Raw genomic sequence first — 288,358 nt, 5'->3', positions numbered from 1 at the left:
GAGTGTGCCCCAAAATCCAAAACCACACAGATTTAATTATGTGCTGATATTTGGGAGGGAAGGGGTCATGAAACCAGGTAGTATGTTTTAAACATGCAAACTTGAATGAAAGTCAAATGGTGAATCTTCAGAGGAAATTCTTTCTCAACTCCAATCTGAGGCAATGTTCAGTTTTTAAGATGGGCTACTTTTCCCTTTCTTTCGTCTTTTGCAGTTTCTGATTGGTACCAGAACTTATTTATAACTTTATCTCAAAACAAATAAATAGATCACACACACTGTGGGGGTTCCTGTATTGTTTAAATAGGTCCTCCTAATGCAATCCCTAACCTCAATGGAGTGTGGCTTTTATATAATATTTCTGAAACCTTGAGACTTAATGCTTGATATCACTTGAACTCAGCAAATGTCATTAAAGCCAAAAGTCAACTTCAGTGCTTTAGTTACTTTTCAAGAATTCCTGTCTTTAACTTATTTTTTGTGAAAGTAATATAAGATTTTTCCAAAATTTGTACTAAATTAAGTTTTTTTAAAATACTATATCTTTCTCTTGTTGTAAGCATGCAAACTTAAAAATAAGTAGTATAAATAATTCTATTGTAGTTTTTTAAATAACATGGAATATATGAATCTTACAAGTAGATAATTTAGTAACAGTGAAGAAAATCTTTAAAATTTAAGAGAAAATCTGTACAGCCTGTAAACATATAAGGTATTTTTATCCTAAAAATTAAATACTGGCTTTATGTTAGAAAACATTATAATAATGTTTACAATTAATGAGTAAAAAATTGTCATAAAAATCTTCATATATGCAACAAAATCACCTGAATAGACATAAGAAAGTTAAGACATATATATGGAACACTCATAACAAGCTATAAAAACCCTTAGCAAGGGGCTGGAAAAATAGCACAGCAGGTAGGGCATTTGCCTTGCACACGGCCAACCCGGGTTCAATTCCCAGCATCCCATATGGTCCCCTGAGTACCGCCAGGGGTGATTCCTGAGTGCAGAACCAGGAGTACCCCCTGTGCATCGCCAGGTGTGACCCAAAAAGGAAAAAAAAATCCCTTAGCAAGCTAGAGAAAACATATCTTTCTTAATTTTGCATAAGTTAGCCATAAGCACCATGAATGAATGCCGTATTCAGTGCTGAGAAGTTTGTCTTATTTTTTTTTAAATAAATTCCTTTAACACTTGCAAAAACTGATTTCAAAGTTATGAAATTTCCAAGATAATCCCATCATTGGCCACCTTCCAGATCACACGGCTGCTTCTCCCAGAGTGGAGCATAACATGAGACCCCCATAGCCATGCCACCGGACTGCACACCAGCCTGTTTCACTCAGGGAACCCCAGAGCTCAAGGGACCCAGCCCTGGCAGCCAATCTCCACAACCCAACAGCCACCATGCTCAAAGCTACTCCCCACACACTCAAGCCAAGTCTCACGTGAGTGAACATATTCCTGGACTGCATGGCCACACCAGATACTCCCTACCCTTTCTCCATTATTATAACAACATAACTGATGGGTTCAGACAGTAAGCAACAAATCATAGAGGGAAATATATATATATATGTGCATATATACATATTTTCAGATATATATACCAAAGCTCACATCATCCAAACTTTAACAGCATGTTAGTGATATCCTATAGAACGTCTTAATGGCTCCTGCCAAAATAGAGCAATCTTCACACTGTTTCCTATATAAAGACTTTTTTGTAAGCATGTTCAGCAGTTCTTCATAACAGACAATAAAAAATACGTTCTTTCAGTTGTGTTTTGGAACTCGGATTGGGGCTTGGGATGGAAACATCCCAAATTTGATGGTGAAGGCGGATTACTCCATGGCTTTGAGGACAATCGCACACGCTAGGGGAAAAGGCAGCTCAGATAGAGAAGGGAGCACCAAATAAAGGATGTTGGGAGGTTCCTCTCAGGATGGGAAATGCGTGATGAGAGTAGACTATAGTCCAACAAGATTGCCACTCAATATCTCTTTCGCAAATCACAGCACTCAAAAGGATAGAGATAACAAAAGGGAATGCCCTGCCACAGTGGTAGGGTCGGATGGGGGATGGGGGAAAGGGGGTGGGAGGTATACTGGGATTGGTGGTGGTGGAGAATGGGCACTGGTGGTGGGATGGGTACTCGATCATTGTATAACTGAAACCCAAGCACAAAAGTTTGTAAGTCTACAACTGTACCTCATGGTGTTTCACTAATAAAAATTTAAGGAAAAATAAATAAATAAATAAAATTGTAAGTAAAGTAAAGTAAATAAAATTGTAATATCTTAAAAAAATTTGATGGTGAGAAGGCGTAATGGTGGTGGGATTGGTGCTTGAATAGTAAATGTAATCAAATATTTTGAACTAAATTATAAAATAAAAAAAATTTTAAAAAACAAAGCTATGAAATTTCTTTAAGCTGTTGCCTTTCCATGAAGTTCTGTATCCTTTGTTCCATAGTGAATGATACCTGGCTGGATAGAGTATTTTAGGTAAAGTGATCATTTCATTGAAGTTTTGTTTTTTTGGAGGGAAGGGACTGTTTGTTTTTTACTCATTCACCTTTCTCTTATAGCAGGGTGGAGCACTGCTGTGGGAGTTTTACCCATCCCTGGCCAACAATCTGGCATCCAGCTTATTTTCTGTGAGTCTGTTATGAAGTGATTCTTGAAAGAAAGAAAAAGAAGGAAGAAAAGGAACAAAAGGTTTCAAATATTGGGACTTACATTCAGACAGATTAAGCTATGGAAAGGAGTCAAAGGGCATGTATTTTGTTTCAGAGTCCCAGGTTTGATGCCTGACACTACCCAGTTCTCAAGCACTGCTGATGTAGCCAAATATATATATATATTTGGAGGAATCAAACCCGGGTCGGCCACATGCAAGACAAATGTCCTACTCACTGTGCTGTCACTCCAGCCCATATATATGTATATACGTGTATATAATATATAAAATTAAAATAGTTTTAATAGTTTTTCTCATACAAAGATAATCTTTGTTTTGTTTTAATGTGAATGTGCATTCATAGGCCTGTTTATCAAGATCAGCTGTTTTACAAACTGAGTTTTTACATTAGTAAAGATTTCACTGAGTTCTTACCTTAGTAAGTGTTTTACTAAAGTAAAGGTTCCTACTTTAAAAAAAAAAATTTAAGTAAAGTACTTTTAAAAGATTTTACTAAAGGTTTTTACTTTAGTGAAGAATTTACTACTATTTGCTGCCCTCTCCAGGCCAACATAAAACTCACAGATAATGCAGATTTCTCCAAAAAACAAAAACCTTAATATTGCCATTGAGATTTCTAATTGCTTTTGAAACAAGAAATCTTAAAGTATGTCTATTTCTGTTGCAAAAGTGTCCCATTGGTTGGGACCATTACTTATTATAATGTTAAGACATGTAGTTTCCGGGAGATACTTCTAAGAGTGTCAGTGTATGTGAAGTACCTCCCTTCAATCCCCAGAAGGTATGATCCCCCCACTCCCTAAGCACTGAGTAGGGAGTCAGAGCACCACTATGTATGGTCCATCCCCAAGGAGAAAAAAAAATGGAGATTCCTCTTTTGAGAATTACTAATAAAAATATAAAAAATTAAGCTTGAGCTTAATTGTGTCGTGTGTTTGTTTAGACTTTTAAATTAACAACTTACTTGAACATATAAATCAATATGTGAAACATTACCAAGTACATTTATTTAGGAAACCTTGTGGAATAAAGGTTAAATATTGTTCTTCATGCTCAGATGTCTCGTTGCAGATATAACAAAAGAAATTAAAAGAACATTTGCTTTATTCTGATCCTCCCACAATTGAGTTGCAATATATATGAGCAAACAATAGAAAATTCAGCATATATTGAAGAGATTCTGAATGTGAAAGTTTTCTGAATTTCATTTACTTTGGGGACTCTAAGAATTCCACTGCTATCAGTTTTAGAAGGGTATAATAACAATTCTTAGATATAATTGCATCATTTATAGAAATGGGACCAATACAGACCCACTGAGCATCCAATGACCTGTGATGGGATGGAGTTCTTCACAAAGAACCCCAACAAATTGAGAAGTAATGGCCCAGAAAAATCGCTCAAAAGCTGGGCACTTGCTTTCATGCAAAAAGGTCATGTTTCCATCTCTGTCTCTGCATGGTCCCCAGTCCCCAGCACTGAGGTTGAAGTAGCCCTCAGCACTATCACTTGGTGTGTCCCCCCAAAAAAATAAATAAGGAATGGGAGAAAGTATCAGCTGCTCTACATGAGGTCCACCAAGGTTACCTGAAAACATTACTACAATCTAATCTTGGTTGTGATCACATCTTGATGATGATGAGAAAAGAATGCATGAATACTATATAGAGTTAAGTTACATTTCAAAGACTACAATACATCATAGAAACAAATTGAACAAAGAACTAGGTGTATTTTAATAAACCAGTAGAAAGGAGGGCAAAATTGGAAAATGTTAATATTCAGAAAACCAGAAGGGTCATTAGATATAGGCAAGTTTTATTCATTAGTCAGATTTCAGACATAGGATAGAGGATATTTTTTTAGATATAATTAAAATTAATTTACATTTTTTTCCAATGGAGACGTTACTGGGCCAGCTCAAGCAAATCGATGTTCAACAGGAGGGCCTTTACTTTACTTTACTTTACTTTACTTTACATTTTTTCCACAGTTTTCTTCATGGGGGGGAGGGGGAACAACCCAGTGAAAAACTCAAAAGTTTACAAAGAAATCTCACCAGCACTAGAACTTGACATTTATCTTTTTTTATTACAGTGTCACCTTATGCTGTCCCTGCTTGGTGTTCAGAACTTCTCCTCTTCAATTTTTGTTTTTTAACTTTTGGGCCATACCAGCAATGCTAAGGGCTGACTCGTGACTCTATGCTCAGGAATCACTCCTGGCAGGCTAGGGAGACCATATGGGAAGCCTGGGCCAAACCCAGACGAGCCATGTGCAAGGCAAGCACCCTACCCACTGTCCTATCACTCTGGCCCTTCACCTCTTCTATTTCTAGCTCCTCTCTTACTTTTTTTTTTAGTCACATCCTCCAACTGAAAGGAAAGTGTCCTGAAGAAGTTTAGCATCTTTTTAGTTTAGCATTTATCTCCAATACCTAAAATTTTTGTTAGTTTTGTCAAAATAGAACTTTGTATATGCTAAGTTGTATTTATACAAGGTGGCTTTTACTATGATCCAATACTGAAATCTTAAGAAATTCACCATTTATCAACACAAGTACAGGAAGATTTTATCCTTTTCCCATAAATGCAGTGTGTTACACTATACTCTCTTTCCTTTTGCATGTTCCTTTCATTTTTCAACCTTTCTAGCTTAGGGTGAGTAGGAGAAATAGAAAAGGTGTCAGAGATGTATTCATTAAGTAAATTAAAAAGAAGAAAATTTCAAATTACTTCAAGTAAAAACCTTGTTTCAAGTAAACGTTGTGATTTGCTGCCCCTTACTGGCAAGATAACAAAATTGCTAAATCACATTTTATAAATGTAGTTCTTGGCCCTGAGATCTAATTTAATAAGAAATAGATCCTTTTCCACAGCAAGAAAAAAAATTATCACTGAATCATCTCCAATCCTGAACATCCTACTGAAAGAGTAATTTAATTAAAAGGAATTTTCAGATCTTTGGTTTGACAAACGGAAGTGGAGAAAATGCTAAAATCAAACCCCATATGGGCTGGAGCGATAGCACAGCGGGTAGGGCGTTTGCCTTGCACGCGGCCAACCGGGGTTCGATTCCCAACATCCCATATGGTCCCCTGAGCACCGCCAGGAGTAATTCCTGAGTGGAGAGCCAGGAGTAACCCCTGTGCATGGCTGGGTGTAATCCAAAAAGAAAAAAAGAAATTTAAAAAAATTAAAAAATAAAACCAAACCCCATATTTGCAAAATGTTCTCCCATGCTTGGAAATGACTATCACTGGAAACAAATAAAGGTATATTGATTTCCTTGAAGTCACTATCTCTTGTCATGTATGTTTGAGAATACTACTCAGTTCCCTCATCTGAAAGATTTGCCTGTTCATCTCTCAGTAAAAATGGGTCCTCATGAAAAAGCACCAGCAAATTCAAGTTGCAGTTAAAACCAGACCGCAGTATTTTCTCAATCATCATATACTTTTTGTGCAGAATGTGCACACAAAGTATGCAAAATGTGAATACAAAGTGTGTTGAAATTATTTATACACATTTCCCAGGTCATCACACAGGTTGTTGGAAATGAGAGTGTCTGAACTTCTAGGAAGATGCGTTAAGGGATGCTATGGAATGAACCACAGGATGCTGAGGGCTTTAAGAAATGTTGGACCTTTAGGGAGTATGGTGCTGCCAGCAGGTCAATTGGTACCTGTGAGGCAAGTGCATCAACAGCCTGATGGCGCCTTCAGACTTCCAGATACCCCAAAATTGCTGCTGTGCCTTTGGCCAGACCCCAAAAACATGGGACAAAGTTTACCAAGAAAGTAAACGGCCAAAAGTTAGATATGTGGGAGACACACCCACAAACCACCTCCGGCTCAGCTATATAATTGGAGGCATGACCTCCTGGTTCCTGGTTGAACTGCTTAACGGCCATGATGCCAGAGACTCAGAAACAAATCTCAAAACCCAGCGGCTTTTGGCAGAAATGCGTCCAGTCCCTGCAGTAGGTTACCGATGCTGAGCCAACCCAGGTGGAAATAGGTTTTGTGGCTTGGCCTGTTCCCCCTGGCAGCCCGGTGGCCGCCATACTCCAGAGGCCACTGGACAGTCAGGATTGGGCTCGCAGTGAAGAGACACGCGGGGCCTCACGGGATGGGGGTGGAGCGGTCCTGTCCTTCCCACCCCAACGAGACCCCAAGTCATCGCCCACGAACGGCCTCTCTGGCTCCTGATCAAGCTGCTTAACGGCCATGATCCCAGAAACTCAGAAACAAATCTCAAAACCCAGTGGCTTTTGGCAGAAATGCGCCCGGACCCCACAGTAGGTTACTGTCACCGGGCCACCCCAGGGGGGAAAGGGTGTTGTCCCTCTGCCTGCTTCCCCCTGGCAGCTCGGTGGCCATCATCCTCCAGAGGCCATTGAACAGTCAGGTTTGGGCCCGCAGTGACGAGACATTTTTGGCCTCATGGGATGGGGAAGGAGCCGGGCCTATCCTCCCCACCCCAATGAGACCCCAAGTCATCACCCACGAATGGCCTCTCTAACTCCTGATCAAGCTGCTTAACAGCCATGATCCCAGAGACTCAGGAGCAAATCTCGGAACCCAGCAGGTTTTGGCAGAAATCCCTCCAGATTTAAGTTAAAATTTCAGAATTTCAAAATAGCACAGTCACTACTGCAGTCACGTGACATCATATGTTATTCATAACCAGCAATAGAACACAAATTGTCTGCTGTTGCCTTTTCAGCAGATCTGAGTGTTGGGGCAAAATCTCAAATAATAATGGTGGGTATGGTGTCAAAATACTGAATGTGATCAAAGTAGAGAGAAAGTAATGTGGAAATCATCTGCCCCACAGGGTGAGGGTGTACTGGGGTTGCTGGGGGTGGAAAATGGGCACTGGTGAAAGTATGGGTGCTTCATTGTATGACCAAGACTTAGACCTGAAAGCTTTATAACTGCTCTCACAGTGATTCAATACATAAAACTATAAAAAATGAAAAAAAAAGTAAGGTGGAGTTCATGCACAATTCAATCAGCTAATCAGTGGCTGAATAAATAGCAGTACTCCTACATAAAAAAAAAAATAAGTTGAACCTTTGAATGCAAAGTTTACAGTTCTGCCCTGATCTCAATGAGTGATGATTCTGGGACTCAAGTTATACTCAAACTAATGATTTTCTACCTATAGTGCTCAGTTGCATAACCTTGGAGGATTAATTTGAGTAAGAAATCACCATGACAATACCAAGCAGGTTATCCAGAACTGTGAGTAAATAACCTTAAGTTGTGATTTCCACTGCTCTATTTTCTATAAACAGCATAAGTCCTAAGATTGACTAATGATAAATTACTTTAGACAAGGCACAGAAAAGACTTAATTCTTGATAAACCTATAGAGAAGATAAAAAAAAATAGATAAGAAAACCACGCTGAAAATCTAGTCTGAAAGGTAAGGTTGAGAGACTAGAGAGATTGTACAAAGGTTAAGGCACTTGCCTTGCATGTGGCTGATTCCAGATTGGTCTGTGGTACTGCCTACAATCCCTACGCAGAGCCACACAAGATCCCTGAACACAGAGCCAAGAGTAAGGCCCTGAGCATCACAGGATGTGGCCCAAAGACATACATACATAAATAAGTACCAAAGTTGAAAATGGTAAGTGAGAATAAGGTCAGAAATTAGGCTAGGCAAAAGCAAGAGAATGTAACTGTGCCAAACCTCAAGAAACAAAATCTACGAACAGTTTGAGTTTGTAGTCCTTTCTACATGTTACCTGGTATGTAACATGATCAGCTTAATGACAGCTCTTTAGTACTAGTCTGAATCGGTCAAGAAAAAAATATTCTCTGAGGTTAAACAATCAGGATTAGAAAACATAGACCAAGGAAGCAACTAACAGTCAGCTGGTAATTCCAAGCAGAGAAACAACAGATCCTGTAATGGTTTAGAGAGACCCAGGGCCCTATGCTATCCCAAATAGTAAAGCTCAAGGTTCAGCTCTTCTCTTTACAGGAAACTACTAAAAAAGAGTAATGTTCTCTCCTGTTCAGTCAGCATATTAAAACTGTATTCTTGACACTCCACTAAAAAATAGTAAGTCAGGTAATAGTACAGCCAGTTGAGCTCTTGCTTTGCATGAGACCAACCTGAGCTCCATCCTTGGCATCCCACGTGGTTCCCAAGAAGACCCCCCAGTGTAATTCTTGAGAGCAGAGCAAGGAGTAACCCCTAAGCATCTCCAGATGTGGCCCCAAAATAAAAACGCAACCAAAAAATAAATAAAACTTGTAAAATAGTAAAGGGATATTGACTCATTCACCGACCCTGCCCCACCAAAACCTGACTAAATCTCCCAGGAAATGCACAACAAGCAGCCAAACTTCGTAGAATTGCAGGACCCCACCACAACTGAGACCCCGAAGTTCCTGTGGGAGGCAGCGGCCCGAATACCCGCCAAACCAAGGCTCCCAAACAAGGGTCCAGCAGCAGCACCCATCCCCACCACGACAGCTACGCCAAGGGCTCAGCTCTACCACCTCACCAATATCCTCTGCAGAGATACCAATCTCTGAATAATTCTAGGTACCTTTGCCCTGACTGAGAACAGTGGTGTGTTTTTGTTGTTTTTCTGAGCTGGGGCTGGTAGTTTCTTCCCCACCCCCTACTTCCAGAAGCCCAAGGAATCCAACTCCCCATGCTGGTCTACATCCCGGTGGACTCTGCTCCACACCATAGGTCTGGAAATGTCTGGATCCCACAGCCTCATACCCGACCTCAGGACACCCCCTGAAGCAACAAAATACTTAATAAATTGTTAGACAAGAACTTATCAACCCTAAAAACTAAAAAAAAGAACTTACCAACCCTGCAATCAGATACAACAACGTTCACATAAATTTATTTTCTAGATCTATTGATATTAATATTGCAACTTTATTACCTAATCAGGTTTAATCCTAGCATTGTATCAACAGCTGCCACTTTTTTCTTTCTTTTTTTTACGTTTTTATTCAGTGAATAAAAAAAATTTAAACAATATAACAGTCATCAATGACTTCTTAACTGGAAAAATCCTATAGCTTACTCATGATTTCTTTGATTTAGGTAGTTATATCTGGCACTGATCAGAAGCTATTTCTTGCTCTATGTTCAGCGATCACTCAGACAACCCTGGATCAACTCGTCAAGTAAGCTCCTTAACTTCGAACTCCCTCACTAGTCCCAAAACTTCCTTGTTTCAATATTCATTTTGCTACTTTATTTCTCCAAACTTCTACTTAAAAGTCCTCTCTTAAGGGAGGTCTCCCTTTAACTCCTAAAAAAAATCAGTTCTTTACTCACACACTAGCACTTTGCATGATGTCACTCTCTTCATACTTTGCTTAGAGAAGAATTTAGCTATATGAAAGTGGAGAAAACAGCTTCAACAATTACCAAATTCATGAGCAACTTGTTTTATCTATATCCACTTTCACTTTCTCTTCTCATACTATTTAGCAGTAAATTCAAGATAATAGACATTTCATATGTATCTTTATGAGATAACTTTTTTCGGGGTTTTTTTTTTTTTTGGTTTATTGTGTTGGTTTGGGGCTATACAAGTTTTGCTTAGGGAACCAAGCAATGCTGGGAATTGAACCACAGCTTCGTGCATGCAAAGTATGCACTATAGACCATTAAATTATCTCTCTGCCCTATAAGATACTTTTTTTTTAAAAAAAAAAAAAAGCAATCACATATCATTATCATGAAAGAATGGCTGGCAATAATTCTTTTTGGGGAATGGAGAAGGGACTTTTTCGGTCACACCCAGCTCTGCTCAGGGGTTACTCTGCACTCAGCAGTTACTCCTGATGGTGCTTGGAAGACCAACAGGGATGCTGGGGGTCAAACCCAGGTCAACCTTGTGCAAAGCAAATGCCCTACCTGCTGTACTATCACTCTGGCAACAATTCATTGATATATTAAGTATCTGTTTCTGAAGTCTGGGAAATACTCATGGAGCACATGGTTTGCATGCAAGAATCCTGGTTTGATCCCTGGCATTGGTTGCTACCCCTGAACACTGAGTCAGAATAATTCCTAAACACTGATCTGGGTATGACCACAAAACAAGAAATAAATAAACGCATACTCAGTTCAAGTTACCACCTTTCTTGTGAATGTCATTTTCTTCCAATTTAAAAAGGTATTTAAATATAAATGTCTTCATTAAATTTCTTAGTTCTCCTTTAGTCTCTCACAGCATTCTTCAAATATTTTTGTTCTTTTGCTTTTTTTTTTACCCCCTCCCACAGAAATTGCTCAGGACTTACTCCTCCTTCTGAGCTCAGGGATTATTCCTGGTAAACTCCCAGAGCATACAGGGTGCCAGGGATCAAACCTTGTTTGGCCATGTGGAAGGCAAGTGTTTTATTCACTGTACTATCACTCCAGTTCTACTTCATCCATTTTACACCTGAAGACTGGCACCTGTCTTGGGTACTGGTCCAAAAGCCGGCAGGCATAAACAAGGAGTAGAACCAGTGGCTTTTAGCTTTTCTACACCTGTGGACCAGCACTGATCCATAAGTGTCTTCTCTTTCCCTTTCCCTTGAACCTTGAAATCTGTTTATTGGGGGAGTCAGGGCCTGAGGGTGAGGATCACTCATTATTTGTCTTGTAACATTTCCCACAGTTTCATTATGTTCCTCAGCCTTCTGTACATCTTATGCACTGGCTATTAGCGTCTATCATATTTTCTGGTGAAACTGCTTCGTAGTTTGTAAGTTGTTCTTCTAACAGAAAGCATATGCTTTTGTGATGTAGGTAGACATTAGTAGAAATTTCCTAGATTTATTTATGCATTAGGAATTGCAATATGATGAATTCCAATTCCATTGTTCCATCTTAATTTATTTGTTGGAATATTTCCATAAGTAAAAATTTCCCTTCATTATATGTCTGACTGCCCAGTAGTAGAGCTCATACTAGGAATACAGGACAAATTCTTGATTTATTTCTCTTTTGTATTTTTTTAAATGATGCACTCACTAATATTCCACAATATCCTAACTGCTAACCTTATTTTTCTTCTTAGTATAGTTTTTTTTCAGACTCCACTCACCCATTACTCCAAATTCATTAACTAAAACAAAAATACATGTTTTTGTTTCTAACCAAAATAAAATATAGGGACCAGATTCGTTCTTGCCTATAATAAGTTTAAATATAAAAATTATATTAAAACAATAGTTTACAAAAATATAAACATTTGGCAGCAAAGAAAAATTATAACTGAATACTACTAGTAGCCACAGAAAAAAAACACCCAGTTTCATATAACTCAAAAGAATTAAAATCGCACAAAGTATGTTCTTTGATTATAACAGAATCAAATTATAAATCTCTATCAAGTTTGAGGGAATATCTGAATGGACTAAGCACACACAAGGCATATTTTGCACTCACGAAGCCTAGGTTTGATTCCTGGAAACTCTTGGTTCTCCAAACACAACTAGAAATGGCTTCCAAGCTTAAAACTGGGAATCACCCCAAACCCTGAAAAACAAAATTTTAGGAAGAGAAAAGTTAAGAAACCATAATCAAAAAAATTCTGGGAAAATTCTCAAATATTTGTTAACTCATGATATACGATAAATAATGTGCATTAGGAAAAAATCTAAAGAGAAATTAGAAAGTGTTGTGTACTGAATAATAAAGGGAGCACAACATATAAAACTGTATAAAATACCACTAAAGAATTGTTTAGGAGAAAATGTATATCAGCTGTCAATATCAAATGGGAAAGAAAGATCTCAAATACATGAGCTTAGCCTCCACCTTAAAAAACCAGGAAACAAAGACCAAATTAAACTCAAAGCAAATATAGGAAAGGGAATGCTAAACGTTAGAGTTGAGCCAGAAACATAAGAAAGAGAAAAACAATAAAGAAGAACAAACCCACAGTAGATTAAGAAGATTTTTTTAAAATCATAAACCTCATATGAAAGCAAGACTGCTGGGTAAAAAAGAGGAGATGGAAAAGCAAGCCCAGAACAGAAGCTACAGCTTTTAAAGATACTAATAAAATATTAGGAACACTTTATGTTTATATATCTGTATCTCAGATGAAGTAAAACTACCAAGCTTATTCAAGGCAAAATTTATAACCTGACAACCTCATATGCATTTATAATTTTAAATTTATAGTTAAAGTCTTCCCATAAAGAAATATACAGGGGCCAGAGAGATAATACAGGAAATAAAGAGCTTGTCTTGCATGAGACTGACCCCAGGTCAATATGCAGCATGATATATGGTCCTCCACTCACTGCCAGGGGTGACTCCTCAGCACAGAGCCAGGAATAACCCCTGCACTGCTGAATGAGGCCTCGAATACTCAAAAACAAAAACACCTAAATAAAGAAAATATTTTTTTTTTTAGAAAAGCCCTATCTACTTTGTTCCACTGGTGAATGTTAACACTGAAGGGAACAATATTCCTCACAAATTCTTCCCCAAAAATTGAAATGGAAGGGGATTCTATCACCATCACAGAAAGGATTCCTCTGTGCAAATAGTACAAAGCAGCTAAACACACAACACCTAAGAGTAGAAAGATGAAATTAAGAGCTATTGATCAGGACTGGAGAGATAGGACAAGGGATAAGGCACTTGTCCTACACCACATAAGGTTCCCTAAGCACCGCCAAGAGTATCCCTGCACAGAGCTAGAAATAAGCCCTTGCACCATCAGGTGCAGTTAAAAATAAAAGCAGAAAAGGAAAAGAGCCGATTAGTCACATGTGGTCACAAGGAGAAGATGATGTGGCATGCAGAACCGCATAATGGATGCTCTGGGGAATAAAGAAAGCATGGAGTGTGAGAGACAGAATTGTTTTAAAAATAGGGTGAGGTGACTGGCAGTGCTTATGGATGGATGTGACTGGCTTCTTTTAAACAGTTTTGTTAGTTGGCAAAGAGATGAAATGAATTAGATTGAAAACAAGTGTACAGCTGCTGTGGCTACTAGGGAAACTAGCTTGCATGCAGAGACTTTCCTGCCGAGTCACACGCTGATTAAGAGCACAGAAACTCAAGGCAAGGCTTCTGGAACCCCAAGAGGTTCAAAGGTGTCAAGTCAGCACATGGAACTTTCAGGCCTTTCAATATAAGTGAAGGCTTGCCAACCAGTTCTGTGGGGCCAATATTACTATATTGTGAAACTAGACACAAATATTAGTAGAAACTAAACGCAAATAGGACTTCATATCCCTGAAGAGCATAGATTTAAAATTTTGAGCAAAATTTAGAAAAACAAGGGGACATTCCAAAAACTGTGGCCAATGAACTATGTTAAATGCTCCCATATAATTATATATACATATATATGTCTTTAAAAGTCATCTATATCTATATCTGTAAAAGTCAGAGATGGAATATATCACTTATGAATATTTATTTCTAAGATTTAAGCAAAGAAAACTAATCATAGAAACAAAAAATGCATATGCTTTTCCAGACATGGTAACAATACAGGCAAGAGGCAAAGATCACCAGAGGACATCAGAAAACCTTTGGGATGCTGGATACATCTGTGAAATCATCCAAGAGATTGTCTCATGTGTGCTTGCAATATACCAACTTAACAAGTTGTTACCAAGTTGGTCACAACATACTAATTTACCAAGCCTTTAAAAGTAAGCTGGGCAGGGGCTGGAGTGACAGTACATCAGTAGGGCATTTGCCTTGCACACAGCTGACCAGGGTTCAACTCCCAGCATCCATTATGGTCCCCCGAGAACTGCCAGGAGTAATTCCTAAGTGCAGAGCCAGGAGTAACCCCTTTGCATTGCCAGGTGTAAACCAAAATGCACCGTAGTGCTGTAGCACTGTCCTCCCATTGTTCATCGATTTGCTCCAGCGAGCATCAGTAATGTCTCCATTGTGAGACTTGTTGTTACTGTTTCTGGTATATAGAATACGCCCGGGGAACTTGCCAGGCTCTGCCATATTCAAAAAGCAAAAAAAAAAAAAAAAAAAAAAGCTGGCAGCCAGAGAGATAGTGACAGAACTAGTACAGTGGGTAGGGCATTTGCCTTGCATGTGGCTGATCAGAGTTTGATCCCAGCACTCCATAGGTTTTCCTGAGCACTGCGGAAGTGATCCCTGAGTAGAGAGCTGCCATTAAGCCCTGAGAATCACTACCCCAATGATTTTTTAACTCAAAAGCCAAAAATAATAATAAATAAGCTGGGCAGTTCAGCTTCTGACTTCAGCTAGCCTTGGCTAGTCTAATAAAACTTCCGCTAAGAAGCCTTAATTATATTTCATTTTTTTAATTGAATCACCAAGAGATACACAGTTACAAAGTTCTTTCTGCTCAGATTTCAGGCATACAATGTTCCAACACCCATTCCTTCAGCAGTGCACGTTTCCCACCACCAATGTCCCCAGTTTCCCTCTCACCACACACACACATACACACACACACGCACACACACTCACACACACACACACACACACACACACACACACACAGAGCCTGCCTCTATGGCAGGCACTTTTCTACTTCTCTTCTTTCTCTCTCTGTAACACCTCTTCTCTCTCTCTCTCTCTCTCTCTCTCTCTCTCTCTCTCTCTCTTTCTCTCTCGTCTCTTTCCTTTTGAGCATCATGGTTCACATTACATGCACTGAAAGATTATTATGTTTGTCCCTTTACCTGCTTTCAGCTTTCAGTTCTTCTTCAGAGTGGTTATTTCCAACCGTCATTGTCATAGTGGTCTTTTCTCTATCCTAATGGCACCTATCTCCCCCCTCACCACTTGAGGGAAACTTCTAACCATGGACCAGTCCTTCTGGCACTTGTTTCGACTGTCCTTGAGTATTAGTCTCATACTATGCTTTTGTTGTTGTTTATAAATATTTGGAATTTCAATTTTTTAAACACATCACAGCCATGAACATTGTTACAGTTAGAGGCTCTCTTGTTTCTCCACCATGATACTGGGCACATTCACAAATGGTTCCCATTGTTTAGTCTTAGTTAAACAGCCATTTTTTAAAAGAAGAGAGGGAAAAACTCTCAACACCCTGCCATTTAATTTGTTTTAATGTTTCTTCACAAATGGTGAAAAATACTCAAGTACAGACAAGGAACAACCATAATGTTGTGGCCAACATTATAAGTATGGAATTATAAATTTAAAACATTTTCTGGTTTAAAAAATAAATCTGGTGGTAGTCAATGCAGCTCTTCCAGGTCTCTGAATCTTGGTCTCTGTGCTCCTAGTGGCGCTCGCCTTTATCCATTTTTCCAGGGCCTCCACGGCCTTCTCTTCTTCCTCCCATCTGTTCTGTCAAAGGCTCAGGGAGTCCCCCAAGGCCACCTCATCTGCCTCCACCAAAGCTACCTTGGTCCATGCCCCAGCCACCACAGAAGCCACCCCTGTCTGCTCCATGACCACCTCTGAATTTTCTTCCAGGACCACCATGGTCCAGGAGGTCACCTCTTCCTCCACACATACCAACAGGGCCACCTCTGCCCTGGTCACCACCCAAGGTGGCAGAAATGGTATCAGGAGAAAACAGGCATTGGGCTTTACACTTGTTGCATTCTCTTCTCTAGGCAAAGCTCTTGTTCCCACATCCCATATTGGGGCACTGCCCGTCTCTAGCTGAGTCTCTATCCTCCTGATGGATTCCCTCGGGAACCCCAAGGTCCTCTTGGAGGAAAGTGTCATTTGTTTCCTTCTCGATCTCCCATGTGATCCATGGGTTCCCCCAGACCTCCTGGGCCCCCAGACGTCTACAAAGCAGTGGTGGCATTCCTCTGCCCTCCATTCCTCTGCATTTCACCTCGCCACAAGCTGTTTATTGGAGTCTTCTTCAATGCAAGTTTGCTTCCTTGAAAATCTTTCCCATCTAACCACTTCATGACAGCGTTGGCAGTTTGTGGGCCTTCAAAGGACACTGTGGCTTCACCGTTGGGTGTTCCTCTTTTCATATTTTTTTTCTGGGTCACACCCTACAATGCGCAGCGGTTACCTCCTGGCTTTGTACTCAGGAATTACTCCTGGTGGTGCTGGTGACCATATGCGATGCTGGTACTCCTGGTGACCATATAGGATGCTGGGAATCGAACCCGGCTCGTTCACATGCAAGGCAAACACCCTACCCACTGTGCTATCACTCCAGCACCGTTCTTCTTTTCTTGTCCAAGTAGTTCTGAATCATGGGTTGTCTAGTTCTTTTGTTCATTTTAACAACTCCATACTGCTTAAAGAAGTCTGCCAGACATCTAGTCGCTTTATCATCCTTGCATATAAATGGCACTGTTGTCAGAATCTTCATTTGGATCTATAGGTGGATCAAGATCTGGCCCTTCATCCATGGGTCCACCAGGCTTAGTGAAGCCACCTCACTCTCCAGCACTGCCCATTCCAGAGCATCCTCCTCACTGCCCACCTCTGTTCATGTCTCCACAATCAAATCCCCCTCTTTCCCTGCCCCATTTATCAGGGCTACTCATGTTCCAGTTCTCTCCTAGTCTGGACAACCCTCCAGACTCCTACCCATAAATACCTGTGCTACAGGGTGATCCTGTCGGAATGAACTCTGCTGCTCTTATCTATGCTCTGTTGGCTATATTCACTTGGAGCCTAGCTATAGGATCCAGTTTGGGGGCAAGGGTGGGTGGGGCAGGGAGCAGTGACTAGTGGGTGGCTGTTGCCCATAACTGCTTTGTTGGCTATAGCTATTTTGCTATCCATAGCTGCTCAACTGCCCATAGGTGTTGTGCTGAGAATAAATGCTGTAATCATAGCTAGTCACCTGTGTAGAAGAATAGCTGGTAGGTAGATAGAACAACGGTGCCGTCACTGGCTGCCTGGGGTAGATCCCAGGTACCTGGAAATAACTGTAGCTACTTTGTCCATATCCTAGGCTGAGTTGGTTGTAAACCCCTGTGTTAGATTGAGGTTGACTAGTCTCAGAGGGCTTGTTACCATCCTGTGGTCTTTTAGGTGCAATGGTTGCCAGCTGGTGCCCATATGCTGGATAAACAGACTGAGTACCATATGCAGACTGAGCTAGGAGGAAGTGACCGTAGCAGTGGTGGTATCATAAGCACGAGTGCCTTACATACAGACAGGCTGACTGTATGTCTGGTCAGCAGTTGGATTAGTATAAGCAGTGGGAGACTGTCCATAGAAGTTGCATAGACTGTCTGCCCATAGGTTGCAGTGGTCTGCATCTGGGTACAGCTGACACCAGTAGGCTGTCCATAAGGTCCATAACTTTGTTTCCTATATGGCTGGTTGGTGCGATAGCACAGCGGTAGGGCATTTGCCTTGTGCACAGCCAGCCAGCCCGGCAGAGCCAGGTGTGATTCCTCCGCCCCTTTTGGAGAGCACAGCAAAACCTGACAAGCTACCCCTGATGTATTGAATATGCCAAACACAGTAACAACAAGTCTCAAAATGGAGACATTACTGGGCCCGCTCGAGCAAATTGATGAACAATGGGAGGACAGTGCCACAGTGCTATGACTGGCTGGTCTGTGCATATCCTTTAGTGAGGTGGTTGTTGTAAGCACTGTAGCCTGCTGAGCTGCAGCTTGGTTGTAGTTACTGTGATTCATGGACACCATTCTCTCTCCTTCCTTCTAGTTCTCAATGTCCATCTCCTACTATTTTTTTTTAATATCCCACAAAGGAGTGCAATAATTCTATGTCTGTCCCACTCCTTCTGACTCATTTCACTCAGCATGATACTCTCCATGTTCATCCATTTATAGGCGAATTTCATGACTTCATTTTTCCCGATGGCTGTGTAGTAGATCTACCATTGTGTAGATGTACCACAGTTTCTTTAACTAGTATCTGTTCTCAGATACTCAGGTTGTTTCCAGTTTCTGGCTATTATGAATAGTGTGTTTCAGTTAATTTTTCATTAATCAGACTAGCCTGGATTTTTTCATAGAGTTTCTGGGAAGGCTGCAAAAAAATAAGAAAGAATCAGTATAAGAGAGCAAATAGAATTATATAAGACTTCTTAAAAACTGGAGTAAAACTGGTATCTTGTCCTTTCTGCTGTATTATATTGGCCAAAATAATTTAAAGTCTAGTCCTGTGCCAGAAAGAGAACTCAACAGGCTAAGCACATGCTTTGCACGAAAGTGGCCCAAATTTGATCCCCAGCACCACATGGTCCTGTAAGCACCACAAAAACTACTCTTAAGCACAGAGCCAGGAACAGTCCCTGAGCACTGCCATTTGTGACCCGAAAACATTTCTAGCACTGATTCTAGGGATGGGGAAAATATTCTGTATCTTGATGGAAGGAGTTGAGGTCATGTTAGAAGAGGCAGAGAAACAGAGAAGAGACTATTAATGCTGTTTTTGCTAATCAATATAACTTAGGATCATTATTAGCTCATGGATCTAATATTATTTGATTGATTTTAATCAACTCCTGTTAATATTCTAATTGATATTTAGATTGTCCATAATAGGACTATGGGATCATTTCCCAAAGATATCTTCCTTGTGTGATTATCTTCTGTACATGATTATCAGTGACAAAAACTCAAAATAAATTTGAAAATTGGAATTCCATTATTTACTGTGCCATTATTTACAGGAGTTTACTATGACCAGATTCAATGGTTTCACAGATCTTTCAAAGATCTTTCACTTCACAGTTACCACAGGGAGACTGACAGCTTCCCAAACTCTTCTAAAAGTCTTGCTTTTAAATGTTCCAACTTCAAGATGAAGATCTTAGCCACATGATCTAAAAGCTGGCTACTTTCCTAGCCTTTACCATAATAATTGTGACAGCTCTTCTCTTGTTTGAATTCTCGGATAAAGAATCTCTCCAAGTTGGCTTTTAGGTTCTTTAGACATAACATTGTTGATTTTGGTAATTGACTTTCTGGTATTAAATGATATTCTAAGATCATCTTGTACAATACCTGTCCAAGATCTGGAATCAGCCCTTTCTTCAGGGAACTTCTCCAATTTGAAAATTTTTTTAGTTCCTTAAAATAATCTCTTTCTGTTTGTATATGTGATCTCTTAATAACAACTTCTAAGGAACATTAAACAAGCATCACGGCCTTCACTAATAAGTTTGTGACTTTTCTGTCAAGAGTAGAATCTTCCCTTCAAGAAAAAACTTGTAACTGTTTGTTTGTTTGTTTGTTTGTTTTTAATGTAGGAGTACTGCTATTTATTCAGTCATTGATTAAGCTGATTGAATTGGGAACAAACTCCACATTACATTATTTTTTTATTGAATCACTGTGAGATACGGTTACAAAGCTTTCATGTTCGAGATTCAGCTGTGCAATGGTCTAACGCCCACCCCTCCACCAGTGCACACTTTCCACCACCAGTGTCCCCAGTATATCCTGCTTCCCCCCCCCAAAAATATCCCAGTCCTCACCCTGCCTCCATGGCAGACAATTTCCCCAATACTCTCTCTCTGCTTTGGAGCAATATGTTTTGCTTGAATCTTCCACCACCATTGAAGCCTGTCTGCCAGGAGCAGATGCTAGATCATTTATTGTCCATTGCTCCTTTTGAATATCATGGGTGCCGCAGTCATGTGCTTCTGGAATCCTAGATTGGGTTCCAGAGACATTAATGTAGGGCACTAATCCATTTGGGGATTCATCTGTGAGCCTCTGGACCAGGGCTGTTGGTTTGCTAAAATGGCACCTAGAGGCACATTGTGGGTGACAGCCAAGCAGATGAGCAGGTGGTGAGCCAAGGCAGGATAGCCTGGCGCCTCTGCTACCATGTGGCATGGAGATTTAGTCCTGGAACCCGCATACCAGGACCTTGCTTGTGAAAGTTCTTGGTCACCGGGATTCCATCTGGAGTAGGCAGGGAGAGGGCACCTGCTCCACCTGGGGTGCCCCAGTGAAATTGGCTCCATATGGGGTATGGGGCCTGGAGAAAAGTCCAGCTCTGTGGTGTCTTCCAGAACTCACTGCTATGTCTCTGGCTTTTGATCTCTTTCAAGATTTATTTATGGGTCTCTGAAGCAAGGCCAGTGATAGAGTTTACGGGTGGCTCTGGAGTTGGTTTGTGGGGGTGACTACTAGTGCTTTCATGTGTATTGGAAAGTGAGGGGAGGTAGCCCACCCCAACTCCATGAAGGCCTGGAGCTTTCAGTCACAAAACCCGCATACCCGAATTTTCAGCAGATAATATCTTGGTGAGGTCCGTCCTGAGACTGTGGAGTCAAGCTGGGGGTATGGGGACAATTTTGGGTTATGGAAGCAAGTGGCTGCTGGAGGCTCTGCTTAGGCAGGCACAAGCCAACCTGCCTCCGTCTGATTTCCCCCAGTGTGTTCAGCCATGCGTGGGTGGGTAGGAGATTAACTGTGGCTTTTGATCTCTTTGGATCTCTGAGATAAGGCTGATAAATGAGCTTGTATAGCTGAGCTGGAGGTGGTTTGTGGGCGTGGCTCCCACATACCTAACTTTTGGCTGTTTAATTTTTTGGTAAACTTGGTCCCAAGTTGTTAGGGCCTGGTCAAAGGCACAGCGGCAATTTTGGAGTGTCAGGAAGCCTGAAGGCACCATCAGGCTGCTGATGCACTCACCCAACAGGTACAGGTTGACCTGCTGGCAGCACCATACCCCCGCTTGTGACCATTGTTATGGCTTGCCTGGAAACTTCTATAAATCTTATATCTTAGTAAAATATTTTTTGGTATTCTAAAAAAAATCATGATAAGAATAATTTCTATCACTATCTGACATTAAATCATGTTTACTTGCTTATTTCTTTCTTCAATATATAACTATATTTCCACTGAGAACAAATATTTTGCCTTGCCATTTATCTTTGGTGCCTAGAAAATTGCTTCGTACATAAAGACATCCAAAAATGTGTCAAAAGAGGGGCTGAAGCGATGACACGGCAGGTAGGGCGTTTGCTTTGCACATAGCCAACCCGGGTTCGATTCCCAGCATCCCATATAATCCCCTGAGTACCGCCAGGAGTAATTCCTGAGTGCAGAGCCAGGAGTAACCCCTGTGCATTGCCAGGTGTGACCCAAAAAGAAAAAATAAAGTTTCTAAAAAAAAAAAATGTTTCAAAAGAGACCAAGTGCTTTTGATGAATTTGGGCAGCTAGTCTAATCCTCTCAGGATCCATTCTCCAGGCTCCTGCCAGCTACCCTTCCCTCTGTTTCAAACCACCTTTAGAGGGTCCCACAGAACCCCTACTCCTTTCACTCTGGCTGGTTTGCCCTGCCCATATGTGCTGGGCACCATCCTAAGTGAATGCCTCCTGTCAAGTATAATGTCAGTAAATGAGAACTGTTCTTTCCATGACTAGAAATCTATAATATGAAGGAGACAGTGCATCAGTAATGCCACTGGAGGATTTATACAGAAAATGCATGCTAAGATATAATCTAGGAACCACAACACCCAAAAAGAGAGAGAGAGAGCAAAAGGGAATGCCTTGCCGCAGAGGCGAGGTAGGATGAAGAGCACAGGGTGGGGGTGGTGGGAGGGATGCTGGGAACATTGGTGATGGAAAATCCTCCACTGATGGAGGATGTATGTATGACTGAAATGCAAGCACGAAAGTTTATAAGCCTGTAACTCATAGTGTACCTCATGGTGATTCACTAATAAAAATTAAAAAAAGATAATAGTCTAGGAACTCCATCACCCTCTGGGATTAAAGGAGATACTAGAATGTTGATTTAATTCTTAAGTTTGAGATGGCCAATGGTCAGCTAGTTAAAGATCATTTCCTAAACAGCAGTTGCTCACTATCTGCCGTTCAAAATAATCAAAAGGAGATTTCTCTACCAGGGAGGCAAAGTCTACACATTTTCTTCTGCTGAAACAGAAGCCCTGGCACCTAGCCTGAATGGAGTTGTTTGAAAAACTTCAATTTAGAAAATCCCTGTGTTTGTTGCCAATTCTGATGCAAGAGATTCCGAAATATTGGAGAGCATTAATTAATCCTATCATGACTACAATACAAGATGTGTGTAACAAGTTTAACCAGGGTCAAGAGGTCATAAATTTTACTGGTAATGCCCTGACACTTTACAGAACTGATGACGTTAGGTCAGCCTTGTGAGAAATTAATAGCATTAAAATTCACAGTGAGTCCTTAACAAGAAATAAAAAAATTCTTATCTGTCTCTATTCTATGGCGCTGGGGAGTGCCACAAGACTTTTTTTTATTTTTTTAATTTTTATAATTTTATTTAAAAAACATGATTTACAAAGTTATTGATACTTGAGTTTTAGCCATAGAATTTTCTTTTTTTTTCTTTTTGGGTCATACCCAGCGATGCACAGGGGTTACTCCTGGCTCTGCACTCAGGAATTACTTCTGGCAGTGCTCAGGGAACCATATGGGATGCTGGGAATCAAACCCGGATCAGCTGCATGCAAGGCAAACACCCTACCCACTGTATTACTGCTCCAGCCCTACGCCATAGAATTTTCTGGCACCAATCCCACCACTGGTGTCAACCTTCCCTCCACTAGTGTTTCCAAATTCCCTCCTGTCCCTCCAGCCTGCCAACTTGACAGGCATATTTTATTCATTATATACATATATATATTATGAATTACAAAATTACAAAGATATTTGTGATTGAGTTTCAGGCATACAATGGTCCAACACCAATGTCTTCACCAGTGTCCCATTTTCCTCTCATCTGTCAGCCTGCCTCTGTGGCAGGCACATTTCCCTTCTGAGATTGCCCTCTGTGTTCATTTCCCTAACTTATTTCCCACCCCCTTACTCCACCCCATTGGCAAGCTTCCTGCTCTTTGGGCATTTGTTATTACCCTAAGAATTTTTCTCTAGGAAGCTTCTATATATCCCACATATGAGTTTCTCTCCCTCTGACTGATTTCACCCAACATGATACTCTCCATATCCCAGGAATTTTCAATGCTAAAATGCTATTTATGAAGGCTACTACATGCTCAATAAACCAAAGAAATTATTATGTAAAATTGAAAAGTGGTGTAAATTCTGACGGAGAAACTGTTTTCTTCCTCATTTTAACTGTGATCCTAGCTATGTAATAGGTAGAAAATGTGGGGCTAGGATATCAGAGTTATCTATATCGTTAGTCACCCAGTCAACAGTACCAATGATGCAAACTCCTGTCAGCATAATTGGTATTGCTTAATTCCACAAAAGCCAGTCCCCATGATTTCCTCTAAACACAATGTGGCAGCACAAGGGAGCTGCGTTACGACAGTTAGGAAAACGGAAACAAAGGAACCTAAGAAAAGAAACAGCATTGAAAGGAAATCTTAGAACAAACTGTTCAGAAATTTATTAGTATTGGTGTCCATCTCATAGCACAACAGGCAAGGCGTTTGCCTTGCACATGGCCAACCAGGCTGACCCGAGTTCAATTCCTCTGCCCCTCTTGCAGAGCCTGGCAAGCTACTGAGAGTATCTTGCCCACACGGCAAAGCCTGGCAAGCTACCCGTGATGTATTCAATACGCCAAACACAGTAACAGCAAGTCTCACAAATGAAGACATTACTGGGTCTGCTCGAGCAAATCGATGAACAACAGGAGGACAGTGCAGGACAGTGCAGAAGTGTCCATCTCGCACAAAAATAGACTTGGGAAAGAAAGCCAAATCTTTTTCTTTTGTTGGGGAGAATTTGTTTTTTGTTTGCTTATTTTTGTTGTGGAACCACACCCAGTAATCCAGGTCTTACTCCTGGTTCTGTACTCAGGGATTACTTCTGGCTGGATCAAGGGATCACATGGGGTACTGAAGTTGGAAACCCCATCTGCCTAAAGCAAGGCAAGCACATTATTTGCTTTCCACACTCTCCAGCTCTCAAATCTTCATTTCTTACATATATAATACTGCAACTCACTTTGAGACAACTTGTCTCAAAAGAAATGAAGAGCAAGAAAATAACATCTATGGAGAAAATTAACATCCCTTACAGATTCTTATCTAATTAAGGAAAATGTAAGGTTTGGCCAAGGATCAGATTTAAAAAACAAAAACAAATAAGCACCTATACTAGGTACAGTATTTGGATTAATTTATCAATACAGCCTTTGTCTGGATCAGCAGCCCTAAGTCTTCCCCTGTAGTCCTCTAAGTATGATGACATGCCCACAATCGCATGGCGCAGTTTCCCTCTGTAGGCCTAAAATCCAAATCAAACTTGACTTTGAGAGTCATTTTGGAGGAAGCCTGTATGCAGTCTCTTAAACTCATGTTAAGGAGAAAATGAGGAAGAAAAGTGTGTTATCTCAGGTGTGGCTTCAATGAAACCACACTGTATTGCATTACAGAGCCTCTGCTCTAATAATGACAAGCTAGAGAGATAACTCAACAGGCCAGGCACAGGTTTTGTATCCCTAGAACTGCATATGGTCCCCTGAGGAATACCAGGGACACACCCCTTCCCCAGCACAGAGTCAGGAGTAGCCCTTGAGCCCTGCCAGGTATGATCCCAGAGTAAAAAACAAAATTAAAAGAATAAATGAGGACTTCTTTTCAACCCATAAGCCTTCTCGCAATGTTAGATCAGTAACAACATTATACCACTTGCACTGAACCAGTTGAGCTCTGCCTGAACTAGTGGACAACAATCAACATTGAATTTAATGAAAATGGGATAATTGACAGTAGCCCTGTACACGTACCCAGTGTACTGAGCACATTCTTTGTGAAGACTGTGGGACCCCACAGGTGGCTTTCGTGTAGCGGGGAGGAGAAAGATGGTCACTTTCTCCCAATCCACCTCTGCCACCCCCAGACCCAGCAAGAAAGACTAGGGCTAATAAAGTCTGCAATGATCCCTTGCTAAGCAAGGGCCAAAGTCCCGCCAGGTCCAGCAGGTAGCTGTCAAGTCACACATGATGTCCGCTTGGTCTTCTCAACATGGGAGGTGATCCCTGCCACCTGATTTCTCCGGAAGCCATGGGCTCAGCTTAGAGTAAGGAATTGCTCTTTGCAGCAAAGGAAAGTCAGTCCTAGGACTTACTAGGATTACCAGATTCTTGTCTTGCCTCACAGAAAAGAATTTCAGGAGTGGACAAGCTGTGAAGTAAAACATTTTATTTGGAGGTTTGGAGAAGAGGAGGAGGGAGAGAAAATGAGAAAGAGGGTATCTCACTCAAGAGAGAACAAGGGCTTCTCCCAAGGTGGAGAGAGCCCCTACACTCACCCTAGCATTAGATATGAAAGCATGAACGTACACATCTCAAGAGGGCAGATGCGAGTGCCATGTATGCTCAGGTGCCACATGTGCTCAGCACGTGGGCAGAACCAGCATATGTGCGCCCTTTCTATGCTCAAGATGGCTTTGATAGGGTTTTTCCAAGCTGTCCCCACGTGGGGCTTTCTAGTTAGATAAGAGTCTGTTGCTGGAGTCTGCTGAGTGGGTTGAGTTGGGAGTAGACAATGATCCTCTTCGAAAACGCCTCTTTTTTTTGCTTTTTGGGTCACACCCAGCAATGCTCAGGGATTACTCCTGGCTCTGCACTCAGGAATTACTCCTGGTAATGCTTGGGGAACCAAATGGGATGCTGAGGATTGTAGCCATGTTGGCCATGTGCAAGGCAAATTACCTGCTGTAATGTCGCTCCTTCCCCAAAAACTTCTTTTCTTTACCTTTGTACCTGCTGGATCTTCTTTGGGAGGGAAGGTCCAGCCTCTCTGGTCTGAGCTAGCTGAAGACTAATCAGATTAAAGAAAGGAATTGAGGATTGTCCAGTAATTTCCTTCAGGCCCTTTCTGTAGGGAGTCTCTTCAGGATCTGCTGCTGGAGAAGGTCTTATCAGGTCTTGCTTTCAGTATCCACAAATGGGTCAGATTTATGACTGGACTGGTGGCTTTATTACTTCCCAGAAATTTCGTTATTGTGATCAGAGGGCCCTTCCCTAATCTACCTGCCTACATCACTTTGCACTTTTTTTTTCCATAAATATGGTTCCTAATCCGTAATCCTATTAAGGATTCACTACCAGGATCTCACCATTCTACAAAGAAGTAATCATCCATGTCGAGAGAGGGGTTCGGCAGGATGATACCATTTCACCAAAACTCTTCAATGCCACCCTCGAGAACATCATGCGACGACTAGAATGGGAAGGAATGGGAGTGAAGATAGATGGTTGGCAACTACACCACCTCTGCTTTGCTGATGACATCGTTCTGATAACACCAAACATCAGCCAAGCGGCACAAATGCTAACCGACTTCGACTGTGAGTGTGGAAAGGTCGGATTACAGCTGAATCTTACAAAGACAATGTTCATGAGAAACAGTCTTGTTCCTGATGTTCCATTCACTCTCAATGGAACCACCATCACCAAATGCAACAGTTATACCTAGGTCGAGAAATCAACATGATGAATGACCTGGCACCTGAGTTACACAAGAGGAAGAGAGTGGCTTGGAATGCCTTCACGAGCATTGAAGAAATAACTAAGAGGACAAAAGAACCTCCAGCTTCGAGCACATCTCTTCGATTCCACTGTTCTTCCTGCATTAACATATGCCTCAGAGACCTGGGCCCTACGAAAATAGGATGAGAACACTATTCGGGTCTCTCAAAGAGGAATAGAAAGAGCTATGCTCGGAGTATCACGCTTTACTCAAATGAGAGATAGAATCCGGAGTTCCGATCTCCGTCAATGCTCAAGAATCAGGGACGCTGTCTCATTTGCCAAGGCATCAAAAATCAGATGGGCTGGACACATAATGAGGTTTAGAGATGACCGCTAGACTAGAGCCATTACTGACTGAATTCCACAGAACGTCAAAAGATCGCGTGGACGCCCACCTACAAGATGGTCAGACTTCTTCGTCAAGACCCTGAATGATCGGTTTGAGGCTCTGCATATTCCTAGAACGAGCAGATGCCACTGGGCTACGCTAGCACGCAACAGGGATGAATGAAGACGCTACTGGCACCCGCTCGAGTAAATCGATGAGTAACAAGGCATCAAGTGATCAAGTGATGATCCCTAAGTGCCTCTAAGTGACCCTGAGCTGGGAGAAGCCCCTGTGCACCACCAGGTGTGGCAACCCTCCAGACCAACCCTCCCCCCAAAAAAATCTGTTAAGAAATCGCTAATGAATCTTTCACACAGATTTCAAATTCTACATATAAAAGTTTGAAATCATTACTATTATGTATACCCAACGCCCTCTTCTGTTTCCTTCTCTTGGTTAATAGATCTGATACATTCTTAAGAGATCATAATAAATCCAGACATCCAAGAATTTTCTTCATCTCTCTCTTTCCCTGTGCACACAAATTAGTGTTTACCTCATTGATAAGTCTATTATCCATCTCCTGCTCTCTATTTCATCTAGTCTTTCCCAAGTACAATGTCTCATTTTTCACTTGGTCTCTCTACTTTTAGATCCATGCAAGCACAATTCATCCTCCATAAAAAATAATCGCTGTCATCTTTCAAAACGCAAATATGGTCCAGTTTTTCTCTTGCTTATCCATAAGTGGTTCTTCAGTATAGATCAAATTTATGATGCTCAGGATACATAAGTATGAGCCCTGCTTTCCTTTCCAACATTTTTTTCATAAGCCAAACTCTTACACAATGTTTTAGTGAAATTGAAGTCCCTTACCAATATTACTTAGTATTTTAAACCCAGTCAAGTGATACTTCTATAAAAATGTTTGTCTCATAGCCAAAATTTAGAAACAACCCAAGTATCCAAGAACAGATGACTAAATAAAAAAACCATTATATATATATATAATGGAATATCAAACTATAAGAAAAGTGAAATAATACAATTTACTGCCACATGGATGGATCTGGAAAGTATTACACCGAGTGAAATTAGGCAAAAGGAGAGGGATAGATACAGATCATCTCTTTCATATGAGGGATATAAAGAAATATTACATCGTAGAAGAATTAAAAAATGCCCAAAAGCACCAGAAACTGAGAACTGGTCTTCAGTAGAAAGTTTAACACAGCAAGCGTAGGGAGTGGGGGAAGTGGAATAGGAGGGGTTGAAATGCTGAGACAACAGTGGAGGGAAATAGACAGTGGTGGAGGGTGTGGTGCTGGAATGTTTTATGCATGAAACCCTACCATTAACAGTATTATATGCTACAGTGCCTAAAATTAAATTAAGAAAAAAAATGTCTCCTACTTCACATAAATACAAAACTTATTCTTCTTCTATTACCATGAATACAATAACTATTTTTCCTCAGTGGTTCTCATTTGTGAGGGGTGTGGAGCACACCCATCTATGCTCAGAGCGTACCCTGACTCTATCTTGGGAATCACTTCTGGCCATGTTTGGGGGACTGTATGTGGTGACTGGGATCAAACCCAGGTAGGGTTTGCATGCTAGGCAAGCACCCTACCTTCAGTACTATCTCTCTGGCCTCTTATTTTTTCTTTTGTTAGCTCCCCAAAAACTCTTAACTCTTATTTTTCCTTTCTCCTTAGTTTCTAAAAGCAGAAATATAGAAAAATATTATCAAAACTTAGTAAGTGATTGTACAAAGATGAATCAATTTTAAGATATCTAAAACTTTTATTTTACTAAAATATTGTATTGAAATGATATTTGAAAAAGAATCACAAACTGAAGCTGAAGCTATTAAAGTTTCCACACAGTTTTGAGTAAAAAGCCAATTACCACTTTTAACATCTTCCATTATCTTAACAATGAGCCTTTCAAAAGAGTCTGAGGTCATGTACCAACAAACTTCTTTGCCTTTCCTAGAGTGCTTCCCACCGTGGTTTATCACACCTTTGCATTTCACAAAACCTTAAAAGCGTGGGGGAGGAGCGTGAGGCAGCTGAGGCCAATTGCATTTGACTGGAAACAGGACTCTGAATAGTTAAAGTGGAAAAACAATTAAGAGATTTTATCTTCATATTTGAGTAAGCTTATCAAAAACAGGATATTTTACTCTGACTACTAATATCCTTATAAAACGATCTAAAGATCTAGATTCATCAACATGTTTATAACTCTTAGATTAAAAAAGACAATTTCCTTAACACCTAAAATTGTTATCTAAAGTTGAAATTGACACCAAGAATTTTCTTAAACACAGGTCATGGTGGAGAAGAGGAGAAGGAAGAGAAAATGAGATGGAAAATTCAGACTGCAGTTCTAATTGGGAAAGAGTATTTAAGTCAACCAAGGGATTTTCAGATTAATCCAAATTAATAAACAAATCATTGTAATTAATTAATTCAAATGAACAATTACACATTAATAAATCAATCGATTTCTTAAATTGTTGAAAATGTATTCATTTGCTTATTTCTATTTTCAGCTTCTAATAGATAGCTTTGTCAGGTGTGCATTATTTAATTTCTAAATAACATGGTGGATTAAAGTGTAAAGTAAAAATATGTGAAACCTTGTATTCAAGAAACTTCTGGGCGGAGCCATAGTGGAGTGGGTAGTGTGCTTGCCTTCTACACAGCTGACCCAGTTTCAATCCCTGGAATCCCATATGGTTTCACAAGCACCTTCAGGAGTGATTCCTGAGTGCAGAGCCAGAAGTAACCCCTGTGTGTCACCGGGTATGGGCCCCCAAAACAGCAACAAAAACAAAAAAAATTTCAAATGAATCTAGGAAAATGATTTAGACTGCATACACCAGCATACACCCACATGCTAGAAAATAAAATTAAATGATGTTTCTGCCAGGGAAATGTCATGGAATACATATAGTACAAATCCACCACACTGGGACCAAAGAAAGTGTGTCTTTGAGCAAAAGTTTGCTGCACTACAGCTGAAACATGACAACTAGTAGCTCTGTGGTTTTGTGGAAACAAAAAGTAAGCGTTGAACTCCTAAAAGCATCCCCATAATAGTCTATTTTATATAAGTATACTGATTCCAAATTTTTAATGCAAACCACAGAGTGAAAACTTCAGTACCCAGATTAATAGATGGCAAAAGTAGAAATGTAAATAATTATAATCACACTGCCATAAACCACTTACTTTTCATAAAATGCCTCCAATTTTCTTATTGGCAGGATACATACTTGTAATTGAACAAAAACTTTAAAGAATTATAATTTTCTACCATAAACCTCAGTAATTTGAACTGATTAAGATGGTAAAGTAGTTAAAACATTCTTGGCATTTTAACAAATCCACTGCTAAACTAAAAGTGTCTAACTAAAGTTGTCTTTATGTTCTATTAAATCAATATGCTGGGCCAGAGCGATAGCACAAAGGGAAGGGTGCTTGCTTAGCATGTAGCCCACCCATGTTTGATCCGGGGCATCCCATATGGTCCCCTGAGCACCACCAGGTGTAATTCCTAAGTACAGAGCCAGAAGTAACCACTGAGCATTGCTGAGTGTGACCCCAAAAGTGAAATAAATAAATAAAAATTTTAAAATGATAACAAATAAATAAATGTGCTTTAAAATAAAATTAACTTATTAGGACTGGAGAAATAGCACATAGGGTTAAAGCACTTGCCTTACACGTGATCAATCCTACCTTTGGTTTGATCCTTGCAACTATGGCCCTGCAAGCATGGCCAGGAGTGGTCCGTGAACACAGATCAGGAGTAATCAATGAGCATCATCAGATGTAACACAACACTTTCTCAAAATTAAGTTATTGAAATTTTGCTTATAAAAAGTATTTCCATGTGCACTGGTAGAGGGATGGGTGTTGGAATACTGTATAACTGAAATCCAATTAAAAACAACTTTGGAAGGAAATTCAATTAAAAAAAAAGTTAAAAAAAATATTTCCACTTGAATAATGCCCAGGGTAGCCTCAGATGGAACGACCTGCCCTAGCATCACCTCATCTTGGTGGTTATGGCAGCCCTGGGCTGAGCACACAGCATCCATGAGCACTACAATCATGGAGTAAAAATGGCCCAAGGGCTCCCTGGCCACTGCTTGGGAAGCACTCACCAGAAAATGGTTTTCAAAATAAATCAAGTTTTTTTTAAAACAATTCTAATCTTTATTTATATGAAATGTTCTATATATATATATATATATATTTTTTTTTTTTTTTGTAGCCACATCTATATAGGAGCTACTCACTGCCCCATTCTCAGGTGATGCTCTGGAACTATGTAGTGCCCAGGATCAAACCCAAACCTGCTGCATACAAAGCATGTTCTAAGTCTATTGAGTTTGGCTCTCTCGACCTTCTTTATATTCTTCTGAAGTAGGTGGGTTTGGGCCACACCTGACAATGCGCAGAAGCTATTTCTGGTTCTGTACTCACTATTGAAGGTGCTGAGGAGATCATATGCAGTTCTAGGGTCCAAATTCGAGTCAGTCACATGCAAGTCTGAATTCCTGTACTATCTCTCCAGCACACTCCCTCATATTTTTATTTTCTTTTATTGTCTTTTTGGTCATAGCCAACAATGCTCAGAGGTTACTCCTAACTCTATACTCAAGAATTACTCCTGGTGATACTCAGGGGCCCAAAAATGAAGCTGGGGAATCAAACCCAGGTTGGTGGCGTGCAAGCAAATACCTTACCCACTGTACTATCGCTCTGGCCCCTCCCTTATATTTTCAAACACACATTCTTCTATCTTCTTTTCGAGGTTGCTTATACAAGTTCCAAAGATATTCTGAATTCCTTGGTGTCTTATTTCTAATAACTTTCAGTGTTTTATAAAATAACAACAAGCGAAAAATGGCAATGTTAACTCTAAAGTAATCAGAAACTACCCACACATTCTTGAAGACCCCAAAAATAGGGGGCCAGAGTGATAGTCTAGTGGGTAGGGTGTTTGCCTTGCACAGGGTTGACCTGGTTAGATCCAAAGCACCCATATGGTCCTTCAAGCACTGCCAGGAGAAATTCCTGAGTGCAGAGCAAGAGTAACCCCTGAACATCACTGAGTGTGACACAAAAAGCAATAAATAAATAAATAAATATTAAATAAAAGACCCCAAAAGTAAATGATCTCATCAGTACTACTAAACTAAGCTGTAATTCACTGGGCAAAATGATTTCCTTTGTTAAGCTATGAATATCTTAAAAAAGATAATGGAGTACTACTTTTTTAATGTTCCTTAAGTTTTTCTTATCCTTAGTACACGCACTGTTCTTAGGTATAGGGTGATACTGCCCAAAATCAATTAGTTCTTTGCCTTATTTTTTTTGTTGTTGTTTTGTTATTGTTGTTGTTGTTGTTCCATTTGTAAAGTATCCTTTAATCTGTATTCAAAACTATCTTTGATTAAGATTTGAGATCATTTCAGGCTAATGTCCATCCCCGCCCCGACCAGGGCTCCAGCAGCCGAAGACCTCCAGAACCAGCCACCACCATGCTGAGACCACTCTCCACACGCATGAAGGTACCGGCAGAAGAACACAGACATGCGGGTCCTGGGGCTGAGATCTCCAAGCCTGCTCGGATCGGGGCTGAGCATCCTCCACCCAGATCCTCCATATTCCAGTAGGCAGGGGTCACACCCACCAACTGGCCTCCTGGCGCCGTGTAATCTGCTCAACGGCCAAGACCCAGAGTATATAAAACCCAGCTCCCTAAAGCGCACGGCCACATTCACGGCCGCGCGACATCTTATTATCTCATTCCTACTTTGGACAAACTGGCAGGCTACCGAATGTAACCTGCCCACACGACTGAGTCTGGCAAACTCCCCCTGGCTTACCCAATATGCCAAATACCAGTAACAACGATGGGTCTCATTCTCCTAACCCTGAAAGAGCCTTGAATATGGCACTTTTAAAAAAATCTCAGGGCTAGGATGAAGGAGACATTACTGGGGCCTGCTCGAGGCAATCGACGAACAACAGGATGGTCGTGATCATGATCGTTCTCTAAAATAATACTTTTTAAATTTTATTTTATTGAATCACCGTGAGATAGTTACAAGCTTTCATGTTTGGATTACAGTCACACAATGATCAAACACCCATCCGTTCACCAGTGCACATTCCCCACCACCAATATCCCCGGTATATCCCCCCCTTTCCCATCCTCCCCCTGCCTCCATGGCAAACATGATTCCCCATAATCTCGCTCTACTTTTGGGCATTATGGTTTGCAATGCAGATCCTGAGAGGTTATCATGAGAGGTTATCATGTTTGGTCCTTAATCTACTTTCTGTACACATCTCCCATCCCTACTGATTCCTTCAGCCATCTTTTTCTTGGTGATCCCTTCTCTATTCCAGCTGCCTTCTCCCCTTTGCTCATGAGGCAGGCTTCCAGCTATGGAGCAATCTATCTATCCCGTGTCTCTACTATGCTTAGGTGTCAGCCTCATGTTATGTTGTTTTATACTCCACAAATGAGTGCAGTCCTTCTATGTCTGTCCCTCTCTTTCTGACTCATTTCACTTAAAATGAAACTCTCCATGTCTATCCATTTATAAACAAGTTCATGACTTCATCTCTTCTGACAGCTGAATAGTATTCCATTGTGTAGATGTACCAAAGTTTCTTTAACCAGTCATCTGTTCTAGGGCACTTGGTTTGTTTCCAGATTTTGGATACTGTGAACAGTGCTGCAATGAACATATAGATACAGATGTCATTTCTACTGTGCTTTTTTGCATCCTTGGGATATATTCCCAGAAGTGGTATTGCGGGGTCATATGGAAGCTCAATTTCTAGTTTTTGAAGGACTGTCCATATTGTTTTCTAGAAAGGCTGAACTAGTGGGCATTCCTACCAACAGTGAAAGAGTGTCCCTTTTTCCTCCATACCCACGCCAGCACTGGTTGCTTTTGTTCTTTTGAATGTGTGCCAGTCTCTGTGGTGTGAGATGATATCTCATTGTTGTTTTGATTTACATCTCCCTGTTAGCTAGTGAAGCTTATGCACTTCTAACAAACAGTGATGGGGCCTAGAGTGTTAGCACAGCAGGTAGGGCGTTTGCCTTATATGCGGCCGACCCGGGTTCGATTACTGCGTCCCTCTTGGAGAGCCCAGCAAGCTACCGAGAGTATCCGACCCACATGGCAGAGCCTGGTAAGATCCCCGTGGCATATATGATATGCCAAAAACAGTAACAACAAGTGTCACAATGGAGACATTACTGGTGCCTGCTCGAGCAAATCCATGAGTTACGGGAGGACAGTGCTGCATGATTCCCTGAGCATGAGTGGGAGTGAGAGCCACACACTGAGCTGGGAATAGCCCCTGAGAACTAAGTGTGTCTCAAAAAAAATCCTATGTGTTTCAATAAAAATACTACTAAAGTACCTGTGGTTAAAGAGTGGGAAAGGGAATAAAGAGCTAAAGGACAATAACTATGCAACACTTAGAACTAAAGGATAATACGCTGTTTAAAAGACCATGAAACATTACTAAAGCCACGCTTAATGGAAATACTATAACATTACAAGCATTTATCTGAAAACTAGAACAATTTAAAACAAAGGAGCTTGGAATTCAACCCAAGAAAACATAGAATGAACAATGAAGCAAACCTGATGTGAAACCAAAATATAAGAAAACAATAAAGGTAAAGGCAGAATTAATATAATAAAGGTTGGGAAAAGTAAAAATAAAGTGAAGGGGACAGATAAACAAAATGGAAGGTTAGTCCTTTAGAAAGACAAATAAGATAAACAAGTAGAAATAACCTATGACTTAAAACAAACCTGACTCCTAGGACTTTGCACAGAAACAGTCATACACAGGCCCACATGTGCACAGATGCAATATAATTTATCTCAGCATCATTTGCAGAGATGGGTAATTGAAACTGCCTTAGTGTTCATTGCTGAGATATGGATAGGTGAAATGTGATGATGCATGTTACATGAAATAGTGAATTTTAGATGACATGAAAGCCATATGAACAGATAATGAAAATATACTAAGTAAAAAAATACTAAGTAAAATAATATTTGTATAAATTAGAAATAATTTATAATTTGTATAAATTAGAAATATGAAGGAACACTACATATTTTATGGATACAAAAATGTCTTAGTATATAAAACATATTGGCAAGTATCCTGGAGAAAGGAAGATATTAGTTATATAAAAGGCTAAAGAGGAAATATAATTCAGTTAAGTTAGACATAGTCAAACAAGAGGACTGTACTAATGATAATTTACCATGAACCCAAATAAATGAGACTGCCACTATTTATACCTAGGATTTAAAATAGTTATATAACTACCAAGTACTAATTACATGACATGGAAATTGTATTTAATAGAATGTAGATACTTCCTATGAAAATATCATTTCAGCCGATATTAGTACCAGGAATTTTACTCCATGGCTTGGAGGCCAGCTACACATGCTAGGGGAAAAGGGAGCTCAGATAGAGAAGGGAACACCAAATAAAGGGTGTTGGGAGGATCTTCCCAAGGTGGGAGAAGCATGCTGAAAGTAGACTATAGACCAAACATGATTGTCACCCATTGCCTCTTTTGCAAACCACAACACCCAATAAGAGAGAGAGAACAAAAGGGAATACCCTGCCACAGAGGCAGGGAAGGATGGGGGGATGGGGAGTGGGAGGGATACTGGGACCCGTGGTGCTGGGAAATGGGCACTGGTGGAGGGATGGGTATTTGATCATTGTATAATTGAAACCCAAGCACAAAAATGTGTAAGTCTACAACTGTACCTCATGATGTCTCACTAATAAAATTTAAAAAAAGAAACTATTATTTCAATGAAAGTATGAAAGATCTTGATTTTTCATTTATAAAGAAGGTTTCCCTTGGATTTTATTAAGCTTTTGCACTGTGAGCAGAGTTTGACCAAAATAGCACAGCGGTAGGGCGTTTGCCTTGCACGCAGCCAACATGGCCGACCCGAGTTCGATTCCTCCGCCCCTCTCGGAGAGCCCGGCAAGCTACCGAGAGTATCTTGCCCGCACGGCAGAACCTGGCAAGCTCCCCGTGATGTATTCGATATGCCAAACACAGTAATAACAAAGTTTCCAATGGAGACGTTACTGGACCCACTTGAGCAAATCGATGAACAACGGGAGGGCCTTTACCTTATTCAAATATTTATTAAACTTAAAATTCTGTAGTATATTTTGCTACCATATGCATTAATTAAAATAATAAATAACTAATATTTATAAACAAAAATATAGAAAGTTTCTCTTATTTAAATATATATTAAGTAATATGTATTTTTTCTATGTATTAGATATTCTAAGAAGATAGATCTATATTTTTGAATTCTTTACATTTACACACACAACCTACTAGAAAGCATTTTCCTAGTAAACATAAAAATACAAACCTCAATAATGTACTCATTAAAACAAAATATTCCCTAAATAACCTCAAAACATATTTTATCATAACAAAGAAATTAATTTTAATCTCTGAACAGAAAAGTTAAAGATGATGGAAAAATACATAGTTATCAAAATATGTAAAAGTAATAATAATGGGCAAGGGAGAGGAATCAAAGGTCTGAAGCACAGGCTTGCATGCAGGAGCTCCAGGTTTAATCCCCAGCACTACATGGTCCCCAAAGGTCTACCAGGAGTGACTCCTGACCACCAAGATGGGAGTAGCCTTGATACTGCCACATGCTACCCCAAAACCAAAACCAAAATAGTAGTAGAATTTAACTGCATTGCTAGATCCTAAAATTCCATTTTTTTTCTTTTTGGCTTTTGGGCCATACCTGTCAGTGCTCAGAGCTTACTCCTGACTCTGTGCTCAGAGACACTACTAGGGGGGTTCAGGGGCCCATCTGTGCTGCTGGGGATTGGGTCAGCAGAGTGCAAGACAATACTCAAGGGTTGATCCTGAAGCCCCAGCCTCTCACATAAACAACACACACTTAGCCCTTAAACTATATCTCCAGCCCTTGATCATATTTAAAATAGATGTATCTAACACGTTTCTAGCTCAGATACAGATATTAACTGACAAAATTCCATTTACAATAAAAAGTCTTAATAGATTCACTTATCTCTGTTTTTGGATACTCTGTCTAAGAACATAATGCTCAAACTGTGTCCTTTCCATTGTTTGTTTGTTTTTTTCTTTTTGGGTCACACCCTGCGATGCTCTGCACTCAGGAATTACTCCTGGCAGTGCTCAGGGGACCATATGGGATGCTGGGAATCAAACCTGGGTGGGCCTCATGCAAGGCAGATGCCCTACCCTCTGCCAGTTTTTATGGGATTTTTTTGTTTCTTTTGTTTGGGGGCCATACCCGGCAGTGCTCAAGAGTTACTCCTGGCTCTTCACTCAGGACTTACTCCTGCGGTGGTTGGGGTACCATATGGGATGCCAGGATAGAACCTGAACTGGATGCAAGCAAAGCAAATGTCCTACCCTTCCTGTATTATCTCTCTGGCCCCTGTCTCTCAGTTTTTAAAATTGTTCCTTGGAATGGTCCTCTTTTTGTCTGAAACAAGCCATCTAGCTGACTATGTGTCAGGAGGAGGTATATGTCCATAAGAGTATAAATTGGCTAACTTTTGAACCATGTAGATCATATTTAGACATACGTCTGTATTCCTGTTAATTAGTGAGCCACTGAGAATTTATTCTGATTAGTTTCACTTTCAATTTCTCACGGTTTAATGGTCCAGTGTGGCAATGTGTATTATACTGTTTAAATGAGAAAGAGAGAAAGAAAAAATCCTCTACCAAGTCTTTAACAAAATGCCATTTGTAGGTTAAGGTTTTATTTAATAATACCTTTGTCATTCTCAACTTCTAACTGTGATTTTGAAAACATGACTTTTCTCCAGACTTACATGGTGCTTAAAGAAAAATCTTTCCTGCTGAGCTTCACATCAATCACCTCTGTACTTGAATAACTTCCCTCAATTTTGTATTTTGTTCTTATAGGTGCCTTAATGTGTAACTGAGTCCTCAAAAATACTCAGGTATGAGTCAATGACTTTTGATTTTCTTATTGGATTAAACAAACAAATTCCTCCTTGGTTTCTGAGAGTTTCAAGCCAGAACCTGTGACTTATTTATCTTTGTGACTTTAGTACCTTGATCAGAGACTGAAATAAGGTAGGAACTCAGTAAGAGTCAAACAGTAAGAGGGGCCAAAGAAATGGTACAGCAGTTAGAATCTTTGCCTTGCCCCCAGCTGATGGTGTATGGTCCCCTATGTCCTGCCAGGGGTGATCCCTAAGTAATGAGCCAGGAATAAAACCTGATCTCTGCCAGGTGTGGGCTCTTTGACCCCCTCAAAAGAACAGACACTCTATATAGTCTATCACATGTAGAAAGTTGAAACTAAGATATGGGTACATTTGTGCAAAAACGTTTTTTACACCCATATTAATGAATACTTCGAACAGAAATTTTATATTGCTTATTGTCCTCACTCTTTCCTTCTTAGACTGCTAAATTCAGACTCTGGCTCAAAGCGAATTGTCTCACCACTATCATGCTTTCAGTGTGCTCAGGCCTTTTCTCATTATCATTAATAATAGAATGCAAAGCCACAGAGTATTTTGAGAAGCATATAGACTAAACTTGACATTTCATAGAAGTAAAAGAAGAGACTCAGAAGAGTTTGTATGAACTCTTCCAAATCATGCGAATAATTTATAGGCAAGCGAGGATATTAAGGGCTCATTGGTCCTCTTCACTTCTAGGGACCACATATGCATTTTGCATGTTTTCCCCCTAAAAAAAGGTGGGCACTGGAGAGATGGCTCAAAGGGTCAGAGTGCATGTTAGCATGTGATAGTCTCAATTTCTATCCCACATACCACAGTGTGAGCTGACTCCTGTTAGGATCCTCAAGCACTGCCTCAAGCACTGTTCCAGCCCACTACTAGCCTTGACCACCCACTCCCACCCCCACCCCCCAAAAAGAAAAAAGCATTTTAAAAAATATTTTTAAATGTTTCTAAAAACATTTTAAATTTTTTTTTATTAAGGAACTAAAATGAAGAAACCATTTTAGTTTTAGATTAGATTCAGAATGCCAAGTTCAGAAAACCAACCATAGAAACTATTGAATTTCCTGCTTGCTTTTTTTTTATGTCTCTCTCTTTCTCTCTCTCTCTTGCTCTCAAGGGTTTATGCTCTTCTTCTTCCTCTCCTTTCACTTCCTCAACCCTCTTTCTCCTTTAACAGCATCTGTTCCTTATCTTTCCTTTGATTATGTAATAGTCCTTTCTGTCTCTGAATTAGTTATGGCTATTTTAGACAAAAGGAATCATTGATTCTTATTTACAAAATTATTCCTTGTAGAAAAAAAATGCATTTTCCTTTCAAAGTTGCATACTAAAAATTTTTCTTATTTCAGATACCCAATCAAAAACTTAAAGAACCTATGAAAGGCAAATCAGATTCTATCTTAGCCTATAGGTAGATATAATGCATTTGTTCATTTTATTTTACAGAGAGATAAAGGAAATTTGATCATTGTAAGAAATTGCATTCCCAGACTACCAATCCTTTTAATCACACGTCACACAAGAAACTAAAAAATGCTTTTCTTGAGCTTAATCTCATTGAAGAAATAATACTTATTTTATGTGATCACTATCAGTAAGCTCCTGTTGTTGTAAGTCAAAAAGTATAGACAAAAATCTCTCAATAAACACTATGGTCCACTACTTGTCAGGACTTTCATTTCATTTCATTTCATCATCCTGTTATTCGTCGATTGCCTCGAGCAGGCCCCAGTAACGTCTCTTTCATCCTAGCTGTGAGATTATATTCAAGGCTCTTTAGGAGAATGAGACCCATAATTGTTACTGGTATTTGGCATATTGGGAACGCCACGGGGAGTTTGCCAGACTCTGCCCTGTGCGCAGGCTACATTCGATAGCCTGCAAGTTTGTTCAAAGTAGGAATGAGACAATAAGATGTCATAAAATAAGTTTTGATAAGATGTGGCGCGGCCGCAAATGCGGCCGCGCGGTTCCGGGATCTGGATTTTATAGTCTCTGAGTCTTGGCCACTGATGGGATTACACGGCGCCAGGGGGCCAGGTGGTGGGTGTGACCCCCGCCTACTGGAATTTGGAGGATCTGGGTGGAAGATGCTCGACTCCAATCCGAGTAGGCTTGGAGGTCTCGGCCCTGGAACCCGCGTGGCTTTGTCCCTCTGCCAGTACCTTCATGTGTGCGGAGAGTGGTCTCAGCATGGTGGTGGCTGGTCCTGGAGGTCTTCGGCTGCCGGAGCCCTGGTCGGGGTGGGGAGGAAAGCTCAACCCGCTCCCCTCCAAGGGGCCCCGGGAAGGAACACCCAGGCGCGGGGGCAGAAGACTACACTGTTCTCGTCCGGGATCTGGATTTTATAGTCTCTGAGTCTGGCTGCTGATGGGATTACACTGCGCCAGGGGGCCAGGTGGTGGGTGTGACTCCCGCCTACTGGAATTTGGAGGATCTGGGTGGAAGATGCTCGACTCCAATCCGAGTAGGCTTGGAGGTCTCGGCTCCGGAACCCGCGTGGCTTTGTCCCTCTGCCAGTACCTTCATGTGTGCGGAGAGTGGTCTCAGCATGGTGGTGGCTGGTCCTGGAAGTCTTCGGCTGCCGGAGTCCTGGTCGGGGCGGGGAGGAAAGCTCAACCCGCTCCCCTCCAAGGGGCCCCGGGAAGGAACACCCAGGCGCAGGGGCGGAAGACTGCACTGTTCTCGTCAGGACTTTAAAGCATTTTAAAGCACCGTACACATGCTGTTGTGTTTTAAAGAAGTTGGGAAGGAGGAAAGATAACAAAATGTTAACCGTGATTACAGAATATTTAGTGCCAGGAATACTGTAAAACAATTGATGCCTTTCAAACAGATCCTAAGCATTTCTAAATTAATAAAACCAGAAACCCTCAGGCACATCTCACACTTAGAAAAGAAGCACATATAAGAATTTCTTTTTTATTCCAGGTAAGTCCTCACACTTCCACATTAGGTGGTATACATTTGCATATATAAGGAAACGAAAACCGAAAACCATGAGATTATATTAGCTAGATAACTGTAAGCAAATAAGAATGGATTTATAGGGGCCAGAGAGATAGGAAAGCCGTTAGGGTGCTTGCCTTGCAAACAGCCAACTCAGGTTCGATCCCTAGCACCACATATGGTCCCTAAACCCCACCAGAAGTTATCCTAAATTCAGAACTAAGAGAAAGCCCTGAGAACAGCTGGGTGTGATTCAAAAACAAGCAACAATGAAAATAATGTATTTATATATTATTAAAATTTTGATTAATATAAGATGTAATATAATAATTAATATAATGTAATATAATAATTAATATAATGTAATATAAATGGAATATAACATAAAATGTGATATAATTAATGTAATGTAATATAATGTATAGTATAATGTATAATATAATATAAAAATATAATACAAAATATATATAATTTAAAATTGTTTCCATGTTTAAATCCTATAGCACTCTTTCCTAAGGACTATGTAGCAATTCACCCTATGGTTGACTATTAAAAATGTTTTGATTATTGAACATTTAACTTGATTCTAACTTGTAGCTAGTACAATAGGTATCCTAGAAGCACATTCATTACATAGAATTATGACTATTTTCATGAAAGATTGAAGATACACAATCTCTGATTCAGTTTGTTTTGATTTGGTTTGCTTTTCTTTTGGATCATATATGGAGGTAATCAGGGACTGCTCCTGACTCTGTGTTTGGGACATCATGTTCCCTGTGATGCTCAGGATGAAATCCAGGCCTCTTACATGTTAAGCTATCTCTCTGGTGCCAGGTTTGCATCTGGTAAGGTTTTTAATGGCATATTCCCAAACTGTGTCCAGAATCTCTCCATTTTTGCTTTGCTTGATTTGGGGAGAACATCACACAGTTCTTGGTGCTGCTCTTAGCTCGTCAGCCAGGGGCTGTTCTTGTACTGTTCTGGGACCATGTGGGGCCAGGAATTAAACCTGGGGCCAGGAATTAAACCTGGGCTTCCTGCATGCAAAGCATACCCTGCATCCCAAATCTACCATCTCTCTAGCCCCAAAATCTACCAATTTGAATTCTCTTAACATTGTCTAAGATATCTATTTTTCCCATGTTAATGTTTAAAAATAATAGTTATCTTTACTAGTCAAAATTAAGTTTTCTTCAGGGTGGGGGAGACCTTAGCGGCAGAGCACCTGCCCTGTAGACATGAGACCATGAGTTTGATGCTAGGCACTGCCTCACATGCCAAGTGCAGTTCCAGTGATATGGTCATTTGGGATCCCTGGCACGCAAAGTGTGAAATCTCTGGCACACCGTAACCAAGTGTGCTAGTGGCATGCCAAACCAGAACACAAGGGAGTGGAATGAAGGCATGTATATCTCTGTGAATCTGTTTTGTATAACTTCACATACTGTCTTCCAGTATTTGAGCCATTTATCATATTTGCTGTTTGCTTGAAATATTTTTCATTCACTTCCTTTTTATTCTTCAAAGGATTTATTTTAAAAGAAAACTACCAAACTATAATTGGAAAGCCCATGAATGGAAGTTACCTATAAAAAAAAGTGTAAGAAAAGCAAAACAGTGATATAAATCATAAAGTGATATGGGTGGCTGTAATAACCTTTAAGCTGATTGTTAGTTTATTGTTAAATTGGAAGATTAAAACAAGAATAGAAAGAGACACATTATTTTATCAATATCAGTAAAGTACATTTTTCATTTTAACTGAATATTTGACCATGTAGTATTGTCAGAATTGACCATATTTTACTAAGATTAGATTAAGATATATTTTCAAATTTTTGACAGTTTTTTTTCTGTATCAAAAGGTTAAAAATATGCAAGTGTTAATCATACATCTTTTAAATCTAATATTCTTTTTCTTGGGGCGGGAGTGTACACCTATCAGTGCTCAGGATTTAGTCCTGGCTCTGTGCTCAGGGATGGCCACGGTGGTGCATGGGAACCATATGAGATGGTGGGGATTGAACCCAGCTGGGTGCATATAAGACACGTGCCTTTCCCACTCTACTGTCTCTTCCAGCCTCTAATATTTATTTATTTATTTATTTATATTAGTGAGACATCATGAGGTACAGTTGTAGACTTACAAACTTTTGTGCTTGGGTTTCAGTTATACAATAATAGAGTACCCATCCCTCCATCAGTGCCCATTCTCCACCACCAATGAACCCAGTAGCCCTCGCATTCCTCCTAGCCCCCCCACTCCGCCCCAACTCTATGGCAGGGCATTCCCTTTTGCCCTCTCTTTCCTTTAGGGTGTTGTGGTTTGCAATAGAGGTATTGAGTGGCCATCTTGTTCGGTCTATAGTCTACTTTCAGCACGCATCTCGCATCCCGAGCCAGTCCTCCAAACACCCTTTACTCTAATATTGTTTTAATAGAAAAATTTTTGTAGTCTTCTTTGGTCATGCCTGCTGGTGCTCAGAGGTCACTCCTGGCCATGCCTGTTGGTGCTCAGAGATCACTCCTGATCCAGATCAAACCCAGACCCCATGCATGTAAAGTATGCACTTAACCCTTTGAGCTATGTCTCAGGTCCTCAAAGAAGGCTTTTATATATAATGGTGAACATACAATATGACTAATTCCTGCTATCTTATTTTTTTTTCTGCATTACTTTCTTTGTTTTTCATTCCTTCCTTGATTTGCTTGATGACTGAATGTTTTTTTCTAAATTTCTTTTCCTTTAATAGGATTGGAAATTAAAGAACTGTTCTTATTCTTTTTATTCTTATTCTTTTCTTATTCTTCTATTCTTATTGTTTTTTTTTGTTCTTATATAAATGTCTATTGTTAATAATACCTATAACTAATAGCCATAGGTTTATCTGTTAGATTTATTTATTAGATACAGACTTATTCTTATCTGAAATTATAATCTTAGCAATAGCTAGTTAACCATTTAGCACACTTTTACGTTTTATTTACTTTGGTGTATGCCTCATTCCTTCATCCAAAACTCAAATATTTTTTACCACAATAAATTTATGATTTTTCATGGTGTTCAATTGAAATCTACGTGTGTACAGTTAAACTACATATTTCAACAACATGTAGATTTAATCAAGTAGTTTTAATTTACTGATTTAATCAAGTTAAATCTACATATGTACAGCTAAATCTACATACATACAGTTAAATCTACATATTTCAACAACATGTAGCTTGAACTGTAGTGTCAGAGAAATAACACCTGGGTCAGCATGCTACTGACCACAGTTCAGTCCCTGGCACCACAAATGAGCACAAAGGAACAAGGTGTGGCCCTGCCATCAAACAAAAACAAACAGCAAAAAGACATAATAGTTAATAGTATTTGTTTGCTGCCCATTCTTAGGTTTTCTGTTTTCTTGTATTTGTTTAATTTTTTTTTCTATTGTAGTCTCATAACATTGATTCAGAGAGATTCTGTGGGTGATAACATTTAGAGTTTTTGTTGATCAGAACATTTGTTTATTTTATTTTGATCTTACTTTTTTTTTCTGTTGGGTTTTGGGCCACACCTGGAAGTGCCTGGGGCTAGTTCCAGCTGTGTGCTGGAAAGGTAATACAAATAAAGTCGGTGGAGTTTGCAATGCATCCTTCCAGAGTGATGGGATTCTTCCTTTGGGACAATTGCCTCTAAATCCTAAACATTCTGAGTAATAATTTAAGGCAAATTTTTTTTTTCTTAATGGTTGGGAAACGGTTGTAAACCTCAATATTTGTGGTTTGTGGTGATATAGAAAAATTTCTTCAATTACATATTTAGTTTTATGCCCCCTTAATTTTCTCTTTTTCTGTCTTTCTAGAATTTTTCTTAACTTTTCCCTGGTAGTGATAATTTTGGCTTTTGCATAAGAATTGGAAAGAATTACAAAATTTCTTTATCCTTTTTGTGGTGGTGATGGTGGTGAGGAGGGTGATGGAGTGGGGGTTGGGGCCGGCAAACCCAGGACCTTACACATGCAAGGATGCAGCAAATGCCCTAGCTCTCAGCTATGTCCTGGCCCAGTAGTTCTATAATTTTATCTTCTAAATAAATCATATGCATTTATTAAATTTTATTTGTTATAATTTGTGGAACTCCTTTCTTTTTATTGACTAAAATACTTTTTGTTGCTAATCATTCTGGTTTTGTGGATATACATTCTCTTATAATCCATTCATTTTTTAAAATGTTAGCTTTAAAATAATTCCTTGGATCATCTAATTGTTCCTCATAGTCATTCCTTCTTCCTTGGTTTTGTCAAATATCAAATAAACCTCTTGACTGATGGACTAAACTGATGACTTAAGGTGATATTATAAGTGGAATTGTGACCTCAAAAAAAAAGGTTAAAGATCTAACTGAGGGACTGACAGGTAGCTCGTGAGCTTGAGCATGTCCATTGCGTGCTGGGAGGCCTTGGTTCAATCTGCAGCAAGGCATAGTGCTCCCAGCATCTCTGAGAATAACCTCCAAACACCAAACACCAGTCCCTGAATTTCTGACCACCGTTGGTGGTCCAAAAAACAAACAAACAAACAAACAAACTGAATTAAAAAAAAATTTGAATACCTTTGAATGTGACTTTATTTGGAATAGGTGGGATCTTTCCAAACACAACTAAAATGACATCACTAGGGTGTGTACTAACCAATTATGACTGTAATCCTTATAAGGGAAATTTGGAGAAAAGCATACAAGAAAGTCATGTGGCAACAGAGGCAACAGATTAAAGGACTATAGGGACAACTTAAAGATTCTGTATGCACCACTAAAAGGCATTGATAAGCAAATAAAGACTCTCCCTATAGGTTATTAGTATCAAAGGGAACATAGCCTATGCAACGGGATTATTGCAAATATCCGGTCTCCAGAACTGTGAGGGACATATTTCAGTTGTGAGCCAAAAAAGTTTGTGGCACTCTTTAACATATTCCTATATTAACAGATATGATTGGATTTCTTGGATTTTTTCCACCAGGTGGATGTTTACCCCCACAACCTTGAGTAGCCTTCGAGTGGAAGGGCTTGTAGCTGAGGCATTCACTGACAGTGTGAATGACAAACAAAAAGACTTCTGGTATGCCTCCTCATCTGTCAGAAGAAGAAAGATTTTATTTGGATGATGAGTTTATTAGTCACATTTCTCTGGAGGAAAAGAAAAATTATTGTCTATGAAGAAATTTAGTACAAGAAATTGACACAATCAATTGACACAATCACGGAGGCTGAGTATTTCCAAGAAGTTTTGCCAGCAAGCACAGAAGCACCAATAGTGTAATTCTAGACCCAAAGTTTTTGAGGGGAGGAACGGGAAGGCACTAACTGACAGGCTCAAGGGCTACTCCTGGCTCTGTGCTCAAAGGGTCACTCTGGAGAGGTGCTCAGAAGACCATGCAGTGCAAAGGACAGAGCTTGAGTCCTGCTTGCAAAGCATGAGTTCAACCCATTGAACTCCCTTGATGCTCCAGACCAAATATTGACAGATGGTAAAGGTAAGGTAAAGGCCTTCCCATTGTTCGTCGATTTGCTCAAGCGGGCCCAGTAACGTCTCCATTGGAGACTTTGTTGTTACTGTGTTTGGCATATCGAATACATCACGGGGAGCTTGCCAGGCTCTGCCGTGCGGGCGAGATACTCTCGGTAGCTTGCCGGGCTCTCTGAGAGGGGCGGAGGAATCGAACTCGGGTCGGCCATGTTGGCTGCGTGCAAGGCAAACGCCCTACCGCTGTGCTATCGCTCGGATTGACAGATGAGACACAGAAAAAAAAATCTTCTCTCCCACAAACGAGTTAGCCTTTTAACTCTATTCAAGACTTCACTTGGGGGCTGGAGTAGTACACAGCGGTTAGGGCATTTTCCTTGCACGCAGCAAACCATGGTTCGATTCCCAGCATCCCATATGGTCCCCCAGCACCAACAGGAGTAATTCCTGAGTGCATGAGCCAGGATTAACCCTGAGCATCGCTGGGTGTGACCCAAAAAAGCAAAAAACAAATAAAAAAAAAAAAGACTTCACTTGATTGAAAGGGAGGACAATTTGTTTTACTCACTACTGATTCTAACCAGCAACAGCCATGCTTAAGACCACTCTCCACACGCTTGGACGAGCCTCACGCATGAAGGAATTGTCAGAGGAACCCAGGTGTGAGGAACCTGGGGCTGAGATCTCCAAGCCTGCTCAGACTGGGATTGGGCCTCCTCCACCCAGATTCCCCATCTTCCAGTAGCTAGGCATTAGCAACCCACCAATTGCTCCCAGCACTGTGTAATCCCATAAATGGCCAAGACCAAGAGACTATAAAACCCTGCTCCCGGAAAGCACAGACACATTTGCGGCCACATGACATCTTATTATCTAGTTCTTACTCTGGAGAACCTGGCAGGCTACTGAGAGTATCCTGCCCTCATGGCAGAGTCTGGCAAACTCCCCGTGGCGTATTCAATATGCCAAAAACCAGTAACAATGATGGGTCTCATTTCCCTGACCCTGAAGGAGCCTCGAATGTGGCACCTGCTAAAATGCTATAATCTCAGGGGTAGGACAAATGGAGACATTACTTGTGCCTGCTCGAGAAAATCGATGAACAACGGAATGACAGTGATACAGTGATACAGTGATTCAAATACTAATCTCTAAAAACACTCTCACAAACACCTTTAGAATACAGTTGAACTAAATGTCTGTATACCTTTTCATTCACTCAAATTGGTACATAAAATTAACGATCACATTTGCATCTCCTAAAGCCTTACTTAATCTTTACATAAAGGGAACAATAAGATAATAATCCCATCTAAAAAAGGGCTGGAGTGATAGCACAGTGGGTGGGGCGGTTGCCTTGCAAGCAGCCGACCCAGGTTCTATTCCCACCATCCCATACAGTCCCCCGAGTACTGCCAGGAGTAATTCCTGAGTGCATGAGCCAGGAGTAACCCCTGTGCATCGCCGGGTGTGACCCAAAAACCAAAACAAAACAAAACAAAATAATCCCATCTAAAAAGTGCAAGCATTTTATTTACAATCAAGTTGTTTGTCTTGACCCCTTCTAAGAGAGACTCTGGGCACTGGTTTTGGCCCCTCACCTCAACAACAACCAAAAAATCCAACAAGTAAATTCCTCAGGGAACTTGTCTCAAGTCAAAACACTGCCAAGCCTACAAACTGGTCAGAGCAAGCCAGTCAGGTTTTAGATTACAAACTTCCTCCCCTGCAAAGGAAGATAGAATTCCTAGCCCTGCTGCTTGCACAACCTCTCTGCTTTACCACTTTCCCTGTGCAGCTGTAATCAACAAACATGCCATCTAGGACCGTGTATCATTGTACTCTGCTACGTGTGCCAAGGGGCATGGGAGAGCCATTTAGACCTGCATTTAGACTGAAGGTCAAGTACAGTTCCCAGGTGTATGTGCTGCATCTCTTGGTAGTGAGCAAGTCGTTACCCTGGATTGGATGGATGCTTTCAGTGTTCTCTGGTGAGAACCCCCCAGCATCTTGAAATCAGTCATGACACTTTGCTGTGTGCTGTCTCTCTTGTGCTTAGGCATAAATTCCATATCCAACCCCACCCTCCACCCGCAAACTCCTTCCCTCAAAGAACTTTGAAGAAAAGAATCTTAGCCTCTCATAAATCTCCTTTCCTTGAGAATCAAGAAAAGGCATGTTTGGAAGAGGATCTACTTACTTGGAAGAGGAGCTAAAATTCTTGAGGGTGATGTTCACTTTTCTCCTTGTACTTAAATGCTATGGTATAAAATGAATGACACTTAAATACTGTGATATAAAGAATACATTCGGGGGGGCAGAGAGATAATACAGCATGTGTGGTGGTTGCCTTCTACATGTCTACATCCTGAGTTCAATTCCTGGCACCCCATATGTCCCCCCAAACACTGCCAGTAGTGATCCGTGAGCGCAGTGTGCCACCCCTACCCCCCAAAAACACACAAAAAGCATATACATGTAAGTTTCTTGATATGGAATGAAGATCAAGACATAGAAGCGAATTCATAGCAAATGAGGAAATAGTGACAGTCATAGCTCCTCTTTCTATAATTTGGTCATGTGTAAGTGCTATTTATCAGTACCTTTGCCACTCTCCCACTTTGTATTTCTTTTATTTATATTTTTATTTATTTTTTATTTTTTGTAATGGATCCCCATGAGGTTCAGCTATAGACTTACAAACTTTCGTACTTTGCATTTCTTTTGCCCTCAACAATTACCTCAGTTCGTTGTAGTTCATTTTTTTTTCTTTCTTTCTTTTCCTATATTTTTCATTTCTTCCCTTTTTATTTCTTGGCTTTTGGTTTTGGAGTCACATTCAGTGATGCTCAGGGGACACCTCTGGCTCTGAATTCAAGGCTTACTCCTGGCAATGCATTGCAAAACTATGTGGTGCCAGGAATCAAACCCAAGGCCTCTTGCATCCAAAGCATGTGCTCAACCCACATGCCTCTTTATCTCTGGCCTTAGTTATTTTCTTTAACTGTCAGAGTGACGCTTTAATCCTTAGGAGATTGGACTCAATTGAATGGTAGCTTTTCGTTGATTTAAATTACAGGGCACAATGGTACTAGGAGATACCCTAAAAGATATTTTACATACTCTTCCTTACCTCCACAATAGAGCAGTAGTCCAGTTCCCTTTGGTTGTCTCCCAGCCAGCACACTAATATCTCTCATGAGAAGTCCAAACAAATCAGTTGACAGTGCCGACTTCCAGTTTAAAAAACCATGGTGTGCCTCATGGTGAAAGTATTCCTCCCCTTGGAAACAAGATCACTAGGTCAGGAGAGCATAAAGGTGTGGCCACAAGAAGCAAAGATGTGGGGGCAAGAGAGATAGTAAAGGTAAAGGTAAAGGCCTTCCCGTTGATCATCGATTTGCTTGAGCGGGCCCAGTAACATCTCCATTGGAGACTTTGTTGTTACTGTGTCTGGCATATCGAATACGTCACGGGGAGCTTGCCAGGCTCTGCCGTCTGGGCGAGATATTCTCGGCAGCTTGCCGGGCTCTCCGAGAGGGGCGGAGGAATCGAACTCGGGTCTGCCATGTTGGCTGCGTGCAAGGCAAACGCCCTACCGCTGTGCTATCACTCCAGCCCAAGAGAGATAGTACAGCTATTAATGTGCTTGCCTTGTGTGTGGCCAACCCAAGACGAGTCCTCAGCACTGCCAGGAGTTAGCCCTGAGCAGAGAGGCAGAAATAGCCCCTGAACACTGCCAGACAGAGCACACCTCCCCGCACATGCACCCGTTCCCCATCCCCCCCCCCCCCCCCCCCCCCCCCCGCCAAATCAAAGCAAAGAAGCAAACCTCTTGATAATGGAGCACTAGGAAAAGATATTAATTGATGATTCCTTCCCATTACTACCTCTACATTCCTCCACTGTTGGGTACAGCACCATGTAGCATATTGGGTGCTGATTCATGTTCTATATATCTTCTGGAAAATTCTACCCTTTATCTGCAAGGCATTGCTACCTATCTGACCTCAAAAACATGTAGATTACTCAGAGACAAGATCTTGTGCTCTTCATACGTTTTACTCCATATTTGCTGGATCTGTTGCTAATTCAGAAAGTGGCTTTCTCCAGAATGTGGTTCTATTCAAAGTATTTGGACTTTGGTTTTTCTTGCTTTCTCACTTCTTATGCTAATTTATCTTCATGGTAAATTTAATTAATCAACCTATACAATCAATTTTTACATTATTCAGAAATCCTTTAAGATGTCTTATCTGTTCATGGAGTTGTTTATTTATGAAAGCACTACAAATTCCTTCTTTGATTTTAAGAGATTTGGGGGCATGAGGGTAAGCTATGTTCAGAGGAAACTGTGTGGTACCAGGAATCAAACCCAAGGCCTTCTGCATCCAAAGCATGTGCTCAACCCACATACCTATCATATCATATTTACCTATCATATCTCCTTATGGTGAGGCTTTGATTTTTAAATGTAAAATATTGAGATCAGAAGCAAGGTATTTCTGCTTAAAAATGGTGAATTTTCATTAATTTATCTCCTTTCTCTTGTAAAATATCACTAAGAGAGAGATGCAGTAATTAAAAACATGTATTCTTGGGGCTGGAGCAATAGTACAGCAGATAGGACGTTTGCCTTGCTCGTGGCCGACCCGGGTTCAATTCCCAGCCATCCCATATGGTCCCCTGAGCACCGCCATGAGTAAGTCCTGAGTGCAAAACTAGGAGTAACCTCTGTGCATTGCTGAGTATGACACAAAAAGGAAAAAACAAAAACAAAAAAACCCCACGTATTCTTGGTCCAAGAAGAGAGGTCAAAGGAGAACATGTGTGACATGCAGAAAGCCGGAGTTTGACCTGTACACACACAGTATTCTTGTGTGTGTATGTGTATGAATATATACATACATACATACATACAAATATACATACATACACGAAACACAGGACAAATGAAATGGACAGAGACATAATGCATCAGAAATATTAGCTTTCAGAACAGAATGCAATTAGGTGGCTAGTAAATGTCTGAGAAGAGATAAGTATGTTTGAGTTGAGTTGATTCACCTAATGGAACACTTCTGAGCTTCGCATTTATAGACTGCAAGGAGACCTCAGTATATTGGAAACGCACTTTCCTAGATCACACTGTTAAAAGCAGGTAACTCTTTCCCCACTCACATACCTACACCCTCACTAAGCAAGTGACTGAACACGTAGTCTCTGCATAACGGTGAAACAGGATTCTAGAATAATCAGTTCAATGGAAGGTTGTAAGGAAACCAGGAAACAATACCATGGAATGAAAAGGACGTTTTAGGTTTCTCATGCTGCCTTCTCAAGTACACAAACCACAAATTCAGCAGCTTAAACAGAAATATTGTATTTTAAGTTTAACAGACTGAAAATCCAAGATCAAGGTGTAAGCAGGAAAGCTTCCTTAAGGAGAATCTGCTCCTTGCCTCTCTCCTGGATTCTGAGGGCTTGCTGATCTTTATTTTTTTTTTTCAGGGGGTGGGAGGGTCACAACTAGCAAATGCTCAGGGGTCACTCCTGACTCTGCACTCAGGAATTACTCTTGGCGGTGCTCAGGGTAATCAAATCCTGGTTGGCTGTATGCAAGGCAAACGCTGTGCTACCGCTCCAGCCCCAGGGCTTGCTGGTCTTTAACATTCTTTGGTTTCTGCTGTACTCTGATCATCTCTGCCTCTATATTTACATGCAACTTTCTCTCTCTCTCTCTCTCTCTCTCTCTCTCTCTCTCTCTCTCTCTCTCTGTGTGTGTGTGTGTGTGTGTGTTTCTGTATATCTTTCTGTGTCTTTCTGTGTATCTGTGTTCAAATTGTACCTTATCACAAGGAAACATTCATATTAGACTGGAGCCAATCCTGTTCTATCAAAACCTTACCTTAATAAACCACATTTGTAATAATGTTATTTTCAAATAAGGTTACATTCTGCTACTGGGGTTAGGATTTCAACATATGTATTTGGGATAGACCAATTTCAACCCACAGAACCTCCATGATTTATTTGTTCAAAACTCCAGTTATTGGGCATATCATACAAGTCCTTGCCATTTCTCTTCCTATGAGTTTGAAAAAAAGAAGTATTTACATAATTGACATTCAAAACCTGTCTTTTTGAGTATTTCAAAGGTGTTTTTCCCCCCAGCCCAATGTCTTATTTTTTATTGTATTAATAAACAAAGGGCAAAAATATGTCGTTAATTTTATTTATTTATTTATTTATTTATTTGGGCTGGAGTGATAGCACAGCGGTAGGGCGTTTGCCTTGTGCGCAGGCAGCCTGGCCGAGCGGGGTTTGATTTCTCCGTCCCTCTCGGAGAGCCTGTCAAACTACTGAGAGTATTCAATATGCCAAACACAGTAACAAGAAGTCTCACAATGGAGACGTTGCTGGGCCCGCTCGAGCAAATAGATGAACAATGGGAGGACAGGACAAAATTTATATACTTGTTTATTTATTTGTTTTTGGTTTTGGGGGTCATACCCAGCGATGCACAGGGATTACTCCTGGCTCTGCACTCAGGAATTACTCCTGGCGGTGCTTGGCAGACCATATGGGATGCTGGGGATTGAACTCCTTTTGGCCACGTGCAAGGCAAATACTCTACCCACAGTATTATCACTCCAGCCCCTCAAACTCTTTACTCCTTATCACTGTAATCCTGTTATTCATCGATTTTCTCAAGCAGGCAACAGTAACGTCTCCTTCATCCTAGCCCTGAGATTTTAGAAAGTGCTACATTAGAGGCTCCTTCAGGGTCAGGAAAATGAGACCCATCATTGTTATTTGTTTTTGCCATATTGAATACACCACGGGGAGTTTGCCAGACTTTGCCATGAGGGCAGGATACTCTCAGTAGCCTGCCAGGTTCTCCAGAGTAAGAACTAGATAATAAGATGTCTGCATTTGTGGCTGCATGCTTCCGGGAGCAGGGTCTTAGTCTCTGGATCTTGGCCGTTGATGGGAATACACGGCGCTGGGGCAGTTGGTGGGTGTAATGCCTAGCTTTTGGAAGATGGGGGATCTGGGTGGAGGAGGCCCAGTCCCGATCTGAGCAGGCTTGGAGATCTCAGCCCTTTTACTCCTTGAAAGAAATAAAATATTTCTGTGGTATTTAAGTAATATTATTTTACATAATACAGAAAAATCACTAAGTAAAGTAAAGTAAAGGCCCTCCCGTTGTTCATCGATTTGCTCAAGCGGGCCCAGTAACGTCTCCATTGGAGACTGTTGTTACTGTGTCTGGCATATCGAATACGTCACGGGGAGCTTGCCAGGCTCTGCCGTGCGGGCGAGATACCCTCGGTAGCTTGCCGGGCTCTCAGAAAGGGGCGGAGGAATCGAACTCGGGTCGGCCATGTTGGCTGCGTGCAAGGCAAACGCCCTACCACTGTGTTATCGAAAAATCACTAATGGATCTGTATTTTTGGTTTTGTGATAATTACAACAAACCACAGAGACCTCAAAGTTTGTATTTGCTACTCCATTGTCAATCCTTGCATATAAGGATTTGAAGCAGCTATTTAGTTTAATTATTATTATTATTATTACTATTATTATTATTGGAGGATGGGCAGATGGCTATTGTTTGGTAGTGGGGCTCAGACTCAGGGCCTTAAACTTGCAAGTTCTGCTCTTTACCACTGAGTCATGTCACTAGCCATAAACTGGTGAATGTTTTTTAGATTTATTAAGGCTTTTTTAAAAATTTTTTACCAGTGGACTACATCTGCCACCAACTTTTTCTTTTGTTTTCTTTTCTTTTTTATTTGCTTTTTGGGTCACACCCAGCTACACTAAGGAGTTACTCCTGGCTCTGTACTTAGGAATTACTCCTGGTAGTGCTCTGGGATCTACATGGGATGCCAGAAATTGAACCTGGGTTGGCAGGTGCAAGGCAAATGTCCTACCAACTGTACTATCTCTCTGGCCCTTCAGGAACTAATTTTATTTTATTTTATTTTTTGCTTCTTAGGTCACACCCGGCGATGCACAGGGGTTACTCCTGGCTCATGTACTCAGAAATTACTCCTGGCGGTGCTATGGGGACCATATGGGATGCTGATAATCGAAACTGGGTCAGCTGCATGCAAGGAAATGCCCTACTTGCTGTTATATTGCTCCAGCCCCAAGGACTAATTTTAAAAGTCCAAAACTACACACACACACACACACACACACACCCCTTCTAATATTTTTTTCTCAGACACTTTTTTCCTCAGTCTTCCCTGTTCTTGTTCAACCTGAATTCATTTTTCCTTTTGGTCTCAAACAGTAGTCAGTTAATTTTTTTAATTGTTGTTTGTTTATTTTGTTTTATTTTTTGCTTTCCCACTTTCTTGGAAGTATGTCTGCCATATATATGATTTAAAACGAATAAAGACCATCTTATAAACAAAGGAACAAGATTAAGAAAAACTCTAGACTTCTCAATATGAAAAATAGTAGAGGAATGTCTTTATATGATCTAAGAAAATTGCTTTCTATGAAGTAGTCAAGTATTAAATTAATTGTGAGTTAATGATGTTCTTTTCTTTTTAAAAAATTTCCTTTTACCTTCCCTTCATTGTGTGATCATCTAGGATCACATATATGCCTGTCTGTGATGCTCCAAAATTTCCTTTTTCCTTCTCCTCATTGTTGTGATCACCTAGGATCACACACATGCCTGTCTGTGATGCTCCAATATTTAGTTGTAATGATCACCAGGAAACATCAGGATTTGATGATCACACAAGTCAGCAGAAATGCTCATAGGTATTTACATTACTTTTTGGTTGTGTCATTTCTCACACATGTGCTTGCCAGGGGTTACACTTCCCAGCCGTGATGCTCATCCGTTCCTCCCCCACACCCTCAGTTGTGGCGCTTATTTGGCCATTGCACCCTTCAGTTGCAAGGCTAACACATGCCTGCCTACAGTGAGACAGAAAATCACTTGCTGTGGCAGGGATCACGAACAGCAGAGGTACCAGGCTTAAAGTGCAGCATTGCCAAGGCCATGTTCAGCTCACCAGACAGCCTCAGGGATTAAAACTGTGACCATACCCTTGCAAAGCATACTTTCTAAGTCATCGAGCTATTCATCTGGACTCCAGCGAAGTTTTTTTTATATCATGCAAAGTATCAAGAAATAGACCTTCCTCACATTTTCATTTAGAAAGCTTTTGAAGGATGTGTTTAGTGAACAATGCATTAAATAAGGCATAGACAGTGAAATATAAGAATGGTTTTAGCCAGAAAAGCAATAAAGAGACATCCCAGGATGATCACAATATGGAATCTAGAGAAAAATAAGTGTAGATTTGAATAAGAGAAAATGAGGCTGGAAAAGGAGGTCTCCAGAAAAATAAATTTACCTGACTGCTTACTTACATAAGTATTTGAAAGGTATCTCTTGCTGCATTTGAAAAAAAGGGAACACAACAATTGAAAAAAGAATAAAAGTTGAGATCATTTAGTTTAAGAAAAAATCAAAAGTTGTATCAAAAATAGTCATAATACACTTAGTTATAGTACATTGTTTTGGTTCAGTGGTGAGCAATCATTTACATGGCTGTAAAAATGGAAGTGTTTTCTATTGATTTCAACTACATAAAAATATTATGGTGAGGGAAAATATGGGATGATCATAGTAGAAAAGAAATAAAATACACATACCTTTATTTATTTTAGGGAGACCTCCCAAATAATGCTCAGGAGACCCAGGGGTTCCTACCAGTGGTTACTGGAAATTGGGCCAGTGATTCAATGCAAAGGCCCACGGATGTGATGCTACTCAGGCTCTGGGGCCCAGTCCAGACAGTGCTTGTAGGTCTCTAGGTTTTACTTGATGACGTTTGGGGGAACATGTGATGCGGGAGATCAAATTGGGATCGACGACATGCAGATCCGTAACTCCTGTATGATCTCTTCAGCCCCCAATTACTTATGTTTAAACCTCATATCTAAAAATTTGTGACTAGAAATTGTATTTATAAATATGACAGTAATCATCAAGGACTGGAGATCTCATATAGGGGAGGAAGGTGCTTTCCTTGTGTGCAGCTGACCCTGGTTTGATCCCTGGCATTCAATATGGTCCCTGAGCACGACTGGGAGTGACCCCTGAATGTAGAGCCAGGAGTAAGCCCTGAAGCATTGCTGAAAACCCAAAGACAAAATGCACCACTTTGATATCACAGTGAGTTGATGTTATGAGTTAGCCAAAGTATGTGGTCAGAATCTGTGTGGGGAAGAGAGGATGGAAATGAGTAAGGAAGAAAAAATTAACAAATAATGGCCACTTTATGACAATAATAGTTGGAAACGATCACTCTGGAGTGCTGATAGTAGGTAAAGGGATATACATTACCTTTCAGTATCAGTATTGCAAACCAGAATGAACAAAAGGAGAGAGGGAGAGAGGAGAGAGAGAGAGAGAGAGAGAGAAGGGGGGGGGGTCGTGCCTGCCATACAGGCAGGCAGGGGTGAGGGAGTGTGAGAGGAAAACTGGGAACATTGGTGGAGAAAAATGTACACTGGTGAAGGGACAGTATTGGAATATTTTATGACTGAAACTCAACCATGAACAACTTTGTAACTTGTGTATCTCATAGTGATTCAATTACAAATATATATTGAAAAAAAATAATGGCCATTGGAAAGGTTGCTTCTTGATTGCTCTGATACTACTGTAATGAGAATTGAAGAAATTATTACTGTGGAAGGAAGTGAGGACATGCTCAGTGATTCCTCAGCAGTGTTAAAAAAAACTGTTCTGGAATGTGAGTGGTAGTATTTACCACATGCAGATCCTTAACACCTGTATGATCTCTTCAGTAGGGTATCTGCTTCTCATGCGTCCAACCTGAGTTTGGTCCCTGGCACTCTATCTGGTTTCCCTGAGCACTGCCATGAGTAATCCCTGCATGAAGAGCCAGGAATAAGCCCTGACCACTGTGAGGTGTGACCCAAAACGAAAAAAATAATACAAGTTCCAAAATCCCAACCTTTATCATGAAGAGTAATCAACATAGCTACATGAGTTCCAGTTCTAACACCAGTTACCTGAAATAGGAAATTAAGACATTATAGAGAAGTGCTAAATTGTAATTACCATATTACATATTACCATAATAGTGGCAATATGACATCTCATGCATACAAAATGAGTTTTTATCTGGGGGCGGGGAGGAGTGGTGCTCAGGGACTACTACTGCCTATGTGTGAGGCGTCACTCTTGGCAGTTCTCAGGAGATTATAAAGTGGCAGGGTTCAAAGTCTGGTTTCTTGAATTCACTGTCACTGTCCTCCTGTTGTTCATCGATTTGCTCGAGCAGACCCAGTAATGTCTCCATTTCGAGACTTGTTGTTACTGTGTTTGGCATATTGAATATGTCACAGGTAGCTTGCCAGGCTTTGCCGTGCAGGCAAGATACTCTCTGTAGCTTGCTGGGCTCTCTGAGAGGGGTGGAGGAATCGAACCCGGCTCTTGAATTCAAAGAATTTCTTTCATTCCCCTGAAATATTAATACACTTCACCGGGTTTTAGATGTGATTTAAAAATTTTTTAAGGGCTGGAGAGACAGTACAGTAGGTGAGGTGCTTGCCATACATGTGGTCCACCCAGGTTCAATCTCCAGCATCCCATATGCTCCCCGGAACCTGTCAGGTGTGATTCCCAAATGCAGAGTGCAGAGCCAGGAGTAACCCCTGAGCACTGCCTGGTGTATCCCCCAAACAAAACACACACAAAAAAGAGACTGAGTTCAATCATTGGTGTCACTTACCTGTGCTGAGCAGTTCCAGTGCCTCTACTGTCTGGGAGAGCTGGTACTAAAAATACTCCCTCCCACACCCCACTCCACATTAATGTGCAATATAACCAGGGCATGCAAACACATAAGCTGATACATGAGCACAACCAAACAAGCAAGGCCAAGTGTCACTCCTATGAGAGCAGCAAAGAGAAGGCAAAGAAAAAACATGTTCTCTCTTTACAGTAGTGAAAAGCTAATTCAAATGTGACATATGTAATTAATTTGGGGAAAAAGATCTTTGTTGTATCAAACTGTGAATTATTTAAGGAAGTACGTTTACAATGAATTTGAGGTGTAATAATCTGACAAAGGATTTATCAAGCTGGAATGGAAGCTAAAATTCAGCATAATTCTGTAGATCGCCTGGAATTTTAGACTATACATTGACTCACAAAACAAAACTGCTTCCAAAATGTTCCAAAACAAGTTTTTGAAATTTATTTCTAAAAGTCACGAAGACAAAACTTTAAAAGTGACATTTATACCGAGGATACATGCATGAGCAAAAATATAAGATAAAAAAAAAAGCATGGGTATATAAAAATGAACATAGTAAAGTTTTAATGAATACAGTATTCTGGATACAAGTAGGATACCACCAGAAAGGAATTGCAGTTTTACTTCAAAAATCTATGATAGCATGGACTGAAATAAACTAAAGTTTAAGATAGCCACTTCACATTCACATTTTAATCAGTGCGGACCAGAAGTTAAAGCAATTTCAGGTTAAGATTTCCACGGAAATTATATTACAAATCTGTTTAATGAACACGTTTTGAAGCTTACGAAAATGGTAGCCAGGGCAAGTCAAACCAGAGAGCCAAAATCATGAATTTTGGTGCCAAAAGAATTTTGGCTTTCATTTTGAGCCACTTTAAATTTTATTTTTAATATGTTTTTCAATCACATATCTTAACATGGAACTTTCTGCTAGGAGATCTCACCAACTATTACAACAGTTTTAAAGCAATGAAAACATCAGAGCAATACCCAACTGTCAACAATTTTGTGATGCAGAACTTTTTTCTTTAGTTTTCTGGTCCCAGAAAATTCAAAAGAGCCAAAACCATCAAGTAGCACCTCCCCCCTTAAAGTCTTACTCAAAGATGATAAATGAATAAAATAACTATATAGGCTCTCATACACAATCATTCTAAGCTTTCACCCTGTAGTAAATGATTACAATGTCTTTCAGGCTTGCTATATGGCCCTGAATCAAAAGAAACCAACAAGGAATTTAACATTTCAACAAGCTAGGAACTATTTACTAGTGTGAAATTCTGGAAGACATACTACCATATTTCGAGAAAAAGGCTATTAACAGGTAAGCATGTGTTGAAGAGGCGGTCTATAAATGAAACATTACAAATCTTATGTTTATGCATACAACTTATAAAATAGAAAAATGCTATTTTTTCCAATAGTATAGCATCACACTAACACTAGTTAAGATTGAAAGCTTCTGTACACATGTCCACTACATTTCCACAGCAGCATATGTCTCTTAGACATTCTCAGATCTATCGAACATATGCCAACTATGAATTCACGGATTGGTACCAGTTTGCACAGGCTAAAACAATCATTCTGCCTTCTCACTGAGATAAAGTTAACAAGTTTAGAGAATGAGATTTCATAATCAGTAACGAAATATCAAATGACTTATACGAGGATGGAAAATGTTTCTAAGGACATGATATAACCCTATCAAATGGTTGGATTATGCCCCTCTATATAGTGTATGTGGGGATTAGGAGCCTGGAAAAATACATTAAGATATACAGGACCGAAATGATCAAATCAGTATAGAAACTAAAATATTAATTACTGGTGTTTTATTAGTACAGTATCAGCTACTGCATAGGACTATTCAAACAATATTCACCACTGTGCTGGTGGTGCAAATTAATACCCAAACAATAGAGTAATCTAAAATCACATGGGATTTTGAAAAATTAGAATGATTACGTTTCTGTAATTTGAAAAGTCTAATAAAACTCAATTATTTTCCTAGCTTTTTAGATCTTAGACAATTCATATTTAACATGGTTGCCTGCAGACTCCTTAGTAGAGAAGTAAAAGCAAAGTACAGTTTTGTTATGTTTTGCTGCTGGTCTCCACATGTGCCTTATCAATGAGCAACAATATCATAGGCTTTACTGCGCTACTTTAATATAACTGAACATGAGAAAAATCGGTAGTTCAAATTTTGACAAGTGGTATGTGTATATTTTTTTTGGTGGCAGGCTTATTTTAAAATGAAAACAAAACACCCACATAAAACCTAAAACCAGATGTGTACTCTGACAACTTGAACTAGGAACTTGTTTGTAAAGGAAACTTAGGCATAGAAAGGTGTTTCTGAAAAATAGAAAATCTAACCTTTTTCTTACTTTGGTTTCTTTAAAAAATGAAGATTTGTAGTAAAATGACCTTAAAGAAACTCTAAGTCACATAGGGCATCATTTGTTAGTACCTTGTAATAGAAATATATTTTGTAAATATTTTTTAACTTGAATATTTTCAGAGGTTACTTTTAAAGCTCTAGTCCAATTTTCAGCTTTCGATTCCTTAAAAAAAAAAATCAGTCTCCAACAGAGAAGACACAACTGAGCTAAGTTACTTTGATAACTTTATAGAATAGTGAGGTTCAGGGAGATCATTTCCAGAACATGGTTGACCTTTAAGATTCCTCACCCAGTTATGCAGGACATTGCCAGATTTCCACTACAAAAATCTTGCCAATATTTCTAAATAGTATTTACCATCCACCTTTAAAAACCTTGCACAAGGCAAAGCACATATAAGTGAAAGAAAATAAACTTGTTTCTATTTACTTAAACTTATAAAACTATATGGTAGAGAAATTTTAATATCTTGATGTTAACCAAAAGTTACTACTAATCCTGTCAAAAACTGAAAATTCAATAATGAAATGTCTGCTTAAATAAAAATGCCAATATCACTATCTTTATATACCAAGATACTGAAAAAAATGTTTGCAAATTTAAGATGATGCTTGAAATCTAAGTTAAAGTTAAAAGAATGTGCATTTATAGTGAGACTAAAATTGTCACTGCAAAATTCCCTATGCCATTTGGCACTGATACTGGAAGATTCTAGTCTTTTGGTCACTTAAAGCTGCTATTAAATACAATAAGCCTTTAAAAGGGAGGAAAAGAGTGAAGAACTGAAGAACAGTTCAGTTAACTATCATATACAAGTAGAGCATACTCTGAAATAAACTCATTTTCTTGTAGGAATCTGAAGATACAAGAAGACTCTCCCACCATCCTTTCCTTTCTGAAGATGCTCTAATCAGATATAATTCCTTTTTAGTTATTGTGAATATTTCCTGGCAGCAATTTCTATTTCCTAGATTAGTTTTCAATTAAAGGAATAATCATACATGGCAACAAGGTAAAAAGCAGGGCAGTACTTCCATGCACAAATATTTCAGAAGGAAAACCATCAATTTTAAAGATAACCATCAGGTTTCAGGTATCAAACACACTCTAATCCCTAAATTTTGTTTTACACCATTGGTGACAAAATTAAGTTTTGCAGTGAGGTTTTGTTTTTGCCTGCAACTATATACACATTGCAAAACTATTCTGCATCACATGATTTTAAATGAAATAAATATAAAAATGAACCACACAATCAACACATAACTTTAATACTCCACATTATTTATCTTGATCACAATGGTGGTAACTTCCTTGTCAACAATCTTGTGAATTGAGGAGTTGATTTTCATTCTCATATCCATCAGGCAGATATGCTCTCCTCAGCTGGTCTGACTTGGGTATGGATCCTCCATTCTTCACATGGCGAGATAGGAAAGCGCGGACTGCTGGATGATCAGCCTTCTCAAGTGGGATGTTGGCTTCCAGGCACATTTTCACAAAGTCCTGGATAACACCGACCTTCTCTGTTTGCGCAGTACTGTTGCACTGAAGAGATGCTGTTAAGGGCCTCTGCTTCTTCCTTACATTCTGCTCCTCAAACTCTGCCTTCCTCTTGGTATGAGTCTTTGACTTGAGATGGTCACTAATGGCAGACTTGCGAACATGATTCAGAACCACATTGCAAGAAGTGCAGAAGAGTTTTCCTCCATCTTCATGCAGCTCACCTCCAAACTCAGTGACTCGATCCAAGGGAGTCACATACAAAGCAGTCTTAGAACGGTTTCGAGCAGGTGGTGCGGTCACTACAAATCTTTCCATTTTGATTTTTAACAAGGTTCTTAAAGACAAAGAAACAAAGATAATTGTTACAACAATCCATTTGGAAAGTAATTTACAATAAATAGCAGGTATAAACATTTTTATACTAAAATCTTCAGGAAACTAAATTCAAATTAACAGGGGTTGGAGCAATATACAGTGGATAGGACGTTTGCCTTGCACATTTCTGGTCCAGGTTTGATCCACAGCATCCCCTATCTTCCTCCTAAGCTCCTCTAGGAGTAATTATTGAGTACAAAGCAGCCCTAAGCATCGCTAGGCAGAGCCCCAAACTAAAAACCAAAATAAAGAAACAACCAAAACAAAATAAGAAAACAATCCCAAATTGTACAGTGTGTCCATTAAGTCAATTCACCCAAAATACTGCAAGGGAAGGCAAGTTGCCAATAACTAGACCCATTCCTGAATCCTGAACTTCAACTATTCCATGTCACTACTTAAGAAAATCTGATCTTCAGTTCAATATTTGGAATGTTATTATATTAATCTGATCCAATTTACATTTTTTGGGGGGGAGGAGGGGTTTAGTCTACACCTGCTTGTGCTCAGGGTTTACTCCTGGTGGTTTACTTCTGGTGGTGCCTAAGTGGAACATATGTGACATGGATTGAACTGAGTTGCCCACATGTAAGGCGAGCACCTTAAACCATATACTATCACTCTGGTCCCCATACACTTAATTTTGAAAGACTTTTGTACCCTTCACAGTTTGGAATAAATGCTTTTAGGTACACAATTGTAGGGAATTGTGAAAAAAGGTGGACATAAAACAGCATAATGTTATGTGAACGTGAGTAGAATTTCCAAATTGTTCTTAGAAGCAAAAAGAAATATCAAATTAAATGTAATTAACAGGAGTCACAAAGACATTAACGTTTTCTTTCTTTCTTTCTTTTTTTCTTTTTAACTTTTGGGTCACACCCGGTGATGCACAGGGGTTTCCGTGGCTCATGCACTCAGGAATCACTCTTGGCGGTGCTCGGGGGACCATATGGGATGCTGGGAATTGAACCCGTGTCGGCCGCATGCAAGGCAAACGCCCTACCTGCTGTGCTATCACTTTGGCCCCAAAGACATTAAAGTTTAAAGTGGAAATACAGAATGCAAATCTAGCTCTTATCTTAAATTTTTTTTGCAACTAGGTGTTTAGAGGTTAGTCCTGACTCTGTGATCAGAAGTGAACCTTGATGGATACTCAGGGGACCATATGTGCTGCTGGGGATTCCAAGTGGGTTCAGCTACAGGCAATGCAGATGCCTGAACACTGTTACCTCTTCAGCAAGCCATTTTGAAAATGAATATACACATTTTTCCTAAGTTTTCCAAAAGGTCATAATCAAAATTAAAATATTTACCCTTTTCTCCATTAAAGACTAATAATTACAATATTTTATAAATTAAAATAGCTAGTTTGTGACAGATACTTGCAAATTTGCTGGTAAGTCAATTTCACTATTTCTCTAATTATTTAACTATTGATTTTCCAATTACTGAATTATTAATAAGTATTCAATTATTTCTTGACTAATTCTAGTTCTTATGACCACTGCCAAAATTATCTGACACAAAAACCTGACCTAAGTAATAATCTTTTTTTTTTTTTTGCTTTGTTTTTGGGCCATACCTGGTGATGCTCAGGGGTTTTTCCTGGCTCTGCATTCAGGAATTTCTCTTGGCAGTGCTCAGGGGAACAACTGGATACTGGGGATAGAACCTGGGTAGGCAGGTGGGCAAGCACTGAACTAAGTACTCTACCACCATGTTCTTTTAAGAAATACTTGTTTCCCCAGGGATAATGCATTCAGACTAAGCTTGCATTGCAAGCAGCAGACCTGTGTCTGATCCCATATGGTCCCCCAGCACCACCAGGAGTAATCCAAGCATCTCCGGGTGTGACCCAAGAAGAAACAAAAAAAAGAACCCCTCCCCCCACCCCACAAAAAAAAAAGAAAAAGAAAAAATTAAAACGAATTTGGCCAATAGGTAGGGCACTTGCTGTAGGTTAAATTCCCTCTACTATAAGGTTCCCAAGCAGAGGATTGACACAGGGCCACAATACCTGAGAGCACTGAGATGGGTAGTAGACCACCAATCCACTCTGATGGCAAAAAGAAGAATCGATTGAATTCCAAATGCAATTTTGCTCTGCATAAACAGATTGCAGAAAATCCCTGAATGTGCCTTATAAATGCTATCAGAAACGAAGGATTTTTTTTTTTTTGGGTAATAACATACTAGAGAATGGACTGAAAACGTAAAATTTTCCCTCAAGAAATCGTCACTTAAACTGTCAAAGTGTAAAGCACCTAAAGAATTCAGAAAAGGGCTTAATATTTATTTCACATGCATTCTTGAAAACATAATAAAGCTTAGGCGTTAATAGGCTGAATTCTATGTTTTTTAAACAAACATTTGTTTAATGCATGGTTTTCATGTGCTAAGTATCTGATAGACTCTTGCCAAGATATCTAATTCTTCCCTTGTGAGTAGTTCATGAAATACTATCCCAGGTTTATAGTCAACGGTAGTTTTATCGTCCTCTCGCAAGTCAGCCCCACTTAAAACATTAAATATTTTGGCCTAGCCATGCCTAAATCTTGCCCGGTGAACAGTCTCGCCTCTAAATATTCTGATTCCCCACTATCAGACACTAAATAAACGTGCATGTAACAAAACGTGCGTCTACGCCGGAAAAATGCTCAGTCACTTGGGCTGGTGGTAAACGACCTGTGCCTTCCAGAGTCCTGGAACTTTCCCAATTCTGCCCATGTCCCTGCAGAATCAAGCGTGCACCCCGCGGAGGATGCTCGCACTTACAGAACCCAACAACAGCCGTGCGTTTTGAGAGAAGACAAGAGACCTTTTCAAACAAACAAGGACGTCAAGGAACCAAGCGACAGCAATTGGCCGACCACGGAGAGACGACAGAAGGGGGAAAAAAAAAATCAAAAGTTAGGTCAAGTTTTCTAGTCAACGTTTACCGGCTGCGTTTCCAGCTTTTTCCGTCTGGCTCCTTCAGCGCAGGGTCTCCGGGGCCGAGAGGGAGGCGCGCGGACTCGCGGGCACTTTTTTTCTCCCCCCCCTCACGCAGCTTCAAATCCCGAGGCGCCTCGCACTCAGATTTTCAACAAGTGGTGGTGGGGAAACAGTTCCTGGGCTTGCAACCCGTTTTCCCTGCGGTGCCGGGAAGTCATGCCTTCACTGCAAAAAACACGAAAAAGAGCAAGGGGGGGGAAAAAAATAATTAGACCTGGGGGAGGGGGAGGGCCAGCAGGATGGATGGAGAAAGGGAGGGGAACGTCGGGCCCGAGCCGCCGCGCAGGTGTCTGGAAAACTACGCTTTTCGGGGGGCGGGCAGTTCCTCCACGCCTCAGCCCCGGGACCCACCCCAGCACTCGTCAGGCCGGCTCCGGCGCGGCGGGGCGTCCCGCTCGGCTCTCCCCGCGCGCCCCCGGGGCCCAGGGTTCGGGAGGGGGAGGGTAAGGCGGGGCGCGGGACGTCCCCGGCGTCTGGCTTCCCTCCTCCCGCGCCGAGCCCGGCACGCCGGCGGCGCCCAGCGCCAGGGCCGCGTCCCCGCTGCCCGCCGCGGGCCCGAGAACTCGACAGCCGAGTTGGCGGCAGTCTCTGGGGAGGAGGCGGCCGGCGCCTGGCGGAGGCGGCCGCTGTCAGGCTTCCCGTCTCCTCCCTCTTCCTCCCGCCGCCGACAACGGCGTCCCGGCCCCGCCCCCGGCTCGCGCTTCAGGACGGAAGGCCCCGGGCCCCAAGCCCACACCAACGGCCGGGCCCACCCTCGGCCTCCCTCGCTCTGTGGTACCGTAGGATCGGGGCGGCCGCTAGGGGAAGTGGACGAGACCCGGCCGGAAAGGAAGGGAGGAGGAAAAAAGGAGGAGCAAAGGATTGAGAGAGGAGGAGGACCCGCCGCCGCCGCCGCCGCCGCCGCCGTCGCCGCCGCCGCCGCCGCCGCCGCCGCCGTCGCCCGATCGAGCCCCGCGGCGGCCTCCGTGTCCCCCGCCGCGCCCCGTCCTCCTGCGCCGCCTCTGGCGAAGCTCGTAGGCGGTCCCCAGCAACCGCCGAGCAGCCTTGACCAACGGATCGCGGAGCTAGCAAACGGATGGCTGCTTCGGCCAATGGCTAAGGAAGGGCGGGCGTCTCTCTGAGTGGCGGCTGGCGTGCGCCAATGGTAGCTGGGGGCGTGGGTGGGAGGAGCCGGAAGTGGAGCCAGGCGAGCGGCCCCTGTCCGGCTGGGGCGGAGGGAAGGGGGAGGGAACTAAGCCGAGGAGGAGGAGGTTAGCCGAGGCAGCTACAGCGGCGGCGGCGCAGGGGCTGGTACGCGCTGGGCGGCGAGAGCCTCATGGCGGAGGAAGAGAGCGACCAAGAGGCCGAACGCCTCGGAGAAGAACTCGTGGCCATTGTGGAGTCGCCGCCTGGTCCTGCGGGGCTCAGAAGTGCAGACGGCGGCGCCGGTGGTGCCGGCGGCGGCAGCTACGTTGACGGCGGCGTCGGGATCAGCAGTCGGGATTACTGCCGACGCTTCTGTCAGGTGAGGCGCCCCGTCGGTCGCCGGGACTTGTCACCGGGGGTCGGGCCTCCCCCGGCGCCTGCCGGCCCCCTCTCGCTCGCTCTCCCGGAATCCTGCTCTCTGCCCGCCGCCGCACAAGGAGAGCGAGGGTGAAGCTTCCCTCCCCCCACAGCCTCCCTCCGGCTTGGGGGTGGGGGGCGGGGAGCCGAACGCGGGTGACCCGCGGGTGGAGGGTGGCCGGAGAAAGTGAGAGTTTGTCGGCGCCGGAGGGAGGGTGAGCTGGCAGGAAAGCGAGCTCGGGACCGACGGGGCACCCCGGCCCCTCTTACCCCGGACGAACCCCTTTCTGCCCCAGGGTCCCGCCTTTCGGAGGCTTCCTGCGCTCTTCGCACCTCGTCTAGGGCCGCCGACGAGCGTCTTCTCGCCGCCGCCCCGTGGCCCCCCTCCCCACCCCCCCCCCTTCCCCGCGCACCCTCCGGTGTGTCGGAGGTGGGAGGCAGGCGGTCGCTCGGCCGCCCCCTGTGCTGTCATCCGCACCCCTCCCCCGCGCAGGGGGTCTTCTGTCATCCCCGGTGCACCCGTTCCGCGGCGCGCGGAGGCGCCGACCCGCCGGGTTTGGGGCTTCAGTTGCTCCTTGTAGAAGGTGGGGCGCGGGCGGTGTGACTTGTCATCAGTCCTTCTCTTGACCACCTTCCTCCCCACCCCCCACCCCCCTTTCGCACCCCTCCCCGTGCCCCCGACGTCGCCGGCGCTCTCCTAATAACACCGTTGGAGGAATGGGGGGAGTGGGGGGAGAAGTTTGCCTCATCTCCCCCCCGCGCGCCCCCCCCCCCCCCTTGCTCTGTTCCTTCGTTCTCCTCGCGGCGCCCACGTTCCCGGGGACTTTTAATTTAGCTCGTGAAATGTCTGAGCTGTGTCACTCATCCTCTCCTCGGTCAGCTGCCACGGAGAGTTGAAGTAGCTTCAAAGTGTCTGACCACAGTCCAATATTAGCGCATCAAACAAAGTACTTATGGGGTGGGGGGGGTGCAGGCGGGCGTCAAATGTGTGTCATCTCTTTCACGGCTACTTAAATATATAGAATCTATCTCCTGCCACTGCCAATACTAACTGCTCCTTTGCTTTTTTTTTTTCGAATTTAAAATCTATCTGGGGGGGGGGGGGGTTGTCCACACCCGTTGGTTCAAAGGGCTTACTTATACCTGGCCCTGTGCCCAGGGATCACTCCTGGCAGGGCTCAGGGGACCATATGGGCTGTTGGGGATTGAACCCCTAGTCTACCGGATGCAAGGCAACTAACTGCCTTACCCGCTGTTTTCTCTCTCTGCTCCCTCCCTCCCTCCGTTGCTTTAAAAAACTGGTTATTATCTTGAATGTTAAGGGTTTAAAATCTGGCTCCACTGATAGTAGTGCTACCTTGGGCATATTACTTAACCTCGCTGTGCCTTCAGTTTCCTCTCTGTCAAATAGGGTGGAATTGACATTTTAATTCGTTAGTTTAATTTATCTTTTGATTTCATCATTCCCTCTGATAAGACCCCCATTTCCCACCAAGAAACTATTTTGGTATGAAGAGTATGCTATTCTTTTTTGACAGTTCTACTTAGGAACTTTTTTACTTTATTTTTTTAACTAAATTTTTTTTTTTTTTTTGCTTTTTGGGTCACACCTGGTGATGCACAGGGGTTGCTCCTGGCTCTGCACTCAGGAATTACTCCTGGTGGTAACTCAGGGGACCATATGGGATGCTGGGAATCCAACCCGGGTTGGCCGCGTGCAAGGCAAATGCTCTACCTGCTGTGCTATCTATCACTTTAGCCCTTAGGAACTTTTTTAAACCGTATTTTTCCTTATTGATAATAGATTTAAGAGGTTCATTGACTTTACTATAACTGTCATATGTTAAATCTAGAAAACACGTTATTGGTAGATTTCTTTTAATCTCGAATTTTAAATTTAAAATAGGATTACGATGTAAAATATGCTCAATCTTTTTTTCTTTGTTGTGCTTTTTAAAATCATTAATGAGCAGCTGATTTTAATTCCATTTGACTTTGTAAGTTTACTTGATTTGATGATACTTACCTAATTGCTATAGAATTTGAAATTTGAGGACCAGAATATTTTGGAGGATTTTTAACCACTCTTATTTTGCTGAATGATTCTTAAAAACGTTTTATAAAAGTACCTTCTTAATGTCCAAGGAAATAAACACTAAAATCAGTGAACTTTTAAATTTCTGATTAATGAGTTGCTATTTTGACATAGTTTCAGATTAAAACTTTTACTGAAATTATATCATGTTTTAAATGCTCTAGATTACCAGTAGATCTGCTTAGAGTTCCTGTACTGATTTCACCATGCAGGTGAACTTTGTAAAGTCTTTTTCTAAAATTAAAATGTGGAATAAAAATGATCTGTACTAAGTTTTATCCACTAATTAAAGTTTTAGTATGGTGGTGCATTTATTTGCTAGTAAGACAGTGAATCATATAACTCCCCAAGTTTCTTGTTAAAAACATTTGGCTTTCAAATACTCTGAGTAATATTAAATTATATTCATTAGCAAGTGATTTAATCTTGAATAATCAACATGAATGATGTGCATTTGGGTGAATGATAGTTAACTGTTACACATCCCACTTTGTGTTGAGAAGAAAAACTTCAATTTATTTTGTTCCGTTCAGAGAAAATTTGAATCAACATTTCTTGGCATTTCATGTGTGGGTGAAGGGAGAGAGGAAGGAATACTTTAAGAGGAGTTTTTGTGTCTTTACTAAAAGTGAGACGTCAGACAATAGATAATATAAGTAATAAATTTTCCATGTATTCAGTGCTTTGTATTCAGTGCTTTGATGGAATACTCTATTTAAGAAACAATACCAGTAATTGTAAAATCTCAAAAGACTCTGAAATGTCAACTGATTTTTGAGAAGATAGGTTTGGGAAATGAAAAGCGTCGATTTCCAAATAGTTACAGGGAGCTATAGTGAATGGACTAATTGCCCCTATCACATCCTTGTTGGTATATTTTCAACAAATGCTTAAACCTGTTGGTCCTTAACTGATAGTTACCTCTGCTGATGAAAGAAAGGAGAAAGTACTTTTTCATGAGGACCTCTTAAGCTATTCAGATGGGTCTTACTATGTAAGTTATATAGTTGAAACTGAGGCCTGAACAGGTAATTTGTTTATGGTTCCAGTAGGCATACACGGTGGGATTTGAACCTAACCTTCAATGTCCATTGAAAAAGGTAGCTTGAAATTATAGATAAGTCCTTAGATAATTCTAGTGTTTTTTTTTTTGGGGGGGGTGCAAATTTTTGCAAAGGGGGAAAAAGTTACTGAAAGTGCTCAGGGAATCATAATTAAAAATTTAAAAGTATTCTTTCATTATGCTACAATACTAAAAATGCTTCAAGAAAAAAATGGTTCATTGTTAGGTATTGTGAACCTTTCCCTAATTACTAGAGAGGTTATAATTCACCTTATCATGTTGAATACATTGCAACATTTTAATCATGAATTATAAACTAAGCAGATTAAGCTATTTTTCTTCCTAGTTTAGTGCCAGAATGAATACAGATAGTGATGGAAAACCTTTTTTGGGAACACTCTGATATGTTGATTACTGTAGCCTGTAAAATTGTTTCTTACTGGGATGGGAGAGAAAGCACAAGGGTTAAGGTGCTTGTCTTTCACCCCCTGGGCTTGATCCTTGGCACCACCGATGGTCCCCTGAGCACCACCAGGAGTGATCCCAGAACAGAGCCAGAAGTAAACCCCGAGCACCACCAGGTGTGACACCAAAACTACAACCAAAAAACTGCTCCTTAAATAAGTGTTCTTGGAAGGTTCCAAAAGTATGAAACAGTGAACATGAAGTGTTCAGTATTATATCTATCAGATTGAAAAGTTAAAATATTAAACATTAATGTTTTTCTAGTGATATCTTCTGAAAGTTTCAAGAGGGACATTAGAAGTAATCTGTTTAGTGGGTCACTTAAATATTACACAAATAAATTTAAGAAAAACATCACCATTAAAAGTTTTTGTTATTTAGGAAAGTACAATCCTCCTGATGACTCAGAAAATTATTTGCAAAAGCAGTTACATTTTGGAAATTTGGTTTCCTGTGGGGGATAGTTTACAGTATTTGGAGATATTATTGATTTTTCCTAATTGGGGTCTTACTACTGGCCTCTAGTGGAAAGAGGCCAGGGATGTAGCTAAATGTCTTACTATACATAAAAGGCAATCCCAACAACTGTTCTATGGTCCAACATAAGTAGGTAATGATGTTGACGGTTTCCTAACTATACTCTTAATTTTGGCACTGCTAATGGGTATTATATGACAGTAATGCTGACTTAAACGGGAAAAAAAGTCCCAAAGTAGCCATCATGTACCAGGTACTGTAATTGGTGCCTCAAATACTGTCTAACAGAAAAAAGGGTTTATTTTTGGGGTCTTGTTGTTAGGACTATCTAAGACTATCTAAGATGTGCACATCTTAGCTTTCCCCATCTAAAAATGTAGAACTATTTTTTTGGATTTTTTTTCTGGTAAATATATATCTGTGATTATATTAGGGAGAAAATAAGAATAATGAATATTTTATAGTCAACCTAACTTTACCTCTGCAGCTTGTATTTAAAAAAAAAAAACTTTCATACTTCTCTTTTCTTCCCTCCAGGGTCCCTGAGGCAAGCATTTGCAAGTAACATTGAGTTCTTTGATATTTACCTCTTTGTTTATAAATATCTTTTGCAGGTTTTAATGAGATTAGTCAAGTTAATGAAAGATGTATGAATTATATCATATTGTTCAGTATGAGTATATTCCCTATTTTTACATTATTTTGTTTTTGTTTTTGGGCTACACCCAGCTGTATTCAGGGCTTACTCCTGACTCTGTTCTCAGGGATCACTCCTCGTGGGATGGGGTTCCAATTATTGAACCCTGGTCATCATGTGCAAGGCAAGTACCCTATCCGCTCTTCTATCTCTAGCCCCATTTATCCACTCCACCCCACCCCCGATTTTTCTTTTTCTCACCTAAACACTGTGGTTTACGAAGTTGTTTTTGATGATTGCTACAGGCATTCAATCCCACAACTAGTGTGGTTACCTCCCTCTACCATTGACTCCATTTTTCCCAACCACCCCTCAAACCTACTTCCATAGCAGCCCACAATAGCACTGTAGCACTGCCCTCCTGTTGTTCATTTATTTGCTGAGCAGGCACCAGTAACGTCTCACGACAAATTGTGAGACTTGTTGTTACTGTTTTTGGCATATCAAATATGTCATGGGTAGCTTGCCAGGCTTTTGCTGTGCGGGCAGATACTCTTGGTATCTTGCTGGGCTCTCCAAGTGGGCAGAGGAATGGAACCCGGGTTGGCTGCATGCAAGGCAAATGCCCTACCTGCTATGCCTTCGCTCCAGACCAGCCCACAATAATTTATATTACTAGTTACCACTAAATCACTAATGGAATGATCCAAAAATATTTTTTAGAAGAAAATTTGTGAAAATTGTTGTATCTCACCATAGGGACCTTAAATCCTTAGCTGAGGATGTACTAAGCTGTTGTTGGAAGTCAAACTTTCTGTGTTAATGTTTTTTTGTTAGTCAGGATTGGTTGACTTCTGCATTACATTCCTTCCAATCTGGTGTACTGTTATTGGAATGTCAGTGTTGTCGAGTTTGGATATGTCCAGAATATCTAGAATTTACAATTGGGCAGTCTGGCCAGTGGCATGGAGGGAGCTTTGGGACTTGGGCAAAGCTGCTAATCTTCCAGAAGTATGGGGAAATAGGGTTCTGTGTCTTCCTCTGCAACTCTTCATTCTTTGTTTTTCCAAGTGTCTTGCAGTTCATCTTATTTAGAGAATGAGGAATTGCCATTGATTGAGTAGGGGAAGGTATATGGTCGAGATTTGCTTTTTCTTTTTTGGTATTTGGCAAACACTCAGCTGTGCTCAGATTATTCCTGTCACTGAGCTCAGGAATCACTCCTGGCTGGGCTGGCTGGGCTCTGGAATCAGGGATCCGATGGTGCCAGGGATTGAATCTGGCTTGGTTGCTTTCAGGTAGATAATGTACCACTGTATGCTCTCTTTGGCTCCTGGTAAAGATTTTCAACTGATCTTTTTCTTTTTCACTCTACTTTTACTTCCACTTTTGCAGATTTATGATGTTTCAAATTCCTGAGATTTTGGGGGGTTTTTCAGCACAAATTAACTGTTCCTGAGCTCTCTTCCTTTCTAAAATATAATTCAGACAGTGTTATCTCCTTTTATTATTTTCTTCCTTTTGAATGTAAGTATTTTAAGGAAATGGGACTGGAGAGATAGTACAGTGTGTAGGGTGCTTTTCTTACATGTAGCTGAGCTGGGTTCTATCCCTGGCATCCCATATGTACCATCCACCCAATCCCCTACCCCTTCCAGCCAGCCAGGAGTGTAAAGTCAAGAGTAATCCCTGAGAACTGCTGGGTATGGCCTCCCTGCCACAGGAAAAAAAAAAGAGGTTTTTAAGGCAAAAATATTTTTTGGCTGTTATTTTAGTGGGTTTTCAAGTGGGATCATAAGTAAAGGTCTCCTCAGTACCACATTTAACTAGAAAGCTCAAATTAGTATTTTCATAGCACAGCGGTAGGGCATTTGCCTTATAAGCTGCCAACATGGCCGACCCGAGTTCGATTCCTCCGCCCCTCTCGCAGTTACCGAGAATATCTGGCCTGCAGGGCAGAGCCTGGCAAGCTCCCCGTGATGTATTCGATATGCCAAACACAGTAACAACAAGTTTCACGATGGAGATGTTACTGGGCCCACTCGAGCAAATCGATGAACAACGGGGAGGACCGTGATGACCGTGATGATGATGAAGAGTAATAGATACGGAAGATAATGGAAAGGAGCACTGTAGCACTATCCACTGTCCTCCTGTTGTTCATCGATTTGCTCGAGTGGGCCCAGTAACATCTCCTCTTTTTTTTTTTTTTGAGACTTCTTGTTACTGTGTTTGGCATATTGAATACGTCACGGGTAGCTTGCCAAGCTTTGCCGTGCGGGTGAGATACTCTTTGTAGCTTGCTGGGTCCTCTGAGAGGGGCGGAGGAATCGAACCCAGCTTGGCTGGGCTGGCTGCACGCAAAGCAAACGCCCTACAGCTGTGCTATTGCTCCAGCCCAATGGAAAGTATTGAAACTAATTAATATTGATTTATTTGCTTAAAATTATTATTATTTTTTTAACTTGAATCAGGAGTCATCTTCCGGATTGACTCGAGTAGAGACTTTTTTGTGTTTCTTTTGGCAAAATAGTATTATTACTTGAAAACTGAAAATTAAGCTTTTAAACAATTGTTTTCAAAAGTTGAGACATTTCTAGCAGTCATAAAAGATAAATTGGGCCAGAGAAATAATACACTGGTTAGGGCACTTGCTTTGCACGTGGCTGATTGTAGTTCAACCTCTAGCACTCCATATGGTCCCCTTAGGACCTCCAGGAGTGAGGAGTGATCATTGAGTGCAGAACCATGAGCAAGTTCTGAGCACTGCTGAGTGTGTCTCCAAAACAAAAAAATGAACCAACTGAACAAAGATATATATGTATGTATATAAATTCCATAGAAAGACATTAACTTATTTGGAAAACGAATCCTAGATATTTAAAAACCACAAACATAATCAAAATACATGTTACATAAATACATAAACATAAAACATAAAAATACATATTTTTTAAAGAAGACATATTTTGAGGTTTGGAGCAAAAACTGGTGGTGTTTAAGGGTTAATCCCTGCTCTTTGCTCAGGAGAGATCCCTGGCTGTGCTCAGGGGACCGAATGTGGTGCTAGGGATTTAAACCAGGGTGCGTGTCAAAAGTTTTTGACACTATTCCCATAGTGTCCCTCTGGCCCTGAGCCCTAGATTTTGCTGCTTGTATTTGGGGAGCTTAATTTCAAGGTTTTGTTCTTAAGTTGACTTTCAGAATTGACTTGTACTACTTGTTCATAATTGCAGTGCTTGTAACAATAAATAATTAAAATAACCTTGAATTTGGGGGAGTTTTACTCACAATGGGGTCTGTATTTCCTTTGTATAATTATGCTTCTTAAAAAGATGTTCTTATAGAAACTGTTTGCAGTATGTTTATTTTCCCCTTTATTAAATACCATGATATACAAAGTTGTAAATGATGCATTTGATACACATTCAGTATTCCAACTCCAGGGGCCGGAGCTATAGTACAACAGATAGGGCATTTGCCTTACAGGTGGCTGACCTGGGTTCTATTCCCAGCATACCATATTGTACCTGGAGCATTGCCAGGTGTGGCCATAAAACGGGGGGGGAGGGGGGACACCCAAAACAAAACTACACACATAAATATTCTAACATCAATCCCACAACCAGAGTGACCTTCCCTCCCTCACTGTGCCAGTTTTCCCCAAGCGTGCCCTCTTAGCAGGCACAAATAATTTGTTTTATATTGCTTATTACAACTAAATTGCTAATGGAATTATCAAAAAAATATTTCTGGTAAAGAAAATTTGTGAAACTTGTTCTATCTCACCAGGGGGTCATTAGTCTGTTTGAGGGTTTACTAAACTGTTCTTGCCAGTTGGCTTCTATGTTACTGTTTTTGTTTATTGGGCTTCGTTGACTTCTATGTTACTTTCCCATCTAATCTGTTGTGGTCCACTAGGATGTTAGTATTGTAGAATTTGGAGGTGTCTGCACCTCCAGAAACTCCGGGATATTTAACTGGCCAGTGCATTTCCTTGGTGCGGGGTTGGGGGAGAGGTAGGTGTAGCTTTGGGGGCTTCTGGAAGTATGGGAGGGGTGAAATGGGGGAGGCTTCCCCTCCCCCCCACCACCACTCTGAGAAGACCCTAGAGTTCTCAGCCTGAAGACTGGTGTACCTGGAATTTTTGGTAGTCTGGCATCTCTGCAGAGTTTACAGGTGAGGCAGTTAGTGGTGAGGCAATAGAGTTGGGCCGTTGGCATGATGGCAGCAGTGGGGAATGAGTGCTTCTGCCAGAGCTTTGTCAGGGTGGGGACTTGGCTCACCCTCCTCCCAAGGGCATCCCAGAATTTTCTAGCTGGAAGACTTTTTACAGCTAGTTGATCTCTTCCAAGATTTAATCATGAGTATAAAAGCTGGTCTTATGGATGAGCTTAAATAGCCATGGTTGTGGAATCATTCATAGTGTATAAACCATTGCAAAGATAACAGTACATTAGCCCTATGTCAATTGCAGTTTAATTGCAGATAATAGGAGAAAGTTTTTTAATTTTTTTTTTATTTTAATGTAGGAGTATTGCTATTTATTCAGCCGTTGATTAGGCTGATTGAATTGGGCAAGAACTCCACAGGAGAAATTTTTTAAATGACGTATTGCTATTGCTTTTAGTTTATAGTTATTAAGGAATATTTTTAGCTTCTCAAGTAGTGTTTAGGAATTGCTGGAGCCTTTCTCTGTGATTTATTTTGCTACCCGGTTGGAGATGTAGCTCTTCTCTTGCCTTTCCATGCTGGTAATTACCTGGGTCACCCTGGAATTGTTGGGGTTGAGGGACACTCAAGGCTGTACCCAGTAGTGCTCAGGGGATCATATAGTACTGGGGATCAAACCAAGGTTGGCCACATGCTTACATTAAGACATGCATCCTAATATTTGTACTATCCCTCTGATCTCGCCTTTAATGACATTTTTGTTTGCATTTCTGTCAAACAGAAAGCACCAGTTGTACTGTTACTGCTAATAGTGATTCTAATTCTCTTGTCAAAAATGTGTTAAACTCTTAATAGTTACAAACAGAAGTGAAAAGAAGTTTGAAGAAACCATGGAATAAGTGTCTAGTGAGACATTAGCCATTTCAAAAAGTATGCAAAATGCAGTAGTGAGTGAGGATATTTGACCACTTAAAATCTGAAGTAATTTATTTAAGTACTAATTTTAGGTTTCTTATAAATCAGTTACAGTAGTACTTAAATTTTAGACTTTTTTAATTTCTAAATTTAATACAAGGCAACCTTTTACTTTCATATATATCACATTGATTTCTTCGCTTTCTATTTCTCTGACAGTTTAATTCATTGTTTAAGCAATACACTCCATTCAGTATGTATCTGCTCTCTAGAATGAGACCAAGTCAGCATTACCTGATTACAGCCACAGTGGAACACTGACGGCAAAGAAAATATGGGAGGTCAAGCTGTATGATGTGTTGTGAAAGATTCTATATTGATAGTCTGTGCCAAGCACTAGATAATCTCAATTTAGCGAAGCAGTAGTGAATAGTAAAATAGCAGAAAGACTGTCCGTATAAACAGTAGAAAAAGAGTCTAAGGTTGAAACTTGCTGACTTATATAATACACTGGGAATGTATAACTAAGGAAATAGGCATTGTCCCAGTTTCTGGGACAATAGTGTACAGTAAAAAGGGGGCTAAATAAGAGGTGAGTTGAATTTTGGTCATGAGATTCTTGGCTTAGTTTGAACATGTTGAATTTATTGTGCTGTTTCCTCATTAAAGATATATAAAGATAGCTAGCTGTATTTACATGACTGGATCTGGAATTGAATTTGGTCATTATAACTCTGTAGTTGGTAGTTGAACCCTTGTGTGTGAATAAACTCACATTGGATGACAAGAGTCATAAAAGAAGATAACTAAAGGTGAATCTTTAAGAATACCATAGTTAAATGGCCTGCTCAGAAAGGTTTAGTCTGGGGGCCGGGGTGATAGTACAGTGGAGAGGGCATTTGCCTTGCATGTGCCTACCTGGTTTTGATCCCTGGCATCCCATAAAGAACCCCTGAGCACCACCAGGAGTAATTCCTGAGTGCCAGGAGTAACCTCTGGGTGTGACCCAAAAAGAAAAAAAAAGGTTTAGTTTACAAATGGAGTTTGAGAAAAATTAGTGATTGAAGAAAACTAAAAATGTGATGACATAAAAGAAAAGGGAAGATAGTATTTCAGGATGGAGTTGAATAATAATTGTCATAGAAAGCTGTTGATACCCTACCACTGAATTAACATGGATGGAGGTCATTGGTGACTTTAAGCAGGTTAGTGATAGAACTTTTTTTTTTTTTAATGGAGGAGTATAGCTGTTTATTCAGCCACTGACTAAACTGAATGAAGCAGGTATGGACTCCACATTACTTTTTTTTTAATTGAATATCTGTGAGATAGACCATTACAAAGCTGTTCATGATTGGGTTTCAGTCATAAAGTGGTCCAACACCCATCCCTCCATCAGTGTGCAATTCCCACCACCAATGTTCCCCATTTCCCTCCCACCATCCCCCAATACCTCACCTCCACCCCCAGCCTCCCTCTATTTTTATGTATTATGGTTTGCATTATGGATAGTAAGAGGTTATCATGTTTGTTCAGGGCGTTCAGTATTTTTATCGGGATGGTAAGATTGGAATAGCTTTTTAACTGGGTGGCAGCTTTGGGGTGTGAACGTGACTGCCAAGGCTTCCAGAAGTACAGGGAGGTGGGGGGGGGGGGGATGTAGCCTATCCTGACCCAGAGAAAGTCTGGAGATTTCAGTTAAAAAAATTGCATACCTGAATTTTCAGCACATTATATCTCACTGAGGTCTGTCCTCCTGAGACAGTGGAGTCAGGCTAGGGGGCATGGAGTTGCTTTTGGATTGTGGGAGCAAGTGGCTGCTGGGGGCTCTGCTTGAGTGGGCACCAGGCTAACCTGCTCCCCTCCAATCCCTCCCCCCACCCGCTTAGCCCTGCATGTCCGAGATTAACTGTGGCTTTTGATCTATTTCGATATTTATTTATGGGCTGAAAAATGAGCTTTCTATAGCTGAGCTGGAGATGGTTTGTGGGTATGACTCCCCCATACCTAACTTTTGGCAATTTAATTTCTCAGGAAATTTGGTCCCAAGTTGTTGGGGTGCGGCCAGAGGTATAGTGGCAGTTTTGGGGTGTCAGGAAGCCTGAAGGCACCATTAAGCTGCTGATGCACACCCCACAGGTTCAGGTTGACCTGCTGGCAGCTCTGTGCTCCCAAGTGATAGAACTTTAATGTGATGATGGAAATAGGAGTTAGATTGGAGTACTTTTTAGAGTATGAGTTAAGAAATAGAGAAAATGGTTAAGAATGTAAACATGAGAGCAGTAAAGGAGAAGGAAAGATATTGGTGGTAACTTGAGTGGATTGAAGCTGTTGATTTTTTTTTAAATGAATTTGGTGAATACCTGGTTTGTTTCTGATCTGATGAGACTAACTTATATGAAAGTTTACAAAAGAAAGAAGTAGTAATTATTAAGATCCCTGAAGAAGAAGATTCAAAGCACAAATGAAGAGGTTGTTGTATATAGGAACTTTGGGCAGGAAGAAATTTCATTAATTAGAGCTACTTATGGGTACTTGGAGATTTAAGGAGGTCTAAAACAATAGCTTCTTAGAGAAGTAGGTTAAGTACACCTATAGAACCAAACCTTATGAGTTTGCTGTCACTGTAGAGTGAAACATAGTCAGTACCTTTTTAAAAGCTGTTCTTTATCTGTATGCGAAGGCATGAAAAATATATTTATATTTAAGGTTTAGTTATAAACTGTATTTAGTAATTAACTGGAAAGAAGGGTACAAACTCCTATTCTGGTCTTATTTATGTTAAGGCATGGTTTAGGGAAATGAAAAAAGAGAAGATACAAAGTCAAGAGAAATGATTAAGTAGATATTAATAGTATTGATTTATGTACCATAAATATGTGTGCTTGTAATGGTCATGGTCATGGTCCTCCTGTTGTTCATCGATTTGCTCAAGTGGGCCCAGTAACGTCTCCATCATGAGACTTGTTGTTACTATGTTTGGCATATCGAATACGTCATGGGTAGCTTGCCAGGCTCTGCCGTGCGGGTGAGATACTCTCGGTAGCTTGCGGGGCTCTCCGAGAGGGGTGGAGGAATCGAATTCTGGTTGGCCATGTTGGCTGCTTGTAAGGCAAACGCCCTACTGCTGTGCTATCACTCCAGCCCTGTGCATGTAATATATGCATATATATAACTTAATATGTATATGATATATAACTTATATATTTTCATGTATTTATCTAAATAAAATGTATAGCTTATTAATACGTATTAATATATCAAATTAGAGTTTGCTAAAATTAACCAATTTTGGTTATCTTGAAGGTGAATTTTAATATTCACTAAAGCTTGTTACCAGAGACTTATTACATGCTTGGCACATCATCAATATCTGCGAGATTCACTTTTTTGTTAGCTTTTGGAGGGCCACACCAGCGGTTCTCAGAGCTACTACTGACTTTGTGCTAGGTGACTGTATATGATATCAGGGATCAAATCTGAGTCAGATGCATGTAGGACAAGTACTTTTGAATTTTGGACTGTATCTCTGGTCTCATATTTATTTATTTTGGTGGAGTGCCCTATACAGCTTATATTTTGAGTGTTTGACTGGTGTCTGGAATTTTGAGGTCTTATTCATTTTATCTCTTTTAAATCAGTATACTATAGGATATATATCATTATTTTCATTTTATAGGTCAGGAAACTAAGACCTAGAGATATTAAATGGCTTGTCTGAGTCACTATAGCTAGTGTGTAATATTTTTGGAAGCTGACCAGTATGAAAGTGGAGGGTTTATATTTAGCCATTGCAATAAACATGTACTTTGTATCTAAGACTTATGAAATTGGTTTTCTATTGTATCTGTTCATATATATTCAGTATATATTTTGGTACTATTAAAGCAGTTATTATCTGAGTAGAGTAGTGATTTAAGGATTGAAGATGGCATAAATTACCAGTATTATTACTGTAAGATAGAAAAAGAAATTCATCTTATGCTACAAAAAGTTTCCTATTATGGACTGCAGAGAGAATACAAAGGTTCTGGCAGTTGCCTTGCACAAGGCTGAACCTAGTTTGATTCCTGGCACCATATATGGTTCCCTAAGAGCCGGAGCTATGAGGAATCCCTGAGCACTTTGAGAATGCTATTGTAGTGAATCACATTTTTTTCATTCAGTTTGGTTGGGAGAAAAATGAAATTGAGAATCATTTCTAATAGGAAACTTGGAGGTGTTCTGGGTTTCCTCCTGTCTTTATGCTGAGGTTTCAGTAATGACAGTACTCAGGAGACCATGTGTGGTACCAGGGATAGAACTAGGGTTAGCTGCATACAAAACATATCTATCATCTATCTATGTTTCTATAGATAGATAAATGGATAGGGCGTTCGCCTTACAAGCGGCCAACATGGCCGACCCGAGTTCGATTCCTCCGCCCCTCTCGGAGAGCCCGGCAAGCTACCGAGAGTATTCGATATGCCAAACACAGTAACAACAAAGTCTCCAATGGAGACGTTACTGGGCCCGCTCGAGCAAATCGATGATCAATGGGAGGGCAAAAAAAAAAAAATTGTTAAGGTATATTTACCTTATATATTGTTCTGCCTCTCTAACCTAACTGTGGCCATTCTTAAAATGTACAAGTAACAGTGATTGCAAATCAGTAGGGTTATTTTGTGTTACTATCTTGTATTTTTGAAGGTAGGGGTGCATGGAATATGTTGTAATTCATTTTATTTTATTTTGCTTTTTGGGTCACACCCAGTGGTGCACAGGGGTTACTCCTGGTTCATACACTCAGAAATTACTCTTGGCCATGCTTGGGGGACCATATGGGATGCTGGGAATTGAACCCAGGTCGGGCCGCGTGCAAGGCAAATACCCTACCTGCTATGCCATCACTCCAGCACCTGTATTTTTTTTTTTTTTTTTTTTTTGGTTTTTGGGTCACACCTGGCGATGCACAGGGGTTGCTCCTGGCTCATGCACTCAGGAATTACTCCTGGCCATGCTCAGGGGACCATATGGGATGCTGGGAATTGAACCCAGGTCGGGCCGCGTGCAAGGCAAATACCCTACCTGCTATGCCATCACTCCAGCACCTGTAGTTTTTTTTTTTTTTTTTTTGGTTTTTGGGTCACACCCGGCGATGCACAGGGGTTGCTCCTGGCTCATGCACTCAGGAATTACTCCTGGCCATGCTCAGGGGACCATATGGGATGCTGGGAATTGAACCCGGTTTGGGCCGCGTGCAAGGCAAATGCCCTACATGCTGTGCTATCAGTCCAGCCCCTGTAATTTATTTTAAATGGTTAAATTACGGTTTTAATAACACCCAGAAGGAGAGAGAGAGTAAAAGGGAATGTGCCTGCCAGGGGTGGGGGGGATGGGAGGGGTGGCAGGAGGGATCCTGGGAACATTGGTGGTAGAGAATGGGCACTGGGGAGGGGTGGGTACTCAATCATTGTATAACTGAAACATCATGCACATTTGTAAGTCTTAACGGTATCTCCCAGTGACTCATTAAAAAAAATATATATATATATAAACTATGGTTTCACTCTCTCCAGATTATTTTTTTTTTTAATTTATTTATTGAATCACTGTGGGAAAGGTTACAAAGCTTTCAGGTTTATGTCTCAGTCATGCAAATATCAAACACATTTCCCTTTACCAATACTTATTTTTTACCCTGAAGAACCCCAATAAAACCCCACCCCCCACCCCTCCCCGTCCCTGTGAGGCAGATGAATTCTAGTTAACACTCTATCTGCTTTGATTAGATTCATTGTTTCAATAAGATTCACCACTATTATTTAGAGTTTACCCCCCCCCCCCCCCCCCAATCAGACATGCTGAAAAAGCATTGTGAAGTGATTTGCTTTCTACAGCTGGGTTCAAGAATTAAATGTTGGTTTTGGATTTCTGCTATTTTACCTATTGATCCTGGAAGTATTTCTACTGAAAGTCAGATAGTTAAGAAATTGGTTTCTGTGTTCTGGAGTCGTGGCCGTGCTGGAGAGCCGCTCGCGGGGGGCAACCGGTGGCCTCGGTAGGGCGTGAAGGGCGGAGCGAAACGCCCCCCCTTCCCATGAGGTTTTAGTCACCCCCACACTCCCGGCTCATACCTGCTGTCCACAAGGCTCCCATGTGGCCGCCATCTTTCTTTCCAGAGAGGAGAGGACGAATGGGGCAACACCCTTTCCCCTCCAGCAGACTTGATGGGCTGGATCAATGCATAGTCCGTTCACTTTTCTGCTCCAAGCTGCTGGGTTCTGCATTAAGTCCTTGTGCTTCTGGGGCCATGGCCGTGCTGGAGAGCCGCTCGCGGGGGGTGACTGGTGACCTCGGTAGGGCGTGAAGGACGGACCGGAACGCCCCCCAACCCATGAGGTTTTAGTCGCCCCCACTCCCCCGGCTCATACCTGCTGCACTCTCTCCAGATTATTTAGGTTTATTTTTGTGTATCAAGAATCCCTACTAATCCAGAGCATAGAGGGCGTCTCAAATATTCTCGTTTCATTTAAAGTCATTTTGTTGGTATGTTGATGAGGAAAAGATAATCCCTTTTGATGTTGAATACTGTTATTGAGGACCTGATTTGGGTATACATCATTGCTTAAAGGTGCAGCTTTCAAGTATTTATAAGTGAGGACTTCAGTGACAGTGGATGTGCTTTATCTTTTTACTGTGCTTTGGAAATTTTAACCAAAGATCTCTCAGGGTATAAAACTCACTAATAAAATTAAAGTTTTCCATTCGTGCTCAAGAAGGTGTTGTATTGAGGTCAGAAATATAGTGGTATCTTCAAAGATGTCACGCCATGGCCAAGCAAGTGAAAACAGATAGACAAATAGGACTATCTTAAACTAAGAAGCTTCTGCACCTCAAAAGAAACAGTGACCAAAATACAAAGACTGTCTACAGAATGGGAAAGGACATTCACCCAATACACATCCGACAAAGTGTTGATATCAAGGATATACAAAGTACTGGTTGAACTCCACAAGAAGAAAACACCCAACCCCATCAAAATATCAGGCGACAAAATGAACAGAAACTTTCTCAAAAAAGGGGGTTGTCACTCCACCTGCTCCCCCTTGGCGGCTTGGTGGCCATCATCCTCCAGAGACCATTGGACAGTCAGTCTTGAGCCTGCAGTGACGAAACTTGTTGGGCCTCACGGGATGAGGGGGGAGCCGGACCTGTCCTCCCCACCCTAACGAGACCCCAAGTCATCGCCCACGAATGGCCTCTCTGACTCCTTACCAAGCTGTTCAACGGCCTTGATCCCAGAGACTCAGAAACGAATCTCGAAATCCAATGACTTTTGGCAGAAATGCGGCAGGACCCCGCAGTAGGTTACTGTCGCTGGGCCACCCCAGGGGGGAAAGGGTGTTGTCCCTCTGCCTGCTCCCCCTTGGCGGCTCAGTGGCCGTCATCCTCCAGAGGCCATTGGACAGTCAGGTCTGGGCCTGCATTGACAAGACAATTTGGGCCTTACGGGATGGGGGGGGGGGAGCCAGGCCTTCCCCATCCCAACGAGACCCCAAGTCATCACCCACGAACGGCGCCTCTGGCCCCTGATAAAGCTGCTTAACGTCCATGATCCCAGAGACTCAGAAACAAATATCTAAACCCAGCGGCTTTTCGCAGAAATGTGTCCGGACCCCACAATACGTTACTGTCGCCGGGCTACCCCAGAGGAGAAAGGGTGTTGTCCCTCCGCCTGCTTCTCCCTGGCGGCTCAGTGGCCGTCATCCTTCAGAGGCCATTGGACAGTCAGGCTTGGGCCTGCAGCGACGAAACTTGTTGGGCCTCATGGGATGGGGGTGGAACCGGGCCTGTCCTCCTCACCCCAACGAGACCCCAATTCATCGCCCACGAACGGCCTCTCTGGCTCCTGATCAAGCTGCTCTACGGCCATGATCCCAGAGACTCAGGAGCAAATCTCGAAACCCAGTGGCTTTTGGCAGAAATCCCTCCAGATTTAAGTGTTAAAATTTCGGAATTTCAAAATCACATGGCCACACAACATATGTTATTCATAACCAGCAATAGAACACAAACTATCTACTGTTGCTTTTTCAGCAGTTCCTGGTGTTGGGGTATGGGTCTGGTGTCAAAATATTGAATGTGTTCAAAGTAGAGAGAGAGTAATGTGGAAATCATCTGCCCCACAGGTAGGGGGGAGGGTGTGGGATGGGGGTATACTGGGGTTTTTGGTGGTGGAGAATGGGCACTGGTGAAGGTACGGGTGTTTCATTGTATGACCGAGACTTAGACCCGAAAACTTTGTAACTGCTCTCATGGTGATTCAATAAATAAAATTATAAAAAATGAAAATAAAAAAAAGAAATCTGAATGGCTAAAAGGCATATGAGAAAATGCTCTACATCATTATCAGGGAGATGCAGATCAAAACAACAATGAGGTATCACCTCACACCACAGAGACTGGCCCACATCCAAAAGAACAAAAGCAACCAGTGTTGGCGCGGATATGGTGAAAAAGAGACCTCCTTCACTGCTGGTGGAAATGCCGACTGGTTCAGCCCTTTTGGAAAATAGTGTGGACGATTCTCCAAAAATTAGAAATTGAGCTCCCATTTGACCCAGCAGTATCACTCCTGGGAATATATCCCAGAGAGGAAAAAAAGGATAGTCCAAGTGGCATCTGCACTTCTTTGTTTCATTGCAGCACTGTTTACAATAGCCGGAATCTGGAAAAAACCTGAGTGCCCGAGAACAGATGACTGGTTAAAGAAACTTTGGTACATCTCTACACAATGGAGTACTATGTAGAAAAGCTGTTAGAAAAGATGAAGTCATGAAATTTACATAGAAGTGGTACTACATGGAAAGTATCATGCTAAGCGAAATGAGTCAGAGAGGGACAGACATAGAAAGATTGCATTCATCTGGGGAACATAAAGTAACAAAATAGGAGACTTAACACCCAAGCATAGCTGAGATCAGTACCAGGAGGTTCACTCCATGGCTTGGGGGCCAGCCGCACATGCTAGGGGATAAGGCAGCTCAGATAGAGAAGGGAACACCAAATAAAGGGTGTTGGGGGATCCTCCCAGGATAGGAGATGCATGCTGAAAGTAGACTATAGACCAAGCATGTTTGCCACTCAATGCCTCTTTTGCAAATCACATCACCCAAAAGGAGAGAGAGAACAAAAGGAAATGCCCTGCCACAGAGGCAGGATGGGATGGGGGGGATGGGGGGGTCGGAGGGATACTGGGATCAGTGGTGGTGGAAAATGGCCACTGGTGGAGGAATGGGTACTCGATCATTGTATAATTGAAACCCAAGCACAAAAATTTGTAAGTCTACAATTGTACCTCATGGTGTTTCACTAATAAAAATTAAAAAAAAAAAAGATAGTGCAGAGTGTAAGATGCTTACCTTGCTTGTGGCCAACATGGGTTCAATCCTCAGAACCCCATTTTGGTCTCCTGAGCACCACCATGCATAAAGGTTGGAGTACAAAACCAGGAGTAGGCCCTAAGCCTCACTTGGTCTGGCACAGAAATTGAAAAAGTAAAAGAAAGTGTGGTATCTTTTTTTTTAGCTGTGGGTGTAAAAAAATCACAGCTTTTCTGGATTATAAATTCAACAAAATATATTAAAAATAATTTGTGACTTTTGACTATGTTTTTTTTTAATCATTTTTTTTTTATTAGTGAAACACCGTGAGGTACAGTTATAGACTTATAAATTTTTGTGCTTGGGTTTCAGTTATACAATGATCAAGTACCCATCCCTCCACCAGTGCCCATGACTATGTTTTATTTATCTCAAAGAAATATAAAATAGACATAGCTCTTCACTATAGCTTTATTGTAATTAAAGGACTAAATTGCAGATGGAAGCAACCAGAACATTTAAGATAGGTAAACATTTTTCAAACCCCATAAATGAAATAAAATAAGATTTTTTAAGGGACCCCTCAAACAGTTCTTAGGGGACCTGGGGACCACTACTCCCAGCAATACTCAGCTGTATGGCCTGTGACATGTCAGAACTAGGGCCTGATCATGTGTAATGACCCCTACTACACTCAGTTCTAGTGTTGTAGGTGTCACAAAGGACATCTTGGCGGTACTCAGTGGTCACTAGTGCTATACTAGGTGTTGCTGGGGATGGGGATTGGGGGTGGGGCGTGCAGTGCCAGGGACAGAATATAGGCCTTTCACATGCAGGATGTGCTCTCCAATCTTTGACTTATATCCCCTCCACCTTAAAAATGCTGCATTTCTTAGCACTGTCTTATGGACTGACACCAGATTGTATAATATTGCAAAATTGAAAAAATTGTAGTAGGATTACACAGTAAGATGTCCAGTATGCTCATATGTAGATTTTAGAGGGAAAAAAAGTGCCCTAAATATAAATGAGCTATTTCACTAGAAACAGAGTTTCTTTCTCCATCACCTTTTTTGGAGGGTGGATTTGGTAGGTCGATGATGCTATAAGGCTCACACATGGAAGGGAAAGCTATAACCCTGGTCAAAGAGGGTTTGTTGACAGGAATCTGTACGAACCATTCATATACTTTAGGAAGTCTATGAATTCTAAAATTATTTACAAAGAGTTGTGTTTTTATTTTCTTGGTGAGAAGGCTTAAAGTTTCTTTTTTATTTTTATCAGGTTTTCTTAAGAATTTCAAAACTTGATAAACTGACAAACACAAAGTAATTAACCAGAAGGTATGGCTGAAAAAATTTTGTCGAAAGGACTAATGTGCATGCCCTTCGTAGTCCATAATATGTCCTTCACTGTCCCCCAAGCAACTGCCCTTGGAGTAGCTCCTGAGCACCTCAGGCCCCAAAACAAACAAAAAAGAAGGCTCTGAACTTTTGCTGTAAGTCATTGCAACACCACATAGAAACACTGTTTTTATAAATAAAACTGTTGCATATGCCAGTTCACTTGTGTGTTTTCTGCAACTACTATCATGATAACAGTAGCAGGACTGAAGAGCTGGAATGGAGAATTTATGTGCTATAAATTATTTTTGGCATTTTAAGAAAAAATGTATCAGTCTTTATCTTACCTTCTCATTTGTCTTTGCTACAATCCTGTGTAATAGGCACTTACTCTCTTAATAGCAAGCAAAGGGACCTATGCCAAGATGTTAGGAGACACTATACAAGACTGTGTAACCAGTGATGGATAATTTCTCATATATTATGCCTTTACAATTAGCGCTTGTAATTTATAGTTGAGAGAGGGTGTATAGGTGTAAATGAATTGTGAGAGTATTTGAACTCACTCTTTCTGACTGTGTTATTTCCTATGTGCTCATCTGTGCTTTAAACTTGAAAAATATGTAATTTTTGCTTTCCTTTTTGAAACATAACTATTCATTCCCCTCAAGTCTTTATTGGGAAAAAACCTACTCTAGCTATGATATCTTTCCCCCTGTTATTTGGGCAACACCCAGAAATGCTCAAAAGTTACTCCCAGCTTCGGTGCTTGCTGGAGAAAGGGAGCCATGCATGCTGGGGGGTGTGTGGGGGGTGGGGTTAAATCTGAGCCACCTGCATGCACAATATGACTATCTAGTTAATGCCGTTTTGTTAGTTAGGAAAAAAAAAATTTACAGTAATTGAAACAATTTTGTTCTTTTACTCTTGACATTTCTTTTTATATTTTGATGTTAACTTTAGCAACCATTAATGCTATACAACTAATTGATAAAATGCTGCATATATGTATAACAGTACATATCTTTTTTCAATTATACTTAATAAATTTAATCTAGATAAAGATCTGAATATATAAAGTATAAAGGTGGCATGGAAAAATAGACTGTGCCTTCTATGAAAATATTTATTCTAATGATTATAGGGATTATAGTTATATATACCTAGATTGAGAAATCAACATGATGAATGACCTGGCACCTGAGTTATGCAGGAGAAAGAGAGCGGCTTGGAATGCTTTCAGGAGCATTGAAGAAATAACTAAGAGGTCAAAGAACCTCCAGCTACGAGCACATCTCTTCGATTCCACTGTTCTTCCTGCATTAACGTATGCCTCAGAGACCTGGGCCCTACGAAAACAGGATGAGAACGCTATTCGGGTCTCTCAAAAGAGGAATCGAAAGAGCTATGCTTGGAATATCACGATTCACTCAAATGAGAGATAGAATCCGGAGTTCTGATCTCCGTCAGTGCTCAAGAATCAGGAACGCTGTCTCATTTGCCAAGGCATCAAAAATCAGATGGGCTGGACACATAATGAGGTTTAGAGATGACCGCTAGACTAGAGCCATTACTGACTGGATTCCACAGAACGTCAAAAGATTGTGTGGACTCCCACCTACAAGATGGTCAGACTTGTTTGTCAAGACCCTGAATGATCGGTTTGAGGCTCTGCATGTTCCTAGAATGAACAGATGCCATTGGGCTACGCTAGCATGCAACAGGGATGAATGGAGACATTACTGGCACCCGCTCGAGTAAATCGATGAATAACGGGGGACCAAGTGATCAAATGATTAGAGGGATAACCTCTCAACACTGAACTGCATAATTAAGGAAGGTAGAACTAAAAGACACTGTATGGCATTCATCGAAACTACAGTTATGTTTCCCCTGGATTATTTTATCTTCTATTTTTTCTCATTTATTTTTCTTAATTAAAAGTAGTCTTTGTAAATAAAACAAAAGAGGGAGACCTCTTATTTCAGAGTGAAAGCCAAAATTCTTAGAATAGCTTAGTATGTCCAGTCTTTGTTTAGCAGCTTTGACTTATATTCTATTTCTCTGTCTTCATTACTTTAGCTACATTGTGTTTTCTTCTGCTCCTTTAATTTGAGTAAGTAAACACATTTCTTGAAATCAACTCTTAAGTGAATTTGTAATAGCAAAACTAATGTTTGGTCATATAAATAGGTGCTTAATAGATACCAATTTATAGATACTTAAAATGCCTCTAATGTTAAATTATAATTTGTATTTATTTCTTTTCCAACTCACTTCATCCAGTTCAAGGGTCTCTGTTGACTGACTCTGACCCTGGCAGCTCACAAGAAGGGGATTACCATTGTACAACATATCCTGCTTGTACAGGGTGATTTCATACTAACACCCACACTTATTCATCCTGGGACAATTTAGACATGTGAAGGCACCTAATGTACACATCTTTGGTATGTGGGAAGAAGCTGGAGTTCTAGAAAAAAAAATTGTGGGTGCATGGAGAGAATATGCAAATCCCAGTGGTAGCTGCTGGAAATTGGTTTAAAACATTTGTTTACTTTGGGGGGGGGGTGTGGGTGTGTGTGGTTAAGCCACACACAGCAGTGTTTAGGGACTGTTACTCGCCCAGTACTCAGGAATGACTTTTTGTTGGGTTCAGGGCACCATATTCTGTGCCAGAGATTGAACCAAGCCAAGAAAGGCAAGTGTACCACTGCCATGGTGTAGATTTCTCTCCAGCTCTTGATTTTTATTATTATTATTTTTTCTGAACACTATTGGAACAAAGAAGACCTCATTATTTGACGCATACTTTATGTGTCTACTTCTTTGGTTGTTTGCATTTGGTTTTTATTTTCTAGAAACACTTTACAAAGATAAATCTGTATGGTTTGCTTGGATACCCTGCTCAGAATACTTTTATCAGAGGTATGGAGGCCTTCCTGGAACACCCCAGATAAAGTAAAGAAGCATCCCACTTCTAGCATTCTCTTTTCTCCTTACCTTGTGTTTTATTGTTTTCCTAGGTACATAACAGCATATAGTATTTACTTATTGTCCTTCCACCAAAAGTGAAAACACCAAGGTATTTGTTAACAATACTAATAAAGTATTCAAAGAAAGTCTTAAAACCATGACACCCAAAGGGAGAGAGAACAAAAGGAATGCTCTGCTGCAGAGGCAGGGTGAGTGGGGGGGTTGGGGTGGGGGTGGGTGCGAGGGATGCTAAGATTGTTATTGGTGGAGGGTGGGCACTGGTGGAGGGATGGGTACTCGAGCATTATATGACTGAAACACAAGCACGAAAATATGTAAATCTGTAACTGTACTTCATGACTCAGTAATAAAAAGTAAAAAAAAAAAAAAGACTTAAAGTAAACTCTGAAACTGTGATTAATACCACTACAGAATACATATTAAGTTCTTTGCAAGTCCACATAGTAGAAGTATTTATATGGATATAAAGTATAGGCAGACGTGGTATGGGTAGGGGAGCTTTATAAATAGAGCAGATAATTTGTGAAATGGTAGATAGCGTTTTTTATGAATAATGGGCTTAGTTAATTGGTTAGAACTTTTTTTTTTTGAGGCACTGTGCTTCATAATAGTGTGAATATTGATAGACATACACTGTCACTGTACTACAGTCACCACCAGAATCCCATCGTTCTTCACCACTGTCTCTGGGTCACTTTTGGTCTGTCCCTTCTCCCATTCCTTAGCAGACTCAGCTACTGAGGTAGATCTCAGATAATTGAGATTTTCATTGGTTATTGTTGTCCTCTTAGTATATTTCTTTGAACTGCACATGTCAGTGATAAAATTCAGTACTTGTGGTCATTCGGACTCAATTTTCTCAATCTTCCAATACCACTCACATTGTAAAAAAAAGGCAAGATTTGTCTTATAGCTTATATTCTGTTATGTATAGATACACCAGTTTTCTTACTTACTCATCTTTTGTTAGGCAAATTTAGGTTCTTTTCATTTTTTTCCCAGGTTTATTAAAATAAATAAAATTATTATTTAGTATTATTAAGTATTAAATAATAGTATTTAGTACTGTGTGGTACTAAATATTGTCAAATTTAGCCGTATTTACTAAATTGTGAACATAAATGGGCAGTGTCTTTTCCAGTTAATGTTTCTGTGTTAAGATTGATACAAAGAATGGGATCATTTGGTTGTTTGGAAGCTTTTTTAGACGTCTTCATGCTGTTTTCCATAGACAGAACTGAACCCCAAAGGGGTTCCTTTTTTTTTTTTACTCATATCTTGCCAGCACTGGGTGTTTTTCCCAACTTTTTGAAGTAGCCTTTCCTCAGTGATAGGAAGTGATACCTTACCATTTTGATTTGTAATTCCTAAATAATCGGTGATGTTGAACACTTTGTCATTTGCCTGTTGACTACCTCTTGAGTTTTCTTATAGAAAATGTCCTTTTCTCCTCCCTCTACCTTTTCCCCACCATTACACACGCAAAATTTTTTTCTTCTTTTTCTTTCTGAGACCCACATTTGGGCATGCTTAGGGCTTACTACTGGCTCTGTGCTCAGGGATTGCTCCTGGCAAGGCACAGGAAACCATATGTGCTGCTTGAATTTGAACTGGGGTTGGCCACAGTGCAATGCTAGCACCTTAATGCCTGTACTATCTCTCCAACCATCTCCCTATTTTTTTGATGGGGTTGTTTGTTTTTTGTCGTTTAGTTTTGTGACCATTTTGTATATTTTGGATATTGGCTGTTTGTCCGATATTTGGTGAGTGAATATTTTTTTCTCATAGATCTGCGGTCAGTTTAGATCATACCCAGTCATCCTCAGGAGCTGATTCTGGTGATGTTAGATCATGTTATGCTGGGTTTTAACTCAGTACAATCAGGAGTAGCCAAAAAAGAAACAAAAATGTGATTCCCTTGACCAACAGTAAGAATGCCTTCTGAACATATTAGTAATGCAAATTGTCAGCCTCACCACAGACCTACAAATTTGAAACTTGGGTTGTAATACAGCAGCCTGTGTTTTTCATAAGTCTTCTACATAATTCTGATGTTTAGTAGCAGTTTTGAAACTGTGGGATTTAAACCTATAATCAGGAGAATATTGGTAGCTATTAGGGATGGAAAAATAGAGTGTTCAGATATTGGCTTAAGACTTTGAATTTTGTAGGAAGAACTCTAAAAGAGAAAATAGTAAAATTTTTAATCTTACAATTTTTTAAATAGATCAAAGCAGAAGTTCTCAAGCTTATCTGATCTTACCCCTTTTCAGAAGAAAAACCAGTGCCCCATTGGAGATTTACTTTATTTACTCTTCCAATTCCACCTTCCAATAGAACTCTGACCCCGTATTGTTCCTTCACTGCTCAGGGGGCAGTACCAACCACTTGGGAAACACTGAACTAGAAAAAGTAAGCTATGTTTAAAAGAACATATCACTTGACATCCTATTCCTCATTGATCCGCTCTAGCGGGCTCCAGTAATGTCTCCATTCGTCCCTGTCGCGTGTTAGTGTAGCCCAATGGTGTCTGCTCACTCCAGGAACACAAAGAGCCTCAAACCATTCGTTTGATTCTTGATGAAGATGTCTGACCATCTCGTAGGTGGGCGACCACGCAATCTTTTGATCCCGTGGAATCCAGTTGGTAACGGCTTGAGTCCAGCAGTCGTTTCCAAATCACATTACGTGTCCAGCCCATCTGATTTTCGACACCTTGGCAAATGAGATAGTGTCCCTGATTCTCAATTATTGACGGAGGTCAGAATTCCGGATTCCTTCTCTCACTTGAATGAAGCATGATACTCCTAAGCATAGCTGTTTCGATTCCTCTTTGGGAGACCAGAATAGCATTCTCATCCTGTTTTCGTAGGGCCCAGGTCTCTGAGGTGTATGTTAATGCAGGAAGAACAGTAGAGTCAAAGATATGTGCCTGGAGCCGAAGATATGTGCCTGGAGCCAGAGGTTCTTTGTCATCTTAACTGTTTTTTTTTTTTTAAATGTAGGAGTACTGCTATTTATTCAGCCACTGATTAAGCTGAGCTATTTCTTCAATGCTCTTGAAGGAGTTTCATGCCGCTCTCTTCCTTTTGTGCAACTCAGGTGCCAGGTCTTTTGTCATGTTGAGTTCTCAACCTAGGTATGCATAACTGTTGCATTCAGAGATGTTTGTACCATTGAGAGCAAATGGAATGTCAGAAACAAGTCAATTTCTCATGAACATTGTGAGATTCAGCTGCAGTCTGACCTTTTCACACTTATGGTCGAAGTCTGCCAGCATTTGTGCTGCTTGGCTAATGTTTGGTGTTATTAGAACAATGTCATCAGCGAAGCAGAGGTGGTGTAGTTGCTGACCATCTATCTTCACTTCCATTCTTTCCCATTCCAGTCGTTGCATGGCATTCTTGAGGGTGCCACTGAAGAATTTCAGTGAAATGGTATCACCCTGCCGAACCCCTCTCTTTATGTCGATGATCACTTCCTTGTAGAATGGTGAGATCCTGGTAGTGAATCCCTAATACAGCTCACAGAAGATCCTGATGTATTGAGTTTGAACGCCCATTTTGGCTAGGGCTTTGATGACTGCGTCAGTCTCAACAGAATCAAAGGCCTTCTTTAAATCAGTGAACGTTAGACGGAGCGGCATCTTGAACTCCTGAGAAACCTCGATAAGCTTGGTTATTGTGTGGATATGGTTGATCATGCTGAATCCTTTTCGGAACCTGGCTTGCTCGCATGGTTGTCCTTCCTCTAGTGTTCTGCCAATCCTATTCAGGATGACTCGAGTGAACAGCTTGTAGTGAACAGCTTTTTTTTTTTCTGTTCACTCAAAAAAAAATATATAGATATATAAAAAATTCGGAACTCATGTCTGCTTCTCCCAGAAGGGAGCATAAGATGAGGCCCCCATAACCATGCCACTGGACTCCATACCAGGCTGTTTTCACTCAGGGAGCCCAGAGGGGAGTTGGTGAGAGCCCTCCCAATCCCAACGCACCCAGTTTCAGCATCTGACCTCCACTACAAATCCTCGCCATGCTCCAAGCCACTTTCCACATGCTTGGGCCAAGTCTCAGGCATGAGTGAAGTCCCATGGAACCCAGGTAATGTGGAACTCTCTGGCCTTGTACTCTGGGCTCAATGGGACCTGGGAGCATAAAATGAGGCCCCCATAACCATGCCAAAGGATTCCGTGCCATGGCTGTTTTCACTTGGGGCACCCCAGAGAGGCGGAGGGTGAGAGCCCTCCTTGCCCCAAGGCACCCAGCCCTGGAAGCGACCTCCACTACCCAACCACAACCATGCTCCAGGCCGCTTTCCACACGTTCGGGCTGAGCCTCACATATGAGTGAACATATTCCTGGACATATAAGACACTCCCTACCCATTTTCCATGGGCTGGAGTGATAGCACAGTGGGTAAGGCGTTTGCCTTGCATGCAGCCTACATGGCCGACCCGAGTTCGATTCCTCCGCCCCTCTCAGAGAGCCTGGGAAGCTACCGAGAGTATCTAGCCCGCACGGCAAAGCCTGGCAAGCTCCCCGTGACGTATTCGATATGCCAAACACAGTAACAACAAAGTCTCATGATGAAGACGTTACTGGGCCCGCTCGAGAAAATCGATGAACAACGGGAGGACAGGACAGGACCCATTTTCCATAATTGCCACACCATATTTGATGAGGTTCAGACAGTAGGTAACGAATCATATGGGAAATATATATAAATGCCTCACGGAGAGCCTGACAAGCTACCAACAGTATCCTGCCCGCTGGGCAGAACCTGGCAAGCTACCTGTGGCATATACGATATGCCAAAAATGGTAACAATAATGGGTCTCATTCCCCTGACCTTGAAAGAGCCTCCAATACGGCAGCGTTGGGAAAGAGAAATAAGGAGAGGCTGCTAAAATCTCAGGGCTGGGACGAATGGAGACCTTACTGGCGCCTGCTTGGGTAAATCAATGAACAACAGGATGACGGTGATACAGTGATATATAATTAAAGTATTTAACGTCTGAGTATGGAAACAACACACAAAGAATGTTATGAAATTGCATTGAGTTTGCAGTTTTAAGTGAAGTATATGGTAGTATTAACAATAAACAGTACAGGGCACAATTAAATACACTTTAAAATTATAATTGAAATATTTATTAAATAACCTGAGCCTCTGGCATGCATATTAGCCTTTGAGCCATCTTGCTGACTCACAATTAAAGACTCTCAAATGAGCAGAGTATTGAGTTTGAAGAATTAGTATCTTAAAAACATGAACAGAAATTATTAGTTATTAACTGGAGTCGAGAGTTTTATTAACCCTATACAGACTCATCACCATTTAAGAGTGCATTTCCAGGGGCCAGAGTGATAGTAAAGGGCTAGGAGCTATTCCTTGCATATGACTAATTAGGTTTGATCTCCAGCACCACATATTCTCTCCCTGAGTCCTCCAGTAGTGATCACTGAGCACAGAGCCAGGAGTAAGCCCTGGGCACAGCTGGATGTGGCCCCCCTCCCCCCAATAAACAAAAAGAATATATTCCCAGCTTTACAAAATACAGAATTTTTAAAGCAGTACTTGGAATTTGAGACTTAAATTTTCATTACTTTTTTTTTTTTTTTTATAGGAGCCACTCCTGGTAATTTGTTTTTCAGGGGCCAGGCTTCCAGGGCTATACCCCCTGGTGCTCAGGGAGCCATGTGATTTAGTTATAAAACTTGGGGTCTTACACTTGCTAAGTGTGTATTCTGCCACTTGAGTTCTCTCTCTGTCCTATTTTTAGTGACTAATGTGTTTGAGAGTTAAATTACATATAGTTTTTAAGTTTAAAACTTTTTTTCCTTTTTTCGTTTTTTTGGGGGGGCGCTTTTTGGGTCATACTTGGCGATGCATAGGGGTTACTCCTGGCTTTGAACTCAGGAAGTACTCCTGGTGGTTCTCGGGACCATATGGGATGCTGGGAATCAAACCCGGGTTGGTCGCATGCAAGTCAAACACCATACCTGCTGTACTATCTCTCCAGCCTCCCATAAGTTTAAAATTTTTGTTTTAAATTTAGTGTCTGAAGGCCAGCTGTTAACAAAAATAATGTTTAGATTTGATGAAATGATATTTTTTATGATAAAGTTTACAAAGAGATGTTAGTGTGGAATCTAAAGTTGTTAAGAATTTAACCATGCTGAATTTCACTCAGCATACTTTCCATGTCCATCCATCCATCTATAAGCAAGTTTCATGACTTCATTTACCCCCCCAACAGCTGTATAGTATTCTGTCATATATCTACCATAGTCTCTTTAACCAGTTGTCTCTTCTCAGGCACTTGTTTTCAGATATCTTCTGGCTATTGTAAACAGTGCTGCAATGAACATACAAGTGCAGATGTCATTTCTGTGTGTTTTTGCATCCGGGGGTTTTATTCTCAGAGTGGTATTGCTGGATCCTATGGAAGCTCAGATTTAGTTTTTTGGGAAATACCCGTATGGTTTTCCAAAAAGGCTGGACCAGTTGACAGTCCCATCAACAATGAATGATAGTTCATGCTGAGTGAAATAAGTCAGAAGAAGAGGGACAGACAGAATGATTGCACTCATTTGTGAGATATTAGAAAAAAATAGTATGATACTAACACTCAAGGACAGTAGAAAAAAAGGTAGAAACAAAGGCCAGGAGGATTGGGTTGGAAGCCTGCCTCAATGGCTGTGGGAGAGGGTATTTAGGATTGAGAAGGGACTGTTATGAAAGGGTGGTTGGAAGGGATCACTCTGAATGGGTGATGTGTGCTGAAAGTGGTAAAGGACCAAAAATGATGGCCTCTCAGTATCTGTATTGCAAACCATAATGCCCAAAAGTAGAGAGAGAGTAAGAAGGAAGGTACCTGCCATAGAGGCAGACTGTGGGGGTGGAATACTGGGGATATTGGTGGTGGGAAATGTATACTGGTGGAGGAATGGGTGTTGGAAGATGGGTGTGGTGGAGGAATGGGTGTTGGACGATGGGTGTATGACTGAAACCTGATCATGAAAGCTTTGTTAAAAAAAATTAAAAAAGAAAGCTTTGTAATGATTTCATGGTAAGGCAATGAAGAGATAATAATAATAATAATAATAATAATAATGATTCTAAATTTTCTCCTTCCTGGATATTGCTTGATCTGATCTCTTCAGAACTGCCTGTAAAAGTCTGCACTGCCTCTAAGACTTTGAATTTGGGCTTTTCCCGTGGGATTTGCAGCTTGTTTTCTAACATAGGTGTGATTTCTTTTGCACCTGTCTTTAAGTAGATTTTTTTTTTTTAAAAAACGGAGAACTTTCAAGTTTCCAAATGGAGAATTTTTTTGTATCTTTTTTTTTAAGAATCCAGGTCAGTAGAGCAAATATTTTATTATAATACCCAGACCAACACTTACTAAATTTAAAGGTCTATTATGTGAACTTTAAATACATTGTACAGTTGACTCAAATTACTTTTGCCCAATAGGATTTAGTGATATCAGAGGCAAGGTGAGAGTGTATAGATAATGTAGTATCAAGTAGATTTTGCGTTCTTCTTTACCAGGATATAGAGTTTTCCTGGGTAAATTTGTGGCTAATAGTGCCACTGCATGTTTACCATATCTAGAGGCAGGGAGAGCAGCACTTCTGCTCTAATATTCTTCTAAAAAGTTGACTGAATTTTTTTTTTATTTTCAAAGGTTTCAGGTCACACTTGATTTTTTCCTCCTTTAAATTTCTTTCATATTAAAATTTTAAATTTACATTTCTTTTGTATTGTACTGGCAATTCTCTGCTGCAGTGTGGATTCTGTTTATTGGCATAGTTTATATGTTGACTTTTGTTAAAATATATTGCATATTTTTAATGTAAAGTTCAATACATTATAGCACCATCTTAAAGGCTCTTTAATGCACCGACCTTGTGGTCTCCATAGACTCGGTGTTTGTTTTTTTCCTTGTCTCTTGATTTTTCTGTATACAACCTTTGCCAAGACCTTTTCAATCATTGACTTTTCCTTTCCTCCTGAAATTCTTAAGGTTATTGAAGTAAAATTGTGAAAACAGATTTTGTGGCCGTATTAAGATTATTCAGAAATAATAAGTACCTGAAATGGAGCCGCTTTTGTTGTTCTGATATCTGTGTTCTAGAATTCAAGTGTAGATAATACATACCCCTTCTGCCACTTCCTCCTCTATACCTTTTTCTCGCTGGTTTTAATAGTTACTTTACAGTCCTTGCATAATTTGTTTTATTTCTACGGTGTTATGATTAAACTTTCTTATTTGGTCCCATTTCTCTTACCAGTAGTAGGATAAGCCATTTCAGATAATCATAGATTTTAATTATCTTCAGTTATCTTTTGTAAGATCTCCCTCCATGATGCCTAGAGATGAAAATCAAAAATTCTGAATTCATAAAGATAAAGTTATTATTGAACAGTTTTTGCCTACTCTACGAAAATCTTAGTAGATCAACATCAAAGCTGTAACTGGCCTTTGGTTTTCTTTCTGTGTTGCTTTTTCTTAATCACTTCTTAATTATCACTTCTTGGATGTTTTTCCTTTTTGACACTATGTAATATTATAAATTGCCCCTTGTAATAATTCATTTTGAAGCATGTCAGATATTTAAAGTACTTAGGTAATCTCTCAGGTTTTTACTTTTTTTGAGTTGTACAGACACTATTATCTTAATATAGTAGCCATAGCAGTCTCTGTCTTCAACGTCCCCTTACTCTTACTACAAATTTTCCATTACTCTAAAGTGGCTGAATATTGCCATAGCTTTTTGTCCAGTCAGGTTCTCTTTTGAGATGTATGTTTTATAAAGTTATCTTTCATCCTTTTGTATTAGATTATTTTAGAAGTAGTCAGTTTTTCCTTTTAATGGGTAACTAAATTGCCAGACCCCATTTCTGTCTTTAAGAATATGGCTCCCTTATTTCTGCCAGAAATGTTCTTTGAGTGGTGAACCAGGATTAAGCCCTGGGTACCACCTGATGTGGCTCCCAAACCAGGAAAAGGTTAAAAAAAATAGTGTGTGTGTATGTATTTAATTTTTTTTTAATTAAAAAAGAAAAGGGTGTCCCCCTTTAAAAAAAAATCTCTAGCTTCAAAAAGTGAACTTATTCTTAGATAAGTTTCATCTTTTTACTTTTTTAACTCCACCACATATATGTATAAGGTATACATATATATAAGGTAAAAGGTAAGGTAAAGGCCCTCCCGTTGGTCGTCGATTTGCTCGAGCGGGCCCAGTAACGTCTCCATTGGAGACTTTGTTGTTACTGTGTCTGGCATATCGATTACTCTCGGTAGCTTGCCGGGCTCTCCGAGAGGGGCGGAGGAATCGAACTCGGGTCGGCCATGTTGGCCGCTTGTAAGGCGAACGCCCTACCCGCTGTGCTATCGCTCCAGTGGTAGGGCGTTTGCCTTGCACGCAGCCAACATACATATATATGTATATCTTTTTTCTTTTTTTACCAACCTAGCTTCTAGGAGTGAGCTTATTCTTAATGGAAGTTCCTCTTACCTTAAACATGACCTTTTACTTTTTAAACTCAGCCACTTAGTTTTAAATGTATAGTCTTTTTAAAACTGTGTTCTTTATATTGAACTAAATGTACTGAGAATTAGTTTGAGGCATAGGTCTTTTAAATTTTTCTTTTGGCCTTTGGATTTGTAAGAATGTTATTTTTTCTTCTCAGCCTAGAACAACTTATGCCCTGTATAATAACCTAATCTTGATGGTTGGAGGGATCACTGGGGAGGGAGATGTTGTTGAAAGTAGAGAAAGGACAGAACGTGATGGCCCCTCAGCATCTGTATTGCAAACCATAATGCTCAGAGATAGAGAGTAAAAAGGAAAGTACTGCCATAAAGGCAGTGGGTGCGGTCGGATGGGGGTGGCAGGAGGATTATTGGGGACATTGGTGGTGGAAAATGTACACTGGTGGAGGGATGGGTGTTCGATCGTTGTATGATTGAAATGCAATCATGAAAGCTTTGTAACTGTATCCCACGGTTCAATTAAAAAAAATCTGGCTTTTTAAAAAAATTGAACTTAGTAGGATCTTGATATATACAGCTTTGATTAGATTTATCTTCTTATCCATTTGAAGCTACTTGAGACCATATTATGATAGTGACTCTAGGAGACTCTGGACAGCTAACATGAATTTAAGAGCTGGTCTGTGAGAACTAAAGAGGGAGGGACAGATTAAGGGATAACTAATTTAGACTATTACTAGCATTATTGAAAGATAGACATTCACACACTAGTGATACAAGAAACTTAACCAACTTTTCAGAAGTTTAATCTTTTAGCTTTGTAGTCTTGTTGAGAAACTGGACGCAAGAAACAATATATCAAGAAGTTATACCTACTAATGTCTAATAGTGATTTTCACCTGCTAGTCCATAGGTATAAAATTGCTGAAAAACATAGGCATTAAACCTACATCCAGCCTTTTTGGCAAACAATATGGATACTTCTCAGAAAATGGAATTGAACTTCCATATAAGCCAGCAATTTCACTTCTTGGCATCCCCAAAACTGAAAAGACATTCACATCCCTATGTTCATTGCAGCACTGTTAACAATAGTCAGAATCTGGAAACAGTCCTGTCCATGAACAGATGACTGGCTAAAGAATCTCTCTCTCTCTCTCTCTCTCTCTCTCACTCTCTCTCTGTCTGTCTGTCTCTCTCTCAGCTGCTCAGCTGTAATGAAAGGATGATATCATCCAATTTGCTGCTACATAATGGATCTGAAGGGTAGTGCTGAGTGAGGTTAGAGAGGAGAGGGGAAAGCACAGAATGATCTCAGAATCAGATATAAAAACAAAGCATCAGAAATTGAGAACTAGTCTTCAGTAAGACTTCTACCATAGCTTTGGGCAGAGGGTGGAATAGGATATGGGGATTATTGGGATAGTGGTTGAGGAAAGTGGACATTGGTGGAAGGTGTGCTGCTTGTATGTTTTATGCATAGGCCCTGCCATTAACTAATGCCTTTCAAAATTCCGAAAATAAAAAAATAAAACTGGGTGTTATGGACACAGTTTGAGGGTGGGAGGGAACCTGGGGTCATTGGAAAGATGCAGACACTGGTGGTGGACTTGGAGTTGGAAGATTGTACTGTATGCCTGAAACTTAACTGTCAATAATTTTTACAAATTACAGTGCTTAAATGATAACAAATTTTAAGAAAGAAAAAAAGTGTGACTAATAAAAATAGTGGCCTTTAAAACAGTTTGGGTTTGGATTACACAGTTGCACTTAACCCATGAAATTTTTAATAAGTATGTTGAGAAATGCTAAAAAAGGCCCTTACATGATTAAAAACATTTAAAGAAATTCAATAATATACTCATTTTCAAAAGTACTTGTAAGGCTTTTATGGACAAGTTAGATTAAAATCAGGTGTTGAGGTAGGATAACCCATTCTAGTTAAGAATTGTTATTTTTGTATTAGTTGAAAATACCACCAACTATTGGCACACAGAAAGTTTTAGTCACTCAAGTTTTTTTTTTTTATATATATTCATTTACATTTCCTTGTGCATATATTTTAGAATTGGGCTGGAGCGACAGCACAGCGGATAGGGCGTTTGCCTTGCAAGTGGCCAACATGGCCGATCCGAGTTCGATTCCTCCGCCCCTCTCGGAGAGCCTGGCAAGCTACCGAGAGTATCTCACCCGCATGGCAAAGCCTGGCAAGCTACCTGTGACGTATTCGATATGCCAGACACAGTAACAGTTGTCACAATGGAGACGTTACTGGGCCTGCTTGAGCAAATCGATGAACAACGGGAGGGCAGTGACAGTGACAGTGATATTTTACAATTACTTTGTCATTGTCATTGTTCATCAGAGAAATTTAATACATTTTTGTGAATTTGGAATACAAAAACGACAGGGATAAAAAATTTACTCAGAACTCTTATATGAATCTACTTCTTACCATCTTTGTACTTATCAGGAAAGTTGGGTCTTTATAAGGATAATTGGGCACCTATTTGGAGATCCTAGTCCTGCCTTTCCTCTTGTGGATGCAAGGAGGCAGTGAGGATCTTCTGAGTATAGAGTAAATATCTACTCTGTTTAGTAGACCTTGCTAGATGATTCCTTTTAAAATTTGTCTTATTTTTTGGGCCACATCCTGCTGTATTCAGGACTTACTCCTGGCTCTGTGCTCAGGGATCACTCCTAGTGGGGCTGGAGGACTATATGATCTAAGGATGAAACCCAGATCTGCATGCAAGGCAGATGCCCTATCCACTGTACTATTGCTCCAGGCGCTAGGTTCCTTTTAATAGTAAATTTCTGTGGAATATTAATATTTAGAGATGCAAACTTCCGTTTTGCGAAAGGGTTAATCTTATTCTGTTCAGAGAACCATAATCATAAGTTTGCAGAAATACCACTTAAGGATGTTAGGGGCTCACACTTTTATTGAGCTCCCCGAAGAATTGGACTTTAGATTGCTTGCTACTAAGACTAGTAGTTTCAGATTTCAAACAGCTTTTGGCCTACTAGAATCAATGTTGTTCCATTTGATGTTTTAAAAAAATAAATTTCAATTTTATTTTATTAAATAATTTTGTAAGAAAAAGTCAAATAAGTGTTTCTCTTTTTAGAATTTTACTTTTGTTTGGTTCTTTTGGTCACACTTGGCAGTTCTCAGGGAGACTGCTGGCTCTGTGCTCATAGGTAGTGCCCAGTGGAGACCTTGTGGTACCTGAATTTGAATGCCATCCTCTTGATGAAAAGCAGGTGCTCCAGACCTATCTTCCAGCTTTCTTTGTTTTTTTTTTAATTCTCACTAGAAAGTTACTTTAAAAATTTCTCATGTTTCTCTTTTTTTGTTTTGGTGCTATGCCTGGCTATGTTCAGGGCTCACTCCTGGGTCTGTACTCATGGATTATTCCTTGTGGTACTTGGGGATTATATAAAGTGCTGGTGTGGAACTAGGGTTGACGGCATAAAAGGCAAGCACCCTCCAGCCAGACATTTTGTTTTCATTTATCTAAGCTATGCTTTATTCATTAATGAGTATTGAACAGAATGGTTGGATTTAGCTGTAGTAGTTTTTATTTTGAGGTCACACTTTGGTGGTGCTTTAGGACTACTTCAAGTTCATTGCTTGAGATCTTGCTGTGCCATTGATTGAATTTGAGTTTCTGTACGCAAACAAAGGCATGTACTCAAACTGGCTGAGCAATCTTTCCTACTTAGCTTTCTTTTTGTTTTGGTTTGGGGTGGCCCACACCCAGTGATGCTCAGGGCTTACTCCTGACTCTGTGTTCAGGGATCTTACTGGCTCTATGGACCATATAGGGTGCTGGGGATTGAACCCCAGCGGGCTGCATATAAGACAAGCACCTTACCTGTTGTATAATCACTGGCCCTCTTGTGGTAGCATTTCTCCCCCCTTTTTTAATTTTTTATTAATTCACCATGAGATGCAGTAACATAAATTTTATGTTTGAACTTTGATCATACAGTCATCAAACACCCATCCCTTCACCAGTGCACATTTTCCACCACCAAAATCCCCAGTATTTTCCCCCACCCCCATTGCTCCCCCTGCCTGTGTGGCAGACAATTTGCAAAGTATTCTTTCTTTAGTTACCTTCGATATTTTGAGACCAGTCCTTCCTCCCCTCATACCTGCTGAAAATACAGTGTGTTTTGTGTTGCTTGTTATGGATATAATATAAAGTCACGCGGCCACAAGAGCGGCCGTGCACTCTAGGAATTCTAAGATTTTAAAAATTAGGGTCTGAAGAAATTGCTGCCACAGGTTGTTCAGATCCGAGATTCCTGTGTGTGTCTTTTGATCGTGACCACGTGGGAGCTGGTGCTTCTTGCTAGCTTCTAGAAAATGGCAACTGCTGGAGCTCTTAGAGGGCAGGTGGTGGGACAGTGTCTGTCCCAGTATGGAGCGGCCCAGTGTAGAAGGCCTATTGCAGAGTGCCAGGCCATCTCTGCCACAAGTAGCTGGGGTCCGAGATTTCTGTGTGTGTCTCTGGATCGTGGCTACGTGGGAGCTTAAGTAGACGGATGTGGCTTAAATGGGTGGATGTGGCGTCATCTCTGCGTCCTATCAGGGCGGAGGGAAGGATGTTTTTAATAGATTTTATTTGGGAGTAACCTACATGCCTGCTAACGCTGTTACAAGTTTCTGTAATTCATATTACTCAAACATATATTTCATTTTATACTGAAGAACTGTCACTAGAATAAACTTTTCCTGTTTTATTGAAGATATCTAGTAATAGTAACTCTTATTTGTTTTATGTCAGGGATTAGTCTAGATTTTAATTTATTATCTGTTTTTTCAGTAGCATGATGATTAAGGTGATAAGTTTGTTTTACAGAAAACAGACTGAGAAATTTAATATTAAATTATGCTTAAGTTCAGAGTAAATACATGAAATCAGGTCTGTCTAATCCCCAAATCTATGCTTCTACACAGTTTTATCTGCTTTATTTTATCCAACCAAATGAAAGTATCCATAGACAAGGATAAATTTTGACATTGCACAGAATTTAATTGTAAAATTGTGCTTATTGTATGCAAAGAGTGTTCAGAAGGTACATGGGGACATCAAAATTTGAGGGAAATGCAAACTTTTAAAAACAATTATTTGATACTTATATAAATAGTATAATTATGAAGGCCAGGAAGTAGCATTATTGTAATTTTCATTAAATTAGATTTTGAAATTCATAGTTTTTTAACTGATGTTCATTTTTTTCTGATCTAATTGTTTTGATATTTTTTTCTCAACATCTTCCGGTTTATAACAGTTCTTTCATTTTTGCTTGTATTTCGTCTGTCATAGTCACTGCCCTCCCGTTGTTCATCGATTTGCTCAAGCGGGCCCAGTAACGTCTCCATTGTGACAACTGTTACTGTGTCTGGCATATCGAATACGTCACAGGTAGCTTGCCAGGCTCTGCTGTGCAGGCGAGATACTCTCGGTAGCTTGCCGAGCTCTCCAAGAGGGGCGGAGGAATCGAATTCAGGTCGGCCATGTTGGCTGCATGCAAGGCAAACGCCCTACCGCTGTGCTATCGCTCCAGCTGTGCTAGCGACAGCACAGTGGTAGGGTGTTTGCCTTGCACGCGGCCGACCCTGCCAACCCAGGTTCAATTCCTCACCCCTCTCGGAGAGCCCAGAAAGCTACTAAGAGTATCTCGCCCACAAGGCAAAGCCTGGCAAGTTCCCCGTGAAGTATTCAATATGCCAAACCAGTAACAACAAGTCTCATAATTGAAACGTTTCCCCGTGAAGTATTCAATATGCCAAACCAGTAACAACAAGTCTCATAATTGAAACGTTACTGGGCCCCTGGAGCAACTCGATGAACAATGGGAGGACAGTGTATTTCATCATCTTTTATATATTTGAAGAGTTCTGATCAGTGTTTTGGTAGGCTGTACCTTATTTTTCAGTTACCTGATGGTTTTTCATGATTTTTTGAGTTGCTTATGCATTTTTGCTAAAATTACTACAAGAATATTTTGTCTTTTTGGCAAGTCATAATAAAATTATAATAATGCTATTTTTTAACTTCCTGATGATATTTTTTGTAATGATGTGGATAAATTTGTAGAACTTCTTAAGAACACTTTATTATTATTAATTTTTTTTCTCTTTGGGTCACACCCGGTGATGCACAGGGTTACTCCTGGCTCATACACTCAGGAATTACTCCAGATTATGCTTATGGGATGCTGGGAATCAAACCCGGGTCAGCCGCGTGCAAGGCAAATGCCCTACCCACTGTTCTATTGCTCTAGCCTCTCTTACGAACACTTTATTTATTTATTTTTATGTAGGAGTACTGCTATTTATTCAGCCACTGATTAGCTGATTGAATTGTGCATGAACTCCACCTTACTTTTTTTTTCCCCATTTTTTATAATTTTATTTATTGAATCACTGTGAGAGCAGTTACAAAGCTTTCGGGTCTAAGTCTTAGTCATACAATGAAGCACCCGTACCATCACCAGTGCCCATTCTCCACCACCAAAACCCCCAGTATATCCCCATCCCACACCCTCCCCCTACCTGTTGGGCAGATGATTTCTACATTACTTTCTCTCTACTTTGATCACATTCAATATTTCGACACCAGACCCACCATTATTATTTTAGATTTTACCCCAACACTCAGATCTGCTGAAAAGGCAACAGTAGACAATTTGTCTTCTATTGCTGGTTATGAATAGCATATGATGTCGCAGCTGCAGTTGGGCCATGTGATTTTGAAATTCTGAAATTTTAACACTTAAATCTGGAGGGATTTCTGCCAAAAGCCACTGGGTTTTGAGATTTGCTCCTGAGTCTCTGGGATCATGGGCATTGAGCAGCTTGAACAGGAGCCAGAGAGACCATTCGTGGGCGTTGTCTTGGGGTCTCCTTGGGGTGGGGAGGACAGGACCGGCTCCACCCACATCCTGTGAGGCCCAACAAGTTTCGTTACTGTGGACCCAGACCAGACTGTCCAATGGCCTCTGGAGGATGACGGCCACCGAGCCGACAAGGGGGAGAAGGCGGAGGAACAACACCCTTTCCCCCCTGGGGTGGCCCGGCAATAGTAACCTACTGTGTGGTTCGGATGCATTTCTGCCAAAAGCCACTGGGTTTCGAGATTTGTTTCTGAGTCTCTTGGGTCAAGGCCATTAAGCAGCTTGAACAGGAGCCAGAGGGGCTGTTCGTGGGCGATGACTTGGGGTCTTGTTGGGATGGGGAGGACAGGCCCGGCTCCCTCCCCATCCTGCAAGGCCCAACAAGTTTTGTCACTGCGGGCCCAAGCCTGACTGTCCAATGGCCTCTGGAGGATAACGGCCACCGAGCCACCAAGAGGGAGCAGGCGGAGTGACAACACCCTTCCCTCCCTGGGGTGACCCGGCAACAGTAACGTACTTCGGGGTTCGGATGCAGTTCTGCCAAAAGCCACTGGGTTTTGAGGTTTGTGTCTGAGTTTCTGGGATCATGGCCGCTAAGCAGCTTGATCAGGAGCCAGAGAGGCCGTTCGTGGGCGATGACTTGGGGTCTCGTTGGGGTGGGGAGGACAGAACCGGCTCCCACCCCCACCCCCATCCCGTGGGACCCTGCATGTCTTGTCACTGGGGGCCCAAACCTGACTGTCCAGTGGCCTCTGAAGGATGGCGGCCACTGAGCCACCGGGGGGACAGGCCAAGGCACGAAACCTATTCCCACCTGGATGGAGTGACCCAGTACTGTTAACCTACTGCAGGGACCAGACATATTTCTGCCAAAAGCCGCTGGGTTTCCAGATTTGTTTCTGAGTCTCTAGGATCATGGCTATTAAGCAGTTCAATCAGGAACCAGAGAGGCCATGCCTCCAATTATATAGCTGAGCCAGAGGTGGTTTGTGGGTGTGTCTTCCACATACCTAACTTTTGGCCCTTTACTTTCTTGGTAAACTTTGCCCCAAGTTTTTGGGGTCTGGCCAAAGGCATAGCAGCAGTTTTGGGGTATCTGGAAGTCTGAAGGCGCCATCAGGCTACTGATGCACTCGCCTCACAGGTACAGATTGACTTGCTGGCAGCACCATACCCCCAATTACGAACACTTTAAAGTTACTCTCTTTCTGGGGCTGGATAGCCCAACGGGTAGGGCGTTTGCCTTGTATGTGGCCGACCAGGGTTCGATTCTCAGCATCCCATATGGTACCCCAAGGACCTCCAGGAGTAATTTCTGTACAGAACCAGGAGTTACCCCTGTGCATTGCCAGATGTGACCCAAAAAGCAAAAAGCAAAAAAAAAAAAAAACTCTCTTTCTATTGGTAGTTGATAAATGTTGAGTGAGATAGCTTGACATAAAAAAATCTAACTTCTCCTTAAACTTTTGCTTACTAATCATAACATTGATTCATGAAAACTGTCTGCAGCATTCATTACATTTCCTAATGGTTTTTCTCTGTTGTTTTCCAACATTTATTAATTGGGGATCTACTGTGAGGAAGAGCTGTCTCTTCTCTCATGCTTACTTTATTTCCTTTTAAAATTTTATTAGTTTGGCTTTACTTCTCATAATCGTTTCGGGATTTCATGACTTTTTGACATTGTAGAATGTTCTGGGCTCATTTTTCATTTTACCTGTGCCAGCCCTGAAATCAGCCAGTTTTTGAAAACCTCATGTTTGGTTTTTTTGTGTAGTAACCAAGATTGGGGCTCCATGGTTTTTATTTTACATAAGGCATCGTTACTCATAGGCTTTCTCAGTGGATTGAGCCAGGAAATACTTACATGTGTATAAATATTTAATATATTATATCCAAATAACATACTCATATTGAACCAATAAGAAAATATAACTTAATTTAGTAATTCAGGAAATTCATAAAATCAAAGTATATATTGAATTTGTTTTTAATAATAGATATGGGTATGCATTACAGTCATATTTTGAAATAATTGGCATATAAGACACGATTTTTGCATGATACTGGTTAATTTAAAAGGCAAAACAGTATATATTTTGGTGAGGTTGGCAACAGTTTCTATGGCTGTCATCTTGAATTTGAAATATGGAAAGATCAAAATTAGTGCCAAGTTTGTGGTCAGTGTATAAGTACATGTGGAACCCCAACATAACCTACCACAGAAGTCTGGAAAATTTAATATGGAGTCTTCATGTTGCTGTGTATAGAAATGAGCATTTTAGTATATATAGTATCATTGAAGAACTTTGAAAAAATTGTGAAAATATTTTAAGGAGAGCCATGACCTAAAAGGAAAACATAGGTACATAAGGTTTTATAGTTTTTGATGAAGAAAGTTGGTCAGCTATTGTAGATATAAAGCACTTTGTTGGAATTTCTTGTAGGCTTTTTTATTTTCCAAATATCCTCCCACACCGCCATTTCAAATTGTAAGCAGTAATATATACAATTTGATGTACTATTTTATCATATAGTTTTCAATATGGAGATATAGTTTGTACATAAAAGCATTTTTGAAGAGTTCTACAAATAGGATTTTTATTTCCTGCAAATTTGACTTTGTGGTGGTGCATTGATTTATTTTGCTAGCATTGTGCATATATGTAAAAATGTTAAAGATTCTTAACAAAGAGATGTTCCTTTGTATATTGGTATTTGTTTTTTTTTTTTTTAGAAACTGCTGACAGTGAGCCACATCTATTCAAATGTAAACGTCCAATTAGGGTTGTTAGGCATTCAAATGAATCGATGCAATGCTCATGGCCAAGTTTGTGTTGACAAGGACACCAATGCCTCCTACACCTCTTTTATCCGAGGAACAATTCTTCTCCAGTGTCAAAAATAGCATGATGAGATTGGTGCCTTCTTGTCTCGGTCAGACCAATGATGTCGTACTTGATCTTTCGCGCTTGTACCATCAGGTCCTCGATGGATGCATCTGATGCTAGCGTACATGCATTGAAAGTACAGAAGATCATTTTTTGTATTCCTTCGTTGTGGCAGCCTAGTTCGGCCTTGAGATTTTATCGGCCTCTCCTTTCTCATCCTTCTCAATGCTACCATGTTGGTGAATCCTTTCAGGGTTAGGGGAATGAGGCCCATTGTAATTACTGGTTTTGGCATATTGAATATACACAACAGATAGCTCGCGAGGCTCTGCCGTGCGGGTGGAATACTCTCTTAGCTTGCCAGGTTTTCCGAGAGGGATAGAGGCTTTTGGAGCGACCTCTAATTGCGCTTGTATTTGAACCTTATCACATATGGTACGACAATTCTGGAGATGGGTATTTAATGTCTTATAATAACATTAAATGCTGCCACGTGGGTCCAGAAAGCGTCCTGGAGTGTGGCGGTGGCTGGGTAGTGGAGGTAGTGTCAATAGTGGAGGTCTGCCAGTGAGGTATTTATCTGACCCCGGTAGGGGTAGGGTGGGTCTTCTGTGCCCAATCCAATCCCTGGGTCTCTGGTGGTTGGTGGAAGCAGACAGGGCAGGGTAGGGTGGGGCTCCAGTTTCTATTTTCCTTGTCTATGCACCAACATCTAATTATGATGAAGGAGAAATTGAGAAGTTCTACATGGAGCTGGAGAAGTTCTATAAAGAAGACCACACCTTCTACAAGATCATTGTGGGTGATTTTAATGCCAAGATAGGACCAAGAAGATCAGTTGAAGAACTTCACATCGGGACCCATGGCCTAGAATGGAACGAGCAGGGTGAGAGACTGTCTGAGTTCATCATGTCGACCAAGACCATCCATGGAAACTCACAGTTCCAGAAGGCTGAATCTAAACGTTGGACATGGGAGTCTCCCAGTGGACGATTCCACAACGAAATAGACCACATCATATTCAATTGACGGTTTTGCCTCACCAATGTTGCTGCTGTCCCCAAATTCCAAACGGGATCGGACCACCGTCTCCTTCGTGCAAAATTCTACTTCACGGAGCGGGGAGAAAGGGCTGCAAAGTTTAAGAAGAGAACTTCCAGAACGACCACCAACTGGGACCTCTTTGGCACTATTGCTGCAACATGGGAAGATGCTGTCCTTCACAACATTGACGAGGAATACAATCAACTGGTTCAACACCTCCATGATTGTGTGAGGAATGCCAAGAGAGAGATAGCCACAAAAAAACGCCTGTCTTCAAAAACTCTTGAGCTTATTCGCCAACGTGGTTTGCCGCATGCCTCAGGCAACCGAAAGCGAACGTCCGAGCTCGCAAAGCAGTGCAGAGATGCGATCAAGAAGACCTCAAAGAGAGAAGAGCAAAAGTGCTGGTAGATGCGGCAGAAGCCAGGAAAAGTATTCATAACACCCGCCTATCCTTCGCTAACTATAAGACCAAGATGACTGCCCTCCAACGTCCTGATGGTTCTATCACATCTTCCAGAACGGCAATGGAGAAGATTATCCATGACTTTTACTCAAATCACTTTGATAGCCATGTCCACTTACCGACATACCAAATTCCACAGAATGGATATGTCGTTCCCAGTGTTTGCCATTCCGAAATCCGACATGCCATTTCGTCAGTAAAGAAACGAACAGCACCTGGCCCAGACAAGGTCAGACCTGAACACCTGAAGAACCTGCTGTCAGTACTCATCAATACGCTGGCTCGGCTCTTCACATGCTACCTGTCTGAATGCAAGGTTCCGTCCCAATGGAAAACCAGAAGGACTGTACTACTGTACAAGAAGGGAGACATCCACGACATTGGCAACTATCGCCCGATCTGCCTATTGTCTGTCATCTACAAATTGTTCACTTGAGTCATCCTGAATAGGATTGGCAGAACACTAGATGAAGGACAACCATGCGAGCAAGCTGGGTTCCGCAAAGGAATCAGCACCATCGACCATATCCACACAATAACCAAGCTCATTGAGGTTTCTCGGGAGTTCAAGATGTCGCTCTGTCTAAGGTTCATTGATTTAAAGAAGGCCTTTGATTCTGTTGAGACGGAAGTGGTCATTGAAGCCCTTGCCAATCAGGGCATTCAAGCTCAATACATCAAGATCCTCCGTGAGCTGTATTACGGATTCACTACCAGGATCTCACCATTCTACAAAGAAGTAATCATTGATGTCAAGAGAGGGATTCAGCAGGGTGATACCATTTCACCGAAACTCTTCAGTGCCACCCTCGAGAAATCATGCGATGACTCGAATGGGAAGGAATGGGAGTGAAGATAGATGGTCGGCAACTACACCACCTCCGCTTTGCTCATGACATTGTTTTCACAAATCATGACCATCCTGTTATTCGTCGATTGCCTCGAGCAGGCCCCAGTAACGTCTCCTTCAACCCAGCCCTGAGATTTTTAAGAAAGTGCTATATTCAAGGCTCTTTAGGAGAATGAGACCCATCATAGTTACTGGTATTTGGCAAATTGGGTACGCCACGGGGAGTTTGCCAGACTCTGACGTGTGGGCAGGTTACATTCGGTAGCCTGCCAGTTTGTCCAAAGTAGGTATTATTGTTTTAATAACACCAAACATTAGCCAAGCGTCAGAAATTCTGGCCGACTTTGACCTGAGTGTGGAAAGGTCGGATTACAGCTGAATCTTACGAAGACAATGTTTATGAGAAACAGCCTTGTTCCTGACGCCCCATTTGCTCTCAACAGAACGACCATCTCTGAATGCAACAGCTATGTGTACCTAGGTCGAGAAGTCAACATGACAAATGACCTGGCACCAGGAGAAGAATCTCCGGCTCCAGGCACATCTCTTTGATTCCACTGTTCTTCCTGCATTAACATATGCCTCAGAGACCTGGGCCCTATGCATACAGGATGAGAACGCTGTTCGGGTCTCCCAAAGAGGAATTGAAAGAGCTATGCTTGGAATATCACGTTTCACTCAAATGAGAGAAAGAATCTGGAGTTCCGACCTCTGTTGAAGATCAAGAATCAGGGACACTGTCTGTGTAAACTCACACAAAGGGGGCGCAGCACACAGCACGGTGGCTCTATCTCCCGCCGCCTGCTTTCGGTAGTCTCACCCTTCTTCCCCACCCCGGGGAGGTCGATGGCGATGGTCAGGCTAAGGAAGGAACGAGGGCCAGACTGGTTGGTCTTAGTCGCAGTTTATTCCAATCCTCTCTCCATCCACACCAGTCTCCCTTCTCTGCCTCTGCTTCCCTTTTGCCCATTCCACAGTCTCATTATATCTCTCTCCATGAGGAATTGGGGGAACAGTTACTTATAGGTGCGGTCACAGTCAATAGGGATAGAAATCTTAGCCTCAGGGAAATATGCTCCTAGGGCAGATCCTCATTATCAGATTAATCCACCCTAGAGTGAATTCTCTGGGGTGTGTTTCTCCTCTCCTTGTCTAGCAAACATATAAGCATATATAATATAAATCATTTTGTATGGATACAGTAAGAAATATCTTAAACTTATAGAATTGTTCTCCTAGGGCCATATCGATCTCAGACTACAGTGCTCAGGCCAGATAGTGTTTCCCACCCGTAGCAGGATCCTAGTCTCGTCGTTACCTTTGGATCATGACAGCATTTGCCTATGATCAAACTCTTAACTTATAGTTAGGAATCATGGCACTTTGGCCTGGCCCATTTTGATGCCAGGGTAGCTCACCGCTTGCCCTGGGTCCATTCAGTCCCTCGTCGGGACCCTGCTTTTGGGGTGTTAGGAACTAAGGGCATCTGAGGCTTAAGTCGAGAAAGCAGATGGCCCGGGAGTGAATAATAGTCAAAGCCAATCAAATCCTAAGTTACAAAGCGTAATGTTAACAGTCTTCCTGTATCTATACAAAAAGGATATTGCTTTAAAGTAAACTGTTCATAAGGCATAAGGAGAGGAGAAAGGCAATATTTAACTCATACATATAAAATCATAGATTTCTGGAAAACTGACCTTACAAATTAACAGTGTTGTGATTGTGACAATGGAATGGAAGTGCCTCAGGAGCACTGTGATGGGTGTAACCAGATAAACCTAAGCTTCTTGTGAAAGAAGGACAAAGCAGTGTCACCCTACAGCTGTCTTGTTTGCCACGGTGTCAAAAATCAGATGGGCTGGTCACGTAATGAGATTTAAAGCAGACTGCTGGACTGACCGCTGGACTAGAGCTGTTACCGACTGGATTCCATGGGATGTCAAAAGACCATGTGGCCGCCCACCTACCAGATGGTCAGACTTCTTCATCAAGATCATGAACGATGACTGATTGATATGAACGATTGGTTTGAGGCTCTTTGTGTTCCTAGAGCAAACAGACGCCATTGGGCTACACTAGCACGGGACAGGGACAAATGGAGACGTTACTGACACCCACTCAAGCAAATCGACAATTAAGGAGTCAAGTGATCAAGTTTTTAAAAAATTTTTCATTTATTTATTTATTTTTGTATATTGGTGTTTGTGAAGGATAAAATATATCCTGTGTTTTGCTGTTTTGTTTGAGGTTGACCTATGAGATGTTGTGTGCTTTTCTGTCTGTCTTTCTTTCTTTCTTTCTTTTTTTTTTTTTTGTATTTTTGGGCCACACATGGTGCTACTCAGGTTACTCCTGGCTCTGCATTGAGAGATTAACTCCTGGCGAGCTTGGAGGATCATATGGAGGGTGCCGAGAATCAAACCTAGAATGGCTGTGCACAAGGCAAAATCTTTACCTGCTGTATGCTCGCAATTGCCCTCTGCTGTGTGCTTTTTTATGTTGTTCAGATCTTCTTTAAAAAATGTAAATAAATGTAAAGAATTAAACGATTTTTCCCCCCAGAATCTGAATTTCAGGACTCTTATATTTGGGGATGTTTATTTTTGAGGTTTTTAGGATTTTGATGAATTTTATTCTATTTTGGGGGATGGAGTTGGGGTTGGGGCACACTGCCAGGTAGGGGGCACACCCAGCATTGTTCAGGATTTACTTTTGGTTTACTGTGTTTAGGGATCACTTACTTTACTGTGTTTAGGGATCACTTATGGCAGTGTTCAGGAGACCTTTTGTGATCCTGTGGATCAAACATGGGTAGACTACATGCAATGCAAGTGCCTTACTTGCTATACTGCCAGTCATTTGTTCCATTATCATTTGGAATTATAGCATTTAGAATGTGTCTTTCAGGATTAATACTCAAATCTGTGTTCTTGTATATTCGATTTACTTGATGGATTCATTAAACTAGTGATAAAATTAATATTAGTGAATGACTTGACTTGATCTGTGAGGTCTTTAAAATAAGTAGTATCAGTAGGAGATTTCTGGGAATTCTAATCAGATAGGTTGTTTATTATATCATTCACATTAATAACATCAAGAAGTTCTGTTCCCAAATCTAGTCACATATCTGGGTGAAAGTTTCCACTTGTGGATTTTAGGTAGAACTTTCTGTTCAGTTAATCACAGTTCGGGTATTTTAATGATCCTACATGTATTTTAATGACCCTAAAAGGGAATTTTTGGGGGAGGAATTTGTGGGGGGAATCTACACCCATTATTGCTCAGAAATCATTTCTGGTGGGCTTAGGGGATCTAACCTGCGTAAATCAAGTACAAGGCAAGCACCCTACCTACTCACTGTACTATCGCTCTAGCCCCAAAAAGGAATATGATTTTAAGTTGATGTTAAAATTAATGTTAATGTTAGTTAATGTTAAAAGGGTTATATTAAAAGGCTTATGTTGTCTTTCACTTTATAGTGTTTTTTTCTTTTTTGGGGGGTTGCACACCTCGTTATGCTTAGGGCTTGCTTACTCCTGGCTCTATTCAAGGATCACAGGTATTCACGCAGGGGCTAAGCAAGCCCTTTACCTGCTATATTAGCTGTATTATCCCTCTGGCCCATCCCTGACTTAACGCTTTTGACAGAACAGAAATTTACGGTCATTTTCATAATGATTTACCTTAGTAAATTAAAGTATGGTGGTATGTAGTAAACATGGTACCATTTAAGAATAGGGTATAGCTTTGCTCTTTTTCCCTTCAATTTCTGTCATTGCATTTTTTTGTTCATTTTTTAAAAATTTTATTTTTATAAAGTTGTTCACAATTATTTATTCCATTTAATATTCATACACCAATCCCACTACCGTGCACCTTCCTAGCACCATAAAAGGAAAGTGTGTGAAGATTTGTCATGGCATATTTGAAGCCTTGACTATAATTTCAGTACTATTTACAATTTTCTACAACTTTATTGTAATTAAAAATTTCTACTAATGCTTAATGGACTGCTGATTGTGATCCTCTGTTTATTAGACCACTATTTTAAAGAATTCAGAACTGTAGTAAATACTTGATTTTAAAGAACCAGGTGGATGTTATTCTTTTGTTTGCAGCAATTTCACTTTTATTCTGGCCATTTTGTTAAGACACATACTGGAATACAATCAAAAAAAAAAGAAAATGATAGATGTGTTGCTTGCTGCACTTTTGCCTATTAGAGCTCTTTTAGATTATTATGTTGTATTATAAGCTCTTATTAGCTGAATGCTTATAATTAAGTACATATCACAGGAGAAATGTGTCAAAGTAAAATGGCATTGTATCACTGTATCACTGTCAACCTGTTGTTCATTGATTTCCTCAAGCAGGCACCAGTAACGTCTCCTTCATCCTAGCCCTGAGATTTTGGAAAACGCCACATTCGAGGCTCTCTCTTTCAGGGTCAGGCGAATGAGATCCATCATTGTTACTGGGTTTTGGTATATCGAATGTGCCATGGGTAGTTTGCCAGACTCTGCTGGATACTCTTGGTAGCCTATATTGTATTGTATGGCATTGTATTGTGTAATTTTATATATTTTAAATATTTAATATATATCTATATATATTTAAATATTTTATATATTTAAAAGAAGACCCCAGGACCTCACACATGGAAGACAAATAATTAAATACGTTCTTTTTCTGTTATCTAGTACATTTTATACAACTGCTAACTAAAAAATGTTGAAACTTAAAAAATATATTTATAATAATGTACATTTGAACTGCTTCCTTATTAGGTGGTTGAAGATTATGCTGGAAGATGGCAGGTCCCTTTGCCACAGCTTCAGGTTCTTCAGACTGCACTTTGCTGTTTTACAACAGCCAGTGCATCATTCCCGGATGAATGTGAGCACGTACAGTATGTTTTGAGTAGCCTTGCTTTGTAAGTACTTTTTACTTCTTATCACAATTGTTTCTTGATGTATTTAAAAATTGTTTTTGATTATTTTTTTTTTTTGCAGAAGGAACCTTTTCCAAAGTTTTTCTTAAGTAAAAATATTTGCATTTCAATATTTGGGTTCATTTTTGAACATTGAACCACAGTTTTACTTCTGTAATTAAAAAAAAATTGTAGTATAGTTTGGTCACTACTGTCATTTAATTTCATTAAAATTTCCCAGATTGCCTTGGTGTACTGTAAGTCTCAGAATATACCAATAAAGTCTGTCAGTTTGCAGGAAGTCCTTCAATCAAGTGAGATAGAGATTAGAAAACTCCTGGTTTGCAAAAATTCTTAATAATGATTGAATTAAAGACCACAAACTGAAAATTTCCTAGATTCTGTCAAAATTTCAGTAAAAAAGCAAAAACAAAAACAAAAAAACCCCAAAACAGTAAAAAGAAAAGTCATCACTATTGACTTAAAGATTTCAACAATTTTCTGGAGTTGGGGGAATACAGAAAATGGATTGAGAGGACCTTTGAAACAGAAGAAGAAATCAAAGCTCTGTTATAAGTGCCTCAGATTATACTCATATCACAGTATTGGGCTGGATTAGATTTCAGAATCATAGAAAAATATAGAATATGTCTTGTTGAATTAGTTGTAGTCTAGATATATATTTTATATATGGATATACTTTATTTTTTTATAAAATATTAGAAAGATTGATAGCTAAGACAAAATTATTTGCTATTTTATAAGATAGGAGGAAGACAGTCCTACCGTTCTTCCCTCAGTTTGTTCAGCTCTCCCACCAGAATCCTTGAGAGGTATAGAATTTGTACATGCAAGGTATGAAATAGAGATAAGTAATGAGATACTTTGGGCAATGCAGGTAAAATATTTTCTGTTCAAGCCAATCACCAGAATATGGTGAGTTAAAGGAATAGTATTACTCTTTCCCCCTCTAACTATATAAACACTGTGGTTTACAGAGTTGTTTGTAATACAGTTCTTTTTTGCATTCAGTGTTCAGCATCAATCTCATCACCAGGATGATCTTCCTTCCATAATTCTCTCCATTTTCCCACTTACCCCCAAACCTGTCTTCTTAGCAGGTACAAAATAATTTATTTTATAGCTTGTTACAACAAAATGGTAAGTGGAATTATCAAAGTTCCATAAAAGACAATTTTTCAAAAGCATTGTATCTATCTATATAAGAAAACTAATATCCATGGCCAGGAAAAACAGGGCCTAGGAGAACTGGTCAGTGGTTGGAATCAACCACAAGTGTGTGTAGAGGTAGGTAAGATAGAGAAGGGAACAACAGTATGACAATAACTGGAAATAGTCACTCTGAGCGAACTGAGTATTGAGTAGGTAAAGGGATATTCCTGATAACCTTTCAGTATCTGTATTGCAAACCACGATGCCCAAAAGGAAAAGAGGGAGAGAGAGAGGAAGAAGAGAGAGAGAGAAGAGAAAAAAGAAAAAAGCTTCTGCCATAGTGGCAGACTGGGGGTAGGGTGGGGTTGAGGTGATGGGAGGGAAACTGGGAACACTGGTGCTGGGAAATGTACACTGGTGGAGGGTGGGGTGTTGGAACACTATTTGACTGAAACCTAATCATGAACAGCTTTGTAAGGGTATTATCTCACAATGATTCAATAAAAAAATTAAAAAAACCCACAAAATTGTTATATCTTACAATGGTATTATTAAAGTCATTGGGAATTTATCGATTGCTTGTTGCTTATTGAGCCTTCTTTGTTACCGTTTTTGCTGATTGAGTTTAGTGGGTGTCTATGCCACTTCCCCATCTAATTTGCTGACTTCCCACTGGGCTGTCAGTATCATGGGATTTGGAGATTTGCACAGCCTTGTGTGAGACTGCACACTCTTGGAGTTCTAGGATCAGTAGAACTGGGATGATTCTTCGCCTCATTCCTGAGGAGGCCTTAGAGTTCTTACTTAGCCTGAAGTGGATGATATGGTCTGTAGCACTGTCCTCCCTTTGTTCATCGATTTGCTCGAGTGGGCCCAGTAACATTGTAAGACTTGTTCTTACTGTGTTTGGCACATCGAATACATCGAATACACTGTGATTTCCATTGGCTTGTTGTCTCTTCTGAGATTAGTCATAAAGCTGCAAAGTCGGCAATTTACATGGCAGAGACTTTAGGATATGGGTACAGCTGCTGGGGTTTTTGGCAGGATGGAGGTGGAGGGAGACTCCCTGAGGTGGAGGGAGACTCCCTGTCTCTTCTCTGAGAAGGCCCCAGAAATTTCAGCCTCCTCCCCTCCTGAGGAAGCCCCAGAGTTTTCAGCCTGATGAAAGGCTGAAAGGAAAACTGTGACGTCCGTTGGCTTAGCATCACTTGCGAGATTAGTTGTGAAGCTGTGCTGTTTATATGGTGGACACTGTGGGATGTGGGTGTTTTATTACTATGTTTTTGAAAGATATTAAGTAACTTTGGAGTAATGACCTTTGTATTATTGAACTTAATGTATACTTTGCACATGAGAAAAATGATTGTTTGTTCCTCTCTTTTATTATTTTTTAAAATTTCTTTTTTGGGGGACCATACCTGCCAGTGCTCAGGGCTTACTTTTGACTCTGCATTCAGGGATTATTCATGGCGGTCTCGTGGACTTTATGGGTTGCTGGGTATTGAACCTGGGTAGTCCATTTGCAGGACAAATGCTCTAGCTGCTGTACTATATATCTTGCCCCCTGTCCCTTTCCTTCTAAATTCACTCAGCATAATACTCTTCAGATCCATCTAAGCAGCACTGAATTGCATAGCTGAGAAATATTTGAACACAAGACAAGATTGCCCACTATCACCACTGGTATTCAATGTAGTACTGGAAGTCTTCTTCATAGCAGTTAGGCAAGAAAGAGATATTAAGGGCAACCAGATCAAAAAAAAAAAAAAAGTCGAACTCCTATTTGTGGATGATATGGTCTGTAGCACTGTAGCACTGTCCTCCCTTTGTTCATCGATTTGCTCGAGCGGGCCCAGTAACATTGTGAGACTTGTTGTTACTGTGTTTGGCATATCGAATACATCACAGGCTTTGCTGTGTGGGCAAAATACTCTTGGTAGCTTGCTGGGATCTCTGAGAGGGGCAGAGGAATAGAACTCAAGTCAGCCTCGGGTTGGCCATGTGCAAGGCAAATTTCCTACCAGTTGTGCTATTGCTCCAGCGATATTTTATATATTAAAATATTGGTCCTGTATTTTTTTTTTTGTGTGCCACCTCTCCTGCACTTTTATTTTATTTATTTTTTTATGTAGGAGTACTGCTATTTATTCAGCCACTGATTAACTGATTGAATTGGGCATGGACTCCACCTTACTTTTTTTTTCATAATTTAATTTATTTTTCTTCTTATATTTATATATTAATCACTGTGGGAAAAGTTACTAAGCTTTCAGGTTTAAGTCTCAGTCCTATAATGATCAAACACCTTTCCCTTCACCAGTAATCATTTTTCACCACCAAAAACCCCAATATACTCCCCCTCCCACCCCTCCCAATGCCTGTGAGGCAGATGATTTCTACTTAAGTCTTCTCTACATTGATTACATTATTTAGACAAAAGATGCACCATTATTGTTTAGAATTTCCCCCCAACAATCAGAATTGCTGAAAAGGTGTTGTGAAATAGCTTGTTTTCTATAGCTGGTTATGAGAATCATATAATACCACAAGGTCGCGATTTTGGATTTCTGCAAAGAGATTGGTTTCTGTGCGTCTGGTGTTATGGTTGTGCCAGAGAGCTGCTCGGGGTGGGAGGGGGGGGAACTCGTGACCTCAGTAGGATGTCAAGGATGAGCCGGTACCACCCCCCCCTCCCCCCCCCCCCCCCCCCATGAGACTGCAGTTGCTCCTTCAAAGCAAGGCTCATACCTGGTTTTCCTATAAGCTCTGAGGCAGCGGCCACCTTGCTGCCAGGAGGGAAAAAGGTGGAAGGGAGCAACACCCTTTCCCTCCCGGGGAGGCATGGCACCTTAGCTTAACGCATGGTCCACTCACTTTTCTGCCGCATGCTGCCAGGCTCTGAATTAAGTCCTTTTGCCTTTGGAGCCATAGCCGTGCCAGAGAGCCACTTGTGGGGGGCAACTTGTGACCTCAGTAGGGTGTGAAGGATGAGCCGGTACCACCCCCTTTCCCATGAGACTGCAGTTGCCCCGTCACCGCTGGCTCATACCTGGCTTTCCAATAACCTCTGAGGTGGCGGCCACTTTGCTGCCAGGAGGGAAAAAGGCGGAAGGGAGCAACACCCTTTCTCTCCTGGGGAGGCAAGGCGCCATAGTTTAACGCATGGCGCATTCACTTTTCTGCCACAAGCTGTCGGACTCTGGACTAAGTCCTTTAGCCTCTGGAGCCATGGCCGTGCCAGAGAGCTGCTGGTGGGGGGCAACTCGTGACCTTGGTAGGGCATGAAGGATGAGCCGGTACCGCCCCCCTTCCCATGAGACTGTAGTTGCCCCGTCAACGCTGGCTCATACCTGGTTTTCCAATAAGCTCTGAGGTGGCGGCCACCTTGTATGTGGTCCAGATGCATTTCTGCCAAAAGCCACTGGGTTTCGAGATTTGTTTCTGAGTCTCTGGGATCATGGCCATTAATCAGCTTGATCAGAAACCAGAGAGACCTTTTGTAGGCGGCGACTAGAGGTCTTGTTGGGATGGGGAGGAAAGGGCTGGTTCCACCCCCATGTGGTGAGGCCCCGCGTTTCTCGTCACTACAGGCCCAAACCTGACAGCCCAGTGGCCTCTGGAGGATGGCGGTCACCAGGCCTCCAAGGGGAACAAGCCAAGGCACAAAACCTGTTCCCACCTGGAGTGGCCCAGCGCCAGTAACCTACTACAGGAACAGGACGCATTTCTGCCAAAAGCCTTCGGGTTCCGAGATTCTTTTCTGAGTCTCTGGGGATCATAGCCATTAAGCAGTTTGATCAGGAACCAGAGAGGTCATGCCTCCAATTTTATAGCTGAGCCGGAGGTGGTTTGTGGGTATGTCTCCCACATACCTAACTTTTGGCTGTTTACTTTCTTGGTAAACTTTCCTCCAAGTTTTTGGGGTCTGGCCAAAGGCACAGCAGCAATTTTGGGGTATCTGAAAGCCTGACCGTGCCATCAGGCTGCTGATGCACTTGCCTCACAGGTACAGATTGACCTGCTGGCGGCACCATACCTCCTAGTCCTGTATTTTAAATAAAATATTGTAACTCTATAAAAAAGCACCTAAAAACGATGGATCTAATATAGTAAACTGGCAGGCTACAAAATCAGTGTGGAGAGGTTCATGGCTTTTCTATATGCAGGTAATGACATAGAACAAAAAGGAAAGACAATCCCATTCACAATTGTGTCTCAGAAATCATGAGCCTGGAAATCTTAATAAAAGAGGTGAAAGACTTACACAAAGAAAACTAAAAATCACTACTAAAAGAATTAAAAGTGAATAAGTAGAAATAGAAACACTTTTCTTTTTCATGGATTGAAAGGTTTAATATTGTCAAAACATCAGTTTCCCCCAGAGTGTTATAGATTCAATGCAGTCTCTGTTAAACTCCCCATAACACTTTTTTGTTTTGTTTTGAGACAACACCTCTCAGTGCCCAGTGATCACTGTTGGCAGGGTTTAGAGGATCTTACAGGGTGGCAGAGATTGAAGCTGGGTTGGCTTTGTGCCAAACAAAAGCTGTCCCTGCTATACTAATTCTCTAGCTCACCCTTCTCCCCACCCCCATGGCATTTTTTAAAGACAGAGACCAAGTGCTGTTAAAATTTATTTGGAATGGTACCCATTCCCTTTCTGCTCGTGCTCCCTCTCCTAACCCCCCTCCTCCAAACCAATCCAAGATGGAACTCCTCTCTGCAACTTCAGACTATAAAGCTGTAGTATTTAAAACAATGTAGTGCCTGAAATAAGGACAGACTCTTTTAAAAAATTAAAATAGAGAGTCCAGAAACATCCTCAAGTATGTGGACAATTATTCTTTGATAAAGGAGTAAAAAGTATGACGTGGGGTAAGGAAAGGCTCTTCAACAACTGATAGTGGAAAAAATGGCTAGTAACATCTACAAAAATTAATTCGAACTCTGACCTAACCTCGTACATAAAAGTCAAATTAAAATAGACTAAAGACCTCAAAGACTTGAGTCCATAAGTTATACTAAGGAGGATGTAGGTAGAACACTTAATAACATTGAATCTAGAGGTATCTCCAGTGATTCTGTGCATTGGCCAAGCTAACAGGAGCAAAGATAAACAGATGGGACTACATAAAACTTAGAAGCCTCTGCATCCAACAGACTGGAAGAGAATTTTTGCCCACCACTCATCCAAGGTACTAAAAGCATTGGTAGAAAGAGGAAAAACAACTTCACCCAAAAATGGGAGAGAGAGATGAATAGAAACTTTTTCATAGAAGACATGCAGATGAATGATATATGAAAATATGTTCTGTGTCACCATCAGCAAAATATAAATCAAAAAAACTATGAGATATAAGCTTGCACCGCTGAAACTGGCACATGAACACAAACCAATTTTGGCTTGTGTATGGGGTAATATTGGACCCTCAGTTCACTGCTGGTGGGAATGTCGATGGCCCAACCTCTTTTGAAAACAATATAGACACTTCTTAAAAAGCTAGAAATTGAGCTTCCATATATCCCAGCAACTCTACTTCTTAGTAACTATACCTCGGGTCTATGGTCTTTTTCTTATGTATTAATAGATACTCAAGAATCATATTTGTATAATTTAATATAAGAAATATAGTGAAAAATTCTTGGAAGAAATAAGAGTAACACTACTTTTGGAGAGAAAAACTTAAGACATATATACTCTGTAGTTAGCATTTTTCAGAGAGTTGAGATTGTGAAATATTTAATCGTCAAGGTACTCTGTGTGATGTGAATAATGAAATACCAAAAGTGATTTTGAGGTAATAAAATATAATGGCTCAAATTTAAGCTTCTGCAAGCTAGAAAGATAATTCAGGGGGGGATAAGGCATTTTCCTTGTACATGGTCAATCCCTTTTCAGTTCCTGGTAGTGCGCTCCGCCCTGGTTTGTTTAATGGTCTCTCCCTGCCACAGAACAGCACAGGGCCCCCACATGCACTCATGCAGAAATTTTGATTCCGTCTGCTGTTCAGAGCGCTGAGAGCTGCCATCCCTTCACCAGCTCTGGCACTTGCCACTGTGCCACTGCCATCTTGACCAGGACTATCAGATTTTTAAGTGTGAGATATTTTTAAAAAAATACTTCAAATTTTGTGTTGGCTTCCACCCAGTGATGCTCAGAAATCATTCCTGGCAGGATCTGGGAAACCATACAGTGCTGGAGGTTCAGCCACGGATAGCGCATGCAGCATAAGGGTGGCGGCCTTAACTCCTGTACTCTCTCTCTGGTACCCAATACTACTTTAAATGTTTTATATATATTTTATTTAATTTATTTTATGAAGAATATAGTAAATATATTAGGACTTAAAAAAATTAGGGATGCCTGGAGCGATAGTACAGTGGGTAGAGTGTTTTCCTTGCACGAGGAACCCCCAACATCTCATATGGGCCCCAGAGCACCACCAGGAGTAACCCCTTAGCATCATGGGTTGTGACCCAAAAAGCCAAGAAGGAAAAAAAAAATTTAGGGGTTGGAGCGATAGTACAGTGGGCAGGGCATTTACCTTGCATGAGCCAACCTGGGTTCAATCTCCAGCATCCCATGGTCCCCTGAGCACTACCAGGAGTGATTCCTGAGTGCAGGGCCAGCAGTCCTGAGCATCACTGGATGTGATCCAAAAAGTAAAAAACAACAACAAAATACCTATAGTATATAGTTAATAATTAAAAATTATATGACACACGTTATTATCCTACAACTTTTGAACAATACCTAATCCTTGCTTTTTGACTCTTGACAGTAGATGGCCAGCATGTTTCTGTAATCTGGATCTCAACTTTTCTTGTCTACTTCACAATCTTGCTCCTTGGTATGCTGGAAAGACGATTTTTGTGTGATTGTGAAAACTACTGAAACCAATTTGTTTATACTTATTTCTGCATATATTATTTGCAAATAAGAAGTATTCTTGGGTTAAATGTATCTATTTGGTCGGTCTTCTCCACCGCACCATTTCACCTATATATTGATAAAATATATAGATATTGCCTCTAAAATAAGGCTTTCAGAATTAAAAATTATTTAATTATCTCTGGGACTGGAGCAATAGCACAGGGGGTAGGGCATTTGCCTTGCATGCTGCTGACCCAGCTTCAATTCCCAGCATCCCATATGGTCCCCTGAGCACTGCCAGGAGTGATTCCTAAGTGCAAAGCCAGGAGTAACCTGGGGTGGCCCGGCAACAGTAACCTACTGCGTGGTCCGGACGCATTTCTGCCAAAAGCCGCTTGGTTTTGAGATTTGTTTCTGAGTCTCTGGGATCATGGCCATTAAGCAGCTTGATCAGGAGCCAGAGAGGCCGTTTGTGGGCGATGACTTGGGGTCTCGTTGGGGTGGGGAGGGCAGGCCCGGCCCCCCCTCCCCCCCGTGAGGCCCAACAAGTTTCGTCACTGTGAGCCCAAACCTGATTGTCCAGTGGCCTCTGAAGGATGGTGGTCACTGGGCCGCCAGGGGAAAGACAGTTAAAGCATTGACAGCAGTCAGGTGACGTTGAATAAAATGGGGATTGAAGGGCATAGCACACTAAGAGCCTTATACTCAGTGGCGAAAAGCTGAAAACATTTTTTATTGAGGGAATACATTTTTATATGTAATTTTTATAACACTATATATTTGTTTTATTTTTTCAAATTTTTAATATTTTATTTTCATAAAGTAGTTCACAATAGTTCATTGTAGATAATCAAACACCAATCCCATCACCAAGCACCTTCCCACCACAATAAGAGGGAAGTGTGTGAAGGTTGTTGTATTTCATTCTTGGAACTATTTAAGCCCGTATATAGACTACAAGCAAGTATTTTAAAACCAATCAAATGTGTATTGCTTTTGGTAAGTGGGCTAGAGTATAAGAGGCAGCTGCATACGCCAGGAAAATTCTGTGTTGCCCTTTTTCAGGAACTTTAGTTTAGTCTCTGGATCTTGGCCAATGATGAGATTACATGATGCCGGGGGCAGTTTGTGGGTGTGACTGCCAAGCTACTAGAAAATGAGAACTGGGGGCGCGGAGGCCCAGTCTCTATTTGAGTGGAGACCTCAGTCACTGATCTGTGCATGCCTGGGTTTTTCTGCTGGTTCTCTCTTGGGTGAGGTCATCTGAGGGTGTGGAGAATGACCTTGAGCATATTGGGTGTTGGGTGCTGGAGGTTTTCAGCTGCTGGGGTTCTGCTTGGGGGGTGGGAGGGAAAGTCAACCTGCCCCCCTCCGCGATGTCCAGGTGAAGACAGTCTGGCACGGGCTCAGGACATTCTGCTATATATTTGTATGTTTAAAAGGTACAATTTGTTACCTGATCATGTATTACCAGTGTTCCACAAGCACTCCACCATAGTCTTCAGGTTCCCTTCTACCCTTTCTATCCTCTCCCTTTTTCTCTTGGTAAGCTCAGCAGAGCCTAAGGGTTTGGTATGTAGTTGTGCTTTGTACTTTGATTGTACTTTGTTACTTTTATTTCTTTGTATACCACATATGGGTGAGATTATTTGTTTTTCTTTCTTCTTTGGAATTATTATGACAGCTTAGCGTGACACTCTAGTTCTATCCTTGTGGCAGTAAATGGTGGTATTTCGTCTTATGTTCATCACGTGCCTGCATGCGCGCATGAACACACACACACCCCTCTCACATCTTTTTCTATTTATTTGACTTTGGGTCTTATAGATCTTTATTTGGGTACTTGAGTTTCTTTCATATCTTTTTTTTTCTTTTTGGGCCACACCCAGTGATGCACAGGTATTACTCCTGGCTCTGCACTCAGAAATTACTCCTGGCAGTGCTCAGGGGAACCATATGGGATGCTGGGAATCGAACCCGGGTTGGCCACATGCAAGGCAAATGCCCTACCAGCCCCCTTTCATATCTTTTTTTTTTCTTTTTGGGTCACACCCGGCAATGCACAGGGGTTACTCCTGGCTCTGCACTCAGGAATCACTCCTGGTGGTGCTCAGGGGACCATGTGGGATGCTGGGAATTGAACCCGGGTCAGCCGCGTGCAAGGCAAACACCCTACCCACTGTGCTATCACTCCAGCCCCCCCCCCCCCTTTCATATCTTAACTGTTCTAAACAGAGCAGCAAAAACCAGATGTGCACATATATCTTTTTGAATTTGTATTTTTGGATTCTTGGGATAGATGTAGCAGGCTGAAATTTCTGGTGCATAGATCTATTTTTAATATTTTGAGAAATGTTCACATTATTATTATTTTATAATGTAGGAGTACTGCTATTTATTCAGCCATAGATTACGCTGATTGAATTGGTCATGAACTCCACTAATGTTCACATTATTTTCCTCGAAGACTAGATTAGTTTGTATTTCCACCAACAGTGTATACGGGCTCTTTTCCTTCACATCCTTTCTAGTACTTGTACTTGCCTTTTTTGCATACAGGCCATTCTCATAGAAATGAGTACTATCTTACTGTTTTGATTTACATTTTCCTGACAATGGTTACAATGAGTATTTTCATATGTACCTGTTTGCTATCGATATTCCTTTCTTGGTGAAGCATGGTTTAGCTTTTCTTTTTTCCTTTTATTCTTTTTGAACATACCAAGAATTGTTGAAAGACTGCTCCTGGACCTGGCTCAGTGTGCATGGAGCCATATGGTACTGGAGATTGAACAAAGAGCTCTTCTGCATGCAAAACTTGTATTTCAGCATGTTGTCTCCTCACTTTTTTTAATAAATGTTTTATTTTTTATTTTTATTTATTTTTGAATTTTTGGGTCACACCTGTTAATGAGCAGAAATTAACTCCTGACTCTGCACTCAGGAATTGCTCCTGGCAGTGCTCGGGGGACCATATGGGATGCCAGGGATCTAACCCAGGTGGGCCACATGGAAGGCAAATGCCCTACCCACTGTGCTGTATTGCTCTGGCCCCTGTCTCTTCACTTTTTGATAGAACTTTCTGTATCTTTGTTAATGAGTTTTGTGAATTCTTTATGGGTATTTTTTCCCTGAGCCCCATTTTTATTTTTAATACAGTTTTATTGCTAATAGTCATAGTAAACTACAGAATTTCAGTTAAACAATCTTAAACAGTAAAAATTAAAAAAAAGCCTTTATGGATCTTTTATCTTAATGAGATTAAAGATGTGTATATTGAAAACTATATTTACTGTTACGTAGAGACAGAAATTAATTGAAAGATAAGGACTGGAAGAGTTAAGATAACTACCCTACTCAAAAGTATTTTATAGATTCAGTGAAATTCTATTAGAATTTCAGTGTCATTCTTTGAGGAAATAGAAGAAACAGTAGTGAAACTGTAGGGAATCACAGAAGACCCTTTATAGATATAACAATCCTGGAAAAAAAACAAGAATGAAGGCTGAATATGCCCAATTTTATATTATTGTTGTGATTTTTGGGCTACACCAGGCATTCCTCAGGGATGATTCTTGGAGGGTCTTGGGAGACTATACAGAATGCTGGAGATTGAACTCTGGTAGATCATGTTCAAGGCAAGTACCTTACCAGCTGTATTGTTGGTCTGGCCTCCATCCACTCAGTTTTAAACCATCATAATGCTGTAGTAACAAAACCATGTAATGTTGGAATAAAATTCATAGAGACAAGTGAAATAGAATTGAGAGCCCAGAAAATCATTCTCATGTAGATGAAGAGTTAATTTACAACAAAGGAACCAAGAGAATAAAATAATAAAAAGACTGTTCAGGACAAATGGTAGTATGAAAACTGATTAACTGCATGCAGACAGTCTTAGAAACAGTCACTTTATATAGCTACATGCAAACCGTCTTAGAAGCCATCACTTCTTTTACCTTGCACACAAAGTAACTCAAAATCTGCTAGGCCAGAGAGATTGCTCAGGTGATAAATCACCATATTTAGCATGCATGAAGCCAAGGTAAATCCCTGCTCCATTTATACTCCAGCATTTAGTGGTATAGGTCTTGATTCCCAAGTACTGCACTTAAGTACTGCACTGAGGGACTCTTAAGTACTACACTGAGGGACTCAGAAACTCAGCTACTGGGCTGAATATTGTAGGGCGTGACCAAACACCTTGAGCACCACTTGGTGTGGTCTCTCTAAAAACAGATTACTTACATGAATCATAGAATAAATTGATGCTCCATGAAAATATTATGCATAACTCATTTGACTTATAACAGTAGGGAAAACAAAAATAAATGGGATTACATCAAACCAAAAGGCTTTCACTGTAAACAAAATTCATCAAAACAGGGAGACATCTTGCATAATGGGAGAAATAACTTGCACAAAATACGTCTTAAAAAACATTAATATAAAATATACTAGAAAACTTTTTAAAATCATAAAAAAGATGAGATTATCAACTATGAATACTTTAACATCAGAAATCTTAAAGTGGGTAGATAACAGGAAAGTAAAAGAAATCCTTATCTGAAAAAAACTCATTATTTGCAAGTGATACGATAGTACATATGTAGACAACTAAAGCCTCCATGATAAAAGATGTTGTGAACCATGGTATATATCAATGCAACTGGCTATAACATTAGTATACAAAAACTTGCTTTCTTATGTGCAAATAATGAACAAGAAGTTGATATTAAGAAAATAATCACTTATATAAAGTTACAAAATATGAGATTAATACCCAAGAATAGCTGAGATCAGCACCAGGAGGATTACTCCATAACTTAGAGGCCAGCCGGGTATCCTAGAGGAAAGGGCAGTTCAGATAGAGAAGGGAGCACCAAATAAAGGGTGTTTGGAGGATCCTCCCAGGAGGGGAGATGCATGTCGAAAGTAGATTATGGACTGAACATGTTTGCCACTCAATGCCTCTTTTGCAGACCACAACACCCAAAAGGAGAAAGAGAACACAGGGGATTGCCCTGCCACAGAGGCAGGGGGGGATGGGGGGATGGGGGTGGGAGGGATATTATCCATGGTGGTGGAATGGGCACTGGTGGAGGGATGGGTATCTGATCATTGTATAATCGAAACCCAAGCACAAAAAATTGTAAATCTACAACTGTACCTCATGGTGTTTCACTAATATAAAAAAAAATCATAAAAAAAAAGAAAATAATCACTTATGTGTCCAAAACAAAATGAAATATTTAGTGATAAATTTAATAAGGTAGGTGAAAAATGCATTAACTTTCAACTGGAGCACACTGTTAAAAGACAGGAGGACATTGAGGAACAAATAGTGAAGCAGATAGGGCTCTTGCCTTGCATGTGACTGGTTCAGGTTTGTTCCTGCATACAATTCCGTGCCTCCCTAGCAGTGATCATTGAGCATAGCGTCAGGAGTAAGCCCTGAGCACCACCAAATCAGGCCCAAAATATAAAAAAGGGGAAGAAATTGAAATGAAAAGGTATTGTCCAGATTAGTAAAAGTATTATATGGATTTAATGCAATCCCAATCCAATGATACTTTTAAAGAAATAAAACAGAATTTACTAAGAATTAAATGGAATCATAAAAGACCTTGAAAATTGAAAGCAATCCTGAGGAATTACAATAAACTGCAGATATCATGTTAACTTACTTCAAACTGTACTATAAATTAATAGTACTTAAAACTTGTTAAAATTTAAAACTCATGAATAAAACAGATACATGGATCAATGGAATAGAACTGAAAACCCAGAAATAAACCCATACATTTTTGGTATATCATCTATCCAAGACTATACATTTGGAGAAAGGAAAGCCTTTTCAGTAAATGGTGTTTTTTTCTAACCAGATAGTCACGTGTAAAAGGATGTAACTGGGCTTCTGTTAATCCTGTGTACCAAAAATAAATAAATAAATAAATTCAGCACCAGGGACTTAATACTTAATTGTAAAGTACCACTTATCTTCAGTTTTGAGATTTTGGGTTCAGTTCTTGCCACCATACGTACTCAAATTCTAACTATAAACACACTGTATGATATAGCAAAACAATACTTAACACAAAAAATAAAGCTACCACAACACAGATAAACCACCAAATCATTACTCTGAGAGAAAGATGGTGTATTTTAAAAATTCGACATATATGGCTTATATGAAAAGCCTAGAAAAAGCAACTCTGTTATATAGAAAACAGATAATTGTGGCCTTGGGCTGCTCAAGAATTAGAGATTGACCACAAATGGGCATAAGGCCGCTTCCTGGCGTGAAGAAAATGTTTAAAACTGCACCATGGTGATGGCTGCAAAACTATAAATTTACTGAAATTGCTTGAATTGTATACACTTATGATATATGAATTCAAAGACATGGAAAATTATACCTCAAGAAAGCTTTAAATAGACAGTTAGCAAAGGGTAAGGAGTGGAGGCTTATAAACTAAACAAGACTAATGATTGATGTTTCCATTCTGAAAGAATATCAGGGTCTGTTTCCATTGGCCATTGTCTAGTCCTTTGATTTGTTTCTTTATAGTCCACGTATGGATGAGATACAGTCCTTTTCTTGACTCATTTTTACCTAGAGTGAAATCCCTCCAGTTCCATCCACATTGTAGCAAAATTCAAGAATTCAACTTAGAGCTGATTAGTATTCTACTGTGTGTGTGTGTGTGTGTGTGTGTGTGTGTGTGTATATATAACCCATGTTTCTTTGCTTTTCTTTAAAAGCTTTTTAAAAACATATTGTACAAAGGTGTGAGAAAACATGTTCTCTCTGTCTTGAAAGCCAAAATAATATAAATTGGTTGAACAGCTACGGAGAAAATCTGGCATTAACTACCAGAATGATAACCTTGTATTCTTTGAAAAAATTTTATTCTTAGGCTACATCAGTGATACAGATAATTCTTGCACACATTCCAAAGTCAACGTATTTATACGAGATTGCTGATGATAGCAATAGGTTGAAATTAAAAAAACATTTGTAGGAAATACTGATCAATTAAATTTTTATATATCTAGAAGAACAAAATAATTCTGCAGTTATTTTGATGACTAATGAAGTTCTTTCATGTAAATAAGGAAAGTTGAAAGTACAGAACATTGAATATCATACATTAGCATTTTTGCAAAAGGGAGATAATAAAAATACAATTTTTTCTTCCATTAATGGATATTTGGATATTTTAAAATATTTTTGGCTATGAAGAGCTATGTAGGGATAGGCATTTTTATTTCTCTTTAATGATAAGAATGTAGTTGCTGGGCCTGGAGAGGGAGATAGAACAGAGGGTAGGGCATTTGCCTTGCATGCTGCTAACCCAGGTTTGATTCCTAGTATCTCATATGGTCCCCTGAACCCACCAGTAGTGATTCCTGAGCACTGCAGAGCCAGGAGTAAGCCCTGAGCACCACCAGATGTGGCAAAAAAAGAAAAAAAAAAGGAATGGGATCACTAGAGATTATTTTATATTTAACAGCTCCCTAACTGAATTAGCCTTTTGTTTCCAAAATGGTTGTGTAATTGAAAATTCTAACCAGTTTATGGGGGCTTCATTTTTCATTTTCTCTCATCTTGTATGTACATTTTTTCTTTTATATAGTAGTCATTGCATTTTTATATCTTGATTTTCGGTATCATTTATGTTTTTATTTGAATTAAATGATTTTCATGTAATCATTTTAATAATAAAATTTAATTTTTATTAAACTATTTTAATATGCTGTTGCAAACAATTTTATATGTTATTATTTGCTATTATATACTGTTCATTAAAGTGTCTTTAAAATCTTTTCCGAATTGGACTTTTCTTCCTTTTATCTAAATTGTAAGAACTCTTTACCTGTGATTTTTAAATATTCTCCTACTCTATTTTCTCTTTTCATTTTCTAGTGGGTGGTGTTTGAAGATCATTATTGATTTTTAGAAATTTGATTCTAGTTTTCTTTATATAGTTCCATCAGTTATCATATGTTTCTTGAATGTTTAGATTCATAATTTTCACCAAGTTTGGGAAATTACTTTAAAGTTTTTTTTTTTTTTAATAACCATCATTGTTTTCTTACGTACCACTATTCACAGAGTGTCTACCGTTATTCTGTAGCTAACTGTTCTGTTTATCTTTTATAAGCCTTTTGTGTGTGTTATTTCAAGAATGCTGTATCTTGTATTTTCCTAACATTTTCTACAATGCCCAAGTTGACATATAGCCCTCTACAATGTATTTTTATTCCAGGTATTTATTATTATTAAAGTTTTATTTGTCTCTTTTTGTTTTTGGGGGGCCACACCTGGCAGTGCTCCTGGCTCTGTGCTCAAGGATTACTCCTGGCCTGGCTGGGGGATCATATGTGGTGCCAGGCAAATAATACTGGATCAGCTTGTGCAAGGCAAGTGCCTTAACTTCTGTTATCTCTTTGGACCTTATTTGGGTCTTTTAATCTTTGTATTTCTGTATTGTGTTTATTCTTTATTGTTTTGTTTTAGCAGTGAGATGCAAATTATTTCCATGACTCTGATGCTGCTCATGGCCTGTTTTATTTGTTGTTACTTGTTTTGTATGACTCTCAACTTGCTAATGCTCATCGTGTTTTTAAATAGAGGTGTAAGAAAATATGTGACAGATTTCATATGGTCTACAAAATCTAAAATGCTGTCTGACAACCCAGATTCAGACCAAAACAGTGTAACATAAGAAGGTACAGTTATGATAGTTGAAACAGATTAACGTTCATAACCTTGGCTAGATTTACTTAAAGGTACACTTTTTTGCTTAACAGTAAAAAAGAAATGTTTATTTCTAGGTATAAATACTGTTAACTTAGGCTTATAGTGTCATACGGTGTGAAGTCCAACTTTTAATCAGAAATTACAGCAAGAAAAGAAAAGAGACAAATTCGTAGAATCAAATTTAGATAGAAAGGTTTTAATGAGATAGGAGTGGATAATGTGCTAGAATATGTTGAGGTTTAAATAAGTAGACTAGTTTAAGAAAGATTCAAATGCAAGTACTGGAAGTATGAAGCCCAGTAATAGAGGAAAAATTCCTGTGATGGCATCAGTAGACAATACACAACTGAGCAAAATATGTATGAATTTGGATATAGACAAATAAAAATTAAGGCAAAGATAAAAAAATATAGAGTAAAACATCTAATTTATTTTGGAAATTATGAAACTATTTAAATCCCAGGAGAGAAAAATGAGAGGAAATGCTGACTCACAGGAGTGATTATGAATTTTCCAAATACAATGAAAAACAGCAAGCCACAGATTAAAGAAACAAAAAGCGACGAGGAGGACACACATAAGTGGACATTTGTGCATTCATCCCTAGATATCCACCCCATCTACTTAGGCACATCACATACAAACTTAAAATCATAGAGAATATTTTCAGGGCTACCAGAGAAATAAGACATTACCTACTTTAGAAGACTAAACAGAAATACAATATTTCAGAAACTACTCAAGCCAAAATACAGTGAAGGGACATTGTTAAAATTCTGAAAGAAAAAGTGCTGAATTCAAATGTAGAAATAAGGGTGTTTTCAGGTAAACAAAACTTTTAAGAATAGAAAGAGGGATCGGAGTCATAGAAAAGCAGGTTGAGCGTTTGCCTTGCACGTGACTGACCCGAGTTCAATCCTTGGCATTCTATCCCCAAGCACCACCAGGAGTAATTTCTGAGTGCAGAGCCAGGAGTAACCCTAGAGCATTGCTGGGTATGACCCAAAAAAGAAAAAAAAAAGGAAATATAGCCAAAAGAAGTAAGCTCAAAAAGAATAAAAGCTTGGAGAGGAGGTAAATAAAAATTTTTAATTTTCATTATGTCTGACCATTGTAAAACATGTCTAAAGTATAGGTAGTGAACTTTCTTCAAGGGTCACAATGTTTCAGATTTATAGATCATAGAGTCTTCTTAAAGTACTTAACTTTGCTCTTGTACCACTGAAATAGCTGTCGGCAATATATGAGATATAAATTTATGTTTGTGGCTTAGTAACACTTATAAAACTGTCTGCACCTGGCAATGCTCAGGGGACCATTTGTTCCTGGAGATGGAACCAAAGTTGGTGCAGGCAACCCCTATATTCTCTCTCTGGTCCTCCACATTTATTTTTTAAGCTATATTATACTCATTTTATATTCAGAACCTGAGTTTAACATATAAAGACTTTGTAGGCTATCTTACTAATGATTGATTTTTGCTAATGGTGTTGTGTTTTTTATTTTACTAAAAAAAAATTTAATCCTAGATTAGGTAACTTTTTTTACAGTAGTGTTAATGTTTTTGACAGCTGCAATTTTTTAATTTTATTTTCTTTTTTGGGGTCACACCCGGTGATGCACAGGGGTTACTCCTGGCCCTGCACTCAGGAACTACTCCTGATGGTGATGGGAAACCATATGGGATGCTGGCGATCAAACCCAGTTTGGCCGTGTGCAAGACAAATGCCCTACCTGCTGTACTATTGCTCCAGCCCTGACAGCTGATTTTGTTTGAGAAAATTTATTTGAAAATTTTAATGAGACACATCTAAGTGTAAGTCAGTGGTGGTATGTGTTGGTGTCAGTGTATTAATATACACAGTTCCCCTTATCTCATCTAGTAATCTGTTTTCTAAACCACCATCATTTGACACTGTCCATTTTGCCTTGTCTTACATACACAGATGAGTGAGATCATCTGGTATTTGTACTCCCACTGATTTATTTTACTTTAAGTGAAACCTTCCAGTTCTATCCAAGTTGTATCAGATTGCAAGATTTCATCTTTTAACAAGCTGCATATTACTCTGTTGTATAATTAACAGAGCTTCTTTTTCTGTTTATCTGTCATTGGACATTTGTGTTATTTTCATATGTTTACCCTGTACTGAGCCCTGCAGTGTACATAGATGTGTGGATATCTTCTTGAGTTAATGTTTTTATATCTTGGGGGTAGAGGCCAAGAAATGCAGTCACTGGCTTATACTAGTTCTATTCTTATTTTTTCTTTGAGAATCTCCTTATTTTCTATAAAGACTGAATCAGACAGATTCCCATCTATAGTGAATGAAGGCTCCCTTTCTACAATATCTCCGTCATTTCTAGTTGTTTAAAGGGTTTTTTTTTTTGTTTTTAATACATGCCATTCTTACTGGCATGAGATGAAAAGTTATTGCCATTTTGATTTGTACATGCCTACTAGTCATCTCCGTGTCCTCCTTGAGGAACTGTCTCCCCATTTAAAATTTTTTTTGGATGAGGCTTTTTGATTAGGTTTTCTTGTTGCAGAGCCTTGTGAGTGCTGGTTATTAGCTCTTTCCTTGATACCTGGTATGAAGGTATTTCTTCTTAGTAGGCTATCTTTTTATTTTAGCCTCAGTATCTTTTGCCATGAAAAAGCATTTTTATTTGATGTAGTCTTGTTTATGTTTATTTTTTGGTTTATCTTTTTTTTATTTTTTTTATTTTTGGATCACATCCAGTGATGCTCAGGGGTTATTCCTGGCTCTGCACTCAGGAATTACTCCTGGCAGTAATTACTCTTGGGGGACCATATGGGATGCCGGCGATTGAACCCAGGTCGGATGCATGCAAGGCAAACGCCCTACCGCTGTGCTATCGCTATGGCCCCTTTTTTGGTTTATGTTTATCAATGGCCTCTAGTCATTGAAGATACCTGAGTAGTCCGTATTGTAGAATTTTGCCTGTGTTTTCCTATGTAGTGAATTGCTGTCCACTTGGAATTCTGTGTCTGGTATAAAACACAGATCAATTTTTTTTTTTCTTTCTAATTGGTTATCTGGTTTTTCAACTTTTCTTGGTCCACTTTTAACACCCAGCTTCTTGACATAGATTAACTGTCTATAGATCTGAGTTTATCTCTGGGCTCTCAATTCTGTTACATTGTTCTAAGAGTCTGTCTTTATATTTTATCTTTATAAAGTCAACATTTTTATTACTCTAGCTTTATAGCACAATTTAAAGTTAGGAAATACAATACCTACCACGTTCCTTTTGTTTTCTTTCCCCCACAGTAGTTTTGGCTATTCAGGGAATTTTATGGTTCCATACAAGTATTTTAAGTTTGTTTTTAGTCCTTAAAGAATGTCATTGGAATTCTGATGTGTACTGTTATCATTATTAGGTTACAGTCTATATGAGAGGATCTTAAAAGTAGACTTTTCACCTTTTCTACATAACTCCAAGCGTAGAAAGCTAGTTTTCCATACTGTATAGAAATAAATGTGGTAAGATAGGTGGGAGTCATATAATAATATAGTTGCTGGAACTTTTAGTTGAGTCAGTTTAATCAACATAGGTTTCAGTGGAAGTCTCATTAAGAGTACCTAGTCCGTCATACTTCAGAAAATATTTTGTATGGCATTTTTAAAAGATCATTTGAAGATAAAAAAATTGTAATTCTTAAGCATATCAAATACATGTGCTTTATTAAGATTAAGTAGGACTGAGTTAAAACTTATATTGAAGATTTAGGTTTCATAAGAATAGAAGAAATTGTTAAGATTGAGTGTTTAAAATAATGTGTCAGTTATAACATTTGATTTTATTAGTTGGTTTATAAAGAGCAAACCTGATTTTCTTTAGCTTAGATTTGTAACTAAATTTTTTTTATTTGAATAGCAAAGCATCATAATTTAGTGGGATTTTCCTATGGTAAACAGAAGTACAAATTCATGTCATTTTTTTCTATATGAAAATTACTACACACTTAAGAAACCCTGAAAACCCCTAATATTCTTTTGGTTATATTATAATCTAAGTGGTTCTTGGGGCTGGAGTGATAGCACAGCAGGTAAGACGTTTGCGTTGCATGCAGCCAACATGGCCCACCAGAGTTCGATTCCTTTTCCCCTCTCGGAGAGCCCGGCAAGCTACCGAGAGTATCTCGCCTGTCCGACAAAGCCTGGCAAGCTACCAGTGACATATTCGATATGCCAAACACAGTAACAAGTCTCACAATGTTACTGGGCCCACTCGAGCAAATCAATGACCAACAGGAGGCAGGAGGACAGTGACAGTGAAGTGGTTTTAATTGCCAAACTATATATATATATACATATACATATATATATATGTTTTAAGGAAGTCTGATGTCTTAATATCATTTGTAATATAGATACCCTTACATCTGAGGTTGGCTACTTTGCTTTTACAAAAGATTTAATGTATCTGGCTTTTTGCTAATTGTAAGAAATCCAAAAAGGTTTCACTTTCACAACCAAAGATTAAAAGTGAAAAATAGCATTCCTTGTTTGTTCTGCAGTGAGCATGTGCCTTCTAAGCATCAAGAGTAGTATCATAAATTTCTCCTTCCGTGGGGGTAGGGGGGGCAAGGTGAGGGTGGGGGTGGGGTAGCGTCTTAAGAGAAGTTGTATATTGTTCAAACTCCTGCTTTTAATAAAGTTGGATGTTTAGACTTTATGTGATTTGAATGCAAATTTAATAGGTCACTTTTTGGGTCAGAATGTTCAAAAAATTCTTTCCATATAAATTAATGGTAATTGCTTCTCCACCTTACATATTTCAACTTAAAAAGTTTCAAGGGCCAGGAAAATAGCTCAGGCCCATGGAAATAGCTCGGTAGCTAGTTTGCATGTGGGAAGCCTGCTTTGATTCCCAGCACCACATAGCACCCTGAGCACCATTGGGGGAGTGAGTATAGCATTGTGCAGGGAGTGACCCTTGAGCACCATTGGATATGACCTGAAGCACAAAGAAGTTTCAGAGACTGCTACTGTTGAATATGGTGGGGCAGTCAGCATAAAGAAAATATGATCTGAATTCCAAACATTCCAGTCACAGAATGTAGTTTGTTAAGTAAGGACTTTAGTGGTACTCTAGTAATTTAACTTTGATTAGGTAATAAACATATTCTGACAATTAAAGCCCAAATAAGTATGATTGATTATATGCACTTTTTGATTCAAAAGGCATATAATAATTATTCACTGCAAGTCATTTGTTTTTATCTTATTAGATAATTCTAATCTGAATAATTACTCCAAAAATTTAGGAAAATGAACTGTGTAGATAATCCATGGTTTTAACTAAGGTGAATTTAAAATTAGTTTACTATTATCTTCTTAAACATGTATTTTGATATTTGTTATGTTGACCATTTATTGTTAATAAACTGGTGCAGATACTATGCAAGAATTGTTTTGAAAAATCTCTTAATGAATTTGGTCCAATATTACTTTGATTGTAATGATAATAATAAAAAAGTACTACTTCATATTAATAGCAAACATCTGGGATTGTAAGTGCTTTGTAAGAGGTAACTTATTTTTATTGTATAAATCCAGAAACAGGTATAAAGGTATTAACTGACTTGGCCCAGGCCAAGTAAGTGGTAAAGTGAGGTTCAGGCTCAGTGTGATTCCTGTTGTTTCTGAGAGTGGGCTCTATTGCAGAGAGAATGAGGTGGTGGTGGAGTGGGTGGTTGGTTGCCCTGGATACAACTGCCTAAAGAAGGTTAATTTTTAGGGGCCACTGAGCATTTTGGAGTGTGTGTGGAGTGAGGTAGATTCTCGGTGATTGGACAAGGAAGTTTGGGAAACTGTTGTCGTTTAGACCATGGGTGAGTGAAGGGACATACAGTAAATATTTTAGGTATAACCTGTAAGACCTCTATTATCGCTATTCTGTTTGATCATCCTAACGTGAAAGTATTCATAGTCAATATAGATTTGTGGTCTTGAGTTCCAGTACTACTTTTTAGTTACATTTGGATTTCATGTAATTTTTATAAGAAAGGTATAATTTTTTACCTTTATGATTTTTACTTATTATAAATAAATCTGAACATCTTAATCGTTGGAAAAAAGAATCCACTTGCCTTTCATTTCTGTATAACAGTCCTCTCACTGTTCTGACTAAAAGTGTTGCCTCCTCCTGCTCCCCCTTTCCATTGTACAAACTTTTTGGTTTATTTTTTGGGCATCACCTCTCAGTGCTCAGGTGTCGCTTCTGTTCGTGCTCTTTGGGCCACGAGATGCTTGGTATCAAATCTGGCACTCCTACATACAAAAGATGTTCAGCCTTTTGATTTTTCTTTCCCATGCCTTTGGAATCTTTTTGGTTTGTTTTCTGTGGTTCTCAGGATCTGTTCCTGGCTATGTGCTTAGGGTTCATGCCTGGCGGTGCTGCTAGGACCATAAGCAATGCTAGGATTAGCTACTGTGCCATCTTTTTGCCCCTCCATGTATGTTTTTAAATAAGTCAACTGTTATTCCTTTTAGTATATCATTTTGCTTTTGGCTAGTTTTAGGTTTCTTTTTTTGTTCTTTAATTTTTTAAGTAGTCAGATCTTTTAAAATGTGAGTTTGGGATATAGTTACTGTAATGTATATAGAAGATTTAAAAAATTTTTGTGTAATACTTAACAATCTTTCATAAATTTATCTTTTATAAACTAGTCAGACTCTTTTCCAAATTAAGTTAGTCGCAGATTGTTATATTTAAAACTTCAAAAAATTTTCTTTGTCATCCTAAGTGGTATTCACGGGTCTTGGAAACTACTTCCAGTGGTCTTTGGACAACCAAGACAGCTGTTCAATCAGAGAGCCCAAGGATATGGTGCTGCTCAAGCCTTACATTCCAGGATTACCCAGGGCACTTTTTTGGCACTTAGTGGGGGTTCCAGGACCTAGCCAGTGGTGCTCAGGAACCTCCAGGCAGTGCTCAGCGGGAACGTGGTGCAGTGGGATCAAAGCTGAGCTGTCACGTGCCTTAATTCTCACACCATTTTTCCTGCTTAACTCTGTCATTATAAATTATTTGATTAAAGGCAAAAATGTGTTAGATATTTCTAGTTGAGTGTCATCTATATCAGAAGTGGGGAATGTTCAGTTTGCAAAATGGTTACAACCAGCAAGATAATGTGGCTTGGCCCTGGAATATGGCCGGACAGACATATGCTTCTTGCTGGATATCCACAAGAATATCTGTTCTGTTGTATGGCAAATGAATGGTGTTATAAATATCAAGATGGGCCTTGACATAAAAAAAAGTTTCTCATCCTATTCTAGGTGAATTAAAATTTTAACATTTTTAAGTAATTAGGATTACTAAATTAATTTCATAGTTTCTATCCTCATAATTAGAAACTAATATTTTTTTCCTTAACATCATGAGTTATTAAAGGCACATAAAGTAGTTAGAAACTGATTTTCATATAATTTAAAAAAAAAGCATAAACCACAGAAGTTGGACAGTGTCATGAATCGGACAATAAGGTAAGCTTGAAGTTGAAACCCAAAGGTTTCATTTGTTAGATATGTAATTGGTGACATTGTTATAAATGCTGGATAAGGATTTTATGGTGACTTTTTAAAATATTTTCATTTTTGTGTCAATTTTATCTACCCTTTATAATATCCTTCCCTAAAATTATATTTTGAGTTTTCTCTGAGGTTCTTTCGTATTAGAATGAAAATGGACCACAGGCTCATTTAAGATTATTTTGACATGGGTAGCTACATTTTGCCTCCTGGTATATAGAAATATTTTGTACTGTAGAGCTGTTATCTTTTCATGAGGACCAAGCAAATCAAAAACACAATGAAAGTTATTCACTTAATTCATTGTAGGAGTTTCTTCGAGTTGCTGCTGTTCTTTGGAAGAGATGAGTTTTATGAAGAGCCGTTAAAGGATATTCTTGGATCATTCCAGGTAAAGCAGTTTTGCTGTTTCATGGTGTGTGCATATTTAAAATAGGCCTTTATTTTCCCTTTAAAATTATTACATTAGTTATTGCTTTTAAGGCTTTATATTCTTTAAGGTTAAGATGGCAGAATTTATGAGTACGTTATACTGGTGGAAAAGAAAGTTTTTGGTTTTTCTTTTTAAAGGTTTATTGCTAATCACTTCATTTATGGGCGTCTGACTAGACCAGAGCTTGCTAAACATATCTTGGGTACTTTTTTACAGGTTTTGGTTTTAAAACCCCATGTAGAACTTAGTCCTAGTGTCTATAATAAAGAAGCAGACTATACCTTGCGATTTTTTTTTTTATCTTTGCTAAATGCTGATTTTCCCCATAGTTTGACCAAAAATAAGAAGGTCCCAAAAATAAGCAGCAAGATACTTATTTTGATTAAGATATATTAAGATTAACATATATTTTCTAAATTTTTTTTTGTGTTTGTATGCTTATGATCTATGACGTAAGAGAGAGCAAACGCAGGAAGGAATAAAACCAGGACTTTTCCTATGGATGCCGAGCATTTGAGAGGCAGTATCTAGGCTATCTAGGATTCCTTAGGGTGGAATAAAAGAATATGTACTTTGAGCTCCCCCTAGGGGTTAAGTGTTTAGACAACTGGCCCTGAAGACCAGGAATACTGATAATCTACTTCCAGAAAGGGGAGATCAACAGACTTAAAGAAAAAGCTACTTCAGTGCCTTTTCTCGCCAGAATTTTTCTTTCACATTTATTAAAAGAGAACGTTTAGACTGTGTTAAAATAGACGTTTAAGATTACTATGGTTTATAACTAAAAGAGGAAGATCAGCAAATTCAATTGAGTAAAATATATCAACAACTTCTTCATATTAGGATTCTTTACAGCTGTTTTTCTACTTACTTGCCATTGTCTGTTTTACACACCATTTTGTCTTCAGTTGCTTAAAAGTGTTGGTAATGTAGGATTTTCTAAAATAATATAGCATCTAGGCTGGAGAGATAGTACAGTAGGTAGGGCATTTGCCGTGCACATAGCTGATCCAGGTTTGATCTACAGCACTACATTTGGTTCCTGATCACTGCCAGGAGTGGTAACTGAGTGCCTAGCGATGTGTAAGCCCTAAGCACCACTGGGGCAAAAAACAAACAAACCCCTCTTCCTCCCAAAAAACAAACTGTCACTGGTACTGGACTTGTAAGATCTGGTGTCATGGTTTTGTTTAATTGACAAAATGTTGACTCCTGTTTCAGAAATATTTTTTAATTAGGTTAATTGCCCTATATCTTTCCCATGTCATTTTGGTCCTAAGGATTAAAAAGAATATCCTACCTAAAGTAGAATGCTTGCATGCTTGAGTCCTGGGTTCAGTTCTTGGTGTTTAAAAAAAAATACTCCTGCTAGTCTCCTGTATTTTATTCTGTTTCACCAATAGATCCTTTCAGAAGTTTTTGTGTCATGTCTCTGAATTTAAATCCTGCCTTTAATTCTAGCTCATTTCGACCAATATGGACCTGACATACATTTTTTTTTCTTTTTTTGTTTTTATTTTTTGGATCACACATGACGATGCACAGGGGTTACTCCTGGCTTATGCACTCAGTAATTACTCCTGGCGGTTCTCGGGCAACCATGTGGGATGCTGAGAATCGAACCCAGGTCGACCTGTTGTGCTATCGCTCTAGTCCCCCTGACCTATATTCTAATGCAGCATTTAATATTAAACATAATCTGATTTCAAAGTTACAAAAATATGAAAAAATACATTTTGAATCAGTGAAATTATGAATATTATATTGAACATCCTATTCTTAAATACATAGCAAGTATAAAATATTTGGTACATGTGAAATTTACAATCTAATTAGAGTCTAAATTCAATTTCTTAGAACTTCTTTTCATTACATTTTTTCTTTGAAATTTACATTTTTGATAATTCATACATTTACTCAGCCGATGTTTACTGGGTCACCATATAAACCTTATGCTAATCTCTGGAAAAGTCAGTAGTAAGCATAAACAGAAAAATTCTTTTAATGTGTAGTTTAATTCTAGTTGAGAAACAGAAAGCCAAATCTATTTAATTCAAAACTATTTTAGAAAGTAACTTAGAACTGAGTAGGGAAGATTTCAGTTTGGAAAAAGGTTGATCGGGGAATTCTTCAGGGAATGTTGACTGAAGGTCGTTAATGGGAACCAGTGACTTGTTTATAAAAAAAATAGACAATATTTGACTTCTGTTTTAAAATGTGTACATTTAGAGTGATTGGAGATATTAAGAAGTAACACTCAACCTTCTGCTGCTTACAAAGAGACACACTTGAATTTTCATGACAAATATGGATACAGAGTAAAATACTGAAAAGCAATCTTACAGAAAAATGGATGCCTATAAAAAGCAGGGAGGAGATGCTTGTGTCAGATAAAATAGAGTTCAAATTCAGAAGTATTAAGAGAAAGGTTGACTGTAATACATTGATTTAGAGGACCAATACATGGAAAGGACTTTATTCTAGACCTTGAGCTGTATGGTGTTTACGTTGGACATGGCTTACCCAGGTTCGATCTCCGACATCCCATTTGGTCTCCCAAGCTTGCCAGGAGGAATACCTGAGTGCAGAGCCAAGAGTAATCCCTGGGCACCATTGGCCGTGATCCCAAACCAAGAACAATAAAAAATAGGACTTTATTTGAATAACCAGCATGTATGCACCAGATGAAGAGCAGCAAAGTTGTTGTTAAAACTGTTCTTTAAACAGTAATCAATAGATGTGAGGAGAGATAGCTACAGGAATACACTAGAAATAGGAAATTTGAGCTTACATTCATTGGATAGATAGATCAACCAGAAAGAAAATAAATAAACAACAGTCTTAATTTAAGAACTGGAATGGCTTAATAAAACATGTATAAGGATCTCTACCCTCCAAAAACCGAATATTCATTTCTTTCTAGAGTTTTCCAGGGTAGACCATGTGCTGGACAGAAAACAGGTATCCATAAGTTGAAGAAAATAGAAATTATGTCAAGTTTTATTAAGGCCACAAATATTATGAAGTAGGACTCAATTATTAAAAAAAAAATTATAGAAAATACCAAAAACCTCTGAAGACTAAACAACATGTCATTCAACAACATTGAGTCAAAGAGGAAATCAAAGAAGAAATAAAAGATTCCCAGAAATGAACAAAAATGAAGACACAAGTTGTCAGAACCTGTGAGTCACAATGAGAGTGTAGTACTACTCAGGAAAATTCATAGCAATTATAGGCTTGCATCAGGAAACAAGAAAAAACTCAACTACCCAGGCCTCACATCTTAAAGAAACTTGAAAAAAAAATCAAAAATGAAAATCAAAATCAGAAAAAGAAAGGAAATAATAAACACTAGAAAGGAAAAAATTAAATATAAATCAAGAAAAGTGTACAAAACGTTGTTGAAAACAAGGTCTGGGATTTCAAAATTATAAACAAGATTGACAAACTCTTTTAGCTAGGCTCATGAATAAAAAAAGACTAACAAATAGGTGCAGAAATGAAAGGGGAGAAGTTACCACAGATACTTCAGCTCTCCAAAAAACCTTAAGAAATTACTATGAACATTATACATTGGAGAATGTGGAAGACACTGATACATTTTGAGAATTTGCAACCTTCCAAGAATGAATCAGGAGGAAATAGAAAACCTTAACAGACTAGTTATTAGTAAGAAAATTGAAACAGAGTCTGGAGAAATAGTACAGTGGGTGGTGCATTTGCCTTGAGCATGGTTGACTTGAATTTGACCACTGGCCCTCCATGTGGTCCCATGAACACCACCAGGAGTGATCCATGAGTACAGAGCCAGGAGTAAACCCTGAGCACAGGTGTTTGTCACTCAAAGTAAAGAAATTGATAATAAAAAATTTCTCTAAAAGCAAAAACCTAGGTCCAGATATATTTACTAATTATTAAACTTCAAAGAAAATCGATTACCTGTCCTAGCACTTATAAAAGTGATGGAAATTTTTCCTAACAATTTCAAAAATTATCTTAACATCAAAAGCAGAGACATCACTAAAAAATTATATACCAGTGTTTTAGATGACTGTAGATGCAAAAATCCTTAAACCCCCCCCCCCCCCCAAATTGTGGGGGGAGTAGAGCATATGTGGCAGTGCGCAGGGCTTACTCCTGGTGGTGCTCAGGAGACCAAATGGGATGCAAGGATTGAACCTAGTTATGCCACGTGCCTGTCAAGCACCTTGCCTCTCTCTTGCTCAAAATTAAAATGTATCTCATTAAGGGACAATTCACCTAGTGAGCTGAATTCCATAATATCATATAAGATGAGGGGTAGGAGCTATAGCACAGCGAGTAGGGCGTTTGCCTCGCACATGGCCGACCCGGGTTCGATTCCCAGCATCCCATAGGGTCCCCTGAGCACCGCCAGGAGTAATTCCTGAGTGCAGAGCCAGGAGTAACTGTGCATCGCCAGCTGTGACCCAAAAAGCAAAAAAAAAAAAAAACCCAAAAAACCCTTAATATCATATAAGATGATCAAGTGAGACTTATTTTATAGATGCAGATGATCCAACATATTCAAATAAGTTATTGTGATACACCACGTAAAAGGAAAATTAAAATATATCATTACCCTATATGTGTGAGGTTCTGTGTTGGATCCCTGGCACCATTCCCACCTTTCATTTCATACACAGATCATCTCAGTGAAAGCAGAAAAAGCTTTGATAGTATTCAACACCCATTTATGGTAAAAGCTCTCAACAAAATGAGAATGGAAGGAACTTACCTGAACATATAAAATGCATAGAAGAATGTATCTAAACATAGTAAAAGCCATAAAGGACAAAACCTCAGTAGTGAGAAACTAAAATCCTTTATCCAAGGTCAAATGCGTAGCAAGGCTGTTCACTGTCTCCCCTATTTTCCAAAATAGGATGTTTTCAGACACGACTTGGAAGACCTAGCCTTAGCTATTAGGCAGGAAACAACGAAGGAATTTAAATTGGAAGAAGTTAACTATCACTATTTGCAGAAGATATGATGATTTGCATAGAAAACAAAAACTTGTATTTTATTTTTATGTACTTTAAAAAATTTTTTTTAATTTTAATTTTTTAAAATTTTATTGAATCACCGTGAGAAAGTTACAAGCTTTCATGTTTGGATGTTTGAGTTACAATCACACAATGATCAAACACCCATCCCTCTACCAGTGCAACATTCCCCACTACCAGTATTCCCAGTATAACCCCACTTTCCACCCTCCCCCCGCCTCCATGGCAGACAGTAGTCCCCATACTTACTCTCTACTTTTGGGCATTATGGTTTGCAATACAGACACTGAGAGGTCATCATGTTTGGTCCATTATCTACCTTTGGCACACATCTCCCATCCTGACTGATTCCTCCAGCCATCATTTTCTTAGTGATCTCTTCTCTATTCCATCTGTCTTCTCCCCTCCGCTCATGAGGCAGGCTTCCAGCTATGGGGCAAGATTACCAAAAACTTAAAAAAAAAAAAAAGTCAGTCAATACAAGTAAGTAGTAGTCTATAAAAACCAGCAAACAAAAGTCCTTTGCATTCTGAATGCAGTCAAGAACCTATAACGAAGGGGGATGGGGGGTGGGAATTCCATTTATAGTTGTGTCTGAAAAACATCCAAGTACCTGGGAATCAACTTTTTGAAAGTTTGTAAGAGATTCATGAAAAACTATTGTCACTATTAAAAGAAATAGAAGACACAAGTTAATGTGTTCACATGCTCAAAGCATCATACAGATTCAGTACAATCCTTATAAAAAGTTCAGTGGCATTTTTCAAGGATATCAACTACTACTAAATTTTGTATAGAACCACAAAACTCTCCAAATAATCAAAACAATTCTGAAGAAAAAAGATGGGAGACATTGCATTTCCTTACTTGAGACATTGCATTTCCTGACTTTAAGCACTATTATAAAGTTTTAGTAATTAAAGAGTGTGGTACTGGAATAAAATCAGAGTTTAAACCAATGGAATTGAATGTCCAGAAATAAACCCTTAAGTGTCTGATAGTTAATTTGTGACAAAGGAACTAGGGTTATTAAGTGGAAGAAGGAAAACTTCGTCAACAAGTGGTGGGAGAATTGGTTAAGGCACTTGCCAAAAATTAAATTGGATCTCTGTTTCACATAAGTTAATTTTAAATATATTAAAATCACTAATATTAGGCCAAAATCCATAGAAAACATTGAGGAAAGCAAAGGTAGAATGCTCCATGATACTGAATTCAGGACCATTTTCAATGATTTCATATCAATGAGTTAGAAAACATAAGCAAAAATGAACAAATGGGACTCTATCAAAACTATAAAGCTTTTGCATTGTGAAAGAAATTGTGACTGAAATAAGAAAATATCCTTCTGAGTTGAAGTGTTTGCTCACCACACATATGATAGAGGGCAGATATCCAAAACTACAATGAGAAAAATAACCACATCCAAAAAATGGATAGAAGAGTAGACATGTCTCCATAGAAGAAATACAGGTGACCTGTAGATACATGAAATTTGTCTGTCACTTATCGTTAAGGAAATGCAAATCAAAGTGACAATGAGATTTCACTTCAAATCAGTGAGAATAATATATATCAGAAAGACTGGAAACAACTAGGAAATTGAAAGGGGGTTGTCATCCCCTGTTGGCAGAACAATTGTCTGGATTTGGCTCTGGAAAACAATATGGAGATATCTTTAAAAAATCAAAAATAGGACAACCATATGACTCAGCAGTTCTATTCCTATACTTCTATCTGAAGAACACAGTCACAGTCACAGTCCTCCCGTTGTTCATCGATTTTCTCGAGCGGGCCCAGTAACGTCTCCATCATGAGACTTGTTGTTACTGTGTTTGGCATATCGAGTATGTCACAGGTAGCCTGCCAGGCTCTGCCGTGCGGACGAGATACACTCGGTAGCTTACCGGCCTCTCCGAGAGGGGTGGAGGAATCAAACTCAGGTCAGCCATGTTGGCCGCTTGTAAGGCAAACGCCCTACCTCTGTGCTATCGCTCCAGCCCATCTGAAGAACACAAAAACATTAACTTGAAAAGATATGTACACACCTATGTTCATTGCGGTGCTATTTATGATAGCTAAGTTCTGGAAACAGCCCAAATATTCAGTGACAGATGAATGAAAAAAGCAATTGTGGTATATATGCATGATGGAATGCTACTCAGCTATCAATGATAACAAAATTTGCCTTTCACTACTATTTGGATGAAATTATGGGGATTCTGTTAAATGAAATAGGCCTGATGGAGGATAAATCTTAGATGATTTCACTCATATGCATTATATAAGGAAATGGATTAGATGAATAACAGTGTGTAATGAAAACACCCTTGGACTCAGCCAACGAAATTTGGATTATGAAGTAGTGGTTGTGGGCGGGGGGTGGGGGGGAGAGTGAGAGATGGGGCAGACTGAGAAGTGATTGAGGAAGTGTAATAGAAGGTTTTTGGCATTCTGGTGCTGCTGCTGATGCAGTAACTTTGTACATCTAAAGAATAAATGCATTGTTAATTTAAACCATGTGACTTTAATAGTAAAACTAAAAAGTAAATGTGTTCAATTTACAGTATTTGTGAAAGGATACATCCTTTATGCTTTCTCATGACAGGATTTCCATTGAGTTACCAAAATAATTTTTCTTTTTTAAGGTTTTAGTGTGTGTGTGTGTGTGTGTGTGTGTGTGTGTGTGTGTGTGTGTGTTTGTGTGTGTGGTTTTGGGACCACTCTGCACTCAGAAATCACTTTTGGTGGACTTGGGAGACCATATAGGTTAAGGGGATCAAATAACCCAGGTTTCGGCTGCATGCCAGGCAAGCACCCTGCCTACTGTACTATTGCTCCTGCTCCTCAAATAATTTTTTTAATGGAGTGTTCATTTTTTTGACCCCTTTCTATCTTCTGCTCAAATTCTAAAGCCTACCATATCTCTCTTTTGTTACTATTCTTTTAATTTCTGCCATTTCTTTTTTTGTTGCTATTGCTTCTTTCTTTGAATTTCTATGTGCCTCTAACTCCTGCTTTTTAGAATTTTTCATCCTTCATTCCATTTTAGCTTTAGTTAGAGAAACATTTCACTGTTTTCAAATCTGAGTTGCTACCTTTATTGCTTCCTATACTTTTGCTCTTAGGATAGAGGACTGTTTTGTAGTCCATTAGTCCATTACATATTGTGCCACTCTCCACTCCCCCTCAGCCCTCTGCCTCCAGCTTGCATTTGCTAAAGGTAATTCTCCAGGCTGTGAACTGACCTACTGATAATTCATTGACATTCTCAATTTTTTTTTTTTTTTTTCGTTTTTGAGTCACACCCAGCGATTCTCAGGGGTTACTTTTGATTCTGTGCTCAGGAATTACTCCTGGTGGTACTTGGAAGACCATATGGGTTGCCAGGGATCGAACCTGGGTCAACTGTGTGTAAGGCAAATGCCCTACATGCTGTACTATCCCTTTGGCCCCTTCAAAGATGTTTTAAAAGTCTCCCTATCCCATTGTATTTTCTAGTGCTGCAAACATGTTTCTTTGAGTGTTTGATTCTGTCCACCTTTCAGGTAGATTCATAACATTGTATTCTTTCAGCTCTGCCTGAGATGAACTACTGCAGTGCTAATACTTTAAAGTATTTAAAGATTTCTTGGTGATCTTGCTAATATACATTATCATTTTGTAGTTCCTGTGTCACGGTCTGAGAGTTTGCATTTCTAATACAGTTTTAGGTGATGTCTATGATGTTTTTTCCTGAACTACATAATGAGTAAGAAGGAGCACATTCTTTGCTAGTTGATTATTTCTTCAGAATTTTTCCATATTCCAACTGTGATTATTGCTTTGTTACCTGCTCCTGTGATCTTGGGTGAGGTTCATTATTTTTCTTCAACTTCCTTATCTGTAAAATAGGTATGATAATTCTTCTTGTTGCATAGGGTCAACAGGTTGGCATCATTCTTGGCAAAATGATTTTATCACTTACTGTTCTTACTGCAAACCTTATTAGTCTGGTGAAGGATGAGAGGTCTAGAATCATAATACTTGAATTTCTGTCTGTAGTCATAACAAAGTCTGGCTTTAATATCTTCCACAGATTTCAGATTTTTCCAAAATCTGAGTGGTTAAAATAGAAAACTTTATGTCTTCTTATCCACTTACTGTTAATTTTTCTTTGTCTTATTCCAGAAAGAAAGTTTACTGTTAGTACCAGGTGTTTTATTTACTGGTATTTTAATCATTTGACTTACAGTGGTTTTTCCCCCACAACACAAAATGATGAAAAATTTCTTACATGATACATGTATGTCATTATTTTTATTCTGTTCATTGATAAACATTCCATAAGATTGTGAGAATGTTCATGCATTGAGTCTTCAAAACCCATTGTTTACTTCAGATTGACAGTGGAGTAACAAAAGCAATATAAAAGGAAAAATTACTTTGTGAATGCTGGAAGCTAGAAAAAGTTGCCTGTGTCAAGCAGTGACAGATCATATATTGCTTGAGTAACACTGTGACTAAATAGGGAAGGAGGAGTGTGTATGTGTCTGTGTGTGTCTATGTGTGTCTGTGTGTGTCTGTGAGGGGGGGTAGGGGGGGAGGTGGGGAGGGTAAGGAGAGAGGGGGAAAGGGAGGAAGAGGAAGAAGAAGAGAGAATTATAAAGAAAAAGCTTCCAGTGCTATCTAGAGGAAAGAGCAGATGGTGGCAAATTTGTTTTGTGTCCAGTTTTAGGAAGTATATCAGGTATGACAGACAGAATACACAGAACAGAAGTTCTGATGTAACTGTTATATCTACATTTTAAATGAGATGTATGGCTCAGTATTAGTGTTCCTTTTTTTTTTTTTGAGAATTAAGTATGAATTAAACTAAAGGTAGCCTACCCCTGAATATCTAGAGGTAAGAACATTCTATAATGAGGTTTGATTTCTTCACCTGTAAAGAGGTTTTTCCTCTATTGCTGCATAGGTCATTAATCTAACAAACTTAACAACTTTTTCCTTCTTTGGGTTTGAAGGTTATGAGAATAAATATCTTACATTTATTGTAAGGTTTTTTTTTAAAGGGTCAGTTGTATTGTTGTAAAAGATTATAATGAAGGGACAGTGTCCCCCAAATACATGATACATTGTATGAAGATGAAACTATTACATTGAAAATGTAATGAAGACAGTCACCATTTTGATTAGCTAGTGATCAAGTCACTGTCACTGTCACTGTCCTCCCGTTGTTCATCAATTTGCTCGAGCGGGCCCAGTAACATCTCCATTAGAGACTTTCTTGTTACTGTGTTTGGCATATCGAATACCTCGCGGGTAGCTTGCCAGGCTCTGCCGGGCGGGCAAGATACTCTCGGTAGCTTGCCGGGCTCTCCGAGAGGGGCAGAGGAATCGAACCTGGGTCGGCCATGTTGGCTGCGTGCAAGGCAAATGCCCTACCACTGTGCTATCGCTCCAGCCAGCAGGACGGTGGCCATAGAAGTCGGAATCCGCTAAGGAGTGTGTAACAACTCACCTGCCGAATCAACTAGCCCTGAAAATGGATGGCGCTGGAGCGTCGGGCCCATACCCGGCCGTCGCTGGCAGTCGGTGACGCGTGAGTGATCAAGTCAGTGGAAGAAATAATTTACAGGCTTTTAGTTGGGGTAGGGATGCTCAGGGATCACTTCTGGCAATCTCCTCAGGGAACCGTATGCAGTGTTGGAGATCGAACATGCAAGGCAAGTGAGTTCTGTGCTCTCTCTGGCCCTGAAAAAATAATTTTAAATACTTATCAAATCATTCTGACTTGTAACCAGTATGAATACCCACAAAGAAAATTATAGTCTTTAATTATAGTCTTTAATTTTTGGTAATACAGGAAAGGTTTTTACAAATATAGAGCTTACATAGGAAAAAACAACGATTTCCCACAATGAAAAAATCAGACCAGCAGTCAATTTTTCCATTGTAACAAAGAGCAAAATAAATGATATCTGTGCAGTTTTTCAAGGAGAAAAATATATATTTATAATATGTGGTTAAATTATATAGTTAGTGAGAGAAGATAGTAGAAATAACCCAAATACTTGGAAGATATATTTTTTTGGAAAACAAAGAAATAGGTCACCTGATTTAGGAATGATCAAAATAAATTTACAAATAGTAAAAAAAAAATTAAGGAAGGTGGACTGACCTGAGAACATATGTAAATAAGTAGACCGATGTTCATACCTGTTATGAGAATTAAATTGACATAAAATGATTATGGATAAAGAAAATACAAATAAAAATAGAATAAAATAAAATCTCAGATGATATTGATTGGGTGAGATAAAAAAATGAAGAATCAAGTATATTTGGGCAACATAGAGTGGTGGTATGCACTAAATGAACAATGATTATTGGAGGAAGAGCAAGATGAGGATGAAGATAAATTTCATACCAGAAAAAGTTTTAAACATCCTTGGAATATTCACTGATGTTAGATGAATGAGTATTTTATAAAACCAAGAACATGTATTTTATTAATCCAGAGAAAAATAGGTATATAGAGCCTCTCTCTCCCCCAGGAGCTATAGCACAGCAGTAGGGCTTTTGCTTTGCACGCGGCCAGCCTGGCCAAGCCGAGTTCAGTTCCTCCACCCCTCTTGGAGAGCCCAGCAAGCTACCGAGAGCATCTCGCCCGCAAGGCAAAGCCTGGCAAGCTACCTGTTATGTATTCGATATGCCAAACACAGTAACAACAAGTCTCAAAATGGAGACGTTACCGGGCCCGCTTGAGCAAATGGATGAACAACAGGAGGACAGTGCTACAGTGCTATGGGAAAAATATAGAAACACCCTATTGTTAGTAAAATAACAACATAGAGGCCTTCCTTCTAGACACTGCAAGTTTTAATGACCCTAATCTAACCTCAGACAGAAAACCTTTCTCCAATTCCTTGGAGTCAAAGTAAAAGTTACAAAGATCTTTTTTGTGACTGGAAATAGGTCCTTAGCTTTCTTTGTGGGATTCCACTGTATTTATTAATGTGGGTGAGTAGGAGAAGGAGGTACATAGAGGCAGGGAACATGATTTTCTAAACAGAAAACCCACGGTTATCTTACTACAATAACATTTTGGGAGAACAGTCAGAAGTAAAAGAACCAGTCATGTAGAGGAATTTAGTAATTTGTACCCTACCTTGTTTGAGATAGGCTTAGAACTCTTCAGCCCACGACTCCCTCTCCTCCCAACAAGAAATAGACATCATAAACCAGCAACTCACTTGTCACCATAAATCATCAAAGCTCCAAAAATTTATTATTTTTAGCTAACAAAATGTTCAGAACAATTGACTTTATATAGAGAGCTTCTCAAAGCCTGTACCATGGACTATTTGGAGTAAGTTGCCCAGGACTTAATTTGGCAAATTGAATCTTGGTATTCAGAATCACTTTTATAGTGCTGAGTAGACTTTTAAACATGACCTTATCAGCTTAGTAGCAAGACAAGGTTGTGAGAAGCACTTTTAAAACTGTTCCCATATTGTCTGCTCTAACAGAAGTTCTCTCCTGTCTCTGATCAACTTTGCTTTTATTTATTTATTTATCTATTTTTAAAAAAATTTTTATTAGTGAAACACCATGAGGTACAGTTGTAGACCTACAAATTTTTGTGCTTGAGTTTCAGTTATACAATGATACTGGTTATGCACAGGGGTTACTCCTGGCTCTGTACTCAGGCAGTACTCCTGGCGAGGGGGAGCATGTAGGATGCTGGGAATCGAACCCGGGTTGGCCGCATGCAAGGCAAACGCCTTACTTGCTGTACAACCACTGGATGTATTGCTCCAGCCCCATCAACTCCCTTTAACTCAGCCCCCTCAACTCTGCTTTAACTGAATATTCTGCTTCGGTTTTTTTCACTGATATTAGAGCACTAACTATGCTCTGTCCATGTTTTAATAATCTTTACAACTATGCCATCAGCTATGATGGGCAGAGACTTCTTTCATCTTTGTCCTTAGGATATATTTGCCAGCACAGGTGAAACGCAAGTCATTTCTATCCATGTCTAGCCATTTCTTTTTTTTTTTTTTTAAAGTCATGGTTAGAGATGTATCAACCTTTCATCCTTTTAAACTCTGAAAAACAAGAAACAGTGAGGCATATTGTTCGGAAACTTTATCTGATAGTCCAGTGGCTTACCACTGTTAATTGAGATGGAATCATCAAATACTTGTGTATTTTGCTTTGACAGTGTGCAGAAAAAATAGAAATTGAAGTGTGCTCAGTTGTGAGGATGGTATATGGAGAGATTTCACTGTGAAATAAATATACTTAAGTGTGTCTCATTTTAATGCTGAAAATAAACTAAGTGTTGAAATTTAAGACTCGGAAATCATTTTATAAAGATTATATTTGATAAATCTTGTGTTGTATTAGGTGAGGTTTTGATATTTTTCCAATGGCACTTATCTTTTTGAAATTGTTGCTCCTGCTAGATAATTCACATATATATATATCACCAGATAGATAATTCATATCTATCACCACCTAAGGGAGATTTACATTTTCTCAGTGTATTTTTAAAAAACAATCTTATTTTGGAGAATGAAACACATTATTGCTTCAGCTGTCAGAGTTGTTTACCTTGAAGAGCCAGAGTTATTTTAAGCATAAAATACATAATAAATAAATTTGAGTGTTAGCTCTAGGGAGATACCAAAAGCATGCGTCCAAATGATTGCAGTGTGAGGTACAAAAATTGTATTTATATGAAAAGGCCATTAATTCCTTACATGACATAGCAGACATCTCAAGGGACAGTAGCAAGCACTATGCTTTGATGATAAATCACAGCCACAAACAGAAATCTTACATTGTAGACAGATTGCAATATTTTATTTTCAGGAACAGACATGTAACTGTTTTCAATATCAGTGACAGAATTAACACTTTAAAATCAGCTTTAAGAGCACATCAGGATTATTGAGGCATTCATAATTCATTGAAAACTGATTTTGTTGAATGTACACATATATACTAACTAGAATTTTATCAACATAATGTTTGAAATAGGTTGCCTTTTATCAGAAAAAGTATTATTAGATTATAGAAAATTTAGCTATAAATATTCCTACTGAGGGTCTTAGGTCCATCACATAAAAAATAATAACTTGATGGAACTGAGAAACAGAGAGAATTTTTTATTCTTCTACTCAAAAATATTTAATTGAAATCAAACAGATTTGCCCAATTTGTAGTATAGCTATTACCATCACCTTTTCTTTCCTCTGATTCTAATGTTCTTTCTGCTTAATGAAGTTTCAAATTTAGTTGTGTTTGGGAACCTGTGCTCAGGTAAATCTTGCTTTCACCTTATTTCTGCTGCCTTACAGGTTAAAATAGTAACAGTAGCAGTTTTCAATTGGCCATATTTCATTACTTAAAATGTTTATGGTAGATTGTGTCTACATTTTGTTAGCATGGCAGTTAGCATGGCAGTCACCAGTTTGTTTTGAAATTATATCATGCTTTTGTTTTTGATGGTATTACAGCAGTGGTGATTAATCTTCTTTTAGGCAAAAGTCAAATGACATTCAAATTTGTTTCTTAAAATTTATAAATATGCAATTTGTTGTAGTAAACAAAACAGCTGCTTATATTTAAATATTCACTTTTTAAAAAGTCAAAACGAAAGGGGGCTGGAGCCATAGCACAGCGGGTAGGGCATTTGCCTTGCATGCGGACAACCCGGCTCCAATTCCCAGCATCCCATATGGTTCCCTGAGTACCACCAGGGATAATTCCTGAGTGCAGAGCCAAGAGTAACCCCTTTGCATTGCCAGGTGTGACCCAAAAAGCAAAAAAAAAAAAAGTCAATGGAAGGTATCTTTAATATTTCATTCAGGATATGATTCTAGGTGTTTCGTTGTTGTTATTTTGGCAGGGATACCCAAGGGCTTTACCCAGTTATTATCTGACTGACCAGTGATTCAGTGCTAAGCCCAGAGATGTCATACTATTCAAAGGTCCGGGGAACTACACCCCCACCCAAGTGGTGCTTGGAGGGCCATCAGGGCTGGATCCCGCAATGCTCATGGAGACCAAATGGGGATTAATGGGATCAATTGCATGCCACACATGCTCCTTAACCCCTGAATAACCTCTCTGACCCTAATTGTAGTTATTTTAAAAGTCCAGTATGTACAATATATTAATATATTTTTATTATTTTATACTGAAATTAACTATTGAAATTGTTTAATCTAGTTTCCTTATTTTACAAATAAAATAAGCTTTAGAGGATTTCAAGTTTATACAAGTAGAACAAGAGCCTGTAAGTCTTAACTCTCAATTTAGGATTCTTTCTAGTAGTCTCAAATATATTACGTGAAATGATGTAAACATGCTTACAATATTTATATGTCATCAGGTTTAAAATATTTTACATATACTATTATATATAAATGCTTCATGCTATAACATTTTAAAACCTGCTGAAAACTTCCTTCTTTTGTGGAGGGGAACAAGAAACTTGTTTGGTTATCTGAGTGATAGCAGGTAAAGATTATAGCAATATAAATGACAAGGAAGAAGCCAACTGGAAGATGTTAAAGAAAACTGAGAAGGGCTGAAGAGATATAGCACAATGAGTAGGGCGCTTATCTTGCATGCAGCCGACTTAGGTTCAATCCTTGGCATCCCGTATGTTACCCTGTGCACTGCCAGGAATGAGTACTGTGTGTCATATGGAGCCAGGAGTAACTCCTGAGCATCACTGGGTATGGCCCAAAACAACAACAACAACAACAAGAAAACAAGGTATTAGGATCAATAGAATAAAATGAGTTCTATATTTAATTCCAAACACATTTATAAAATTAAAACAATATATAGTATTCTCCTGACTTGTATTATCTCACCTATGCAGTTTCTCAAAAAAAGGTTTGAACATGTATCCTTAGTATCACTTTATCACTGTCTTCCTATTGTTCATCGATTGCCTTGAGCACGCCCCAGTAACGTTTCCTTTGTTCTAGCCTTGGGATTTTAAAAAGTGCCACATTCGAGGCTCTTTCAGGGTCAGGAGAATGAGAACCCATCATTGTTACAGGTTTTTGGCATATTGAATGTGCCACAGGGAGTTTGCCAGACTCTGCCGTGTGGGGAGGATACTTTTGGTAGCCTGCCAGGTTCTCCAGAGTAAGAACTAGATGATAAGGTGTCGGGAGCAGGGTTTTATAGTCTCTGGGTCTTGGCTGTTGATGGGATTACACAGCGCTGGGGGCAGTTGGTGGGTGTTACGCCTACATACTGGAAGATGGGGGATCTGGGTGGAGGAGGTCCCGGTCCCAATCCGAGCAGGCTTGGAGATCTACACCCCGGATCCCGAACTCCTGGGTTCCTCGGCCGGTTCCTTCATGCATGAGGCTCCTCCGAACGTGTGGAGAGTGGTCTTAAGCATGGCTGTGACTGGAACCGGAGGTCTTCAACTGCAGGGGCTCTGCTCGGGGTGGGGAGGGAACCTCAACCCGCCCTCCTCCAAGGGGCCCCAGTGAGGGCAGCCAGGCACGGAGATATCCTCAGTATATGTATATTTATTATTTACTTACAAGTACTGATACTTTAATTAAAAAGAGAAAGACCTTTAAAAAGACTACAAGTAAAATGTTCTTGGACTTGTTTTTCTTAACTTGATACCCTCCATTTTCATCCATGTAGCAGCAAACTGCATGATTTCATCTTTCCTTACACTGCATAGAATTCTTTTGGGGGGATGGAAGACTCACTGGGGAGCTCAGAGGTTAGTGCTGGCTCTGTGTTTAGGAATTATTCCCTGGTGGTGCTCAGGGGACCATATGGGATGCTGGGGATTGAACATGGGTTGGCAGCATGCAGGACAAACACTTCCCCATTGTACTATCTCTCATGCCACACTGCATAGCATTCTATTGTGAATATATACCACAACTTCATTCAGTTTATGGTTTTAATGAATAGCATAGGTTGAAAAGATACCTTTGATAGGTCACCTTTTTTCCCCCCCCAAATTATGACTCAGTTTTAAAACTTATACTAACTTTATGGTTTTGAAATTTGACTACTAAATTTCTATTGGCTTGTTTTCTTGTACTTAAATGTTTGCAGTCTTTAAGATGTTCCAGATAAAAGCTTTAGGCACAGTTACTAGGTAACGGGGATTTGGGACACCTATATTCATATGATGGCACAAATACTTCCCAGACAGTCAGTCCTTCAAAACAGTTTTCTCCCAGACTGGGAAGAAGCTCAGAGAACTGGAGTACATGCTTTTCATGTGGGAGGCCCAGGTTCAATCCTTGGTACAATATCTCCCAAGTACTGCCATGATTGACCCTGAACACTGAAACAGGCATAGCCTCTGAGCATTGCTGGGTGGTAGCTCCAAAACCAATGAACCAAACCGAAAGTTTCTATATATTTTCCTCCGTAAGTACTTTTATTTTGAGAAAAGTAACTGTCCCCTCCGCCCGCCATGATTATACTGTCTCCTTTATTCTGTATGACCAAACTCAGAATGTTTAGCACTTTTAGAAAATCAGGTAAATATTCTGTAGGCATTACCTCCCTCCACCCTCTCCTTTCCTCCCAACCCCTCTCCTCCCCCTCCTGTGTTCCCCTTCCTGTCCTCTTCTCCCCTCTTTTCCTTCTCCTCCTGCCCTCTCCTCCCCTTTTCACTTCTCTTCTCCCTGTCCCTCTTTTTACTTCCCCTCCTTTCATTCTCCTTTCCTTCCCCTTCTCTCTCTCTCTCCCTCCCTCTCTTAATATTTGGGGAAAGGGGAGTGCTGGGTCACATCTGGTGGTGCTCAGGATTATCACTAGGTGGTGCTAGGGGACAGGACCTTATGTGGATATGTGGAGACAGGAATTAGAACTGGGGCCCATAACCTCTATACTCTTTCTCTGTATCCCCACCCCCAGGCAGGTATGTAAGTACATTAAAGAACTTGTATTTTTTTGCTTTGATATACTGCAATGACTTATGAATGAATTTGACATGTAATATTCAAAAATTTTATTTTAATTCAAGATAAAACATTATAGAGTCTTTGTTTATTTTTGTTTTTGTGTTTTGGGCCACACCTGACGATACTTAGGGGTTAGGTTACACCTGGTCCACTACTCAGGAATCATTCCTGGCTATGCTCAGGGGACCATATAGAATGCTGGAAATTAAACCTGGGCTGTCTGCATACAAGGCCTTACTTGCTGGACTATTTCTCTGAACCCTCTTCTACTTAATATTTCTATGAGACCCTATTTTGATAGAAAAAGTTACCTCTTACTGAGAATTTGACTTCCCAAATTTGTCTCAAGAAGCTTTTAACTGTGTATGAAGGTATGAAGGAAAATAGCGGTATTTACTCAATAATGCAAGGCCTTCCTCATAAGCACCAGAAGAGTGAATTGGTATAGATTTGCACTACCGTAGAATAAATTTATTACGAATTACAGTAATTAGTGGAGGCTACACAAGGTAAAATTGAACTGAAAAATATGAAATGATTAAAATAAATTTATAGTTTCATAGGCTGCTGTAGGAGCAGAGTGAAATGAGAAAGGGCATGACCAAGAAAGTAAGATCAGTTTGAGAGATTTGGAAGAGGCCAGGCTAATAAAAGGAATTTTTGAAGGTGCAATAGGAGAATGAGTAAATGTGAAGATGGGCAACGGTTTTATTATGTCTGCCAGAGGGCACATTTATATAGAATGATCAGACTACAGATTTTAGCTACATCAACAAAATGGTGGTGAGTTCAGGAAGAAAACCTGTAAGTAAAATATTCAGCCCACTCCACAATACAGTCCAAAAGACTAAAGAAGTAAGTTGTGTTTATTGTCTACTTTCGGAAAAGTAACAATATTGAATGGAGGTTTTAAGGGAGTTAATTTTAGCTATGTGCCATTAATTACAATGATAATGTATGACTTAACAGAATTACATTCATAATTTTTATGCACTTTTATGTAAACATTCTAAAAAGAATATAAATATACTCTAGGAAAGAAAAGTCTTAGATCTGCAATGATTTTTGAACTTTTTTATTTCAGAAAATTTTTAATTAGGACCCTTCCCCCCCCCACACACACAAGTTTTTTTGTTTGTTTTTTAAATTAGGACCAATGTAGATAAAGATTCCTGGTTTCTATCCAAAGAAATTTCTTATAGGCGTGGTCTCCAGAGTATGATGTGCATTACTCAAGAAGTACACACTCAAATCTCTCTCTTAGAATGTTTTTTTTTTTTAATGGGCTGGAGTGATAGCACAGCGGTAGGGTGTTTGCCTTGCATGCAGCCAACATGGCCGGCTCGAGTTTGATTCCTCCACCCCTCTCGGAGAGCCCGGCAAGCTACCGAGAGTATCTTGCTCATATGGCAGAGCCTGGCAAGCTACCCGTGACGTACTCGATATGCCAAACACAGTAACAACAAGTCTCATGATGGAGATGTTACTCGGCCCGCTCAAGCAAATCAAATGGACTTAAGGGAATAGATTCTTAATAGTTATAATAATAGAAAAACTATAGATTTTTAAATATTAAATGCATATTGAAGATAGGCTATAACTTTAATAGTATTGTTAGGGGTTAAGGAATATAATTCATAAGATAACATTTTAGGAAAATGCACCAGAAATGGAGGAGGTGCCATTGAAAAAAAAATTATGCCAGAGTTGACTATCAGTCAGGTAAGGATTGTTAAGTACACAAATTATTGGGGCTTTTCCATACAGATTCTGATTGGTTTGGTTAAAATTAGGGCCTAGGGATCTGATTTTTTTTTTTTAATGAGTTTCTATTGCTTCTTGTTGTTTTTGATGGGTAGCCAGACCCAATAGTGGTCAGGAGATATTTCTGACTCTGGTCAGTAGCCATATGTTATGCTAGGAATTCAAATCAGGAGCAGCAAAGATGCAAGGCAAGTAAGTACTTTAACTCTTGTTCTCTGTCTGCAGCCCCATTTCTTGTTCTTGGTCAGGTGTACATCTTGCTTACGGCAAACCAAATTCAGGTTTAAATCCCATGGTACTAATGCTACATGATTGCTGCCCACCTACCTGAGTAATGCTAAGCCATGAAGATGGGTTGTCCAAGGGTTAAGAGTAAAGCTAATGGTTGCCAGCCATTCAGGAGCCAGCTTCTGGGTTACTTAGTTGGAACAAAAGCCAGTTTACATGGTTTATTTTAGGGGAAGCAGTATGTATATCTAATGTAATTTGGGCCCATATATATCTTCAGTTTTTAAATTGATGATTGCTTTTAACCATGAAGCTATTGCCACAGATTGTTACCATGGTTCTGTGTGTTTAAAAAAAAAAAGCCATAGCGGATGGGTAATTGTCTCTTGTAGTCTATGTAGCTTTTTGGTTTGGGGGCACTACTGACTTTGTGCAGGCTTTCGACCCCCAACCCTCACTATTGGTGCCAGGTATAAAACCTGGCCCCCCTGCATGCAAAGCATGTGCCTCACTCCCCTGACTTATATCTTCATCCCCTTTGCAGTTTATTTTACATGAATGTTTTAACATGCTGGCACATGAAAATGCAGAAATTGGGCCAGTGAGAAAGTAAAGCAGTAAGGTACTTTGCATGCAGCCAACCTGTGTTCTATTCCTGGCACCACTTATGGTCTCATGAGCAGCCCCAGGAGTGATTCCTGGGCACAGAGCCAGGAGTAAATCCTCAGTATAGCCAATGTGACCCCAGAACAGCAGCAAATGAAAATGCAGAAATTAACTTTATGTTAAGGCAACTGGTTGTCTTAGATATTTATTCAAATTACTAAAGGCTATTGGAAATAACTGATAACTTATTAAGTGCCAGGTACTTAGTGTGCCAATTTTTTGATAACAGTCCCATTTATTTTTTATTATGTCAGTCACCACTGTCTCAAGTACTTTTCAATATTGCGTTACTTAATCATCACAGCTATTCTATGAATTCGGTATTTCTAGTTTTCATTTTGGTCACTAACTGGAAGAACACAGAGGTTAAGTAACTTGCCCATTGTTTATAAGGCTTTTTGTTTTGTTTTTGCTTATTTGCTCATTTTAATTTGGGATGTCCTCAGTAACTTTTAGAAGATAATTATTATGTTTTGATTGAATGGTCCTATGACTTATTTGACTGAATCTTGATATACCTTATTTCTATTGCTTCTTCTTTTGTATATTTTATACCTAGGAATGAAAAAGTGGCAAATAGAAATTTCTTTGAAATGTTCAAATAATGAAAGATAACAGTTCAACAAAAGCAGAGTCTATTGCCAGATTGAATATGTAGTCTGCTAATCGATGTATTGTTTAACACCCACGTTTTACTTTATTACTGTTATTACATTGTAATGTCTGAGGGATTTTTGGTACACAAGGAAATTCTAATAGGTTTTACTATAATTGATGTGAAATTAGTACTCAAAATTCTTAACATTGCCAATTTTGATATCCACTTTTTCCTTTAACCTTATTTTATTCATTGTTAAGAATCAATTCATACTTTCCCTAGGATTTCAGTTAGTTTATTAACCAAATTAAATTTTCTGAAATATATCAAAAAACAACTAACAGTATGTCTTGAAAATAAAAAGCTTAAGTAGATGATCAAACCTTGTAAATCTGTTTAATAAACCAAATACATAAATTCAGCAAACAAATTCTCTTAAATATTAAGCATTTATAAATTGAACTTATTACATATTTTATATTATAGTCCCAAGGCTAAGGTAGTCAGTTTTCATAAAACATTTGGAATCTTTTAAAAAATGTCTCAGAAAATGCATAAATTGTAAGTTAATGCCCAATTTACTGTTATATCTTTATCCTAAATCTACTCCAATTTTAGACACATTTCTTAAGTCTATTATTTCTTCATTGCAGAACTCCAAATTTATTTACACAAAACAGTATGGAATATAATTTCCATTTTCCATTTACCACAGCTAAAATTTTTCATTTGGGATCTGGGCAAGGGACCTGTGTCTACTTGCCAGACTAAAGTCTGCATTGGATAGGGGTACCTGTATCCCCTGTCTAATGTCATGCTTTTGCCTGCCATTGTGAAGATTTATGAGCCCTCACTTAAATGTAACCTAATGCTTAAGTTTTACATTTTTGCAACCTGGTTCTTTTCCTAGAAATGCTGTATCATTTAAGTTTTTCCCTTAGGGTTACACTTCATCCCTGTTATAAAGGGATTTCCTAAGTCCAGTTAAGTACAAGTTGTGTAACCTTTGGCATTAAAGCCTATTTGTGTACTAATGGGGTTTTGCGACCCTTCTTAGGTTACTATAGTAACCCCTTCTCTTTTATAATTTAATAGCTGCCTCATTGACCATCAGTCATTTTATTGACAATGATGATCAAGTTTAATTTTTAACCCCTTTAAATTCACAAAGCCAAAATGATTTTTCTCTCCTAGGAATGCCAGAATCACCTCCGCAGATATGGAAATGTGAATCTGGAACTGGTGACTCGAATCATTAGAGATGGTGGCCCATGGGAAGATCCAGTGTTGCAAGCTGTTCTTAAAGCCCAGCCAGCATCTCAGGAGATAGGTACTTCAGGAAATTTAAAATCAAAACCAACATTCGTGAGACGCAAACACGATATTATTTTCCAGCTAGAGCAGTAATAGTATATTTATTTTATAGTACTGAGTAAAAGTAATGTTTTTTCACATGAAGTGTGTTTTGTTATACTAACCTGGCCCAAGAGTGATTTTAGACACCAGACTAGGTGTATTGTGATGGGAAGAATGCATTACTATCCAGATAGTTATAAAAGTTTTCTTTTTCACTTTAATTATAGTTTTAAAAATCTATTTAAGTAGGAATACCCTTTAAAAAAAAGCGCCACAACAAAAAAGCCCTAATTAAGTATATGGAAGCTATTTTCCATAGGAAACTGTGAAGATTGGAATTTTTAACAATTCTTGTCAGACTAATACATAGTTGACTTAGCCCACTGCCTAGTATAAAGTAGGTGCTCTGTATATGTATTAGTTGATGAATGAATGACTGCATAATGAATAAATAAATGAATGAGTGACTAATTGAATAAATATGTTAAGTCTCAATTCTAAATACTCTAGAGCAGTACTTACCAAACTTCATACATTAATGCAAATTAAGTTTTACTGCATTTTCCCCTACCATCTCCATACTTCTTTGATATCTCCTCTCAAACATCGATCCATAGTGATTCCTTTTGGATCAAAATTTCTTTTTGTGGCAGGAGGATCTGCCAATCATATCTAGTCAATTTTTTAAAATGTTATGTCATTTCTGAGCTCCAGAACTTTTGAATTACAAAAATTTAAATATAAGTTCGACAGTAATGAATAAAGCATAGTAGTGTGGAAAAGATTTTAAAGGGCAGAGCATAGTAGATGGCTCAGTTCTAGAGTTACTCATACCTCTGTCCAGTGAGAAACATATTTCATAACTACAGATTTTGCTCAACAGTTAGGATCTTTCCATTTGTCTCAGATAAAGCATCAAGTATGGGTTGTAAGTATAGCTAAGTGAAGAAGGTTTTATGATTCTTGCTTGGATTTAAGACCAAGTTCACCCTGATACAAATGCAAGACTGATAAATGTGAGAGAAGGGGTTGAGAAGGAGTGTAAAGTAATGGGGATGAGTTGGTAAGTAAGGCAAGACTAGAAGGAATGTATGTGACATTGGTATCGTGATACATTCCCAAGATTACAAAGAGAACTGGTACTTGATGTGAGAGTCTCAAAAGTGAGTAAATAAATTGGATGGAGGGGAAGAAGTTGGAACCAGGAGGAAGAGTTGAAAATTTTTTTTGTTTCTGCTTTTGGGGTCACACCTGGCAGTGCTTAGGAGTTACTCCTGTTTCTACTCTCAGGACTTACTCCTGGTGTGGTCAGGGGACGATATGGGATCCTGGGGATCGAACCCAGGCTGACTGCATGCAAAGCAAATGCCCTATCCTCTGGACTGTCTCTTCTGGCCCCAAGAGTTGAAATATTAAAGGGAAAGTATTATCAGTCAAATACCTGTAAGATAAAGGTGACAATCTGAGTAAACTATGCTGAGTTTTTAGGCTTGTCTCAATAGAAGCGAAAACATACCTGTTGTTTGATGTGAGGGCTGGCTGAGGGTCTCAATGGATATATGTGTGTGTGTGTGTGTTTCATACTTTGCCAGCATATTTCATTTTTGGAAATGCTGCTGTAAATGAAAGTCATTAACATGAATGTCTGGTCTCTACTTTGGTGATCTTTTGGAGTAAGTCCAGTCTGAGGTTTATCTTTGCATTTTCTGTCTTAATCAGTGCCTTTCATCATATATTACAAAAATTTAATGAAAATTGTAAAACCTAAATAAGATGTAACTCATGAGCATTCTAGAAGCCACCAATTAAGCATTTTTAATTATAAAATTAAGCATTTTGAATTAGAAATTATAAAGTGATGGGTTCAGTTTAAGTACTGCTGCTTAGTAATTCTCTGTTCATAGGGAGGTCATTTGGTCTCTTAGATTCAGTTTTATGGTTTGTGAAATGTATTATGATACCTATCATAATGTTAAGTCTAAATAAGTGTGAACAGATTAAGGTGTTTATATATTTTTAAATTGTGTAAAGCAAGTATTAGCAGTTATCCTTAGTGATGCATGAGCATATATTAAGCATTCCTATTTTTGGCAGTCTACTTTCAGCTTAATTTGTTTATTGGAAAGTATTAAAAGATTTCTTATTGTTAATATTTCGTCATTAATTTAAATTACATTTTTCTATAATTTGATGTGTTTTAATGATATGAGGTATAGTGGTTTCATCTTACAGTTGCAAAATATTAGAGAGAGGAAAAGTATGAAATTTAGACTAGAAGGAAATTTTAGCACCACGATATTTGAAATATGTTTTGACATATTAGTGAATTAACCCAAAAAAGAAAAATTTATTTTTATATTTTCCCTTTTGAATTTTTAGGTTTTTCCTTTTTATACTTAAAAGAGAAATCAGCAGATATTTTTTGAGTACAGTTTTGGTGTCACTTTTATTTTTCAAACATGCTATTCTTCGTACAAAATCTACTAAGGAAATGCTATTTAACTAAATAGCTTCTTCACTTAACCGGACACCATACTCCAATTGTAAATTTTCAAATCTTCAGAGGATATTTTATTAAAAGTAATGAGTCCAACACCCAAAAGGAGAGAGAGAACAAAAGGGAATGCCCTGCCACAGAGGCAGGGTGGGATGGGGGGATGGGTGTGGGAGGGATACTGGGATCCATGGTGGTGGAAAATGGGCACTGGTGGAGGGATGGGTACTTGATCATTGTATAATCGAAACCCAAGCACAAAAGTTTGTAAATCTACAACTGTACCTCATGGTGTTTCACTAATTTTTAAAAAAAAAGTAATGAGTCTTGTTTCCTTTTGAATATAGTGAACAAGTATTTAAGCTCTGAAAATCCACTCTTCTTTGAACTGCGTGCCAGATACCTAATTGCTTGTGAACGCATACCTGAAGCAATGGCTCTTATTAAATCTTGTATAAATCATCCAGAAATCAGTAAAGACTTATACTTCCATCAAGCACTCTTCACATGTTTATTTATGTCACCTGTGGAAGATCAGCTATTCCGGGAGGTATTGTTTGAGATTATATTTGCTTGTTATTGTCTTAACCAAAGAATGTTGCCTGTTCTTTTATAGTAATATCAAAAGTTGTAAGATTACCTACATGTTTCTGCTAGCACTATTCTTTCTAAGCTTGTGTTGAATTAGAATCACATACAAATGATTGAAATGAACAAATTATGAGATAAAACATTTGTTAATAAAAATTATTCATGTGGTACTTCAGAGGAGGTCAAATAAAAACAGAGCATTGTCTTTAAAATACTAAGACAATACTAAGACATTTGCCTTTAAAATATTAAGAAGTCAAATGCTCATGTTTATAATTTTGTTATTTTATGGTGAAATATTTTCCTAATATAGCAAGTCATTGAACAACTTTGTTTCCTTCAATACTAGTTGTTGGGGGGCGGGGCGGACTATCCTGACTAATGGTGAACAGAACAAAGTTATTCAAAGGACTGCTTTCACTTTTGCTTAAGGCTGCAGTTTCCAAGAAACTATATATAATAATTAAATGAGGATTTACTGTAGTAACTTAATACTTAGCTACATGCTGTGGGTAATAGATTTAAATTAGTCGTTTTAAACTGTAGGTGCTATATAGTAAAACTATGAAACCCTGAAAACATTTGTTTGGTTTTTAGAACTCTAATTTCTTTATAATGCTTCTTTTAAACATACTGCAACTAGCTTTTTAGATATTTCTAATGATAAGAACTGTTTTTTCTTTTCCTTTCATAGCACTTATTGAAAACTGACTGTAAGAGTGGAATTGATATCATCTGTAACACTGAAAAGGAAGGCAAGACTTTGTTAGCTTTGCAACTCTGTGAATCTTTTCTTATTCCACAACTCCAAAATGGGGAGATGTACTGTATTTGGTAAGTGTTCCTAATGTAGAAATTGATTAAATAGTAAGATGGAAAAAAGAAGAATTTGCAGAATCTAGGCTTTAAATTTGTAAAACCGTGATAATATTAAGCCACATTTCTTCCATTTATTGTGCTTAAAACAATAGGTTGTAAGACCTAAAAATTGAATAAGAATCACCCAGTGTAAAAGTTTAAATGAAACAGTTAAAAAATTCGGGATATTAAATTTTCGGAGGCTTTTTTTTTCTTTACCATATTTTTAAATTTTTATTTTAATCACCGTGATTTTTAATACTGTTAATGATAGCATTTCATGCATACAAAGTTGTAATACTGCACCCTTATCAGAGCACTAGAATGTCTGCTTCCCTCCAACATCGTTTTAGGGTTCTGTTGCCTTTTGCCTAAGACTGCCTAATAGCAGTTTTAAGTTTACAACAAAATTGAAATGGAGGTACAGACATTTCCAGTATATTCTCTGTACCATGCATAGCCTCCCCAATTACCAAGGGTGAATCTACATTTATGTATAAATCATTTAAGGCCATGACTTACCGTAGGACTTACTCATGTTAAATATTCTTCAAGTTAGGAAAAAAATGCATAATGACATTTATCTATCATTGATAATAGCCTCCAAAGTATTATCACAGCCCTATAAAACCTGTGGCCTATCTTTCCTTCTAAAGGAATTGTAAGGTTGTGGAGCACATAGATGACAGGTTCCTCCACCCACCTCTGGAAACCACTGATTTTTTTAAACTTTCTCTATAATTTTGCCTTTTTCAGAATATAGTAGAAATCGTGCCTTTTCAGATTGACTTCTTTCACTTTATAATAAGCATTTAAAGTGCCTCTATAGCTTAATAGTTGTTTTCATAGCTTGAGTGCTCAGTTTCTTTTAGCAATGTATAATATTTCATTATACCATAGTTTATTTGTCCATTCACCTACCAAAGAATATTTTGGTTGCTACCAAGTTTTGGAAACTGAATAATGCTGTTATAAATATTCCGTATTTTGTATGGATATGTTCTCCGTTTCTTTGGGTAAATACCAAGGAACATGATTGGTAGGTTTTTTGGTAAGAATGTATTTAATTTTGTAAGAAACTGCCAAACTGCCCTCCAAAGTGACTGCACTATTTTTCCTTATCAACACTATGAAAATTCTTGTTGTTTCCTGTCTTCACCAGAATTTGGTGGTGGTAAGGATTTTTGCCACTCAGTGGGATCTCACTGTTGTTTTAATTTGAATTTTTCTGTTAACACATGATCTGAATCATTTTTTCATCTGCTTAATTTCCATCTGTATATATATACATCTGTATATATTCATTATCAGTTCTTTATCATGTTCAATACTACATTTATCAGTTCTTTATCACACGTAACTTTTACAAATATTTTTCCACAGTGACTTACTCAATTCTCTTGATCCTGCTATTCATAGAGCAAGTGTTTTAAAATTTTTTAAGTGTTTTTAATTTTAATAAAGTTAGCTTATCAGTTAGTATATCATGTCTTTGTTTTGTATGTCTAAAAAGACATCACAACAGGGTCATCTTCTGTGTTTTCTTCTAGGTTAGTTATGCTTTTTTATTTTAGGCTTGCTTTTGAGTTATTAATCGTTGAAGAATATAAGGTCTGTGTCTAGATTAATTTTTTTTATTAATCTAGATTTTTTTTATTAATTGCTTTTTGATTGTTTCACCGCCATTGTTGAAGACACCTACTTTTGCTACGTTTTGCTTTGAATTTAATCTTTTTTTTTTTTTTTTTTTTTTTGCTTTTTGGGTCATACCCAGGAACGTTCAGGGGTTCCTCCTGGCTCTTACTCAGGATTTACTCCTGGTAGTGCTTGGGGAGCTATATGGGATGCTGGGAATCGAACCCGGGTCAACTGCATGCAAGGCAAACACCTTACTCGCTGTACTGTCACTCCAGCCCCTGCTTTTAATTTTAAATACAAAACTTCCTTTGTATTCAAGTTATTCTGCTTTTAGGTTCTCAGTTCTGTGTCATGAATCTATTTGTTTACTTTTTCACCAATACTTTATGATAGTTACTAGTTTTATAGCAACTCTTGAAATCAGGTGGTATCAGTCTTTCAACCAAATTTGCTTCTCATTTTCAATATTATGTTATTCTATATGAACTTTAGGATAGGTTTGTCTGTATTCATAAAATATCCTGCTTGTAAGGCCAGAGAGCTTGTACAGGAATTAAAGCACTTGCCTTGCATGTGGTTGATTCTGGTGTGAATTCTTGGCACTATGTGTGGCCCCTGAGAATACCCTGAGCACCACCAAGAGAAAAACCCTGAGTTTGGAACCAGAAGTAAGCCCTGAGCAACTCTCCATGACTCCAAAATCAAAAACAAAGAAAACAAATGACTATTGATTTTCAATTGGAGTTGCATTGAATCTGTAGATTCTAAATTGGTAAGAACTGACACCTTGGGAATGTTAAGCTTTCTAAGCCATTATATATATATAAAATGCATATTTTTCTTATTCATCAGTTTTGTACTTTACATATAGAGGTTTTGTACATATTTTCTTAGATTTATACCTAAGTACTTCACTTTGGGGATGCTGATATAAATTGTATGGTGTGAGTGTTACTTTTTAAATATTTGAAAAACTAAAATTTCTCAGTACGTACATTATGTGAAACATCAAGCTTATTCAGTAATTAGAATGTGGTATTATGAATAATTACCCTTTAGATGCTATTAGATGAAATTATGAATAATTATAAAAGAATCTAATAACCTATACACATATAAGAAATGCTACCACTTTGATACTTACTATTTTCTAAGGAAAATCTAGCTTCATTTTCTGAACATTATAATATGAAGTTAGATGGACTGTAACCATTTATTTGATTAATAGTTTAGGATTTTAAATTTGCTAATAATTAAAATAATTACCTAAGGAATATTTAATGATAAAGGTTTTACTGTTTTATAGTTTAAATTTTGCAGACTGAAAGACAGCTAATTAATAATAGAACTAATCTAGGAATAAGTGGAGTTATTGTTTCAGGAAATAGTATACTTTGAAATGATGCAGATCTTTATACAAAACTGCATATGTAAATTAGAATTTCAAATAGACTGGCAACTTGTGTGTGGTAAGATATGTACTTTTGAATAGTTTACAGAATATTATTTCTTGATATGTAGCTATTTTCTGACTTTTTTGTTTGGGACTACACCCTTAAATTCAGGGGTTACTCCCATCTCAGTGCTTTGAGTTGCTTCTGGTGGTCCTAAACAGGTAATTCTAATCCTTTCATTTGAATATACTCATAAGCGGAAATCAAAAACATAATTTCCTTCTCTTAGCTAACCAATTTCTACTCTTGACGAAGGCCTTAAAAATGGAAAAATGGGGGCCAAGAACAGGTGTTTGATCCCAAACACTGCATGGACCCCGGAGTGTTGCTGGGTGTAGTCCTGGAGGCCCCTGAAGCGCTGCCAAGGATGGCCCTGGTGGTTCCCAGCTAGCACCACGTCCTTGAGTCTTAGCAGTGAACCTCTGGCCTGATAGGCCAAGTGTTGCCAGGAGTGATCCCTGGGCATCCTGTCTCTTGGGAAGCCCCCCAAGCAGTGCCAGTCTTCTCTGTCCTGTCAACACTCTTTGCTCTAAGAATAGAAGTTGAGTGAGTAACTAACTCACAGTTGCCTAACTGGATAGGAATCTTTAGCTTGCTGCTTAGTCTTTTCTGCTGAGTATGTGAGGGTCTAAGGCCTTCTTTCTTATTTCTTCTACAGCCTCTAAATTTTTCAAATGTTAGGAATTTTTTCTCAATAATAATTTAACAGGGGCATTCCAATAAAAGAAAAGGAAATTAAAAATTAGATTATTACAAACATGAATCTTTGGGGGGGAATTATTATTTAATTTTTTTAATTGAATCACAGTCAATTCAATCACAATGCTGTTAATAACTGGGTTTCAGTCATATAATGTTCCAACATCTGTCTCTTCACCAGTGAACGTATCCCACTGCCAATGCCCCACACACATCAACCTCCCCTCCTCCATGGCAGACACTTTTCTTTCCCTCTCCCTCTTTCTCCCTCTGTTGGGCCTTATGATTTGCAATACAGATACTGAAAGGTTATTAGTTACATCCCTTTAACTTACTTTCAACATTCAGTTCTTGTCCAAATGATTATTTCCAGTTATTATTGTCATACTGGTCCCTTCTATATCTTAACTGCTCTTCGCCTGTCCCTCTCCTCCCTACTTCCAGCCCACCTCCAACACACACTCTTGTGACCAGTTTCCAAACATTGACCAGTCCTCCTGGCTCCTGTTTTCCCTGGCCTTGGATATTAATCTTCTACCTTTTTTTTTTTTAAATATTTTGGGAGTTCTTATTCTTGTGCCTAAAAGTTGATTTTCAGTTGGGGTAGGGGTGAAGAGTAGTGTGGGAGGGAACCTTACACTGGTGAAGGGATGGGCGTTGGAACATTGTATGACTGAAATCCAATCATGAACAACTCTTGGTAACTCTATATCTCTTGGTGATTCAATTAAAAAAAAATAAAGTTGATTTTCACTATAACTTGAAAAGTAGAAATTTTCCATCCTAGGTTTGTGTTGTCTTTCATTGGGCCATTTCTATGAACTAATTAATTCTTCATCTTATCTCCTTGAGCATAAAAATCAAATCCATATTTTTAGGTACTCTCTCAAGCCATTAGACCAAGTTACTAACTTCATTTTTCTTACAGCTACCACTAAGAATAGTAGCTACTAATAATTGCCAAGCACTTCCTGTTATCTATGATTTACGTATGCATTATCTCATTTATACCAGCACTCCTGTAAGGGAGATAATATGCCCAGGCCATTTAGCTTGTAAATAATAAACCTAGAATTCAAATCTTGATACCCAGCCTCTGCAATTAAACATTATCTACAAAAAAAAAAAGAAAGAAAGAAACCCAACACATTGTTTGGGTGACTACAGACCTTATTATAGGTACAGGCTGTTCTCTGCAACTTGATACCTTCATGATTGAATGTTAGTTAGGAAGTGGTTTTGAGTTCCCACTCGTAAATTAGCTCCATGTTTTCTAAAGCACCCTCTAAAGGAAATCTAATCTTCATCAAATACTGCCTTCATTTTGGCAAAGACCATTACTAGTTTGTTCAGATTTTTTGTTGATTTTCCTTCAAAATAGCTGTTCAAGCAAACTATCATAGTCCTTTTCTAAATCATAATGTACCTTCATAACTATATCCTGAGATTTTTGTTTTGTCTGCTGTCACTGTCACTGTCCTCCCGTTGTTCATCGATTTTGCTCGAGCGGGCCCAGTAATGTCTCCATTTTGAGACTTGTTACTGTGTTTGGCATACGTCACAGGTAGCTTGCCAGGCTTTGCCATGTGGGTGAGATGCTCTTGGTAGCTTGCCGGGCTCTCCGAGAGGGTCAGAGGGACCGAACCTGGCTTGGCCGGGCTGGCTGTGCGCAAGGCAAACGCCTTACCGCTGTGCTATCGCTCCAGCCCAAAGCTAAAACTGTATACTGGTAGCCCACTTCTAGCAAATTAGAATTTGGGGATACATTATTTTCAAGTTTCTATATTAGAGATAATGAGAAAATTCTTTCAAAAAGGAAAAACAGGCCTGCTTTAAGAATGACTTTTAAAAATTTCAGATTATTGTTTGGAACAACTGGAAGAATAAATTTCTAATATATTAAACATTCATCTGAGTGCTACTGATTGCAGTACCCATAATTCCCACCCATCATCTTTTGCATATTTTGTCTTTAAATCTTGTAGAGATATATCACTTAGTCTGTCTTCTATCCCTTTGTTCACAACATACTCTTTCAGTAAGTATACGCTGTCATCTTTTACATCATTATTCACTACATTTTCCCTTTACTTTGTCGAGAAACTTCTCAAAAATTGACTGTCACTTAAAAATAAAAATTTTTAACCAAATTATTAACTAAAATTTACTGGATAAATTTTATTACTTGGTATTGTAAAGACAAGGAAAGGAGATAGGAAACTAATGGTATATTAGAACAGACAATTCACTTTGATGCTTTCACTTATCTGAATTCTTTTCTTAAAAAAACAATATTGAATATCTGTGACCTAAACCATTCCAAATTGAAACCAAATTCCAATTGAAACCAAACCATTCATGATTGGGTTTCAAACTTTCATTTATCTCTGAATTCTTTTTTTTTTTAAATTGATTTATTGAATCACTGTGAGAATAGTCACAAAGCCTTTCAGTTCAAGTCTTGGTTGGTCATACAGTGATCAAACACCCATCCCTTCACCAGTGCACATTTTCCACCGCCAAGAACCCCAGTATACCCCCCCACTCATCCCCCGCCTGTGTGGCAGATTTCCACTTTACTCTCTCTCTACATTGATCACATTCAATATTACCACAAAAGACCCAACATTGTTATTTGGAATTTTCGCCAACATTCAGACCTCCCACAGAGACATCATTAGATAATTTGTTTTCTATTGCTGATTATGAAGAGCATATGATGCTGTGTGGCCATAACAGCGGCCATGCGAATTTGGATTTCTGATAAAAGGTAAAGGCCCTCCAGTTGATCATCGATTTGCTCGAGCGGGCCTAGTAACGTCTCCATTGGAGACTTTGTTGTTACTGTGTCTGGCATATCGACTACGTCACGGGAAGCTTGCTATGCTCTGCCGTGCGGGCGAAATACTCTCGGTAGCTTGCCGGGCTCTCCGAGAGGGGCGGAGGAATCGAACTCGGGTCGGCCATGTTGGCTGCGTGCAAGGCAAACGCCCTACCGCTGTGCTATCGCTCCAGCCCTAATAGTAATAAACCCTGAGGGATTACTGCCAGAAGCCTGTAAGTTCCGAGATTGATATGTGTACTTCTGGGTTCATGGTTGGTCAGAAGCCGAAGCAGGTGTTTGAGGGTGGCAACCCGGAGCATTGTCATGATGGGGAGCAGGGCCGATTCCACCCCCCATCCCATGTAGCCCCACGTGCCTTGTCAATGCAGTCTCATACCTGGTTGTTCATTGAAGCTCTAAAAGATGCAGGCCACCATGTTGCCGCTGCAAAGGTGCACAGGCGGAGGGACAGACTCCCATCCCTTCCCAGGGCGGCATAGCACCATAGTTAAATACACAGTCCAGATGCATTTCGGTTGGGCATTATATTTTGCTCAGATTTTCCCACCACCATTCAAGCCTGTTTTTCAGGGACAAACACTAGATCATTTACTTTTCATTGATCACTTTGCATATCAGGAAATGTCAGTTCGGAAAATAGTCCTGGTGCCCGTGTACCAGAGCCATGCTTGTAGAAGCTCATGGTCACTGGGATTCCATCTGGAGAAGGCAGAGAGACAGCACCTACCCCATCTGGGACCTCCTGGTGATATCGGCTCTGTATGGGGCCCAGAGAATTCTCCGGGAATTGTGGAGCCCTCCAGCCGGTTTTCTTTGCTGCTGTGTGCTGTAAGATGGCGCTTGGGGCAGGTTGTGGGCATGACTTCCGGAATCAGAGGTTGCCTGGGAGCTGGGGCAGCCCCATTGCAGTTCAGAAAACAGTCCTGGTACCCACATGCCAGAGCCATGCTTCTATAAGCTCATGGTCACCGGGATTCCATCTGGAGAAGGTGGGGAGACAGCACCTACCCCATCTGGGACCTTATCTCTGAATTCTTTAAAAAAGAAATGTATTGAATATCTGTGAGCTAAACCATGGCAAAGCTATTCATGATTGGGTTTAAGTCACACAATAATCCAACACCCATCCTTCCACCATTGCAGACCTCTCACCACTACTGTCCCCCGTGTCCCTTTTTTTTTTTCCCTTTATTTTATTTTATTTTTAAAGTTGTAGATTTACAATTTTTTGTGCTTTGGTTTCAATTATACAATGATCAGATACCCATCCCTCCACCAGTGCCCATTTTCCACCACCATGGATAATATCCCTCCCACCCCCATCCCCCAATCCCCCCTGTCTCTGTGGCAGGGCAATCCCCTGTGTTCTCTCTCTCCTTTTGGGTGTTGTGGTCTGCAAAAGAGGCATTGAGTGGCAAACATGTTCAGTCCATAGTCTACTTTCGACGTGCATCTCCCCTCCTGGGAGGATCCTCCAAACATCCTTTATTTGGTGCTCCCTTCTCTATCTGAACTGCTCTTTCCTCTAGGATACCCGGCTGGCCTCTAAGTTATGGAGTAATCATCCTGGTGCTGATCTCAGCTATTCTTGGGTATTAATCTCATACTTTGTTACTTTATATCCCCCAGATGAATGCAATCTTTCTATGTCTATCCCTCTCTTTCTGACTCATTTCGCTTAGCATGATACTTTCCATATTGTACCACTTGTATGTAAATTTCATGACTTCATCTTTTCTAACAGCTACATAGTACTCCATTGTGTAGATGTACCAAAGTTTCTTTAACCAGTCATCTGTTCTTGGGCATTCAGGTTTCTTCCAGTTTCTGGCTATTGTAAAGAGTGCTGCCATCACCCAACACCTCCCTCTCCCAGCCTTGGCAGGCACTCTTCCTCCCTTCCTGTCTCTTTCTCTCCTTTTGTACATTATGGCTCGCAGTGTAGGTACTATGATGTCACTGTGTTTGTTCAGGGCGTTCAGTATTTTTATTGGGAACGTAAGACTGAAGTGTTTATATAACTTTTATGACATGTTTTATAAAATCTTAATTTAGTGGGCTGGAGAGATACTACAGCAAGGAGGCCTTGCACACAGCCAACCCAGGTTTGATCCCCAGCATTCATATGGTCCCCTGAACACCACCAGGAGTAATTTCTAAGTTCAGAGCCAGGAGGAACCCCTAAGCATCGCTGGATGTGACACAAAAAGCAAAAAAAAAAAAAATTGGTAAAATGTGATAAAGTATATCTTTTGATTCTTTTGCCTTAAACTCCACTATTTCCATCTGATTCTCCTAATAACCTTGGCAATATTGTAGAAAGATCAACCTGAGAAAGACTTTAACTGGTTAATAGAGCTTGTTTTAAAGTGTTACATCATTTAAAAAATAGTGTTTTTATTGAATCACTGTGGGATATAGTTACAAAGCTTTCATGATTGAGATTCAGTCATACAATCATTGAACACCCATCCCTCCGCCAGTACCTATTCTCTACCACCAATGTCCCCAGTATCCCTCCCCCTACCCCTTGCCTCTATGGCAGACATTTTCCTTCTTTCTCTCTCTCTACTTTTGGGCATTATGTTTTGTAATACAAATACTGAGAGACCATCATGTTTGAGCCTTGTCTGCTTTCAGCAAAGTGTTACATATTAATGGAAGAAAGAATGATCTAAAACATAAAATTTCAGAATCATATTATAATATATTGAAGATTTTTTAACCTTTAGTAACTTTCACTATCAGTAGATTGAAAAATATGAACCATTGATTTGTATAAGGTGTTTAACACTGATTTCTAAACCTGAAAGGGATTAATTAAAGTTCTTTTTGAAAGTCTAGATGTATTAGTATTGATATATCAAGATTTGAATGTTTTGATCAAGTACTAGAGTTGCCTTGATCTTACAGATATGATTACTTTTGCGTTAGCACTGCACAATTAGAATTTCTGATGTTTCTTTCCCTCCTACTTTCTGTTCTAAAATAGGTAGCAGAAGCAGCTTGAGTGTTAACGTAATAAACATTTACACCTTTTTTTTCTATATCATAGTCAAGTTACTATAGAATTAGAGAAAGATAGCTAATGTCTGTTTAAATGATGTGTATTTTTAATTATTTTTTTTTTTATCTCACAGGGAGTTGATTTTCATATGGAGTAAACTTCAGCTTAAGTCTAATCCTTCAAAACAAGTTTTTGTAGATCAGTGCTACCAGCTTTTAAGAACTGCAACTAACGTGAGAGTCATATTTCCTTTCATGAAAATCATTAAAGATGAGGTAAACAGAATATATTTAACCCTCCATTTAAAATAATAGTCTACTGAAACTCAAGTCTTTTATATATTATGCAATCGGAAAAAAATTTTAAGGTCACATTTTCCATATATTACATCCTTCCCAACCTCCAGCCCCAGACTTTCAACATAGGATACAAAGGTTAAAAGCAGCTGCAAAAAGGACAGTAAAGAAGCCCACTGTTACTTTAAAATTTAATATGGGAATAGTTCTTCATAGAAGAAGGATAGTTACATAATTTTCTTATACTTAAGTAAGTCTCATGTTTTTAACACTATCCTAAATTCTGTTTGTCGAATTTTAACTTATTTTCATTTTAGTATATGTATACGTTACATATGTTACTGTCATAGAGAAATAATTTATAGCATAAGTCTGGTATTTGATGAAAAGGAACAGTGGCTTTTTTGAAACTTAAGAATACATTTTAGGTTGTATATTTGAATAAGGAAAAAACTCCCCATTACATGTTTTTAAAAACAGCACTAAAATGGGACTAGAGTAATAGTAAAGGAGGTAGGATGCTTGCCCTGCATGTGGCCATCCAGGGTTTAATCCCTGGCACTACATATGATCCCCCAAGCCCGACCAAAAGTCATCCCTGAGCACAGAGTCAGGAGTAAGCCCTGAGCACTGTCAGGTGTGGGCCTCCACCCACCCTGCCATCCCCTCAAAAAATAACACTAAAAAGTTTTTTCATGGACAACTTTAAAGTGAGTTCAATTCTCCATGTCATTCTTAACATAGATAGGAAAGTGGTTCCTGAAAGATCATTTAAATATTTCTCTAATATTAACTATTAACTTACATTATTATTATTATTTTTTTTTTTTTGGTTTTTGGGCCACTATGTTCAGGGACTACTCCTGACTTTGCTCAGGAATCATGCATGGTGGTGCTTTGGGGATCATAAGGGGTGCCAGCACCCTTAACAGAACTTTGAATACAAAGAAAAGATAAGGCTAGTCTGCATTTTAGATATCAATATAATTGGGTTGCCTTGGAATATATAAGGAGATATCCATTATATATTAAAATTTGTCTTAAATTTTATGCATTTACTACATTTATTAAAGACCATGTAATAATTATATTTCCTTAATATAAAATTGGCAGCATTTTATATAACTGCATGTCAGATGTTTTATTATTTTCGTCCCTATTTATTTTGCTAACTGTATTTAAAAGATTTTACTAACTAGTGAAATTTTATTAAGATGCTATTAGGGGCACTGGGTAGGTATCTCCACTACCTCCACTACCCAGCCGCCGCCACGCTCCAGGATGCTTTCCGGACCGCGCGGCTGGTGACACATTATAAGACACTTAATACCCATCTTCCAGAATTGCCGCACCATATTTGATAGGGTTCAAATATGGTTTGAACCATGGGAACACCTACAAGGGCAATTAGAGGCCGCCCCAAAACCTCTATCCCTCTCGGAGAGCCTGGCAAGCTACTGAGAGTATTCCGCCCACATGCAGAGCCTCGCAAGCTATCCGTTGTGTATTCAGTATGCCAAAACCAGTAATTACGATGGGTTGGAGACGTTACTGGTGCCCACTCGAGCAAATCGATGATTAACGGGAAGTCAAGTGATCAAGTGCTATTAGGGGCATAGAGAGATAGTACAGCATGGAGCACTGCCTTGGACACAGCCGACCCAGGTTCAGTTCCTAGCATCTCATATGGTGGTCGCTCAGCCCTGCCAGGAGTGATCCTTAGGTGCAGAGTGCAGAGCCAGAAGTAAGTCCTGAATATGACCAGACGTGGCCCAAACCTCCCATCCCACAGCCCCAAAAACGACATCAAATTTAACATCTCCCCCTACCAAAAAAGAGGGAGAAAAATAAATGCTTTGAAATATGCTCAGCATTTGAAGTGCATTAGAATCACCTGTAAATGCCTTTAGAAGTTAAGATGTATTTATTTTTATAGTATATATGCGAACGAATATGCATATATTATATATACATATATAGTATATATATTCGTGTACATTATATATGTGTGTATATTATATAGATAATATACACATTTGCATCCAAAATTGAGAAACTTAATTAAAGAAAGTTTGCAGAATTTAGGTAGAATTCAGTTAATCATAAAGAAGATGTCTTAGACTAGAGTGATAGTATAGAGCCAGGAGTAAGCCCTGAGCACAGACATGTGTTGCCTAAGAACAAAACAAAATCATAGAGATATCATATATCACCGAATGTAACCTGCCCACACGGCAGTCTGGCAAACTCCCCATGGCGTACCCAATATGCAAAATACCAGTAACAATGATGGGTCTCATTCTCCTAAAGAGCACTTTCTTAAAAATCTCAGGGCTAGGATGAAGGAGACGTTACTGGGGCCTGCTCGAGGCAATCATATTTTTACACATATCTAATCTGTCTAGGAATCTATTAAGAAGAAAAGTTTAAAAATAAAATATTACCAGTGATCTTAATAGGTTACACTGTACTAAAAACTTATGCATCAGTGGAAAGCAGCACAGAAAATGCTCTTCGTTTAGAAGCATACACTGTACATGGCATACCAGAACAGGCTTCTTAGACAAAGGTAGGTTTGAGTGACAGATGAAAATAGTACACCAGGAGAGTTTTGCTTTTTACAGAGCATAATTGCCTCAATAAAATGAGGCATTATGACCCTATTAATAGGGTACAAAAGAAATGTGGGAAGTGTATAGGAGATGAAAAGCTAATTGGAAATATGTAAGACCTACGTTGTTCTTAGAGATCCTAATGAACAGTGCCACATTGTAAGATGGTACTTTAGTCAATAAATATAACAGTTTAATCTGTTTTTTGTTTTTTTCTGAAAAAAATGTTATACTTGTTTTAATTTCATGATTGAAGATAGGGATTATATCATAGAACTTTAAAGAAAAAGGAATTGTTTTGAACCAGTATATTTGAAATTGCTGTATCTGGAAAATGCATCTAATATTTAATTGTAACAGAAATAAGAAATTTGAATTCAGAAAAGTATTTCAGAGTGTGAAATGATGGGTTTGTAGGTGAAAAATAAAGTCAGTGGAATACATCTGATCCCATTTATTCTGTGAATATTTGTGAACATTTATTCAAAGGCCACTATATGCTGACTTTTGTGCTAACCGTGGTAGGATACAAAAAGTGAGATTCTATTCATTTGACTTAGGAATTCAAAGTTGGAGGTAGAAACATAAACAAATAGTTGTAAAATAATAAATACAAATCTTTTGAAAATAACTACGTAATTTCAGTAGAAACAACAGATAGTCTTTTAAGTTCACCCAGAGAGTGCCAGAATAGATGGTGAGAAAAAAAAAAAATTTCAAACTAGAATGGATTAAGGGCCAGACAGTGCCGTTGGGTAAGGCACTTACCATGCATACAGCTGAACCTGGGTTCAATCTTTGGCACCAGCTATGACCCTCCAGCCCTGCTAGGAGTGATTTTGGAGCCAGGAGTAATAAGCCCTGAGCACACCAAAATCAAAAAGAGAAAATGAATTCTCAGAGACAGATGGGCTAGGAATTTACTAGCCAGATAAAGTAGTATGATGAGTGTGGTCTCTGAGTGGAACTGTAAGTAGTTATGCGGGGTTATACAGCATATAAAGGACTAAGAAGGTAGGAGGCTGGTAAGGTAGTGTTCCTTCCTGTCGTTTGTAAAATATTCAGTCTGAGGATAGGATGAGGCTTATACCAATTTGAAAGCATCATTATTTTATATCATTTTAGTCAAACAATCACCTAGATTATGACTAATCACTAAAGAAATTAAAGTTGGAATTAAACAAATTCCCAACTTAAAGCTGGTGCAGTTATCTCTGACTCTTCAGTAAAAGTTTCAAAGCAGGAATAATTTTCAGGTAACTTCTAGTAGGTTCATTATTCTGGAACTTAAAACTCACACATTTGTAAAAACTGAGTTATTCAACCATGATTTAAGATTTGTATATAAAAAAGATTAATTGATATAATAATTTTTAAGTACTTAGTGCTAATGTTTTTTTTACAGGTTGAAGAAGAAGGCTTACAAATTTGTGTTGAAATATGTGGTTGTGCTTTACAACTAGATCTTCATGATGATCCCAAAACTAAATGTCTAATTTATAAGACAATTGCACATTTTTTGCCAAATGATTTAGAGATTCTCAGGATTTGTGCACTCTCAATATTTTTCCTTGAACGCTCGTTGGAAGCTTATCGTACTGTTGAAGAACTTTATAAACATCCAGATGAAGAATATAATGAAGGCACAAGTAGTGTTCAGAATCGGGTTCGTTTTGAATTACTTCCAATTTTAAAAAAGGGATTATTTTTTGATCCTGAATTCTGGAACTTTGTAATGATTAAGAAAAACTGTGTAGCATTACTGAGCGATAAATCAGCAGTTAGATTTCTAAATGAAAGTACACTGGAAAATTCAACAAATAATCTTAAAAAGGCAACGGGACAGCAAAGTTTAGATGAAGAACTTGATTCTCTTACAGGTCATATCACTGCAGAGATTGATTTTGATGCTGTATCTGGAGTGCATCCTAAAGGTCATAGCAATACCAAGAAAAACCTTGCAGCTCTTAATGCTTCTAAAGTTGATCACAGTGTCCCAAGGCATCGATGTATGTTATGTAATAAGGAATTTCTAGGTGGTCACATTGTAAGGCATGCCCAGGCTCATCAGAAAAAGGGCAGTTTTGCATGTGTAATATGTGGTAGAAAATTCAGAAACAGAGGACTTATGCAGAAACATTTGAAGAATCATGTTAAGAAAATGCAGAGACAGCAGATTGCTGCTGCTCAACAGGAAGAAAGCCCTCCTTTAGAAGAAATAAATTATTCCAGTTCTTCCATTTCATTTGAAAATGGGAATTCTGATAAAAAAGATCTGGAAGTAGAAATTATTGCTAGTTCTAGTGACACAAACAAAGAAGCCATTCCTGCACATAGGGCTGAAGTCATTGAAATTCCTGTAAGTGTATCAGAAGATACTATGGAAAACATTGTTGAAAATGGCAGTCTTAACGCTTCTTTAAATGACACTTCTGAGCCTTTATCTGCATATGAGGATGACTATGAGGAAGAAGAGGATGAAGAATGTGATTATGAAGAGGATGATTATGACCTAAATCAAGGAACTTCAGTACTTCATAAAATCAACGGAACTGTATGCCATCCAAAAGATATATATGCTACAGATCAAGAGGGAAATTTTAAGTGCCCTGCTCTTGGCTGTGTCAGGATATTTAAAAAAATTGGATTTTTAAATAAGCATGCAAGGACTGTACATCCAACTGATTTAAATGTACGACAGACGGTAATGAAGTGGAGCAAAGGAAAATGTAAGTTTTGTCAAAGACAGTTTGAAGATTCTCAACACTTTATAGATCACCTGAATAGACACAGCTATCCAAATGTGTACTTTTGCTTGCATTTTAATTGCAACGAATCCTTTAAACTACCATTCCAACTTGCTCAGCACATAAAAAGTCACAGGATATTTCAAGCGCAGTGTAGTTTTCCAGAATGCCATGAGCTTTTTGAAGATCTTCCTCTGCTATATGAACATGAAGCGCAGCACTACTTAAGTAAGACACCAGAATCATCTGCACAACCAAGTGAAGCAATTCTTTGGAATGTTACAGACTCAACTCCTGATTATCAGGAAAAAGACTCATCTAATAACGAGAAACAGACTATTAGTCTGCCAGTTTCTACTAGCAAATCAAGGAAAGATTTTACAGAACCAAAGACATGTACAGAAAGTATGGAAAAGACAACAGACAGTTCAATTCAGAATGGAAATGAACATTCTGATAACACTGTTTCTAATATAAGCTTGATAGACCAAAAGATGCCTGACATAGAGCCAAATTCTAAAAATAACTGTAGGGTTAGTGATTTAGTAAATGGACACAGTGGAACTGAGCATACACCTTTAATGTCATCAGATGCTGCTTTGAAAATTGATACAAATAGAATCAGGACAGAAAATGGTTCCATTTTATCCAGTGTTGTACCACAAGAACACAGTACCCTGCCAGTATCTCAGGCACCTTCCAAACCAAATCTGACAACTGAACATACTTCATATGGCTTAATTTTAACAAAGCCATATGTCAGACCATTGCCTCCCAGTTACCTTGATGAACGGTACCTTAGTATGCCAAAACGCAGAAAAATTTTGACTGATAGAGTAGATGCCTGCTCTGATCAAGATAATGTTTGTAAAAAGTCAGTGAAAAGATTAAGATGTGGCAAATGCCTGACCACCTACTGTAATGCAGAAGCACTTGAGGCTCACCTTGCACAGAAGAAATGTCAGACACTCTTTGGATTTGATTCAGATGATGAAAGTAAGTATTTTCTCAGTAGATATATCTGTAGAAATAGAAAACACTATCTTTATTTTCATAAAATAAAGGGTTATAAAAATTTTATATAGCATTATTTCATACATTATTTCCTTTAATACAAGTAATCATTATGAGGTGATATTACTATCTCTGTTTTATACCTTGAAATTCCCAAATAATTGGCATAGACATAGACCTATCAACATGTGAAAGTGAACGTTTGAACAGTTTTTCTACTCTGTTATTCTCTCAGTATATCAGAGGACTTTCTTCATTCTAAATTTTGTATAATAGAAATTGTAGAAACAAAGTAATTATGATGAGTTTTGTCATTTGCACACTAGGTTATAAACTAAGAGACGGCGAGCCTCTCTTAAAGAAATAAAAATGAAAGGAAACTTGAAAATAATTGAAGCACAAAATTGAGCAAAACCTTGACATTCTGTAAATGCCAATATTTTATATTAGTAAGGGTATTAAATAGGAATTGACTTAGAATTGTAGGTGAACATCTATAAAATCTGCATTAATGGAAATACTCTGTTTTACAGGTGCCTGATAAAAGTTTCAGAAAGATCTGTCGATCAAGAAGTAGTGTGAAAAAAACACTACAAGAAAAGCATCATCAATTTCTATTTCCCTGATGGCCTTAATTTTAGAGTGGTCTCGGATTACTAAAGATAAAGATGAAGCACATTTTCTAGACTGAATTCAGAGAGATGTGCTGGTATAGACTCCAAAAGGGTTATCACAGAACTCCCAAAGTACCAGTTTTCCAGAAAACCACATTTTAAAATAGATGATGATGATGATGATGATGATGATGATGATGATGATGATGATGATGATGAATAGCAGCATGTTCAGTGTCACTTATATGAAAAACATGTTCAGGCAACTAGTCAAAAAGAAAAAAACCAGTTATGGCCTTACAGAAAGGGAAAGATAACCCATTATAAAAGGGGAGGGGGAGATTGGTTTACAATAAACTACTTTTAAAGTATTCTGAAAACGGGATTTGTTTCCTTGTCATGCATAACCAATGTATGTCCTCCTTTCTGGTCAAAGATGATTTAAGAAATTGTTGCTATTTTATCATAATTTAGAAACAAATACATAGAACTAAAACTTGATTTAAAAACATTTTATCCATAAAAGATTGTAACTTCTTTCCAGGTAATTGATTAGACAGATCAAAGTTCAATGAATGGCATGCCAGCATAGGAAATCAAAAAAAAAAAAACAAATAAGACACCAAAAAGCAATGCTTTATTAATAAGCTCTTGAGAGAATCTTCCGCTTTCAGTTTTTGTAATACAAATGAGTTCTGTTTAAAAAACAACAATGTCAATTAGATAGAAAAAGTACCATCAGTAATTTGGGAGAGAGATGCAGGAATCCAAGACTCTCTAGTTGAAGGTAAACACTGAATTGCAAATTCCTCAATGTGAATAATGGTATAAGCACACTGGGATATTTCTATTTGTATATAGAGTAGTGTTAGGACATTGCTTGATGATTCATGCTAAGGTCCTTTAGACACTAATGTGAGTTCTCTAAATACAGTCCTATAAAAATAACTTGGCTGTTAAACAAAATGCCAGCTGAGAGTCAGGTCAAGAATTCATTGGTTTTATTCAATTAAGAGAGTTATTCTAAAGCCATACTACTCATGCTTTTAATTTATTAGTGATAAATTTGGTCTGAATAGTAATTTTTATATATTAAAAGGAAATATTTAACTCAAAAATTTGCACAGCAAGAACACTGATGTATCAATGCATTTATTTTCCTTGAATGATCAGTAATTTTCCTAAGGAAGATTTTAACTTAGTAATCAATAAATTATTAAAACAAAAAGATGTTTTTTAAAAAAACCTCATATTTGCCACATGTCCATTCTCTAAAAGAGGAAGAAAGAAAGAATCTCCTTTACCTATACCTGAGTTTGTCAGTCTATAACAAGGTTAAAATAAGTGAAAACACATAGGCAAAATTCTTTGAAAATGGAGCTAATAATCTACCCAGGTCAAGCAAATAATTACCATTATTCCATCTTGTTTCTTCTTCAAAGCTGATAGTATCAGACCATACTATTATGTTTTGGATATTAAAGCTTTGTTGAATTTACTAAGGAAGTGGGACATTTCTTGCAGGGTAGCATCCAGATTTGATTAAATTAGAGTTTCCAGGCCATGACAGATCAGATAATCTAAAAAATATTCAATTTTATTATTTTAATGTGGGCATTCACTACTATGCAATTGATAGTCATTAGTTCATTCCAATCAAATTTAGGTTTGTTTTTGTTGTGTTATGTAGCCTACATTAGGCTGTTGTATTTACATTTAAATAACAGATAAACGAACACAACTCAGAGCTTTAAATGCTTTAAAATCAATTCAAAAAGTTTTTCCAAACTTTCTGATACAGAAAATTGAATACTTGAGTTTTATTTTAGTTGAATCTGAAAGTATATAATATAATAAAAAGATTGTTTGAAAACTAGTTTATTGGGACAGTGAAATTTTTTTAAATAAAATTTCTGCTTTGTTCTTTGTCTAGAAATTTAAAATTACAACTTAATCATAATCATTTTAAATTTTGTTCAAGTTATAAATTAATACAAGTTAATAAATTAATTCCACAAATTGTTATTTTCATTTTTGCAGTTCAGACCAAGATATCTAAACGTGATCCAATTCTATGTTTTTGTTTGATCTTTAAGTTCAGTTTTTATTTCTGCTTTTTTTTTTTTTTTTGCTAAGGGAAAACTGTTTCTGAAAGAATGAGATCTAATTGGTTCATATATAATTATATCAGAATGTTTATAAAGTATTATTTGACCACACTGTTCAGTCATCTTTATATGCTTCTCAAATAATGGCCTTTGAAAAAATGTGTACATTTTATTTTGTATGTCTTATTTAAATCATTTTGTTTTCGTGGAATTACATAAACTTCCAACAGTTAATTTGCTATTCTTTCACAAGAAAAGGAAACTTTCTTACATCTTCTCTTTTCTGCTTCTAATTTGAGATGTGTTTATCTTACATGGACCAAGTTTCAGTTTTTTGTTTTTAAATAAAAATTTCCTTCAAAACATTAAATATTAACTTCTGCTATGTTTCTGTAAGGTCAAGAAAATAGCAAATATGAGTTTTTGCTGCTCAGATACTATGGAGGAGATAGAAAATGGGGAATCTCCGTGGATTAGGACACTGGTACTTTGGGCTTTAGCCATACTCATTAATTTTAAACCATCAATTATAAAATGAATAATTTATAAATTTGTGATTGTTTTCAAATCACACATGAAGGTTTAAACTGTTGTATGGATGGAGAAACCTAAAAGGGATGATAATGTTTATTTTTTAATTTATTTGGTACTGTATAACACCTTTTCAGAATGATGAAATGCTGCATATGCATTTTAGAATTGTTAATATGTGAAAGATATTACAGATTCAACAAGAAAGGAAATTTGTGCTTCCTTGTTGAACATTAAATTATTTTATTTTGCATTTTTTAAGAGTTCAAATTAAAACTGAGCCATTGAACTGCAATAAATCAACAATAGTGTCTCATTTCAAGAAATTTTTTGTACTGTACATAGATTTGTTCAATAAAACATTGTCCTTGTTGGTAATGAAGTGTTCAATTTTATGTAGATAATGCTTCAAAAAAGAATTAGTCATTAGGTCCATTAAATAAGATATTTGTTTTTCTTATTGTAAGAGATTGAGGTATATTAGTTAATAATACCATATTCAGATTGAGAGACTATTTTAAAACAAAAATCTAGAGGCTTATAACAAGATATTTTAGGCACTGTTTTAACTAGTATCCATCTGTGGCACTTACAAATTGTTGCCATTGATCTTTACAAGTCATTGCAGGTAAGTGTCAGTGTGATATAGTGCCCTCTGCAAACTTAGTCGATAGAAGACAAATGTTAGAACTCTTAAAATGCAAGACAGTAAATGAATTTTTTTCATATATTGGTTATTCATAGAGAACTATGATGGAGCTTTTAAAAAAGATTGTGGACTCACTTTGAAATTAAATGTAAATGGTAACATCACTTCCTACATAAACCTTATGGAAAAAGTTTGAAGCCAATTAGTAATCTCAGTCTTAAGTCTCTGGGCATGAAGGCACTTATTCTTGTTCATTAAGAAGGGAAAACTATACAACATTTGCTATGCTATGATTTGCAGTTGGGAAATAAGGGATTCAGAGAAGAAAATGAACCTCTGATGTAATGGGATAACTGCTACCAGTGAAAGAACAATTGTAATAAGTACGGTGATTTGCACATATTAATGTTTACTCTGAAAAATAATGAAAAAGTCACTGAGGCATTTAACAGCTGAGATCTAGAATTCTCAACATGTGATTTTTGGTTGTATCACCTTAGACTTAAAGGTACTTAGGTAATGAGATAAAATTATTTATTGTGGTGATGAAAATTTTCCACCCCATCCCCAAATATCAGATATTTTGGAGGAACTCAAGTATTACTAAGTGTACTTCCAAGAATTCCAAAATAATTTGCTTTTAGTTCATAGCAAACATAATTTTTAGGAATCAGCTTGTATTAGAGAAACATTTGGGTTATATGTCAAAATATGAAATGGAGGCAATCCAAAACTATACTTAATAAAAATGAAATGGGAGAGGTTCATGGGAGGCTGCACATTGGAGAAGAATTGGATTCTGTCACCTGCACAGCAAAGCCTGGCAAGCTCCCCATGATGTATTCCATATGCCAAACACAGTAACAAGAAGTCTCACAACGGAGATGTTACTGGGCCCGCTGGAGCAAATTGATGAACAACCGGAGGACAGTGCTACAGTGCTACTGTGTATTGGCTAGTGTTATCTCTTACTGAAAATCAAAACCGTAAGTTGACATTCTGTCATGCAGTTTACCCTCCAAACAGGACACGAAGGGATCTAATACAAAAAGTCAGACCCGTCTGAGGATCGGTGCTGTCAGACAAAGGATATAATATCAACATAGCTGCTGGCTGGCTTACTAGCTTTACTTTTGGTGGGGTCGTGGGGCGAAGGCACACACATACCCAGGACTGCTCAGGGCTTACTCCTGGCCCTGAACTGATGGGATGCCAACTTACGAGCAAGAGCTAAGATTCTGAAACATGCCAAGTTTAAGAGAGAAAGGGAACCACTGGGCATTTCTGAAGTGAGAATCAGAAAGATAAAAGCCAGAGTCTTCATAATCGCCCACAGGGCAGCTCTAAATCTTCATTACCTAGTAGAGCAGCCTTGCCATGCCACGATGACTATTGAAAATTTAATTCCTCAGTGTACGAGTGTTCAGTAGCCACGATTGTCAGTGTATAGGAAAACCCAAGGTATTTTCATAGTATCCAAAGGAACATATGGTCTGTATCACTGGTTCTTAATGTGCAGTGATTCTACGCCCCTTACCTGACAAGTGGGGCTAGTTTTTGCTAGTGTCACCTGGGGGGTGTGAAGTGCTACCTAGTGTGTGTGTGGGGGGGGGGAGGTGCCAGAGAAGCTGTTCAGTACCTTGCAATGTTTTGGACAGCCCCCCACAACACTCATCTACCTCATTATGTCAACAGGGCCAGAGTTGGTAAATCTCTCTTTAGATCAGTCTTAACAGATTACCTTCTACTTGCACAAGCTGCTTCAGACTCCTGCCTGCTGACCTACAAGCCAGGCACTAAGTTCCTTACTGTAGTCTCTATTTTTGCTTCCTTCTAGAATCGTCTTCTGTGGTTTCTTTCTGCTCTCCAGCTCCTTCCTTCAGTGTTTGAGAATCCATTCTTGACGACCTGTATAAAACAGCACCACCTCATCTCCCTCATGGTTTATTTTTCTCGATAGCATTTCCTGGGTATGCAATTTCCTCTCAGTAGATTACAAAATCGAAATCATATGTGTTCCCAGCCCAAAATACAATGACTGGTGTACTGATAAGAGGGCCGTAGAGGGCACAAAGTATAGTGACTGGCATACTGATAAGGAGGGTGGAGAAGAGGGAAGAGAGAAATGAATGCGAATTGGGTATAGCGTGATCAACACTTACCTGCCTTTTTTTTAATCAAGAGCTCCTGAAAGGTGAGTTCATAAATACCTCGAATGGTTTATACTTGATAAGAAATGAATTGTTTTCTGAGCAACTGGTATTCCAAACAACTTCTGGAGAACTTTTTATTTTACTAATTTATTAATTCTTGAGTGTCTTGACAACAATTTCAGCTTATTAAGTTTTTTTTGGGCTTCCCCCCCCCCCCCCCCCCCCCACACACACACACCCGTTGGTGCTCATGGCTCGCTCTCTTCCCTCTGCGCTCAGGTTCACTCCTGCTGGGCTTGAGGAACCTGGGTACCAGGAAATCGAGTTCAGGTCCGCTGCATACTATCCGCTGTACTATTGCTTCGGCCCAGAGTTGTGATTTTTTTTTTAAGTAAAAAAAAAATAGCTTGCTCACTTAGATTAGCAAAACTGTGTTACCATTTTAGCGACTCAGTGGAATTACCCTTACTAAGCATGAACTAAGTCTGAAATATGAGTAAAAAAGGTCACAAGATAGAGAAGTGATCAGTCTGAGCCTTCCTGCTTTGCTCCAGCCAGCTGTGATGGTGGTTGCCGCCACACAGCAATAACTGCTAACACACGCTCCCACTTCGTCCCTATGCCATCCATTTGGATAGAAACCCGAAGGACAGCCTAATAGGCTTGTCCATGCCCTGGTCGTAGCAAAACCTTGCCCATCCGGCTTTCAGGGTCCCCAGCCTCAAGCGGGACGCAGCGAAGCAGCGGCTGATTGCAACAAATTTCTAAGGAGACTTCAGCACGCGACAATGGGCGAATGGAACACAGTCCAGGTTGGTGGTGTCCGTGTCCCCCGCCCTTAACTTCCCATAGCGTGTGTTAAACAAACGGAATTCTTATTTTTTCAAGAACGTCGAACTACGTGCTCCAGCACCAGCAGCGACCAAGACTAACGGCGACTGGCTCCTGGGGGCGGCCGGGAGGGAGGAGGCACCTCCCTAGGCCCGCCCCCGGGCCACGCCGTGCGCCCCATTTCCCACGCACCTGCACCTCCGCAGCCGCGCCGCGTACTCTATGCAGGCGGGACTGCCGAGGGGCTCTGGGCTTCCCCTTCTGCAGCCAACTCCCCGTCGGCGACAACTACACCACGCCGCTCCAAAAGTGACATCCCGGAGACGCCCCTCTCCCATGCCCGGCCTGAGCGGAACAATAACTCAAGGGACCGTGTTTCCCTGTGGGCTTCAGGGACGGCCGCTTCCGCCCGGGAACCGCGGGATGCCCGAGACCGTTTGAAGGGCGCACACCCAGAGAGGCACTTCCGGTGTCTGTTTCCTAGGCGCCCGGCCTGGGCCCGGATGGGTCGGCGTCGTGGGTGTCCTCCTCTCGCCCGGGTTCCCGGGGCGACGTCGCGATGGCGGGGCTCTGCTCTCCCGAGAAGGAGGGTTGCCGTAAATTGTTGGGCCTGCTGAACACCGACGACATCCTGGCCCTGTGCGACACCGTCACCAACCGCCTGGTGCGGCCCGAGAACCGCGCAGGTGAGAGCGGGTGGCGGGGCGGGGTGAGCGAGAGGACCTTGCGGGCCGGGGCCGCGGAACCCTCCCGCCCGCCCCGGGCCTAGAACCCCCGGGGGGCCGCGCCCCCGCCGGACCCGCCCTCCTCGCGCCTCCTCTCCTGGGCCTGTTCTGCGCAGGGGCCGCTGGCCTGACACCTCTCGGGTTCCCAGGTAGAATCTGTTGTTTTTCTCTCTTACTCGGCTTTGGCCAAGCGGGCCAAGTTTTGGGTTTCGATTCCCGGTTGGAGTTGCCAAACTTTCAGTTTCCGTCAGCTGGGAATTGTCAGGCGGCAGCCAGGGGGGGCGGAGATCGCACGTGGGGCGGTGCCGGGGGGTGGGGTGGGGTGGGGTGGGGGAGCTGGACTGGTAGGAAAGGAGGTAGTTTGAAACCTTTTTGATTTTTTTTTACTTTTGAAAAATTGTGTGTGTGTGGGGGGGGTGGTATACATAATTAGTGGCAAGTAAAAGTATCGGTAGAGAACCTTAAAGATAGCACAGCGGGCGGGGGGATTTCCTTGCACAAGGTCCATCCTTTGTGTCACGTGATTGCCCCGAGCGTGACAAGAAGTGATCTTTGATCACAGGGTGGGGAGTCGAGGAGTGGGGGTGATGGGAGGGAACCTGGGGACACTGGTGCTGGGAAATATACACTGGTGGAGGGACAGGTGTTGGAATACTAGTGTATGACTGAAACCTAATCATGAACAGCTTTGTAAGGGTCTATTGCACAGTGATTCGATAATAAAATCTTAAGGAAAAAAAAGAAAGTAAAGCCTGTGCACTGCCAAGTGTGGCCCTTTAAAGGATCTTTAATATTCTGCCGGATTGTAACCCGCATAAGAATGTCATGTCTGTGTTTCTTTTCATTTTGTGATCCACATAGCAAGGTTTGTTTGAAATGCACGGTATATGATTTTAAAATGTGGAGCTTTCCATCTCACCTATATTTTAGTATTTAAGTGTCTACCAAAGGCTCTGTCTTTTTTAAAAAATAAAAAAAAAGTTTGGGGAAAAATTTCTTGGTTACATTTTTGAGCCACATCAGGCCCTGTTCTACCCGATTGGGTGGTTGGTGCAGGGGCTCCATCACCAGCCTGGTGCCTGCAACCTGAGGTCAGCCGGTTGAGCTTTCTTTCACCTGAAACTTTCATGGAAGTCTGAATGTTAGGTAAATTTCTAAGAATTTACATTATTATTATTATTGAATCACTGTGAGATAGACCCTTACAAAGTTGATCATGATTAGTTTCAGTCATACATTGTTCCAACACCCATCCCTCCTCCATTGCATATTTCCCATCACAAGTGTCCCCAGGTCCCTTCCCATCACCCTCCAGCCTCCAGCCTGCCTCTATGGCAAGCGCTCCCCACTCTCTCCCTCTCTTCCCTGGCTCTCCCCACCCCCCTTTTTGGGCATTATGGTTGGCAATGCAGATACTGAAAGGTAATCAAGTGTATCCCTTCATCTACTTTCAATACTCAGTTCCTGTCCAAAGTGATCATTTCCAACTATTATTGTCATACTGGTTCCTTCTCTATCCTCAGTTCTCTTTGCCCTACATACACTTGAGACAAGCTTCCAACCACTATACGTCCATATCTTATAAGATGAATAATTTGTGGCTCAGTTAATTCCTTAAAAAGAAAATATTTTTTTCTTTTTTAAGAAAGTGAAATTAAGGGGCTGGAGAGATAGCACAGCGGGTAGGGCGTTTGCCTTGAACGCGGCCGACCCGGGTTCGATTCCCAGCATCCCATATGATTCCCTGAGCACCGCCAGGACTAACTCCTGAGTGCAGAGCCAGGAGTAACCCCTGTGCATTGCCAGGTGTGATCCAAAAAGAAAAAAAAAGTGAAATTAAGATTTCACTTTCTTTTTACCTGGGGTGGTTGGTAGTATGTGGGAGGGGCCACAGCCTACTCTGGGTCTGTGCTCAGGGATCACCCTTGGAGGGGCACAGGAGACTATATGCGAGACCAGGAATCAAACCCAGGTCTTCTGCATGCAAAGAAAGTGCTCTACCTGTTATCCTATTTCTTGCCCTCACCCCCCATCCTAGATTTCATCTCTTTTATTTCTTATTAGAAGTAAAAGGGAAAGAAATTTTAGGAAGAGAAATTTTATCATTCTTTTTCAAATCCCAAATCTGACAATCTACTCTGACTTTTAAAAATGGTAACTGTCTTAATGAAATAATGTCATGATAAGAGTATGAATATCAATAGAATTTCTCTACAATTATAGGTGACTTGTGGATTTTCTATTAATCTTTACAATTGCCTTCTAGATGCCATTCGTGCAATATTAGTATACAGTCAAAGTGCAGAAGAACTTTTGAAGCGTAAAAAAGTCCACCGAGATGATATATTTAGGTACTTGGCATCGGAAGGAGTTATTTTACCTCCAACTACTGAAAAACATAATCTTATTCAGCATGCGAAGCATTACTGGAGTAAGCAGATAGTCACGAAATGGAAGGAAACACCACTGCCTATTAAGACACAGGACCTCAGTCTCTTTCAGAAGGTGGAGTAGATTTTAACAGTTATCTTGAAATGTAATTCTAAAACATTTTAGAAAATCCTGGATATGGACTTACTTACAATAGTTAATAATTGCACTTGTTTTGTTTTGTTGTTGTCTGTTTTAATTTTATCACATCCTTTGCATCTTGCAGGAAGATCAGTAAAGCATTGAAAAGATAAACTATTTCTGAAATAAATGTTTTTATTCTTTTGTCAAATAAGGACTATTGGAGTTTTAAAAAGAGTATGTAGACTGCAGTATCAATTTAGTTTCCTTAATTTTGTCTCAAACTGTAATTTTTTTTTCTCTCTGTAAAATAATGCAGTTTAACCCTTCTCGCGCTGGAGTGATAGCGCAGCGGTAGGACGTTTGCCTTGCACGCAGCCAGCCTGACTGAGCCAAGTTCGATTCCTCCGCCCCTCTCGGAGAGCCTGGCAAGCTACTGAGAGTATTCAATATGCCAAACACAGTAACAAGAAGTCTCACAGTGGAGATGTTACTGGGCCCGCTAGAGCAAATCGATGAACAACGGGAGGACAGTGACAGTGACAGACAAACCCTTCTCATTTGGAAAACTCTCTTTGGCATTAAATTGCAAAACTTCCATGAAGGAAGCATATATTTTTTTCCATTTGATCTTTTTTAGCTAGAAAAAGATTTCTGTTGCAGTAATTTTCTTTAGCCTACATTGACTCGATTCCTTTGTATCTATGCATTTTAAATATGTAATGAATATTCAAATATTGGTTGAAGGAACCTCTAGGAAATTTTCAGATTAAACTGTTTGCTGCATACTTTGAATTGATGAAAGCTTACAATGAGAACTATTTACGTGAATGTTAAGAAAGGATTTTCTATGAACTTTTTTGGGAGTGAGGGGACACTCCTGGTAATACTGGAGGGATCATAAATGGTGCTGAGGATTGAACTGAAGTTGGCAACTTGCAAGGCATGTGTCTTGCAGTCCAAGAGTTTCTTAATGTACTGAAACTAGTGTTGAGTTAAGAAGGAGACTGCTAAGTGGTGCTCAGGAGATTGGGGCCCCTCCCACAATTCTCAGAAAAGGAGGCCAGTGGTTCAGTGGTTTGAGGAAAGGGCCCTTCAGTGCTAGGTAGTGCCAAGGCCATACAGTGCTGTTTGCTTGAGGGCCTTTAGGGCTGCACCTCTGGATGCTCAGGGAACCACGTGTTCCTGGCGAGCACGAGTTTCAGATCCCCAATTGCAGAGAGACCAAGGTGTTGTGCACGAGTTTCAGATCCCCAATTGCAGAGAGACCACGTCCGCACACGATAATGCAAAAGCAAAGGAACTTTTATTACGAGGCTGAGCCAGCGCTAGCCTGAGCTAAGGTCCAAGTCTCATCCAATACCGTGGAGTCTTGTACAAGGACCCCCACTCGAAATCACAAGCAGTTTATATAGGGTTCAGAGTTAAGAAGCAGTTTATATACTGTTCTGTTTTTAACATTGTCATTATTACAACGGTGGTCAGCTATTAGGCAATGGTTAGCAACTGTTTCAAAGAAGCGTACAGGGACTCTTCATGACTGGCCAGACCCAGCTGCCCAGTTTCTTATCTAGGTGAATTGGGAGTCTACCAGAAACTGCAAACCCTGGGGAAACTGAGGCCTAGTTGAGACTTAATGTTAGCCACAAATTGTCATGGCATCAGTTTCACCCTCACAAGGGTAGCTAGATGTGCTTTAAACTTGGTATGTCTCCCTGATGAATTCTATGAAAGGGATGTTGCCTTTTGAAATCATACTTACGTGATTTCAAATTAGAATCTGCTATGTATAAACTCCAGACAGTAACTTACTTTTTCTGAGCCTGATTTTTTTTATGTTTGAAATGGATATAATGATACTATTCACATCATGAGGCTTCTGAAGGTAATTATTGAACATGTGCCCACTATTTAAAATAGCAGGAGCTCAAAAACTTAAAGATATCTTCTCTAAATAAGGCATAGAACACATAGATGAATAAAAGCTAGCCTCTCTGGTATAGTTTTGTATTAAAAATTGTTTTGAGAAAAGAAGTAATATCAGAAAATTAATCTTAATCATAAGAAATAACCTGTCAGTAATGTTGAAAGTATATTTAAAGATAGTGAAGTGCTAATTTTAATTATATTGTGGCATAATTTACGTGCAACAAAATATCCGCTTAAATCATGCAGTTGGCCTAGGGAGATAACTAAAGGGGCTGGATTGGAGCCTTTGTTTTGATTGCCAGCACCATATTGTTCCCTGAGCTCCACCAAGAGTCACCCTGAGCATTTGGAAGACCATGTCCCTGTACACTGGTGTGTGTGGCTCCAAACCCAATAAATGAATAAATAAAATGTAGGATTTGGGAGGCAGGGGAGGAAACAGAGGGCTGGAGTCTTGCGTGTCAACGCAAGATTCTCAGCATTTCATGACAGTCTGAGCCTGCCAGGTATGACCCTGGTGGGCCTGACAGTTCTACATGTCTGAGCCCCAAGAACTAAACTACCAGTAGACCCTCACTTCTGGACCAGATATCACTGTTTGGGGCTCCCAGGCCTCTGAGTGCTGCTGGGACGGTGCCCTCCTACCACACAGAAATGTTTAGATGATGTGTACAGTCTGAAGGCTTTGGTACAGGAAGGGAAAAATTTTTGTATAAATTATTATTTATCGTTTGTTCTTAATGTTATAGAGGCTTTGTTAAACCTTAGGTTCTTAGCCATATTTCAGGTGTTTAAGCTGGCAACTTCTACACTGATTTCTCCCCTTTTTGAAAGAGGAATTACTATTCCATAATAGGTTGAGTGAATTCACTTAGAGTTCATCTTCCTCTGCTATAATCAGTTCATTAAAGCTTAGCTCTGAAATGTGCCAGATAGAGAAAATAGATGTAAGCTTTACTGTGATTTTATTTTGTATTATATTTTTCTTGTGCAGCCAAAGCAAGAAGATCAAACTGAGTCTCTTGATTTTCATCTATTAGGAGAAAAATTCTGCCACTGGTTCTTTGAACTTCTCAATTCTCAGAATCCTATGCTGGGATTACCTAAAGAAGAATGGGGACCTCAGCACTTCTGGGATGATGTAAAGCTGAGATTTTTTTATAATACTTCGGAGCAAAATATAACAGAATACCAAGGAGCAGAAATTGTGAGCCTTCGTCTGTTGTCTTTAGTGAAAGAAGAATATTTAATTCTTAATCCCAACCTAGATCCCCATGGACTAAAATGCGCTTCTTCCCCATATGGTCTAGTTATGGTTGGAGTTGCGGGGACTGTCCACCGAGGAAACTCTTGTTTGGGCATTTTTGAAAAAATTTTTGGGCTCGTCCGCTCCCCTTTGGTGGCGAATACTTGGAAAATCAAATTTATCAACCTGAGAATTATTGGCGAGAATGCCCTTGCTTCAGTACCACCAGTGAAACCAACAGTCACATTTGAACAGAGTGACCTGGAGACCTTTCACAGTCTAATCGCTTCAATTACCTGTGAAGTCCGACTTAATGTAAGACAGGCAATTGGATGAGGAAAAGAGAACTGAATTCACCTAACCTTCCAAAGCATTATCCGATGTCAGCTTTTAAAAAATCTATACAGAAACTTTCAAATGAGGCAACTAATATTGTAAGTGGTTTCAGGTGTCAAGATTGATATTTTAATTGTAATAGCCTTTCTTGACTGCAGACTAACCTGTGAACACTTAACCTATTTCTACCTGAGTTTCAGCAAATATTCCAAGACCTTAATGCAATTCTTCAAATAAAAGTCCATCACTTTATATGTTGTAACTAATGTGTGCCTTAAAATGCAGGTAATATATTTTTATTTAGTGAATATTCTGCTAAAATATGTAATTTTCATGTGGGAAGGTTAATAGTTTTGAAGGTATCTCCCTTTCATTTCTCTCATTTTAAAATATTTCAAAATATTTCAAGAGCATTATTTAACATTAACAGCACTAGTCTAACATAAATATTTTATGATCTGCAGTGTTTAATGAATTGTTTAGGGTAATGATAAGTACTTTTTTCAAAACACCTTATTCATATCTAAAGCTTCAGGTAACAGCTCCATAGCTTCATTCTTTGTAATATGTAAGAGAATATTCTGTAAAAGTCCTTGGTTTCTAACTTTTGATATTTTTTGCTCTTTGTTGATCTTGGAAGAGGTTGCACATTCATAATGTGGGCATATGTTTATAAAGATACCTTCCATGTCATAAAATTTGAGTAATTTTTTATTTCTGATTTGTCTTACTAGTTTGAGTTACAGGTTTAAGTTGCAGAATAATTACGGTTGTTGTTTCATACTTTTTATTGGCCAGTAGTAATTCACTGATCCAGAATCAATGCTGTGCCCCTGTACAAAGAAAACAGGAGCTTAGTAAAGGAAGAGATTCCCTTTGTTCTGCTCTAAGGATAGTATATTATTTAGATTCAAAGCTAAGTTACCTTTCTCATCTTTGAGCTTTGAATTATAACACGTAATAGTAAATATTCAAAGTCCAGCACTGTCTAGCACAGTCCTCCCGTTGTTCATCAATTTGCTCGAGCAGGCCCACTAATATCTCCGTTGTGAGACTTGTTACTGTGTTTGGCATATCGAATATGTCACGGGTAGCTTGCCAGGCTTTGCTGTGCAGGCAAAATACTCTCAGTAGCTTGCCGGCTCTCCAAGAGGGGTGGAAGAATTGAACCCGGCTTGGCTGGGCAGGCGGCTTGCAAGGCAAATGTCCTACTGCTGTGCTATTGCTCCAGCCCAATATTCAAAGTAGAGAATAAAATATAAAACTATTTGTTTTCTTTGTGTTATTGCTTAAGCACTGCAGAAATATGCTACAAATGCTTAAATGGCAGAAATTTCCTGTAGCTATCTTGAATACTGAATTTTTAATATGTTTAAAAAATCAGGTAAGGCCAAAGTCTTTGATCTTTTAATCAAAATCTTTTGCGAATTGAAATTACACCTTTGGTTTTTTGTCTTTAATTCCCATAGCTATATACCTAGTAGGATCTAATACTCAAGTGAATAATAAATGAATTAGCAAAAGAAACTTACATACTTCTAAATATTTTTGTTTCATTTTGGGCCATAGCCTGCAATGCTCAAGGGCTTACTACTGGTGGCTCAGTGCTGGGGGGTTGCTCCTGCATAGCTCAGAAACTTCGTGGTGCTGGGGATTGAACCCGGGGATCCAGCATGCAAAGATTTGCATTATCTCTAGACTGACTTTTGAGCTGTGTTACCTGCCCCATACTTACATTGGTGGGTACATGGGTCAGGAAATGACTGTTTTTTTGCATCTAGTTTCTGCCTTTATTTATTTCTGGTTTTTTGTTTTTAATCACATTCTCTTGAATTTCATATGTGGATACACAGAAAATTTTAGGCTGCAAACTATCTCAGACTTGGGGAAATTTCTAATTTTCATTTCAAATTTACTGAATTTTAGGGCTCTATGATTACTTACAAACCAATTTAGTGGGGAAATGTATGGAAAAATACCATGAAGAAATGGAAATTTGTTTATAAAAGTCAAATAGACCCTTATGAAAACCTTTGAGAGGTCCAGAAGAACAGTGGAGATTAAGTTGGTTTTTGTTCCAGACCCAGCAGTGCTCAGGGATACTTCTGGCCTTGTCCTTGAGGGGTCGCTTCTGGCACTGTTCAGGGGTCTTTAGTGCCAGGGATCAAACCCAGACTTCCCACTTGCCAAGCATGTGCTCCACCTATTGAGCTTCTGTCTAGCCTAGATTCAGTTATCCTCACACTACCTTCTTCCCTCCCTGTTTACAGGGTTTATATTAGGAAATGGCAGAGGCTTCAGATTTATGTCTCTTTGGCTTTTGTTTAACTTAGCTGATACTTGGAAAGTCTGTAATCAAGTAGTAGAGAATAAAACATTCCTAATAATTCAGAGTAATTAGATGGTCACACCAGGGTGATCTCTGAGCTTTATTTACTGTAGGCAGATTTGATGTAAATATAAGGATGAACCTCAGGTATCTTGTCAAAATTTTGTCTAGTTACAGGAGGATATTTTATTGGAATCTACAATGACAACTTTCATGTGTCCAGTTTAACTGGAAATACCAAGTAACATGAAAAAAAAAACATTGCTGATTTATTAAGTCAATCTGGCATAGGTCAGGAAAATTATTTCTTGGTTTTCAGAAAAGAAAGGTATGTTTTTATGCCAAAGGAAGCCAATTATGTAGTCACAAGAAAAACTAATACCATCTAGAAAAGGGTTTAAAGAATAGAGTGTAATTTTTTTTTTAAATCACCAGAAACAGTGTTTTAACAAAATAGCCAGAGTAGATTATCAAAAAAAAAAAAATGAAAACTGTATTTTAATGCTGTTTTCAGCATCTCTCACAAATTTAGAAGCCCTTTTCCTCACTGCTCAGTTACCATAGGTGGTACTCAGTGGGCCAGGCTGTGCTAGGTGTTGGTCCTGGGTCTCAGGCATATATGCTCAGCTTGTTGAGCTATCTCTCTGGCTCTCTTCTCTGATTCTTAACTTGAGTTAGGGATATTCCCCTCCTGGCGAATATTTGCATATTATAGTTGTGTATTGCCGCTGAGTTGATGGACTTCACTAAAGTATCCTGTATAGAGCTTTATAAAATCCTATGTTAGGGGCTGGATAGTGCAGGAGTTAAGGACGCCTGCCTTGCATGTGGCCGATCCCAGTTCCATCTTAGGCACCACATGTGGTCCTCTGCGCACCACTGGGAATGACCCCTGAGCACAGAGGCGTGAGTAGCTCAAAATCTTGGCCCAAAACCAAACCAAAATTTTTAAAAAAGGTAAAATTATTTTTAGAAAATTTTGTTCCTTTGCCAGAGTACTGACATCAGAGGACTAAGTAAAAGTAAAGTAAAGGCCCTCCCGTTGATCGTCGATTTGCTCGAGCGGGCCCGGTAACGTCTCCATTGGAGACTTTTGTTGTTACTGTGTCTGGCATATCGAATAATCTCGGTAGCTTGCCGGGCTCTCCGAGAGGGGCGTAGGAATTGAACTCGGGTCGGCCATGTTGGCTACGTGCAAGGCAGACGCCCTACCCGCTGTGCTATTGCTCCAGCCCAATAATCTGTTGAGACTATTAATTTGATTGTGAACTTGTGAATTTTTTGTGATATAGAGAAAAAGCAGAGAATAGAAATATGGATCATGGCAAACCCTTAAGCCTTGTATTACAGAATGGGGAGGGGTGGAGAAAACGAATGGTGACAGGGACACTGGTGGAAGGTTATGGGCACTTTATTGGCGTTTGATGCAGTAATTTTGTGCATCACTATTGTAAACTTTTGCACTTAACCTCCTTGTGCAAATAATAATGCTTAAAAAAAATAGGAACAATGTTATAGCTCTTTTAGAATTTTAGCAGGTTTTCTGGTTGCTGCCAGAAAGCCAAGAAAAAAAGAAAAAGGAACTTTTCCTCTGCAGGACCTTTATATGTTATTTTCCTATTTTACACTACTGCATTTCAACCCTAACCCCAATGAAACTATTTATAACCTTTGCATATGCCAGCTTTTTAAGGCTGATAGAATTGCAGCGCAGGGAAAGAAGACTTTCTGAATCTGGATTTTCTGGTGTTTTTTTTTTTTTTTTTTGGTTTGGGGGCCACATGAGCAGTGCTCATATTTGGGTTACTTGTGGCTGTGCTCAGGGGACCGTGGGATGCCAGGAATTGAACCCAGGTCAGTCAAGTATGGTTCTTCTTGCTGTACTGTGACTCCAGCCCCTAGGTTCTATATGTTTCGTTGACATTTGTTAAATTGGGCATCTGTGGGCTGGAGCGATAGCACAGCGGGTAGGGTGTTTGCCTTGCACGTGGCCTACCCGGCTTCGATTCCCAGCATCCTATATGATCCCCCAAGCACCATTGGGAGTACTTCCTGAGTGCCTGAGCCAGGAGTAACCCCTGTGCAACACCAGGTGTGACCCAAAAAGCAATAAATGAATAAAAAATAAATAAATTGGGCATCTGCAATTTTTAAGTCACTGAATTAGGCATGTTAAAATAATTCATTAGTAGGTTATTTACCTAAACTTAAATTGAAGACAGAACTCAATCTCTGGAGATTTTAGGTAGCTTCTTTTATATGGTCAGAAAATAATAACTGAAATTTTAAATAGCTATATGGCTTTATAATTTTTATATAGATTTTTTTAATATATGGGATATTTTGATAGACCTCTTTGAGTTATAAAGAAAATGTTTCAGAATATATATTAGTTTGTGTTAAACTCTCAGCTTAGTTTCTAGTTTGAACCTTCCCTCTTGTCTCTTGGAAAAGTGTTTATATTAAGTTTGACATTTAATGTGCCCCAAAATACTTGTGTCATTAAGTTTTAATAAAAATTACTGATCTTTCACTACTTGGTATCTTCTAATTTCTATTTCCATCACCACCAATTTTCATTGGTCTTGTTAGCTATTTAGTGATTTTTTTGTTGTTTTGGGGGCCACATCTGCTGGTGCTCTAGGGCCACATAGTGTGAGGGATCAACCTGGGCCTTCTCCCATAAAGTGTACACTCCGCTGGCTGCACAGAGTGAAATTTTTTTTTAACAGTTTCATCTTAAGATTTTGAACACCTTAAATTGAAATGGGGAGTTTAAGGATTGAAGGAATGACCTGCTAATACATATTATTTGATACTTTTCTGAACAAAAATTAGCAGCTATTTGCTTTTTCTGCCTAGCCTTTTTTCAGACTGCTTGATTTTCGTCTTTGAGGTATTTGGCTTGAATGTTTTCTTCTCCCTAATGGACCCTGATAGTACTTATCAGAGCACTTTATTTGTTTCAATCTTAGCACTTTAGATATTATCGTCAATTTCTAATTTCTTAATTTCCCCAAGTAGAATTTTATCTAGAGCACAAATGATTGTATTTCCATTGCTTTGTACAAAAACTAGCAAATAGATATTTAGAGCTTTATACATACCTATTTGTTTGTCTGCATAAGATAATGCTTTAGATAATGTCTAGTATTTACATATATGTAGACATACATGTATACATGTTTGCATATATAGAACTCAAATTTGTGATGAATAAAGCCAGATTTATATTAATATATGAACTCTAAAACAATAGTACTCTTTGTTAGAATTATTATTAAATTCATCTTACAGTGTAAAAAATATTGTTAATATAGTTTCATTGAGGTTTTTTCTTCTGGCTTTTTGGATTTCACCATTTTTTGCAGGATACGGGGGTGATATTGCAATAATATCTAAATTGCAAAATATTTGCACTAACCTTTTGTGCTCTCTTCCCATACCCTGAGGAAAGTTTTGCTTTTTTAGATGACTGAAAAATACTTCTCTATCCTAACAGGTACCCATTTTTCAGTTGATAGGTAGCTTATGTACTTTTATTTACAGAGGTGAGGGGTGGGATGACTAGAGGGTCGGCATATTGGGCAGTACTTATTAACTGCACTCAGGTATCACTCCTTGCAGGCTCCAGGGACCATATCAGGTGCCTGGGATTGAACTTGGGTCAGCAGCATGCAAGGCAAGAGCCCTGCCTGAAGTACTATTGCTCTGGGCCATCTTCTTAAACTACGAAGTCTTTTTTTTTTTTTCTTGCACTTTATTTTCATTATGATTATTGGTGCTATCTTATTTTGATGGAATTACAAATAATTCTCAATTTCTTTACATGAAAAACTGAATGCTTAGATGGGATTTCTAAAATGTATTATTGTGATGTTATTTAGTTTTGTGACTGTACACTTTCTTTCACTAACTGGAGACTATTTTAAAGAAATGGTAGTTGATTCTCTGCTGGGGTGTTGCTCCTGGCAATGCTTGGGGGATAGTATAGTGTCAGAGACTGAACCTAGGCCTCTAGTATGTAAAATTGCAGAATATTTGCACTAACCTTTTGTGCTCTCTTCCCACACCCTGAGGAAAGTTTTGCTTTTTTAGATGACTAAAAAATACTTTTCTATCCTAACAGGTTCCCATTTTTCAATTGATAGGTAGCTTACATACTTTTATTTACAGAGGAAAAAACAAAAGAATAAAGATACACATCTTTTAAATAGAAAAGATCTGAAAATGTTAAAAATATTTTTTATATTCTCTAATCACTAGAAATTGTGAAGTTGTTTGAAACTATTATTCTTTCAAGCTTTTTACAGTAGACATTGAACACTATACTGCCATTAATCTTTAGCAAAAATTAAGATGTTGACAAAATACTCAGATATTCACATGTACATGGCCTTTTAAAGAAACTAGACAGTTATAGAGCCCATACCTTGCATATGTGGAATCCTGGGTTTGATTCCCCCATTGTTTCCCCCCCAAAAAAAAATTTACTGAGTTGGCAAGTACTTAAGGTGACATTGGAAAGAGTGGCAGATTTATTAAAATTTAAGTTTTCTGTAGGAAGTGTGACTTGGTTGTGTGCTGCCAATAAGTTCATTGTTATTTCAGGAAGTTTAATGAAAAACATTTGTTTATCAGATAAGAAATTTTGCTTTTTGGACTCCATTGATTAGTACAACTTTATGATAGAACAAGCTTAGAGTATAGAATCAAGATAGCAATAGAAAATCATGTTAGGGATTTTAATGTTTCGGACTAGTAGAATGATCATAAAGTCAACAGTAGATTCCTAGGAATCAAAAAATTACCAAATAAGATAAAACTTCAATTGTAGGAGCAAAGTGTTAGGATGGGAGAAGTTGATTTTAAATGCCCTATGAGTATTTTCTCTTAAATGTTGTTTGCATTGGTAAACATTTATGGGTTTCTTATTATGTCCCAGTAATTTTCACAAAATACTGTTAAAATATGAAGAAATGTTTATTTATAATTTGTTTTGCTTTTCTTAATTTTGTAAACTAATACTGTTTAATAAAAATTTTTATAAAAAAGTGATTCTCTGTGACCTCTCATTGATGTCCTTAGTTTTTTTTTGACTCCCTCTCTTTCCCTGTTCCCTCCACCCCCAGCAAGTTTAGGCACCGTGATTTACAACAATAGTGTTTCAGGCATACACCATCCCAGCTTCAAAACGATCTTCTATGTCAGCATCCCTCCACCAGTATCCCAAGTTTTCTTCCCTGTCCCGCTCCACCTCCTTAGCACAGCCTCATTGTTTTGTTAAGTGTACTTCGGGTGACTTATTTACCATAGTTTTGACTTTTAGGATTGATGAGAAAGGTTATCTCATTTCTCCAACATCCAAGAGCCTGCAGTTCCTGAGCAGGGACCCTGTCTGTTAATGGCCAGTTCACCTCCTCTTTCTACCCATCCTCCCCCAGCTTCCCTCAACATAGCATTCTCATATCTGCCTTCCTTTTTTCTTTTAATCATTCTCATCTTTTTGGCACATACTGTTCTAATTCATCTTTGGAACAATAGTGATCACTAATAAACTGTTAAATACTTAGGCAGTTCAGAGAAAGGAAATGTACTGAAACTAATTTTCACATCCTGCACATAATTTTACAAATCACATGTTTGCAAAGTTAAATATAGGATTTGGAGCAAGAGAGGTCATACAGCGGGTAGGCACTTTCCTTGAATGTGACAGATCCAGTTCAGTACCTAGCAGTGCATATGGTCCCCCAAAGCACTGCCAGAGTGATCCCTGAGCACAGAGCTGAAGTAAGCCCTGAGCACCTACCATACTCCTCCTGTAATAAAATCTTATTTTCATAGAAATCTTTTAAGTTTTTAATAGTATCTTACTCTTTATGTACAGTCGTAGGTGCATTTATGTAGGACAAGGACTGTGCTCATGAGTTTACTTCAGCTAATATTCATCTTTATTATACTTTTCTAATAATTTAATGTCTGTTCAATTTGGATTTTATATCGATATTTCTCTTATCCCTGATTGGCAAATTATCAACAGTGATTTAAAAATACCATAATGTTGAGAGATTGTGGAAAAAACTTAGGTGTGAATGCAGAATTAGAACCTATAGTATGTGCTATGTAAGATTCTGTGAATATGTTTTCAAGACAGCTGAACCATATCAAGAAGGTGATGAATCGCTGAATTATTTTCCCCGTCAATCCGTTAATAATTAGTCACAAGCAAATATTTGTCCCATCAAATATTTGTCCCATCAAATATTTGCATCTTGCCACCAGTTTTCACAAATTTTAAAGCATATTATATCTCTTGTAATTAGTAAGGTAATTTTCTACAATATAAGGTCATACATCTCAGCTAAAAGTGAAATGCAGAATGGTCCAAAATTGTGAAGCATTATCCAGAGTTGTATATTTCTTAAAATATTACAGGAATAAGACACCATTGGCAATTTCCTAGGTTCTTGGCATAGCGCCCGCTCAGTACTTTATGGGTGGACCCATCACAGGTTAGATCAGCCACTGGGGGTTGACCTGATAACCTGTTTTAGGGTAATTGCTTATACATCAAAGACAGTCTAAATATCTCATCTTAATGATTATGTCCATTCTTTATTTGTTTCCATTTGTTGGGTAAACACTGTCTCTTCACAAATAATAAAGCAGTTGTTACATGTGCATTTGAACTGGTAGACTGGGTTCAAACTCAAATCTGTGATAGAAAATTATACAGGACATTGACACCGTGAAGCTTGTCAGTTTCAAAACTAATGACATATAAGAATAAGAACAAGTGATTGCAGAAAATTCTATCAAAAAGGAAAATTGTTTAAGTCAGTGATACCATGGGGAGCAATTCCTATTGATGTGTTCCAATTCCTATTGATGTGTACTTTGCAGACAGAGCAACTAATCAGCAGCACTTAAACCATTATTTGATGCATGTCACATATGTGAATGAGAAATCCTTAGCCTTGTGTTCATTTTACTCCTGAAAGCTCATAAACATGGAAACAGTATTATACTGGCAAACAAGTATTGGTGAGCACTTAACAGGAATGTTTTACGTTATCTTAAATACTGGGAAGCCAGCAAGGAAAGTAATTGTTAGGTCATACACAAAAGTTGGTCTACTTAATTCTTCCTAATAGAAAGCAGTTAATCTTCAATAGTTGTCAGGATGTTGATTTAGTGTTCTGGGGAACAAAACATATCAAAATTTTCACTTCAGCTTATACCATCTTTATGTTTTCACAATGCATTTTACCATTTTAAAAAATGGGACAGAATATTAGAAATTGTTTTTTCCTCTATATTGCATGTTTAGAGAAAAGTGTTCCCATGAAATGTGAAAATAAAAGCAAAGATTGAAAATATTTCTTTGTTAAGTTGTTAAAAGGATTAAAAATAATTATTTTTCCCAAGTGGCAAAACATACTAACCAGTTTATATATTATCTTTGAAGAGATATTCCTTCAGGTCTGTAATATTCCTCCAGAACTGCACAAATGACTCAGTTTTAATGAATTTCAGTCCTCCATTCTTTTTTTCCCCCCTCTTTTTTGTGATGGTGGTGGTGTGTGTCAGCGGTGGTGGTGGTGGGGGGGGGGGTGGCCACATCTGGTGATACACAGAGCTTATTCCTTGTTCTCCACTCAGGGATCATTCGGAAAGGAAAGGCTCAGGGGACCATACCGGGTGCTTGGAGACCAAAACCAAGCAAGCTGCATGCAAGGCAGGCAACTTACCCACGATAATATATCTCTGTCCCCTTCTTTTCCTTTATTGCCTTACCACAGAAACATATTTTGGGACTTACTTAAAACTCTATCCAAATACTGTTAGCATGAAACAATGAGGTAAATGTAGGGGATTGATTTGAAACCTCATTAACACCATAGATAGGTTGATCTCTTATGGCTCCAGATTAAAATATATTATGAGAGACTGGAGAGATAGTACAGAGGATAGAACACTTGCTTTGTACGTGGCCAACCCAGGTTCGTTCCCTGGTATCCCGTTTGATCTCCAGAGCACTTCCAGGAGTGATTCCTGAGTGCAGAGTCACTCAGGAATAAGCCCACTGGTCTTACAGCCCCCTCACCCTGCCAAAAAAAAAGTATATTGTGAAAGCATATCATTAATATGCAGGTCAATAATTAAAACAAGAAGTTTTGTAAATCACATGTCTCCTCAGAATACCCAAGCAATGACAATAAGAACGTAGTATAAAGAAAAGACTTGTAAAAAAATAATAAAATGGCTAATGTCTCATGTTTAGAGAAGTACACTAATAGATTAGGTTAACCTGACTTCAGTAGTGTTAAAAAAAATAAAAGGCAGCCTTTCACAAGAAGTTTAACGGAAAAATCACCTACTTTTTTTTTTAAATCACCTACTTTTAAGCAACCAATTAAGTCCTTTATTTTCTTTTTTTTTTAATTTATTTTATTTTATTTTATTTTATTTATTTTTTTTTAAATTTATTTATTGAATCACTGTGGGAAAGGTTACAAAGCTTTCAGGTTTAGGTCTCAGTCATGCAAATATCAAACACATTTCCCTTTACCAATACTTATTTTTTACCATGAAGAACCCCAATAAAACCCCACCCCCCCACCCCTCCCCGTCCCTGTGAGGCAGATGAATTCTAGTTAACACTCTATCTGCTTTGATTAGATTCATTGTTTCAATAAAAGATTCACCACTATTATTTAGAGTTTACGCCCCCCCCAAATCAGACATGCTGAAAAAGCATTGTGAAGTGATTTGCTTTCTACAGCTGGGTTCAAGAATTAAATGTTGGTTTTGGATTTCTGCTGTTTTACCTATTGACCCTGGAAGTATTTCTACTGAAAGTCAGATAGTTAAGAAATTGGTTTCTGTGTTCTGGAGTCGTGGCCGTGCTGGAGAGCCGCTCGTGGGGGGCAACCGGTGGCCTCGGTAGGGCGTGAAGGGCGGAGCGAAACGCCCCCCTTCCCATGAGGTTTTAGTCGCCCCCACACTCCCGGCTCATACCTGCTATCCACAAGGCTCCCATGTGGCCGCCATCTTTCTTTCCAGAGAGGAGAGGGCGAATGGGGCAACACCCTTTCCCCTCCGGCAGACTTGATGGGCTGGATCAACGCATAGTCCGTTCACTTTTCTGCTCTAAGCTGCTGGGTTCTGCATTAAGTCCTTGTGCTTCTGGGGCCATGGCCATGCTGGAGAGCCGCTCGCGGGGGGCGACTGGTGACCTCGGTAGGGCGTGAAGGACGGACCGGAACGCCCCCCTTCCCATGAGGTTTTAGTCGCCCCCACACCCCCGGCTCATACCTGCTGTCCACAAGGCTCCCATGTGGCCGCCATCTTTCTTTCCAGAGGGAGGAGGGCGGAAGGGAGCAACACCCTTTCCCCTCTGGGCAGAAATGATTGCCTGGATTAACGCATAGTCCTTTCACTTTTCTGCTCCAAGCTGCTGGGTTCTGCATTAAGCCCTTGTGCTTCTGGGGCTGTGGCCGTGCTGGAGAGCCGCTCGTGGGGGGCAACTGTTGACCTCGGTAGGGCGTGAAGGACGGACCGGAACGCCCCCCTTCTCGTGAGGTTTTAGTCGCCCCCACACCCCCGGCTCATACCTGCTGTCCACAAGGCTCCCATGCGGCCGCCATCCTTCTTTCCAGAGAAGAGAGGGCGAATGGGGCAACACCCTTTCCCCTCCGGCAGACTTGATGGCCTGGATTAACGCATAGTCCTTTCACTTTTCTGCTCCAAGCTGCCGGGTTCTGCATTAAGTCCTTGTGCTTCTGGGACTGTGGCCGTGCTGGGGAGCCGCTCGTGGGGGGCAACTGTTGACCTCGGTAGGGCGTGAAGGACGGACCGGAACGCCCCCCTTCTCGTGAGGTTTTAGTCGCCCCCACACCGCCGGCTCATACCTGCTGTCCACAAGGCTCCCATGCGGCTGCCATCCTTCTTTCCAGAGAAGAGAGGGCGAATGGGGCAACACCCTTTCCCCTCTGGGCAGAAATGATGGCCTGGGTTAACTCATCGTCCGTTCGCTTTTCTGCTCCAAGCTGCTGGGTTCTGCATTAAGTCCTTGTGTTTCTGGGGCTGTGGCCGTGCTCCAAACTTAACTCTGATTTTCAGGGAGAAAGATTGGGTGGTTTACTTCTCATTGATCACTTTGTATATAGAGAGATGTCTATATACAAAGGGGTTCCATCTGGGGGAGGCGGGATGCGGCACCTACTCCATCTGGAACTTGCCGGTGATCTCGGCTCTTTTTGGAACCTGTTTTTTCTTTTTTTTTTTTCCTCCGGGATCCCGCACCCTCCATGTGTTCCTTCTCTTATGCTGAACGCTTCAAAGATGGCACTGGGGGGCGGGCTGTGGGCGTGACTTCCGGAATCAGAGGTTACCTGGGAGGTGTAGTCCGGCAGATTTGAGGAAAAGTCCTCGTTCCCGCATACTCGAGCTGTGTTTGTAGAGGCTTCTGGTCACCGGGGTTCCATCTGGGGGAGGCGGGATGTGGCACCTACTCCATCTGGAACTTGCCGGTGATCTCGGCTCTTTTTGGAACCTGTTTTTTCTTTTTTTTTTTTTCCTCCGGGATCCCGCACCCTCCATGTGTTCCTTCTCTTATGCTGAACGCTTCAAAGATGGTGCTGGGGGGCGGGCTGTGGGCGTGACTTCCGGAATCAGAGGTTACCTGGGAGGTATAGTCCGGCAGATTTGAGAAAAAGTCCTCGTTCCCGCATACTCGAGCTGTGTTTGTAGAGGCTTCTGGTCACCGGGGTTCCATCTGGGGGAGGCAGGATGCGGCACCTACTCCATCTAGAACTTGCCGGTGATCTCGGCTCTTTTTGGAACCTGTTTTTTCTTTTTTTTTTTCCTCCGGGATCCCGCACCCTCCATGTGTTCCTTTTCTTATGCTGAACGCTTCAAAGATGGCCAAGTCCTTTATTTTCTGAGCTTCCATGTCTCCCATATGTATTCTGACAATTTTGTCAGAATTCACCATCTCTTTTATCCAGACTAAAGTTGAACTTGAAATGTTTTTAGTGAAAGAACTAAAGAAGGTAAAGGTAAAGTTAAAGGCCCTCCCGTTGATCGTCGATTTGCTCGAGCGGGCCCAGTAACGTCTCCATTGGAGACTTTGTTGTTACTGTGTCTGGCATATCGAATACTCTCGGTAGCTTGCCGGGCTCTCCGAGAGGGGCGGAGGAATGGAACTCGGGTCGGCCGCTTGTAAGGCAAACGCCCTACCACTGTGCTATCACTCCAGCCCTTAATTATGTTGGAAAAATTATTTGGTTTATATTGAACCAAATATTATTTGGTTTATATTCGTAGTTATAAATATTCTCAGAATGACATTTTATCAGTATAGCTTTTGCATTTTTTAAATTTTAGGTGCTATATCTAATGGTACTCAGGACTTATTCCTGGCTCTGTGCTTAAGGATCAATACTGGCTGTGCTTAAGGATCAATATGGGGTGCCAAAGATCAGACTTGGGTTGGCGACATGCAAGGCAAGCACTGTACCTGCTGTATTATATATAGTTTTTGGCCTCAGTATCACTTTTGTACTGCATAGAATAAGAGGAATGGTTCTTCTTGATTTATTAGAGGACAGGGGTATTAATCAAATAATTTTGTATTCTGTATTATTTCCTAGCCAAAATAAATTCTTTCTTCAGTTTCCTCATTAGTAGATGGGACAATACATTCCTATTTCTATTTTCAAAAGGCTCACAGTGGTTGTAAGAATTTCTTTTCCTGCGCTAACAACAGTATTTCAGAATTCTCCAACAACCAGGCATTTAGACACAGGAAGAACAATGAATCTAATAAGAATTGAGGGGGGGGCTATAAAAATTATCATTATTTTTTTATTTCATAAGAATGTCTTTTCAAAGTCCCAGACTTTGTGCTCTAGTTTCGGGGGGAGAATTCATTTTATTATTTTAATATATTTTTACATGTTAATGATTTTGGTGTACAAAGTTACTACACCCACACTACCACCAAAGTGCCAAAGACCCTCCAGTTCTGTCCGTGTGTCACTTCTAGACTCCCACTTCCCACCCCATACCCAGTCACGAATCACCCTACTCAGGGTACATACGCTGAATTCTGTTGTTAAAATCCAGTGGTTTTTTGATTGTTTGCTTTTGTTTTTTAATACAGTTCAGTTTCTGTGCACAGATACCTTCAAGATCTATATGCTCTGAGAACCTGGGTAGGGTGGTAGTGGTAAGAGTTGCATTTCCGCATCCGGTCCCTGCAGTAGGTTACCGGTGCTGGGCCAACCCAGGTGGGAATAGGTTTTGTGCCTTGGCCTGTTTCCCCTGGCAGTCCGGTGGCCACCATCCTCCAGAGGCCACTGGACAGTCAGGTTTGGGCCCACAATGACAAGACATGCAGAGCCTCACGGGATGGGGGGTGGAGCCGGTCCTGTCCTCACCACCCCAATGAGACCCCAAGTCATCGCCTACGAATGGCCTCTCTGGCTCCTGATCAAGCTGCTTAACGGCCATGATCCCAGAGAATCAGAAACAAATCTCGAAACCCAGTGGCTTTGGCAGAAATGAGTTCAGACCCCACAATAGGTTACTGTTGCCGGGCCACCCCAGGGGGGAAAGGGTATTGTCCCTCCACCTGCTCCCCCTTGGTGGCTCTGTGGCCATCATCTTCCAGAGGCCATTGGACAGTCAGGTTTGGACCTGCAGTGACGAGACATTTTGGGCTTCACGGGATGGGGGTGGAGCCAGTCCTGTCCTCCCCACCCCAATGAGACCCCAAGTCATCGCCCGTGAAGGGCCTTTCTGGCTCCTTATCAAGCTGCTTAACGGCCATGATCCCAGAGACTCAGGACCAAATCTCGGAACCCAGCAGGTTTTGGCAGAAATCCCTCCAGATTTAAGTGTTAAATTTTCGGAATTCAGTGGTGAATAAATCAGTGATGAATAAATAGCAGTACTCCTACATTTAAAAAAAAGTTGCATTTCCACAGGAGACTTCTTTAAGCAGCAAAATACCACGCACTCCAGTAGGAAGAATAAAAATAAGTGCTGTGACACCCAGGTTCTCTGAAACACCTCAGGGTATTATTGTAGCCCTTTTTCTTCTCTCTGATGGAGCTCCCTCAGTGTGCTCCCTACTCCTGACCTCCAGGGGGCATGTGTGGACTCCAGAGAGCAGAATCCTCACCGGTGTGGAAACAATGCATGGATAGGTGAGTACTATCTGTAGAGAGCAGCTGCCTCATCCCCTCCTCCCCCCCCCCCCCCGCCCCCAACACACACACACACACACACACACACACACACACACACACACACACACACAGAAAGTAGACACAGAAAAGGTAAAGGTAAAGGCCCTCCCGTTGATCGTCGATTTGCTCGAGCGGGCCCAGTAACGTCTCCATTGGAGACTTTGTTGTTACTGTGTCTGGCATATCGAATACTCTCGGTAGCTTGCCGGGCTCTCCGAGAGGGGCGGAGGAATCGAACTCGGGTTGGCCATGTTGGCCGCTTGTAAGGCGAATGCCCTACCGCTGTGCTATCGCTCCAGACACAGAAAAGGTACAGAAAAAGCTTTCTCGTGAGAACAAAGAACGCACAAAGAACTGAAAACGTAAACAGTGGCACCTCTGCTTCCTTGGAATAGATCTAAGTAAATCCTACTGCTGAAATGGAGGAATCATTCATGAACAGAGTTGAAGGGAAATTAAAAAAAAAATCCTGTGGCACTAAAACCATTAGCTGATTGAGAACTGGAACTTGATTACTCTGCAAAAACAATCTTTTCATCGTCCTGCCAAGAATGTTCTGTTCCATTTCAGAGGACTATGCAAATTGCAAGAAATCTCCAGGAAACAGATTATAAACAAGTATGTGCTGCTAATGAAGTGGTGGCCAAGTAAGGACAGAGGAATACTTGGGTCTTACATGTGTGTGGGGTCTGGCTTCAGATTTTTGTTTGTTTGTTTGTTTTTTGGGTCACACCCGGCGATGCCCAGGGATTACTCCTGGCTCTGCACTCAGGAATTACTCCTAGTGCTCAGGGGACCATATGGGATACTGGGAATTGAAACCAGATCTGCCGCTGCCTGCAAGGCAAACGCCCTACCCACTGTGCTATCACTCCAGCCCCCTGGCTACTTTGGTAGCACTAAAATATTATAGATGCTCATGCTTATGGAATAGGATCTTGACTCCATTTAGGCACTGTATGGGCCCCCAGCATCAGCGGGTCTGACCAAGAAGACTAAAAAGTCAAAATACTGAGCAATGTAGTATAATGGTGGACACTAAGCTTCCCTACTAAGTTCAGCAGCTGTCCTGAAACCATGGCAGACCCCCCCCCCCACCAGGACTGACTCCAGTTTATTGGACGCCTCTTTCACAAACCAAAATGATCTCGACCTATCTACTTCTGAATTACAAGCCTTGCTTTATAACTGACTTATCTTTATGGTTTTTAAAGCACCTGTCAGAGAACTCTGTAACTCTGCTTAATGCCAGCTTTTTGAAGAGAGCTCTCCTGACCACCACAGGAAATTGGTGTGAGGCATGCTCACTTGTGCAGGAAGTTCTGTTAACCCATTTTTGTTTTCAGGCATTGTCCTATATAACGGTGTACACTGAAAAATGATAGTGATAACAGAATTGGACCGTTTGGTTTTATTTTTTTAGGGAAGGTTTGCGGGCCACACCTGTGGTGCTCAGGTACTATTGCTGGCTCAGTGTTCAGGAGTGACCCTTGGTCTCAGGGAATGTGCACAGGAGACCATGTGGGGTCTAGGATGCATCCAGTATAGTCTGCATGGCAAGGCTTTAACTCCTGTTCTATCTCTCCAACCCCATGTGGGTTTGATTTTAAGCAGAGAAAATGAAAGAAGTTACAGCATAGATGTCTCCCACCTTTCTCTTTGGTTTTTAAGTTGCTATCATTGATGGAAAACTGAGAGATATCAACTAGATATCGTATCTATTTGATACCGATCTATCAACTAGTTGACAGATCTCTTGTTCATGTTGGTGGTTCCATTCCTTTGATATTATGTTCTTTGTTGTTTAAAAATTTTTCTTTGATGCAAGAGGTTGCACCCAGGGACCACACATAGTAGACATACCACTCCACCACAAAGCCATATCCCCAGCACTCACACTGCGACACTATACACTTTGATTGTATGTTAATCCTATATGACAAATGTTCTGATCATTAATACTAAATTCATAATTAAAATGCATATGACTGGACACGTTCAACCATTTCTTTTTTTTATTACTGCCTAATGAACTCGCCATTTGCATGTTTGTCCATTTGGCATTTTATATTTGCTTAGATTGTAGAACGTGATTTATTTCAGTGTTTTTCTGTTTGTGGTACATGTATGTTTCACATATTAGAAAAATATTTTGTATAGTAGCAGTTTTTTTGAAAAGACAGTTTTGTTCAAAATTGTTTTTCAAAAAACAAATATGATTTACAGTTCAATGAAAAATTAAATACACCTGATTTCAATTGCTAGACTTTACATAGTGCTTACATAGTGCTTTACCTAGTGCTTTGCATAGACTTTACCCATAGTCAATGTGATGTAACAATAGATAGGTTCCCCAATAAAATATACTATTAAAATATAGAACTCTTGAATAAATAAGCTATATTCTAATTATATTTTTGAAGACTAGATCAACTTGGATCATAAAAAGTTTGATACTCTTTGGAATTATGTATATGAACATGCATTTCATTTTCTAAGATAAACTTGCTTTCACGGATAGATTAATTTTTTTCTACGAATCTGTTAATGTTCTGGGTATTTTATTTTGTTTTGGATCAAACTGGTGGTAATCAGAGCTTACTCCTGGTTATGTGCTCAGGGCTCGCTGCTGGTGGGGTTCAATGGACCATATAGAGTGCCAGGAATCAAGCCTGGGTCAGCCATTACAAAGCAAATGTCTTACTCCAAGTACTATCTCTCAGACAACAATTTTCTGAAGATTAAAATTAAAATGTCATTTTGTCCTTTTAGGCTGTTGTCACTCCACTCGGTGCTCAGGGAATGTGCAATGCCATGAATGAAGCCCAGGCCTCACTCATGTAAGGCATGCACACAACCTGTAAAGCTATCTCCCCGGCCCAAGAACATGTCTATTTTTACAAATTGTAAAGCCATTATAAAGAAATAGCTTTAAATTACTGAATTTTTATTTTATTTAAACATTTTTTGGATTTTCATTGGTGATGATCCTGATATTGCAAAACTACTTTGTCTTTTCATCATTCCTTTTTCTCACAGTCACCATTTTGCAACTTTCATAAGTCTCTCTCTCTCTCTCTGTCTCGTCTCTCTCCTTTTGGGACTTATGGTTTGCAATACAGATACTGAAAGGTTATCAGGTATCTCCCTTTACCTAACTCTTTCTTACATTAACTTTTTTTTTTTTTTAGTTAAGAAGTTAAGACTTTAGCCTTCTCTTGTTTAGAACTCAAATACTAGTATTTTGAAGGAGAGAAGCTTACAACAGTTTATTAAGAGTGTGGAGTTTTAGTGACATCTTGTGGCCACGATTTTTTTCATCGTGTTCTACAAAAAAAGAATAAGCTTTATATAGGAAAGGACATCCAACAGTAAACAAGTACTTTTCAAGAGTTTCTGAAGGCTTTCTGTAAACTACTCAGCTTTGAGAAAAATAAAATCATACAATTCATTGCTTCATGTATAAATATGGAGAGTATCACTCTGAGCGAAGTTAGAAGGAGAAAGTCAAACACAGGATAACCTCTCTAGTCTGAAAGACATAAAGAATCACAGTAGGGAAAATAACAAATGTCCAAAATCAACAGAAACTGAGAACAGGGCTTTGTCAAGAAGCTACCTTAGAGGGGAGACAGGGGGAGGTTTACTGGGACAATGGTAGAGTGAGGCTGACCCTCTGGTGAAGGATGTGGTGCTGAAATGTTTGATATATGAAACCCTAACTAAAAACAATTTTGTAAATCATGGAGGGCTGGAGCGATAGCACAGTGGTAGGGCATTTGCCTTGCACACAGCCAACATGACCGACCCGAGTTCGATTCCTCCGCCCCTCTCGGAGAGCCCGGCAAGCTACCCAGAGTATCTTGCCCACATGGCAGAGCCTGGCAAGCTACCCGTGATGTATTCGATATGCCAAACACAGTAACAACAAAGTCTCCAATGGAGACGTTATTGGGCCCGCTCGAGCAAATCGATGAACAACGGGAGGATAGTGACAGTGATGGTGCATAAAATAAAATTAAATTAAAAAATAGTTTTAAGGCAATCAGCTTCCTTATCCTCATTTTATTGCCCTCTCCTTGCATTAACAAAATCTATGTTTTAGGTACTGGACCTCCCTGTCCCCTTCACCCCTAGCTTCCCTTTCATAGTTACCATTATCCTAACTTACAAAAGAAAATTCTTGCTCTTCCCCATCCTTACTAAACTCATTGCCCTGTATCTAAAACTCTGGATGTTATGCAGAGAATTTTGAAACACTGTTAGTACAGGGAAGGGAAATATCTACAACTGTTCAACAAAAGTTGAACAAGTCAGGTGGTTGATAAATTTCCTTGAAATAATTTGGCTTCAATCACATAAGAACAATGTGAATTTAGTTTTCAGCTGCTAGATTATTCACTGAAAATAAATCGTAGTACTACATTGTTAGTTGTTTTCCTTTAGTCTTAAATTTAATTTTAGAAAATTTACAACTATTCACTGACTCTTCTGCTGCACGAGTCAGTGGCTGTGTACACACCGGAGAGGAAAAGGGTTTGGCCACATTGATGCTTATCGGCACCATGCAGCTCAAGGGGGCGAGTTGCATGCGCAAGTGCCAGCTAAGCGGCGCAGTCTTCTTTATCTTTAATTTATTTTTTTTAAAAAGGTTATTTATTTATTTATTTATGCTTTTTTGGTCACACCCGGCAATGCACAGGGGTTACTCCTGGTTCTGCACTCAAGAATTACTAATCGAACTGGGTTGGCCGCGTGCAAGGCAAATGTCCTACCTGCTGTGCTATTGCTCCACTCCCCCTCCCCCCCAAAAAATGGTTAAAGTGGAGATTAAACCTGCCTTCGTGTATTTTGCACTGGAGAAGTGACTTTGCAGCGGCAGGGGAAAATTTGCTGGTTTCCTCTGGGAAAATGTTGGGAGCATATAATCGTTTTCACAGCTTTGTCGTGTTGTGCTCAGAGTCTGCAGGTAAATAGGTTGTTTGAGAAGTGGCGATAACATTATGATACTGTATTTTTCAAGAAAAATAAGTTCGTTTAAAAAATTTAAGGTACTTATTTACATAATAGAGTTGCAGGAATACAGTGAAAATAGATTTTTTTTTTGATACCCCAATGGTGTCCCATAGTAGAAATGCCCCTTGTCTAACTGGGTCCAGGAAGCCAACAGTATACTTTGCCTATTGTCTCTGTTTTACAGTGCAATAACTTGGTTTCTGGGGACTGGAGAAACAATACAGGGGATGACCTTTGCTGTGCTCCAACAGGGTTTGGCACCCCATAAGGTGCCCTGAGCCCCACCCAGATTTATCCCTAATCTTAGAAGTGTAAGCACTAAACTGATGCCATGACAGGTGGCAGAAATCAGCAAAAATCAGCTAACCTCAGGTTCACTTAAGGGAACTAGAACAGTTTCAGTTTCCCAGCAATAAAACAATGTCTAATTAGCCAAACTGAACCCACCTGGGAAAGTTCCTGGACCCAGCAAGTGGGCTCAATCAATCCCAATTCCCCCAGTCAAAATGCCCCAGAAATTGTCTTTTGCTAACCCTAAAAGAATGAATAGCACTGTAGCACTGTAGCACTGTCCTCCAGTTGTTCATCGATTTGCTCAAGCGGGCCCAGTATCGTCTCCATCATGAGACTCGTTGTTACTGTGTTTGGCATACTGAATACATCACGGGTAGCTTGCCCAGCTTTGCAGTGCATGCAAGATACTCTCGGTAGCTTCCGGGCTCTCTAAGAGGGGCAGAGGAATCGAACCCGGCTCAGCAGGGCCAGTTGCGTGCAAGGCAAACACCCTACCGCTGTACTATCGCTCCAGTTTATGTAACTCGGAACTGTTACTGGAAACTATTTAACTACTGCCTGACCACTGTTAGTTACTAGACACTTGCCAAAACACCTTTGTTTGGAAAGTAGTGGGTTTTTTTCTGAAATAATAAGGCATGTATAGTTTATGTAATCAAACCCTATATAAACTGCTTGCTGCTTGAAGTTCTCTATCAAGAGACCACTCTGTGTGTGAGATAGTTGACCCCAGATTACTGGAATAAAATACCTACTGCTTTTGCATTATTGAGTTAGTGTTTCTGTCCCTCTCGGTGCTTGGAAACCCATAGTCCCAGGCTGAACAGAAGCAGGAGTAAGCCCTAAGCACAGCTGGGTGTGGCCCCAAACCAAAAATAAATAAATTGGTGTTTAGGGGACAACAAATAACAATTTCAGAATATAATATAATCAGTTCTTGACTTTATAGACAGTGGTAGGGCATTTGCCCTGCACCCATCCGACCCAGGTTCAATTCCTCCGCCCCTCTCAGTGGGCCCAGCAAACTACCTAGAGTATTTCGCCCGCATGGCAAAGCCTGGCAAGCTACCCATGACGTATTTGATATGCCAAACACAGTAACAAGAAGTCTCAAAATGGAGATGTTATTGGGCCTGTTCGAGCAAACTAGATGAACAATGGGAGGACAGTGCTACAGTGCAGTGCTACAACTGTTCTTAGTAACAGGTTCAGACAGTTGAACTATATAAAACTATAATATTGTTCCATTCTATATATTAGTGATGTAAAATAGAAAAAGGATGAATTCTGATTTATAGAAACAATAATCCCATCTCATTAAGTTATAGATTCTAGCAGAATGTGTTATTTTGATCAATTTTAGACTAATATTTATAAGAAATAAGTTTAGAAACAAATTCTAGAACATGAAGCATTATAGGGAAATTAAGAAAATGTGATTATATTTTTGCTGCATAGAAATGTTGTACCATGATCTTTAGATATTTTTAGCAAAAAATATTTCTATGGGGAATGAAGATTAAACGAGTTTAAGTAAAATTTCTAACTGTAGAAAAGGAGCTTGTTTGTAAATAAATAGATATTGGTGGGTACAGAAGTCAATAAAGTTGGATACATTTTAAAAGTTAGAGCTTTTTTAAAAAGAAAATTGCTCATTTTTGATTGAATGTTTCTGTTGAAATATTTCAGATGTCAACTGAAAATTTGAGGGGGAAAAAGTATATATCCATATACCTTGGATATGCAAGCAAATTAAATGTAAAGAACAGGATTTCATATTGTATCACTTGGTCTTTTGTTCATTGGTTCAGATAATATGTTTGGGAGGAAAACCATTGACCTTTGACTTTTTTAAAATTCTGTTTCTATTTGAGGGCCATGACTGAATGTGCACAGGGTTTACTCCTGGGTGTGTGCAGAGATCACTGCTGAAAGGACTAGGGGACCATATGTGGTGGTAGACCAGGATCAAACCCTGGTCTGCCAAGTGCATGTGTCCTTCCAACTGAACTATTTCTTGAGCACACTTGCTTTTTAGATGTGATGATTGTCACTAAAATTTGTCTGAATACTTCATTGAATATTTTGAATCTGAAGCATATTGTTAGATCTAGGAAGCTGGGGTCATTATGGCATAAGGACTAATCAAAGTAAAGGAAAAATTTCTAAAAGAAATTTCTGATGAGAATAGAAATATATTTGGGGCTGGAGAGAGACTACAGCATCTAGAGCACTAGCCTTGCATGTGTCCCATCCTTGTTTGATCCTTGACATCTCAAATAGAACTCTGAGCTTGCCGGAAGTGATCCCTGAGTGCAGAGCCAGGAGAAAGCCCAGAACACAGTTAGTGTGCCTCAAAATCAATATACAAAACACCAAACAAAACAAGAATTGAAATACATTTGTTGGTCTGACTGTAAGATTTCATAAATGGCACTTTATAAATGGCACCATTAAATTACTTTTTAGTGATTAAAAATGGGATCACAAAAAATGAGGTATAGAGAAACTAACCACCAAACAAAAAATTTGCAAGAACAGTGTTAGGAATATTAAAATAATGGACTTGAGATAATGCAGCGCATGCTCTGCATTCAGAAGCTTCATTGTTTGATTTTTAGGACTTCCCGGTCCTCTGTGCACCCCAGGAGCAACCGCAAGCACTGGGGGAATCACCCCTGAGCACGGCCAGATGTGTCCTTTCCCCAAAACAGAAATATTGAAGTCAAAGTGTATGAATATGAGTGCCTACAATTGAAGAAATAAGCTGCATATATCCAGCAGGTCTTAAGAAAGAGGTTTCAAATTTGTATCTTTATTTGACAAAGTATTCTCAATGCTGCCATATTGGGGGCTCTTTCAGGGTTAGGGGAAAGAGACCCATTGTATTTACTGTTTTTGGCATATAAAATATGCCACGGATAGCTTGCCAGGCTCTGCTGTGTAGGTGGGATACTCTCGGTAGCTTACCTGGCTCTCCGAGAGGGATAGAGGCTTTTAGGGTGGCCTCTAATAGCCCTTGCAGGTGTTCCCATGGTTCGTATTCCCAAGAAAATGAGTGACTGGTTCAACACCTCCATGATTGTGTGAGGAACACCGAGAGAGAGAGAGAGAGAGAGAGAGAGAGAGAGAGAGAGAGAGAGAGAGCATTGTAGCACTGTCCTCCCATTGTTCATCGATTAGCTAGAGCAGGCACCAGTAACGTCTCACAACAAGTTGTGAGACTTCTTATTACTGTTTTTGGCATATTGTAAAGGGAAAACCACAAAAAGACGCCTGTCTTGAGAAACTCTCGAGCTCATTTGCCTACATGGCTTGGCACGAGCCTCAGGCAATAACAAGTGAACGTCGGAGCTCACAAAGCAGTGCAGAGAAGAGATAAAGGAAGACCTCAAAGAGAGAAGGCAGCAATGCTGGCCGATGCGGCAGAAGCCAGGAAAAGCATTCGCAACACCCACTTGTCCTTTGCCAACTACAAGACCAAGATGACTACCCTCCAACGTCCTGATGGATCTATCACATCTTCTAGAAGGCCAATGGAGAAGATTACCCATGACTTCTACTCGGATCTCTTCAATAGCCATGTCCACCTGCCCACATACTAAGTTCCGCAGGATGAACATGTCATTCCCAACGTTCTCCCTTTCGAAATCTGACGCACCATTTTGTTGGTAAAGAAGCGAACAGAACCCGGCCTACACAAGGTCAGACCCAAACCCCTGAAGAATCTGCAATTAGTACTCATCAATACACTGGCTCGGCTCTTCCCATGCTACCTGTCGGAATGCAAAGTTTCGTCCCAACGGAAAACCAGCAGGGCATCCAAGACATTGGCAACTGATCTGCCTGTTGTCTGTTGTCTACAAGCTGCTCACTCAAGTCATCCTGAATAGGATTGGCAGAACACTAGATGAAGGACAACCATGCGAGCAAGATGGTTGTGAAAAGGATTCAGCACGGTTGACCATATCCACACGGTAACCAAGCTCATGAGGTTTCTAGGGAGTTCAGGATGCTGCTCTATCTAGCGTTCATCAATTTAAAGAAGGTCTTTGATTCTGTTGAGACTGAAGTGGTCATCAAAGCCCTAGCCAAACAGGGCATTCAAACTCAGTACATCAGGATTCTTTGTGAGCTCTATTATGGATTCACCCCCAGAATCTCACCATTCTACAAGGAAGTGATCATCTACGTAAAGAGGGGTTCAGCAGGGTGATATCATTACACCAAAACTCTTCAGTGCCACCCTTGAGAACGCCATACGATGACTGAAATGGGAAGGAGTGGGAGTAAAGATAGATGGTCGGCAACTACACCATCTCCACTTCGCTGATGACATCGTTCTAATAACACCAAATATTAGCCAACTGGCAGAAATGCTGGCCAACTTCAATTGTGAGTGTGGAAAGGTCGGACTGCAGCTGAATCTCATGAAGACAGTGTTCATGAGAAACGGACTTGTTCCTGACATTCCATTCACTCTCAACGTAATGAACATCTCTGAACGCAGCAGTTATGTATACCTAGGTCGAGAAGTCAACATGACAAATGACCTGGCACCTGAGTTGTGCAGGAGGAAGAAAGCGGCATGGAATGCCTTCAAGAGCATTGAAGAAATAGCTAAGAGAATTTAGAAACTCTGGCTCTGGGCACATCTCTTTGACTCCATCATTCTCCCTGCATTAACATATGCCTCAGAGACCTGGGCCCTACAAAAACAGGATGAAAACGCTATTCGGGTCTCCCAAAGAGGAATCAAAACAGCTATGCTTGGAGTATCATGCTTCGCTCAAGTGAGAGAAGGAATCTGGACTTCCGACCGCCATTGATGATCGAGAATCATGGACACTGTCTCATTTGCCAAGGCATCAAAAATCAGATGGGCTGGACACGTAATGTGATTTGGAGACAACTGCTGGACTAGAGGCATTACCGACTGGATTCCACGGGATCAAAAGATTGCATAGTCATTCACCTAAGAGATAGTGAGACTTCTTCATTAAGACTTCTTCCTGAACAAATGGTTTGAGGCTCTTCGTGTTCCTGGAGTGAGTAGACGCAATTGGGTTACAATAGCATGTGACAGGGACAAATGGAGACATTACTGGTGCCCACTCTAGCAAATTGATGAGTAATGGGATGTCAAGTGATCAAGTGATCAAGTGATATGACAAAGTTTAATGTGCTATGGCTCCCATTTATTATCACTAGGAACTACAAACAACAAACTCCAAGTCTGTTATTGGCACGGCATTGTTGCTGGGTTTTAGAGTTCATCAGAGTTGTACAATACTATTTTAGATAAATGTAAACAAGAAAATTTAGTAAACCGAAGACAACACAGTGAATACTAACAATTAGGAAGCATTCATAGACTAGATTGAACTATAAGTAGAGAACAGGACGGGACAGAGGTTGGCTCCAATGTCCAACCAGCATCTGTTTTTGTACACTATCCTAAGCTAAAAATAGTTTTAATGTTTTTAAATGACTGAAAAACACTAAAATAACAACCTTTGGTGACACGTGAAAATTATGAGATTCAAATTTCATTGGAGCACATCTATGTTTCTCACTCATTTATTACTGTGGTGTTTCTGCTCTGTGAGATGCAGTTGAAGAGCTTTGCCAGAAGCTGCATGGCTTGTGATGCTGGATATATTTTGTACTTTATATTTAACACGCTTTTCTATCAGGGGCTGGAGCGATAGAACAGCGGGTAGGGCATTTACCTTGTACACGGCCAACCTGGGTTTGATCCTCAACATCCCATATGGTTCCCCAATCACCACCAGGAGTAATTTCCTAAACGCAGAGCCAGAAATAACCCCCCAAAATCTTGGGGAGTGATTCTCAAAGAAAAACAAAACAAAACAAAAAACTTTCCACACTTATTTAAGTGTGTGTGATAAATAAATTTGTGCTGTGTAATAAAATGGAAGTGGAAGAAAAGTTTGTAGAAGTGGATTAGGACCAAATTTTGCATCAGTCATTGAGATATCATAGCAATTTCGAATGCCAGAAAATGATTTCATACTGTCCTTTAGAAAGTTTAACTCAGCAGCAGTCTATAAAAATGGGCTAGAAAGCAGTTTTAACAGCTGTTTGGAGAAGCAACTTAGAATATTATGACTGGTATAAATATTAAACAGTATGTTTCTTGAAACTGGTGATTTGAGGATGAGATGAAAGCGAGAGTTAAACATGGGCTATAATATTTATTATTGATTATTATTAGCAATAAGACTTTAACCTCTTTTTATCTGGATTTTACGTACAGGTAGGAAACATAATTTGACCTAAATAAAAAATGTACAAATACAAAATCATACAAACAAAAAAATTCTGCTCCAAATGTGCAATTAACCAACCAATAAGAAAATGCCATCCCGAAAATAAACAAACAAGAAAACAAATAAAACCCAGAAAATACCATGTCTTTTTTTTCTTGGCTCTGTCCTCACTTATGCTCATGGAAGTGCTCAGGGAACGATGTGTGTGCTCTGGACTGGACTGAGCCTCGTTCAGCTCATGCATGGCAAGCACCTTACCTGCTATATTCTCTCTGGCCCCAGAAAAATATCTTCTTGAATGCAGTGTTGATAACTTATTCATCTACTAAATCATTTACTCTGTACCTTCTATGTTCAAACTATTTTTAGAGATGAGTGAAAGTATAATGAATAAAAGAGAACAAATAGTCATCTTTGCAGAGATCACATTCTAGTAGGGATAGAAAAGGAGCAAATTTAAACTATATCAGATGGTGATAGAACTATTGGGAAAAAGCAGAGAAGGTCTTAACTGTGAAGGGGGTTAGATGGTCATAAAGGAAAAACTTCCTAAGAAAGGCACATTTCATTGGCGTTGAGATCAGTGCAGGAGTGAATGTTGTGATTATGCAGGAAAAGAGACATCTAATACATACACTTTGAGCTAGATTGTGGTTAGCAAGCTGAGGCGTGATAAAGAGACCAATGTGACCAGGATGAATTTCTGAGCCAGGAGACGAGTGGGAAATGAGAAGTAATGAGAGAGTACAAAGAACAGGTTATCTATATCATCACAAGATCATTACATGTGAAGCCATTTGATTAGGGAAGAGTTATCATCTATCTTTATGATATATGTGATGAAAATGAGTAAGAGCAAGCTGGGAGTTGAAGAAGTGTGACTGGCTATTTGCAAGTAAACCAGGTGAGAGCTAGGAGGAACCATAGATCAATCCAGGGCAGGATCAGTGGAGATTGTGGGAACCACTCACATTCAAGACATTGACTAAAGACAGAGCTGACAGAATTTCCTTGTGGCAAGACATGAAGAAGAGACGATGGTGACTCCAGAGTTCTGGCCTAAATACCTGAAAGGATGGAGTTGACATGCAACTGCTGAAGATGTGGAAGTGGGGTAGGAATTGGATGAAGAAAAGCTGGGAATTTTTTCCAATATGCTCATTGGAGATATTTACTAGATATCTGAGATAACTAGTTTGAAGCTGAAAATGAACTAATGATAGCTTGAGTTTCTTGAGTCAATAAAGAACAGAGCAGAGGTTCACATTTGGAAGTCCTTATTCTATTTAATGGTCATAGAATGGCAAGATTATCAGTATATAAATTTCAGTCACTAAAGTTCTAGGTCCTTCCAATTATAAGAGGTCAGTGAAATGAAATGTCAGGATGAGAAATAGAGAAATAAATGTCAGGACTGGTCAATTAGGAAGAAAACCAAGGAGAATGGTTTTACTTCTAATAAACCATTTAAGGGAAGGAATATAAGTGACCTTACTTTTGGCAACTTCATTGTAGTGACAAAGTGTAAAGCCTGTATTTGGCTTAAGAGAAATTAGAATACTAGAATAATAAACACGCTAGATACTAGAAATTCTAGATAACAGAATAATAAACACTCTACAAGAGCTATTAGCTAGTAGGGAACAGAGATAATTGCTTGAGAGTGATGCAATAGTTTGAGAGTGATGTAAAGTCTGGGGAGGATTTTTAAAAATTAGAGAAAATTTTTATCTTCTGAGTAGGAGTGATAGAGGTAAACCAAGGATGCAAGAGATAAGGAAGAACTGTTGGAGTAATAATCTAGGATAGTCATGTAGAGACCTAATCCAAGGCAAAGTAGCAGAATTTCTCTTTTTTTATTTTATTAGTGAAACACCATGAGGTACAGTTGTGGACATTACAATTTTTTGTGCTTGGGTTTCAGTTATACAATGATCGAGTATCTATCCCTCCACCAGTGTCCATTCTCCACCCCCAATGATCCCAGTATCCCTCCCACCCCCTCCATCCCTCTCCATTCCATTCCACCTCTGTGGCAGGGCATTCCCTTTTGTTCTCTCTCTCCTTTTGGTTACTGAGGTTTGCAAAAGAGGCATTGAGCGGCAATCATGTTATGTCTATAGTCCACTTTCAGCATGCATCTCCCATCTGGGAGGATCCTCACAACACCCTTACTTGGTGTTCCTTTCTCTATCTGAGCTGCCCTTTCCCCTTACATATGTGGCTGGCCTTCAAGCCATGGAGTGAACCTCCTGGAACTTGTCTCAACTAATCTTGGATGTTAGTCTTCTATTTTGTTACTTTATATTCCCCAGATGAATGCAATCTTTCTATGTCTGTCCCTCCCTTTCTGATTCATTTCACTTAGCATGATACTTTCTATGTAGTACCACTTGTATGTAGATTTTATGACTTCATCTTTTCTAACAGCTGCATAGTACTCCCTTGTATAGATGTATCAAAGTTTCTTTAACCAGTTATCTGTTCCCGGGCACTCAGGTTTTTACCATATTTTGGCCATTGTGAACATGCAATGAACATAGAAGTGCAGATGTCATTTAAGCTATACTTTTTTTTGCCTCTCCAGGATATATTCCCAGGAGTGGTATTGCTGGATCAAATGGGAGCTTAATTTCTAATTTTTTGAGAATCGTCCATACTGTTTTCCAAAAGGGCTGAACCAGTTGGCATTCCAACCAGCAGTGGAGAGTTCCTTTCTCACCACACTGGCGCTTGCTTTTGTTCTTTTTTATGTGGGCCAGTCTCTGTGGTGTGGGATGATATCTCACTGTTGTTTTGATCTGCATCTCCCTGATTAGTGATGTAGAGCGTTTTCTCATATGCCTTTTAGCCATTTGTATTTCTTCTTTGAGAAAGTTTCTGTTTATTTCATCACCCCATTTTTTGATGGGGTTGGATGTTTTCTTCTTGTGGAGTTCAACCAGTGCTTTGTATATCCTTGATATAAACCCCTTATCATATGGGTATTCAGTGAATATACTTTCCCATTCTGTACATTGTCTTTGTATTCTGGTTACTGTATCTTTTGAGGTGCAGACGTTTCTTAATTTAAGATAGTCCCATTTGTTTATCTCTGTTTCCACTTGGATCGTCAGTGGAGTGTTGTCTTTGAAGTCACCGTTAGCATCAATATCGTGGAGGGTCTTGCTGACCTTGTCTTCAATGTACCTTATGGATTTTGGCCTGATGATGAGATATTTAATCCATTTTTATCTGACTTTTGTGTATAGTGTTAGGTCGAGGTCTAAGCCCAATTTTTTTGCGTGTGGTTAGGTCGAGCAGTTATGCCAGTTATGCCAGCACCATTTGTTGAAGAGGCTTTCCTTGTTCCACTTCACATTTCTTGCTCCCTTATCAAAGATTAGATGTTCATACATTTGGGGTTGTGTGTACGGAAATCCCACCCTATTTCATTGGTCTGCGGCCCTGCCTTTGTTCCAGTACCATGCTGTTTTAATTATTACCACTTTGTAGTGGAGTTTAAAGTTGGGGAGGGTAATGCCTCCCTATGTCTTTTCCCCAAGAATTGCTTTTGCTATTCGTGGGTGTTTGTTGTTCCATATGAATTTCAGGAGTGCTTTATCTATTTCTTTGAAGAATTTCATGGATATCCTTATAGGGATCATATTCAATCAGTATAATGCTTTGGGGAGTATTGCCATTTTGACAATGTTAATTCTTCCTATCCATGAGCAGGGGATATGTTTCCATTTTCTCATGTTCCTTTTATTTCATGGAGTAGCATTTTGTAGTTTTCATTGTAGAGATCCTTTACCTCTTTAGTTAGGCTGATTCTAGGTATTTGATTTTCTGGGGCACGATTGTGAACGGGATTGTTTTTTTCCTGTCATTTTCTTCTGTCTCATTATTTGCATATAGGAAGGCCATGGATTTTTGGGCATCAATTTTATAGCCCGCAACTTTACTGTAACAAGTCTATTGTTTCTAAGAGTTTCTTAGTAGAGGATTTAGGGTTCTTGAGATACAGTATCATATCAGCGAAATTTCTCTTGGAAAGAGCACAATTTCCTTCACATAAATGCTGCACAACAGGAAGAAAGAAGTATAAAGGAACTGCCTCAGGCACTAGCTGTGTGATCAGACATCTCTCTGCATCTGGTCTCTCTGAAAAAATAAGGAATAAATGATTCCTGGCTTATAAGAATGTCATGAGGATGAAGTTAATTTATATAAAGTGTTTAGAACAATTTCCAGAAAACAGTCACGTTAGTTACTGTTATAACACATAGAATATATAGGATCTGTAATATACAAATCATATTACTACATAGCATATGTTTTAACAGGAAGAAGGATAGAGTACAAGTGCACAGGTATAGATTGTAAGGCAGATAGAATGATAATGAAAGAATAAAGAAAATTTGTTAGATTGTATTTGTCTATCATGTACTGTCATGAAAATAGGAAGCAAGACCATGAGAGGAAGAGGTTATATATCAGATACTTGAAAACAAGGAGAAAGCAATGGGAAGTAGTTACTTAATAGAATGGAAATGAATTGGGATTGGGGGAATATGGAATTTCTTGGTAGCATTTTATGCTCACAAAGTTAGTGAGCAAAACTTCAAAGTGAAAATTAACTTAATTTGTTCTTTCCATATTCATTTTCTGGGATATAAGCAAGGAGTAGGCATAAAATTAAATTTGATTGAGGTTGGGTTTCTGCTAAAGGGTAAAATGAGGACAAGGTAGCCAAGTTGAGGGTAAATAAAAGAGAGTGATTAGAATAACAGATAGCGGACTCTAGGTTGATGCAAAGAAGGATGTAAGGAACTGAAAGTTACATATCATGGTGTAAAGATCATAGGATTAGTAGGTCTCAGAGTGTTTGGAATGCTTGCAGCATTACGTGACTGAGATGGAAACAGAAGAGAAAATGGAATATCAAATTGATATTTAAAAATACATATAGTCATGATTAATAAGGTAAAGGATGAGAGTAGTTGTCTTTTTTTCCTTTTTGGGTCACACCCAGCGATGCACAAGGGTTACTCCTGACTTGTACACTCAGGAATTACTTCTGGCAGTGCTTGAGGGGCCATATGGGATGCTGGGAATTGAACCCTAGTAAGCCTCATGCAAGGCAAATGACTTACCCTTTGTGCTATTGCTCCAGCCCTGAGTAGTTGTCTTAAGCCAGGCTGTCATTACAAAATCTAGATGGTGTCAAACAATGGGAATTCACTTTTCATAGTTTTGGAGTTTGGATATCCAGCATCAAAATACCAGTGTCCTTGTTGTGTCCGTGCACCCGGCGCACCCAGATAAACAGAAAAAAGGTGGAAGCAAGTTGAGCGGTGCATGTCTTCTTGTAAGGACACTAACCCCTCACCAGCCTGACTTCATCTAAACCCAGTCACTTCCCCAAAGCTTGAGGGCAAGATACCATCACATTAGGAGTTATAGCTTATGAATGGGGGCTCAAAGTTCCTTCCCTAGCTGATAGGGAAGAGTTAAAGTGCAGATTGCTGAAGTAGAGGAGGACTGTTATTGAATATTAGAGTGCTCATAAGTGAAATAATAGGAATAATGTTGAAGAAAGTAATACTGGACCAGGATTTAAAACCTCAAAGAGTGTGCCAAAGAACTGTAGATGATTGCAGCAAGGAAGATGTTGGCATACTCTGAGGGCATGAGATTCAGAATTGAGTGTTTCCACATAATGGGAAAACTGATGTGTGCAGTTGATTTGAGAGGGAGGGATGTTGGAATACATGGGTGGCAGAGGTGGGTACGCTGATAATGAGTGTGGTGTTGGATCTATGTGCCTGAGAAACCATTGCTAACAGTTTTGTAAACCATATAATCTCAATCAGTATGTATATATTTTTAATTGAGTGCTTCCAGGAAGGAGAGAGAATGATAGTTATTTTGATGTCTCTGACGGAGGAGTGTCCTGGAAGGAACTAGCTGCTACTTGACGAAACTGCAGAGAAAGTGAAACCCTCAGTTTACATTCTGGGTGGAAGTTTAAGAGACTGTTAATAGCAGATACCCCCTGGGATATTTATGAAAAGAGAGACTAAGTACAAATAGCTTCACTACATTTGGGGATGGGTTCAACCTTCACTTTGAAAAGTTTTGGTTTTTCTTTGATGATTTTCTAAAGGTTGCATGATTTCTCTTATCGATATGTCATCTGAAAATCATATGAAGTTAGAATTTTAGTGAGTATAATTAGATGTTAAGTGTTATCAGGGACCTATTATTTAATGCAGCACAATGGTGACTGTTACAATGATTTCCCATACTCTTATTTTATTTATTTGGTTTCTGCTGCTCAGAGCTTACTACTGTCTCTGTACTCAGGGATCATTCCTGGTGGGCTAGAGGGACCGTATCAGATGCCAGCAATCAAACCTGAGTCAGCCTCTTGCACAACAAAATGCCCTGCCTGCAGAACTGTCTCCCAGCCAGCACCATCTTCCCATGCTCTCTTTGGACTGACCAAATAAATAAGAAAAAGCTATGACTGTGATTGTGATGAGGAAACTCATCTATGCTAGAAGGGTTAGGCTGTGCAAGAACCAGAGGCAGGTGCCGGACAGTGAGAGTGAACAGCCATACGTATAGTTACAGCAAAGTGGGGTTTAATCTTTACTCTGGAAAAGTTATGGTGTGCCATAGGACACAGACAGCAGGGGTACAGAATCAGCTCCCCTCTCCCTCCCCACCACACGCCTTTTTTCACTATAGTTATCCACAGCGTTCTGTTTCTCTTTTCAAAATTAATGTCCTCTGAGTTGACCTTGTAATCCCTCTTCATTAATATTATTCCAATGATGGATGAGAGCGATCCGCTGAAAGGAAGTTCTTTAAAACTCGCATTCAGTCTTGGTAGTCGGAGAGTGATTTTATCTATGGAAAACTATTTTAATGGGAAAAGGTATATTCTAGAAGATTGGCTAACATTTTAAATTTGAATGAATCGATTTCTTTTTTTTTTCCCAACAGCTCATGGCAACGGAAGTAGTAGAAATTTTGTAGAATATAAATGCTTGATATCCAATGATTGGATTGGCAAATAATGGATTCCAAACTCCTCTACCCTGCTTCACCACTAAACCATAGCAGACAACTATAATCAATCTTTTCATTCTTTCCCACTGAGCTCAAAGGAGGTCACACATTCTTGAATACATTTTCCCAGGCACCATTCCTAATCAATTGGTGTTAAAAAGAGAAATAAAATCCTACTATCATCTCAGATCTAGATGTCTTCTGTGATTCATGGACAATGTAATCTTTAAAGGGAGTTATGTCCTTGAATTTGTAAATACGGTCAAATTTTTAATAACACACTTTAACTGTGGACTTCATTGTGTTCTATAACTGTGGGATATATCCTTTTACTGTTTGTAATGAGATATATTTATATAGTACTTCTAGTATTATAAGATTATTATTTGAGCAATTAAGTCCTATGGTTATCATAGTGATTATAAGTAAGATTTGGTTTAATAATTTAAAAACTGTATTTATAATCACAAAGGCTCTTTAGTTAATTGCATTATGAATAGCATTTACATATAAATAGATATTTGTATATAGATAGTTTCTACTAGTAACTTCATGAGGAATGTATCTTGATAATTTAAATATCTTTAATTAAAATATAATTTAATATAAATGATTAATTACATCATATAATTATATGGTTTAGAATTTGGAGAGATTATAGAGACAATCTATTCCTCCTTAAAGTAGTAGTGCAGAAATTTCTTCCATAGCATTTCTTACAGGGAGTCTTCCAAATTTTTTAGGACATATTTGGTAAAAGAAAGGTTATTCTCTCCCCAGATAGTTCATTTAAGTGGAGGAAACTATAATTAGATGATGTTCTTATTTTCTAAAATGCAAATTCCAGATATGCTGTTTCACCCTTAAATACTTCAATACTTTCTTAAATGGAGAATGGATTTTCTAACAAAACAAAAAGTATTTTATTTAATGGAACTAAAAAGGGGAAATGTATTACATAATTATTGAAAATGTATGATTTTTTTGTAGAATAATAGATAAAAGGGTATCATTATATTCTCTACTTCTGAACTTGGAAATTAAGAAAGACTTTCCTCAGGCAAGTGAAAATTATTAAATACTTTTATTGATATAGAAAGACAATGTTGTTTTAATGTCTAAATTTAACTAAGGTAGATAAATATGCTGAAAACTATAAAATATCTTGACTGACAAAATTGATTTTAGTGCTTTTTATTTTTACCTGGAATATACTTACTATACTTGGAAAATTTAAGTGAAATGTAATTTAGAAATGATTTGTCCCTTTTTGATTTTTATTTAACTCAAAGAGTTATAGGAAAATTTCCCTTTTCAGATGTCTCAGAACGGAAACTGAGGAAATAACTTAAGGATCTAGTTCAGTGGTAAAAAACATGCTTCATATTTGTGAGAAGGCCATGGCAAGTACTTACACACACACACAAACACACACACACGCACACACACACCATAAGAAATACTTCCACCAAACCAAAAACAACAACAACAAAGTCCTAAGACCATGTATTAAAAAAATTAAATTCATCTTCATTTGGGCTGGAGCGATAGCACAGCGGGCAGGGCATTTGCCTTGCACCCAGCTAACATGGGCGACCTGAGTTCGATTCCTCCGCCCCTCTCAGAGAGCCTGGCAAGCTACCGAGAGTATCTTGCCTGCACAGCAAAGCCTGGCAAGCTACCTGTGATGTGTTCCATATGCTAAACATAGTAACAACAAAGTCTCACAACGGAGATGTTACTGGGCCCGCTTGAGCAAATCAACGAACAATGGGAGGACCGTGACATCTTCATTTGCGCTTGAGATAAAGCTCAGTGGCAAAACGTGTGAGATCCTGGGTTCAATTCCTGGCACTGCAAATAAAACCAGAAATTCTTCCTAGCTTATGACAGAAACGGGCTCTAAGTGTGGCTCAGTGGTAAAGTTCATATCTCATATGCAGAAGACCTCAGTTTGATCCTTAGAAGTGCACACATACGTACACACACATACACACGCACAAAGAGAAAAAAATGAGAAAGGAAAAACATAAATCTGAAGAAATCACTTTACTAAGATTTGACACAGCATTTGGAATATTTAAGAATCATCTGAGAGGACACCTTGAGGTGACACGGATTTCCTCATCAAATATGTACTGATATTACTTAAGTATCTTATTGTTATGTTAGTTATACAGAGTATTTAAAGAAAAATTTGCAAGTCTACAACTGTATCTTACGGTGTTTCACTAATAAAAATAAAAAAAAAGGACATGAATCTTTCATGGAACCAGTAGGTCAGATTAAATATGTATTATATTAGTAACCTTACATATCTTCCTTGCTCAGAGAATACCTCAAAAGAGGTTGGTTACTGTTTTGCAAAAGAGGCATTGAGTGGCAATCATGTTTGGTCTATAGTCTACTTTCAGCATGCTTCTCCCATCCTGGGAGGATCCTCCCAACACCCTTTATTTGGTGTTCCCTTCTCTATCTGAGCTCCCTTTTCCCCTAGCATGTGTGACTGGCCTCCAAGCCATGGAGCAAAATTCCTGATACTAATCTCGGCCATTCTTGGGTGTTAGTCTCCTATTTTGTTACTTTATGTTCCCCAGATGAATGCAATCTTTCTATGTCTATCCCTCTCTTTCAAAAAAAAAAAAGAGGTTGGTTACTGAACTTGAAGTCCCTTCTACATCTGAAAATAAAGGTATTACATATCCTCATATCTACCTCTGTATTTCTTTCTTATGTTACTTAGCTTCCGGGAACTGTACTCTGTGTGTTTCCTTTTCTTTCTTATCTCTACTTCTCTATCTACTTGCAGCTTGATTTCTGCTCCTCCTATTCTGTTAAAACAAAATCATCAGAGACTGTTTTAACTGAAAATTTTAAAAAAATTAGTTTTTTTTTAATCTTACCGACATTTTTTGATTACTTCCCAGGGTTGGAAAATTTTCTCAAACTGTTTAAAACTTGAAACCTATGACATCCATCTCGCATACCTTTTTAATTAGTGTTGATAATATATTGATGGCAATGAACTAATCTGTTTAATCTATTCATTTTTATATCACCCAGGTTTTGACACTTGCTGTATCCTCTAAGGGAATTAGGACATTCGGCCATGAATTTTCAACAGCAAATGTAATTTGAATATTTTTATCCTTGCAAGTAGTTTTGTTTGTTTGTTTTTTGGGCCACTCCAGGCTGTGCTAGGCTTGACTTCTGGCTTTGCACTCAGAAGTCACTCCTGGCTAGCTCTGTGGACCATATGGGATGCAGGGATCTAACCCTGTAAGGCAAGAACCTTATCTGTTGAACTATTTTTCTGGCCCCAAATATTCTTTAAATTCTCTATTAAAGACGAAGATGTGGAAAATATTTATATTTTAAAGGAAACTCTAGGGGGTATGGTGCCGCCAGCAGGTCAATCTGTACCTGTGAGGCAAGTGTATCAGCAGCCTCATGGCGCCTTCAGACTTCCAGATACCCCAAAATTGCTGCTGTGCCTTTGGCCAGACCCCAAAAACTTGGGGCAAAGTTTACCAAGAAAGTAAACGGCCAAAAGTTAGGTATGTGGAAAACACACCCACAAACCACCTCTGGCTCAGCTATATAATTGGAGGCAAGGCCTCTTTGGTTCCTGGTTGAACTGCTTAATGGACATGATCCCAGAGACTCAGAAACGAATCTCAGTACCCAGTGGCTTTAGGTAGAAATGCGTCTGGTCTCTGCAGTAGGCTACCGGTGCTGGGCCAACCCAGATGGGAATAGGTTTCGTGCCTTGGCCTACTCCCCCTGGCGGCCCAGTGGCCGCCATCCGTCTGAGGCCACTGGATAGTCACATTTGGGCCCCCAGTGACGAGACACACAGGGCCTCATGGGATGAGGGTGGAACCGGGCTTGTCCTCCCCACCCCAACGAGACCCCAAGTCATCGCCCACAAATGGCCTCTCTGGCTCCTGATCAAGCTGCTTAATGGCCATGATCCCAGAGACTCAGAAACAAATCTCAAAACCCAGTGGCGTTTGGCAGAAATGCATCCGGACTCCACAGTACATTACTGTCGCCAGGCCACCCCAGGGAGGAAAGTGTGTTGTCCCTCCGCCTGCTCCCTCTTGGCGACTTGGTGGCTGTTATCCTCCAGAGGCCATTGGACAGTCAGCCTTGGGCCTGCAGTGACGAAACTTGTTGGGTCTCATGGGATGGGGGGGGGGAGGTGGAGCCGGGCCTGTCCTCCCCACCCTAACAAGACCCCAAGTCATCGCCTACAAACGGCCTCTCTGGCTCCTCATCAAGCTGCTCAACGGCCTTGATCGCAGAGACTCAGAAACAAATCTCGAAACCCAGAGGCTTTTGTCAGAAATGTGTCCGGACCCCGCAGTAGGTTACTGTCGCCGGGCCACCCCAGGGGGGGATGGGTGCTGTCCCTCCGCCTGCTCCCTCTTGGCGACTTGGTGGCTGTCATCCTCCAGAGGCCATTGGACAGTCAGGCTTGGGCCCACAGTGACGAAACTTGTTGGGTCTCACGGGATGGGGGGGGAGGGAGGTGGAGCCGGGCCTGTCTTCCCCACCCCAATGAGACCCCAAGTCATCGCCCACGAATGGCCTCTTTGGCTCCTCATCAAGCTGCTCAACGGCCATGATCCCAGAGACTCAGGAGCAGATCTCTAAACCCAGTGGCTTTTGGCAGAAATCCCTCCAGATTTAAGTGTTAAAATTTCAGAACTTCAAAACTACATGGCCCTACTGCAGCCACACTACATCATATGTTATTCATAACCAGCAATAGAACACAAATTGTCTATTGTTGCCTTTTCAGCAGATCTGAGTGTTGGGGTAAAATCTTAAATAATGGTGGGTCTGGTGTCGAAATAGTGAATGTGATCAAAGTAGAGATAGAGTAATGTAGAAATCATCTGCCCCACAGGCAGGGGGAGGGTGTGGGATGGGCGTATACTGGGATTTTTGGTGGTGGAGAATGGGCACTGGTGAAGGTATGGGTGTTTCATTGTATGACTGAGACTTAGACCCAAAAGCTTTGTAACTGCTCTCACGGTGATTCAATAAATAAAATTATAAAAAATGGAAAAAGAAAAAAAAAGTAAGGTGGAGTTCATGCACAATTCAATCAGCTAATCAGTGGCTGAATAAATAGCAGTGCTCCTACAAAAAAAAGAAAAAAAAAAGGAAACTCTTATTGTAATGGATACATCTGATTTGTATCCATTAAGGTACAAACTCTAAAGAAAAAGGAGCAAGTACTATTTTGAATTTTTCCCCCTAGAAGTTTGGCAGACATTTAAAGTCCTTTAGCTTCTTAGAAGAAGGGTAGAGATATTAACTTTAAAACATATGAAATTGTGTATGTTACAATTTTAACAATTTAAGATTTCCACTAAGATAAGTCTATAAAGGGGATACACAATGTCAATAAAAATGTTAAAAATCACACAAAAAATCAGAACAATAAAATAGTAAGAATTAAGGGCTGGAGCGATAGTGCAGTGGGTATGGTGTTTGCCTTGCATGCAGACAATTCAGGTTTGATCTTTGGCATCCCATATGGTCCCTGAGCACTGCCAGGAGTGATTCCTAAGTGCAGAGCCAGGAGCAACCTTTGAGCATCGCTGACTGTGACTCAAGCCTTTCCTCCCCCCACCAGAGAAAAAAGCAAAAATAAGTATTTAGTAAGTACTTGGAAATAAGTTAAAAATAAACAGGCATCATTTAGGAGAAAGTCAACTGACTAATAAACTTGTTTAAGTTCCTTTAAAATATATAGTACACAAATTAAAGTCACAATAAGAAACAAGTTTGACTCAAATGAATAAAATATTATTTAAAATCTTTTACATACCAAATTTTGATGAAACTATGAACCAATGGGGGCAATACTAAGGATGAGTTTTGAAACAAATTCTACAGTTCAATAATTTGACTCCTATGTATATAAACTCTGAAAAAACCCTCTGGGATATAAGTACAAGGAAATGATTTTTGAAATATTGCTTATAATAGAAAAAATAGGGAATAAATTTAAATGTCTACCAACACATAATGGATTAAAGAAAGTATTTGATGGTAATGGACTACTCTATACATTAGATTAAACAAATGAGTTAGGATTACATGCATTGAGAAGGTTAAGTATGGAGAACCCTGACCCCCAATCCCTCTAAGTTGTAGGATAAGATATATAGATGATGAAAGTCGAAAAAATGAAGAAGTATGTTATATATTACTTAGAATTAAATCTATTTACTGAAAATTTTTAACAAATGCAGACAAATGAATAATAGCAAAATTACGGTAATAGCTGTTTGAGAGGGGAAAAAAATCCCTTTGGGAAATGGTTTCATTGAGATCCTACACTGTGGTTTTAGATTTTTATTACAGTCCTCTCTATGCCTATTATGTTTTTAAAATATTTTTAAATAATATGTGCTTTTAAAAAAGTACTATAAATGCTGGAGGGAGGGTGGGGAAATCAACTTTGACAGAAAGGAATCAACAAAGGTAACAAACTAAGCTTCTCAAAGACCTTTAATTTGCAAAGGAGTCAATGGCAGTGACTGAAGAGAAGAAGGCACCAGGGCAGAGGGAATACCATGACCTTCTCCCTAGAAACCAGGAGCAAGCTCAGAGCTGAGGATAACATGGTTCTAACTGTGCAAAAAGACAGTAGAGGACAGGAATAAGCATAAATCGAAAGTTTCAAAAGCAAACCAAGAAAACAAAAAAAACCCTCTGACCATTAGAGTTTGAAAAATATCTTTACTTATAACAGGACCATATTTCAGATTTTTTGATAGGGAATGATAACGTTGTCTGTCTTCTTTGGAAATACTAATGTGATTTAGAATAAATGAAAACTTGAAATGTAAAATCAATAAACCTGATATGTGAAGATATTCAAGAGACCATTGCAATATTTCACACAAGAGATGATGGACAGTTACTTGTAGCTAGGAGGGTGGCACTGGAAGTAGGGAAGAAAAGATTGATCTGAAAAATAGTGTTGAGATAATAATAAAAAAATATGATGGAGCATTGGGGTGGGGGCAATATGAAAGAGTCATAGACACCTCAGGCTTTTGAAACTGAAGAGCAACGTAGTTGTGGCATCAATAAAAAGCTGAAGAATCAAGAAAACACACCATTTTGAAAAGAAAGTTTAATTTTACAGAGAATGAATTTTAATATTTCTTATAAAGATGTCAAGAAGGAATCAAAAATGTATCTGCTTGGCGCATATGCTGCCTGAGCACATGTGTCGCCTGCATCTCCCCTCTTGAGATGTGTACTTTCATGTTTTCATGTCTAATGCTGGGATGTGTGTAGGGGGTCTCTCCGCCCTTCGAGAAGCCCGGGCTCTCTTTTGAGCAGATTACTCTCCACTCTCTCCCACTTTCTCTCTCTCCTTCCCTTCAAAACCTCCATATAAAAACTGTAATTTCACTGCAAAAAAATGTATCTGCTTAATGCTGGTATTATAAACCACTGTTAATTCCATCCAAAACAAACATGTAAAGTATTAATGGGAATAGAATACTCTGGATTGACTTTTTAGAAATAATTGCATAACCAGTGCTAAGTAAAGAAATTAACTGGGTGGTTATAGCATCATGCTGAAGGAAGGTGAGGGAACAGGAAGTCACGGGTTCCTACTGAGAGTGATTTCAAAAGAATGGCTAAAATTGTAATGCATTGTTTGAAAATTCTGAGTATAAATTTGTTTTTTTTAAATATATATATATATATATATATATATATATATATATATATATATCTCAAACTTGGGTCGGCCATGTTGGCTGCGTGCAAGGCTAAACGCCCTACCGCTGTGCTATCGCTTGGAGAGCCCAGCAAGCTACTGGGAGTATCTCACCTGCACGGCAGAGCCTGGCAAGCTCCCCGTGACATATTCCATATGCCAAACACAGTAACAACAAAGTCTCCAATGGAGACGTTACTGGGCCCGCTCGAGCAAATCGATGATCAACGGGAGGGCCTTTACTTACTTACTTACTTACATATATATATTATTGAATCACCATGAGAACAGTTACAAAGCTTTCAGGTTTCAGTTTCGGTCATACAATGATCAAACAACCATCCCTTCACAAGTGCACATTTTCCACCACTAAGAACACCAGGATACCCTCCCATCCCAATCCTCCCCTTGCCTGTGTGGCAGATGATTTCCACTTTACTCTCTCTCTACTATGGTTTCATTCGACAAAAGGCCCACCATTATTATTTGGAATTTCCCCCCAATAATCAGACCTGCCAAAAGGCATCATTAGATAATGTTTTCTATTGCTGATTACGAAGAGCAGATGATTTTGGATTTGTTATTTTAGTAATTAAGTGCAGAGGAATTTCTGCCAAAAGTCAATGAGTTCTGAGATTGGTTTGTGTGCCTCTGGGATCATGGCCATTCAGGAACCGGAGGAGCCGGACGTGGCAACTCGGGGTCTCTTCGAGGTGGGAGAAGGGCCAGTTCCACCCCCTATCCTGTGAGGCCCCTTGTGTCTCATCACTGCAGGATCATACCTCTCTGTCCAATAGGCTCTGAAAGATGGTGGTCACTATGCCGCAGAATGGAAAAGGTGGAAGGGACAAGGTCCTTTCCCACCCAGGGTGGCATGGTGCTGTAGCTTAGTTTACAGTCCAGACACATTTCTGTCAGAAGCCACTGGGTTCTGAGATTGATTTGTGTGCTTCTATAAATTAGTTTTTAACCATAAAAATTCTAGTGCTACTTCAGTTTGATTTTTTTCTAGTTTGTTTCTTCCTTCCCTTCATCTTTGTCACTCATCTATAATCTTTTCCCTCATCAGGGCATTTACAACTAATAACTTCTAGAAATAGTTTACAAGACAGATAAAGAATATTGAAACAGTCTAATTTAATTTTTTTAACCCTCATGGACAGAGGCATCTTCCAAAGCTCTTAATTGAAAAAAAGGGGAGGGGAATTTTGCAGGCTATGAATATGGCTCAGTGGGATGAGCACAAGTTTGCATGCAGGAAGCTCAGATTCACTCCCTGCTTCTATTTTCCCCTGAGCACTTTGGAAGTGAACCCCAAGGGAAGAGCTGACAGTCACCTCTGAGCACCACCAATATGGCTAAAAAAGCAAAACAAACAAAGAAAAAAGAACTTTGTCCCAGTGATCTTAATGGTAAAGCTTATTATGTTTGCAGTGATAGCACAGGGGGTAGGGTATTTGCCGGGCACACTGCTGACCCGGGTTCGATTCCTCCATCCCCCTTGGAGAGCCTGGCAAGCTACCGACAGTATCCCACCCAAATGGCAGAGCCTGGCAAACTCCCCATGGCGTATTTGATATGCCAAAAACAGTAACAACAAGTCTCACAATGGAGATATTACTGGGGCCCGCTTGAGCAAATCGATGAACAACAGGAGGATAGTGTTACAGTGCTACAGTAATATGTTGAAGTAATGAATTTGTTTGATTTTCTTTTCAGTATTTTAATCATATGACTTGCTCATCCCTAAGATCCAAAACTATAATTTTGGTATTCCGTATGCCAGCATCCTTTATCCAGATCATTTATATGGTACAATGTATTTCTTTGTAGATTAAACATGACTTTCTCTTTAAGTTAGATCTAATAAAATTGCCAGTAAATTCTATTTTTTTTGCATTTTGTCTAAAATTTATATTTATTGGCACCATATACAGTTATAATGACTAATACAAAATAATATGAATTCCATTATGGGCATCAAACTCTATTAGGAACTGATGAGGAAACTAAAAGAGTCAATAACAATATTCCTTCGCTTTAAAAGGTACATAGTTGGCACAATCTTTAGTGTATCAACTAAAGAACCCCAAATGGACAGATGTTAGTATTGAATTAAAGAAAAAATGAATGGTTTTAGTTAATAAAAGCTTATTCTAAGATGTGGAAAAATTCATAACAGATAAGTTGATCAAAGGGAATATATATATATATTTAGTGTGCATATGTAATGCATATTATATAGTGTATGTACAAATTATATGTGTATATAATCTATCTACATATTTGTTTTGAGGGCCATACTCAGCTGTGTTCAGAGATACAGGCTTACTTCTGGCCCTGTGCTCGGGGATCACTCCTGGCAGTGTTGGAGGGATTGAATTTACCGCTGGGGATTGCACTGAGGTCAGCCACGCACAAGGCAAGTACCTTATCCACTGTACTAGATCGTTGGCCCTTTACATTTGCATGTTTGAATAAAAGAGTCAAAGTTTTTATTTAGTGTGAGATGCTTTGAGAGTATACTTCAATTAAAATAATTTTTTGTCTTCAAAAAGGGTTGACCAGGAGGAAGGTAAAATTTTGCTAGAATTTTTCTTCCATTTTCCCTCATTTAGAAAAAATTTTCACTCTCCACTCAAAACTAGAAAAACGTTTTATATACAAAGGCACTTTAAAGTGAATCTGTATGAAAACAGGAGATCTGAGATATTCAGTATATGCTGCAGAGTTGGAAAAAAATGATAAAATTTATACTGAAGTCAGTGTTTCAGGTTAATATTTGTAAAATGTCAAGGGAAATGGAAATGGTTAATAAAAACATTACATCTAAAGTAAAGGACTAGACATATAGTAGAATTGCATCTCTATTTTTCTCTCCTAAATAATTTGATTTTTTTTTTTTAAATTTTAAATTACCTTTGGCAACATGTAGCCTGAGAGAGAATAGGCTATTAGGAAAGAAAGCACAATCAACTGGGCCAACTTGACAGTAAGTAATAATGATTAAGGGATGCTCATAAAGTTTTGGAGCTAAGATTAATTTTCAGGAAACTATTCAAATCAGGTTCATTTAGTATTTATATTTAATAAATGGCTGGAAGCGTTACCTTTCCTTACCAAGGGAGAAGCATGTGCTCCCACAGAGGAAGACGCTATCCTAGCTCTGGCCACAGTGTGGAGATGTTGTGACACAGATTCACCTGCCATGTCCTTAAACGGACTCACATGGATTTTCACAGGCTGCTTTTCCTCTCCTTTCCATTTTTATCATATATAATACAACATCTTATCATAAACAAGTGCTTTCCACTTTCTGAATCAGTTCCTAAGTGCGTATGGCACCGTCTCTTTGTAGAACACTAGGATTTCTATGTATCTGGTACCTCTCAGTGTTGACATGTAATATGACACCTTTAAAAGAAAGTCCTCGATACTACCAAAGGACTCCATGTAATGCTGAACAAAACCAGTTTCAATGTATAGTGCACTTGAAAGACCCACCAGAGCATATAAAATAATAGCAACCACCATCAGAGTTTTGGATTACATCTAAGAATGAAAAGGGCTTCATTGTAAGAAGCATTCATAAATTCATGTGCAAATCTGGCTGTTCATTCATTGCACAAATGTCAAGTGCCTATTCTGTGCCAGGAACTCTTTATGGATATGCAGAGGGAGACAAAACAGACTTGCTATCTACCTCCGAGAATAGAATAACTTGAACAAGCTTATTGTATAAAAGATTATTATATATACTTACTATTTTAGATAAATGTAATGAAAAGAACTAAAACAAAAAATAAAATCACTATTATAGGATAATTTAGATGAAATAAGAGGAAGAGTGCAATTTAAATGTTTTTAAACATTATTTTACTTTAGGTAAAATGGTCACAATAATATTAATATTAATGATTTGAATGTACAAAGTTACTGAACCTTCAAAACCAGAAGCGCTCAAACCTTCCATCACTGACCTTATTTTCCTTCTAGGTCACCTTTTCCTACCCTTCTCCACCTTCCCACCCTTGCATTGCATGGCAATTTCACTTCTGTAATCAAAGACAGAATTTGTCATCATTCAGTAACATCTAGTTCCTTATTTTGTTTATCTGTATACCACAAATAAGTGAGATCATGTAGTATTTGTCCTTTTTCCTCTGACTTACTTTTCTTCACATAATACTCTCTAGTTCCATCCCAATTTGCAGCAATCACAATCACAACCATCCTGTTATTCGCCGATTGCCTCGAGCAGGCCCCAGTAACGTCTCCTTCGTCCTAGCCCTGAGACTTTTAAAAAAAGTGCCATATTCAAGGCTCTTTCAGAGTTAGGAGAATGAGACCCTTCACTGTTACTGGTATTTGGCATGTTGGGTATGCCACAGGGAGTTTGCCAGACTCTGCCGTGTGGGCAGGTTACATTTGGTAGCCTGCCAGGTTGTCCAAAGTAAGAATGAGATAATAAGATGTCGCTCTTCCGGGAGCTGGGTTTCATTGTCTCTGAGTCTTGGCCGTTGATGGGATTACATGGCGCCAGGGGACCAGCTGGTGGATGTGATCCCTGCCTACTGGAATTTGGAGGATCTGGGTGGAGGATGCTCAGCCCCGATCCGAGTAGGCTTGGAGATCTCAGCCCTGGGACCCGCATGCCTTTGTTCCTCTGCTGGTACCTTCATGTGTGCGGAATTGAATTTGCAGCAAACTTCAATATTTCATGTTTTCTTATTTTCTTGTATAGTATTCCACTATATATATGTACCCCAACTTCTTTATCCATTTACCCATTATGTATATTTGTACCCTGCAGCTTCTTTATCTACAACCCTGCCAACACTGTTTCTAGTCTTTATTTTTATTTATTTTTTAAATTTTTATTAGTGAAACACCATGAGGTTGTTGTAGACTTACAAATTTTTGTGCTTGGGTTTCAGTTTGTTTCCAGTCTTTAAATCTGTTATTCTCTGTGGTGTGAGATTTTTCATTGTTTTCATTTGTATTTCCCTGATAAGTAATGATGAACAATTTTTCATATGCTCTATGGCCATCCATATGTCCTCTTTGCTAAGTATCTACTCATCTCTTCTCTCCATTTCTCTTTTGTTTTCAATCAACTAACTGGGCTGAAGGTTTAATTCACGGATCTAAGGATGTGATGGCCCACAGGTCCTGAGGTACCAGGAATTATTATGGTGCCCCTACTGGTGCCACGGCCTGCAAGGCCACACCCAAAGTTCTTAGAGAACTTCAGGGCTGTATCCAGTGATGCTCAGAGGACCACATGGGGTGGTACGTCTTCTAACAGCTGTATTGCTGTGTTATCTTACAGATCCTCCTCTTCCAATTTTTATTTTATAAAATTACTGTTTTGTTTGTGTGTGTGTGTGTGTGTGTGTGTGTGCTGTTACTGTTATTGAGTTTGTGAGTGCTTTAGATACCTTGTATTGGTCTTTTATTTAAGGTATGGAGTGAAAATATTTTCTCCCATTCAGTAGGGGAAGGAGGGGTCTTCATTTTAGCCTGTTTTTATTTTTGCATGCAAAAACATTTTAGTTTGATGAAGTCCCACTTAAAATTTTTATTTTTGTTATCTTTGCTAAAGGAGTTGAATCACTGAATATACTTCTGAGGTTTATATCCTGAATAGTTCTGCCAATGTTTTCTTCAATGTTTTCTATTAATCCTGGGCTAATCTTGAGTCTTTAATCCACTTTGAATTTTGCGCACAATGCAAGATATGGACTAAGTTTCTTCTTTCTTTTTTTGTTTTTGCATGTGGCTATTCAGTTTTCCTAGCATTATTTGTTGAAAAAACCTACCTTGTGCTATTTCATGCTTCCAGTTCCTTTATCATAGATTATATGTCTGTGAGCCTGAGGATTACCTCTGGGAATCAATTCCATTCCACTAGTTTAAGAGTCTGATTTTATTCCAGTACTGCACAGTTTTGATTTCTACAGCTTTATAGTATCATTTAAAGTCAGGAAACAACCCTTTCATCTTTTATTCTCGAGTATCTTTGACTAATTGTGCTGTTTTATGATCTTATACACATTTTCAAAAAGCTAGTTTGTAGTCCTTGAAGAATATCATCAAATTTTTTTTGTTTATTTATTTATTTATTTATTTATTTATTGCTGTTGTTTATTTTGTTTTGGGGCCACACGAAGCAGTGCTCCTGGCTTGTTCCTGGCTCTGCATTCAGGGATCACTCCTGGCATGTTTTGGGAACTGTATGGGCTATTGGGATTGAACCTGGGTCAGCTACATGTAAGGCAAGCACACTATCCCTTGTATTATTGCTCTAGTCTTATCATCAAATTTTTATGGGGGTTGCATTAAATTTATATAATATGTTGGTAGAGCAGTCTTCTGCCCCCGCGCCTGGCTGTTCCTCCCCGAGGCCCCTTGGAGGGGAGCGGGTTGAGCTTTCCTCCCCGCCCCGACCAGGGCTCCGGCAGCTGAAGACCTCCAGGACCAGACACCACCATGCTGAGACCACTTTCCGCACACATGAAGGTACTGGCAGAGGGACAAAGCCACAGGGTTCCGGGGCCGAGATCTCCAAGCCTACTTGGACTGGAGTCGAGCATCTTCCACCCAGATCCTCCAAATCCCAGTAGGCGGGGTTCACACCCACCACCTGGCCCCCTGGCGCCGTGTAATCCCATCAACGGCCAAGACGTCTTATCAGGACATCTTTTTATGACATCTTATTATCTCATTCCTACTTTGGACAAACTTGCAGGCTATCGAATGTAGCCTGCCCACAGGGCAGAGTCTGGCAAACTCTCCGCGGAGTACCAAATATGCCAAATACCAGTAACAATGATGGGTCTCATTCTCCTAAAGAGCCTTGAATATAATCTCAGGGCTAGGATGAAAGAGATGTTACTAGGGCCTGCTCGAGGCAATCGACGAGTAACAGGATGATGAAATGAAATGAAATGAAATGTTGGTAGAATGCTGATTTTGACAATATTAATTTAGGAAGAGTTAAGTTAATGCTAGATAGGTGGAAATGTTCCTAGGCAGAGGGAGCAACCTTTATAATGGTTATGGGATTGAGAGCAGAGTTTGCCAAGGTTAACAAAATGAAACAGTGTTACTAGGTTAATAGGGCTTAGAGTATTTTGAGCAAAGACTTGTAAATGTGGCAAGAGATGAACTACTAATTCAGCGGGGTGTGTTCCTTTGGGGCCTCTGTGAACTGACAAGGATTTTAGCTTTTATTCCTAGTTGGGTAGAAAGGCATTGGAGAGTCTGAAGAAAAAAAATCAAGATTAGCCTTTTTGGATTGGAAGGATAGCACAACCGGCTGAAGTATGTATTGCATGCAGGAGACCTGAACTTCATCCTTGGTACCACATGGTCCCTTGGTGGGTGAGACGCCCTTTCCCATACCCTCAGCAATAAGATGGGAATAGCATCTGTTGGGTGGGAAACCAAAAGGTTTTTTGAGTTCCTTCCTGCCCCATTTCTGTTCTCTCTTATATTTCCTAAATGAAATATTTGATAATAAAATTAGCTTTTTGCTTTCTGATATATGATGTGAATTTGAACTCTAAACATCAAAACTTTAAGGATACTTTGCTCAATTATATTTATTTTCCCAGAAAATGCCTTGACCAGGGGATGCCTGAAGTTTAAGGTATAAAACATGATGACCTCATGATGACCTCATGACATCATAATTTAACATTAATATCCAAACACGGTTGCACTAGGGGTTAAAACTTTGACATATGAGTATTGGGGGATGGGAGGGGCATAGGTCATCTACCTCTGCCTTGAAAGAGCTGTAAAATTCTTTGTCTTATTTATTTATTTTTATTTGTCTAAATTTCTTAGAAAGTACTTTTCTCTTTGGGATGTGTGTGTGTGTGTGTGTGTGTGTGTGTGTGTGTGTGTTTTGTGCCATTTCACCCTCTGCATGCTCATATTGTTTTTCATAAAAAAGGAAGTCCCTGTCCAGGTTTCTTCAAAAGTCCTTTCTCCTATTTTATTCTCTTCTCCATAAATTCAAGTTTCATTGATATCCATGAAAAACAGTCTATGTTTTCTTATTCTACTTGTTATCTCTTTTCTGTGCTGCATCTGAAAATTGCCTGCAGGGTAGAAAACTTGAACAAATGTAATACTCCCTTGCAGTCCTTTCCTCTTAGGGTTCTCATCTGCTGTTGTTTGAAAAGAGTTATATTTTTTCATTATTTATACTTGCTTTTGGCAGGAGGTAAAATCTCACAGGAGCCATTCCTTCATGGGCTGAAGCAGAAGTTGTTTTAATTTTCATTAAAAATTAAAGATCTGTTGGGGCTGGAGAGATCGTACAAAGGATAGGGTACTTGCCTTGCATGCAGCCAATCAAGGTTTGATTGCCTGCATACCATATAATCCCTCGAGCCCTGCCAGAAGTGATCCTTAAGCACAGAGCCAGGAGTAACCTCTGAGTACAGCTGGATGTGGCCCCCAAACAAAATGAAACAAAATTAAAGATTTGTGATTATTTAACTTATTTAAAAATGATCATATTAATAGTCTTGCTCTCTAGGTATATCTAGGATAGATAGATAATAGTGAGAGGTAGGGCAAGTCTAGATATATCTGGAGGACAACATATATCTATTTTACCATTCTCAATAAATTAGGTCACATTGTGGTTCCAATTGCAGCCTCAAAGCCCTCAAACTATATTCAATTAGAATCTGGTATGAAATCTTATCAAAGTTCAATTTCACAATAGAAAAAATATTGTGAAAAAGTGCCCCCAATTGTAAGCCACAGCTTTAATCTAATAATCTAAACGTTTTGTAACTTGTGCCCTTTCTCTTCAGCCAAGAAAATTTAGAAGGCTTCTCTGAGGTTAAGAAAGCAAAAACAGACCTCTCTGAGGCTTATCATTGGGAGCATGTGACAGTCCCTCGCTGGGAGAAGCCACCTTGTTATATTCGTTGGCCCTGAACCAAGGCAGAGCCTTACTAATACCTTTGAACTGATGAAACCCTAGACCATAGGTCAGAACTGGCGGGTGGCGGGAGGGAATGGGTAAGACTGCAATGCAGCCCTCCTCAACTTGGTCACCTTTCTCCTTAGTCACCTTTCTCCTCCCTCAGTTAAACAAACCTTTAATGATGTGTCTCCATTTTCTATCCGTGCAGTATATGTTACTGAATATCCTCAACTGCATGTTCACTATGCCACTGTCCCCTCCTCATAAACATGCATGTTTTCTTGAACAATTTCTAAATATGTATAGATGGCCAACAGTTACTTCCTACCTAGCTCAAACCAGATCCTTAGTTCTACCGTTCCAAGTTTGCTCTATAGAGCGCCTTCGCTGCATGAGTTGGTTTCTTGCTAATAAAAACTCTCTTTGGGGACTGGACCGATAGCACAGCGGGTAGAGTGTTTGCCTTGCATGCGGCCAACCCGGGTTCGATTTCCAGCAATCTATATGGTCCCCTGAATACCGCCAAAGCCAGGAATAACCCTTGAACATCGCGGGGTGTGACCCAAAAAGCAAAAAAAAAAAAAAAAAACAAAAAAACCCTCTTTTCTATCCAATTTCTTTTGGCAAGTTTTTGAGCAGGCCAAACTTGTAAAAGTGAGAATGAATGAACTAAGGGCCTTTGCTAAACAAATATATAATGAGCTAATGATCTTTTTGTGAAACAAGTATCTTATTGGGCGAATATTTTAGAGCAGTCACTCAACCTTTTCTGGAACAAATAATTACTCAGCAGCAGTAGGAGAGACATCTGATTTTTAAAGCCATACAGGTGATGATGCACATAAAATATTGAGACTTACCATTCTAGAGCTCAGAGTGGAGAATGCAGTAGAATCAGTGGGAAGCCTTGTTCAGCCTTGTTCAACCCCCCCTCCCTGTGACTTTGATTGATTAGAACTGACTAGAGCCTAGAAATTGCGCTTCCAGCAGTTTCCCAGATGAAGCTGCTGCCGCCCATCCTGGGACAATTCCATGGGGATCATATTCAATAATATTTTGTTCTTTCACTCTGACAAGAGCAATTTTTGACAGAAAATATTTTATTGATATTGTGATAAATTTGAGAGAACCATGTGACACAGTCAAAGAAGTATAGAAACTAGAATTAAAATAAAAGCTATTAGATACCATGGCTCAGGTTTCGCTCAATCATCTGTTAGAAAGTAGTTCTGTGTTTCTAAATTTCAGATTTGCCATTTGTAGAAAGGGAACTTTAGGATTAGCTAACCTCATACATAGCACATAATAAAATTACTTTCACGCTACCTCTTTATATACAAACTTCGTTGAAAAGAACTTATGCGGATAGTAAAGTGTGGACTCATTTTGACTAAAAAGACTAAACAACAAGAGCAAAAACCAGACAGACGGAAACTTAAAAATATAATACAGATTTTTAATCATCTTGGCCAATTTCGGTATAATTACACAAACCTAAGAAGTACAGTGGACCCTTGGGGATCCAAAGAGTGGTCGAATAGCTTAAGGTACCTAGTTGTACTCAAGGTTGTAAATTTAAACCCTGGCGCTATCATACGTGCTTTGGTGATCAAAAGATTTCCTCTGTTGTGATCTCTTGTAGGAAGGGTCTGAAAGATGACTTAGTGGCATAATGTGCTAACTAGGCAAATGTAAGGATGTAGAAGATGGATTCATGCTTGAAAGTGCACGAAGGCAAGCTGGAGGTCCTGAGTTTAATCTCTGTTCCCTTGTGTACACCAAAGTGATCCTGCTCATCCAACAAACAAGGGTGAGGAAAATAAAATCAGAAAATAACTGAATTCGGCTGGCCTTGAATTCTGACTCTATAACCTTAATCTTTTTTTTCCTCTAATCCCTCCTTCAAATACACAAATTCTGGATTTATGTTAGAATTATTCAGAAATGTTTAGACTTCAATAATTTAAGGCATAATTATGAATAGGTATACCATGAGTATTTTAAACCCAAAACAACTGTGCCTATTCACTAGACTTTATGGTTTACTTTTTGGTCATTTGTGAGAAGTAACTTGACTTCATTTATGAGAAGTAATTTGAGTTTTCTTGAAAGCATTTGCCATGATGATGTATCAGTCATTAGAAGGTTGCTTCTCAAGATAGACATGTTACACAATGTTCTTTCTACATTTTCCTGCTGGAAGGATGTGTAATGTATGTTACCACTTCTGTCATTAAGGGTATGGATCTTGCTTAGCATGACATTTTGTGGGATACTAGTTGTGTGGTATATTTATAGGCATCTAACTGGATGAATAACATCTGATGAGTTCAAAGCAGACACATTAATGGTAGTATGGACATCTTTCTGAATAAACTACAAAACAAATATAACTTCTGTAGTAGTGCTTCCATCTGTCCTATGATATTCATTATTGTGGAATATCATACATTGGTGGTGTCACTAATGTTATGTCTCTGGAGCATCATGTAACCTTGGGAGCAGAAATATCTGAAGAACCATAGGAGAGTAAAGGCTATAATTAAAAATAAGCCCCAAGAAATAGTTTCCATGTGGTTTCAAGAAGCCCTTGAGCACAGCTGGAAAATTTCAGGCTGAAATATGTTGGAACAATAGTTTACAGAGGAAAGTAGCTGGGTTTGTGGTTACACTTGGAAGTGAAATTTCCTTGCTTGGTCATAATAGCAAACTAGCTATAAAGTTTGAAAGAGTATTCCCTCAAGAAGATTTTTACTTCTGAATTAACAAAGAGAAACCTAATAGAAGTTGATTTCTTAAGTGAGAGTATGGGCTTGTACTCATTAAAAATAGTTTATTATATGAAAATTTAAATGTTTTAAGGTATAATGAAAAATGCTGATTTATTTAATAATAATGGGTTGAAGAATCCAAAACTTCAAAAGATTAGGTTTAGTACAAAAGTGTAAAATATGGTTAGATTTTAAATCTTGTGGTTCAAATCTCTCCTTTTTGTATTTGAATAAACATCTCAATGTATCCAGAATCAACTCATCATTTCCTTCCAAATTCACTTCATCTTCTTCAAATTCCTTTTTGCTGGTACTAGCTTCATCTTCCTGCAGGTAACCTAATCTTGGAGCATTGGTGGTGGTTTTTAATTTCTCTCCATTTTCCAAATTAAATTAATCCCAATGTCTTACAATTGGACTGCTAATAGATTATTTACATCTATATAGATTAAACTGTTTTGAGATGGTAGAACTTTTAAAAAAAATTCTTGAAAAAAATGTGAGGCAAGCAGAGATGTACTGAGAAGTTGTAAAATATCCAGGTATGAATAGTCCTTTGGAGATGGGTAGGTGTGGTGGCAAGGTGGTTAACTTGTAGTTAATGAAATTTTAAAAAATCGGTGCATTGAAAAGCAAAAGGGAAATCCAAAAGTGAGGGTAGGAAAGTGAAAAGCAGATGTGTGGCAGGCATATGTGGGTAATCATGAATAATATTTTGGATGATAGGGGCACATTTTAGAACAAGGATGTATAGTGCTGCTGACAAGCAATATTATCAACCTATAAAAAATGATTCCAAACATGGTCTGTCTGGGGTGCAAATGGAATCTTCCTTTTAAGAAAGTCGTTTCAATCAGTGTTTATTTTACATCCAGACATATTATAAGGCATGTTATTAAACTGTTTTAGAATTTAATGTGGGAGATTTTGTTCCAATTTTTTTTCTTTCTAACACTGGTAAAAGTTTTATTGCTACAAAAAAGGAAGCTTCTAAAACCAATGCAATCCATTATTGTATTAATGTACATATTGGCTCGGTGATTTGGATATCAACATATGTTAAATTTAAGTCATTTGTTCAAGATCAGAACCATAATGTAAATTCAGTGTGTCCCTTGATGAGCTCTGGGATTGTCTCTCAGTAAATTAGTTTTTATGTGCTGCAGAACAAATTGTCACAAATTAAACAAAATAAATTCCAGTTGCTCTTTACAACTCTCCAAAGGAGTAGTAGGGGTTGGAGGATCTGAGTTTGCTGCTCACAGTCTTTGAATGGTGAGTACAAAATATCCAATGACTGTCCCATTTGGAGTTGGGAGTAATTCCCCTCCCCACTCCATTTTATTTTATTAAAACACCTTGAGTTACAGATTTATTTGTAGTTGGGCTTTTGACATTCCAGGTTCTATCACCTGTTCCTCTCCCCATGTCAACTTCCCTCCCTGTGGTCCTTCTTATTGGCAGAACTCAGTTCCTTGCAAGGAACAGATCACCATTTCCTGGTGGGCAGCTGTTCTTGCCTCTGGTAACCCATAAATGTTTCTCTGAGAGGTTTCGTCTTTATGCTTCAGGTCTCTGTGTTTTTGGCATTAATAGAGTGGAAGTGGAAAGGTGGAGTGCCCGGTGAACTAGTTGATTTAATTGGTCACTTTAAAACTCTCTTTTTCCCTCTTTGCCTCCTTATCTACCCACAGACAGACAGTAAAATAGCAGGGATCTCACCAATGGGATCTCCTCTAAGACAAGTTTTTTAGACTGCTTGCTTTTGGGCTGGAGCAATAGCACAGCGGGTAGGGTGTTTGCCTTGCACGTGGCCCACCCGGGTTTGATTCCTCTGCCCCTCTCGGAGAGCCCGGCAAGTTACCGAGAATGTCTTGCCCGCAGAGCAGCTCCCCATGTAGTATTTGATATGCCAAATACAGTAACAAGTCTCACAATGGAGACGTTACTGGTGCCCGCTCGAGTAAATCGATGAACAACAGGAGGACAGTGCTACAGTGCAGTGCTTTCGTTTCAGGCCTCAGGGTGGTGCTCTGGGACTACACCCAGCTCCAGGCTTGCATGTAGTGGGGATCATTGCTTCTGATTTTTCAGGGGAGACCATGAGTACCCGCCCTTGAAGGCTGACCTGCCTGTGATCCAGTCTGTACAACTCTCTCAGGATATCTACTTAGGCTTTCTACTTAAAAATGTCTAACAAAATAAATACAAAGGGATTTTTGGTTAATTTGAAGTCAATGAAGTTACCAGTATTTTATGCAGCTATTCTTGTATTAAAAACTACAAGCATTGAATTTAAAGTGAATTTAGAGAAAGAGAATAATTAGCCATTTATATATTTTCAAGGAAAAGAATAGGAACAATACCTGGAATTACTATGATTTTCTAAGGTCAAAGAGCAAAATAGTAAATATTGCCTTGTTAAGAAAATTTTTTCTAATAAAATTACTGGGTCTTTTCTAAGGTTTTTCTGGCAACATGGATGTATTCACTCCATTTACACATAAAAAACTTTGTTCTTATGAATTCTGTCAAAAAATTCTCCCAGGAAAAACTTCTCGCAAAAAATTGAGCAGGTTATAATTAATTTATATAAACAATTATAATTAAATAATTCAATATAGCCACATTCAAATGCATGCACATGTTTTGATTCCATTAATATGTCTGTTGGGACTATGAATAGATGTTTCATTCTTAGAGGAACTTTGAAATTGAATTATTAAAAAAGTGAGTAACTTTCTGGATTGAGGCATAAATAGGAATCTTACTTTTTTCTGCTTAGCAATTAATAATTTATTTGGAAAATATTAAGAAACGGAGTTAAAATTGAGTGAATTTCCACCTCTGGTTCCTCATAGGAAATTTGGTGGTGTTGCAGCAGAATGATGGGGGTGCCAGGTAATGAGCTTTTGGGAAATAATAAAATTTAACACATCGCTGAATCCTGAAGTAGCTCAAAGGCATTCGGAACACATTCCTTTAAAATGCAAATCCTGAGCTCCTTGGAGATGGAGAAAATTGAGGTACTATCTGGCTATAGAAACCAAAGAACCACCCAGAGGAGAGCGGACCCTTTCAGAAAAGGTGAAGCTACCAGAACAATCTAAAGGTGATGATAGGAATAAGAAAGAACCATCAAGAGAAACATTTTGGAACTCCAGTGCCGAGGTTAGGACAAGCTTACCCGGTCCTACTAAGAGCAGGTCCTAGCTCCAGCCTGAGTTCCATGGCTGCTCAATAATTCTGTTTGGCTGACAGAGTAAGTGGACTTCAGGTGTGGTTTGTCAGCTGCCTCATGGGGCTGATGAGATATGCGTGTCTCTGCTGTCTTGGTGCTCGGAGCAGACTTCTCGTCCTAACACATGCCAGACATTTCTCTGGGTGGCTGAGGTGAGTTGAGGAGAGAGGTGAAAGGACTGTTTTCTGGAGGCTACTTCTCTTTCTTCCCACTTTATGAAGTCACCCGGAGATAGTGGTAAAAGTTCAGAAGGACAAACCTCTGTTAGAAAATAATACTGAAGCAGGCAGATATATGGTGGTGGGGGTGAGGGTGTGTGTGTGGGGGGGTCAGGGGTGTGTACTGGCAATGAGTTCTTAAGATATAATAGAATTTGAAGAAGTTACTCTGTTTCTACCCCTAAAGCAGCTCAAAAGGATTATGGCTAGACCCACTTTGCAGACACAGGATCTGAGGCTGGGTAAGATTCTAACCAGCACAACCCAGAGAAGCTCCAACAGGAACTGAGGGCTGTGATGAGGACATGAAGGTAGACCCCTGTAAGTTTCAGTCTTTTCTCCTGGACAACACTTTAGCAACAGGGACTAGATAGGAAAACTCCCTATGGGGCAGCATTGAAGAAAACCTATAAACCCAACTCTGCAAAGGCAAGCACAGCGCCTCCTCTTTCTGGGGCAAAGCTGGCCTGCACCTCCACCTGGCCTGTGTCCTCTCAGCTTTCCCCAGCTTTGGAGAAGCCCACATTCTCTCTTGAACACTTTATTCTTTCCTTCCTCATCGTCTCTAAACAGAACTCAGAGAGAGAGAGAGAGAGAGAGAGAGATTTATAAGAGCTGCAAAATGATGGCTTATTGGAAGAGCATTGCTCTGTTTGACACGAAACTAATTTCTGGGCTGAGGATGTAGTTCAAATACTTGCAACTAACTATGAGGCCTGGGTTTGATCCCAGACATCACCAAAAAAGAAGAAGAAGGCTAACTTCAGTGAGATCTAACCTCAGAGCATTCATTTTACTGTTTTCAAGGAATTTTATATAAGCACAAGTCTCTTTCTTTTAAAAAACAGATTGTGGGACTGGAGAGATAGTACAAGAGTGCAGCAGGTACGGTGTTTACCTTGAACACAGCTGATCTGAGTTCCATCCCAGCATCACATATTGCCAACCTTCCCTCCCATATGGTACCCCCCTCTTCCAACAGAGCATAAGCCCTGAGCACAGAGGAGTGTGGCCCCCAAAATGGAAAAAGGAAAGATTATTATTATACTAGTCCTTGTGAATCTAGGCTGCTAATCATCTGTGAATATTTCTGTAAATCAAAGCTTTTTGCAGTCCAGGTCCCTCTTTGTCTCCTCCCCTTCCCTCCCAGTATCCCCCTCCCCCAATTAGGACTCTCTGGGGTTATGAAAAGCTACAGCATACTGCTCTGAAGCTTTTAGTTTGAAGAGGGGCACAATGCTCTCTGGGATAAGTTGCCCTTTGCATTCTAGCTGCTCCCAGTGGGCCAAAGCAAAACTACAGTAAACCGTTTTTCCCCCCCCCAGTAAAACTTTTGCACGCTAAATACCCAGGCCCCTGGCCAGACAGTAACAGCCACTGGAGACTGTGTAGTACAGTCCTTCGTGCCCTCTTGCCTCTTGGCTCTTCATTATCATACTAAAAACACCCCTGATGATGTTTTTCTGTCATTTTCCACACACGCAACATAAGCTCATTTTATGTTCCTAAATTGCACATGCTCGCTATTGTACCTCATGAATATGTATGAGTTTCCTGAAAAACTACTAGAATATGTATAAGCTATTACATCACTCTATCTCTGTTAGGCATAAAACCAGACCCCTACTCCCTGTCTTTGAAGCTGTCCTCCGTCCCGGGCTGGTGGACAGCACGCCAAACTTGTTTCTATTGCCAAGAAAGACCTTCTTTTCTATTCAGTTATTCCTGTGCTTTTTCGAGTATGGCACCTAGAATATGAAGCCAAAACTAAATTTATATTATTAAATCGATAAGATTAATTATGCCATGCTTTCTCCTTCTTTCACCTTTTCATCCTTAAAGAGAAAACTTTTCTCTTAATTTCACAAATCAATTAATTTTCTTATCATACTATATTACACAATGAATATATTTTATTCATGAGAACTTTATTCAATTACTCATTTAAAAAATGCTTATATGAATCAAATTTAATGGTTTATCAGCATGGGTGATTTATTTCTAGTTTAGAATAAATCTTAAGTATAGAAAAACTCATTAATCAGAATGTCATTAATTTAAAATGTGTAAATATTCAGCCTGGATTAATTGGAATTAACCTTTTATGATTTGCAAAGAGATAATTAAGACATTTTATTTTTATATGGGGCAGACATTAAGCAAGGTGAAATATTTAACCTGAGGTTAAAGGATTTTTTTCTTAGTTCTTTATATAATTTTATTTCATTTTAGGAAATCTCGCTTCCCTCTCTATCTCTTCTTAAGGACATTTAATTGGCTTTATTTCATCGTTCTTGAATTGGGCAACTTTCTGTCCAGCAAATCTAGGACCTTAAGGGAATAATACAAGATGTAAAGTGTAAATAGAGCCACAAGGTTATTAGGAAAAGAACAGATTTTTTCAGAAAAAGCTATTTTGCTTCAGGGAAGGGGATGTGTGCTTATCATGCAGATTACCTCCTGAGTGTATTCTGGGAACTCCAAATTGACTGGTTGAAGATTGTGCCCCTGGGAGAGACTTAAAAAAATCGATTTACAATTGGTTTATGATACAGTGGGAGATGAAACGGGTGACACCCTGCTTAGAGAGGCCCAGCAACAAGGTACAGAACAGCAAGTGCCAGCAAGAGAAGGGCGATGTGTTCTTAGGCCCAGACAGAGGCCAGGTGGAGAGATTCCAGATAGGGCACTTGTACAGAGAGGTGAGAGAATGGCAGAAGAACAAGACAAGATCATTCATCTTACACTGGAGGCAACTAAGGCATGGTAATCTGAATCATGGAGATGTGATCTCTCTCTCTCTCTCTCTCTCTCTCTCTCTCTCTCTCACACACACACACACACACACATACACACACTTCACAAATGATTTTATACACCAGTGATCCCAGACCCATCTACTTGAACTATAGAATAAATGTTAACTTCTTAAGCATCTGAGTTTTGTGTGCAAATCTTTCATGCAATTCTCAAGAACCCATGTGCTCAGGAATAAATCCACTTTTACCCTAACATTGACAATACTCTAGAATCTCAAGGATATAGCACCTCACCTCTATATGTGTATAAAATTCATTGAACCTACCAAGCCCATTAAATTTCTAGTGTCATTTCATGACTAACATGATCCTTTAAGCATTGTGATCTGTTTAAGCATTCCTCTAGGTATGCTAAATAGGAATCACGGTAAAATGTATTGCTGTTCTCAAAAGCAATGTTTAACTTTACTCAATATATATTCAATCTTTAAATACTAGTTCTAGGTACTGTGCAGGAGATAATAATAGTAATAATAATAATAATAATAATAACTCATTAGTGGAAAATACTTATGAAGCAACTGTTATGTGCGAGATTATTTGCTAAAATTATTTGTGTTCATTCTTTTTTTTTTTTTGACTGAAATGCGGATCAACTAAACTCAGGGCCTCAGACATGCAAGTCACTGAATCACATCTACAACCCTATTTGCTAAACTCTCAGCATGCATTAACAATAATATTAGTAACAAAATAGTAAGATAATGAAATTAGTAATGAAGTTGCTATCATCTTATTACATAGTTTCTATTATTATACACATTTCTGTGATAATTTTTCTAAGAACAAAACTAGTTTATTTTAGGTTCAGAATAAATATAGTAATATCTCTCTAGAGACAAAAATTATATTTTTATAATTACCATTGTATTAGAAATAGTGAAAGAAAAAAAGAATTCCTGCTCTCATCAACTTATATCCAACTCATTAGAAAGAGCATTAATTAAATAAATGATTAGACATAGTAGTATATTTTATAAACAAAACAAAACAAACAGTCATGGGAAAATTTAATTTAGATAGAGAAATGAGTGAGAATATCTATGAAACATTGACGTTTACGTTTACATCCTAAGTAGGGCAAGGGGAAGTTAGCCAGAATGTAAACAGGAAGGAGGAAGGGATGACAGTTTCAATCTAAAGCATGTGTATAAAGGTAAAATCCTAAGATGGACTAACCATGGTAAGCTAAAGACTTACAACAAAGTTAGTGAAGGAAAGAGTGGTGTGAAATAGGTTGAGGAAGGGATCTATGAGCTATTAGATTTAATTTTTTTCAATAGCATTATTCACATCTGTGGATGGATCTAGAAGATAGAGGATTCAAGTAAGAGTAAGTTAAATAAATCATCATTTAATTTAACAGAATAATATAATTATGTGAAAAATTATGACATCGCTCTATTATAAACAAAAGGAGAGGAGAAAGACTGAGTTTATCATTGGAGAGGTAATTATTCTAGAATTCAATTGGTGAGTTTAGACTGTCAAAGGATAGATTCTGTTAGATTCCATAGCAGCTTATTAAAACATCCAGAACTTTGCATTAGGCCTTACACATTCTTGTTCTAAAAGTATTATGTTTTTAAGCAATTATTAAAGCTCAAACTGCAAGGAAAAAAATCTATTTTCAAGGAATTGCCTATACCTCTCAATTTTAATTTTAACTTCACTGGGGACCACTCTAAGGGTTTTTATATATTTAAATAATTTTTCAGCCTTTAAATAAAAGAACAAACTAGAATGAGGAAGAAAAGGTGTAGTTACAGCTGAGATTTGACTAAATTAGCAATAGAAATGAAGATTAGATGAACAATTGAGTACTAGTTAAAACATTCATACCTGATGTGGGTTGGCGGTGATAAGAGGAAGAAGAAAATGGTGGGAAAAGGGAAAGAGGAAGAACCAGAATGAAATAACCAGAGAAAGAATAAGAAAACTGGGTGTCAAATGCTGAGGGAAGAACTGTGTTAAAAGCCTCTTAGAAATCAAGACTAAGGATACTAAAAATATTTCATTATACTTGCTAACATGGCCGCTAATAGTTTTTACAAGTAGAGTTTTAATAAAACAATGTGGGTCTAAAGTCAGATTAGAGGCAATTAGTGAGTAAGTGGAGACAGCCTGTGGGTAGACAGTTTTTTGACTGTTGAGGGCAGTAGCTAGAAAGAGATTTGAATTTACTACTTTGATTTAAGAGGTAGATTAAAGACCACAAACCTTGCGGCTTCCCCCATTGAAGTAGTTTTTGTAGTTTCTTCCCTTAGGCTGTCTTTGGTGAATTACTGATTAATAGAACGTAGCAAAGTGATGTTCTGGGTTTCTTTTTTCTTTCTTTTTTAAAAAAAAGATTTTTAAAAATTGAATCACCATGACATAGACCATTGCAAAGCTGTTCATGATTGGATTTCAGTCATACAGATTCCAACACCCATCTCTCCACCAGTGTACATTTCCCAGCACCAGTGTCCCCAGTTTCCCTCCCCGCAACTCCCTCCTCAGCCTGCCTCTATTGCAGGCACTTTTTTTCTTTCTTTTCTTTCTGTGTCTTTCTTTATCTCTCTGTCTCTCTTTTGGGTATTGTGGTTTACAATACAGACACCGAAAGTTTATCATGTTTATCCCTTTACTACTTTCGACAATCAGTTCTTGTCCGGTGTGATCATTTCCAATTATTATTGTAATACTGTTCCCTTCTCTATCTTACTATCCCTCGTCCCTGACACATTTGTGGTAGATTCCAACCATTGACCAGTCCTTCTGGCTGCCTTTTTCTTTGGCCTTGGGTATTAGTCTCATGCTACATATATATTATATACTATATAAACATATATTCATCTGCCGTATACAAATGAATATATGTATTCATATGCAGTCATTCTGCATCTGTCTCTCCTTTTGACTCATTTCATTCAGCATGATACTCTCCATGTCCATCCATTTATAGGCAAATTTCCTGGTTTCATCTTTCCTAACGACTGTGTAGTATTCCATTGTATAGTTGTATCATAGTTTCTTTATCTGGTTGTCTATTCTCAAGTAGATTCTGGCTATTATGAATAGTGCTGAAATTAACATAGAAGTGCAGATGGTATTTCTGCTGCAGATGGTATTTCTGCTGTGTGCTTTTGGACTGCCAGGATATATTCCCAGTATTGGTATTGCTGGGTCAAATGCTGGGTCTCAATTTCTAATATTTTGAGGAACATGCATACTGTTTTTCAAAAAGGCCAGACCAGTTGGCATTCCTACAAGCAATGAATGAGAGTCCTTTTCTCCCACACCCACATCGGCACTGGTTGTTCTTTTTCTTCTGGATGTGTGCCAGTCTCTGTGGTGTGAGATGATATCTCATTGTTGTTTTGATTTGCATCTTCCTCACGATTAGTGATGAAGAGCATTTTTAAAAATTTTTTTTAATTGAATCACCGTGAAATACAGTTACAAAGCTTTCATGTTTTAGTTTCAGTCATACAATAATCGAACACCCATCCCTCCACCAGTGCACATTTTCCACCACCACTGTCCCCAGTATCCTTCCCCATCCCAACCCTCCTCCTGCCTGTATGGCAGACAAATTTCCCTCTTATTCTATCTCTACTTTTGGGCATTATGGTTTGCAATATAGGTACTGAGAGGCTATCATGTTTGGCCCTTTATCTACTTTCAGTACACATCTCCCATATCTTGAACGATCCCTCCAACCATCACTGACTTAGTGAGCCCATCTCTATTCCAGCTGCTTTCTCCTCCAGCTCATGAGGCAGGCATACAACCACAAATATTCCTGGCCCTTTTCTCTACTGTCCATGAGTGTCAGTCTCATATTATATTACTTTATATTCCACAAATAAATACAATCATTCTATGTCTGTTCTTCTCTTCCTTACTCATTTCACATAGCATGATACTCTCCATGACTATCCTCCTATAAGCAAGTTTCAAAACTTCAGTTTTCTTAACAGCTGCATAGTGTTCCATTGTGTAGATGTACGAAAGTTACGATAACCAGTTATTTGTTCTCAGGCACTTGGGTTGTTCCAAAAGAAAAGCATTTTTCATGTGCCTTTTGGTCATTTGAATTTCTTCTTTGAGGAAGTTTTTGTTCATTTCTCTTTCCCATTTTGTTTTGGGATTTTCTTTTCACAAAGATTAAGTCATTAAAAACCTTCAATATCTAGCTGTACTGCTTAGAATATTTGCTCTTGGAGAGCTTGAGAGATGCATAATAAGTTGAACATTTGCTTTCCATGCTGGACACTAAGGTTCAATCCCTGCTTCTCACCATATGATCCTACATGCACAGCCAGGAAAAAAGTCCCTGAGCACTGTGCTGGGAGTAGTCACTGAGGACTGCCAGGTGTGGCCTCAAAACACAACAAAAATAAACAAAAAAGAAGAAAAATTTGCTCTTTAAGTCATGTGTAGTCATATAAAGAAGGTTAGGAACAAGGAGGCTGCACTTGAAGAAGAAAGTCTTAGATGTAAAGCGGAAAACTAGCATGGCTCCAATTGTTTAAACTACCCCAAATGCAGGTGATAAAACTGGTGTTAAGAATTCATCTTGAGGTGGGGATGGTGCCACCAGCAGATCAATCTGTACCTGTGAGGCGAGTGCATCAGCAGCCTGAAGGCACCTTCAGACTTCCAAATACCCCAAAATTGCTGCTGTGCCTTTGGGCAGAGCCCATAAACTTGGGGCAAAGTTTACCAAGAAAGTAAATGGCCAAAAGTTAGGTGTGTGGGAAACACACCCACAAACGACCTCTGGCTCAGTATATAATTGGACTCGTGGCCTCTCTGGTTCCTGATCTAACTGCTTAACAGTCATGATCCCAGAGACTCAGAAAAAAATCACGGAACCTAGGGGCTATTGGGAGAAATGTGTCTAGTCCCTGCAGTAGGTTACTGGTGCTAGGCCACCCCAGGTGGGAATAGGTTTTGTTCCTTGGGCTGTTCCCCCTTGTGGCCTGGTGGCCATCATTCTCCAGAGGCCACTAGACAGTCAGGTTTGGGCCCACAGTGACGATACATGTGGGACCTCATGGGATGAGGGTGGAGCCAGCCCTTTCCTCCCCTTCCCAACGAGACCCCAAGTCTACGAACGGTCTCTCTGGCTCCTGATCAAGCTGCTTTATGGCCATGATCCCAGAGACTCAGAAACAAATCTCAGAACCCAGTGGCTTTTGGCAGAAATGTCTCTGGACCCTGCAGTACCTTACCTAAACTGGACCACCCCAGGGGGGAAACGGTGCTGTTCCTCCACCTGCTTCCCCTTGGCAGCTCAAGAGCCACCATACGCCAGAGGCCACTGGACAGTCAGGTTTGGGCCCTCACTGATGAGACATGTGAGGCTTCACAGGTTGGGGGTAGAGCTGGCTCTTTCCTCCCTGTCCCAATGAGACCCCAAATCACCTCCCACAAATGGCCTTTCTGGCTCCTGATCAAGTTGCTTAACGGCCATGATCCAAAAGACTCAGGAACAAATCTCAGAACCCAGCAGGTTTGGGCAGAAGTCCCTCCAGATTTAAGTGTTAAAATTTCGGAATTTCAAAATCGCATGGCCACTACTGCAGCCACACAACATCATATGTTATTCATAACCAGCAATTGAAAACAAATTGTTTTCTTTGTCTTTTTAGCAGATCTGAGTGTTGGGGTAAAATCCCAAATAAATAATGGTGGATCTGGTGTCAAAATATTGAATATAATCAAAATAGAGAGAGAGAGAGAGAGTAATGTGGAAATCATCTGCCCCACAGGTAGGGGGAACGTGTGGGATGGGGGTATCCTGGGGTTTTTGGTCGTGGAGAATGGGCACTGGTGAAGGTATGGGTTTTTCATTGTATGACCGAGACTTAAACCCGAAAGCTTTGTAACTGCTCTAATGGTGATTCAATAAACAAAATTATAAAAAATGAAAAAAAAAGTAAGGTGGAGTTCATGCCAAATTCAATTAGCTAATCAGTGGCTGAATAAATAGCAGTACTCCTACATAAAAAAAAAAAGAATTCATTTTGTGCATTGTAAACTCAGCTAGAAGAAAAATTCAGAAACCCAAGTTATAACCAGAAATGAGGTTGAAGATGTTCAGGGGTCACTCATAGCTCTGCATTCAGGAATTACTCCTAGAAGTGCTCAGGGGACCATATGGGATGCCAGAGACTGAAGTTGAGTTAGCCTTGTGCAAGGCAAGTGCCCTACCCGCTATATTATCTCTGGCCTAGCATGTCAACCATTTGAATCCAACCATCTGAGGACTCAATTACTACAGTACAGAGACAAACCCTAACCACTGAACTACTTGAATTCCAAATTCCTGATTCATAACATAATAACACTAAACTATATCTATTTTTGGCACTGCTTCCCTCTCTCAAATAATGGATAACTGGAAAAAATTTACACACATCCAATAAGTATTTAATTGAACAGCATAATTCTAAAACATTTGATGCATTAAAAATTTAGGGAACATGTGCTTAAAATGAGGCCTGTAAGTATGTATATATTAAAAGCTTCATAATATATGTAATGGAGCACTTCATTAATAGCACAGCGGGTAGGGCGTTTGCCTTGCACAAGGCTGGCATGGCCGACCTGAGTTCAATTCCTCTGCACCTTTTGGAGAGCCCGGCAATCTACTGAGAGTATCTTGCCCCCTCGGCAAAGCCTGGCAAGCTACCCATGACATATTCGATATGCCAAACACAGTAACAAGCCTCACGCTGTTACTGGGCCCGCTTGAGCAAATTGATGAACAACAGCAGGACAGTGACAGTGACAGTGACAGTGACCCTACTAGTCAAAAATCTATTCAAACTTGCTTATAAATATTTGCACTCAAATCAATTAATCTTTGTATATATTAAAATATAATATATATTATATATAATATAAAATATATAATATAATATATAATATACATAATATAAAATATAATATATATTATATATTATATAGCACAGCGGGTAGGGCGTTCGCCTTACAAGCGGCCAACATGGCCGACCCGAGTTCGATTCCTCCGCCCCTCTCGGAGAGCCCGGCAAGCTACCGAGAGTATTCGATATGCCAGACACAGTAACAACAAAGTCTCCAATGGAGACATTACTGGGCCCGCTCGAGCAAATCAACGATCAACGGGAGGGCCTTTACCTTTTTTTTTATATTAAAATTAAATGCAACATTTTTTTGTGAACAAATTTTGAAAAGTTCTGAAATAACTTGATACATACTTTCTTTGCCCCAGACATTATTCTAAGGGGTTAACATATTACTTAGCCGAATAACAACAATGCCAAGTAGGTCAAACTGTTTAATAGAAGGTAAAACTGTTTAATAGCAAAGAAAATTTATTGCATATAGGAAGCAACACAATAAAGACAAGGACAGCTCATTTCAAGCAGGCAGGTAGGCAAGTCTATACATGGCTGGGGAGATGAGCCAGTAAAAAGAGAAAATGTTGGGGCCAGAGGAACAGTATAGCAGGTAGGATATTTGCCATTTGCTGTGCACACAACTTACCCAGCTTTGATCCCTGTTACTGCAAATGGTCCCCTGAGCATTCCCAGGAGTGATTCCTGAGTGCAGAGTCAGGAATAACCTCTGAATACTGTTGGGTGTGGTCCAAAAAAAAAACCTAAATGTTAAATTCTACCAGGTGCTTGAGTTTTCCATTTTTCTCTTTTATAACAGTAAAGATTAACACTTAATTTTTTATAAGAAAACTTTTGTAAAAAATCTCTGAGGGCAGCCAGGGGGTGATCCCGACACTCTTCCCCTGGCCACCCAGGTTCTGGGGGGCTCGGGCTGCTCCCCCAGCAGGGGAGGCCTAGGCCATGGGGCAGATGGTGGACAAAATGAGGGCCAAACCGGTTGATTGATCAGCTGCTGTTTATTCCGTTCTCATCCCCATTCACTCCGGTCTCTCTCTCTTTCTCTCCCAGTGGCCAATCTGGACCCCCTTTTTCCTTCTGGATCTGGCTCCAAAAAACCCCAGTCCACTCTTACAGTCTAGTTAAATCCCAAAAGCATGAGGGGCTGGGTTTACACATAGGTGTGGTCACAATCAATAGGGTTAAAGTTCTTCCCCTCAGGGGATGCTTCTTCTTGGACAGATTCTCTTTCAGCAGACAACCCACCCAAGAGCAGAATCCCATGGTGTGTTTTTCCTCTCCTTGTCCAACAAACATATAAGCATTCATAATATCAATCATTTTGTATGGACACAGTAAGAGATGCATTAAGTTTATAGAATAGCTCTCCTGGGCTCATCCCAATCTCAGACTACAGTGCTTAGGCCAGATTAGTCTTTCCTATTCCTAGCAGGGTCCTAGTCTTGTCGTTACTTTTGGATCATGACAACATTTGTTCATGATCAAGCTCTTAACTTATAGTTAAGAATCGTGGCGCTTTGGCCTGGCCCATCTCAATGCCAGGGTAGCACATAGCTTACCACTTGCCCTGGTTCCATCCAGTCCCTCATAAGGACCCTGCTTTGGGGGGGTGGCACTAGGAATTGAGGGCTTAAGTTGAGAAATCAGATGCCTGGGAATAAATAATATTCAAAGACAATTAAATCCCAAGTTAAAAAAGCATAATATTGTCTTCTTGTGTCTATACAAAAGGACATTGCTTTAAGGTATTCAAAAGACATAAGGAGAGGAGAAAGGCAATATTAACTTACAATACAAGTTCAGTGTCCTAGAAAGATCTGATCTTACAAATTAACAGAAACTGATTAGGGGAATAAGCTGATTAACTGTGTGGGGAAGAGAGCATAGAGAAGTAGTTACAGATAAACAAAAGAACTGAGTGACTCGGGATGGGTGTGACCCGATAAACCTAAGCACCTTGTGGTAAGGGAGAAAGGACAAAGCAATGTTATCCTACAGACTTTACTTTCTAGTCCATGATAATTTTCATATCATAAACAACTTAAATAATAAGATCCGACTAAATCAGATTCATAAGTAGTTTCAGATTTTGTTCTTTGGTATTATCTGCTTTCAAATGCTTTTATTATAGGTAGTATATTTATGGTTTTCTAAGATTTTTTTTTTTTTTTAGAAATCCACCTTTAGGTTTCTGCCATTCATTTTTCTGACCCTGGAATACCTCCAAACATTTGGAACAGAAAGTGTTGGGTAGCAAACTTTCTGTGCTTATTTTCGACTTTCTGAGCACAGAAACCTAGTTGGTCTAATTTGCCATATGCTCTGGAAATAAAACGTTTTTTCAGCCCTGCGTGATAAGTTTTTATTGATGTATTAACTATAATTGACATATAGCATTATATGTTTAGTGCACCACATAATGATTCAGCTTTTGAATATATTGTAACATAATCATTGCAAGTTCAGTTAACATCACTCACCATACATAGTTACACTTTTTTCTTTTTGATGTGAGCTTCTTAATCTAGATTCTTTTAGAAACTTTTAAATATGCAGTAGTATTATTAATTATAGTCAGCATGCTGTATATTATATACACATGGCATTTTTTTATAACAGAAAATTTTGACGTCTCTACCCCATTTACCCATATTACCCAGTCTTCACTCTGGCAACAGCTAACCTCTTCTCTGTATCTGTGAACTTATGCCACTACACCAATACCCACCACCAGAGAGTTAGGATCCCTTTACCATTAACACAAGATCCTTCCACCCCTGGCCTCCTACCCTCTTAATTGCCCTCAGATTACAGTTGTTTCCACTCTCTAGTTCTATGCTTTGTTTCTTTATAATCTGCATGTGAGTGAGATTATTTGGTACTTGTCTTTTTTACATAGGAATCATTTCACTTAGCTTGACTTTCTCCCGTTCCATTCAAGTACAAGATTTTTGTTTTCTGATTTTAAGATTTTTGTCATATCAGAGTAGTATTCCACTGTGTACATATGTCACAGTTTATCTACTTAGCTGTAGTTGGGTACTTGGTTCCAGATCTTGCCTTTTATTAGCAGTGTTTCAATGAACATGAATGTGCCTATGTCCTTTTGGATTATTGTTCTTTGTGTTCTTGGAGTAACTGCCCTTTTCTGGATAAAAACATAAAAGAGGCATTGTTATATATGATCGTCTATTTTTAATTCTATGAAGAATATTTTTGTTTGTTTTACACCACACCTGGTGGTGCTTAAGACTTACTCCTAGTTTTATTTAGGGATCACTCCTGGCCATGCCCAGGGACCATATGTTCTGCCAGGATGGAACACCAAGGCAAGCATCCTACCCACTGTACTGTCTCTCCAGTCCAGAGGAACATTATTTGAGAAACAATTTCCTATAGTTGCTACACCTATCTATGTTTCACCAACAGCACCCCTAAATTCCCTTTTCTCCACATCCTTGCTAACTTTTTATTTCTTATTTACTTTTTGACACTGCTAGTCATCCTACCATGATTGAGATAGCATCTCATTGTGGTTTTGAGTTGCATATGTGTGATAATTATAGAGGTTTCACATCTTTTATTATGTACCTGTTGACCACTGGTACATACTTTTAAGAAAAGTGTCTAATGGTTGGAACTAACCACAAGTGTGTGTGAGACTGAGGAAAGGTAAGATAGAGAAGAGACCGCTATGGCAATAACATCTGGAAATGATCACGCTGGACAAGATTTGAGGGTTAAAAGTAGGTAAGAGATTTTCTTGATAACCTTTTAGTATCAATACTGCAAACCCCAATGCCCAAAAGGAGAGAGAGAGACAGAGAGAGAGAGAGAGAGAGAGAGAGAGAGAGAGAGAGAGAGAGAGAAGAGAGAGAGAGAGAGAGAAGCTCCATAGAGGCCATAGAGGCAAGCAGTTGGGGGTGGGAGTGATGGGAGGGAACCTGGGGACACTGGTGCTAGGAAATGCACACTGGTGGAGGGATGGGTGTTGGAATACTGCATGACCAAAATCCAATCATGACCAGCTTTGTAATGGTCTATCTCACAGTGATTCAATAAAAAAGTTTAAAAAAGAAAACTGTCTGTTGATGGCCTCTCTTTATGTTTAAATTGGATTATGTTTTTCTGCTTTTTAATTGTATGCTATTTATATATTTTCATTTTCATTCCTTACCAGATTCATGATGAATGGGAGAAAGGAGTACATTCAGTAAAGTTTCTTTTTATTTTTTTTTTTATCATTGCCTTTATTGTGTAGTGGGTTTTTAGTTAGATACAGTCAATATTATTTAATTTTTGCTTTTGGGGTAAGAGACAAAATGTCATCTCCAAGACAGACATCACAGAGATACCATCTATTTTTTTCTCTAGAGTCTTTTATGGCTTCAGATTTTACATTCACAGTTTTACCCAGCTTTCTGTTAGTTTTTGTGTATGATTTAAGAATGGCCTAATTTGATTTATTTGCAAGTGGTTTGCTCAGTTTTCAACAACATTATTTGTTGAAAAGACTGTTCTTCCCACTGTATGAGCAGAGGGTAACTTTTGATTAATTTAGGCCAATAACAGTGATTACTTCCATCTTGTTATCGGTTTAGACATGTGCACGTCTTCTGGCCAAGGAGATACTTGGGAAAGTCATTCCAGATTGTGTTAGCTTCTAATTATTGCTCCTCATCTCTCAGCACATTCAGAAAATACGCTATATGATAAATAATGACATTCCTTTAACCCTGTGAAGTATGATGTAAAGTATTTTCAATAGAGGGAGCTGAAGAGACGCTGCAAAAGAGCATCCTGGCAATTTGTAGTCCAACTGTGGATGTCAGAACTTGAGGAAAGTGCTGGATTCACTGACCTGGAACTCAGTCTTGCTATATAACTATGCAGCCTCTGCTTGGTGACTGGCCTGCATGCACCCTTGGCCAAGCACGTAAGCGCTGCGGCCTATAGGAGAGGAGAAAATAGTCAGAAAACTTGGTTTGCGAGTTTTTTCCACCAGACTCTCACACTCTGAAGAGTTTTGCCCTCTCATGTTATCATTGAAATAGCACTGTATCACTGTCATCCTGTTGTTCATCGAATTGCTAGAGCGGTCACCAGTACTGTCTCTATTCGTCCCAGTCCTGAGATTTTAGCAGCCTCTTCTTACTCGTCCTTCCCAACGCTGCTGTATTGGAGCCTCTTTCAAGGTCAGGGGAATGAGACCCCTTATTGTAACTGTTTTTTGCATATCGGATATGCCACGAGTAGCTTGCCAGGCTACACCGCGCGGGCGGGATACGCTCAGTAGCTTGCCAGGCTCTCTGAGAGGAAACACTGAAATATAAGCAGTCATTTTTGGCTTAATGGTAAGAGACAACTGCTTGATGATATTATCTTGATACCGAGCTAACCAGCCCTGATATTGTCCTGCCTTCAAACATCTCATATAAGATCTATATTTTAAAAATTATTAGTTTTGGCAACATGGTCATAATGCTGTTAAAATTTGTGGTTTTGATGAACACTGTTACCACACCCTCCTCCACTGTCCTTAAGTTACTCTTGTTCACCTTTTGTTTTCCCCAAGCTCTTGTTCTTCACATAATCTTAGAAGTCTGAGTTTTGTATTCCAAGGCCAAGGCTTTGTCATTGGTCAATACGATATGTTGTCTTGGCTTGTTTCTCTGTGTACTCTACATGGGTGAGGTTATCATATATTTGTCACTCTGACTCATCACCCCTAATATGATTCCTTTCAGTTTCATCCAAATTGCAACAAATGATAAGATTTTTGTCTTCTCTTAAAATTTCATAATATTCCATTGTGTATGTATTAATGAAAGATCTTTATCCATTCACCTGTCATTGAACTTTTGGCTTGTTTTTGTAACCTAGCTATTCTAAGTACTGCAGTGAACATAGATGTGCATTTATCTTTTTGAATTAATGTTTCTGTAATTTGGGAACCCAAATATTTGAACTATATTTGGTTGAGATTTCAATTACTTGCAGCACAGGTCTTTACACAAAGATGTAAAATATTCCTATTTTAAGTCCCTATTATTTTAAATATATATATTTTAACAGTCCTCATTGTCTGTTGGCCATCTCAGATAATGGTATCTACTTACTATTGATGGCATTTCACTACACAATTGTTGCAGATTGTATGCCAGTATTTTTTTTTTTTTTTTGCAGAAAAGGTAGGGTGTAACTATTCCTTTAGTTCTTTTTGGGAAGCCACATCTAGCAGTGCTCAAGATTTAACTCCTAGCTCTGTGCTTAGGGACTACTCCTGACTTGCTAAGGGGAACAAATGTACTACTAGGTATTAAACTGGGGCCAGTCACATGAGGCAAGAAAAATGTCTTAACCCCTGTATGCTCTGGCTTTGGAGTATTTGTTTGTGTGTGTGTGTGTGTTCCAGTATTACTTAAAAAAGTGGGGGGAGGGAGGTGATTATACAGCAATGAGGATTGTATAGAGAAATATTGTATTTTTCTTTTTTACTTATTAGATTAAAATACCTTTTTCCCTCTTTCCTTGAGTCTCTGAGTTACACCTGGTGATGCTCAAGGGCTGCTCTTGTCTCAGTGCTCAGGTGGGTCTGTCTCTGGTGGTGTTTGAGGGTTAAGCCTGGGCCTCCCACATGGAAAGTATACGCTCTGGTCTTCCGAGTCATCTTTCTGACTCTTTCTTACTCATTTTACCTAACACAGTCACTTGTAAGGTTCTTTTCATGCTACATATATTGAAGTCCCTCACATCATAGGATAATTTTGGTACTTAAAAAATTAGCTATTTCTTTCTAGGTTATGTTAAATTGCTATCATTCTATGTCAGGAAAAAGGACTACTAACATAAAATCCTTATGTATAATTTTTGAGGTTAAAACATCTCTTAAATATCAGTTTCTTCCTCAGAAAACTACAAGGTCTTTCTCCTCAGAAGCAGACATTTCAGCCAATTTCCCAATTCTCTACTTGTGTGCTGTTAGATATAATTCCTTAAGTCTGTTCAGAATTGATAGTATACAATGAACCTAAGAAAGCATAAAAAAGAAATACAGCACTCTAAAGTCTATTGTCTTATTCTATTGTTTCTCATAAGTACTTAAAAATTTCATCTTTGATTAAAAGGAAGTCTTTCCAGAATGGGGTAAGCTCAGGGAGAAAACCAGCCACAAGGCTTTTCATGTAGATTCATCTCATTATTTATTTATGGCTACTTTGTTCTTTATTTTCAGCATAAAATTGGAGATTTATTTGCTTGTTGTGACTTTTTAAATTCATTTTTTAGAAACATGAAGAAAACTATAGGTATTGCCAATATCATCCAGTTGGAGTCAGTGATTAGAATTTTTTGTGGGAGACAAAAGGTCTTAACATAATTTATCCATTCCATCCTGCCCAATGCACTTCACCAACCTCTTTTTCTGCACTGGATAACTCATATGATGATTGTTCTATTGTCTTTTCCCTCCAGATCTTACCCATGAGCTCTTCCTCTTCCCACTTCCTCACCTCGGCAGCCCTCCCATATTTACCAAGTGACTCACTGAACTCCATTAAAATGCTATTTCTATTCTGGGCTTTGGGAGACCCAGCGTCCCTGAACTCCTTCCCAGATAGACCTGGTGGTCTGCACGGATATCCTTCCAGCTGGTATCTATCTCCTAGTGAATAATGACATCTATGTTTCTCACAGAGCTACCTAGGGAGTCTGGCTACTCCTAAAGTTCATTACGGTCTTACTCATCGGAAAGTAAAGTTCAGACTCGTCATGTGGAAAATAACTGATGTTTGTCTCTAAATAGGATTCAGGCTTAGACAAGGGTTCAGGAATGAAAATGTAGGTGGAAAGGTGATGCTTCCTCTTACTGACCCCTGTAATGCTCCTCTCCAGAGTGCACAGAGAAATCTACAAGTATAAGAAATGAAGGTTCCACATAGTTTACGGGGTATAGAAGAAACCTTTAATGTGTGGGCTATACACTCCAGAACCCTGATTCCTTAGCAAGCCACTCGCAAATGCATAGTATACTCTTTAATTCTATTCTCAACCCTTCAGTACAAAATTATAAATGATGACCTTCTGGTCAGAAAATGTCTTTATATTTTAAAGTGAAAGAAGAAAATATACCTATCTCTTTGAAATGCATAGGAGCTTTCAAAGATGAAACACTAATCTAAAGAGCAGAGTTTGAGAGGCAATTCATTTGACAATAGGGGCAAGGAGCCTTAAAATTGAAATTCAAGAGCATGGCTTCCTTTTGTGAATGTACTGAAAGACCTGACTATATTATCACAGAGCCCTTGCGCCTGTTAATTTGGTTGCTTTCTTCTTTGGAGGGAAATGAAGAACTTCTACAATAATACTGAAAATTGGTCTCTGTGGTCTTATTTGTCCTGTCTCACTTCTATCCAGAAGTGAACGGTGATGAATTAAACAAGACAGCTAGAGTTGCCCTATATTCGAACAGTTTATGAACGGTTTCTATGTGACCTTGAGTTCTCACAACCCAGCATGACCAATTCCAAATCTCTCTTCAGGAGTTAGTTCTATATTCTTAAAATCATTAGGGATATCTACTAGTTGTCAAATATCAAATTCTGCATTATATCCTGTACTTTCTTTTGAGCTGTATTTTTTTTTAACCACACCTCAAGGCTCTTAGGGACTAGTCCTCGCTTGGTCCCCAGGGAATCAAATGGTGCCAGGACCTGTACTCAGACTTCCTGCATGCAAAACATGAACTCCTGTCCTTTGAGCTATCTCCTTGTTACTCCCAACATTTTTATGTCTAGGAATTTATTAGTTAATTAATTTTTGTTTGTGCACCATACCTGGTGGTGCTCAGGACTTATTCTGCACTCAGGGATCACTTCTGCTGGGTTTCAAGGGACTCTGGAGTGCTAGGGGTTGAGCCCAGGTTTTCTGTATGCAAGCAAATGCCCTACCCATTGTACTATCACTCTGGACTCTATGCCTAGGGATTTAACCTAAAAATTATGTATGTATATAAAAACTTGAGTTTACTTTATAAACTGGGCTGGAGTGATAGCACAACAGATAGAGCATTTGCCTTGCACGCAGCTGACCTGGGTTCGATTCCTCCGTCCCTCTTGGAGAGCCCGGAAAGCTACCAAGAGTATTCTGCCCACACGGCAGAGCCTGTCAAGCTCCCCGTGGCATATTCGATATGCCAAAAACAGTAACAAGTCTCACAATGGAGACGTTACTGGTGCCCGCTCAAGCAAATTAATGAACAACAGAAGGAAAGTGTTACAGTGATACAGTATATAAAAACTTAGCTGCAGAATATTTTATTTTACAATTGCAAAAAATCAGTATATGTGATATATCTCTATATACTTATATATAGATAGTATATACTATAAATACATATATGTGTATGGCAATGCTAATCATGTTGCTTTTGTAAAATATTCAATACCCCAAGAAAATAGTTTAATATATATATAATCAAGTTAAAATGAGAATTATTATACATGCTATATATATCATCTTACATCATTTTCCCCTACTTGTGCTGTATCTATATCCACATCTGTACCATACATTATTAGTTGTATTACCCTCACTATGTGTCTTTTCTTGCCCATGATCTTTTCTATCATTCTTATATTCTCCTTCCCTCTTGGTCGCTCAAATATTACTCTTACTATCTTGGAGTTATGATTATGTCTGGCGTATACTTTCTTCCTTCTTTATGACTGTATTTAATAATTATTACCTGTAATTTAGGAGTAATACATGGCTGTAATGACTCATGGTTAAAACTTCCTAAGTCTCAGAAATGTTCTTAGCTATAAGGGATTACAATGAAAAAAACCATTCTGCCTGAATTATTAGTGAGTTCATACCGTTTGACTGGTTCTCACTTTACACAGACTCTGAAAGCTGAAGAACCTTTAGGAGGTTATCCAGACCAGTTATTCATTTTAAATTATTCATTTTAAATTATTCAATTTAAGGAAATAAATTGAAACCCAAAGCTGATAATCATGGCAACATAAGAAGTCCCAGAATTGGTGGCGAATCCAAGATTCTCACTAGGCAATGGCTTTTCTAAGGACAAAATGAACTTGTTTGAAAGCCGATTAGCTGGGACTTTTACGGGCTCATCCCATGAAACCCTATCAAGTCTATGCCATTTGTGGAGCTCCAGGCCCTCGGTCCCTGGGCTCGTGGCTTCTGTCTTCTTCTTAGCACTTGTAGAACACCTGGTCCTTCTCTGGCATGGTACCCCCGGGTTGAAGCAGGCATGGAAGGAAAGGAACCGTGGGAGGAAAGGAACTTCTTGCGAGGAGCCATACACTCTCTCACCCCACACACTCTGCCCAGGACTGTCTCTACAGTAGCAGTGGCCTGGGCAGCTCGCTGCTCTCTCTGAGCTGCAGTTCTGGATTCTGGATGATAGTGGGCATCCGCTGGCTTTCAGGGCTTCCCCACATCTTCTCTCTCTCTCTTATGGCAAATCCTCAGTTCACTTGGGGATCTCAGGATTCATCTCTGTGACTGCTCAGGGGCAGCTCTTAGCTGTCGCAGAACTCCGTGGTTGATAACTGCATCCCTACAATTACTTAACCTGTTTTCCACTTCCCACCCCATCCCAACTAACACCAATCCTGGAGAATTATCCCCATTTAAAAATTTGTTTTTTGGAGGGCACACTTGGCTCTTGGACCATACTGGTACCAGGGATCATTAAATCAGTTGGTTACATGCAAGGCAAGTGCGTTACCCACTTGTACTCTCTTCCTATAGGGAACAGAACAAAGCCAGGTCTGTGCCAAGATCTGTGCACACGTTTTGAGTTCTCACTGCTTTCTCCGGATACCATTCTGAAGCCCCCACAATCTTGCCTAAACCAAAGACTTATTCCTGTTTCCAAAACTTGCCATCACACATGGTGTTCAGGTCAAAGTCCTAAATGTGATTAGTTTGGGAGAAAAGACTAGATATTTCCACCCAAAGCTGTTGGAGAACATAAATCTCTCTCTCTCTCTCTCTCTCTCTCTCTCTCTCTCTCTCTCACACACACACACACACACATACACACACATACATATTGTTTTTTGGAGGGCACACTTGGCTCTTGGACCATACTGGTACCAGGGATCATTAAATCAGTTGGTTACATGCAAGGCAAGTGCGTTACCCACTTGTCAAAATGTTTAAATGGCAGAAAAAAAGGAAATAAGTATAAGTGTGACACATTTAGGTATGCTATGCTTAAAAATGCAAACAAAATATACAGCTATAGCTTTATTTTACCTGACTTTTTTTTGTCTTTGAATAAAAAGCACTGTGTGCTTACTACCCAGCGTGTTCAAGTTGACAATTCATGTTAGACTGTGCTCTGTAAAACTGCACCAGAGAACTTTCTCAAGACCTCCATTTGAGTTCCTGGTTCCCCATTATTTGATCTAGTTCAGTGTGGCATGTTGTTTGTGTTTACACAGAGTAGTAAGACATCTGCTGCCCACCAGAACCCATCATGATCTGTGGCTCTTCCCAGCTGACTGCCATCCTATTTATATTAATTGAACGCAGCGTATTCTACATACACTGCTGATTACCCTCATTTATTTCAGGTCTTAAAGTTCCAGGATTTCTCTACATGCCCTTATAACTTTGTTCTACTCATTTGGCTCCAATTAGCTTCAGCTAACAAAAATACATTACAACAAACCTCTTATTAGCCATTGCTGTTTCTAATGACATAATTTGTGAGTTTTTAGCTCTTGAAAGTAAAGACATTGGGAATTAGGTTATAGTATCTTATGTGGGGCTGAGAAATATTAATTGCAGACATATGGGCTCACTTCCTTAAAGAAGATCTGTGACTTCTATTTAACTAATAAATGTTGACATAATTGAAGGCCTATAAGCTCCATATGTTGGATTTTCTGAGGAATTTCTGATTATACCCTTGTTCAGTTAAGTAAGAAAATGCTTTGGCATTAACACTATATCAGGTTTATTTTCACTTAATATTTTATAATTATAGTGAATGGTGAAGCACTTATCTGAAAGAGTTTATTTAGGAATTTATTAAAGGATGCAAATTTATCCCTAAACTATAAAAAACATCATTAGTTTACCAAACAGTGATATATTTTAAGGTTAAAGTTTTCTTCTCACTAAGCTTAACTTTTCTATTCTAGTTTCCTGCTTTAGTCCTATGGGGATCACTCTAACAGCTCATGATTTAACGATAATAATCATCGAAGTAAATTTTTAATGATTCTTCAAAAGACAAAAAAATTAAGAGTCACTTATAAATAGATTCTATCACAAATTATGTTATCTTACTCCTTATTAATAAAAAGGTTATAACCTAGAAGTCCCACAATTTTCCTGAATTTTAGACCAGGTTTTTGCATGTTTGCCCAACTGTTCTTATGGTACAAAATCTGGATTTTGATCTGTTTTGAAATATAATCAATTATCTTATACTAGTCTGAGGAAATTTTATTGTTAAATTATAACCCCGAGCAAAAATCTTTCTCCTTTTATTCCTTTGAAAGTTTTACTTTTTTAATGGTGTTCTCATTGCATTTTATGTTTTTTTCCCTTTCCGTACCAAACTTGAAAAGACAAGGCCAATCATAGTCAAATACCGTAAAAGCTGTGCTCCCACGGTTTTTATGTAAAGTTAATAAAATAAATAAGAGGCAGCTGTGCATTTCAGGAAGTCACTCCATTGAGAGGTTCTGGGAATATTATAACCACAAGTGTAAAGCAGGAGTCACCAGAAACCCTCAATGGAATTATAGTTCAATAAATCAAAATTTGTTTCTTGTTACCTTTATACTCTAACTTTGCATTCTAGATGGTGCGTATGCTTCACAATATACCCACCGCTATCTTTTTTTTTTTTTTTAATAATCGTGAAACTTTTGCTTCCTGTTTCAGCAGGTTCAGGCTTTTTCAGGGAATCTTGCTATATGCCGGGAGGCAGTGATTTTCAAGTCTTTTGGGCTTACTGACCATGACATGGTAATAAATGCCATGCCACTTGCCACTGCCAAGTAAAAAGAAAGAGTGAATATGAATAACTGTGAGACATTTTGATAACATTTCATGGAGGTGTATAATACGTCCATTGCAGTTTGTAATATCATCCATGGCAATAGGTTCATGACTGGCAAATTGACTACCTAGAAGGCTATTTTCTGAGTATTACTGTTGACTGATCAACTGTCAACTATCAGTTGCCAGTTGTCAACTGTCAAATACCGCTTTTGATAATCATTGTCATACAGCTGTATTTTTTAAAAATTTATTTATTGAACCACTGTGAGAACAGTTACAAAGTTTTCAGGTTTAAGTCTCCATCATACAATGATCAAACACCCATTCCTTCACCAGTGCATATTTTCCACCACCAAGAACTCCAATATACGCCCCCATCCCAACCTTCCCCATGCACGTGAGGCAGATGATTTCCACTTAACTCTCTCTCTACTTTGATTACATTCATTATTTTGACAAAAGATGCACCATTATAATTTGGAATTTTACTCCAACAATCAAACCTGCTGAAAAGGCATTCATGAAATAATTTGTTTTCCATTGCTAGTTATGAAGACCATATGATGTCTTTATTTTGGATTTCTAATATTTCACTAATTAAGTCTGGAGAGATTTTTGCCAAAAGCTGCATAGTTCTGAGATTGGTTTCTGTGCAACCAGGGCCATACCTGTGCCATACAGCCGCTTGTGGGGGGCAACCCATGGTCTCAGTGGGGTGGGAAGGACGTGCTGGTTCCACCCCATATCCCATGAGGCCACAGTTTGCCCATCACCACCTGCTTATACCTGCTGTCCAATAAGCTCTGAGGTGGTGGTCACTGTGCTGTGGGGCGGGGTGGGGAGGAAGGCGGAAGAGACAGACACCGTTTCCCTCCTGTGGGGGGGGCACAACTCCATAGCTTAATGCATAGTCCATTCATATTTCTGCCAAAAGCTGCTGCGTTCCAAATTAGGTCCTTGTGCCTCTGGGGCCATGGCTGTGCCGGAGAGCTGCTTATGGGGGGTAACTCCCAGTTGTAATTTTTTATCTTTAACATGTGAGAGCCCTCCCCACCCCAAGTGACCCAGTCGGCAGCTGACCTCCACTGCCCAACCACCACCAGGCTCCAGGCTGCTTTCTGGACACTCAGACCGAGCCACACGCATGAATGAAGTTCCACAGAACCCAGATAATGCGGAACTTTGTGACCTTGAACTCTGGACTCAATGGGACCTGAGAACAGAGAGCCTTTGCCTTCTTCCCTCAGTCTCTGGTGACTCAGGGATCACCCCTGTAAGCCACACCCTGCCGGCACTAAATAATCTCCTCATTGGCAACCCTGTAGAACTCACGGCTGCTCTTCCCAGACGGGAATATAAAATGAGACTCCCAGAACCGTGCCACTGAACTCCGCGCCAGGCAGTGGGGAGGGCCTCCCCACTCCAAGAGACCCAGCCCCAGTAGCCAGCCTCCACTATCCAACCACTGCCATGCTCCAGGCCGATTTCCGGATTGCAGGACCTCTTTGTGGCCACACCACATTATAAGACACTTCCTACCCATTTTCCACAATTACTACACCATATCTGATGGGGTTCAGACAGTAGGCAACAAATCATAGAGAGAAATATATAAATAAATGCCTCTCAGAGAGCCCTCTGTGGCAGGGCATTCCCTTTTGTTCTCTCTCTCCTTTTGGGTGCGGTGGTTTGCAAAAGAGGCATTGTGTGGCAATCATGTTCGGTTCATAGTCTACTTTCAGCATGCTTCTCCCATCCTGGGAGGATACTCCTAACACCCTTTATTTGGTACTCCCTTCTCTATCTGAGCTGCCTTTTCCCCTTGCATATGTGGCTGGCCTCCAAGCCATGGAGTAAACCTCCTGGTACTTATCTCGGCTATTCTTGGGTGTTAGTCTCCTATTTTGTTACTTTATGTTCCTCAGATGAATGCAATCTTTCTATGTCTGTCCCTCTCTTTCTGACTCATTTCGCTTAGCATGATACTTTCCATGTAGTACCATTTGTATGTAAATTTCATGACTTCATCTTTTCTAACTGCTACATAGTACTCCATTGTGTAGATGTACCAAAGTTTCTTTAACCAGTCATCTGATCTCAGGCACTCAGACTTTTTTCCAGATTCTGGCTATTGTAAAGAGTGCTGCAATGAACAAACAAGTGCAGATGTCACTTCGACTATACTTTTTTGACTCTCTGGGATATATTCCCAGGAGTGGTATTGCTGGGTCAAATGGGAGCTCAATTTCTAATTTTTGGAGAATCGTCCATACTGTTTTCTAAAAGTGCCGAACCAGTAGGCAATCCCACCAACAGAGAAGGAGTGTCCCTTTTTCGCCACATCCACGCCAGCACCGGTTGCTTTTATTCTTTTAGATGTGGGCCAGTCTCTGTGATGTGAGATGGTATCTCAATTGTGGTTTTGATCTGCATCTCCTTGATGATTAATGATGTAGAGCATTTTCTTATGTGCCTTTTAGCCATTTGGATTTCTTCTTTGAGAAAGTTTCTATTCATTTCATCTCCCCATTTTTTATGGGGTTGGATGTTTTCTTCTTGTGGAGTTCAACCAGTACTTTATATATCCTTGATATCAACCCCTTGTCAGATGTGTAGTTGGCGAATATCCTTTCCCATTCTGTAGACTGTCTTTGTATTTTGATCACTGTTTCTTTGGAGGTGCAGAAGCTTTTTAGTTTAAGATAGTCCCATTTGTCTATCTCTGTTTTCACTTGCTTAGCCAGTGGCGTGACATTGTTGAAGATACCACTAACTTCAATGTCGTGGAGGGTTTTGCCAACTTTGTCTTCAATGTACCTTATGGATTCTGGTCTGATGTTGAGGTCTTTAATCCATTTTGATATTACTTTTGTACATGGTGTTAGGCAGAGATCTGAACCCATTTTTTTGCATGTAGCCGTCCGGTTTTGCCGGCACAATTTGTAAAAGAGGCTTTCCTTACTCCACTTCACATTTCTTGCTCCTTTATCAAAGATCAGATGATCATATGTTTGAGGGGAGATATCACTATATTCAACCCTGTTCCATTGGTCTGCAGCTCTGCCACCAAAGTTTCTTTATCCAGTTATCTGTTCTCGGGCACTCAGTTTTTCCCCCCAGATTTTGGCTATTGTGAACAGTGCAGCAATGAACATAGAAGTGCAGATGTCATTTCACTATGCTTTTTTTGCCTCTCTGGGATATATTTCCAGGAGTGGTATTGCTGAGTCAAATGGAAGCTCAATTTCTAATTTTTTGAGAATCGTCCATCCTGTTTTCCAAAAGGGCTGAACCAGTAGGCATTCCTACCAGCAGTGAAGGAGAGTCCCTTTCTCGCCGCATCTGCGCCAACACCGGCTCCTTTTGTTCTTTTGGATGTGGGTCAGTTTCTGTGGTGTGAGATGATATCACTCTGTTGGGCAGTGGAGTCTTGATTAAGGACCCTGACTCCGAATTCTGAGAGTTTATAGAGGGTTTGGTTACATAACATCATTTTTCTAGAAACTGGCAAAATGTTTCATATTCTGTTTCCTGACCAGTCCAGTGACTTCAGGGACCAACATTATGTTTCCAATTCTTGGTTCTTGTCGTCCCATCACTCCACTCCCTAGGCCCTCTTCACTTGGCTGGTCGCCACTGCCTGTGTCCCCTAGTCCCATAGGCTGTTGGTTTATCTACTCAGGGTGATATTGTTTTCTGAGAAGTCGGGATTTTCTGATAGGGGAAACTGAAACTTACGCCTGCCGATTTTCGGTCTTAAAGTGGAGCCTGTCATGGCTCCACTTCAGTCTCACAGTTTCAGTTCTTCTGAAAACTTAGCGATTTGATATTAAAGATATTTATGATGTCCCACTCTATTGGCTTGGAGTTTCTTCTGATATAGAGATATTTGGCTGGAGGGGGATAGCTTAAGCTAATTTTCTTTACTCTCTAATGAGTGGCGGGCTAGTTGGTTTTAGGGAAGCCACAATTCATGCCTGTCACTATGTCAAATGAGCAGTGTGACTATCAGTATCCAAATTTCATGTAATTCTTTTAGGATATACTAAAAGAAACTGAGTCTATTTTCCAACTTCTGCTTGCACCATACTCCCTAATGTCTCTCCACTAAAGCAAATCACATGGTCTAGCATTGATGGGATGTGGGGATAAATGCCATTCCTTGAGTGGATTCCACTTTGAATCCACAAAGACTTATGCATACCTATGTTGCTTGAAGCACTATTTACAGCATCCAAGATCTGAAGACAACATAATAGCCAACAGGTGAGTGGGTAAAGAAATTGTGGTGTGTATAAAGTATGTATTCAACTATGAGAAAATAGAAACTTTTTGCAGTTAGCTACAATGAGTTTGAAGTAAGAGATAAATAGCAGATGCTGTTGCTCATATATGGAACATAGAAAAACAAAGAATGGGAGTAGATAATCTCCAGTGCAAACAAATCCTCAGACACAAGGAACAGAACTGAGAACTGAAGAGGATTTGGCAGGGTGTAGAAGGCTGAACAGATTGTGGGATGATGGTGGAGGCATTGCTGTAGCAGTCCTGTAATTGTAAAATGATGACTTCAACACTTCTGTAAACTATGATGGATCAATTAAAAAAATTAAAAAAATTACATTGTAAAGAAGTTTAATTCAAAGGTGGGTGGAATTGTGACTTTTTGCAATTCACCATTGTGTTGAGAGTTAAATCAGGTCTACCATATAATAAAGCATTAAACAAATGTGACCTGCTTTCATCTTCATCATTTTTTCTTTTTGTGGGGTGTGGGTAGGCTACATCCAGCTTTGATCAGGGTTTACTCCTGGATCTGTGTTCAGGGATCATTTCCGGTGGCACTTGGGAGACCAATATGCAGTACTGGGATTCAACCTCAATCAATTGCATGCAAGGCAAGTACAGTTCCTGCCTCTTGTACTTTGTCTCTGGTGCCTTCATTAGGTTCTTCTTTTTCCCATTAAGGCAGGTTTCTGTGGTTAGGTATTTCATATGTAGATGAGAAGTCATTAACAATTTGGTTGCTGTTCAAATTCTTTTTTGTGGTTGTGTGGAGGGGCTCCAAAGGATACTCAAGGGGACTAAATGCCACTTCAGAAATTCTCAGCCAATGAAATTGGGCCCAGAGGTACTTGAGGACCATCAGAGTCACATCCACATTTTGGGGGGCGGGGGGATGGGGGCTCTAATTACTCAAGTCATGCTTCAGGAGAAGGCAGGCATGCATTCCAGAACTTTTAACTACCTCTCTGCCCCACTGTTCAAATTCTCATCTTCAAATTCTGAATCCAAGGCTGGAGCAATAGCACAGCAGGTAGGGCGTTTGCCTTGCACGCGGCTGACCCGGGTTCGATTCCCAGCATCCCATATGGTCCCCTGAACACTGCCAGGGGTAATTCCTGAGCACGAGCCAGCAGTAACCCCTGTGCATCGCCGGGTGTGACCCAAAAAGCAAAAAAAACAAAAAACAAATTCTGAATCTAGCACAATATCCTACCAATTTCTCACTCTCCTTGAGAAGGTAATAGGATCATTACACCTGACCCCCACTTTCACTACCCCAACCACCACAAACAAGTTTCTCTTCAGTTCATTCTCCATTCTAATGTCAAAGAGACAATTTTATTTTATTTATTTTATTGAATCAGCGTGAAATACAGTTACAAAGCTTTCATGTTTGATTTTCAGTCATACAATGATCTAACACCCCTCCCTCCACTAGCGCACATTCTCCACTACTGTTGTCTCCAGTATCCCCCCTCTCCCTAGTTCCAACCCTCCCCCTGCCTCTATGGCAGACAATTTCCCCTGTACGCTCTCTCTCCTTCTGGGCTTTATGGTTTGCAATATAGGTGCTAAGAGGCTATGACATTTGGTTCTTTATCCACTTTCAGAACACATCTCCCATCCTTAACAATCGCTCAAACCATTATTGACTTAGTGATCCCTTCTTTATTCCAGTTGCCTTCTCCTCTAGCTCATGAGGCGGGCTTCCAACATGGAGCAATATTCTTGGCACTTGTCTCTACTGTCCTAGGGTGTCAGTCTCATATTATATTATTTTATATTCCACAAATGAGTGAAGTCATTCTATGTCTGTCCCTTTCTTTCTGACTCATTTCACTTAGCATATAAACCTTTTCAAGGTTATAAGCTAACTTTTGGACTGAAAAGAAAGGGCAGAGAGTCTCCTGCCCCCTCCCCGCCACCTGGCTGTCCTCACCGGGGCCCCTTGGAGGGGGGTGGGTTGAGTTTCTCTCCCCCCTGCCCCGAGCAGAGCCCCAGCAGCAGAAGACCTCCAGAACCAGCCACAACCATGCTGAGACCACTCTCCACACGTCTGGACAAGCCTCATGCATGAAGGAACCGGCAGAGGAACCCAGGCATGTGGGTCCTGGGGCTGAGATCTCCAAGCCTGCTCGGATTGGGACTGGACCTTCTCCACCCAGATCCCCCATCTTCCAGTAGGTAGTTGTTACACCCACCAGCTGCTGCCGGCGCCAGGTGGTCCCATCAATGGCCAAGACCCATAGACTATAAAACCCAGTTCTCAGAAGACACCTTATTATCTCTTTTTAACTTTGGAGAACCCGGCAGGCTACCAAAAGTATCCTGCCCGCATGGCAGAGTCTGGCAAACTTCTCGTGTCATACTCAATATGCCAAATACCAGTAACAATGATGGGTCTCATTCTCCTAACCCTGAAAGATCATTGAATATGGCTCTTTTAAAATCTCAGGGCTGGCAAGAAGGAGCCGTTACGGGTGCCTGCTTGAGGCAATAGACGAACAACAGGATGATCATGATCATGATCGTGAAGCTAACTTTTGGACTGAAAAGGAAGGGTGCAACAGTGATGATTGATGATTAGGTGATGAAGTATGGTAGTAACTTTCAAATGTGCAATAAAATTGTATTAACTTTGATCACTTGACATCCTGTTACTCATCGATTTGCTCGAGCAGAGACCAGTACCGTCTCCATTCATCTCTGTCGTGTGCTCATGTATCTCAATGGCATCTGCTCGGATGAGCCTCAAACCGATCGTTCAGGGTGTTGACGAAGAAATCTGACCATCTCTTAGGTGGGTGGCCACGCGATCTTTCGACATTCCCTGGAATCCAGTTGGTAATGGCTCTAGTCCAGTGGTCATCTCCAAATCACCTTACATATCCAGCCCGTCTGATTTTCAACGACTTGGCAAATGAGACAGCATCCCTGATTCTTGACTGTCAACGGAGGTCGGAACTCTGGATTCTTTCTCTCATTTGAGTGAAACGTGATATTCCAAGCATAGCTCTTTCTATTCTTCTTTGGGAGACCTGAATAGCGTTCTCATCTTGTTTGCGTAGGGCCCAGGTCTCTGAGGCATATGTTAATGCAGGAAGAACAGTGGAATCGAAGAGATGTGCCTGGAGCCGGAAGTTCTTCATCCTCTTAGCTAATTCTTTGACGCTCTTGAAGGCGTGCCACACCGCTCTCTTCCTCCTGCGCAACTCAGGTGCCAGGTCATTCGTCATGTTGACTTCTTGACCTAGGTACACATAACTGTTACATTCAGAGATGTTTGTTCCTTTGAGAGAGAATGGAAGATCAGGAAGGAGACTGTTTTTCATGAACATTTTCTTCATGAGATTCAGCTGTAGTCCGACCTTTCCATACTCACAGTCAAAGTTTGTCAGCATTTGTGTCACTTGGCTAATGTTTGGTGTTATTAGAATGATGTCATCAGCAAAGCAGAGGTGGTGTAGTTGATGACCGTCTATCTTCACTCCCATTCCTTCCCATTCCAGTCGTCACATAATGTTCTCAAGGGTGGCACTGAAGAGTTTCGGTGAAATTTTTTGAGCTCATTTGCCAGTGTGGCTTGGCGCAAGCCTCAGGCAACCGCAAACGAACATTCAAGCTCGCAAAAATAGTGCAGAGAAGCAGTAAAGGAAGACTTCAAAGAGAGAAGAGCAACAGTGCTGCATTAACTATATTAATGATAATAGGAGATTTCTAGTTATAATAACAGTACATGTCTAGTTATTATTGTCCTGTAGGTGGAGTTATTTCTGTTGATCATTCATCCAGTTCCCTCTTGAAGAGGTGTCTTTAAATAAACTTTATTTAGAATGACAAAAATTTTATTAAATATAACATTGATTGCTTTCCTTTCATGAAAGCAAAATGTTTAAAGATTTAAAGTTAATTGGTTTTGAAGATAATTTATTTCAAGTTCAGCATTATTGACCAATTGAACTTAAAATACCTTTGAAATAAACTGACTTTTTAAAATTGGATACTGTATTAAATGGTTTACAGCTATAATAAACAGTGATCATAACCTGGACCTTACGCATACAGAATAATGTTGAGATAATAGATGAACTTGTGTTGGTTTGGGTTTTATTATGCTTCATAACTATGATAAATGCCAGCAGTCATGAAATCTTGTGAATGTAATCCTAGAGAAGTTTTCATAAAGATGTGGCTTAGGTGAAAAAAAAAGTGTTCTAAGCATCCGGTATGCTATGAACAATTTTCTCTGTCCCTGAGGATGAAAGAATAATTTTCTACAATAATTTCATATTCATGCTTGGGTAACTGGTTAGTAAAGGCAATATATGGGTTGAAATAACCACTTGTTGAAGAAAGTAGTATTCATTTGTAGTTTCACCATAAGATTCTGCTTATCTATTCAGTAAAAACGGTTCTTTCCACTTACAGGGAAGTGGAAATCAAAAGAACAATCATATCTTATGTCACACTGGTGAGACTGGCACAAATCAAAAAGAACAAATACAATTGGTGTTGGTGTGGGTGTGGGGAAGTAACCTTCATATGCTGCTGGTGGGTATGTTAATTTGGTGGGAATTATAAACCTTTTAGGAAAAATATAGGCAATTCTCAAAAAAGACTTGAGCTTTTTATGGCCCAGAAATTCTGCTTCTGCACATCTTTTCCAAGGGTTCCGGAACTGTTCTGAAAAGACAGGAGTGCTCCTATGTTCACTGAAGTGGCACTGTAGCACTGTAGCACTGCCCTCCCGTTGTTCATCGATTTGCTCAAGCGGGCACCAGTAACGTCTCACAACAAATTGTGAGACTTGTTGTTATTGTTTTTGGAATATCGAATACTTCACAGGTAGCTTTCCAGGCTTTTCCATGCGGGCAAGATAGTCTCAGTAGCTTGCTGGGCTCTCTGAGAGGGGCGGAGGAATCAAACCTGGGTTGGCCACGTGCAAAGCAAATGCCCTACCG

General features: G+C 39.5%; 4 protein-coding genes, 1 non-coding gene and 1 pseudogene across 10 annotated transcripts; 4 read left to right on the top strand and 2 right to left on the bottom strand.

The window, feature by feature from the left end:
• Positions 1-15,964: 15,964 nt before the first annotated feature.
• On the bottom strand, positions 15,965-18,326 carry LOC130043166 (RNA-binding protein EWS-like; annotated as a pseudogene).
• Positions 18,327-59,290: 40,964 nt separating this feature from the next.
• On the bottom strand, positions 59,291-67,134 carry CGGBP1 (CGG triplet repeat binding protein 1). 3 transcript variants are annotated; one of them, XM_056135480.1, is made up of 3 exons: positions 67,041-67,134; positions 66,107-66,326; positions 59,291-63,123 (listed from the first exon to the last, which is right to left on the bottom strand). In XM_056135480.1, exon 3 carries the CDS (start codon positions 63,102-63,104, stop codon positions 62,601-62,603), a length of 504 nt encoding a protein of 167 aa, XP_055991455.1. In that variant the 5' UTR covers positions 63,105-63,123; positions 66,107-66,326; positions 67,041-67,134; the 3' UTR covers positions 59,291-62,600. The 3 variants fall into 3 exon arrangements, with proteins under 3 accessions (XP_055991455.1, XP_055991453.1, XP_055991454.1); XM_056135478.1 differs by having other exon boundaries at positions 66,940-67,119; XM_056135479.1 differs by lacking the exon at positions 67,041-67,134 and adding an exon at positions 66,513-66,889.
• LOC130043165 (uncharacterized) lies at positions 63,903-67,365 on the top strand. Its single transcript, XM_056135461.1, has 3 exons — positions 63,903-63,919; positions 65,905-66,314; positions 67,038-67,365. Exons 1-3 carry the CDS (start codon positions 63,903-63,905, stop codon positions 67,280-67,282), a joined length of 672 nt encoding a protein of 223 aa, XP_055991436.1. The 3' UTR covers positions 67,283-67,365.
• A 14-nt stretch (positions 67,366-67,379) lies between these two features.
• ZNF654 (zinc finger protein 654) lies at positions 67,380-189,080 on the top strand. 3 transcript variants are annotated; one of them, XM_056135476.1, is made up of 9 exons: positions 67,380-67,665; positions 117,698-117,843; positions 142,532-142,613; positions 165,095-165,230; positions 168,098-168,300; positions 169,036-169,175; positions 178,976-179,075; positions 183,156-185,493; positions 186,045-189,080. In XM_056135476.1, the coding sequence occupies exons 1-9, from the start codon at positions 67,477-67,479 to the stop codon at positions 186,050-186,052; spliced, it is 3,342 nt and encodes a 1,113-aa protein (XP_055991451.1). In that variant the 5' UTR covers positions 67,380-67,476; the 3' UTR covers positions 186,053-189,080. The 3 variants fall into 3 exon arrangements, with proteins under 3 accessions (XP_055991451.1, XP_055991450.1, XP_055991452.1); XM_056135475.1 differs by having other exon boundaries at positions 178,976-179,117; XM_056135477.1 differs by lacking the exons at positions 67,380-67,665; positions 117,698-117,843; positions 165,095-165,230 and having other exon boundaries at positions 178,976-179,117.
• A 3,798-nt stretch (positions 189,081-192,878) lies between these two features.
• Positions 192,879-206,521, top strand: CUNH3orf38 (chromosome unknown C3orf38 homolog). Of its 2 annotated transcripts, XR_008795328.1 has the most exons (4): positions 192,879-193,083; positions 195,389-195,627; positions 198,557-200,107; positions 200,376-206,521. XR_008795328.1 is itself a non-coding variant. In XM_056135470.1 (3 exons), the coding sequence occupies exons 1-3, from the start codon at positions 192,957-192,959 to the stop codon at positions 199,142-199,144; spliced, it is 954 nt and encodes a 317-aa protein (XP_055991445.1). In that variant the 5' UTR covers positions 192,879-192,956; the 3' UTR covers positions 199,145-206,521. The 2 variants fall into 2 exon arrangements, 1 of the variants encoding a protein (XP_055991445.1); XM_056135470.1 differs by having other exon boundaries at positions 198,557-206,521.
• Positions 202,981-203,039, top strand: LOC130043224 (U7 small nuclear RNA). The gene has a single exon (XR_008795348.1). It is a non-coding gene; the product is annotated as a U7 small nuclear RNA (small nuclear RNA).
• Positions 206,522-288,358: the final 81,837 nt, after the last annotated feature.

The sequence above is a fragment of the Sorex fumeus genome, unplaced genomic scaffold, assembly GCF_029834395.1.
Source record: "Sorex fumeus unplaced genomic scaffold, SorFum_2.1 ptg000115l, whole genome shotgun sequence".
NCBI classification, from domain to species: Eukaryota; Metazoa; Chordata; class Mammalia; order Eulipotyphla; family Soricidae; genus Sorex; species Sorex fumeus.
Note: the sequence above shows the minus strand (reverse complement) of the source record. Positions and strands in the feature narration are given on the sequence as shown.

What these genes read in the sequence shown, in the direction of transcription:
- CUNH3orf38 (XM_056135470.1), top strand. Translation starts at nt 192,957, where the DNA reads ATGGCGGGGCTCTGCTCTCCCGAGAAGGAGGGTTGCCGTAAATTGTTG. An exon ending in GCGGCCCGAGAACCGCGCAG is followed by an intron (nt 193,084 to 195,388) that starts GTGAGAGCGGGT and finishes ATTGCCTTCTAG; the next exon opens with ATGCCATTCGTGCAATATTA. An exon ending in ACCTCAGTCTCTTTCAGAAG is followed by an intron (nt 195,628 to 198,556) that starts GTGGAGTAGATT and finishes TTTCTTGTGCAG; the next exon opens with CCAAAGCAAGAAGATCAAAC.
- LOC130043165 (XM_056135461.1), top strand. An exon ending in TTTCCCTGCGGTGCCGGGAA is followed by an intron (nt 66,315 to 67,037) that starts GTCATGCCTTCA and finishes AGAGAGGAGGAG; the next exon opens with GACCCGCCGCCGCCGCCGCC.
- CGGBP1 (XM_056135480.1), bottom strand. Translation starts at nt 63,104, where the DNA reads ATGGAAAGATTTGTAGTGACCGCACCACCTGCTCGAAACCGTTCTAAG.
- ZNF654 (XM_056135475.1), top strand. Translation starts at nt 67,477, where the DNA reads ATGGCGGAGGAAGAGAGCGACCAAGAGGCCGAACGCCTCGGAGAAGAA. An exon ending in ATATTCTTGGATCATTCCAG is followed by an intron (nt 142,614 to 165,094) that starts GTAAAGCAGTTT and finishes TTTCTCTCCTAG; the next exon opens with GAATGCCAGAATCACCTCCG. An exon ending in GCCAGCATCTCAGGAGATAG is followed by an intron (nt 165,231 to 168,097) that starts GTACTTCAGGAA and finishes TTTTGAATATAG; the next exon opens with TGAACAAGTATTTAAGCTCT.